We start from the raw sequence: 288,358 nt of genomic DNA on the forward strand, positions 1-288,358 counted from the left end.
TTTGTAGAGGACTAGTCATGTACTTGCGGAGTGAAAGTGGTGATAAAAAGTTTTTGTCATTGCTGAAGTAAGTAGTTAGTGATGCTTAGTAATCAAAAAGTTATTTTTCAATTGTGAAGATCCCATGAAAATGCAAAAGTGAGGAATTCTGAACAGTTTTTCCATGTTTCTAAGAAAAGGTTGAGGGAGTGTGTGAATGAAAGATAGGCAGTGGCCTCAGATCAGTTAAATGAACCTTCAGCTGACTGGAGGTGGTGGTTAGTTGTAGTGAAAGATGTGTGCTTGGGTAAGGTCTAATGCATAAAGATAAAACATGATAGCAGTTTAAGTTAGTAGGTTACGTCCTTAAACAACAGTACGAAAAGGATAGCTTGCTACTCACCACATACAGAAGGCATTCATCTGCAGACAGGCACAGTGAAAAAACATGGCTAGAAATATTTCAGCTTTTGAATGAAGTCCTTCAGAAGTAAAAAAAACTCGCACATTCATAGAAGCACAACTCGTGCACACACATGGCTGGTGCCATCATTGGGCACTAAGGCCTGACTGTGACTGTATCTGATATGAGCAGCAATCTAGCTGGGGCGGGGGGTGGGAATAAGGAAGAGGTGTAGGATGGAGAGGGGGAAGAATAGCAGGGTATGTGTGGGGGAAGGTTCTAGTGCTGCCTGTGTGAGCATGCAGGGAGGTGGCAGGGTCATTATAGGGCTGCTAGTTGTAGTATTGGGGAAATTGTGCTGGTGTGGGAAGGGAAGGGGAGGGGAGGGGGCAAGGGGAAGGGTAGGGAGAGGGAGAGGAGAGAAGTAGGGAAGGGCAAAGGATTATGTAGGTGTGTTGGTGGGAAAGAATGTATGTGTGGTACTGGAGTGAGAGCAGAGAAGGGTAGAGGCAGAAGAGGGGCACAGACTACTGAAGGTTGAGGCCAGGGGTTTACGGCAAGAGAGGATATTAGGGAGAGGGTTGGGTTGGGTTGATTTGGGGGAGGAGACCAAACTCCGAGGTCATCGGTCTCATTGGATTAGGGAGGGATGGGAAAGGAAGTCAGCCATGCCCTTTCAAAGGAACCATCCTGGCATTTGCCTGAAGCGGTTTAGGGAATTCACGGAAAACCTAAATCAGGACGGCCGGACACGAGATTGAATCGTTGTCCTCCAGAATGCGAGTTCAGTGTGCTAACTACTGCACCTCCTCACTTGGTGATATTAGGGAGAGTTTCCCCCCTGCACAGTTGAGAAAACCTGATGTTGATGGGCAGAATACAGATGGCACAGGCTGTGAATCAGTCATTAAAGTTAAGTGCTTTACATTGGGAAGCAAGTTCAGCAATGGGGTGGTCCTGCTGTCTGTTGACAATTTGTCAGTGACCATTCACGCTGACAGACAGCCTGTTAATTGTCATGCCCACATAGAACACATTACAGTATTTGCAGCTAAGTTGGCAGATCACATAGCTGCTTTCACAGGTGGCCCTGCCAGTAATGGGACAGGATATGTCTTTGACAGGACTGACATACATGGTATTGCAGGGATCCACTCCATGAAGCAAGGGGTTGGGAGCAGGGGTACTAATACTTTCTTGATGCCTAGCTCATGGAATCTCCCCCTCCCCGCCTCCCAATGGCATGACCACCAAATTACTCATCTTCAACTGCAATCCTCCCTTCAAGTTCTATCACTCCATAGCCCTCACTAGTGTAGTCCTGTTAAACCTTATAAATCATGCCCAAACCTCCTTTCACTACCTCTGATCCATTCTTAAAATTCCCCTGCCCTGCAATCCCATCTCCCAGATTGAAATCCTTGCCCTCCAGGAACTAGAGCAGCATGCACACCACCACCTCAAAAAATTGTCCAATCTGTTCACTTTGGGCTACCATTATCCTCCTCCTCCTCCTCCTCCTCCTCCTCCTCCTCCTCCACCTCCTCCACTGCCACCACCCCCACCCCCATCTGGTAGAATGCTACCATAGTGAGATAGTCTCGATAAAACACTGGACTATACAGACGGGCAGCTGCAGTTTTGGTGACGCAAAAAGCAAAAGTAAAGCAGTCAAGAAAAAGAAAAATATGGCTGTCTGAATTTTTGCACCAAACGTGTGATGGTAGCATACTAGTCACTGTATTACAGCTCTTGACTTTATTAGGCCTGTTTCAAAATTTTACTCTTAAGTCAGTGGATGATTTTTCATGGCTACTTACTGCAATTGAGGTGAAAATTGCAAAGCAGAAGACCAACTCCAGATGAGCAATATCAGGTGAAGAAAGACTTGCACTTATGCTCCAGTTTTAGCAACTTGAGGCTGGTATGCCAGTCTCAAACATGTATTTTGCATTTCAACAACTGCTATGTCTCTGATAGTTCCTGAAGTCTGCATTCACATACGCAAAGCACTCAAGGATTATATTAAGGTGGTATGATCATACAAATGACCTGCCATAATCTATAAAATTCTGTTAATTTATTTAATAGAATGTGCTTTGTAGCTTTTAGGGATAATATAATGTGATGAAGATAAAAAATTTAACACATGTACATACATACATGGATGGATGCATGCATGCATACACACACTTATAGAATAGTGCAGAAAGCCAGTCAGTAATACTCTATCATATAAAGCAAATAAATGTATCAGTTTCTTTGCTCCCTCAGGTGGAATTAAGTGCTTTGGCAATGTCTTGCCAAGTGTCTTCATCTCTTGTAATAGCACATCCCACAAGCATCTCCAAAACCAATATTCTGCAGTGGAAAGCGTCACATAATCACCTGTCCACTCCATTCCGTACAACAAGAAGTTTCATTTTGTGTATGGAAAAACAAGTGACTACAAAAGCTAATGAAGTGGTGTAAATGCAAACTTTCTCTGATGATTCACTCAAGAGGCCAACAACAAGGGGATCACAAGCAAACACTTGGAAATGCCAAACAAACATGGACAAATGCTGTTCACCACTTTTTTACAACGAAGAGAACCCTCATTCGCTGTGTTCACTCCAGTGTATAGGTACCTTTAGCTGTAATGTACCTTGTTATATGAAAGACTTCAACCACTTCCTCCACTGATGCTCCACAGTAGCTGTTCCATCAGCACCAGCCACACTGCTCGTCATTCCCTCTATCATGCCCATGATCTTGTCATTGTTGAACTCTATGTTCCCAGTTCCCAACTGATTCCAAAACAACAACTAACTTTTTAGTCACCATGACAAAATACATCTTCATCCACAATTACTTCTCCTTTGAAGGCATCACCTACAAATAAAGCTGTGATACAGCAATAGGCATATCCATGGCACCATCCTGTGCCAGCCTATTCAAGGGCCATCCAGAGGAATCACTACTAACCACCTAGAATGCCAAATCCTTCACCTGGTTCATATTCATTGCAACATCTTTGTGACCTCACCAAAGGATGAGGACACCATCCACATTCCTTCAGAACCCAAACACCTTCTTTCCCATCTGGTCCTCCTCAGGCCAACAAGCTTATGTTCTTCAATGTCGACCCCCAGGATGGCTACATCAGTACCTACACCTACATCAAACCTACAACCACTAGCACTACCTCCAATTTGACAGCTGCCACCTGGGCCATACCAAGAAGTCCCTTCCATACAACATTTGTGGTTGCCACATCTGTAGTGACGAGCAGTACCTCTCCAAACATGCCAAGGGTCTCACTGCGACCGTCACAGGCTGAAATTAATCTCCCAACCTTTTCCAGAAACAGATCTCCCATGCCTTGTCTCAAGTGATCAATAAACCCCCAAGTACCTACTGTTCAACCAGAAAGGAGCATTCCGCTCTTGCCTCAGTACCACTCAGGACTGGAGCAACTGAATCACTTTCTCTGCCAGGATTACGGCTACCTCTCGTTGTGACCTGAAATAAGAAATATCCTCCTCACTATCCTGCTACCCGCTCAACTTATGCAATGTTCTTATCTGTTCCTGCTCCTAATCCCTTGCCTCGTGGCTCAGATCCCTCCAGTAGACTTAAATGCAAGGCCTCTCCCTTACATCTTCCCACTACCACCTCTTCTAGTCCTGTTACCAGGCATCTTCTATGCCATTAATGCAAGGGCCACCTGTGAAATCTGCCAACTTAGCTGTAAACATTGTGCCGCATTCTACATGGGCGTGACTACTAGCAAGCTATCTTTCAGGATGAATGGCCACTGCCAAATTGTTGCCAAGGGGCAGCAGGACCACTCAGTTGCTGAACTTGCCATCCAGTGTGGTGAGCTTAATTTTAATGATTGCTTCACAACCTGTGTCATCTTTATTCTTCCCATCAACACTGGGTTTCCTGAATTGCATAAGTGGGAACTCTCCTGACAACCTATCTTTTGTTCCTGTAACCCTCCTGACCTCAGCCTTCACTAGTCCGTGCTCTCCACCTGCCTATCCCCTTCTGTGATAACACTCACGATGCTACATGTGCCTTCTATTCCACCGATACACCTGTATTGTCCTTTTCTCTTTCCTTCTTCTGTCCTCTGTGTCCCCCCCCCCCTCTTCCTTCCCCTTCCTCCCCTCTCCCTCCCTCCATCCACAGCTGACACAATGCAGCTATTTTCTGCCTCCATCACATTGTTGCAGGCTCCAACAGCCAGAACTAGCATCTTCTCTCACCCCTAGCCTGCTGCCCCTACCCCTTTCCCACCTTGAGCTAGATTGGTGCTAATGTCAGACGTAGCCAGTCAGTCAGTCAGTCAGCAGTCAGCCAGTTCCTAGTGCCTGGTGGCAACAGTGGCCATGTGTGCGCGTGCATGAGAATTTTCTACTCTGAAAGCTGAAATATTTATAGCAATGTTTTTCAGTGTGCCTGTTTGATATTGAATACCTTCTCTATGCAGTGAGTAGCAATCCAGCATTCCACGTTGTTGATAAAGAGTTTTAATGTACTGACTTAAACTGTGGTCATGTTTTGTTTTTGTGGAGATTGTCGATGGAAGTTACTAGGAGGTGGCCGGTAATTGTGTATTACTCTTATCCCTGTAGCTTTTCCAAGCCATTGGCTAGATCTCAGAATATTTCCAAATGCAAAACTAGATAGCTACAGGATGTTAATAAAGTTTAAACCTGTCTCACAGATCAAAGCAAGGCTGAAATCATAATGAGGCAGTTTTAATGTATCACTGTAAAAAAATGATTGTTTGTGCAGAGTTGTGGTTAGCAGGGAGAAATATTGTTTGAGAACAAATCCTGGCCCAAATCCAGAGTAGTGATAAGCAGTAGGCAAACAGATTCTATATGGTGCAAGTCACGATAACAGTGCTTGCATGTCTGAGGCATGCTACACTTTTGTTCTCTGGATCCTCACACATGACCTGTTCCAGACTGGCCAACAATTAAGGAAGTAGCATTTAAGACCTTGACAGTGATCACTGATGGTCACACATCTGGTATCTGTGATGGTTTGGTAGATTCTTGATCAGTATTAGTCTGGCACTTACTGAAGAACTTCAATAATTACATGTTTTTGACTCTTCCCTATGCTTCATGTTGTATGAGTAAGCTTTGGCTTGTTTTGTAACACTTATTTTCTTTCTTTGTTATGTCTGACTTACGTACATTAGTGTATAGTATGAACTGGAACAGTTCCACAATTACTAGATTCACATCATAAAAATATATTTTCCTTCAATATTACAGTATTGAACAGCATTTTTTTTTCAACAAGGATCCAAAGGTACTTACATTAAAGCAAAAGTAGGCAGTATTTTTTAAAATAGTGGGTCAAATACCCATGAATAAGTTTTATTACAAATTCATCACAATTATTAAAAAATATATAAAATGTACAGAATGATTTACTGCTGAAAGCTGAATCAGAATATCACAGGCTGCACAAGTCTTGTTCCCATCAAGCAAGGCCACATTAAATTCATATTGTAGTACAGTTAACTGCAAAACAAGATTAATAGTGGTTACTGAAATCATATCTGAATGTAACAGTAGATTAAACAGAAATTTAACTCCACCCAGAACATTTTTGTAGACTATCAGTTCCACAAGTCAGCTGCTAATCTGTTTGGTGCACAATTTGTGAATATTACAAGTAGTAAAAATATTACATGTTAAGACAATGCTAGGCAGTCAGCGTAGTTTTATTTCCTTTTGCTTAGACGATCATATTTTGTATTGTATCATGTTTATTTTGGTTCAGTTGCCAAGAGCATTTACTGGACGTGACTACAAATGGAATCAGTTTAGCCACATCCTTTCAATGCAGTCTCAAATAGAGCTCTTATCATCAAATTCACTTGTGATAAATTTCTCCTAAGTGTTCATTATATGTCAGTACTGAAGGACATGCATCAAAATTGTGACTGCCATGAAGTCATCACACAGTTTCAAATAAAAGGTACATGGCAATACACACAATCAGTTTGTCAGTTGCACCTGTGAACTTCCTCCCAGTACCGACACGTCTTGCACTTGACATAGCAGCACCAGTAATACTTGCAGTGACAGCGTTCCACCCTCTCCACAGTGACGGTATAGTGACCACGACCACAGCACATCTCGTTGCAACTATCATAGCCATGGGATGTTGTGTTGCAGATCCTGCTGGCAGAAAAAAAGTAAAAATTATAATGAAACTGAATTAAGTTATGATTTGGGTTATAAAATAGAACTACTACTTTTTTATTATGTTCTCTATACAATGTACTTGTCTTTGAAATGGTGGAAAAAATGTTTCGCATATCTGAATGGTGATATACAGGCAATATCTTTGCAAGGTAGATTGAAATGCACCATTTTGTAGTATGATGATCACTTAAATAGCCTGTGCTGAGGTACAGCAAAATCTGGTAACTAAACGGAGTTGCAGTTGTCAATTGTGGCGAAAGACAGCAATTTTAAAATGATAGGCGAAAACTGACAATTTTTGTCAAAAAGTGCGAGTGGAACAGAACCAACAGCACAAATAACACTAGCAAGCATTCCTAATAAATTTGAAATTTAGGATAACTGTGTTTTACCATAACACAAAGATGAACTTCGTGAATTAACTCTTTCAGACCTGATTTTTTTCTGGAGGAAGGTAAATTTTTCTTTGTGGTAATGCTCTTAGGTGATCTTTGTAATGTTTGTAGATGCATGGTTTATACAAAAATGTGTACCCATTTTCAAAACATATTCTGTACACATGGTATCATTTTATGGACTAAAATAACTAATTATGAAAATTCTCCATTGCAATAAATAGTAAAATGATTGTTCCATTATTACCACGCAAAATGACAGTAACAGTATTCAGTTATACAGTGGAGTATAGCAGACCAACCACATCTATGTATTCTCAGGGTCATGAGCTGCTGCTCCTGCTACATTGATTTGCTGATATTTTCATAGTTATGCCTAACAGTTAGCAGCACTTTTGCATGATGAAAAGACTGAACATTCACAAATGTGCATCTCAGATTTCCATTGGGGAAAAACACTTCTTTTGCAGCTAAGATACAGAGGGACTGAAAGGGTTAACAGGTTACAGAATTAAAGGCATTCCTCTTGTGTGGATCTATGGGTCTCAGAACAGAAAACAGAAAGTGAAACAGACAGACTGTCACAGGCATGTGACTAGCTTTGGATTGGAGCAACATACCAGTTGGGATTCTTCAAGGAAAGGTATGCCTACTGGGTTCTTAACCTACAAAAATCATCTTCCAAAGACTTTAAGGATGATTAAAAACTGTAATATATGCTGATGAAGCAAACATACTACTCAAGGGCCCAAATCCTACCTTGACATAGTCGAGATGGTAGCCTACAACAGGTTTCAAACCAAAGGGTACAAGATTTAATCTTACAAAGATTCATATTAGGCAGCTGCAAATTAATAAGCAAGAATTATGATGGGACCAGAAGCAAGAGTTTTATGGTCATATAGTGAATAAAATGCTGAAAAGTTCCTTGAGATCCAGCTGAATAACAACTGAAAATGAGTCTACAAAACTCATAAAAATGATCAGTTTGGCATGTATTGCACTTAGCCTATCTGTGTGATTTGGAGGCAAGGATGCAGGCTTACTGTTTGTTTTCTTCCTCTGTTTTCTTAGGGAATTATGTTCTGGTACAATTCATCTCAAAGTATTTATTCAACAGACTCGAGCATTAATAATAATTTTAAAGTAGATAATGTACAAATTACGGAGACCTTTTTAGAGGTTGTCTTACTTTCACTTCCTAATGGAGTCACTCCTTAATGTTGTTTGCTGCTGATTCTGAGAAGCAGTAAGAGCTGAACTGTAATTTGCACAATCACAAAGCAATACACTATATAAATTTCATTTAGAGTTTGCATCCTTGTCCTGGGTTCAGAGTGGAGTTACATGTTTTTTTTCATCGGCACTTTGATAATCATAACCAAAGCGGTGACATTCGAATTCATGTTAGTGATACTGTGACAACACTATCGAATATTGATGTGATATTGATTCATTTTTGTCTCCTTTTCATGGTTAATTTTATTTGCATTGTACTAGGCACATTTTCTAGGAAGGAAGCTTTGCATTTTTCTCACTTGGAAGGTGTTCTCCTGGTGTGGTATCTGGATCCTGTTTGTTAGTAGTGAATCTCATTAGGAATTTCGAAGCTCCGCTAGCAGCACGGCAGATTTCAATGAAGTGAGGTTGCGACCTGCTTTGTGCTTTTGTCGACAGAGCCAGTGTCTTTCTTAACCCTGATCAGATGATGCCAACGTTTCTGCATATTCTGTCAGGAAACGAGACGTGGCCTGACCAGTGTGGGAAGGTCCTTTGCTTTTACTCCAAAATTTGGTGTATCTAATTGAAGTGAGTCACCCTGTCACCATGCTTGATGTGAAGAAGCTGATCAATCGCTGGGGCACTACTCCTTCCCAGTACCAACGTCTTATATGTTATGGTACATTTTTGTATATCAAGAGTGGGGAGTTCCTGCAGCATTCTCCTGTTTTTTCATGATATAATCTATATTCTCATCTGCCACATTGGCAGCTACATTGATTCATCCCTCCAAACTGTTGTTTTAAAAGTAGATAGTTGTGGAGGGAGATCTGAGTTTTGTGACCATTTGATTGCTGCCCACGGTGAGGATCACCTGTCTCCCAGGATCACCTGTCTCGTTTGGTGCTGATGTGCACACAGTTTGCTGAGTTTGGGGAAACATGTTGCAACTGCTGTTGTGTGATGCATGTTCTAAGCAGCTAGTTACTTGCTCATTTTGCCACACAACTTGTACTGCTTAATTTGGTATGATTTGTGGCATTTCATTGTATTGTTAGCTTTGATTTCACAAGTTGTCCAGATGAGAAGATTTTGTTGATCTTTCTCTGCACAGTCTTCCACACTTCTTGGTAAAACACCACAGTGTTAGCATCATTTTGTAATCTGATTTGAGTTTTAGAGAAGTTTGTGCTCTGTTAATTTTTATTGTGATTTTGTCAGTCAGTAGAGCAAATAAATATCTGTGAATTTCATAAGGAGAGGCACTTGGCAGTGGGATATACTTTTTGAAGTCGTGTATAAGCTGATTACATTAAGGTCTTAGGTATCACACTTTGCAGCCATTCACCCTGGTGGTCCATCACTTGCCAGTAATCGATAAAACTTTTTTTGGAATTTTTCCTGATTCTCTACATCTTTAAAAAAGATACATAATGCAATGTGTTTGTGCAGAATAATGGTTAAGATTCATCGTGTATGTTTACTAAAAACTCAGTTGTCTGTTTTACACTTGGAATGAAGTTAGACATACTTGAAGAATGGGAAAGATATATGTGGAAGATAAAGGTGCCCGACAAATAATCTGAATTTAAATACAATTTTTTTGTTCTTTTTAAAAATGGTTCATGATTCAGTAAAGCAGTCAGCTTATGACACGTTAGTAGTTTATAAAATAGTGCAATGAAGTCTGAGACCTTTATCAATACAGCATCTCTGTATTTAGTTGTAACATTATGATCTAAGAGAGATAGCATGTGGACCACATATTGACACACAACAAACAACTGAAGACACCCATCAAATTTTTATGTATAAACAGAAAAAACCTGTCAAATTTTAATTGCATCAAGACAATCTTACTACATTCAAGTAACATTTGTCATATTGATCTAATATAAAATCAAATGCATTATCTAGGCATTACAAATTCTGGTATGTAATAAGATTTATTGCACCGCTGTTATCTGTGCACTTACGTTTGGAAATTTTGTATTTCACATTTTGTCATAACATTATACATCCTAATGTAGTTAATGGCTTGAGAATGAATGAAAATGTTAGAACTAGTCACAAATAAAAATATAATTTGCGGCTCTGACAGAAACCTTAATAAATATCTATACACAAAAGACAATGTCGTGACTGACTCCTCATCGCCCAGCCCAAAGTGTTAAGGACAGAAACTTGAAATTTCTAAAAGGTATGAATCTTAGATTGTAGGTGTCATTTAAGATGGGATATTTTGTAATTCACATCCTAAGGGGGTGAAATAGGAGCTGAAGCGTTTTTCTTCTGAAAAATGTTACTATTAAGGCAATTTTGAAGCTAGACCCACGAAAATTTGTGTTTGGTTTCCTGGTCAGAAATAAAGAAATATGTTTTAGAATTTTTGGAAATTTAACATCTTATGGGGGGTGAAAGTTTTTATGGAAATATTTCATTGTGCAAGCTTCTATGTTAGAAATAAAACACATGGGTGTCACTCCTAAGGGGTTGAAATAGGGCCAGACTGATTTACTGACTCATCATCGCCCAGCCCAAATCTTGAACGATACAAACCTGAAGTTTGGAGAGGGTATGGAACTTATACTATACACATCATTTAAGACTACGAAAACTGGTATCTGGTTTCTCAGTCAGAAGATAAAAAATACGTCTTTAAGCAGTTTTGGAAGTTCAACCACAAATGAATTAAAATACTGGGTGGAAGTTTTTTCGAAAATAATTACCATACTAAAGAATTTTTAAGGCTACTTCTATCACAATAGGTATTTATTGCCCGGTTAGAAATTAAAAAGAAAAAAAAGTGTGTTTCAGCGTTTCTGGAAATTCAAACCCTAAGGTAGTGCAATTGGTGACGAAATTTTTTAAGAAAATATTTCGTTACATTAAGAAAATTTTAAAGCTAAAGTTATGAAAGCATTTCAATGCTATCAAATTTGAATCTTATATTGTGGAAGAATTGTAATTTATTATTTGATTGTTATATATCTCTTTTAACTGTAGGAAATGGGTAAACTTGTCATTATTGGCGTAGTTTGTTCTTATACAATATTAAATTTTGTATGTGTTAGCATCTATAAGTATTGTTCTTGTGTGTAATTATGACTCGTTCCATATCCATGCAATTATTCTCTTGCTTACAATAACGGAACACGAATAAATTATTCCTAAAACTGAGAAATACTTGTGGCAGGTTCTTAGTCGTTGTGTGAAGATTAATTTACTTTCAATGCGTCATTTGTATTTAATCATGACATATAATATGAAGATTAACATCCTCGGACTCGACAGATCTGGGAATTTCATAGACGCCAATATCTACTAGAATGGAAGTTGTATTCAGCTTCATATTTTTTGCATCAACGGGGTCCTTCATTTCTATTTTTAGTAGTTTGTTCGGGAGATACACATACCCCATCACTTGTTTTCTTCGGATGTCAGACTCTTCAGTTATGCTTTTAAGTGGCCATAGCGTGACTGTTCGTCCACAGTTTTGATGTACACTTTTCATAAATTTTGGGCCTATTCTTCTCAGCTTTCCTATTTTGAAACTTACGGTATCTTATTCCTTACAGAAATATGATCGGAAACTTTCTATCTAACCGTGACGCTCAGCGAAACCACTCGAATTTTTATTGAAACAGTCTTCAGAATTGCCATTCTGCACGACTTTCTTCTTTGTCTGTAGTCATCTACAGACTTACGTGTGGTTCCTTTGGAGTCAACTGACACTGTTATACATAAATCGCTCTACAGCTTCGTCTCAACACAGTACACAGTCACACATATGGGTCCCAGCTGCCTGTCGTCTGCGAAAAAGCGCAAAGATTCCCATCTAAGGCGGCCTCCATTTCCAGTTGAACATAAAAAAATGCATCATGTAGGACGCACCTGAACTTCAATGCTACTAGAATCGGAAACTGCGCAACATATCGATTTTTTTTTCTTAACAATTATATCGCAGCACAACCTAACCTGGAGCACCCTTACAAGCTTTTCATACTGTTTCTGACCGTCCTGTTTGTTACTGTATGAGGATGGAAGGGTACACATATATCAGAATGTCAAAGGGTCGATGGACAGTTCATACCAGAAGGGTGAGATATAGGCTGCTGATAGAAGGCAATCGCTGGTGTTTCTTCTACCTTACTGCGACCTGTTGGTGACTCATATAGTCAGTTTATCAGCTTACATGTAATATACCACCCTATTGTTCTCAAACTGTGTCAAGATTGTTTTGGTGAACATTCAACAGAGGTGAGGACGTCTGAGGTCATCTGGATCACACCTGGTGCGTTATCGAGAGGCATCCGCGAGCTTTCGGCGATTATTGAACAAGCGGGGATAAGCAGCGCAACCCCAGTGATTTACTGAGCCGCTTCCGATTTCAAGGCTTCTAAATGTGTTTACTTAATAGACTGGCAATATTTGAAATACAGGTATAAGAAGAGAAATCTAAATAAGGGAAGTAAATGTTAGAATGAGGTGTTAGAGATGGAAGGCAGACGGAGTGTGATAAAATGGGCAAGGATAGAAGAAGCAATATTGCTCGGGAAACTGCCTGGCAATCACCTCAAACTTTTGAGTCAATTGCGAAGTAAATTCATGCGATGATTCTTTCTGAAAATGAGTACGATGTCCTAACCATTACATCACCACACTGGGTGCATCACAACATACGCATAGAAACGCTATCTGTGTTCATGATACACACTGTGTATGTAGATGAAGGAAAGTAACAGACAACAGTGTTTTACAGATGTTTGAAAAAGTTTAGAAAATCTACATAATGAACTAGAGTATTTATACTTCATTGTCCAGTTCCCCCAGTTTCCATAATGAGTTGGAAACTTTAAAAGTTTCTTGATGCCACTGCGACGTAAAGTTTACGCTTCGATGAGCTTTTTTTGTGTTGCTATTTTTTGGGGTCATCGGTCTTCTGAATGGTTTGATGCAGTACGCCAACTTCATCTCAGAGTAGCTCTTGCATTCAGCGTCCTCAATTATCTGTTGGATATATTCCAACCTCTATCTTCCCCTGCGGTTTTTACCCTCTACAGCTCTTAGTATCAGGGAAATAATTCCCTGATGTCTAAACACATGGCCTACCATGCTGTCCATTAGTGGCTTCTGGGAAAGAGCACATGAAAACCCTAATTTTTGGCACCTTGAGGAGTTGTTGGTTACTTTTCTTTGAATACTGTTAAACGCAATGTAGATGCGGTAACCTGAAATACACGGCGCTACATCTACTGCGCTGTGCTACATAGTGCTGCTCTAGACTCGGTGAAACTTGGAATCAGGGTCGCGAGCACACCTTCCCTTGTGCACATTTTGAGGAGCTTCTGCGCATGCGCAACTGGCGTGACGTAAATGCTTTACGGGCCATATACATACGGATTTGATAAACAACGAACAGCCGGCCGCGGTGGCCATGCGGTTCTAGGCGCTGTAGTCCGGAACCGCGCGACTGCTACGGTCGCAGGTTCGAATCCTGCCTCGGGCATGGATGTGTGTGATGTCCTTAGGTTAGTTAGGTTTAAGCAGTTCTAAGTTCTAGGGGACTGATGACCTCAGATGTTAAGTCCCATAGTGCTCAGAGCCAAACAATGAGCACGGTTCACTCAGCTGCAAGTTTACGTCAGTGCCACCAGGTGGTAGTAAGCTGCAGTAGGTTTTTGTCTACTTTCGCTTGCATAAATCCTGCAAGGCGGTAGTGCTACACCCCACAGATATGCGAATTCATTCATTGTGTATTGTAAAATTAGATCGGACGTCAGTATATGTTGTAGTTGTACTGATAGAAAAACCTATTTTGTGGGATTCTGAATGAGATACAGGACATTAAATTTTGGATTTTATCCTAGAGTAATCCATTTGAGATGCTGAGAACAATATAGCACATCATCGTCGATTAAGAGACTGTAGCATTTATCCATGCTTCTGACATCTATTGATCCTATGGTGATTCGGTTTATCTGTACAGTAGGCCCGCATTTTATGTATATCTGAGCATTCACGAAAAGCTGCCTCACTGGTTTCTCTGATATTCACATAACTGTGGGCAGTCGAAGACGGTGTCCTTATGGCTCTCAGTGCCTCATTTGTATTCCACCCAAGTGAGCTTGTTGGTAGATAATACTAGTTGAATTTAATAATTTTCGCAAACGGCTCTTTGTGTTTGGAGTTCGTTGTCTACTGTGCACGAATCGACTTTTCTGTGGAGTGTCAACGCGAACTCTGTTGAACCTGAATTAAGCGCTAACAGAAAAGAAAATTACCAGGAAAAATTAGCCGCAAAGAACCTTGTGCATTCCAGACCAGATCCATTGTCTGAGGAAGTGGCGAGATCAAATAAGCGTGACTACAAGTGAACATTTAACAAAGAAGTGTACACGTAAGTTGTGTCGATGCAACGTAAGAATGCCTGATTTTCAGCTCAGAAGTTAATTCGTTAACTACACTCCTGGAAATTGAAATAAGAACACCGTGAATTCATTGTCCCAGGAAGGGGAAACTTTATTGACACATTCCTGGGGTCAGATACATCACATGATCACACTGACAGAACCACAGGCACATAGACACAGGCAACAGAGCATGCACAATGTCGGCACTAGTACAGTGTATATCCACCTTTCGCAGCAATGCAGGCTGCTATTCTCCCATGGAGACGATCGTAGAAATGCTGGATGTAGTCCTGTGGAACGGCTTGCCATGCCATTTCCACCTGGCGCCTCAGTTGGACCAGCGTTCGTGCTGGACGTGCAGACCGCGTGAGACGACACTTCATCCAGTCCCAAACATGCTCAATGGGGGACAGATCCGGAGATCTTGCTGGCCAGGGTAGTTGACATACACCTTCTAGAGCACGTTGGGTGGCACGGGATACATGCGGACGTGCATTGTCCTGTTGGAACAGCAAGTTCCCTTGCCGGTCTAGGAATGGTAGAACGATGGGTTCGATGACGGTTTGGATGTACCGTGCACTATTCAGTGTCCCCTCGACGATCACCAGTGGTGTACGGCCAGTGTAGGAGATCGCTCCCCACACCATGATGCCGGGTGTTGGCCCTGTGTGCCTCGGTCGTATGCAGTCCTGATTGTGGCGCTCACCTGCACGGCGCCAAACACGCATACGACCATCATTGGCACCAAGGCAGAAGCGACTCTCATCGCTGAAGACGACACGTCTCCATTCGTCCCTCCATTCACGCCTGTCGCGACACCACTGGAGGCGGGCTGCACGATGTTGGGGCGTGAGCGGAAGACGGCCTAACGGTGTGCGGGACTGTAGCCCAGCTTCATGGAGACGGTTGCGAATGGTCCTCGCCGATACCCCAGGAGCAACAGTGTCCCTAATTTGCTGGGAAGTGGCGGTGCGGTCCCCTACGGCACTGCGTAAGATCCTACAGTCTTGGCGTGCGTCGCTGCGGTCCGGTCCCAGATCGACGGGCACGTGCACCTTCCGCCGACCACTGGCGACAACATCGATGTACTGTGGAGACCTCACGCCCCACGTGTTGAGCGATTCGGCGGTACGTCCACCCGGCCTCCCGCATGCCCACTATACGCCCTCGCTCAAAGTCCGTCAACTGCACATACGGTTCATGTCCACGCTGTCGCGGCATGCTACCAGTGTTAAAGACTGCGATGGAGCTCCGTATGCCACGGCAAACTGGCTGACACTGACGGCGGCGGTGCACAAATGCTGCGCAGCTAGCGCCATTCGACGGCCAACACCGCGGTTCCTAGTGTGTCCGCTGTGCCGTGCGTGTGATCATTGCTTGTACAGCCCTCTCGCAGTGTCCGGAGCAAGTATGGTGGGTCTGACACACCGGTGTCAATGTGTTCTTTTTTCCATTTCCAGGAGTGTAATACACGAGTTGGGGATCTTGTACATGTATCTGAAAGAATAAAAAAGCACGAAAACTCCGACTTACACAAAAATGCGAAACAGAGTAGAGAAAGTTCAAACATTATTCCGTTCTTGCCATAAATTGTATTATATACAAAACAAAAACGATTCTTCCTTTTTTCAGACAAGTTATGCATATTATTAGTATTGACTGCGGCTGAAGTTGTATAAATACTTTGATAAGCGTAACTGTTGCACAGGAGGTGCTATTAATTTCGCACTCTTATATTTATCTAAATTTAAAAATTTGTGAACACCCAGCTTGTATACCTAAGAGCCGCCACTGATCCTGTCCCTTCTTGTCAGTGTCCTCCGTATGTTCCTTTCCTTGCAGATTCTGGGGAGAACCTCCTCGTTTATAATCTTATCAGTGTAATTTTCAACATCCTTCTGTAGCACCACTTCTCAGATGCTTCGATTGTATACTCTTCCGGTTTTCCCCCAGTCTTTGATTCACTTCTGGGCAATGCTGTGCTTCAATGTGCGTACTCAGAAATTTTTTCCTCAAATTAAGGACTGTGTCTGATAATAGTAGACCTTTGGCTAGGAATGTCGTCTTAAGCTATGATAGTCTGCTTTCAGGGTTGCCACAAGTTCTGGAAATCAGGGAATTTCAAACATGTCAGGGAAATCAGGGAAATTTGAAAAAAAAACACTGGAAAAACGTCATTTTTATCTCAGTAGAAGAAATAGTTTGTTTACTGAGATATCATGCATCATCGCTGGCTGGGCGCAGCTGAGTACGTGCGCTACTTCTCTGCTCTCTTATTCTTACTGCCTCTCCCCTTCCTACCATTGCCCTCAGCTTTCAGTCGTTGCTTCCACACTTCTTGCCGCTAGCGTGGCCTGCCGACGAGAGGGAGAGAGGCGTGGTTTGTTTGGATTTGATTCTCAGAGGCTGTAGACACAGCGGCTGGAGACGGCGGGTATGTGTGCACGAGTTGTGTGCGAGTGATTGTCCGAATGTGTGTGTGCTTTCGTTTCCTGACAAATGATATGGCCGAAAATTTAGTTCTGAGAGTGTGATTGTCTTTTCTACGTGTCTGTCTGCCGTTCAGCGATCATCTTTACGGTGAGTTGCTGCCTATCCTCATCAGTATTGATTCTCGAAGTATTCGCGCAAGTTATCTGTCGCATGGATTGATCACCGAGGCCTCATTTCACCAACGTGGTGTCTGTGACACGTGAATAGCTGGCCACACGAGTGGATTTCCGCGAGGGGGCAAAACCGAAGGCCATTTCTGCGGGTGTGTAGCGGATCGGGCCTGCCGATCTGAAGCCATTTGGTTCCCTCTGATGTGCAGGCCCTACCCGCCGGATCTAGTCTCACCGAACTGTCCGCAGGTCGGGTCTTTGTGTGTGTGTGGCCTAATGCGGCGGATTTTCGTGGTTTATCCATGCGCCTAGGACTGCGGTGCCCCTCGGCAGGCCAGAGACAACGGGCGATAGATTTCAGAAACTGCAACTGTCTCACCACGAGTACATTGTACAGTGCGGCGTTTTGTAGGCTTACTTACTTACTTACTGTAGTACATTTTGTAAGAGGTCCATGACTAAGGAATTTTTTGCTAGCGCACTCGAGCAGATGTAATTTCGATGGATTGCACACGCGCTGCCTGCGATATGTAAGCTATAAGAGAATCTCAGACCATAGAGCAGTGTTGTATGCAGTACGAACTGTGTGGCAGTAGGAGTAGTAGTAGAGAGCAGTTGTGTGTGTGGAGTTGGCTGGGCCGGTCGTGGGGTGCCTGAGCAATGCAGTATAAGGTAAAAGCAGCGTCGCGCATATGTAGTATTCTTATATCAAGTCCCATGTAAATGTTTAAAAAAAATTTCGTAAATTAATCTTTCTGATAATAATGCATCTCAATTTAAAGAATTTACTAATTTCTCTAATCCATGGTCATCTCGATTATTGTAAAGAAAAATCAGTTTTTTTTATATATATGACAAATCTATCGGCCAGCATTGCACTGGGCTGTGCCAGAAAAATCTCTTATAGGAGCAGATATATATGCGTTATCCGGTGACTTTATTGAGGTAAGAATTTTCAATTTATTCAGAATGATCTTTCAGGGCCATGACGCAGCACTGCTGCCGTCCAAATTTACCAGTTTAGATTCACAGTCAGTTATTGAAAGGTTATAAGTGACCCACAATTTTATTGAGAGGTTAGTCACGTTATTATTGTGAGGTTACGGAATAATAAACTGTTGGTAAGTTACGAAATTTATCTGTTGGTAGGTTACGCTAAAAATGTGAATTATATATTTTGTCTGTTGGGATGTTACACTAAATCTGAATGTTATATATATATATATATATATATATATATATATATATATATATATATATATATATATATATATATAGTGGGGATGTTACAATTTTGGCACTTCGAAAGTAGTTTATGTATTAGAAAGTATGGACGATAAGAAGAAGAAAATAGTGGCAGTCGCTGGCGGTTTGTACGCTACGTACTCATATATTTCTCGAAAGAAAAATCACACAATACCCGCAAAATAATAGACATAACACAATAGGTAATTACCGACAATAACGAACATAGTAGAAGCAACATTTAATTGGCGGTCACCTATAGTGTTGGTTTACACAACTCTTCACTATACACTTATTTCAAGAGGTCTACTATTTTTCTGAGGTTATTTCTGAAAAAAGGGAAGGTATTTTAAATCTGTATTGTGACTCCAAGGAGATGCGTATTTTTGTCACGTAATGCGTTTCGTAGTCTTAATGAAACACACATACCAATTTGGCTTGTTTTCTTCGTCTAAAAGAGGTTCATTACAAAAGATGTTGATGTTAGTACTTAAGGTTTTTTCTCAGATATTTTTGAGATCTCAAAATTTGTCAGAAGAAATGCAAAAACTTGTCTGGAAATGAGAGAAATATCGGAGAATTTACTTGGGGAAACTTCTGACAATCCTGCCCTTGCTTCGTCCGCCATGAGCTGCTTTGCCTACTTGGTCACCAGTTTTAACGTTTAGTTCAGCTCCAAACTCATTTCTGCTACTGCTGTATACTCTCACCTTTCTTCGGTTTGCCGGCCGGAGTGGCCGAGAGGTTCTAGGCGCTTCAGTCTGGAATCGCGCGATCGCTGCGGTCGCAGGTTCGAATCCTGCCTCGGGCATACATGTGTGTGTCGTTCTTAGGTTAGTTACGTTTAAGTAGTTCCAAGTTCTAGGGGACTGATGACCTCAGATGTTAAGTCCCATAGTGCTCAGAGCCATTTGAACCATTTTTTTTTTCTTCGATTTACTCTCAATCCATAGTCTGTACTCATTAGACTGTTCATTACATTCGAAAGGCCCTGCAATTTTTTCTTCGCTTTCACTGAGGACGGCCTCCACTAGCTGGCTAGAAGAGCGAGGGGTATATTGGTAGGTGGCACTGAGTGCTCTTCACCGGAGCCGTGTGGCCGCGCGTTGCGAAACGGCGAGCCGTGTTGTCCCAGGGAGTTGGTCGCCGGCAAACACCTGCGCGGCCGCCGCTGCTCCGGTTCACGGCCCGAGTCGTTTGCACAGCGCGCCAGAGACGCTGCCCCGCCGCCCGTGTGTGCGCACGGCATGTTCAGAGATGCATTCCCGCCTCCGAGCCACCTCTTCAGTGGTCTCTCGCACCGCCGCGATCTGCCCAGGGCACGAAGCCAAACAGTGCTCCGCCCTAGCGGGCAGCGCCTCACGGACGTCTCTTGACCACCGTGCGTGTCTGCCTCAAGTCGCCTCGTACCGTAAATGCACAGCCAGCCAAAAAAAAAAAAAAAACAAAAAAAAAAAAAGCACCAGGAAGGATTCTTCATCTACTACATTGTTGTTGTTGTTGTTGTGGTCTTCAGTCCTGAGACTGGTTTGATGCAGCTCTCCATGCTACTCTATCCTGTGCAAACTACTTCATCTCCCAGCACCTACTGCAACTTACATCCTTCTGAATCTGCTTAGTGTATTCATCTCTTGGTCTCCCTCTACGATTTTTACCCTCCACGCTGCCCTCCAATACTAAATTGGTGATCCCTTGATGCCTCAGAACATGTCCTACCAACCGATCCCTTCTTCTGGTCAAGTTGTGCCACAAACTTCTCTTCTCCCCAATCCTATTCAATACTTCCTCATTAGTTATGTGATCTACCCATCTAATCTTCAGCATTCTTCTGTAGCACCACATTTCGAAAGCTTCTATTCTCTTCTTGTCTAAACTATTTACCGTCCATGTTTCACTTCCATACATGGCTATACTCCATACAAATACTTTCAGAAATGACTTCCTGACACTTAAATCTATACTCGATGTTAACAAATTTCTCTTCTTCAGAAACGCTTTCTATATGTCTTAAATTTTAGCTGAAATACTCTGGGGGACAAAAATCGCAACACCAAGGAGTTGCTCGACGTAAACGAAGTTGGTAGGAGTGTTTCTACACACACATAAAAAAAAGTTTTGCATCACCTCGGTTCCGACAGTTCGGGAACCTGTACAGAAAATTGGAGTAGAGATCAACATAAACATTTCTGCCCTTTTTATTGCTCATGAAGAGCACACATTGCATGTTCACCATAAAGCGAGACCTTCAGAATTGGTGGTCCAGACTGCTGTACACACTGGTACCTCTAATACCCAGTAGCACGTCCTCTTGCATTGATGCACGCCTGTATTCGTCGTGGCATACTATCCACAAGTTCATCAAGGCACTGTTGGTCCAGATAGTCCCACTCCTCAACGGCTATGCGGTGCAAATCCCTCAGAGTGCTTGGTGGGTCACGTCGTCCATAAACAGCCCTTTTCAATCTATCCCAGGCATAATCGTTAGGGTTCATGTCTGGAGAACATGCTGGGCACTCTAGTCGAGCGATGTCGTTATCCTGAAGGAAGTCATTCACAAGATGTGCACGATGGGAGCGCGAATTGTCAGTCCACGAAGAACGAATGCCTCGCCAATATACTGCCGTCACAGTTGCACTATCGGTCGGAGGATGGCATTCACATATCGTACAGCCGTTACGGCGCTTTGCACGACCACTAGCGGCGTACATCGGCCTCACATAATGCCACCCCAAAACAGCAGGGAACCTTGACCTTACTGCACTCGCTGGACAGCGTGTATAAGGCGTTCAGCTTAACCGGCTTGCCTCCAAACACTGGTTGAAGGCATATGCGACACTCATCGGCGAAGAGAATGTGATGCCAATCCTGAGTGGTCCATTCGGCATGTTGTTGGGCCCACCTGTACTGCGTTGCATGGTGATGTGGTTGAAAAGATGGACCTCGCCATGGACGTCGGGAGAGAGTTGCGCATGATGCACCCTACTGTGCACAGTTTGAGTCGCAACACGACGTCCTGTGGCCACACGAAAAGCATTATTCAACATGGTGGCTTTGCTCTCTTGGGATCCTCTGGTCATAATCCGTCACCTATTTCAGTAGTAGCTCTTGGGCGGCCTGAGCGAGGCATGTCATCGGCAGTTCCTGTATCTCGGTATCTCCTCTATGTCTGAACAACATCGCTTTGGTTCACTCCTAGTCGCCTGGACACTTCCCTTGTTGAGAGCCCTTCCTGGCACAAAGTAACAATGCGGACGCGAGCGAACCGCGGTATTGACCGTTGAGGCGTGGTTGAACTACAGACAAGACGAGCTGTGTACTTCCTTCCTGGTGGAATAACTGGAACTGATCGGCTGTCGGCTCCCCTCCGTCTAATAGACGTTGCTCACGCATGGTTGTTTACATAATTGGGCGGGTTTAGTGACATCTCTGAACAGTCAAAGGGTCTAGGTCTGTGTCTGTGATACAATATCCATAGTCAACGTCTATCTTCAGGAGTTGTGAGAACTGGGGTGATGCAAAACTTTTTTTGATGTACTTACATCTTAAAGATGATGTCTATTCAATTTTCGCGCCAGTCGCGAAGAGTGGCGCTAGTAGTGCCACCATGAGCTGTAAATCATGTTTGCTTCAAGTACACGTTGTAACGGTCGTGAGCGTTAGTTACGTTTGAGACTGGACATGGTGAGTCGATGCTAGTCAAGAACGCCTTTAACACGAGACAGACGCCTTTATGAACACCTCACTGACTATGAATGAGGTCGTGTAATCTGGCTACGGGAAGCTGGATGTTCTTTCTGCGATACTGCAGAAAGACGGGGCAGGAATGCAGCCACTGTACGAGATTGCTGGAAATGGTGATAACGAGAAAGTACAGTCGCAAGAAGACAGAGTTCTGGACGGCTACGTGGCACTACCAAGAGGGAAGACCATAAAGTTCGATGCATGCCTCTGGCGCTTCGTACGCATCGACGGCAGCAATTTGAGCTCAGTTGTCACCACAGTGACACAAAGAACTGTGTCAAATCGGTTACTTCAAGAACAGCTCCGAGCCAGACGCCTCTTCAGCGTGCGCTCCACTGACCGCAAATCACCGCCATTGGTGACTTCAGTGGCGTCAAGCGAGAGTTCATTGGAGGCACTGGTCCGGTATTCATGTGTGGAACAAGCCGAGGCGGTGGTTGTGTTCGGCCAAGCAGATGGAAACAATCGAGATGCAGCAGAGCTATACCAAAACAAGTACCGTCACAGACACCAACCACATTACACAACATTTCAAGCCATTTTTGGGCGTTTGGGTGATTATGGCTCTTTTTTGGAAGACGAACGTGCAGGGAGGCGACGGACTGTTCGTACACCAGATTTGGAGGACTGGGTTCTATAGGATAGGAGACGAACCCTAGAACAAGCTCCAGTATGTGGCACGCCAACATGGTGCAAGCCACAGTACGATCACAATTATGGGTTCCTATCATCAGTCCTTTTTACCGACAAAGCAACCGTTACCAGAACTGGCATCATCAGTCTGTATGATTGTCGGCTGTGGGCCACAGACAATCCTCGGGGAATGATTGAAACATCTCACCAGCATCAGTTCAGCGTTGATGTGTGGGCAGGGAAGCTTGGCTACTATACACTTAGACCGGTTATTATTCTACAACTCCTCGACGGAGGAAAGTACCTGAACTTCGTGCGGAATAGTCTGTCTGGGCTGCTTGCGACAGGCTATCTGACTTCTGCATGGCGGAGCACCATTCCACTTCCGCATTACAGTTCGCCGACACCTCAATTACGTCTTCTCCGGACGTTCGACAGGACCCGGAGCGTTGTGTATGCTGAACCAGTTCCTAATGTGCAGTCCATTCGACAGCATGTTCACGATACTTGTGATGTTATTCGGGGAGAGGCCGCAAAGTGCGAAAGAGTGCGGCAATCCATGATGCGTCATGTGAGCGCGTGCATTGCGTTCCACAGAGGCCACTTTAAATATATGTTGCGAAGTGGATGCGATGCAGCTCTGTACTATGTTCCGGGACGATTTGCTGTCGTTGCACGCACACCGTCGATTTCCAGACACACGTTCATAGGACTTTTTTCCTCCATTTCCAATCAGGAATCCGTCCCTGCAGATTGTCGGTTTTATCAAAGTTCGCCCTGTATATCTTGGTTCTTGTCCACGGCTAACCAGAGTGAGCGGACCCAAGTGAGGGTACGGAAAACACCATCGCCAGCTTGAAATACACCCTTCACACACAGGGGGTTAAACGCCCTATGGGGACGTTAACATACTCGACTCCTAGCATCATCTGTTCTGCCCCTCCCACTGGAGGTTAGAGTCCTCCCTCAGGCATGTGTAGTTTAAGTAGTGTGTAAATCTAGAGACCGATGACCTCAGCAGTTTGGTCCCATAGGAATCCACACACATCTGAATCTGAGTATCATCTGAAGAGAGGCGAAACTGGGGCACACTACATGCCATCAGGTACTATCCATTTTGCCACTGAAGACGTGCAGTTTCTGTGTCTTTGTGATCAAAGGCCTCTTTTTTGATGTAGCCAGCTCCAAATGTCGACTATATGCAGTTCCCTTCGCAATATCCAGGTAGTTGCTGAGATGAATCTGCAGCCACAGACAGCAGCAATAAGTGTCGGATTTGAAACAAATTTCCACTGACAAGTCGTTACTCTCGTCTCCGGCCTGTCAGGATCTTTTTACGACCTTGTTCTTACCCTGTGTTACGTGGGTGGTAGTGGTACACCATTCCTTGTAGAGGGCTGGACAGTCCGTGTTGATAGACCATCGAACTGCGTAACTTCATTCGCATCCCTGAAGGTCCTCCTCCTTGATGGATCTACAGTACATGATGACTGAATGAATGAATGAATGAATGAATGATTGATCGAGTGAATGAACCAGTCACTCAGTCAAAGGTGTGGTGATGTCTACGTCCAAACAAAACAACTCCTTTCTGCCATTCTGTCAAGTCTCCACGTGGACGCATCGTACTATTCTGCCCCCAGACAAAGGAGTGGCACACACTCACCACGTCACTAATATGACCATCTCGTAGTAATTCTAAATAATCTAAATATCTCCAAAGCGACCATTGTGCTATTTTCAGGAAGTGACTGATATTTGTTCCAGTGAGCTTACATCTCGTGAAATGACCATGACAGGAAAATTGTAGATACTGAAGCTCATATGGAGAGCTACTCGAAGTGCTTCATTTTACGCGGCATTTTAAATGAATCAGGTGGAGGTTGATTATGGCACCAGAAGTACTCTCCGCCACACACTTTAAAGTTGTATGCGGTATTTGTATCTCATCTGCAGTTCGAAAAAGATACTTCGTACAACGCTGCGTGAGTCCAGCAGGGAACGTTGTCCGTACAAGTAGCACTTTCTCCTCGCAGCCGGCCGCTAGTGGCCGAGCGGTTCTAGGCGCTACAGTCTGGAACCACGCGACGCTACGGTCGCAGGTTCGAATCCTGCCTCGGGCATGGGTGTGTGTGATGTCCTTAGGTTAGTTAAGTTTAAGTACTTCTAAGTTCTAGGGGACTGATGACCACAGATGTTAAGTCCCGTAGTGCTCAGAGCCATTTTTCTCCTTGCAACTAGTGTAGTGAGCGGCCGTGTGTCTTCTATCGCTAGACCACACAAGGATGCTACAGAGCTCCATCACCATTGGGATGCCCTTAAATTGCTGTCTACTAGCTTGCATTCGATATTAGTTTTTGCCCCTTGGATACTCTCAGATTTGTGAGCACAGTTCACAACAACAATACACGAAGATTTCTGATGTGAAGCCGTCATACAACTGTTATTCAAGCAATATTGAGGACATTCAGCCCATTTCCAAGCGCTTAAATTTTTTTTATACCATTAGGCCTCATCACAGCTTAAAAACAAACTGCACACATGCAGTGGCAACTCAAACCATAAACCATGGTGCAACTGTACCTCAGAAACGGTGGACGCACCGGCTTGTGATGTTTTATGGTTTGTGTTGACAATGCATTTGTGCAGCTTGTTTTTAAGTTGTGACACGGCATAGTGGCATAAAAAATTTTAAGCACTTGAGAATGGGATAATATGGTCCCGAAACATGTGGCAACAATCACACGATTATATGAATGCTTGGTGCCTGTCCTTTCGGACATGTCCGAAAGAACAGACACCATTCGGGGTCCGCAGCTGTGATACATTGTAAGTAAATTGAAGGTGGAGGGGGGGGGGGATGGAGAGAAAGGGAAGGGAAGGGAAGTGATTACTGACGTTAGCTGCATCGTGACATAATGCGGAATCAGCCGCGGCGAGTGGAAATGTGTACCAGGCCGAGATTCGAACCCGGGATCTCCAGATTACTAGGCAGGTGCGTTAACCATTGCGCCATCCAGGACACAGTGTCAGCGCGACTGCGAGAACTATGTTGGAACGCCTCACGGCCGACACACACTCCCACCGGGCGCCACCTTCTGCAGTCCCCGTCCATTTCCTCCATGCTCACTACTCCAAGATTGCTGCAGGAGGTCGGACGTACTTGTGCATTCGCACTGAAGAAGGTGGGTCCATTGTACAGCTAGGCAAATCAATTACACACTGAAGAGCCAAAGAAACTGGTACACCTCCCCAATATTGTGCAGGGCCCCCGCGAGCACGCAGAAGAGCCGCAACACGACGTGGCATGGACTCGACTAATGTCGGAAATAGTGCTGGAGGAAAATGACACCATGAGTCATGCAGAGCTGTCCATAAATCTGTAAGAGTACGAGGGAGTGGAGATCTCTTTTGAAGAGCACGTTGCAAGGCATCCTAGATATGCTCAATAATGTTCACATCTGGCAAGTTTGGTGGCCAGTGGAAAAGTTTAAACTCAGAAGAGTGTTCCTGGAGTAACTCTGTAGCAATTGTGGACGTGTGGGGTGTCACATTATCCTGCTGGAATTGCCGGCGAACTGCACAATGGACGTGAATGGATTCAGGTGATCAGACAGGATGCTTACATATGTATCAGCTGTCAGAGACGTATCTAGACGTATCAGGGCCCCATATCATTCGAACTGCACACGCCCCACATCATTACAGAGCCTCCACCAGATTGGATAGCCCCCTGCTGGTATGCAGGGTCCATGGATTCATGAGATTGTCTCCATATCCGTACACGTCCATCCGCTCGATACAATTTGAAACGAGGCTCGTCCGACCAGGCAACTTGTTTCCAGTTATCAACAGTCCAATGTCGGTGTTGACGGGTCCAGACGAGGCTTAAAACTTCTTGTCGTGCAGTCATCAAGGGTACACGAGTGGGACTTCGGCTCAGAAAACCTGTATCGATGATGTTTCGTTGAAGAGTTCGCGCGCTGACACTTGTTGATGCCCCAGCATTGAAATCTGCAGCAATTTGCGGAAGGGTTGCACTTTTGTCACGTTGAACGATTCTCTTCAGTCGTCGTTGGTCCCGTTCTTGCAGGATCTTTTTCCGGCCACAGCGATGACGGAGATTTGATGTTTTACCGGATTCCTGATATTCTCAGGACACTCGTGAAGTGGTCGTACGGGAAAATCCCCACTTTTTCGCTACCTCGGAGATAACTGTGTCCCATGGCTCGTGTGCCGATTATCACGCGACGTTCAAATTCACTTAAATCTTGATAACGTGCCATTGTAGCAGCAGTAACCGATCTAACAACTGCGCCAGACACTTGTTGTCTTATATAGGCGTTGCCGACCTCAGCGCGGTACTCTGCCTGTTTACATATCTCTGTATTTCAATGCGCATGCTATACCAGTTTCTGTGGCGTTTAAGTGTATGAATGCGTGGTGTCTGTCCGAAAGTATGCAGGAGATCCCGGGCTCAAATTCCAGTCCGGTAAACACTTTCACTCATCGCCGCTGACTCCCGATGCAGCTTACATCAGTAATCCTCTTCCTCTTCCTCTTCCTTTTCCTTTTCCTTTCCTTTCCCCTCCCCTCCCCTTCAATATACATATAATCACACGATTGACAACTGGGCTGAACATACTCAGTATTACACAAAGTTTCGCATTTGGGTGAGGTGTAATGGGGAGTTGCATTCGGATTTACGAAAGATGACCCAGCAATTTTTACTAGCTCGGTGTCTATGTGAGTGAAATTTGTCACATGTTAATAAATGGGGCTTGCCAAAGCTCTCTCACTCTTCGCTGACGAGTATAGCCCGTTTCGATTTGGCGACAAACTGTAACCTGTTATGTGCTGTGTCTTGGCCGCGCGGGGGTAGCCGCGCGGTCTAGGGCGTCTTGTCACAGTCCGGGCGGCTGTCCCCGTCGGAGGTTCGAGTCGTCCTTCGGGCATGGGTGTATGTGTTGTCCTTAGCGTAAGTTAGTTTAATTAGTGTGTAAGCCTAGGGACCGATGACCTCAGCAGTTTGGTCCCATAAGACCTTACCACAAATTCCCAATTTGCTGTATCTTCTGGATCCAAGCGTCGTACAGGCTTCCCCAAGCTTTGTGCTGTTCACATCCACGTTGCTTCAGCATGTTGTCGAACGTCATACACCCACTTTCAATTACATCGTCTCTTGGTGCTTTCTTATCTCATGGAATCCAGCAAAAGAATGTGCAATCACTGGGTGTTGTGCGCTGTCCTTAGGTTAATTAGATTTAAGTAGTTCTAAGTTCTAGGGGACTGATGACCATAGATGTTAAGTCCCATAGTGCTCAGAGCCAGCCAATGTGCAATCAACCATCTGTGTTCCGCCCACCTTCATTTCATTTTCATTATAGTTTTTAATACACCATTCGCTCCCGTCTGTACATTGAACCAGCACGCTATTAAGCAGATGTATGTAAGGTTTTGCCTCACCTGTCTACGTCGTCTCTGGACGGTAGAAGGGTGTGCGTGGTCAGCTCAGCAGTTCCTCACCTATCTTCACAAGTCAGAGAGGGTTCCCATTTCATTGCTTCCGCCGAGTGAAAAGCCCTAGACAGTACCGGAGTTTGCGTATGACAGTAAGATACATTGACCTCAGCTGAGGAGGTGAGTGAAACGCGAACACTCCCACAGAGCTGAGAAGTTCGATTTTCAGCCAAGCGGAACTACTGGTGAAAATCGAAGAAGCTGAGGACAGCTGCGCCTGGGTAATTTATATTCCGGCCAGCTTATGGCGACAGATGCTAAGAGCTCATTACGAAGAGAGAGCCGCGGCTAGATTAGTCGTCTGCGCAACAGCCGTAATATTGTATCCTTATATTAACGACACGCTCCATCGCCGTATTTTGAGCACAGCAGACAGCCTTATTTCACTTACCCAGCTGAGCACGTTGCACGCCATTTATTTCTGGGCAGCATAACCAGTTATCTACACCATCAATTACTTGCAGTAATCGAGTCTTTCTGCCTCTCTTCCTCTTAAAGAGACTGCGACATTTTTTCCCATATTTTACAGGCTATGAAAGCAGCAAACTAATCCATTTCATTGTCATGATGTACCGCAACTTCTAGAAGTTTTGATTCTAATATCGACTACTTTTTCAAGTGCCAATAATCAGATGAAAATACTTTTCACAGTTACTGACAGTAGAAATACATTATACTCTGATCGTGGTAGATACTCAAGAACAAATGTAGTACAGATACCTAGTAGCATTCACCATCTTTTGCCATGATAACGGCAATGACACATCGTAAAATGGACTCCATGACACACCGTAGGTAGTAGGGATGTATCCGCATGCTCCCAAAACTCACAGAGATTGGTTGGAATTCTAAATGGTTCAAATGGCTCTAAAAACTATGGGACTTAACATCTGAGGCCATCAGTCCCCTAGACTTAGAACTACTAAAACCTAACTAACATAAGGACAACACACACATCCATGCCCGAGACAGGATTCGAATCTGCGACCGTAGACGCCGTGCGGATCCGGACTGAAGAGCCTAGAACCGCTCGGCCACAGAGGCCGGCGATTGGTTGGAGTTCGTGTCCAAGAAACCATACCCTTATCAGCCAAAACATTATAACTACCTACTTAACAGCGTGTTGGCCCATCTTTCTAACCCATTGTTCCAGTGATTATGTACGGTACGCTTCAGCAAGAGATTTCTAGGTTTCCGGAGATATGTGTCACCAGATATGTTCGCACAAGTCACGTGAGTCCCGTAAATCACGGGCAGGTGGTTTGTGGCAAGGAGCTGGAGCCCGATGGCGTCCCTGTATGTTGCATCTGGTCCAGCTCAGGCGAGTTGGGGAGGCCAAAACATCAGCATTTCACTATCGTACTGTTCAGACCACTGTAGCTCGATATGGCTACATGACACGGACGATTATCCTGCTGGAAGATGGCATTGCTGTCGGAGAAGGCATTAAGGCGGGATGCACGTGGTCCGCAAAAAATGTTCACATAGTCCATAACTGCCGTGGTAACACAGGTCCCATGGAAGCCCAGGTGAATACCTTCCATAGCATAATACTGCCACCTCCAACCTGTTTCTGTGGCTCAGTGTATGTTTAAAGTAGTCGTTCGCCGTATTCTAACAGGACTATTGACCACGTGTAACAAGAAACGCGATTAATCGGACCAAGTGAGACGTTTCTATACATCCATGGTCCAGTGTCGATTATCTAGTGCCCACTGAAGTTGTAACTGACGAAATCGGTGGGTCAACACGGGAACATGTAGGAGTCATCTGATAGGGAGCCCCGTATTCAGTAATGTGAACTCAATAGTGTACTCCAAAACCCTATCGTCAGATTTGTTATACATCACCGCATAAGCTGCTTTACAGAGCGGAAAAACCTCCGACTTACACATTCTGTGATGGGACGTAGACGTTATAACACACACTTTTTGCCAGGTTCTAGCTAAAAATGTCCGATTGACATACTTGCACATTACAAGTCTGTAAGTTTAATGAAATGCTCGGAGTGTATAATTATCTTATTGGTTTCGATGATTTGTCTCCAATTCGGTGTTAATTGGGGTGTGTAATATTAACTGCTTCGCTGGAGAAATCCCAGGAGTCTACATTACATCTATATCTACATAGATACTCTGCAAATCACATTTAAGTGCCTGGCAGAGGGTTCATCGAACCACCTTCACAATCCTCTATTATTCCAATCTCGTATAGCGCGCGGAAAGAATGAACACCTGTATCTTTCCGTAAGAGCTCTGATTTCCCTTATTTTATCGTGGTGATCGTTCCTCCCTATGTAGGTCGGTGTCAACAAAATATTTTCGCATTCGGAGGAGAAAGTTGGTGATTGGAATTTCGTGAGAAGATTCCGTCGCAACGAAAAACGCCTTTCTTTTAATGATGTCCAGCCCAATTCCTGTATCATTTTTGTGACTCTCTCTCTCTCTCTCTCTCTCTCTCTCTCTCTCTCTCTCTCTCATCAGTTCAAAATGTTCAAATATGTGTGAAATCTTAAGGGACTTAATTGCTAAGGTCATCAGTCCCTAAGCCTACACACTACTTAACCTAAATTATCCTAAGGACAAAAACACACACACACACACACACACACACACACACACACACACACACACACACACACACACACACACTCACGCCCGAGGGAGGACTCGAACCTCCGCCGGGACCAGCCGCTCAGTCCATGACTGCAGCGCCTTAGCCGGCCGGGGTGGCCAAGCGGTTAAAGGCCCATAGTGCTCAGAGCCATTTGAACCAATCAGTTATGTGACTGGATTTGTGATTTCCTGTCAGAGAGGCCACAGTTCGTAGTAACTGACGGAAAGTCATCGAGTAAAACAGAAGTGATTTCTGGCGTTCCCCAAGGTAATGTTTCTAGGCCCCTTTGCTGTTCCTTATCTATATAAACGATTTGGGGGACAATCTGAGCAGCCGTCTTCGCTTGTTTGTAGATGACGCTGTCGTTTATCGACTAATAAAGTAATGAGAAGACCAAAACAAACTGCAAAACGATTTAGAAAAGATATCTGAATGGTGCGAAAAGTGGCAGTTAACTGTAAATAACGGAAAGTGTGATGTCATCCACATGAGTGCTAAAAGGAACTCGTTTAACTTCGGTTACACGATAAATCAGTCTAATCTAAAAGCCCTAAATTCAACTAAATACCTAGGTATTACAATTACGAACAACTTAAAATGGAAGGAACACAGAAAATGTTGTGGGGAAGGCTAACCAAAGACTGCGTTTAATTGGCAGGACACTCAGAAAATGTAACAGGTCTACTAAGGAGATTGCCTATACTAGTCCGTCCTCTTTCAGAATACTGCTGCGCGATGTGGTATCCTTACCAGATAGGACTGACGGGGCATCGCGCGGGACTAGCCGAGCGGTCTAAGGCGCTGCAAAATGGCTCTGAGCACTATGGGACTTAATATCTGAGGTCATCAGTCCCCTAGAACTTAGAACTACTTAAACCTAACTAACCTAAGGACATCACATACATCCATGACCGAGGCAGGATTCGAACCTGCGACCGTAGCGGTCACGCAGTTCCAGACTGTAGCGCCTAGAACCGCTCGGCCACCTAGGCCGGCCACATAACTGAGATGATATTCCATAAGCTCGCAATTTCACTACGAGCCGCTTGTCTGATACAGTGTCAAAAGCCTTTCGAAAATCCAGAAATACAGAATCGATCTGAAATCCCTTGTCAATAGCACTTTAACACTTCATGTGAATGAAGAGCTAGTTGTGTTTCACACCAACGATGTTTTCTACACCCATGTTGACTGTGTGTCAGTAGACCGTTTTCTTCGTGGTAATTCATGATGTTCGAACACAATATATGTTCCAAAATGCTGCTATATGTCGATGCTAACGATATGGGCCCGTAATTTAGTGGATCACTCCTACTACCTTTCTTGAATATTGGTGTGCCCTGTGCAACTTTCCAGTCTCTGTGTACGAATCTTTCGTCGAGCGAACGGTTGTATATGATTGTCAAGTATGTAGGTAATGCATCAGCATACTCCGAGAGGAACCTAATTGGTATACAGATTTTAAATAATTTACATCAACACATAATTTCATTTTTGTTAATGTTTATATTGTTCCAGAACGTTCGTACACTGCAAAACTGGAAGAAACTGACTTCACAGATCATGTACTCGAAACAACTGAAAACAGCTGCAACGCTGCTCTCACTCTACTGCCACTCTCGAGCTGTTAGGCACACTACTTAAATACCTTCTTAACAGTACAAGTTCTTTGAAAGTATTGTTCAACAAAGTCACATTAATTGAGTTGCAGTTAACATCGGTTGTTTCATAAGGAACTACAGTTACAATTTTGAAGATAATAAATGATTGATTATAGCAAATATTATTTCTAAAATTGCTATTCAAATCTGGTATAGAAATTCTCCTTGAGAAATGTGGCTAACAATACTTGATACAAAATAATTAATATCTCGTTAATTACAACATAAATTTTGATGCTAACATATTTTGGAGCACTGTACACAATGCGGAAATAGATTTTGAGGTTCAAATTTTACATAATAATCTCGTTTTGACCAAATGATCGAAATAACAATTTGTTTATGATAGGAAGTCGTGGAAATCGTAATTGCAGAATTAATTACAATGAATCTGATTTGAGGTGTTACAGAAACGTAACTCCAATACGTCCAGTGTCGAAATCTACCCAAAACATTAATTTTCATGTTTTATAAAAGAATCGAGTTTTGACAGTTAATTCCCTATTTAATGACTGAACTGATTTTACCACTAATATTTCCACATGCTTATTGTCTGATAATTACACAACTGAAATAATTAGTTTTTACGTAAATTTCGTAAAATTGATGACTACAATAAGATACTTTTCCACTAATTAAAGATACTTGTTAATTGTATTTAAATGAGCTGTAATTGACTAAATGGGTGTGTTACATTTTATATATTTCGTGTACAATGCTCCTTGATACAATACAGAGCGCCAAAAGTTGTAATTTAACGTTTGCTATACTGTGAAATGTGTATCGTAACAGCGTGGTACCTAATATTTCATATAAAAAGTCCCCATATTATGTCCTGTCACAAAGTGCAGCACCTTGCCGCGTACTCATACTTTCACTGTTCTTCAACCATTTTCCATAAAATGAGAAAAGCCGATCAGCTTCGTCGTTTCCGAGATACTTGTTCCCACGTGTCAGGCCGTATCACTCTGCCTTTTCGTCGAAATCGCTTATATGAGCCAATTTCCGCATCTCTGGCCCTTTTCGTCGCTGGAATGATTCTTCCTTCAACTCTACTCTGCTCATATACTTCAGGAACACAAAATGGCGGCAGGCGGCATTCAATTTCGCGGTGGGTAGTGTTCATGACATTTCGGCTCGTCAGTGCATTTCGGTCGATCGCGTCCCAGATGTGCTCAATAGGATTGAGATAACATGACTCTTGATCTTCGAAGAGTGTTTCTCAAATCTGTCTCCTCAAATCGTGAGCAAAGGGTTGTCTTGCTGAAGGTAAAGGTCGCCTACGGGGTGAGTAGAGGCGAATGAGGAGGCGTTTTGGATGGAATTGTCGCTCGCCATTATTAAATTAGCGAGTGATTATGCTGCACTGTGGTCCATCTGTCCGCTGTTACAATCTACGATAGCTGACGATGAGAACTTCTTCGAGTACGTTGTTATACTAGCGACAATTTCCCCGAATCGACATACACTGCCCAGTGTAACAGTGAAGCACGCAGAAAACAGGGCGTATGTCAATGTTACTTCGTACACGTACGCACAATCGGCGGGTATTTATCTGATTAGAGGTACAGTTTTCTGTGACAGAATGGCCACCACAGTACATTACTGGTCTCGTGTTTATTGTTGTTACCTGGCCTGGTTGTTTATAGAGGGTGTCCGGGAAGTAGGGACGAATATTAAAGTTCTATGGAACATACAAAATTTATTGAAAATGTTATGTTTTTCTTGCAAATACCTTAAGCAATTTCTCCGCTTTTATGTATGAAAAATTATAACCTCCATATGACCAACCAAGGCCGTGCGGCAGCGAGCAATGCGTTTGTTGAAGTTCTCGATGACGCGTTCACAAATATCTGGTGAGATGCCGTTAATATTTCTTGTAATTTAATCTTTCAATTGGGGTATTGTTTGTGGTTTTGTTCACGTACATTTTTGATTACACAAATCCCCACAAAAAAAAAAAAAAATTGACAAGGCGTAAGATCGCATGATCTGCCAGGCTATACCTGGTTGTCGCGCAAAGAGACTATTTTTTGGAAAAACGTTTCATTCAGCAGACCAATCACTTCATGGGATGTGTGGCATGTCGCACCATGTTGTTGAAACAAAAAATCGTCATTTTCATCAACAAGAGGGAAAAACCAATCAGAAAGACTGCACTGGTAACTGTCGCGTTTCACAGTGACAGCAACACCTTCATTATTTTCAAAAAAAGTTCGCGCCGATCACTCCTCCTGCCAAGAACCCACACCTCACAGTCGTGTGTTGTGGATGCATCTCATCTTCCACAGTCACTCACAGATTTTCGTTACCTCAAATTCTGCAGTTCTGCTTATTGAGGTACCCATTAAGGCGGAACTGCACCTCATCTGAGTAAATTATTCTTTTTGTGAAGTTCTCGTTTTCGGCTTGTCGAGCCAAGGAGTAGATCGGTGTCTCTTTCCGTGATCTGCAGGCTTCATCTCTTGTGCAAGTGGAATCTTGTAAGCATGCATTTCCAGAGCTTTTGAAAGGATTTCGTGCAGTGAACTTGGTGATAAATTCAATAGCTGAGCCCGTCGGTAAACCGAATTTCCGCGGCTTACGGTCACATTGTCACGCACGATAGCAAAAATTTCTTTTGTTCGAACAAAACGCGTTGATCCCGTTTTCTTAACGTTTGATACAGAACTTTCGGACCAACTTCCGAACTGATGATTCGGTTGAAGTCAGTGGCGGATACATTAGACTTCCCCTTGCGGGGCAGACCGCATGCCACCCGCACTGTCCCCGCCAGTCAAAGCGCACGCTATTCATTTTTTTTTTTTTTTTTTCGTCAGTCGGCTCGACTGAATCGAGTTATCGAATAGTTGTACTTTCCTAGGTAGCACGTGCGTCCGCGTTATCGTATCTTATACGTTTCTGTCTGACACATAAATAGCAAACACATATCTACGAGAAAAGTCGCGGCCATTCTAGGTATTTCAATACGTCATTGTCTGGCGTTTGTTCGAGGAAAGTCGCGAAGATTGTACTATTTTATTGTACAGAGAACCTTCGATACGTGGCGTTATAAATACGGACAATTCGCCGAATAGGAAGCTAGTTTACGTTCAGAAGCAGAAATATTAAGACTGAAGAATGAATAAGTAAAAAGTCCTAGTTGAAGAAGAATCGCTCTTTGTGATTAAAAAGAGAGTAACGGGAGAGATTCTTCAATACAATCAAACGAGCATAAACGCCCTTAATGATCGTGATTCCGTTATGCAAGTGTTTGTGCCAGATCTGACTATCTTACTTAGCACACGCTGTACAAAATACTTGCTTGTCTACCTGCATGTATTGCTACAGTAGAAAGAAGTTTTTCAACATTGCGGCATTCAAAGACATGGCTGAGGTCGACAATGAAGGAGAATCGACTTAATGGCTTAGCTCTGTTGAACACTCACCCTGACATTGATTGTTCTATTTACAATGTAATTAACCAATTTTCCAGGAGCAATAGGCGCATAGAATTCATCATTTAAGGAAGAGAACCACAATTGTAACTTTTTTATATCATGAGACAGCAGTGTCTTGTATATATGTATAATCAGTTTAAATAAAACTTTCTTAAACTTCGCATGTGACTTTATTATTTTTTATTACGTTAAAAGTAATGGTAGCTCAAACTGTTTCTGTAATAATTTCTTATCACTTGGATACGTTGCCCAATTATCACCTACTCCACGACGAAAATGAACATCAAACAACAATCCTCACCACACAAAAGCTATCAGGCTACTAATGAGAAACATAGCAGATAAAAAACATAAAAAAACCACAGCTACTAACCGTCATATGACTAAATGGTGTAAGATTCAAATTCGTGATTACTTCCTGCACACCTTTTTAAAGGGGACGTGAACAGCGTCAGATGCTGAGTGATTACTATGAACTATACTATGATGCCACGTATTCGTGATAAACGGCATTATCAGCACCTGATAAAGTTGGAAAGGAGCGTCATTACAGGCCGGCCGGTGTGGCCGAGCGGTTCTAGGCACTTCAGACTGGAACCGCGCGACCGCTACGGTCGCAGGTTCGAATCCTGCCTCGGGCATGGATGTGTGTGATGTCCTTAGGTTAGTTAGGTTTAAGTAGTCCTAAGTTCTAGGGGACTGATGACCTCAGATGTTAAGTCCCATAGTGCTCAGAGCCATTTTGAACCTTGATGCCTCATGACGTGTCTTACCAACTGATTCCTACTTCTAGTCAAGTTGTACCACAAATTCTTCCTCTACCCATTTCTATTCAGCACCTCCCCATTGGTTACTTGATATACCCATCTAATCTTCAGCATTTTTCTGTAGCACCACATTTCTTCTTGTCCAAACTACACTCCTGGAAATTAAAATAAGAACACCGTGAATTCATTGTCCCAGGAAGGGGAAACTTTATTGACACATTCCTGGGGTCAGATACATCACATGATCACACTGACAGAACCACAGGCACATAGACACAGGCAACAGAACATGCACAATGTCGGCACTAGTACAGTGTATATCCACCTTTCGCATCAATGCAGGCTGCTATTCTCCCATGGAGACGATCGTAGAGATGCTGGATGTAGTCCTGTGGAACGGCTTGCCATGCCATTTCCACCTGGCGCCTCAGTTGGACCAGCGTTCGTGCTGGACGTGCAGACCGCGTGAGACGACGCTTCATCCAGTCCCAAACATGCTCAATGGGGGACAGATCCGAAGATCTTGCTGGCCAGGGTAGTTGACTTAGACCTTCTAGAGCACGTTGGGTGGCACGGGATACATGCGGACGTGCATTGTCCTGTTGGAACAGCAAGTTCCCTTGCCGGTCTAGGAATGGTAGAACGATGGGTTCGATGACGGTTTGGATGTACCGTGCACTATTCAGTGTCCCCTCGACGATCACCAGTGGTGTATGGCCAGTGTAGGAGATCGCTCCCCCACCATGATGCCGGGTGTTGGCCCTGTGTGCCTCGGTCGTATGCAGTCCTGATTTTGGCGCTCACCTGCACGGCGCCAAACACGCATACGACCATCATTGGCACCAAGGCAGAAGCGACTCTCATCGCTGAGGACGACACGTCTCCATTCGTCCCTCCATTCACGCCTGTCGCGACACCACTGGAGGCGGGCTGCACGATGTTGGGGCGTCAGCGGAAGACGGCCTAACGGTGTGCGGGGCCGTAGCCCAGCTTCATGGAGACGGTTGCGAATGGTCCTCGCCGATACCCCAGGAGCAACAGTGTCCTTAATTTGCTGGGAAGTGGCGGTGCGGTCCCCTACGGCACTGCGTAGGATCCTACGGTCTTGGCGTGCATCCGTGCGTCGCTGCGGTCCGGTCCCAGGTCGACGGGCACGTGCACCTTCCGCCGAACACTGGCGACAACATCGATGTACTGTGGAGACCCCACGCCCCACGTGTTGAGCAATTCGGCGGTACGTCCACCCGGCCTCCCGCATGCCCACTATACGCCCTCGCTCAAAGTCCGTCAACTGCACATACGGTTCACGTCAACGCTGTCGCGGCATGCTACCAATGTTAAAGACTGCGATGGAGCTCCGTATGCCACGGCAAACTGGCTGACACTGACGGCAGCGGTGCACGAATGCTGCGCAGCTAGCGCCATTCGACGGCCAACACCGCGGTTCCTGGTGTGTCCGCTGTGCCGTGCGTGTGATCATTGCTTGTACAGCCCTCTCGCAGTGTCCGTAGCAAGTATGGTGGGTCTGACACACCGGTGTCAATGTGTTCTTTTTTCCATTTCCAGGAGTGTATTTATCGTCCATGTTTCACTTCCATATGTGGCTACACTCCATACAAATACTTCCAGAAAAGTCTTCCTCACACTTAAATCTATGCTCGATGTTCACCAATTTCTCCTCTTCATAAATGGTTTTCTTGCCATCGCCAGTCTACCTGTTATATACTCTCTACTTCGACCATCATTATATATTTTTCTGTCCAAATAGCAAAACTCATCTACTGCTTTAAGTGTCTCATTTCCTAATCTAATTCCCTCAGCATCACCTGATTTAATTCGAGTATATTCCATTATCCTCGTTTTCCTTTTGTTGATGTTCGTCTTCTATCCTCTTTCAAAGGACACTGTCCGTTGCATTCAGCTGCTCTTCCAAGTCCTTTGCTTTCTCTGACAGAATTACAATGTCATCGGCAAACCTCAAGGTTTTTATTTCTTCTCCATGGATTTTATTTCCCACTCCAAATTTTTCTTTTGTGTCCTTTACTGCTTGCTCAATATATAGATTGCATAACATCGGGGATAGGCTACAACCCTGTCTCACTCCCTTCCCAACCACTGCCTCCCTTTCGTGGCCCTGCACTGTCATCTGGTTTCTGTAGAAATTGTAAGTAGCCTTTCGCTCACTGTATTTTACCGCTGCCACCTTCAGAATTTGAAAGGGAGTACTCCAGTCATTATTGTCAAAAGCTTTCTCTAAATCCACAAATGCTATAAAGATAGGTTTGTTTTTCCTTAACCTTTCCTCTAGGATAAGTCGTTTTCCACGGAATCAATCTGATCTTCCCCGGGATCGGCTTCTACCAGTTTTTTCCATTCGTCTGTGTAGAATTCGTGGTAGCATTTTGGAAAAATTGGAAATTTGTGGTAAGGTCTTATGGGACCAAACTGCTGAGGTCATCGGTCCCTAAGCTTACGCACCACTTAATCCAACTTAAGCTAACTTACGCTATGGACAACACACACCCATGCCCGAGGGAGGACTCGAGCCTCCGACGTGGGGAGCCGCGCGGACCGCGACAAGGCGCCCTGGACCGCGACAAGACGCACAAGACTGCGTGGCTTAGTATTTTGCAACCGTGACATATTAAACTGATAGTTCGGTAATTCTCACTCCTGTCAGCACCTATTTTCTTTGGAACTGGAATTATTATATATATTCTTCTTGAAGGAGTATTTCGCCTGTCTCATACATCTTGCTCACCATCTGGTAGAGTTTTGTCATGGCTGGCTCTCCCAAGGCTCTCAGTAGTTCTAATGGAATGTTGCTCACTCCCGGGGTCTTATTTCGATTTCGGTCTTTCACTGCTCTGTCAGATTCCTCACGCAGTATCATATCTTCCATTTCGTCTTCATCTACACCCTCTTCCATTTCCATAATATTGCCCTCAAGTACATAGCCCCTTTATACACTCCTTCCACCTTTCCGCTTTCCCTTCTTTGCTTAAGACTGGTTTTCCCTCTGAGCTCTTGATATTCATACAGGTGTTTCTCTCTTCTCCAAAGGTCTCTTTAATTCTCCTGTAGGCGGTATCTATCTTACCTCTAGTGATACATGCTTTACATCCTTACGTTTGTCCTCTAGCCATTCCTGCTTATCCATTTTGCACTTCCTGTCGATCTCATTTTTGAGACGTTTGTATTCCTTTCCGCCTGCTTCATTTACTGCATTTATATATTTTCTCTTTTCATCAATTAATTTCAATATCTCTTGGGTTACTCAAGGATTTCTTCCAGCCCTCGTCTTTTTACTTCCTTGATCCTCTGCTGCCTTCACTACTTTACCACTCGAAGCTCCCATTCTTCTTCTACTGTATTTCTTTCCCCTGTTCTTATCAATCATTTCCTAACGCTGTCTCTGAAACTCTCTACAACCTCTGGTTCTTTCAGTTTATCCAAATCCCATCTCCTTAAATTCCTACCTTTTTGCAGTGTCTTGTAGTCGGTGTCCACATCTGCCCCAGGAAAGGTCTTACCATTTAAAACCTCGTTCCTAAATCTCTGTCGTACCATTATACAGTACATATAGCATACAAGATTCAGTTAGCGGCTTGATCTACATCTGCATCCATACTCCGCAAGTCACCAGACGGTGTGTGGTGGAGGGTACCCTGAGTACCTCTATCGGTTCTCCCTTCTATTCCAGTCTCTTATTGTTCGTGGAAAGAAGGATTGTCGGTATGCTTCTGTGTGGGCTCTAATCTCTCTGATTTTATCCTCATGGTCTCTTCGCAAGATATACGTAGGAGGGAGCAATATACTGCTTGACTCTTCGGTGAAGGTATGTTCTCGAAACTTTAACAAAAGCCCGTACCGAGCTACTGAGCGTCTCTCCTGCAGAGTCTTCCACTGGAGTTTATCATCTCCGTAACGCTTTCGCGATTACTGAATGATCCTGTAACGAAGCGCGCTGCTCTCCGTTGGGTCTTCTCTATCTCTTCTGTCAACCGTATCTGGTACGGATCCCACACTGCTGAGCAGTATTCAAGCAGTGGGCGAACAAGCGTACTGTAACCTGCTTCCTTTGTTTTCGGATTGCATTTCCGTAAGATTCTTCCAATGAATCTCAGTCTGGCATCTGCTTTACCGACGATCAACTTCATATGATCATTCCATTTTAAATCACTCCTACTGCGTACTCCCAGATAATTTATGGAATTAACTGCTTCCAGTTGCTGACCTGCTATTTTGTAGCTAAATGATAAGGGAACTATCTTTCTATGTATTCACAGCACATTACACTTGTCTACATTGAGATTCAATTGCCATTCCCTGCACCACGCGTCAATTCGCTGCAGATCCTCCTGCATTTCAGTACAATTTTCCATTGTTACAACCTCTCGATACACCACAGCATCATCTGCAAAAAGCCTCAGTGAACTTCCGATGTCATCCACAAGGTCATTTATGTATATTGTGAATAGCAACGGTCCTATGACACTCCCCTGCGGCACACCTGAAATCACACTTACTTCGGAAGACTTCTCTCCATTGAGAATGACATGCTGCGTTCTGTTATCTAAGAACTCTTCAATCCAATCACACAATTGGTCTGATAGTCCATATGCTCGTACTTTGTTCATTAAACGACTGTGGGGAACTGTATCGAACGCCTTGCGGAAGTCAAGAAACACAGCATCTTCCTGTGAACCCGTGTCTATGGCCCTCTGAGTCTCGTGGACGAATAGCGCGAGCTGGGTTTCACACGACCGTCTTTTTCGAAACCCATGCTGGTTCCTACAGAGTATATTTCTAGTCTCCAGAAAATTCATTATACTCGAACATAATACGTGTTCCAAAATTCTACAACTGATCGACGTTAGAGATATAGGTCTATAGTTCTGCACATCTGTTCGACGTCCCTTCTTGAAAACGGGGATGACCTGTGCCCTTTTCCAATCCTTTGGAACGCTACGCTCTACTAGAGACCTACGGTACACCGCCGCAAGAAGGGGGCAAGTTCCTTCGCGTACTCTGTGTAAAATCGAACTTGTATCCCATCAGGTCCAGCGGCCTTTCCTCTTTTGAGCGATTTTAATTGTTTCTCTATCCCTCTGTCGTCTATTTCGATACCTACCATTTTGACATCTGTGCGACAATCTAGAGAAGGAACTACAGTACAGTCTTCCTCTGTGAAACAGCTTTGGAAAAAGACATTTAGTATTTCGGCCTTTAGTCTGTCATCCTCTGTTTCAGTACCATTTTGGTCACAGAGTGTCTGTACGTTTTGTTTTGATCCACCTACCGCTTTGACATAAGGCCAAAGTTTCTTAGGATTTTCTGCCAAGTGAGTACATAGAACTTTACTTTCGAATTCATTGAACGCCTCTCGCATAGCCCTCCTCACACTACTTTTCGCTTCGCGTAATTTTTGTTTGTCTGCAAGGCTTTGGCTATGTTTATGTTTGCTGTGAAGTTCCCTTTGCTTCCGCAGCAGTTTTCTAACTCGGTTGTTGTACCACGGTGGCTCTTTTCCATCTCTTACGATCTTGCTTGGCACATGCTCATCTAACGCATATTGTACGATGGTTTTGAACTTTGTCCACTGATCCTCAGCACTATCTGTACTTGAGACAAAACTTTTGTGTTGAGCCGTCAGGTACTCTGTAATCTGATTTTTGTCACTTTTGCTAAACAGAAAAATCTTCCTATCTTTTTTAATATTTATATTTACGGCTGAAATCATCGATGCAGTAACCGCTTTATGATGGCTGATTCCCTGTTCTGCGTTAACTGTTTCAAATAGTTCGGGTCTGTCTGTCACTAGAAGGTCTAATATGTTATCGCCACGAGTCGGTTCTCTGTTTAACTGCTCAAGGTAGTTTTCAGATAAAGCACTTAAAAAAATTTCACTGGATTCTTTGTCCCTGCCAGCCGTTATGAACGTTTGAGTCTCCCAGTCTATATCCGGCAAATTAAAATCTCCACCCAGAACTATAACATGGTGGGGAAATCTACTCGAAATATTTTCCAAATTATCCTTCAGGTACTCAGCCACAACAGCTGCTGAGCCACGGGGCCTATAGAGACATCCAATTACCATGTCTGAGCCTGCTTTAACCGTGACCTTCACCCAAGTTATTTCACATTTCGGATATCCGTCAATTTCCTTCGATACTATAGCACTTCTTATCGCTATAAACACGCCTACCCCTTCACTGTCCAGCCTGTCTCTGCGGTATACATTCCAATCTGAGTTTAGGATTTCATTACTGTTTACGTCTGGTTTCAGCCAACTTCCTGTGCCTAGTACTATATGGGCATTGTGACCGTTTATTAATGAGAGCAGTTCTGGGACCTTTCTATAGACGCTCCTGCAGTTTACTGTTAGCACATTAATATTGTTATTCCCTGTTACATTTTGCCTACTCCTACCTTGCCGCGTCTCAGAAGGCGTCTTGTCGGGCCTAGGGAGGGAATTCTCTAACCTAAAAAACCCACATGTGCTTTATGAAACTAAGCTGACAGGGACCGCAGCTAGGCTACAAGACTGAGCTGGTGCAGTGATACTGTTTGTGACGACATAAGAAAACGAACAACTTGATAACAAACATAAAATAATACAGAAATATGAACAGAGACCTACCTCTGAACCTAAATATACATAATAGAAACAATAGTGACAACAGTACAGAAACCATACAAGGTTCCGTTTGAGTCAGTAAGGAAAGGACAGAAAGGACACAGGGAAGAGAAAGAGGGACAGTAACAAAACTGGATACAATTGCAGACCACTGACAATACAACATTCTTACAAAGAACCCAACCGTAAGGGGAAATTATTGGTCTGAGTGACATTTACATCCACAAGAAACAAGGCAGTAGATAGGAAAAACCTAGATGAGGACGGGCATCTTTGTTGCGCTAAGTTGTGCCTCACCGACTGAATATTAAATACACAACTGAGTTTTATATCAGTCAATGGCTCAGAAGTCAGTGCATGAATTAAAAAAAAAAAAAAAAAAAAAAAACATCTTTCCAATAGAAAGTGCAAAAACAGTACAGTGCATGAGAGAAACAATAAAAAGTCGACAGAGAGGAAATAGCGCTAAAACGTATTCAAACAAAGCTTAGTAGTAAGGACTATATACAGAAAAACTGACTACTATAAAATACACTTATGTATTTAACGTTCAGTTGGTGTGGCACGACTTAAGCAATTACTTGCTTGGCTATGGAAAATCTGTTCTTTTAATGCCATAAAATGTAAGAAGAGACAGAAATTGGAATATATTCAACAAATAACTGAGGAAATTGGATGTAAGTGCTACTCTGAGATGAAGAGGTTGGCACGGGAGAGAAATTCGTGGCGGCCCGTATGAAAGCAGTTCGAAGACTGGTGGAAATAGACGGTGTTTACTCTCCCCACACTGCTTGGTTCAAATGGCTCTGAGCACTATGCGACTTAACTTCTGAGATCATCAGTCGCCTAGAACTTAGAACTACTTAAACCCAACTAACCTAAGGACATCACACAGATCCATGCCCGAGGCAGGATTCGAACCTGCGACCGTAGTGGTCGCTCGGCTCCAGACTGTAGCGCCTAGAACCGCACGGCCACTCCGGCCGGCCCCGACACTGCTGTACCGAAGTGAGTTGTGGGTTTTAAATAAAAAACAAAACACGATTTCTTAAAAGTTCAGAAATGATTTTTTTTCCAGCATTACCAAAGCATATGAAAGAGAATCAGTAATGTCTAGAGAAGGAGTTTCAGATAGGCCGTATACAAAATAGTAAGAAAAACAGAAGAAGATGGATCGGCCACTTGCAAAGAATGGATCCAGAAAGGCTGTCAATAAAGTAAAAAAATTCGAGCCAAAAAAGGAGAAAAAAGTGGAAAAGAGGATCATACAAAATTAAAATAAGAAACTGGAATGTAGGATTGTAGCTGATGGTTGACTTGCAGACCAAAGAAATAAAGAATGAAATGAAAAAAAGTCGAGACCGGTAGAAAAGTTAAAAGAATGCTAAGTTTCAGGAACATATTTACATAAACTGCAGAACATATATCAGATGAAGATCCTTCTCAGGTGAAGGGTATTGTTCTGGTAGCGAGAATCCATTGCCAAGTCACAGTAAGATGTTCGGTAAATGGCTAAAGATTCTGAGGAGCATCCTGTATGTGCTCAATGGTACGAGATTCAAACTCTTTATTCCTTGCAAGCCGTCCGAAGGAACACTGCATCGCAGTTCTGAAAAACGCAGGCAGTGCGATATCGTATTTATACGCCGACACCGGCAAAGCGACTTTCGATTAAAATGTCTCCCATGTAAATAATGAATGTACGAGTGCAGGTTGTACACAAAAGCTTGACGACATATGGAAGTTTGGGTCTGGCTGTGAATCGTGCTAGTGGTGCATAATGGTAAGGCAACCACTCGCAACAAGCAGGAAATCCGCGCTGGAATCCCGGTTTGGCACAAATTTTCACTGTCGTCATTTCATTACACAGCTATTGGTTGTCCATATTCGCAATTACGAATATATTTCATGTCTTTATTTTGTGTTCTGTATTTACTAGCTGGTTGAGTCGGATCGTTGCTCGGAAGCAAGGGGTTGGGTTGTTTGGGGGAGGAGACCAGGCAGCGAGGTCATCGGTCTCATCGGATTAGGGAAGGAAGTCGGCCGTGCCCTTTCAAAGGAACCATCCCGGCACTTGCCTGGAGCGATTTAGGGAAGTCACGGAAAACCTAAATCAGGATGGCCGAACGCGGGATTGAACTGTCGTCCTCCCGAATGCGAGTCCAGTGTGCTAGCCACTGCGCCACCTCGCTCGGTTCGGAAGCAAGCAACGTGTAGTAGGCTGTTAAGGTTCTATGTAAGTAGGCTGTTTATGTTTTTATGTTGGCAACGCCACGTAGCGCTCTGTATGAAAATCACTGACTGTGCGGTGTGCAGTCTGTGGGTTATTTGCATTGTTGGAATATTTGCTATTGTAGTGTTGGGCAGTTGGATGTGAACAGCGCGTAGCGTTGCGCAGTTGGAGGTGAGCCGCCAGCTATGGTGGATGTGGGAAGAGGGATGACAGCGTTTTGAGAGCGGACGATCTGGACGTGTATCCGTCAGAAAAACGAAATTTGTAAGACTGGATGTCATGAACTGATATATATTTTATGACTTTTGAACACTATTAAGGTAAATACATTGTTTGTTCTCTATCAAAATCTTTCATTTGCTGACTATGCCTATCAGTAGTTAGTGCCTTCAGTAGTTAGAATCTTTTATTTAGCTGGCAGTATTGGTGCTCGCTGTATTGCAGTAGTTTGAGTAACGAACATTTTTGTGAGGTAACTGATTCATGAAAGGTATAGGTTATTGTTAGTCAGGGCCATTCTTTTGTAGGGATTATTGAAAGATTGCGTTGCGCTAAAAAAATCTGTGTCAGTTTAGTGTTGATCAGAATAAGTAAAGAGAGAAATGTCCGAGTACGTTCAGTTTTGCTCAGCTGTTTGAAAATCAAATAACGTAAGAGGTTTCCCAGCACAGTAATTCATAGACTTTTCTAAGGGGCCGACAACGCAATGGGACCTTTTAAACAACCTTCGAGCCCCATCGATGCTCGACCGTATGACTATAAGTTTTAAAATATTTTGAATTGATTGGAACCAGCGAAGAGGTGCACCGGTTAGGAACTGTATGCATATTGGGCAGGTCTATCCCAAACACGCTTTTGACTATTCTGAACTGTATTTTTTAGATTTCCATAAATTACTTCGTGCGACTCTCAGTATGGTTCCTTGAAAAAAAAAAAATTGCGCGCTGCATCACCTTACTGTATTGTCATTGGAGAGGATTTTATCCTTGTCGTGGTCTTCAGTCGGAAGACTGATTAGGAGCACATCTTTTTACTTAAGAAACACGTAAAGACCAAGAAGAAAGTACAGTGTCATACAAATATTAGCTACGAGTAAACGCGAATATGGACATATTAAGTGCATCATTTGTAACACCAGCAGTGCAGTCACGCAGTTCGGTTATCCTCTGCCCAATATATGGAAATATAGGTCTGCCGTTTGCTACGCCCTCACGCAAAGTCGGTAACACGGCACGTCTATCGTATACAACTCTGCACCAGCGCCCCAAGCGTACAAGTCTGGAACTGCCAACTTTTTCGTAGCCCTATTACACGATATACCTAACGTGTGTGTCTGCACCAGCACCCAAATGGTGCATCTTCGGAACCACAGGTTTGTTTACGTTGCTTGTCTCGTTGAGTGCGAAAGTTAATATTTGTGTAAAGCCGATATTTACATTTACTGAAACTTCTGGGAGGTCTAGCTTCATATGATTAAACAGTTATTGTTATCTTGTGCAACTAGACTGAAATTATGTTACAATTATTCAGAATTATCAACTAAAGTCTTCGTTTTATGACGGGCTGGTTCAAGCAAGTGATTAGGTTTACAGTGTTTTAGACATGGAGGACGAAATCACAGCCGGCCGCTGTGGCCGAGCGGTTCTAGGCGCTTCAGTCCGGAACCGCGCTGATACTACGGTCGCAGATTCGAATCTTGCCTAGGGCATGGATGTGTGTGATGTCCTTAGGTTAGTTGGGCTTAAGTAGTTCTAAGTCTAGGGGACTGATGACCTCAGATGTTAAGTCTCATAGTGCTTAGAACCACTTGAACGAAATCACTATACAGCATTTTCCGTGACAATGTCCGCCTTGGTCGTTAGGAGAAGGACAAATCGACGACGTATCAGGCATAGGAATTGGGTTCGACCATGGCTGGGAAGAAGGGGAGACGGCAGGGGCATATACTTCCTGCTAATGAAGGAGTTGAGGCACGATGATTCACAGGAAGTTAAGAACTACTTCAGAATGGACGTGCTTTGTCGATCGTACATGACGGGATTCGCGCAAATGACAAAGTAATGAGGGAATTTATTTCGAGATAGTGCGAGCGCAAGATAAAAAATGACTTTTACAGTCCTCTTTGGTCATGGCCAGCGTCACTGCTCTGACTCTTGTAGCTATTCCCTCAACATGTACTTCCTGGCATGCTGAAATAATTAAGATGATACGTACACATATCGAAAGTAAAACTACACACATCAGAAAAAGTTCTGCATCACCTCGATTGCGAGAATTCCGGAATTTGTACAGAAAATTGAAATAGAGATCAACATAAACATCATTTCCGCCCTTTTTATTGTTCATGAAAACCACACATTGCATGTTGTACCACCATACAGCGAGACCTTCAGAGGTGGTGGTCCACATTGCTGTACACACTGGCACCTCTAATACCCAGTAGCACGTCCTCTTGCATTGATGCATGCCTGTATTCGTCGTGGCATACTATCCACAAGTTCATCAAGGCACTGTTGGTCCAGAGTGCCCCACTCCTCAACTGCAATTCGGCGCAGATACCTCAGAATGGTTGGTGTGTCACGTCGTCCATAAACAGCCCTTTTCAATCTATCCCAGGCATGTTCGGTAGGGTTCATGTCTGGAGAACATGCTGGGCACTCTAGTCGAGCGATGTCGTTATCCTGAAGGAAGTCATTCACAAGATGTGCACGATGGGGGCGCGAATCGTCGTCCATGAAGACGAATGCCTCGCCAATATGCTGCCGATATGGTTGCATTATCGGTCGGAGGATGGCATTCACGTATCATACATCCGTTACGGCGCCTTCCATGACCACCAGTGGCTTACGTCAGTTCCACGTAACGCCACACCAAAACAGCAGGGAACCTCCATCTTGCTGCACTCGCTGGACAGTGTATCTCAGATGTTCAGCCTGACTGGGTTGCCTCCAAACATGTCTCCGACGATTGTCTGGTTGAAGGCGCATGCGACACTCTTCGGCGAAGAGAATGTGATGCCAATCCTGAGCAGTCCATTCGGCATGTTGTTGGGTCCAGCCTGCTGGTGTGGCCGAGCGGTTCTAGGCGCGTCAGTCTGGAACCGTGCGACCGCTGCGGTCGCACGTTCGAATCCTGCCTCGGGCATGGATGTGTGGTTAAGTAGTTCCAAGTTCTAGGGGACTGATGACCTCAGAAGTTAAGTCCCATAGTGCTCAGAGCCATATGAACCATTTTTGTTGGGCCCATCTGTTCTTAAGGGACCAAACTGCTGAGGTCATCGGTCCCTAGACTTACACACTACTTGAAGTAAGTTAAACTAACTTATGCTAAGACGAACACACATACCCATGCCCGAAAGAGGACTTGAACCTCCGGCCGGAGGGGCCAGCCCATCTGTACCGCACTGTATGATGTCGTGGTTGCAAAGATGGACCCCACCATGGACGTAGGGAGTCAAGTTGCGCATCATGCAACCTACTGAGCACAGTTTGAGTCGTAACACGACGTCCTGTGGCTGCACGAAAAGCATTAATCGACATGGTGGCATTGCCGTCAGTGTTCCTCCAAGCCATAATCCGTAGGTAGCGGCCATCCACTGCAGTAGTAGCCCTTGGTCGGCCTGAGTGAGGCATGTCATCGACAGTTCCTGTCTCTCTGTATCTCCTCCATGTCCGAACAACATCGCTTTGGTTCACTGCGAGACTCCTGGACACTTCCCTTGTTGAGATCCCTTCCTGGCACAAAGTAACAATGCGGATGTGATCAAACCGCGGTGTTGATCATCTAGGCATGGTTGAACTACAGATGCATGATGCGCAACTTGACTCCCAACGTCCATGGTGGGGTCCATCTTTGCAACCACGACATCATGCAGTGCGGTACAGACGGCTCGTGTACCTCCTTCCTGGTGGAATGACTGGAAATGATCCGCTCTCAGATCCCCTCAGGCGCTGCTCATGTGTGGTTGTTTACATCTTTGGACGGGTTTAGTTGCATCTCTGGGGACTGTGTCTGTGATACAATATCTATCTTCAGGAGTTCTGGGAACCAGGGTGATGCAAATATTTTTTTGATGTGTGTATATGCACGTTTAAGTAAAACATATAAACTCAGAATTAAACATCTGTAAATTTGCCTTATTACAGCACAGCGTATCTGGAGGATCATATGATCACCTTTCCTTGCTGTATGCCTCAATAAGCACGCTTATACTTCCTTTCTTCATTCCATTTCTACAAATTATTATAAGCTATCATTAGATATAAAGCTTTTTTTAACGGCAATACAGAAAAGATAATTATCATTTGTTTTATTACTGTATGCACAGAAAATTACTCACTGTAAAATGCGTAAAATATCTCGCGCGGTATCCAAAGCGTCCTTAAGAGCTCACGTATTTGTCGTCTGTTGACCACATGTGATGACAATAACAAGCAGAAAGCCCGCTCGAATTGGTGCGTTCTGCGCATACGCACATACTTCTTCTACTGCGCATGCGCGGATCCTCTGCAAAATTGAATTATTCTTATTTCTCACCGGCGGAAAAACCGTCTGCTGAAATCGCAGCGTCACCCATCCTGCCGCTATCAGACTTGTGCACGTTTGGTGTGTCGTGTAATAGCAGCTTAAGACAAGCAGAGCCCCATACGGGTGAAATGTGACCGAAGGACCGCCGTGCCATTCGCTTCCAGTGGCGTCATTTGGATGCGGTTTGGATGAATGGGGGCAGGAGACGACACTCCCAGCTGTTGTCGATTTAGCGGACTTGGTGTCGCTACTACAAGCCCAAGTAGCTCCTGAGTTAGCATCACCACGTGAGTGCACCTCGTTCAAGTCTCCAACCCAGGAAAAATCCCTGGCAGTACCAGGAATCGAACCTGGATTTTCCACGTAACAGTCAGCCCTGCTAGCCACTCAATAGCGGAAGCGGACGGAGCTCAAGTACGGGCTAAAAATTCTTACTCTTCTGTAAAATAGTCTTCTCTCCGCCGAGTTATCTGCTAATAGAGAGAGCGACTGGTCTGGCGTTTCTGATTACCTTGTAATAACATTAGCCTTTATTTAACCTCCAGGGCAAGCTTATTAGTGCGGATGATGTACTTCAGGCAGCTGCGCTAACAGCGGAGAGAAAACTTTGCCGTCGACGCTGCAGATCTGGTTCAGATCTTGCACGAGAGCGCCGGTAGAAGGCAAGGAAACAGAACGGACCGTCGGACAGAAGAGCGGAGAAGCGCGAAGCTAGCAGCGATTGGTCGTGCGATACGGGCTGGCGATTCGCCGCGCCACGTCGAGCGCGGGGTGCCGTGACCAATCACGTCACGCCACGTCGCTGCATCTGCAACGAGACGAGAGAGAAGAGAAGCGAAACAGCAGGGGTTCCGGGGACGTCCCGGCGGGCCTCGCTTCGCATTCGATTCAATAATTCTCGCCCTCATTTACTTCCCCTGCCCCCCCTCCTCTTTCCCCCTGCCCGAGGGCTATCTGCGAGGTCATCGGGCCACGGAGAAAAATTTCAGCGTGCGGCAGTTAAGTATCGATAGCGCTCCCGCGCAAGCAGCCGGGCGCGTGTGTTAGGGGGCGTGCCGCAGTACCTCGAATTATTACGAGCTATTAACGTTTGCCGGCTGGGTAATGGCGGCCCACTGACGGTCATTAACGGGACACCGGCCCTTGGCGAGCGCAGCTGTACACCGGACACACACACACACACACACACACACACACACAATCATTGCTACCAGTGGTCGAGTCACGAGCAGCCGGAGGTTTGTGAGAAGACCATAACTGGTGTACCTCTTTATTTTGTCTATAATTTCCATCAATTTCGTTACTTGCTATTTTTGTTTTGAGTTCTTTTTCTGTCCTCGTTTCCTCATCTTTCCTGTGACGTGTAGCACCGCACTTCTTCGTTTTATCTATCATTTCGTACAATCTCAACAACTTCTTCTTTCGCGTTTCACTTGATTCTTGTTCCTCTACCCTTGTCACTTTGTCAGAGAGTGGAAGTGTAAGACTTTATTTTTCCTTTCTTTCACACCAAGCGCGTATGTTTCCAGTATAATGAGAAATGTGACACATTTGAGTTCTGATATTATGAATATTATATAAACGATTGGTGAAGTAGCCAGAACATATAATAATCCTAACATTTTTCACTAGTATTTGAAGTAATCTGCTCAAAGTTGCATCTGTATGAACGTGTTTAGGCTGAGATACAAGAGGAACAGGAAATGAAAAAATATGTTGTTGTTGTGGTCTTCAGTCCTGAGACTGATTTGATTTAGCTCTCCATGCTACTCTATCCTGTGCAAGCTTCTTCATCTCACAGTACCTACTGCAACCTATATCCTTCTGAGTCTGCTTAGTGTATTCATCTCTTGGTCTCCCTCTACGATTTTTACCCTCCACGCTACCCTCAAATACTAAATTGGTGATCCCTTGACGCCTCAGAACATGTCCTGCCAACCGATCCCTTCTTCTAGTCAAGTTATGCCACAAACTTCTCCTCTCCCCAATCCTATTCAATACTTCCTCATTAGTGGTCTACCCATCTAATCTTCAGCATTCTTCTGTAGCACCACATTTTGAAAGCTTCTATTCTCTTCTTGTCCAAACTAATTATCGTACATGTTTCATTTCCATACATGGTTACACTCCATACAAATACTTCTAGAAACGACTTCCTGCCCATTAAATCAATACTCGATGTTAACAAATTTCTCTTCTTCAGAAACGCTTTCCTTGGCATTGCCAGTCTGCATTTTATATCCTCTCTACTTTGACCGTCATCAGTTATTTTGCTCCCCAAATAGCAAAACTCCTTTACTACTTTGCCTCATTTCCTAATCTAATTCCCTCAGCATCACCCAACTTAATTCGACTACATTCCATTCTCCTAGTTTTGCTTTTGTTGATGTTCATCTTGTATCCTCCTTTCAAGACACTGTCCATTCCGTTCAACTGCTCTTCCAAGTCCTTTGCCGTCTCTGACAGAATTACAATGTCATCGGCGAACCTCAAAGTTTTTATTTCTTCTCCATGGATTTTAATACCTACGCCGAATTTTTCTTTTGTTTCGTTCACTGCTTGTTCAATATACAGATTGAATAACATCGAGGATAGGCTACAACTCTGTCTCACTTCCTTCTCAAACACTGCTTCCCTTTCATGTCCCTCTACTCTTATAACTGCATGAAAAAATATGCCTTACAAAAAATGAAATATACAGCTTTACTGTGATAAAAACGAAACAATACCCGAAATACACTGCCTGGAAAAAAGTGAACCATAGAGAAGGGGGGGAGCAAACGAAATGAAACTTCAGGGCTGAGACAGTATGAGATGTTATTGCAGCGACTACAGTATCAAGTCAAATTTACGAAGAACAATTACAGTCTCAGCTTATTTACTCGTATCAGCCTGGTGTTGTACCCCCCTCTAGCCTGCATGCACTAATGCGGTTGGGAACTGTGTCTTAAAGCCGTTGTATCTTTTGGACACCGGCACTTGGACGGCTTTGACATCCGAGATTCTCACACACATGTTAGTACCTGAACGTCACAGAGAAACGTGCTGTGTGGAGGCGAGCATTGTCCTGTTGAAAAATGGTCCACAATAGCGTCGCATGGGAGGTAATATAGGAGGAAGTAGGATGTCCGTGATGTACTATTGTGCCTTCAGAATTCCCGAAATCACTACCAGCCGTCACCTGAAGTCACACGTCACACCACGACGCCAGGAATCACCACTGTGCCTCTTCAAAACACTGGAAGAATGGGACACCTTCGCAGGCTCTCCGCCATACCCACCCACGATTGCCACCCGGGATAGTGCAGAACCACGTTTCATCACTCAACACACTACAACGCTGTTTATCAGAAGTCCATGCTGCCCTGTCGCAGCAACACTCTAAACGCAGCGTTTGTGTTGTGGCGTTAACGGCAGTCTACGCGTGGGATGGTAATTCCGTAGTGTGGTTGCTGCTAGTCTCTAAACAATAGTGCTGAGTGACATGATATTGCAGGGAACCCATTATTTTCTCTCAGATGGCAGGCACAGATGTGAAGCAGATGCGATGTGCTTGGTGCACAATACGGCGATCCTCCCTTGAGGTGGTCTCAGTGCTCGACTATAACCTTGACGACCCATACGCCTGCCCTCATGTTCCCATTCAGGCAAATATTGGGCCACTGTCACACTCGAATGTCCCACAAATCTAGATTTGCACGATCCGACCAGCCTGCCAAATGGGGAAACACAGTGGGTCACCTTTCAAACTCTATCTCACAAGAGTATGTGGCATCTCTGTGTCCTTCACACTCAATATCTGAATCTGTTCACGCCCATTATACAGGGTGATTCAAAAAGAATACCACAACTTTAGGAATTTAAAACTCTGCAACGACAAAAGGCAGAGCTAAGCACTATCTGTCGGCGAATTAAGGGAGCTATAAAGTTTCATTTAGTTGTACATTTGTTCGCTTGAGGCGCTGTTGACTAGGCGTCAGCGTCAGTTGATGCTAAGATGGCGACCGCTCAACAGAAAGCTTTTTGTGTTATTGAGTACGGCAGAAGTGAATCGACGACAGTTGTTCAGCGTGCATTTCGAATGAAGTATGGTGTTAAACCTCCTGATAGGTGGTGTATTAAACGTTGGTATAAACAGTTTACAGAAAATGGGTGTTTGTGCAAAGGGAAAAGTTCTGGACGGCCTTCAAGAAGCCCTGATCTTACCCCATGCGATTTTTTCTTATGGGGGTATGTTAAGGATATGGTGTTTCGGCCACCTCTCCCAGCCACCATTGATGATTTGAAACGAGAAATAACAGCAGCTATCCAAACTGTTACGCCTGATATGCTACAGAGAGTGTGGAACGAGTTGGAGTATCGGGTTGATATTGCTCGAGTGTCTGGAGGAGGCCATATTGAACATCTCTGAACTTGTTTTTGAGTGAAAAAAAACCTTTTTAAATACTCTTTGTAATGATGTATAACAGAAGGTTATATTAAGTTTCTTTCATTAAATACACATTTTTAAAGTTGTGTTATTCTTTTTGAATCACCCTGTAGTTTGTCCAGTCACATTAATGTGACCATCTGTCTAAGACCTGATAACTACTTTTTTCCAGCGGGGACCTCTGCAAGACGTGCAGGCAGAGAGTTACTGAGGTTCTGGAAGGTACCGACAGGGATGTGGAGCGATGCGGACTCCAGTGCCGTGGTCTGCTGCTCTAGATTTCTCGATTGAGGATCTATGGCGCGAACGGGCCGATCATGGTGGTCCTATAGATTCTCGATTGGGTTTAAATCCGAGGAGTTTGGTGATCAAGTTAATATGTTAAACTCATCCTGGTAATCTTCGAACTACGTACGTACACTGCGAGCTGTGTGACACGCTGCATTCTCTTGCTGATAGACAACATGCTGAGAAAAAACAAAACTCATATATGGGTGGAAGTGGTCCCCAAGGAGAGATGCATACTTGTGTTGATCAATTGCACCTTCCAGAATGACGATATCACCTAGGGAATGCCAGGGGAATATTTCCCAGGCCATAATGCTCCCTCCCTTCTGACTACTGTTGCAGTGTTGGCTTCCAGTCCAATGGAGAATAGACGTGATTCGTCAGAAAAGGCCGTCTGTCGCCGCTCAGTGGACGTCTAACAGTGATGTTGGTGTGCAGATCCGAGCCTTCGTTACCGATGAGCAGCAGTCAGCATGGGTGCATGAAACAGCCTCTGCTGCGGAGGCCCATACGCAACGTTACAACGTTCATCGAACTATCGTCTACATCTACACCTACATACATACTCCGCAATCCACCATACGGCGCGTGGCGGAGGGTACCTCGAACCACAACTAGCATCTTCTCTCCCTGTTCCACTCCCAAACAGAACGAGGGAAAAATGACTGCCTATATGCCTCTGTACGAGCCCTAATCTCTCGTATCTTATCTTTGTGGTTTTTGCGCGAAATGTAAGTTGGCGGCAGTAAAATTGTACTGCAGTCAGCCTCAAATGCTGGTTCTCTAAATTTCCTCAGTAGCGATTCACGAAAAGAACGCCTCCTTTCCTCTAGAGACTCCCACCCGAGTTCCTGAAGCATTTCCGTAACACTCGCGTGATGATCAAACCTACCAGTAACAAATCTAGCAGCCCGCCTCTGAATTGCTTCTATGTCCTCCCTCAATCCGACCTGATAGGGATCCCAAACGCTCGAGCAGTACTCAAGAATAGGTCGTATTAGTGTTTTATAAGCGGTCTCCTTTACAGATGAACTACATCTTCCCAAAATTCTACCAATGAACCGAAGACGACTATCCGCCTTCCCCACAACTGCCATTACATGCTTGTCCCACATCATATCGCTCTGCAATGTTACGCCCAAATATTTAATCGAAGTGACTATGTCAAGCGCTACACTACTAATGGAGTATTCATACATTACAGGATTCTTTTTCCTATTAATCTGCATTAATTTACATTTATCTATATTTAGAGTTAGCTACCATTCTGTACACCAATCACAAATCCTGTCCAAGTCATCTTGTATCGTCCTACAATCACTCAACGACGACACCTTCCCGTACACCACAGCATCAGCAGCAAACAGCCGCACATTGCTATCCACCCTATCCAAAATATCATTTATGTAGATAGAAAACAACAGCGGACCTACCACACTTCCCTGGGGCACTCCAGATGATACCCTCGCCTCCGATGAACACTCACCATCGAGGATAACGTACTGGGTTCTATTACTTAAGAAGTCTTCGAGCCACTCACATACTTGGGAACCAATCCCATATGCTCGTACCTTAGTTAGGGGACTGCAGTGGGGCACCGAGTCAAACGCTTTCTGGACATCCCAAGGATGTCTCGTTGAGGAGACATTGTTGGTAGCCCCTCGTTTCATCAGGCAGTCTACTCGCCCGTACACATCTTCACAACCATCGTTCACCTCTGTCATCTGTGATTCATGGGGCAACATACTAGTTGTCTCGACGCCGGTTTTGGACGGGGCCATTTCTCCATGCTCTAACCACGTCAGCACCCGAACAGTTTGCAAACATAGCCAAATGCTTCCACCCTTGGCCCGAAAGCTAGTGAGTATGTCCTTTTGGAAGTCAGATAAATCGCTCCGTTCTCGCAATAGACAACGACTGCACTGTTTTCCGCTACCCTCTGAAGCGTTTTATACGTCCTCGAATGCTAGTGCTGCCACCTGCTGCCTGTGGTATTTTTATTGAGTGGTGACGTCGAACATAAGCGGTGGTCGCATTAACGTGGACTGGACGTGTTATATGCCAAACACGAGCAACACCTACACAGTCTGCTGGCCGTTCTACCTGTAATAATGAACTGAAATTGTAATCATTTACATGACCGCTAAGGATGTGTAAGCCTACGAAGCTACACTGACATATGACCATGTCTTCTGAGTGTTTCACTTTCATTTGTCAGGCAGTGTAAAATCAGTATGCCGGAAAGGGCATGTCTTTGCATATCTGCAAAATCAAAATTGCACCTCGCGCAATGTATCACTCTTGGATCATCCTTGGCATGCTGTCCGCAAGATAGTCGTGATATTGCTGCGCAAGCCTCTGTCACTCTTCGAAGATTGCTCTCCTGAGGTCATACGTGCAGTGAAGAACCAGGTTTCTTACGATCAGTTTCAGCTGATCCCAAGCATGCCATGAGATACCGCAGGCCGTTCGATTCCATTAATTGCTGCCTCCTGGAGGATTGTGTTGAGAAGCTGGGCGCTGTGGGCTGAAGCACTACGGTGTCTAAAGACGAACCCAACCCCGAAATGTTGAGAGTCGGGCTGGACGATAGATAGGAGGATCCTCTTCCGGTACTACATAGTCCTCAAATCATTCTCGATAGCATTGTGAGGCATTTGACAACCGTATGTGATATCGGCCCAAAAATTAACTACCCTGCTCTCTGCTGAACCCACGGAACTGCATGCCTGAATTGTGCATTGGTACCCCATTACCTCTGCGCTCCTTCTACGGCGGTCGTACGGCATTAGGCAAATACTGTACTCGTTAAGCGGCCCCGTGACGGTCAATAGCACTGCGCAGTAATTTTCTGCAGTATTACTGACATTCTCCCTATATTTGTCAATATCGCGGTTCGAACTGTTGGCGATTAAGACGCTGCTGCTGTGATAAATGCTCAATTTCGTTGCAACCAGAAAAAAAAGGTGGATGATAAATGGGGTCAAGGAACGTCAAAGACCGCTCACGAAAACTTGTTGACGGAACTGAGATTGGAAGAAAAGGATTATCATAACTTATTGTGTGTTGATGGGATGGTCCAACATCTGAAACTTTAGTGGAAATGGTTATTAGTATACTTAGGCGTCCCCACACATAAGCATTTGTCCACCCCCCCCCCCCCCCTCCCTCTCAGAATCTGGTGTACGTTGTTTTTATTCATTACAATCATTACAAAATTCCTATACACTTCTAGAACTGCTTTTCTGTGATTTCGCTAAACGTCTCGTTTAACCAAATGTGGCCCTACGTCGCTGATCTCGGTAAGACAACACTATGGCTTTAGCAATTGCTGTATAATCGTTCGTTTGTTGTTCTTAGCACGGTGTCAAAGTAATGTCTGTGTGACAAATAGTGAGTGGATAACCATCAGTTCTCTGGGATATCATGTTTTTGTGTCAAAACTGACCAAAACTTTTACATCAAAAATATAAATTTTAGGGTCTTGCACTGCTCACCTCTCCCCTGGTTAAATTTCTGCTGACGCTTAATTCGCCATGATCAAAAACCAAAATATTGTAATAAAAGGCGTAACTCCACCAAGTCAGTGTTTACCTATGATGCTACAACACCTTGCCACTGACAATTCTTTCGAAGACTTGAAATTTACAAGTGCAGTCTCACTCTAAAGTATTTGATACATAGTTATGGAAAGGTGTCACGAAATAATACCTGCACTGAACGATTATTTGCGAGTACAAAATGAGTACACACACACACACACACACACACACACACACACACACACACACACACACAAATATCCATATAGACTTTATTTATAATTTTGCATTAATTATTTTAAAAAACGTTGTCCTTCGTGACGTTTCCCTGTATTTTCTGAGTAACAAATCATACAACTCATTTTTAAGATTTCTTTTTTTTTGTACTCATCTGTCCTGACATGCTGGCAATTATTTATACATTTCGATGTACCCTAACCATAACGTTTTCTCGTCTAGTTTTGAACTCATTCTCAGCACCGAAACAACAACGAAGAGTGAACAGAAAGATATTAAGTGTCTGTAGCATGCGAGAGTCTGGATATTGTGCAATGCTGCCCACAGTCGGCACAATATTTCCGGATAGCGCAAAATATTTCAAAAGTTTTTGATTTTCTCAATATTAATTGCACTATCTTTCAAACCCACACATACACCTTCAATATCATTGCGATTCAGGAAATATTGCGAAATATTATTGACCGTCTTGGAGACGTATTAGTGAAGAGTAACCGACGCCACTGATACGCGTTCAGTTCCAGGTATTCCATAACTTCTCGCGCAGCAGTTATAGATAGGAAGCGGGGACGATAGGTTGCACTGTTGTCCTTAATGACCCAGTAGACGATCACGCAACTTATCAAAATTCCCTTGTTCGTCAAGTCATTCATCTGCGTGCTGTTAAGACTTTGTTTACATGTTTGAGACTAATTTGGAGTTACTTCCGATTTGACGAACAAGTTTGACTGTTAGGCACACGTTTGGGAAAAAAAAGCAAAAGCCAGTTATTTGGCTCTGAGCACTATGGGACTGTGGTCATCAGTTCCCAAGAACTTAGAACTACTTAAACCTAACTAAACTAAGGACATCACACACATCCATGCCCGAGGCAGGATTCGAACCTGCGACCGTAGCGGTCACGCGGTTCCAGACTGAAGCGCCTTTAACCGCACGGCCACACCGGCCGGCGCCAGTTATTTGCCAAATTTTTAACGTGTAAGGTATATACATGGTAACTGAATTTTCTCATGTTGATAAATGAGAAGAAGGGATGTGTTTTGCTTGGTAACAAAGTTACCGTGGCCAAGATCGCATAAATATGACAATTTAGCATGAGGTTCCAAATCACAGCGAACACTTTTTGTAACAAAAATTTTTGAAGACCGGGACTGACAGCAACTTCTCTCGAAAACTAAGGAGTATGTGATGTTGACACTAGAAAGTTTTTTTTTTTTACGCAAGTTGATGTTTCGCCGTACATTTGGAGCGGAAACCTCTTTGTGTTTGAGACTATATCGTTTTATCACGATTATGGAAACTAATATCACACGAAGGTCTCTCTCTCTCTCTCTCTCTCTCTCTCTCTCTCTCTGAGCCTTTCTTCGCCGTGGCACTAGGAATGGGCTGACTGCGAGTCCAGTGCTCCGGCCGCCTTTTACCTCCGGGAAAGATCACTAGTACTCATTTTTGATACCAGGCCGAGTGGACCTGGGCCGTCCTGGAGGGACTGGATCGAGTAAAAACCCCCACTCCTATCCGGGATTGAACCTGGGACTCCATGGCAGGTGTCTACTGCTCTGCCTGTTAGACCAACACGACCACTACGGAATATATGGACAAGAATAAAAGATCACAAGCTATCATGAAAATGATAAATATGTTGCGACTTTTCCATCCTTTTACAACAAAGGAAGATGCAAAGAAAGTAACAATTAACAATCGACGCAACAGCGGGATTGCAAGAAGACAAGAAAACAAAGCTTTTTTAGTCCTTCCACAGACAATTTGTATGTGACATGTTGTGATACTTTAAGGAACTGACTTTTAGAAAATCAAGTAGGCAGTAAACATCTTTTGGAACACTGTTCCTGAGAAATATCGATAAAAAATTGTAATAAAAGTTTTTAATGGATCGCAGGTAAGGTGTTAAAATTTAAAATTTATTATTGAGGCGACCGGTTTCGAATGTGGTACGATCATCACAGACCCCTAAAGCTCCATGATGACAGCTGGAGAGAGTGGCGAGGAGCAGCCCCTTATGTACCGACGATGAACACTGCGTTGCTACATAGCGGGCTGCTCCTTGCCGTACTCTCCAGCCGTCGTCATGGAGTTTTAATGATCTGATGATGATCGCACCACAATAGAAACCGTCGTCTGAATAATAAAGTTTAAATTTTAACAGCTTACATGCGATCCCTGGCTGTTTTATTTTAAAACTTTTATTCTAAGTAGGAATAAATTTTCGCACAACTGTTCTTCTTTTTCAGTTCGAAGAAGAGGTAATAATACTGATAAGCTAAAAAGAGTTTGAATGTTCATTCGGAGACAGGTGATGTAATTATAAGGCCAACGAATAGTGCGTAACATTTCCTTCATGAAATTTTATGGATATATTTGTCTCTCAAACTATTCCCTGTACCAGCCCCTTGTCTTCTTTGTCTGCAAATTCATTGTTAGGAAGGAATGCTTTACCTGCGTTGGTAGCCATCCCCGCTAGTGTCAAAATGGTCCTCGACGCTGTAACTTACAAAGCGCGAGATCAGATCTGAAGGTGAGGTTACGTTTGACGAAGTTGGTTTGAACGTCTGTGTGCTAGTTTGACAAGCACATGCAAAGCAAGCCGCGAATTTTACAAACATATTTAATCGTTTACAGAGGCGTGGGTTAACCGCCAAGACGTACATAGAGTATCACTGCTTCAACATAGCTTAGATGGACCACAGACCCCCATTTATGGGGACTGCGAGAAGCCCATTTGATCGTACGGCGAAGGCTGTTTACGTTCTGGATCGACACATGCCTCCTAGTTGCCTCGTAAGAGGTAGCGAGTGCTATGTTCTCCTCGGCGTACCTACGAGCCATGATTTGTAGACAGCCGTCATCAGCTGATGTTGTTGATGGCAGGCAATCAGTACTACAGATAGATTCAATGTTTTGCGATATTGGTTGAATATTAGATGCTAGTCGATGTGGCGTTTGCCACTTTGGTGGATAACTTCCCGCGATGACAAAGATCATGCGGTCTAACGGTAAAGTTACAATGCATATGTAATCTAAACTTGAAACAACACAATCCTCATTATCTCATTGACGACTGTAGACGCATGGGAGGAAGGAAGATCGGATTTATCGTCATGTCGACATCGAGGTCATTAGACACGGAGCACAGGCTCGAATTGTGTCAAGGATGGGGAAGGGAAACGGCCATGCCTTTTCAAAAGATCCATCCCGGTATTTTCCGGGAACGATTTAGGGAAATCACGGGAAAGCTAAATCTGGATGGCCGGACGTGGGTTTGAACCGTCATCCTCCCGAATGGGAATCCAATGTGCTAACCATTGCGTCACCTCACTCGGTCTGGAAACGCATCACGTATCTACTGATATTGACTGAGAATGCAAGGTTACTTTTACCTACATTTATGCTAGTGGATGTATGTAGCAATCTCTTGTGGTCAAAACAGTATTAAGAAAGAGACTTCTGATCAAAGACATAAAACACGCGAGTCATGAGGGTGGCGCTGTACTTTTGTTGTCTGTTTCCTTTACTCGCCACAAATTAGACAGTCCTCCACTTGGATAACAGAATGGAACGGCACATACACCAAACCTGCATCTACCGCTGTACTTACATACATACAAATCGGCGATCACGGACTCTGAAGGTCATGTGCCGACCTTACAGTGTTCCTTCATAGTTGGCGATGTTTGCACTTTGGATCCAGTTCTCGTGGACACTCAGCTGTTGGAAGGTTCTTCTGCGGTTCATGTTCCCCGTTGCTCCGTTGGTCTTCCAGTTGGACGCATATCGTCTGGTTTTCCGGTAAGCATAGCTTCGGTCCGGCAAGTGACTGACCTAGCAATGTGCACTATCAGGTTTATTCTCTGCATGATGTTCGGTTGTTTCTGCGGTATCGGGACTTACGCCTTCTTAGCCTGCAACCCACATTACATCCAAGTTTTGCGGGCAGTCGGCTTTATAACGCACAACATTCGAGGACTGCAACGCTACACACGGCCACCAGACAGCGACCGAAGACCCAGCGGAGGTCGCTGGCCCAAGAGACGTCTTTCCTATGCCAGCCACGTGATAAGAAGTAAGACCGAATGTATCCTGGTGTCAAGGGCTGTCCTTAGGCTGGTACAGGGGCCCTGACAGGCAATTCACTTTGAGTGGGCTTTATGAGTCATGCACCGAATGTTTACGCATTTATTCATTCAGCACCTCACACTGGAGTTGTCGTTACACTGTCACTGCCATCTGTGCCAGCCTTCTCTTCCTGTAACCTGAAACGTGGCCATCCAGAACAACACGTATCCCTGACGTAGTGACCAATCAGCGGACTTGTAATATATCAGAATATCGTCTATGAATTCAGCTTCGCCGGACTTACACAATTTTCTCATTGCGACCCTTGACTCATACTGGTCCCTCCAGGACTTTGTTTCTGCACTAAGTATGCCAGGAACTTTTAATCGGACTTTGTCTCTACATGAAGTGCGCAAAGAACTCTCAGTTTAGAACTTCTTTCTTTTTTACTCAATTACCAGTGAAGTAGTGCTTTGTGTTTAGACCAGAAGAGTTTATTTTGTTCATGATTGATCCAAGACTCGGTTACAAGGAGGAAATTTGCATTTTCTAAATCCAAATAAACTTGGTGTAATTTTATACCTGGCTCTTTACTTTTTGACCACCTGCGGGTCTTTGTATGTCGCTAGGTGCTCTCTTCATTGGTTGATCCCGAGATCTTCCTGTTCGAAGATTAACAAATCATCTTCGTCTTTTTTTGTAGTGCTTGTGCGTTGTGTCCCATGTAACAGCACTGGTACTGTCACCGCTTTACAGGCTTTAAGTTTGGCGTTAATTGACAGATTTTCTATTGACACTGCCTGCTTCAGACTGAAATAAGTTTTATCCCAATTGAAAATACGTAATTTATTTATTGCTGTAAGTTGCTACGCCTGTTGAACCAGATGCAAAGCTTTTTAAATTTTCCTCTCTGGCTATGTTCCGTGTTCCTGCCTACATTGGGGCGTTGTTATAGGCGCTTCTCTGGATGCTTCAACCATTTCAGTTTCCTCTGCATCAGTGCACAGTCCAATCTTACTAGTACAGTTTCTACCATCTCTTCCTTTGACTACGCTATGGCTGGAATGTCGTCTGAACATCTCAACAACCGTATTCTTCCATTTAACTTTACTCCTTTCCTTTCTCCTTTCATTTCTCGAATAACTTTTCCCAAGACCAAATCGAAATGTAATGGTGAAAATATATCATCATCATTCTGACGCCGAATTCCTTGAACAGCTCCCTGTGGTATCTCACCTTAGCTTTTGCCTCTGCTACACACCGGATCACCAAGTTAATTAACTTCTTTGGTATGCCAAGCTCTCTCGGAATGTTGTACACACATGTGTATACTCTCCTCAGTCTTTGAGAAATCTTCAGATGTTGGCAGAAACCAATGGTTGAATTTACAGCACTTCTGGCAGACTTGTGTCATGGTGAAAATCTGATCCACTGTTAATATTCTCGCCCGAAAACTGTCTGGTAGTCTCCAACAATATCTCCAGCAAACAACTTCAGATTCTCGAAAATTACTAACGATAGCCCTTTGAGTGGTACACGTAGCAGAGAGCTCTGCAGCTGCTATAATTCCTTTTGCTGTTCTTTTTGTAGAGTGGGATAATGATAGCCGACTTCTACCGTTTTGCAATCTCCTCCTGTCTCCATACTTCACTTACGAGATTGCATATCCGTTTTTGAAGTGTTTCACATCCTGCCTTCAATATCGTTGCCGTTATCCTTTCGTCTCCTGATGTCTTATCACTTGTCAGTTTCTTAATTGCTCTTTATGCGTCCTGTTGAGTCACTTGAATATTTTGCAAACCAATATGCGGTGTGTGACGGAGAGCATTTTGGATACTCTTATTATTCTCCCTCCTGACTACTACTTACGATTGGTTCCCTCGAAGAACGACTCTCATTAAATGTCCGTGTGATTTTACCGTGACGATCATTTAGGTAGACACATGTTCGAGGATTAATATGTCGCTAGACTCTTCTTTTACAGCGCGCTTTTTGTTTTTTAACAGTTTACCTCTTTGAGTGGCACGGCTGTTGGGACTAGAGTTTGATAACCAAAAACGTGATGTTCTTGTGCACGCTACAGATCCTGTCACGAAAGTCGAGAGTATGGGAGTGTGCTTCCTACTGTGCAAGGGGCGTACGGTTCTCGCATTGCACCACTGGCCTCCACGGTCGCCTAATCTCACCGTAAGTGATTCAGATCGTAAGTCTCACATCACAGCTTGATGATTAGGTAGTTACCTTTTCGTTATTGGTCTATTTCTTACCATACTTCAGAGCTGAGTAACTCACTCCCCTTCCGTCGAAGAATTTGCAGCGAATTAAGAGGGTAAAATGAGACTGCTAATCTGAGAGAAGCAGTTGGCAGTCTCAAATTTTCGTCATACTTCAAAATGCGTATCTCCACGCCTTTGAGAGGTGAATGCTGGGTTAAAAGGCACAATGACAAAAGGGAACCCAACAGGGATTCACTCCCATAACCTTTCGGTTTCCAATCAAACACTCTACTGCATGTACCATACGCGAATTACATCCAGCTTGCTGCGTTCTTGAGGCACTGCTAGTCTCTAGAACTGTGGCAGCTGTTCGCTAGGTGGCAATGGCATCGTTTTCACAACTTTAATTAATCATAATTCAGCCAATTTGTACGGAGTATTTATAACTTACATATAGAAACCTTCCTCATGAATCAATGTATGTATCTATTAGTCAAAACCGATCTAAATCCCTAGAGCAGTTCATGACATTAGCCTGCGTATAGAGACAGACGCGAACAAGCGACATCAGTTGATATATTGAGGGAAGATTCATAAGTTAAAATACACCTCAAGCTCCTATAACCATTCATGCTGAAGATATAATTATATGAAATTCGATTAATCTTTTAGAAACCCCCTATAGTTTGAGGCGTAAAGTATTCATCGACGAAGCTGAAGTGGCGCTATTGCTAAAACGTATTATTAGCCAGCGACTTAATGTCTTCATATAATCTAGAGCCGAGTTTGCTGTGAAGAAGAAAGGAAAATTGGGATTTAACATTTCCTTGGCGATGTTGTCTTCCGAGATACTGCTCGGATTGCGCAACGATAAGGGAGGAAACGAGCAGTGTGCTTTTCGAAGGAACCAACTTTCATCGATTTATAGAAGCCGAGGAATATATCTGTACGCCAAATTCGGTGAATTGAGCTCACTCCCTCTCTCCTCCTGTCAAGTCTTACACGACTTGCCATCAAGCTCGGAGATCCATAGTCGATTAAGGATTCAGAACCTCCGACACAGACCACAAATGAAGGCTTAAAATAGAGCTGCTATCTATGAGGTAGCTTTGGTGCTTTGCCTACAATAACCATTACAGCTAACTCTCGAGCATAACTGATAAACAACAGGTTAAGAAAGATATGCTTCCTATAAAAAATGATCTTCTGTGTGTGGACTGCTGTCCCGCCCGTTTTGTCTGTGACTTACCGTGACACCCTGTAGTTTTTTTTTTTTTTTGTGCTGACACATTCCCATATTTTCGTGAAAGAAGGTAAGACGTCTCGCAAGAAGGCGCAGCCAGCAACGGCTTGGTACAATGTTCGATCAGTATTTGTCATCGTGCTTAATGATGAACGAGCGTAGCGCTTCTTATTGCACCTCTGGCGTGGCAACAGATGTCTTGCAACTCGTTTCAAAGATACTTAATAATGTGGGCGGGGAAGCTTAAAAGTAGAGGAGAGATGCTATAGATCATGTGGGAGACCACGCGTTAAAGTGAGCTCATTTAGCACTCTCGCTGTCGGCATGCTATTAGGACAGCAATTTATCTGTTGTGGCTTATTTCCTTCCATATTTGAGGTGGCAGCAAAGAATTATGTCTTCATAGCGTCATAAATAACTATTGAAGGACTGTTAACGCTAATCGATTCATTTGCAACAGACAGACTGTACCGACACGAGACTAAGCACACAGAATAATAAGTAACCACTAGTAGGGGACATTACGCTAGTACCGTGCAATACCGCCTCTGGCAGTGAAAATGGTCTCAATTACGCGAGCGAGAGAATCCACAAGTTTCTTCAATTATGCCATGTCCAGCAGAATCCACTCAATGTTGATTACATTTCGCATTGCCATCAAATTGCGGTGATGTTGACTGCTACACGGTCCAGTCACATTAATGTGACCACCGCCTTTGTTCGACGTAAACGTGCAATATCCACTCACAGACGGCAGGGGAACTGTTAGCAGCGTCTGGGGAACGTGGAAAACAGTACAGACGTTGTCGTAATGAGGAAACGAAGTGATTTATCTGACGTCAAAGAGTGTTTTCGGGCCAAGGGTGGACGCATTTCCGAAACGGCTAAATTTGTAAACTGTTCGCGTGCCGCCCTGGTTAAGGTATACCGTGAGTGGCAAAATGGCTTTATTCTAAAGCGGCACCGAGGAAACTGAGTTATATGGCATTCTGATGGCGCTGGAAAGGTTCACAGACATCACCGTACGAGTTTTCTTGTCTGTTAAGATGGTTCAAATGGCTCTAAGCATTAAGGGAGTTAACATCTGAGGTCATCAGTCCCCTAGACTTAGAACTGCTTAAACCTGACTAACCTAAGGACATCATTCACATACATGCCCGAGGCAGGATTCGAACCTGCGACCATAGCAGCAGCGTGGTTCTGGACTGAAGCCCTCAATCCAAGTCATCATCATATCATCAGGAAACTGTGGTGCTCCGCGGTCCATAGATGAAGGTGTGGACGACGGCTGAGGACATGTTTACTGGAGAATAGAGGTGCAGCTGCTGAGCAACTGATCGTCCAAATGAGCCAAGGGCCGACCAACAGTGTCTTCTCAAGTACCGTTCAGGGAATGTCGCTCCGTATGAGCTGCCGCAGCAGGCGATTGGCTCATGTACCCATGCTGTCTGCTGTTCATCGGTGACGATGGCTCAAATGGCTCTGAGCACTATGGGACTCAACTGCTGAGGTCATTAGTCCCCTAGTACTTAGAACTAGTTAAACCTAACTAACCTAAGGATATCACAAACATCCATGCCCGAGGCAGGATTCGAACCTGCGACCGTAGCGGTCTCGCGGTTCCAGACTGCAGCGCCTTTAACCGCACGGCCACTTCGGCCGGCATCGGTGACGAGGGCTGGAGTTTGCACTCCAGTTCCTGCAACTGGACGTCCACTGACAGGTGATAGGTGGTCTTTTCAGATGAAGAGCATTTTATGCTTCATCGGACAGACGGCCGTTGGCATGTACGGCATGAAATATCTGGAAAGAAAAAGCCCCACTGGAGGAAGCGTTATAGACCGGGAATGTTTTCGTAGCATTCCCTGGGTGAACTCGTCATTGTGGAAGGCACAATGGATCAACACAAATAAGCATCTATGCTAGGGGACCATGTTCACAGTTCGTTTTTCCTCTGCACCATGGTATCTACCAGCGGCACAATGCAACGTGTCACACAGCTCTGTGTACAAGTGTGGTTCGAAGAGCACCATGTTGAGTTTAAGGTACATCCCTGGCCACCAAACTCCCCAGATTTAAACCCAAAAAGAGAATCTGGGGGACCACCTGGACTGGGCTGTTCGTGCCATGGATCCTCAACCGAGAGACCACGGCACTGGAGTAGTGATGGTTCCACGTACGTGCCGGTACCTTCCAGAACCGCATTGACTCTCTTCCTGCACGTTTTGCAGCGGACCGCACTGCGAAAGGTGGATATTCAGGCTTTCGACAGATGGTCACAATAATGTGGCTGGAGAATGTAAATTTTACCAAATGTTCCAAGCAGACCCAAACATTTTCTATGGATTTAAAATCGGGTGATTCCCCAGTCCAGTAATACGGTGCCTGAGTGATCACCATGCCAGAAATCTATGCGTGCTGCACTGTGTACGGCTGTTGTCACCTTGAAGATGCACGTGTTCAGAGCATGTTAAAATGTTGAAATAAACACCGTGGTCCGTGGAACTGAAACTTCCTGGTCGATAAAAACTGTATGCCGAACCGGGACTCGAACCTGGTTCTTGTTCACGATAACCTGAATGAGTAGGGCAAAGTTATGCATCCCAAAAACCTTACAGAACCAGCTTCTGCCTGAACTATAGTCTCCACACTCTGTGGGTTAAACAGCTCTTATGGTTAGAATGAAATTTTCACTCTGCAGTGGAGTGTGCGCTGATATGAAACTTCGTGGCAGATTAAAACTTTGCACCGGACCGAGACTCGCACTCGGGACCTTTGCCTTTCGCAGGCAAGTGCTCTACCGACTTTTTTCTTGTTTTGTTTTTTGTTTTTTGTTTTTCTTTTTTTGTTTTTTGTTCATTTAAAAGTGGAGAAAACCTCCGACCCATCCGGGAATGGAACCCGGGCCCGCAGGACGGCAATCCGTCACGCTGACCACTCAGTTATTTTTTTTTATTGAATTATGGCAGACGCTCTATCCATTTTTTTGGAAGCAAAAGGAAAGCAATGAAATTTCATTGACGAGGAAGGAAAAATTAACATTTGTATTGAGCTACCTAAGTACGATTCACGACCCGTCCTCACGGCTTCAGTTCTGCCAGTACCTCGTCTCCTACCTTCCAAACTTCACAGAAGCTCTTCTGCGGACCTTGCAGAACTAGCACTCCTGGAAGAAAGGATACTGCGGAGGCATGGCTTTGTCACAGCCTGGGGTATGTTTCCAGAATGAAATTTTCACTCTGCAGCGGAGTGTGCGCTGATATGAAACTATCTGGCAGATTAAAACTGTGCACCAGACCTAGACTCGAACTCGGGACCTTTGCCTTTCGCGGGCAAGTGCTCTACCGACTGATCTCCCCAAGCACGACTCACGACCCGTGTTCACAGCTTCAGTTCTACCAGTACCTCGTCTCCTACCCTCCAAACTACACAGAAGCTCTTCTGCACACGGTTTTAATCTGCCAGGAAGTTTCATATCAACGCACACTCCGCTGAAGAGTGAAAATTTCTTTCTGGAAACATCCCCCAGGCTGTGGCTAAGCCATGTGTTCGCAATATCCTTTCTTCCAGGAGAGCTAGTTCTGAAAGGTTCGCAGAAGAGCTTCTGTGAAGTTTGGAAGGTAGGATCGAGGTAATGGCAGAACTGAAGCTGTGAGGATGGGTCGTGAGTCGTGCTAGGGTAGCTCAGTCGGTAGAGCACTTGCCCGCGAAAGGCAAAGGTTCAGAGTTCGAGTCTCGATCCGGCACACAGTTATAATCTGCCAGGAAGTTTCAATTCTTGTGGCTGTCGGGCCGCTCTACGCCTTGCATCGTTTTGCAAAGAGGCAAAATTGTGACTCACACTGTACACGCTACCAGTAAGCTAATGTTCAGTTTCTATGTTGTTTGCCCATTGAAGACGTGCAGCTTCCTATCTCATTGTGACCAACAGCCTTATGCGAGGTACTGTGGTACCGTTACTGCGGTGCGCTGGCGGCCGAATATCTGCCGCACAATTCAGACCCCGCGGCTTCACTCGAACTTCAGCAGGGTCAAAAAGTCAACGAGTAGACCACCTGAGGCTGACACCGGCGGCCACGCCAAAATCTCAGTCGTCGCGGGCAGCTAGCATCGGCGTGCGCCGATCAAGACTATGTTTTGCTTTCGCGACCCAGCCAAGTAGCCAATCAGAAAGATGTAGTAATACGCACATCGAAGACAGCAGAAGGCTGTGACATCGCCAGTCCCGAACCGATGAACTTTGGCAGAGGCACCTTCGCCCTCGCTGTCCGGTCCACCGCCCACCGCTGCTCTTCAACCAAGACGTCACGCCCCCAGGGTCCAGACTACCAGCTCGGTGAGTATGGACTTTGCCATCGCTTCGGTGATTGTAGTTACGAACAATAACGTTTTCTTTTCTCGTGTACGGCACGGGCTCAGCGCTCACGACGAGTGTACTCCATAGTTTGTCGTTAGAAATTTAACTTTTATTCTGCCAGTTATATCGTCCGTCAAGGGACTTGATTATTCGTTTTCCGTTTACTGACGTTTTGCAAGATTGTGTTGTTTACTACAGTGTTCAAGAATAGCTCTTCTCGCCACAGTATACATTCTGAAGAAGTATTTCACTTTTACGGTGTTAACTGATTAGTTTTGGAAGACACTTCAAGTATCTATTTTTGTGTTGCTGTTAATATTTAGCTAAAGGCTTAGAACTGTGCACATTCAAGATAACTGTGTCAAATATTTTTCCAGTTTTGGTTCCGTTTATCAGAAATATGGAGTTTTCTTTTGTTTTGTTTTTGTTTATTTCCATTATCTTCAGTTCGTTTCGATATATTCGTGGCTCAGTAAATAATCGCGTGAATTGTGACTGTCATTTTATCGTACGCTTCATTCCTTTGTTTACGAATATCACCCCCTGCTTTCAGAGTTTACCTCTACTTAGCGTTTTTGCCTCTGATATGACGTCATTGCTCAAAGCCGACGAGTGCAATCGGACACTAGAATTTATCCCGTACCAGTGGCGGTTTAGAGTACCGTACAATTTGAACTGCACATCGTCAGACCAGATTATTTCCCTGCAAACCATTCATCCTCGTGAATCTTGCCTTCAAGCCAATCGCAATACTCGATGCAGGTCGTCCTCGTTCATAGAGTGCAGCGATCTTTCCACTTTGCACCTTTCAGAATTCGTTGTACGTATGGTCAGCTTAGCCCGCTTTCACGTGCACCCTATTTCCGATGTGACCTGGTAAAATATTGCAACACAGCATCTCTGCAAACTGGAATTGTTAATGTTTTTGGTCGGCCGGGCCTTTCCTTATGCACATCCTGAACTTTACCGCCGGCTTCAAATGTATTTCGAATACGATAAATTGTTTTACGTTTGGCGTCTGAGTTCCGTACACATTACGCTATTGCTATTGGACCTCCATCACGTTTTCGTACCTTCAGTACCACTTCAATACGGCCTTGCGTTGCTCAAACGACTATGCTACTTCATTGATTGCTACATTGTCATCTGCTGTAAAATGCGCTCCAAGATCTGTTGAGAAAATATTGGACTACGCTACCGCGAAAAACTGCAACGATATGTCATTTTGTTCCAAAGATGTCAACTGTAAAAGAGTGTCTACATTTACCCGGAAAACTACATGCACCACAACAAAACAAATCGCCATCTACTGGAACTTACGTAAATAAATACAACTTGTAGGTATGTTGATGCCTTAATGTGGAACAGATTTACACTGGAAAACAATTAGTTTCAATTTTGGCCACCAGGTGCAAATCTGTCGCTGTGAATGCAACAAAGACCTAGAGAAATGTTTCCAGATGTAACGGTCCAGTAACGGGACGCAAGCAGAGAACGCCAAATAAGTGAGAAAGGCATAATGTTGATTTTATTACTATTCGTCACTTTCACAATTTGTTCAATATGAGCACCGGAGACGGAGATGCTGCATCCATAAAACGACATGATGAACAGTTGCTCGCAGCAGTTCCGGTGGAATAAGAGAAACGTGTTCCTGTGAATTGGCCTTTAGATCAGGCAGAGACTGAATATGTTCCTGGTAAATCCGTTCTTTTAGGTATCCTCATAGCCGAAAGTCACATGGATTCAGATCAGATGATCTTGCAGGTCATGCATCTGGAAAACCTCTGGAGGTAACACGTGCGTGGAAGGTTGCATTGCCGGCCGGAGTGGCCGAGCGGTTCTAGGCGCTACAGTCTGGAACCGCGCGACCGCCACGGTCGCAGGTTCGAATCCTGCCTCGGGCATGGATGTGTGTGATGTCCTTAGGTTAGTTAGGTTTAAGTAGTTCTAAGTTATAGGGGACTGATGACCTCAGAATTTAAGTCCCATAGTACTCAGAGCCATTTGCACCATTTGAAGGTTGCATTAAGCAGATCTTTAGTTGGGCGAGTGACATGAGTCGTTGCCTCATCTTGCACGAAAACATTGGCTTCCACACAGTCGAGCTCTTTCAAAGCAGGAATCACATGCTGTATTAGGAGGTCTCGATAACGTGCAGTCGTCACGGTACACCTCACAGTCCACTGTGGTGAATTCTCGTCGGAGAAGAACAGACCGAGAATAAAGATTTTTGTGACTCCACATGACACAGTCACATACGACGAGTGCAATGGCTCTTCGTGCGCAACACACAGTTCAACAGTACCCCAAATTCAGCAGTTATGTGTATTCTCTACATGCTGTTGTGAACCCACGTTAGCTGAGTGGTCAGCGCGGCGTAATGTCACGCCAAGGGGTTGGGTTGGGTTGTTTGGAGGAACAGACCAAACAGCGAGGTCATCGGTCTCTTTGGATTAGGGAAGGATGGGGAAGGAAGTCGGCCGTGCCCTTTCAAAGGAACCATCCCGGCATTTGCCTGGAGCGATTTAGACTGGGGCAGGAGATTTTCTCCGCTCAGGAACTGGGTGTTGTATTGTCCTAATCATCATTTCATCCCCATTTCCGACGCGCAAGTCGAATGCAATAAGTACTTGCCCTCGGTGGACGAACTTCCTCGAATGGGGGACTACCCGTACGCTCATTTCCATTTCCTGCAGCGCAAAATGTGCCTCGTCACTCCATAGAGTATTGCCCGGCCGCATGTCATTTGCCGAATAGCAAATTCAGAGCGTTGTTGCGGATCATCATGTTTCAGTTATTGCAGCGTGTGGGTTCTGTACGTCTAAAATAGGCCACAAAACTCTCAATATTATTTACAGTGTGATGGACAATTCATGTGACACCGAACGAACACTAGCCCCACCTGGGGCACGTGCTGCCTGGCCACTTACAGCAACAGCAAACTTATCGATAACTTCCACCGGGATAGGACTCCTTCCTGTTCCAGACTCAGTTCCAGGTGCCACACCAAGCTCACCCGCGTTTGCGTGTTTTATAATTTCATTATAATCTTTTTTAAACCATTTAACATCAGACCTCTCCACAGACCTTTTAGTTGGCGATACTCTCTTAATACAGCGCTATAATTGCTGCCGTTCACATAAAACAGTTTCACTAACAGTGACGGTCTCTCTTCCCGACAACCATACTATTCGTTCGCTTTATGGCTTGTCATACGGCAGTGTGGTTATTATACCGTTATGAAAACAGCGTGGAACTGACTTTTTTCAGCGTAAATCGATTCCGCATTAACGCATTAGCATATCTAACAAGTTTCGCTGCCATACGATAATTACAGACCACAGTGGACCTCCGTGACAAAATGCACTTTAATAACCACGTTGTACATCATATTATCACGGTCGAGAAGCTTTTTGCACCCCAGTAACGACTCTGCACCTGACTCTAAGAAAAAATTATAATAGTCGGTAACAGAGGCGTTTTGGCCAAGTAGGAGACTTGATATTAATGGTCGTTGATACTCTAATGATACACCTTTCTTTATTGTACTCCTGCTGTGGTCTCTGTGGTGTATCCAGACTACGAACAATTAGGTTTCGGAGGACTGAATTTAAATCACTTTCTTTCACAATAAACATTCTTTTTGAGGGACACATTGCAGGACCTAGTGGGCGGCGACCTTGATCTTATCCTAAATGCTGTGCAACACGTTGAAAACTGATTGAACTGATTCAGGACTGATTGTCATTTTTTTCCAAGCGCGAAAAAAGGGAGGGGGGGGGGGGGAGCAGGTAATGAGATACATGCCACAAACAATAATTTTATTGTAAGTGTTCCTTTATACATGGCGATTCACGAAGATATTAAAATATTTGCATATGTTATTCTACAAGTAAAACTAAAGAAAAAAAGTTCATATAAACATAGGTCCGCAAATTTTTAGTTAAGAAGTTATGGCTAGTAAAAGATTTTGCCTGAAATTTACCAACTTCGCTAATATGAAGACATCGCAAAACCGCACGAGGTTAAAGTAAAGCACGATTCCAGAACATCCAGAGAAGCAAAGACGTAAATTAATAAAAATTTTAATTTATTAACTAATTGACCCAGTTTGTTGTTTAAATTCCAGACAATTTGACAAAGTAGTCAACAGAAGTAGCAGAGAATTTAATTTTGGAAAAATGATGGTAATTACGTTAACTGAAACTATGAATGTTTCAGATAATTTGCTTTTATTAGTACCATAGCACACGATGTTCTGGAAAACTACTGCAGTTACACGTCTGGGGTACTTTTTATTAGACTCACAAGACCAATAACACCAAATGAATGGAAATCGTGCTTTACTTTAACTTCGTGCAGTTTTGCGATGGCTTCATATTAACGAAGTTGCTAAATTCAGGCAAAATCTTTTATTAGCCGTAACTCCGTAACCGAACATTTGCAGAAATATGTTTATATGAACTTTTTTTAGTTTTACTTGTAGAATAACATATTAGAATAACATATTAAAATATTTACGTATCTTCGTGACTCGTGTTTAGTTACGGCTAATAAAAAATTTTGCCTCAAATTGAGCAACTTCGCTAATATGAAGACATCGCAGAACTGTACGACTTTAAAGTAAAACACGATTCCAGAACATGCAAAGAAGTGAAGACGTAATTTAGTAAAATTTTTAATTTACTAACTATCTGACCCAGTTTGTTTTTTAAATTCAAGACAATTGCACAAAGTTGTTTCGAAAAACAAAGAAGCGTGAAAAGTTTCGAAAATACTAGAATTTGTAGAGAATTGCGAGCTATATTTAACTCACAATACTATTCAATGTTTATCAGAGGTCTAGCCCACGTGAATGAGTCTGTGATCAGCTAAAAACATACCAAAGAGGTAAAGGAGCTGATTCACCGACTGACTGTATACGCTGCCAACAACAAACTTTTCCCGGGTCCTTAGTCCACTGACAGAATCGATAGGCCATAACAAGTTGAGAAAGGGAAGACAGAAAGGCAAAGACATTCCGCTCAGAAACGAAAATAACACATAACCTTTCCAAACATAGGCGGAAATGACTGAAATAAACAGCGCCCCCTCTCGTTACGCGCTCTCATGGTCTTAGTTGACAGTTCTGTGTTCACAGTCATAGAGCTAAGGGAAGTATGGATAATGCTGACTGCGCACTTTGATTTGATATCGTATAAATTAGAACGGTTTCAAAATTGTAGCCTTTAGAAAAGTTGATCACAAAGACAGGCCTTGTAAACAATTACGTTTCTCAGGAGAACAATAAAACGTTGTAAATTATTGTCTTCCGTCTTGTTTTCAATTCTATTTTTTATATTACTTCCTACGCTCACCTCGAACATTATCATAACATTGTACTAAATTATATTTCAGCCCTGAGAAACGAACATTTTTTTTCAAGGTACAGACCTAACTGACACAGGCTGTTTCTGTCAGAAAATTTAACTGAGAGTAGAAGTAGAAAAGAACGATACGAGGTGTGTAAATAAAGTAATGAGACTGATAGCATAATCTTCGATAATGATAGAAGCCGAAGAAATGAATTAAAATTAATACAATGGCTGGGATTTGAACCAAGGTCTCCTGCTAACTAGGCAAATGCCCTAACCAATACATCATCACAGCAGTATGGCTAGTTCAGCTTAACAGACTACCCTCGTCCAATTGCCTCCATAAAACAAACTTCGATTCACGCCTTCGACACTTTTTCTCCTTCTTAAATCGTCGTTATTGCCGAGGCTTTCGGGTTTTGGAATATCAAATAATGGCTCTAAGCACTATGGGACTTAACATCTGAGGTCATCAGTCCCCTAGAACTTAGAACTACTTAAACCTAACTAACCTAAGGACATCACACACATCCATGTTCGCGGCAGGATTAGAACCTGCGACCGTAGCGGTCTCGCGGTTCCAGACTGTAGCGCCTGGAACGGCTCGGCCACATCGGCCGGCTTGGTATAGCACCCCAGTTTTGTATGTAATGGGGAAATCTTGCCTGTACTTTAGGTGTAGGTGATCTATTGATCTGATGGTATTATATTTTCTTCGAGGCATGTGAGTCTCAACTTTATCTTCGATAATGATTGCACCTGAGGGCGTAAATTGAAGTTTATGTGAGGGAGGGCACTGGAGTAGGATAGTCCGTACAGCTGTGTTAGTCATATGGTGACGTAATGGTTATCACACCTCTCTAGTAAGCAGGAGACCTGGGTTCAAGTCATGACTGTGGCACAAAAAAAGGTTTAATTGATTTCTTGAGCTTCTATTAGTATCGAAGATAAAGTTGTGAATCATATGTCTCAAAAAACATGTAATTTCCTCAGATTGATAGCGTAGTGTTCGATCCAGCAAAACTGGTGACGTTGGACTCGGAGAGGAGACAGGTGAACATGTGGTACCCCGTCAGAGCACTAGCGTAATGTTGCTTGTCCGTAGCTCTTTTTTTGTGAAGAAGATTCTGCTTGTGTGTTCTGACAATGAGAGCCACGACTTTCGAGCAACAGTGTGCGATCAGATTTTGCTTCAGACTTGGACCCTGTGCAACGGAAACCTTTGCAAAACTTCGGCAGGCATAGAGAGACAGGTTTTTTTTTTGTCAAGGGTACAGTTTTTTTCGGTCGTTTAAGACATTCGCAGAAGGAAGACAGTCCACTGCAGACGAACCTCGCAGTGGAAGGCCTTCGGTTTCAAGAACTGACGCAAATGTTGGAACAGTCCTGGATCTTGTACGTGCAGATTATCGATTGGCACTCACAGTGATTGGGACAGAGTTAAATTTGAGTCGTACCACCGTACATTAGATATTAACCAATGAATTGAAGATGACAAAAATCTGCTCAAAACTGGTTCCGAGAACCCTTACGCAGGACCAACAGGACATGAAAAGGTCGATTGAAAATGATCCCCATTTCCATGAACGTATCATTACGGGTGACGAGACTTGGGTGTTTGAGTACGACCCGGACGCCAAGCGCCAGAGGCTAGAATGACGCGCTCCAAGATCTTCTAGTTAAAAAAAAAAGCAAGAACGAGCAAATCAAAGACCAAATGCAAGCTGATATTGATAGCCAAAGAATCGTTCAAAAAATTTGTTTGATGTCGAAAAAAATGTTCAAATGTGTGTGAAATCTTAGGGGACTTGACTGCTAAGGTCATCAGTCCCTAAGCTTACACACTACTTAACCTAAATTATCCTAAGGACAAACACACACACCCATGCCCGAGGGAGGACTCGAACTTCCGCCGGGACTAGCCGCACAATCTATGCTTGCAGCGCCCAAGACCGCTCGGATAATCCCGCGCGGCGTTTGGTCTCGAGGCCAAAGAGTTACTCAACAACCTTTTACCGAGAGATTCTAGAAAGTTTACACAAAATGGTCATGTGTCTGAGACCAAACATAAAAAGCAATTGGGTACCGTATCAATACGCCTTGTCACACAACAATTTCAGTAAACCATGTTTTGGCCAGTAAAAACATTCCTGTGTCTCCTCAGCTTCGTTATTCACCCGACTTGAATCCTTGTGACTTTTTTTATCTTTCCGGTATAGAAATCACACTTCTAGGGACGTCGCTTTGGTGCCCTGTACAGCATTCAAATGACTGTAACCAACCAGCTGAAGGTTATTTCAGAATCTGAGTTCCTGCAGAACTGTTTCCAACTTTGTTTGGCTTCCCAAGACAGGTACTTTGGAGGGTACAATGTTCCATTGTAACGTTATTGGAATAAAAAAGATGAAAAAACTCAGTCTCATTAAATTACCTATACGTACGGAACAAAATATTAAGTTACATTAAAAATATAGAACTGAAGAAATCAAATTTTTACTTGTCTCTGCCACTGTTGTCAGAATCAATCAAATCCAAGTTCAATACATCGTCTGCCTCTCCACAGAAGTGACCTAGCAAGTTTTTTTCTCGTGCACATCAAGGCAGGAAACAAGAGCCTTGATGTCTTGACCTTTTGATTTTATAGTCTTGATTATGCCGATCGAAAGCTAACTGAAAGTCAGTCCAGGTGCAGTGTTCACTTTGTTTGGAATTGCAACTTTTCGTCAAGGTCTCGTGTAACTGTCTTGCATAATAAATGCAGCTCTTGGTTGCATTTATTTCACACATTCTTAATCATTTCATGTTAACTATTTCCTTTGTAAAGGGTTTGAAGTAGCGATCAAAAGCTCTTTCATGATGAACGTCAATGAGTTTTCTGACTAGCAGGTACTGAAAGATGTAGGATGTTGTCGAGAAGAAGTAAGTACTGTGTCCCAGTCATTAGCAACTTCAATGACTTGATTTTGTTTCTTACATAAAATTAAGGATGAGTCCTGATCGTTGGACTAAGGAGAATGACCTCTCACTGGAAAGTCGTAAGGTATTCTGTTGAACATTTTCAGATTGTGCACCAACAAATAGGAAAAGTACGTCATGAGAAAATTTTTAATGTGACCTTCACTTCGATCTGAAATCGAAACTAAATACCTTTCAAACTGGAGCCTATTTTTCAGGTGGTCACTTTGTCCTGCGCCCTCTTTTCAGCTTCTTCACGAGAAATGAATATTACGGCGTCATCACTGAAAAAATCGTGAACACCAAAAACATAATACGACAGCTCACTCACAGAGAGCATTGCATGAGTTGTAAGCTAGGGTATAGGCGGGTTTTGCACTTAAGAACTGTCACTGATCCATGTCGAGGATACTGCTTGAAGCGTTTGTAGTTCATAAAAGGCTTCCGATTTTCTTCAGTGAACCCGCTTTTGCACACTCAATCCGGGTTTGTCACTAACACTAACAGCATTTATTTGCTTCTCCATGGCGTCATAGGTAGAACGTGTGTTAGGCTGAGGACATCCAAATGATATATAGAAAGTACTGGACACTTCACAGTGGAATTGGTAGAGTACATTAGTTTGATACTCGTCCATGAAAACGTCGTACATTTTCTTCACAGTTAGAGTTTCAGGCAGAGGCAGTTAAGACGGATTTTTTGAAATGAGTTAGGAGAAACCCTTGGTTTAAACAAGGATATGTGATGTTCAATAAGATGTTTGAGTGGTGGAACATTACATTTTTTAAGCACTGTATAATCCATTCTGTGTGGGAAAATTATAAAGAAAACCAGAGTCAATTTTTATCTTCGTAATCAAAGTAAATAACTGTCGAGCTTCTGAATTTCGCAAAATCATTACTCTATGCTGTTTACAACAGAGTTCATTTGTCGTGTAAACGACGTTTCTGTATCCTTTCTTTGTGTGAGCTCGGATAGATCAGATGTAAGTGATAAGCATTATCAGTTTGCTAGCAAAAATTGACATGTTTGCTGGCTATAACTGACATATCTGTTATACTTGATCGTGTATGGTTATTTAAAAATCATTCACCTTCCAGGTTTCCTTTATCATAAACATAATTTTCATTGTATTTTTTAAGTTGGAAGCGGATTGTGTTCTATCGTTATGTCTTCGTTAATCGAAGACAGAACTCCTGAGATTAATTTTTCGACCGTTTTATTTTGTTGTACTTAATTTTCTATGTAAGATTTGTTCTCAGTTGATCGGTCACACACCGTCGAACACTGTCACCCATATAATATTCACTGATTTGATGAGCTTCCACATCGTTTTTACTGTCGGTGGTATATTTGAATGACGAATATTTTCATTTATTAGAATTATCAATTGCTTTTCATGATGCTTCCACGGAAAGGAGATCTTCCCATCGTCATTGGAACGTACTTTCTTGTCGCGATATTAACTTACGCGAAGTATTATATCATTCGCAATATTTTATATCGCCGCTTATTGAGAAACTTTTCACTGAAATATCTCAGTAGGCAGGAAAGGTACATTTTAGTTGCCGAGGAACTACGCGGAGCCTGTTGTTATGCTTTCTTCTCATATATTTCGGAAAACTGCTGTTCGAGATGAGACACTGTTGTGCAATGTGTAGTCGATACAATGTGAAGTCGACCTCCAGAGAGTACATAGAATGGCATGAGTGCGTTCCTGTAGATGTTGTAGCAGCATCAGTGGTCACCTGTATAGTATAATAAACAGAGATGCTATGTGCAAAATTGGGAACCAGACAGTGAAGTTGCACTATCGTCACCTCTTGCTTCCTCTCTGTGCAATATTATGCGCGGCCTTCGTTGTTTTATCATGGCAGCTGCAATAAGACAGGCAAATAGGAGTTTTGAATATTTTTCTGAAATGTAATTCCTTGGAAGTTATGCTAAAACAATGTACTATATGTAAACTCCGATGTAAACAAAACGTAACTATATTGAGGCAGTTTTAGGTATTTTATTGTTATGTTTATTAAAGTGCTAGGGCGCTGCTGGTCCTGTAGATGACCTGTAGCGCAGGTTGAAACCGGTAGTCGGTAATAAAAGAAGTGATCCATATCGTTTTTGTTTATTACAAAATACTAGGAATGCGTAGCACATTAAAAGTAGAGGTGATGGCAAGTTATATTTGGGGAAGGATGAAGTGAGGACAGTAAAACATTTTTGTTATTGTTACTGCTTGCAGGACTCGTAATCGAATTGCATTGTGGCGTCTGTTCTGTCGCCTCTGACCGTAGCGTCTTGTGTTCGATCCTCTCTTGATGTAATTATTTTCATTGTTTGTAAGCGTGCACATAGACATTAAGTTAAGACCCTACCTTCACCATCCTTTATTCTCTCAGCAGCACTTGAGCACGTTTTAATTCTTCTACTTCCTCTTCTCCTTTCTCCTCTTCATTGAATTTTCCCATTAGAGATTAGTCGTTTTCTCCTTTCATTAGTCTCGGCTACTCCAATCCAAAGGGTTTAACCCTTTCTCATCCATTGCTGGATCAATACCAACAATTCCCATTACAAAGGCGATCACCCTCTCTTAGTTCTTCTTGGGACCACATTAACATTTTTTTGAACCACCTGTCATTGCTCGTTCTTTTAACAAGCCCAAACCATCGAAGATTTTTATTCTCCAATCTGCTCGTTATGAACTGCGTCACTTCCATTTTTAAGATGTTTTATCTTCAAGTGTCTTCTCATAAAATCTATCCCTTCTTTTATTCGTAAGTGGTCACATTTCTGTCCCATAAGTAACTATATTCCCAATAATACTATGAAATATGCTTTTTTGGTCTGTATTCCCTCTGAAATTTATCAGGTTTGTGTTCCATATCTTGACTAGCGTTTGAAAAAAAATATTTGGTCATCTGTAATAAGTAATGAATGCGTTCTGTTCTGCCCAACTAACATACCCATTCCTGAACATGTTTTATACCATGCCTCCAGCGCTTCGTCTTTGTATACGTTGAAAAGTAACGGGAATAACCGGCACCCCTGCTTACCGCCTTGCTTGATTTTTAAACTGACTCATAATCTGTTTTCCATATCTACTTTTCCGTTTTTCTATGACCTCCAACTGAGAAATCGAACAATAAGAAGAAATATAAAATAGCTTCGTTTAGCTGATTCGGTTTTTCATTCAGAGCATCAGGAGTTTCAGGAACTTTCATTCCAATTTTCAAGATCTGTAGCAGTTCACATTTGATGTCCGCGTGTTTGTTGTTTTCCTGCTATTGCACTGCAGTTTTTTTTAAATAATTTTAAGCTACTGTGCCTCCTTCATTACACAGAAAATCACACAGACGCAAACCATCTTCGAATGAAGACTGCATTACAGAAGCCAGAGAACAACATATATATGGACAACACTTGAAAATGAGAATATATTCCTGAAATTCCTCTTGTTACATAAGTGGTACAGTTTGTGCCCTCTTGTAATGTTTTGTGGTTCCTGGCTGGATGAGCAGAGGGTGCTATGATAGGTGGCTGTCCGGTTTCCTCTCACTACAACCATATGGTTCAAAAGGCTTTAAGCACTATGGGACTTAACATCTATGGTCATCAGTCCCCTAGAACTTAGAACTACTTAAACCTAACTAACCTAAGGACATCACACAACACCCACTCATCACGAGGCAGAGAAAATCCCTGACCCCGCCGGGAATCGAACACAGGAACCGGGGCGTGGGAAGCGAGAACGCTACCGCACGACCACGAGCTGCGGTCTCACTACAACCAAAAATCCACACGTGATTAAAGTACACTTTATTACAGGAACCAATTGAGTACTTAACTTCAGTGATGACCAGTCTGAAGTTCTATGGTTAACACGAATCAGATAACATGTACTAATTCTTGAATCTTGTCCGTGTCCATATCACAACTATATGCAATGACTAATGTTCCCTCACTAAGGTGCGAGGCGACTGCTGTCTCTGTGGAATACTTGAGCGCAGCCGCGCGGGGTTAGCCGAGCGGTCTTCGCGCTGCAGTCATGGACTGTGCGGCTGATCCCGGCGGAGGTTCGAGTCCTCCCTCGGGCATATGTGTGTGTGTGTGTGTGTGTGTGTGTGTGTGTGTGTGTGTGTGTGTGTGTGTGTTTGTCCTTAGAATAATTTAGGTTAAGTAGTGTGTAAGCTTAGGGACCGATGACCTTAGCTGTTAAATCCCATAAGATTTCACACACATTTGGACATTTTTACTAGAGCACAGTGCGATGTTTTGAGGTGCAGTGCGGACTGAGTCCCGATGCGACGTACTGAGGTACTGAGAGTGAGCGAATGAGGCAGCTCGGTCGGCGGCGGAGGCCTATGTACATGCTGCCCAGGGGGCGTCATCGGCGCGTAGCCTGGAGGCGTGTTATCATAGGCGCGCTTAGTTCAGCGCCTGCTATACAATGTTTCCTAGTGCTCGCCGGTACGCTGGCGAAGGCGTACCCCAGCACACTGTTATTTAAATCTTTATTGCAGAATTTCGGAAAACATTGTGTATGTGTGTGTATTGAACAGGGGACCTAGCAACGATGGAGAGGCTTCGTCCCCGTCGTAGCCCTGAGCGGCTCACAACCCCATAACAGCTATAGCAGTCTACTCACCCCACCGACACACCATACTGAACCCAGGATTATTGTGCGGTTCGGGCCCCAGTTGACCGCCCCCGGGAACGCCTCATACCAGACGAGCGTAATCCCAAATGTTTGGTAGAGTAATTATGGTGTACGCGTACGTGGAGACAGTGTTTGCCCAGTAATGGCCGACATAGTGTAACTGAGGCGGAATAAGGGAACCAGCCCTCAGTTCCCAAGCAGATGAAAAACCTCGACACTAATCCGCCGGGTGGATTCGTGCCGCGGACCGGTACGCCTTCCCGCTCAGGAAGCAGCGCGTTACACCACGCGGCTAGCCGGGCGGGAATTTCGGAAAACGTAGTTTATGATGTTTGAAATTAAACTATAATAACGAAAATAACGTATGATTGGCGTGATTATAAAAGAATGTTACTTGGCTATTATTTTCAGTGTCTTAATAACAGAGAATCAGAGTCTGTTACATACTGTTCGAAACCAGGAGGTAGAAGAAATAGCTGGTACTTGACCGAAAAATTAAGGAGCGGTGTCGTTTAAGTTGCTGACCACCAGACTTTACACCGATAGGCGAGGTTAAAACCCTAACCTTTCTGCTGTGTCTCGTGAAAAGAAGGAATGTGAGACTGTTGTTGCCAATCTCCGTGGCACTATTCCAGAGGAGGAGGCAAGCTCTCCCACTCTCTTACTTCATTTCATTCCATATTCGTCCATAAAACACTACACTACACAAATAATCACCATAGTCATCCACGAAAAAAAATTACGCTTTGATCACTCAAAACAGGTCGGCGAAGACAACGACAAACAACCTGCTATGCAACGTTGCCTTGGACTCTTATAACGAAACTCACATCGTTACCCTGAGTATGAGACTGGCTTCAACTCTTTGAAAAACAGAAAATTTCCGATAAACCTCTGGTAGTGAGTGGTATTGTTTTCTAATCCCTCAAATGGCGCCGTAGTTGCCTAGGAGGTGTGTATGCCTCCTAGGCAACTACGGCAGCAGCATTTGGGGGATTAGAAAACATCATCACTCACTACCAGAGGTTTATTAGAAATTATATATATATATATATATATATATATATATATATATATATATATATATATATGTGTGTGTGTGTGTGTGTGTGTAGGGAGATTCAACCTGCTTTTATCCAACCTGCAACGCCTTGAAATACGATGCGCAAGGCGCAAGATTTTCATATTCTCTCGCTTTTTGTCCTCGAACTACCATGCTACAGAAAAGAGGAGCAGGTGAACAGGATCTTTTGTAGCAAATTCAATGTAGTTAAATTTTGTACTGGAATACGTTTTCACTAAAGGCTGTAGTTTTCGAATTATTCTATAAAAACGTCCAAAGTAACCTTTATACACGTTTTTCTCGAATAACTCTAAAACTGCGGCCTCAAACGAAATTTCCTACAAAAAGCTCCTGTCCATTTTTCTGTTGGAGTTATAGTTTGCACGTACTGAGTGAGAGAATATATAAATCTCACGCGTGGCTTTTGAAGAAGATGCGGGTTGCATTAATCCCAGTGGCAGGGGCAGCTGAATTATCCTGTATATATTTGTGTGTGGATGTGTGCGTGTGTTTTTCCTTCTTATTGTGGCTGAAAGCAATACTGATCCTATTACTATGACTGGCTACAGCTATAAACAAAATACCCCATACCGAAAAATAAATTAGGGAAACGATTAAGATAGGCAAAAGATTTTGATGGTAACGCAATGATGAGAGGGCAGTGGAGTCAGCATTTCCTTAAAATATAGACTCAATTGTTTTGTATGTTGTACATTCATTAACGAAGTGTCAAGTAACACAAATAAGAGCTATCATTTGTAATATTATTTTGATTTGTAGAAGATTTGAGGCATAATTTTAAAAAAATGGTTCAAATGCCTCTGAGCTCTATGGGACTCAACTTCTGAGATCATCAGTCCCCTAGAACTTAGAACTACTTAAACCTAACTAACCTAAGGTCATCACACACATCCATGCCCGAGGCAGGATTCGAACCTGCGACCGTAGCGGTCGCGTGGTCCCAGACTGTAGAGCCTAGAACCGCTCGGCCACAGCGGCCGGCACACTAGAATTCTTAGATCTGGTCTTAGATTTGAATAGACGCATTAAATTGCATAACGTAGTCATTTGGAAGAATGAAAGAAAAGAAGATATATACTTTGCAATCATATGATGAGTATTGCCACTTCGTTTGTCGTAATGTAGTCTTAGTTGTTGGATATACGTCTTTTGGTTCCTTTTGACTGATTATGAACCCACTTTCATCGCGTCTGTCTGCGCCTCTAAAACGAATTTCTGACTCCTTGATACATCGAATTGTGATTGGACTAGGAATTAGCTGCAAGATCGGCTTATATGCTAATATTTCCAATACGCAAAGCAGGTCGCAATTTTCTGCCACACTCTGTTTATCGGCTGACTTAAAGTCAGCAAATTAGGGGGGAAAGAAATGACACACACTCTAAACGTGAGACCTCGCGTTTCAATTTGTCAAGAAACGATGGCATCATTGCGTACTTGGGAAGTTAAATAGCTGTACTAAATCAGACGGACGTAAATACTTCCTATAAAAACCTCCTACTGGTCACTGTTCCGGCAGAACCAGTCGCAGTAAAGGAGCCAGGCCGTTTGATTTCTGGCTCGAGTCAGGCTTCGCCGGGTGCGCCAGCTTACCGAGCAACGGATCATAAATCGGCCCCTATTTCGAAAGTTATAGATCGCGTGACAGATAGTTTAGCCCTGGGAAGCGATACATTATTTTTTTCCGAATAGCCAGCTAAACATAAATGCCGGTTGCACCATCGTTGTAGTACTTAATCCGAGAACCATGCATATACATAAGCACTCAGGTTGGCCGGAGGGGTCCGAAAAGAACTAAAGGCTCTTGAGAGTCATTGGTCAGAGAGATTACAGTGACTGTCGCGATTGGTATCACTGGCAGGCAGCTGTATGACGTAGTAGCGGCGCAGGGATTACACACATTAAGCGAAGCCGTGGTGTGGTGTAACTTTCCTCTGTTATTCTCTGGGGTTCCCTTTCTCTTACGAACGCGGGCGCTATAATTACAGATCGCTCCACGGCGTGTTTTATTGTTATTCGCCGGTCATCTCGCGCCATCGTAGTTCGTTCATCACGATAGGAGGCAGCCGTTGGGAAGGCAGATGTTATCGGTCTGATTTATTACAATGTCAGGGCCGCGCGATCGGGACGAGAACAAAAGGAAATCGAGGCGTAAAGAGAACAGTAAGTGAATGGAATAAGCGACCAAGATAAGTCTTTCGTACGTAAGACATGACAATACGGAAAGGGTGACGACTCTTTCTCGCCACCATATTCAGCAGTAGAGGTAAAAAGGCAACGTGTAGTCCTGACGATCACTGTAATTTAAGGGGATAGCCATGGATGACGAACGATTTTGGAACGGATTTTTCAGTAAAATAACAAAGAAATAACAAAATAGACTTTAGACCTCTATTGTCCATCCTTATGATTGTATTATGTAGTTTTTAAGTAAAAAACTTCCATCAAGAGGATACTAGGCCTACACAACACTGACCGAAGGTCTTTGCGGAGTGCGAGGGCGGTTGATGGCAACTCTAAACGCCACAATTTTCAACCTGGAACAAAATTTCAAAAACGGTTCTGAAACTGATGATATCGTCTAGCGTAGTGTGTAGGGATATTAAAAAAAACTATTTTTAAGAAAACGGCGGCACTCTGAAATAAAAATCAATTTTTCCGGCAAAAAGGTTCTGTAAGAACTTGCGCCAAAAATCTAAATGAAATTAATCACAGAAGTCCTACGCACTGAAGTATAAAAAGCGCCGACTCACAAGTTAGAAACAGGTATAACGTAACTGCATATATATTTCGTGAGTTACAGCTGCCGCCAACTTGAAAAATGCTATTTTGAAAACAACAAGCGTTTAAACTTTCTAAACTTTTCATTTTGACGAAATTATATCGATTAACTGGTTTTTGAATACCAATCGAAGGGGTTTTTACAGATCTGGGACTGCTTTTCAAACCTTTCTATCCGTGTAAATACGTTTGTCATTTTCGAGCACTCACGTCTTACTTCATAAATAAAATAAACAAGCGATACGACAAGTTATGTGGACGCGAGACAAGGACGTTCTATCAGACTGTTTACCATGAACGATCATGGTACAATGAGAATTCTTGTTGAGAACAGATGCTATTTCCCTCTGTGATACTATCTGAAACCAAGCACAAGCCTTCAAGAAATCATTCAAATATTCATTGCAGCTGCGGACCCTATCGCATTGAAAATTATAACATTACCTAAGCTGTATTCGAGTGTTCGGATGCGTCAGTCCTCCATACAGTTAATCGCGGTTTCAACATATTCGAACATTTATGGCACACTTTATATGAATGAATCTCAAAAATAGACCAAGCAAGGAACATTTTAAGCCAATAAAAATGAGGATACAAAATTCTACACTGGCCTACAACTTAAGACATACAGTCTAAAAATTTCATCGATCTCCTTAAAACATTACATACGTCGTAAGCTTACGGTTCATGTGGTTACCGCTAGGGTCTCCTTGGCGCAACTAGCTTGCTCGCTCACTCACTCGTTCATTACCGAACGACGGTCGTGCCAAGAGGCGAAAAACTGCAAAAAGGCATTTTCTTTCTCCGTTTCTCTCCGTTTCAACAGTTACTACCGTGCAGCTTGATTTTCGATGAGAGTATGGTTATGGCCCACCTAGTTCTCAAAACATTTGAAGCAGAAGTCTATTCCTCGTGCCAGCAGAGAGCTGGCCATTGCTAATTTTTACATGCATGTCTGAAAGAAGAGACACTGTTGGCGATCCACAGTTATACGAAATACTTTGAAATCAATTCGTTGACAGCGAATAAATCTACTACCCAATTTTAGGCGGCAGTAGAACCCGGGTTTGAGTCCCGGCCCAGCACTTCATATGTCACTAATGGGTAGTAGATTTATACCCAGTACATCTGATGTCAAGGAATTAGCAGCCAGCGAATTAGATTCGATGTACATAAAATGTATTCGCAGTTACAGTTACGAATATCCATCAGGTGTACAAGGGAATTATTACATGGAAAATTTCTGCTGGATCGGGACTCGAACCCGAATTTCCAGCTTTACGCCAGCGGTTGCCTTAACTGCTTTGGCTATCCTAGCCAACCCATTGCGAGACCAAAGTTCCATACGTCGTCGTTCTTGTGTCACAACCTGAAGTCGTACACCCGTTATGTAATTCCTGTAAAGCAAAGGACGTTTTAATTAATAGTCACTGTCTGGCGTCTGCGGATAAATACGACATTGCAGTGCCTGTATTGTTAAGAAGAACGATGCAGTGTTCCTTTGGGCATATATGCATGTCCGAGGAATATTCCATCGTTCTTCTTAACAATACAGGCACTGCAAAATCGTAATCTCTAAGTGTTTCATACGGCTGTGGAACGTCAACAGTGTCTGTCTGTTCTTTCAGACAGCATGTACACTATGTGATACAAATTATCCGGAAACCCCCAAAAACATACGTTTTTCAAGTTAGGTGCATTGTGCTGCCACCTACTGCAAGGTACACCATATCAGCGACTTCGGTAGTCATTAGACATCGTGAGAGAGCAGAATGGGGCACTCCGCCGAACTCACGGACTTCGAACGTGGTCAGGTGACTGCGTGTCACTTGTGTCATACGGCTGTACGCGAGGTTTCCACACACCTAAACATCCCTAGGTCCACTGTTTCCGATGTGATAGTGAAATGGAAACGTGAAGGGGCACATACAGCACAAAAGCGTACAGGCTGACCTCGTCTGTTGACTGACAAAGACCGCCGACAGTTGGAGAGGGTCGTAATGTGTAATAGGCAGGCATCTGTCCAGACCAACCCACAGGACTTCCAAACTGCATCAGGATCCACTGCAAGTACCATGACAGTTAGGCGGGAGGTGAGAAAACTTGGATTTCATGGTCGAGTGGCGGTGAATACCAAACGACACCTCGTTTGGTGTAAGGAGCGTAAACATTGGACGATTGAACAGAGAAAAAACGTTGTGTGGAGTGACGAATCGCGGTACACAATGTGGCGATCCGATGGCTGCGTGTGGGTATGGCGAATGCCCGGTGAACGTCATCTGCCAGCGTGCGTAGTGCCAACAATAAAATTCGGAGGCGGTGGTGTTATAGTGTGGTTGCGTTTTTCATGGAGCGGGCTTGAACCACTTGTTGTTTTGCGTGGACCTATCACAACTCCCTCTTGCTTCCCACTGTCGAAGAGCAATTCGGGGATGGTGCTTGCATCTTTCAACACGATCGAGCACCTGCTCATACAGCACGGCCTGTGGCGGAGTGGTTACACGATAATAACATCCCTGTAACGGACTGGCCTGCACAGAGTCTTGACCTGAATCCTAAAGAACACTTTTGGGATGTTTTGGAACGCCGACTTCGAGCCAGGCCTCACCGCCCGACATCGATACCTCTTCTCAGTGCAGCAAACCGTGAAGAATGGGCTGACATTCTCCAAAAAACCTTCCAGCACCTTATTGAAAGTATACCTGCGAGAATGGAATCTGCAATCGGGGCTAAGGATGGGCCAACACCATACTGAATTCCAGCATTACCGATGGAAGGCACCATGAAGTCATTTTCAGGCAGGTGTTCGGATACTTTTGATCACATAGTGTAAGCATTACATGCCTAAGCGTGCACGGTGATAACAACACTGATCTCAATTACTTGTTGTCTCGTTCTCCCTGTTGCGGAAATCCAAGTAATATTGCGAGCATTACATGATAAATAGGATATAAGATTGTAGACAGTGTGGTATACGGAGGTGTAGGTCGATATGCATCTACATCTACATACATATTGCGCAAGCCACCGCACAGTGCCCTGTTCTACTACTACTAGTCATTCCCTTTCATGTTCCGCTAGCAAATAGAGCAAGGGAGAAACGGCTGTCTATGAGCCTCTGTATGAGCACTAATTTCTGGTATTTGATCTTTGTGATCCTTACGCGAAATGTATGTCGGCGGCATCAGAATTGTTCCGCAGTCAGCTTCAGATGCCGGTTCACTAAATTTTCTCAGTGGCGTTCCTCGAAAAGAACATCGCCTTCCCTCCAGGAATTTGTCTAACTGGCGCGTTTTGTGGTGACGTTTCTGTTTCAGACCATGCAGGAAGTCCTTCATGATGGTGACAGACAATAATGTGTATAGTTTTGTGAATTCTTTCTGGGTGTGTTGATGGTAGATAACCATTTCCTTTCACCTATAGCGTCCAGTGATGAGACTACATTCCATTTAAGTGGAAAAGTGAAGCGTCTCACCGGAAGACTATGAAGAGCGCTGTACGCACATACAATAGTCTATTACGATAGAGGCTCTCCGAAGCTTCATGTGTATTGCGCCATTTCTCAAGGAAAAACTGGCACTCCTTTCCTTTTTTGCGGGAAATAAAGTTGCAGGAACTGTGTTTCTGTGTATGTTGGACGGCTGGCTTCTTACACAATTTCGAGAATGTGCCAATGATTTTATTTTTCAATAGAAGGAGACATCACAACACTGGCACTTCTTACACAATTTCGAGAATGTGCCAATGATTTTATTTTTCAATAGAAGGAGACATCACAACACTGGCACTTCCATGCAAGCGCATTTCTTGACAGTGAGGTGCCTCAGTGACAGATCGGTTATTGGGCTATGGATCTTGCATGTACCATTGGTCCCTAAAATCAGCTAATTTTACGTTGTGCGATTTTTTTGTAATATGTAAGGATTTATGAATGATTCTATCTATGAGCCTCTCGTTGCAACAAATTTGAGTGAAATGTAAAGTCACATAAAATGCAGTAAAATACTTGCAAAAATATGGGAACAGTTTGACTAACGGTATGCACGATTGTTGTGCAGCCGATTCGAGGCACACACTGAGCGTTTGTGAAAAGTAAATGGCAACTGTGATCCTACCTGTAGTTATAAAAAGTATCTCAAGGTTGTATGTGCATGCGTGTAAAAGATATATCCTCGTAAAATCGGATTTTTTTTATTTATTTATTTGGTAACTCCCTAGTCTTATACGTACGTCAAAACTAACGCCAAGTTTCTATTGTCATTGATGTAGAAGCTACTGTTCTGTGAAAAGCTGTGCTACGGAACAGCACTGCATTTAGATGGCCGAAATATGCTACTGTAAGGTCCAATGTTATTAATAACGAAATATAAAAGCGCATGGTTTAATTTTTTCCTGAGATACAGAGAACATGGATAAACTTTTTTTTCCTGTCAAGTACAACTGATCAGTAAGTATGAAATAAGATAATGACGAAAAAGGAAACAGAAATTAATATTTTAAACATTCCTTTTCCTCAAATCATGTTTTATAAAGCAACTGTTCGAAATTCCTGCCTCTAGTATTGCTATAAAGTTGACGACAAAGTAGCCAGACAAAACTCTGCATCCAGATTCATCGAAGCGCGTTCGCTTACCAGACAAACCTCTGCGCGCTCGCCGCTGAATGGCTGTCTTTTTGTAGCCTTGTCCACGATTGTGCATTTCCGATCTACGGTTATTAGGAAAATTTTACTCGATTCTGCTTCCTGTACCCGCCTCTGACATTATCAAGTTGTTTTTCTCCACATCGTGTATAAAGAATGAGTTTGCTACAAGGGGACGAACTACAGGAAACAATCCCTGACAAGATAAGAACCAAAAATTGTCATATGGGCACATGGCGGGAAATGCGTTTCATGGGAGGTACGCCGACTTAAGTGGGATGAGCTAGACGACTGCGTGGAAGAACATCGTTCACAACTGCCGTTGTCCATACCACTTACAGCGCGTGCGGACCTTATTACCTAAGGACTTGCTTCCGTGGCAATGATTTGCCTCTGGCTCGTCGCACAGGCCACCACGGTGCTAGGATTTCTGTCATCCATCCTATTCACAGATGAAACTACTTTTACGATAGGCGGTACCGTCAACAATCACAACATCCATGTATGGGCTAAGAGAATCTTCATGGCGTGGTGGGAGCACCTGTTCAGTATCAATGTGTGGGTGGGGATTATTGACAACTGCCTCGTGGGACCAACCATCCTAACCACAAAACATTTAAGAGTACTCTTACACTTAAGTGGAAAACAATATACTTAGCATTTCACAATTTGGATTCCAAAAGAGTTGCTCAACTGAGAATACTGTTTATACACACATTCATGGTTCAAATGGCTCTGAACACTATGGGACTTAACATCTGAGGTCATCAGTCCCCTAGAACTTAGAACTACTTAAACCTAACTAACCTAAGCACATCACACACACATTCATGAAATAGTACAAGCCTCAAATAATAAAATATCCCCAGTTCGTATTTTTTGTGATTGTATAGATCATGTTACTCTCTCAGAAAAACTCAAGTTTTATGGAACTGATGGCTTGACACACACTTGGTTTGAATCGTACTTAACAAACAAAACGCCTTGTTGAATAACTCAGATAATGTCGGAAGGGTAGACAATTCTAGTGACCAGGGAGAAATTACGAAGATAGTCCCACAGGGTTCAATTTTGGGTCCACTCCTATTAGTTATTATATGTGAATGCTCTTCCACTTAACATTCAACAAGCAGAATTGGTACTTCATGCAGGTGTCACTAGTATTACGATAAAGCTCATTAGAGAGAAAGCAACAGAAGAGATAGTAAACGATACTTTCCCAAAGAATTATTAAGTGGCTCTCAGAAAATGGACTGCTCAACAATTTATGTAGCACATGAGCAAGAGTCAGGAAATGGAAGAGCGCTCCAAATTCTTGGGTAGGAATATTGATGAAATTTGGAACTGGAAGAACCATATTACTGAGCTTCTCAAACAATTAAGTTCAACCACTTTTGGTCCGAAGCTCGTGGTCGTGCGGTAGCGTTCTCGCTTCCCACGCCCGGGTTCCCGGGTTCGATTCCCGGCGGGGTCAGAGATTTTCTCTGCCTCGTGATGACTGGGTGTTGTGTGATGTCCTTAGGTTAGTTAGGTTTGAGTAGTTCTAAGTTCTAGGGGACTGATGACCATAGATGTTAAGTCCCATAGTGCTCAGAGCCATTTTTTTTTCAACCACTTTTGCTCTTCGTAAAATTGCTCATCTTGGAAACAAACGAGCCAATTTCCTAACGTATCTGGCATATTTCCACTCAAAAATATCCTATTAGATAATTTTCTGGGATAACTCATAACTTGGAAGGAAACACATGATTACACAGAAGCCAACAGTAAGAAGAATATGTGGTGTTCACCCACAGATGTCATGGATGTACGTCTTCAAGGAGCTACGTACCTTAAATGCGTATATTCGCTAATGAAGTTCTTCATAAATAACCCATCACAATTTGAGAAGAACAGTGAGGTCCATACCTACAACACTAGAGGGAACAATGACCATTATTACTCATTATTAAAGCTATGAGTGGCCCAGAAAGGAGTTTAATGCGTAGCAACTGTGCCCTGCGGGTACATCGTGGGGCAGTGCAGTATCGATAGATCCCTATGGTTGGTAGCATCACTGGCGGTGGTAGAGTCAGAGCGATTTTACTCCGCCAGAGGGAAGTGCAATGACAAATAGGTCTATTTAATCGCGTCCGCGACCGTCGCGGGTGGTTTTCTCTCAATGACCTGGTGTCTAGCAGTTTGCGTGGCGACGGCGGGTAGCAAGCGTCGCGACGTCGTGTTCGCTCGCTGCAGCATTTTGAACGTTACTCAGAGCGCGTTACGTTATGTCTTGTGTCGGCCGGATCATTGGAGACTGCCCGATGTAGAAGTTATATCTGGGGTTTGCTTTGGTATCTTCTTGTACTGGATTTACATCATTCGGAAGAAGCCTGTGTCCACAGTGGTGCCGAGATGGTTTTATGTCGGCCAGTTTCGCAGGACTGAACGCGAGGGCGATTGGTGCATACGTGCAGCCGATTGCAGCCATTGGTCGGGCGGTTGTCGACTTATGTTCCTACTTCCTGTGAATTATGGTGAGCATTCAGTTACAGTCACAACCTTTATAGTTTGTGTGTGGAAAGGCTATTCTCTTACTTGTCATCCTGGTTATCCATCGTCATTTGTAAAGTAGTTTTTGCTTACTTCGAAGTGATCTCATTTTACTGTGTGGAACCGTCTTCTCCAGTGTCTTTTAGTACAGTAATTTTTTTTTATAAAATTGTTAACTAGTAATTTGTATGTTACAGAATAGCTTGAATACACAAGTGGTTTTGCTTTGCGAGTTCCGTTTAACGAATCTTGAGTAAAAGAAATGGCTAATCCTAAAGTGGTTGCTTTCTGCGTTCACTGTACTAAATCAGAGCCGAAAAACTCTGGTGGCCAAGCAAGCTGTGTCGTTCATAAACGAAAGAAAGAAGTCGTTTTGGTCATTCACGCGCACCTTGTCTGCACAATCAGGTTATTGTATTTTAAGTAAACTTGTCGTCAGCCTATTTACTTGGATTTGTTGTTTTTCCTAATTATACACAATCTGTTTTACTTGTCAGTGGATGTCGGATGTTAACTGCCTGTTAATCATTTCTGTGAGTTCCTAAAGCTTAAATTTGGATTGTATTGTTAAACGCTACATTGTTGATCTTATTAAACATCTGTGTTAAGGCTTGAATTTAATGTCAAGATTTCAATAATTTTTTCTTAAGATTCATTTCCTAACTTCTTTTTAAATGCTGTTTTAGAGGTTTTGTAATTTCCACCACCATTTGTCTTGCTTCCAAAAGAAAAACTCATTAGCAAATTCTGGTGGTAGTTGCTGAGAGCTTTTGGTTCTATTTTGTGTGTAAGTAAATTATTTTATTTTTTATTAAACCTGTTAATAAAGTTATGGCCCAGCTCCCTATCGCATTTCAGCAACAAAAGTTTTTGATTATTTGCTCAATAACATAAAATCTAACTGAAAGTCATTTCTCCTGAAAAACCCTTCTACTGCACAGATGAAGTTTCACTGAACACTGGTAGCCAGTAAACGAATCCCTTGTTTTCAGTGTAGTTGCATGAGCTGGACATTTGTTTATTATTATTAACCCTAATAATGTATACATATTCTGCGCAGTAACTCGTTCCACAAAATTTCAATAAAAGAATCGTTCAAATGATCAACGAAACTTGTAACAGGCGAGGCATATCTGCACTGTCTGCGAGTGACCTGGCCAGGGTGGCCGAGCGGTTCTAGGCGCTACAGTCTGGAACCGCGCGACCGCTACGGTCGCAGGTTCGAATCCTCCCTCGGGCATGGATGTGTGTGATGTCCTTAAATTAGTTATGTTTAAGTAGTTCTAAGTTCTAGGGGAGTGATGACCTTAGAAGTTAAGTCTCATAGTGCTCGGAGCCATCTGAACCATTTTTTTTTTGTCTGCGGGTGACCCTGCCGCTCCTGTTGGAAGGGTAATGTGGCTACTACAAGATAGTGCTCTATCTTACTGCCCTACCTTTCGCTAACACTAAGCAGCTGTCGTCGCTTTACCTTCTGCAAAGAAGGATTGGTACGAGTGGACGGAGGAAAATAGGCTGCCTCCGGAAGGTAAGGCGGTCTGGGGTTTTAAAAGGTCGTCTGCAGGAATTCGGCCGCGGATCCGTCACAATTTGTCTGCTACTTGTTTCACCAAACAAGCGGCGGGCGTTGATTAGCCGCCGGGGGGAGTGGAGGTGTGAAAACGGCGCGGGCGCTGATGGGATGGGCAAACAGGCGGGGCCAGCCAAGTGCTTCCTCTTAGCACCGGCCGGCAAACCGCCGCCTCTGGCCCTGTTCTGTGCCCCACGCCGCCGCCGCCGCCACCGCTACTGTGCGCCGCGCTGCGGACAAACACGCCCACCGCCCCCGCACGCAAACACTGCGCCACCGCACCACCAATTGCTTTGCTTTAAGACTTGCCGTCATAAGCGGCGCCCAGGGGCAGTAGCGGCCAGTACACAGCTGACTCGCAGTCACTACGGTTACGTGTGGCTCTTACACCCGATTTACCAGCCGCTTCAATATCGATACTGGAGCGTACATTTTTGCCATGTTATTAGCTGACACCGTCACTGAGCACATTACTTTCCACTATAAGGTTTATTAAAGTTAACTCAGGTACTTTCTGTAGCTGCTTTCCTGGTTTCGACAGACTACTCATTGTGCTATCAATGATGATTTTTACTTTATGTTGAGCCACAGTCATACGAGACTTACGGAAAGATATAACCGTGATGTGACTACATGATATGCTGATTTCAGCCTTAGGACATTACAACTGGAATAAATGAATACGCAATAAAAGTACAAATAGCAGAAAAGTAGGGCTAAAATGTAACTAATGTATAGAGTTGTTTTCTCACTTACGTGTATGACACACACGTTCCTATTTTACATGGTTTGTTTTACTTACAAGCTTCAGAAACAAATGTCATACGTGGCCTCCAGATGGTCATATAAAAAGTTTTTTGGATGTCTGTCGTCTTCCATAATTAACTCTGGAATACTGTTCCCAGTTTTTTATCCTAGTTTTCTAAAGTAACAGAGCAATTACTTCTGTACGAACCTTTATTCAAAGAGTAAAGATTGTGCTTTATAATATATTATTTTAAAATAATGGAATAATTGGTGTTTCGTACTACATCAATATATTTATAAATGAAGGATTCTCCCATACATTCTCAATTTGTAGTACACTTACAACATTCGTTAACTCTCGTACAATTAAGAGGCTTACCTTTTATCTTAAACACATGCTTAAGTAATGTTTCAGTATAGATTGTATATATAGGTGTGTACATTACTTTCCTCCTCCCTTCCCCCTTTTCTCCATCTGCTTAATCAGGCTACCCACCTTACACCCCCCCCCTTCCTATTCCCACAACACCCACAACCCTCTCCTCTGTGTCCCTTACTTGTGATTTATTTCTGTTAACTTCGATCTGCACTTTACCATCACCTGCTATGCCCCTCCTTTACCTACTTTTCCCCCTATCGTCTTCTTGAATGCTTGGTCGTTTATGAGAATCTTTAAAGCTTTTGTGCAAAGGGAGTTTTGACTTTTAACGATGTTTATAAACATTTTTTGTAATATTATGGACCGTGTATCAAAGATGCTCTTGTGTGAGGTGGTTGTAATGCTTAACTATGTTTTTAACTATTCATTTTAGTTACGAACAATGTATCAAGTACTTAACGACCACATTATGTAGAACTTCTATGTCTCTTAAATTACGATAGTGTATGTTGGCGTCTTGACATGTACAACGTGAAGTTGGTCTCTATGCCATGTAATGTAAACACTGGCGTCTTGTACCTATTGCAAAGATAATGTAACCAGCTTGATAAATAAACAGCTCCACTATCTGGTTCTCTGACAAACAATAGATTACATTGTGCACACTGTGATGTTTCTGTGTCGATCTTTGACGATCGTTTTACTTGTATTTATGCTGGTTGCTGCTTGGACGTGGTGAAACGAAGTGTAAACCTATGATTTGTCGATCTGTTTTATTTCACAGCATTATCCTGTTAATAAATCATGCAAGTCGCCAGTCAGTTAAAATATCACAAAAATATTCTCATTTTTACTTACGAAACATCAGTTTTCTATAGCTGAAGATGTATAATTTAACGATTTTTGTATTCCGTACGAGTCAGATATTTTTCGACATGTAAGTAAGAAAACAAATCATGTAATCTATACATTAATTATATTTTCCTCACTTTTCTGCGATTTGTACTTTTATTGTGTATTCATTTATTCCAGTTGTAACACTTGAATGTGTATTAAAGCTGAAATTTGGACCGCGTAATAAAGCATAACATACAATCAAATAACGTTTATATGTTCTTGTGAAAATCATTATCAGTTGTTCGTAAATATTTCTACATCTACATATGGCGGAGGGTACTTTGTGTGCCGCTGTCGGTTCAACAATAGTGTTATTCCTTAATTTAGCTGAACTATGAGCTCCGTGCGCTGTTTATTCCTTAGAATCCAATATTGTTAGATGTTGTGATGAAGGACGGATGGTTGGATGTGGACGGTTTTCCCTGTCTGGTAAAGTCTTGGGAAAGATTGTGTAAATGAGCCATTAATAAATACGCCGCCATTACAAACTGTATCGATTGGAACTGTAATTATGAAGGAAATCATCAAAAAATTGTCATCACGAGACTGCTGGTGAGATTTAAATTGAATTACTTGGACTCCTTCTTTCATTAATAAGTCCTAGAAATTAGAGCTTGCTCCGAAAGTCAATTGCTGATGCGTGCACCAAGCGTCGACCCTTTACAAGTCTTCCTTCATTTCGCAATAATTGTCTAGCATTGCGACTCCCCTGTATACAAAAGCATCATTATACAAAAGCATCATCAGCGAAAAACATCTTGGAACTGCCGGGTTTATCCAGTAGGTCGTTGACATACTATGTGTTAATTAATGCCGGCCGGGTTGGCCGAGCGGTTCTAGGCACTACAGTCTGGAACCGAGCGACCACTACGGTCGCAGGTTCGAATCCTGCCTCGGGCATGGATGTGTGTGATGTCCTTAGGTTATTTAGGTTCAAGTAGTTCTAAGTCTAGGGGACTGATGACCTCAGAAGTTAAGTCCCATAGTGCTCAGAGCCTTTTTTTTGTTAACTAATACGAACGAAACCTCTGGGGAATGGATAGAGGACTTAAAAAGAAGTCAAAAAGGTTCATATATACACATGGTCATTTTTTACTTTCTTAGTTATAAACACTTTTTAGTTGTTTCGTGTTTGCTTCGTTTCTGTCCTTTTGTTGTCAAATTACCAGCTTGCTTCGTCAGGCAATTTTCCTTTTCAGTTGTTGTCTTTTGATAGCATAAATGAAATGTTTAAAACGTCCATCATTACCTCTAAGACAACCTTCCAAATGACGAATCATGGATTATCTGACTCGCTCCCGTATACAAGTTGTCTGTTGTATCTGCTGAAATCCTCCTTGAGCACGCTGGCAAAGAATGTCAACATCTGCAACATCAATTTGCTCTGCAAGCAAGAACAACTTACATGAGCAGTTCTCATTGAATGGATAGGTCGGGGGGGAGGGGGGGGTACCATCATCTTGACCTGCTCGATCTCCTGATTTCAACGCATTAGATTTTAATTTTTGGGGGCATTTAATGGACTTAATGTATCCAAGACATATTGCGAATGTTGTAATTTTTTTGCTAGCGTGTTCAAGAAGGATTACAGCAAATACAGCAGGTACCTGCTGTAAGGGAGTGAGTAAGACACTCCTTGATGCAGGGTTTAGAAGCCTGTGTTAGAGCTAATGGTAGACGTTTCGAGCATTTCATTTAGCCATCAGAAGACAACATTTGAAAAGAAAAAGTACCTGTACAACCAAGCTGGATATTTGAAAAGAAAAAGAAGGGAACGAAGCAAACATGTTAAACAGGATAGTGCCTGTAACTAAGAAATTAAAAAAGACCACATTTATATGTGAACTATTTTGCTTATTTTTAAGTCATCTACCCATTCCCCAGAGGTTTCGCCATATTAGTTGACACACTGTATGTTGTAAATGTAATGTCCAATAACATTCCTAAGGGGTACGCCAGAATTTGCTTTAACGTCTGAAGATTTCTGTTCATTGAGAGTGACGTAATGTATTCCGTTTCTAGAAAAACTTCAATCCAGTCACACAACTGCGCCGATATCCCGTACGCTCGTATTATGTTCATTAGGCGGCTGTGCGGAACTTTTTCGAACGCCTTCCGCAAGTCAAGAAACACAGCATCAACCAGGGATTTGTATCTACTCCTTTCTGGATCTCCTGGGCGAAGAGGGCGAACTCGGCAGGTGGCTTCATCCTCTATGCAGTGTTCTCTTCTAGATGTCTGCAACATTTTTATTACGAAGAATGTGAACGGCGGTCTTTGCAAAGTAGTATCTGCTGGATTCGAAAATGAAATCAGTTATTGGCTATCAAACTCTGTTTTTTTTTCTTTTTATGACAAACTATCATCTTGTATCGGAATCCTTGAAAACGCTACACATCGGTTATTCTTCTGTGGCTTAAACTGATTTACAGATTTCACTGTTGAAAAATAATGTAAGTATGTACAAAGAATTGCCAGACATGACTCTCAGTTCAGAAACTAACTCCAGGAAATGAAGGTTGTGTAGTACCGTTGTCGGTGAGTCAAGTTTCTACATGGAGGATCACGTTATGGTTGTTGCCAATTGCATCTCAGCATTGGAAGCTGACAACTGCTGTGACTGCTTGTCTTTCTCAATTCGTGGAGTTTTTGGGTTTCTGTTTTGCTTTAACTGGTCAGAGGAAATGCCTCGTAACTGAGTGAAGAGTTAATACAAAATCTCAAAAACTGAATTTAATCCTCTCGTATATAAGTGCTACGAACCTTATTTAGATTGTCAGGTTGGCGACCTGGACAAGAATTACTCCTCTACCCCCTCCCATCTCGTATTACACTCTTGACAAGGTGATTAAGAGCATCACATCACATGCCCTTTGCTGCTCCCGTTATTTGGAGAGAACCAACTGACCAAACAGCGAACTATTATTTTTGCATGACAAAAAGAGATGCAATCATCCGGAAAACAAGGAAAACTGTACAGTACGGAATAAGGCTCGTATGTCACAGTGAAGAATTACTGACACAAATGCTCGTGAGAATGGTGCAGTGAGTGAAAACGAATGTAGTGACGAATAGGCAGAAGACAGCAGGGGAGATATACACGACGACCCAACGTTTCAAGGCCACTACGAAGGAAATAATCCACAATTCTTATCTCATGTACGTCTCAACGATCTGGTTACTGATTTAAATTTAACGAAACAATCTTATACTTCTTCACGGTACGAAAGTATTTATCGTGATGGCCATGTTGTTCTTTCTGAATATCTGCGTGGAAGATGACATCGTTTTCTGTAATGACTAGCTTAGCGCCCGCTGCTTCACTCGCGTAGACTGTATGGTATACACAGATTTTTCTCTTTAACCAAATTTTTATGTTGTTTGTATTTTGCAACACCTTCTGAACTTATGCTAGTAAGGCCATAAAAGCATCATCTTTTCCGAGTGTACTTCTGATCTTAAAGCAATTCTGGTAACTGAAATGCCAGGTTTTCGTCAATCGCGTCTTTTTGCTTTTTGTGGAGATATTTCCAACGAAACTTTCACACCCTAACACACTTTCCTTTATATATAACCAAGAAGTAAAATATCTGTTTTCATAGATTCAGTTTTTTTAATATCACCTATTTCACCACCTTGGGGATTGAATTTCCAAAAATAATGAAATACGGATTTTTTATTACTGACAGAAAAGCTAAATACAAATTTTCATAGATTCAGTTTTGGAAACGCTTTCAAACTGAAATAATTTCACACAACTTTTCATCCCCTATTACAGTTCTTAGGGGTTGAATTTAGAAAAACTCTGAAGATGCATTTTTCAATTTCTAACTGAGAAGACAAATACCAATTTTCATATATGTAGCTTCAAAAATGCTTTAATAATTCTTTAATAAAGATTTATTGTAAAAAAAAAAACAATCTTTCACCGACTATCATACCCCCTAAGTGGTTGAATATCTAAAAAAGCTGAAAGACGCATTTTTAAATTTCTGACTGAGAAACCAAATACCAATTTCCGTTGTTCTAGCTTCAAAACACTGACACGGTTTCAAAAAGCCTTTCATCCCCTATTTCATCCCTATAGGAGTGGAATTTCGAAAAATCCCATCTTAAAGGACGCCTGCAATAAGAGATCAACTCTCTCTCCAAATTTCAAGTGTCAATCCTTAGCTTTTTGGGTTGGTGATGATGGCCGTATTTCACCCCTTAGGTGTCGTTCCGAAAACAGCGAAACATTAATTTTTTTTGGTTTCTAATCGAGAAGTCAAATACCACTTAATGATTTACCTTAAATAAACGTTTTTAGAAAGATGTTTTTCAGAAAACATTTCCCCCTCTATTTTCCCCATTAGGGCTTGAATTTCAAAAAAAACAACGAAATGTTTATTTTTTTATTTCTAACAGAGAAACCAAATACAACTTTTCATAGAGTTAGCTTCCGAAATTCTTGCATAATTAAATATTTCCATAAAGAATTTCGTTCCCCTTTTCACGTCCTTAGTGGCTGAATTTCCAAAACCAGTGAAACACCTATTTTTTTAATTTCTAACCGAAAATTCAGATTCAGTTTTCAATAGATTTATCTTTAAAAATGTTTCCACAATGAAATATTTTCATAAAACATTTCATCCCCTATTTCACTCTCTTAGCTGTTGAATTTCCAAAAACACTGTGTGACGTACTTTTTATACTTGTAATCGAAAAGTCAGACACCAATTTTCATAGATGTAGCTTCAAAAATACTGTAGTAGTTCTTTAATAAAGATGTATTAAAAAAATCTTTCATCCACTACTTCACTCCCACAAGGACTGAATTTCCGAAAATGCCGAAATCTTATTTTTTTTATTTTCTAGCCAAGAAACCAAATATCAATTTTCGTAGTTCTAGCTGGAAAACTGCCTTAATAGCGACATATTTTCACAAAGCATTTCATCCCCTATTTCACCCACATAGCGTTGGAGTAGAGAGAAATCCTTTCTTAAACGAAGACTACAGTATAAGATCAGCACTCTCTGCAAATTTTAAATTTCTGTCCTTAATGGTTTGGGCTGGGCGGTGATGAGTCAGTCAGTCCAGACACTGCCTTTTATATAAAGAGATAACAAGGCCGTTATGGAGACTCTTGACCATAATTTCAGTATGAGTGAGTGACGCTTGTTCACATATTTCAGCAACGTTCGTCTGAACGCAGTACTTTTCTCTTTACAACTCTACAGTCCGCCCCTCCCCCCACCTCCCCCTCTCTCACTATCTCATTCACACACACACACACACACACACACACACACACACACACACGTCCCACCATTACCAACCTGAAATCCTTGATGTTCCAGAATGTCTCTTGTCAAACGATCCCATCTTTTAGTCATGTTACAATAAATCTAGGGCTATTCGAAAAGTAAGTTTCAATTGATTGCGAAATGGAAACCACTGTGACAATCAGAAATATTATATCTGCAACAGTTAGCTACAGCTTCCAGCCACTGCTCTACATAATCACCACTCCGACTTAGACATTTGTCGTAGCGTTGTACCAGCTTTCTAATACCCTCGTCATAGAAGGCAACCGCCTGTGCGACGCGCCAATTCTCTACGCTCATCTATAGCTCGTTGTCTGTACGAAAATGTTGTCTTCATAGCCAGTAATTAATGTGAACTGAGATGAAACACAGAGGGAGCCAATTACAGGCTGTTGTGCGGGTGACCAAACACTTCCCATCGAAAACGCTGCACGAGCATTTTCATTGCCCCAGCAGTTTGCAACCGAGAATTGTCACGAAGTAGGAACCGTATAACAGTTCTGTAATGTGGATTGCATAACATCAGGCGAAATCTCTCACCAAGACCTCATACTTGGCGGGAGACACTATTTTCTACGCATCTTTATGTGCTCACCATGCGCTCAGAAGTGAAAGAGCGAAATGATGCAACAGACAGGCATACTAGAGACACTGGCTAACACATATGTAGAAAGCTTTCTTAGATTTTCACAGTGGTTTCCATTTCTTGACCGATAGGAACTTACTTTCCGAATATCTCTCGTATCTTTTTTCCCAGTTCTGTTCAGTGCCTCTTCATCAGTTACTCGACCTTTCCATCTAATACTTAGCATTCTTCAGGTAAGCTACATACCAAAAGCTTCTTTTCCCTTCTCGTCTGTTTGTTGTTCTCGTTTCTCGTCTGTACGAGTTCACACTATAGACAAATAACTTCTTGTTTTCAGAAACGCTTTCCTTGCTATTCCCAGTCTGCATTTGATAATCCTTCTGCTTCGACCAGCAACAGTTATTTTGCTGCCCAAGCAACAAAACTCATCTACTACTTTTAGTTTCCCTCTCCTAATCTAATTCCCCAGCATCGCCTAATTTAATTCGACTAAATTCCATTACCGCCGTTTTAATTTTCTTAAAGTTCATCTCATAACCTTTTATCAACACGCTATCCATTCCGATCAACTACTTTTCCAAATTTCAGAGTTTTTATTACTTACAACTGAAGTTTAACTTTCCAAATTTGTTTTACTCCTTTACTGTTTTCTCAATGTACACATTAAATATGGGGGATGGACTACAACCCTTTTCACTACTGCTTCTCTTTCATATCCTATGACTCTTACAATTACGGTCTAATTGTACAAGTTGTAGATAATTTTTCGCCCTCTCTTTTCTATCCCTGCTATTTTCAGAATTTTAACGAGTGGAGTCCAGACGGCATTGTAATAAGCATTTGTAAATCTACGAATGCTATAAAGGTAGGTTTGCCCTTCTATCCTCTGCGTCGTGCGGTCTGTAGTGACTCATGCGTTCCTGGATTTCTATACCCACTTCTTCATAGATACTCCGCAAGCCACCGTATGGTGCGTGGCGGAGGATATCCTGTACCACTACCAGACGTTTCCGTTCCTGTTCCACTCGAAAACAGAGCGAGGGAAAAACCACTGTCTATATGCCTCCGTATGAACCTTAATTTCTCGAATCTTATCTTCGGGTTCTTAAGCGCAATGTATGTTGTCGGCAGTACAATCGTTTGGCAGTCAGCTGCAAATGCCAATTCCCTAAATTTTCTCAACAGCGCCTTCCCTGCAGGGATTCCCTTTTGAGTTCCTGCAGGATCTCCGTAACACTTACGTGTTGTTCTGACCTACCGGTAATAAATCTAGCAGCTCGCCTCTGAATTACTTCGCTGTCTTCCTTCAATCCTATCTGGAACGGATCCCAAACACTCGAACAGTACTCAAGAATGCGTCGCACCACCGTCCTATATGCTGTCTCCTTGACAGTTGAAGAACTCTTTCCTAAAATTTTCGCAGTAAACCGAAATCGACCATTCGCATTCCCTACCACAGTTCTAACATGTCCAAACGAACTTTGAATCGTGTTCGGAATAACCTAAAATTCTTGAAAAGTAATGTATTCTAGAATAGCTTCACACCTTTGTAAAAATAAAGTTTTAACAAAATGTCAGTTTGATTTCCAGAAAGGTTTTTCAACGGAAAATGCTGTATATACTTTCACTAATGATATATTAAATGCTCTGAATAACCGGAAGTCACCCGTTGGGATTTTCTGTGATCTCTCAAAGGCTTTTGATTGTGTTAATCATGGAATATTTCTAGATAAGCTCAAATACTGTAGTATGAATGGGACAGAGCGCAAATGGTTTAAATCATACCTAACTGGAAGAGCGCAGAAAGTTGAAATAAGCAGTTCACATAATATGCAAAAAACTGGTGATTTCTCAATCTGGGGAACAATCAAGAATGGGGTGCCGCAAGGTTCGGTCTTGGGTCCTCTGCTGTTCTTAATATGTATTAATGACTTGCCATTTTATATTCACGAAGATGCAAAGCTGGTACTTTTTGCCGATGATACAAGTATAGCTATCATACCCAACAGACAATAATTAACTGGTGAAATTGTAAACGATGTTTTTCAGAAAATCATTAAGTGGTTCTCTGCAAATGACAAACTTTGACAAAACACAGTACATACAGTTCCACACAGTAAATGGAATGACACCATTAATAAATATAGACTTCGATCAGAAATCGGTAACTAAGGTAGAATATTCAAAATTTCTAGGTGTTTGCATTGATGAGGCGTTGAACTGGAAAAACACACTGAAGATCTGCTGAAACGTTTGAGTTCAGCTACTTATGCTATTAGGGTCATTGCAAATTTTGGCGATATACATCTCAGTAAATTAGCTTACCACGCCTATTTTCATTCTCTGCTTTCGTATGGCATCATATTCTGGGGTAACTCATCATTCCGTAAAAGAGTATTCATTGCACAAAAGCGTGTAATCAGAATAATTGCTGGAGCTCATCCAAGATCATCCTGCAGAAACTTATTTAAAGAGCTAGAGATCTTCACTGTAGCCTCACAATATATATATATTCACTTATGAAATTTGTTATTAACAATCCGAACGAATTCAAAAGTAATAGCAGTATATATGGCTACAACACTAGGCGAAATGATGATCTTCACAACTCAAGATTAAATCTAACTTTGGCTCTGGAGGGGGTAAATTATGCTGCCACAAAAGTCACTTACCTAATAGCATTAAAAGTCTGACAGAGAGCCATAAAGCATTTAAAAGGAAATTAAAAGAATTTCTTAATGGCAACTCCTTCTACTCATTAGATGAATTTTTGGATATAGTAAGTGGGTAATTTCCCCAACGCCCACAAAAAAAAAAAGAATTAAAATATTAAGTGTCATGTAATATTTTGTGTAATGTAATATCTCGTATGGACGCCTTTTGTTAACCTGACACGTTCCACATCATTACGAAGTGTCGTATTCATGACCTATGGAACTAATACTAGTCTAATCTAATCTAATCGGCACTGCAATATCGTATTTATCCGCCGACACCGGGAAAGCGAATTTCAAGTACAATGTATCGCCTGTACGGGAATATACATAATGGATGTACGATTACAGTTTGTAGACGCATGGTTGACGACATATGGAAGTTTGAGTCTTTGAAATACAATGCCTCGCAAGTATGGGAATAAACATAATGGGTGTCCGAGTACAGGTTGTAGAAGCCAAATAGTAAGGGGTTCGCTCTCGATAAGCGGCAAATCCGGGCAAGAGTTCCAGTCCGGGACAAATTTTCACTGTCGTCATTCCATTCTACAGCTGATGGTTGTCCATACTCGCAATTGCAAATACATTTAATGTATTTCAGAGCAGCTATAGTCGCCGGAGTGCCTGTTCCTTTGGACAAGCATTCATGTGCAAACGAACTTTGCATCAGATTTCGAATAACACAGGCAATGCAATATCTTATTACAGTAAAGCGTGTAACACGAAAATCCATATTCCCTACTCTTATCTCATATAACTTCTTGATCTGCTTTATTGAAAGGTACATCTGTATAACAATGCTCTTTGATGTAACATCTGAATGAATGTTTTATACCTTCATTTATTATCATTTATATAACTGTAATTAATCTATGGATGTAATTTTAAAAGCAATATTCTGTGAAAGAATAGAACACTTAAAACTTTACCTGTAATTCTGATTCTCGCGTATGGCAATTAGAATTTTAACGACGTAAAACTTTGAGGGAAGTCCCATCGCAATGAAACTGACTTGGCGGGAACAGAAAAGATGGATCTGGTGGTCCAACTGCAAGGGTCCTTTCTGGCAAGAGTCGATCAGCAGGTAGCACGCAAAGTGTTCGCATCTTGTGAGTGAAATGAGGTAAGAATAGCAGCAAGATTATTTTACATAGCCTCGGATGTGGAAGAAATTGGGCTCATTCTCATAGCATAAATTGGTTACCTCTGAAATACGAAAATACGACGCCAAAAAGAGAATTTTCTGAGCTTGTTATACAGCAAGATCCATGAATACTTTTGCTGCCTTCTTTGAATAACCACAGAAGACGGACACTGCCACACCTTATAACTGCAAGGACCAGTTAAGGATTTTAATATTGAATAATATTTTTTTGTTCTGTAAACTTCGTGTTGAGTAATCATATTTTTTTCCTTAATCATTTATCTGGACGTGATCCTATCCCAAGTGCTACGATATTTCCGAATATTCTGTTTTATTGAACTGAAAAGCAGTTGTCTTTTTTCACTATAACTAATAATCTTCGCGTAGTAGTAAATTTCATAATTATTCAGTGGGTATAATGTTTGAAGTAGTCCAGGTAGTTTCATAAAAGGATAATTAAAGTTTCAAAAAGAACAATCACAAACCGATTATCTAAAGTGTTTTAGTTCAATGGTGTTCTTATTGAAATCCCCGTACATTATTAAAGTTACATGAATAAAACTGGGATCAACCAGAATAGTTTACTAGCTACTAAACTTGTTTAAGAGAAACGTGTGACCTTTGCATAGACATTTGTCTGATGCCATCTAAAGTCGGAAACATACCAAGGACTTAATAAATCCATGCCACAAAGAATGGCTAGTGTATTGCATTACAAAAGTGAACCAACGCGTTACAAGGAGGTGTTCATAATATTTTGGCTCATCAGTGTACGTTAAGTACTTTGACTTGGTTTTTATATACTTGAAGGCGACGTGTTTAATTCAAGAAACAGCTTATTCCAGTGATCATAAGGTTCTTTTAAACTTTTTTGGGAAAAAGAAAGAAAGGTCAAATAATTTGTATAAAAGTAAGAACTAAAACAAATCAGAGAAACATTTTGTTGTGACCAGGGGAGACTTCTTTCGTCCGGCCACAGCTGTGGTTCTTTGGTTGTTCGACGGGGTGGCACATTAAACGAGAACACATGAAACATTAGTTCATTTTGTTACATAAATGGATAAAAGATGTACTTAACTTTGACACATTTCTTTGCCGGAGAAGTACTGGATAACTTATAACTGTCACGGACTAGCAAGTGTCACCCGAGGCAGTAAATAACAGACTGTTCTCGTGCTGTAGAATGTTCCACATTTAAATGAACAAGTCAATCAGAAACTTTTAACTATCACGTTCTTACTGCACTACGATGTTGTGTCCATCGGATGAGGTCACGAACTGAGGCAGAAGAGCTCTTGCCAGTGCGATACTATATTGACCTCAGTGTGAGGGTGCTGCAATGCTGAGGGGGAGAGGGGGGGATGGCGTGGTCTTCAGGAGCAATTGCGGATTGCAATGAACCCTCGCTAATGTCTGTGGTATCGATTTGCGTTGCCAACTTTGGTACGGCAATGCGCAATGCGATTTCTGTACGATGCGACACATTTGAGGTACCTTCGAATGACCCTTCAAATCAAGTATAGCAAATGAGCTACCGATTGAGAATTTAAAGTTCAATGTTTAACTTAGAATTTTAATGTACTAGAGGATACTTATTTGGGGCGTTATGCAGACTGTGCAGTTTGCTGCTGTGAGGGGGCTACTGGTATGGACCGTCAAGCTGCTAAATATTTTACTGATAGAGTTACTATAGCTACACAAAACAAAAGAGTTTCATTCTTCACATCATTTGCATCATTCAAAGGTGTATCAAATGTTTCTCTAATCTATTTTGTTTCTTACTTTTAGCCAAATCGTTCCACAAAATATCTGACATCGTTTTTCCAAATTTTTCAACAAAACATTAGATCGTTTTTTTCCTTTCTTCTAATTTTCAAGTTTTATTCAGAAATCAGCAGTTTATTAAGTATTTCAGTTTTCAGATAAATCACTAATTAAATTTCTCTTAATTACCCTAATTGATTTCAAGCTATAAAATATTTTTTTCGGAACTAGACTGATTCTGGTCAATTTGATACCCCATGTGTCCGAGTCTTCGTTTGATTATGAAAATTCAAACAAAAATCCGTTGTGTGTGTTGTGGAGAGTCTTTGTTTTCGCTCCACTCAAATACGTAGGTTGGAACTTAAATAGTGGCAACACTGCTATGGAGACACTATGCATTGGAATCTACTGTTGTCGCTGATAGCACACATTGCTGACATACCTACCTTCCCTCCGAGCAAATGGACTCTTCCGTCCCACGTCACCAGCGGCGCACAATAGAAGGAAACACAGTCACTTGTGAGCGAGCGGTCTAATGTAACGGTGTCACTATGTTTTCGAAACAGGAACAACGGAGTTGGATCATGATTGAATGTGCCAGAGGTCGTACAGCACGTCAGTGTCATCAAGGTCTTCAAGAGGCGTGCGGGAAATCGGTATTGCCGCACAGAACAGTGGCACGTTTGGGTAAAAGCCTTCAACGAAGGTCGAAAAACTGTGACAGACATGCATCGGGCAGGTCGTCCTAGCGTCTTTGAAGAAGAAGTGCATGTTGTTGCCGTCGTCTGTGGACAGCGATCGACGCCATATGATTCGTGAGCTCGCCCACGAAGCCGAATTAACGCGTGCGATCATGCTTCGCATCCTGAAGGAATGCCTGGGCATGAGAAAAATTGCATCACGATGGGTTCCGCGTGACTTGACGGAAATGCAGAAATGCATGCGTTACAACGCTGCTCAGACGCACTTGGAGCACTATGAGTGCGAAGGAGAGGCTTTCTTACGCTGTATCGTAACACTGGATGAGACATGGGCCACACGGTACGAGCCAAAACTGAAACACCAATCCAACGAATGGCGTCATTATGGGTTGCCGCGAAAGTGGAAAGTGCGTCAGAGCCCCAGTATGTTGAAAGTTTTGGCGATTCTCATCTACGACTGTGAATGTGTCATCTTAACGCATTACGTTCCTCCACGGCAGGCCGTCAATGTACAGTATTACCGTTCATTTTTGGAGTATCACCTGCGACCAGCTTTGCGAAAGATGGTGCGACAATTTCCGCGCAACCCACCCATCATTTTGCACGCAATGCGCGGGCACATACAGCGCAAGCTGTGGCTGCTCTGTTCGGTCGATGGGACTGGGAAGTTCTCTACCATTCACGATACTCCTCGGACTTAAGTCCTTGTGACTTTGATTTGATTTCGAAGATGAAGGAACCACTTCGTGGCATTCGCTTCAGAATGGGTCCAGAGATTCGACAGGCAACAGGCCGCTCCATTCGCACCATCAACAGAACAGGCTTTGCTAACGGTGTACTACGCCTTCCACATCACTGGCAACGGGTTCTACACAGCGCTAGTGACTACTTTGAAGGACAGTAGCAGGTGCAAACGTGTAACTCTTTTGTATCGGTTGTGAATAAATAGTTGCCGCTATTTAAGTTCCAATCCTCGTACTTGTTGACAGTTAAATATGACAGCAAAGCAATTTGCCATAGCCAAAGTAGCTAATGTTGAAGAGAAGGACATTTTGACACTTCAGTAGCTGTTCGCGATTTTACGTTAAATAACTATACTAAATTTTACTTAGTTACCCTCATTAATTTGAAATAATTTAATTTTTTTTTTGCAAAATTAGACCTCACAATGGTCAAATTGATACCCCTTTTGTCCATTTCTGACACTTCATTTGGGAATGGATATGTCTCATGCAAAACTAGACATCCCGCAGATCAATTTTATAATCCGTTTGTCCATTTCCGACTCCTCGTTTCGCTAGGAGAATTCAGACAAAAACTCATTGCGTGATTTTTGACCATAAAAAGGCTATATTAATTGTGCCGGGGTCACCTGTGCTTGGTGCCGACGCTGCCGACCCTGGGGTCCCGCTGGCAGTAGTCGGGCGACTTGGTGACGTAGATGAGGTCGTGGTGCGAGAAGGGGGCGCGCGCGGCGGCGGCGGGGGCGGCCTGGGGCGCGGGGGCGGGCAGGAGGCGGCGGCCCGCGCCCACGCGCCGGCTCACCACCTCGGCGGCGACGGCGAAGCGCCGCTTCAGGCGCTCCCCAACGTCCGCCAGCGGCGGCAGCGCGCGCCAGCACGTCTTGATGTTGCACGAGCCCGACACGCCGTGGCACTTGCACTGCGTCTGCACGCTCGCCTCCACCGCCTGCGGCAGCCAGCGCGCACCACCACGTTACAGAAACCAGCAGCAACACTGCGGCTATCTAATGTCTAATGGAGTATACTTGAATTATATCAGGTGACGCTGAGGGAAGTAAGAGGGGCGTTCAGTAAGTAACGCAACACATTTCTTTCTGGAAGCAGGTTGGTTTAATTCAGGATGCCAATACACCATGTTATTCCTCATTCTTTCTGCTACAAAACCCTGTTTTCCAACATAATCTCCGTTCAGTCTCCTTACACCACCTTACTGGAAGGGCAAGTATGTCCACATGGTACCACTCTACTGGTCGACATCGGAGCCAACGTCTTGCTGGATCAGTAATCTCCCCATCATCCACGTACTGCTTCCCGAGGAGTGCTTTCTTCATTGGCCTAAACACGTAAAAGTCGGAATGTGTGAGATCCGGGGTGTAGGGTGGGCGAGGAAGAACACTCAGTGATGGTTCAAATGGATCTGAGCACTATGGGACTTGACATTTGAGGTCATCAGTCCCCTAGAACTTAGAACTACATAAACCTAACTAACCTAAGGACATCACACACATCCATGCCCGAAGAAGGATTCGAACCTGCGACCGTAGCGGTCGCGTGGTTCCAGACTGAAGCGCCTAGAACCGCTTGGCCGCACCGGCCGGCCACTCAGTGATGTTTTGTGAGCTTATCTCGGGTGCGCAGACTTGGGTGAGACCTTGCGCTGTCATGGAGAAGGAGAAGTTCGTTTACTTTTTTTTTCTGCGACGACCACGCTGAAATCGTTTCTTCAGTTTCCTGAGTGCAGCACAGTACATGTCCGAGCTGATTGTTGCGCCATGAGGGAGGACATCAAACAGAATGGACCCTTCATAGTTCCAGAAGACCTTCGCTATGACGTTACCTACTGAGGACGCTGTTTTGAAGTTCTTCTTTGGAGGAGAGGTGGTGTGGCGCTTTCGATGGATAGCCGCTTTGATTCCGGTTCGAAGTGAACGAAAGTTTTATGCTCTACGACGATGTTCGACAAAAAATTGTTATGATCAGCTTCCTAACGCGCAAGCAATTCCTCATGGATGGTCCTTTGATGCTCATTACGGTCTCCTGCTAGGCGGCAAGGAACCCAGCGGGCATAAGCCATTGAGTACCCAACAGGGGGACGAGTGTGTCAGCACTACCAACAGAGAGGTCCAGTTGTGCAGCGAGGAGTTTCGTTGTGATCTGTCTGTCACCTCAAGTGAGAGTGTCCGCGCGTTCCAACATTGCAGGAGTCACAGCTGTGTGCGGCCGGTCGGCACGCGGGAGATCGAACAGGTTTGCGCGACCTTGTTGCGACGATGACAGATGCCTCACCCAACGACTCGTCGTGCTTTTGTTCACTGCCAGGTCTCCGTAGACATTCTGCAAGCGTCTATGAATAGCTGCGATGCTCTGGTCTTCTGCCAAAAGAAACTCAATGACAGCTCTCTGCCTGGAACGCTCCTCCGTTACAGACGCCATTTTGAAGGCTGTGTGTATCGCCGCAACCTTCATGAAACTGTACGAGCGGAAGCGGGAATATTCCACGACGCTCCACAACAAATTCTGCATTTTTCAGCCGAAATTGGCGGAGCAAATAAATGTGTTGCATTAGTTATTGAACGACCCGCATAGAATAGGAAATGAGACGCTAAAACTAAGAAGTGAGGTATGCTATTTGGAAGGGGGAGGGGGGGGGGGCGAGGGGAGGTAAACTGACGATGGCCGAAGTAGAGATGATATAAAATAGCGATTGGAAATAGCAAGAACAGAAATCTGATAACATCGAATATAAATTCATGTTTAGGAAGTCTTTTCTGTAGGTATTCGTATGTAGTGTTGTCTTGTATGAAAATAAAACGTGGACGATAACCAGTTCAGGCAGGAAGAGAAAGGAAGCTCTGCTACAGAAGAATACTAACGAGGAGGTACGGAAATAAAAGAAATTTGTGGCATAACAGGACTAAAAGAAGGAGTCGGTTGATGGGACACATTTTTAGACATCACTTTAGCATTGGAGGGAAGTGTAGACGGTAAAATTTGTGGAGGTAGTCCAAGAAATGAATACATCGAGCAGTTTAAAATGGTTGTGCGCTTGCAGTAGTTATTCAGAGACGAAGACGTTTGTAAGGATAGAGTAGCACGGATAACTATATCAAACCTGTCTCTGGACTCAAGACCACAACAACAACAAACACTAATTTACATTCATCTGACGACGCTATTCCAGAACTAGAGTTGGTAGTAAGGTAAGAGGGATAGTGGCCTCATGAAACACCAATTCTAGATCAGAACAAGGACTACGAAAATATCTGGAATAGCTAGGACTCACAGGAAACTGAAAGATAAGCTGCACAGCATAAGATCTGGTAGAGGTATTTTGTAAGGTCTGTCCATGCAACGTCCCTGATCGCCAGTTAAGTGAGTATGTAAGTAAGCATCTCAAGTTTAATGTCGAAAGTCGTCACATTGTCGCGACAAGTACTGCCCGCAAGTAGCACCACGGGGACTGGTTCTCCTCAGCGATATAAAATCGATTTACAGTCTCGACGTCGGAAATAAAATATAAGTTGAGAAGTGGAAGTAAAATCTAGGGTGAAAGAATGTCCGTGCTATGATTCGCTGATGCTCTTATCCTCAGCGAAAGCGAGGAAAATTACGTATCATATTGATTAGAACGAACAGTGTACTTGAGCACACACTACGGATTCTGAGTAATCCGAAGAAAACTAAGGTAGTGCGGAGCAGCATAAATGAGGTTAGTGAAAAACTTAACGTCAAAACCGTGATCCACGAAGTAGACTATGTGTAGGAATTCTGCTGCCTTGTACACGAAATAATCGGTAAAGTATGCATAAAACTTTTATCACACATTTTTAAGAAAAATGGAACCACAATTTCACTCTTGCTTGACAGTGGCACAATGCCGAGACGAGCTCGTCTTGATAGACATTTAACGAACTAATAAAGTGACAATAAAAAAGCAGCAAAATATTCGCAGTATTTATGTAATATGTCGTTCTTCCACCAAATGCATGCTGAGGGCCTATCAGAAAGAAAAATTTTGGGTTTATAACTAATAAGTATTTCAAGTTGAGTGACCAGATGTAACGCTCAAATTCCGTTCCTTCAGAAACAGCAAATAGCAGAGCTGAATTTTAGGAGCAGTTTCTGAAGGGGAGTTTAGTCACGGTTTGTATTACAGTGGTGAATGCAGTCGCTATGTTTAGTGGGAAACATAAATTATGAAAGTGATAATTCAAGGTAAATAGTGAAGCGCACCGAATACTTTGTTGCTAAATACAATGACCCAATAGTTTGCCTGTTAAAAGCAAATCAAAATTCAGTCAGTCAACTTTAGTCAAAGAATGGGCTGTAGTTTTTACTCAAAGTGTTAGTATTGTTGCTTGGATTCGCGAGTCCTAATTTAGACGTTACAGAAGACATGCTAAGTCCCACCAAGGTCACGCTACTTAACAGACACGAACAAACTCGTAAAGATACACATAAACAAAATACTATACTCGAAAATAGAAAGAGGGCAACAGAGCGGTTATAAGTGGAACATAAGCGCAGTGGGCAAACTATTGATCTTACCCTTTAAAGAGAACAATGATCTGGTAGGAGTGCTGTAGGTGGCATACTACTGGTATCAAGCAGTCATCTGCCCCTCCATCGCTGACGTAAGGCTCTGAGCACTATGGGACTTAACAGCTGAGGTCATCAGTCCCCTAGAACTTAGAACTACTTAAACCTAACTAACCTACAGACATCACACACATCCATGCCCGAGGCAGGATTCGAACCTGCGACCGTAGCAGTCGCGCGGTTCCAGACTGAAGCGCCTAGAACCGCTCGGCCACTCCGGCCGCTGACGTAAGGCACGGCAGTGAAGTGGCGTGTACGCGAGTGTAGAGTCGGGTGTGCGGTATGGGCGTAGTAAGATAGGTATGTATATGAGGCGACGTGGCAACATAGCAGAAAGAAGCTATCGTGTGTGGATATGTCAATGATCACACCTCGAAAGAAGTTGCCCTGTTTGATGTGATGGAATACGAATGTGGCCTGTGCAACGTGTTTGCAAGAAATAGTGCATACCTCACAACTGTGAAATGCGGCGTAAGAATATTGACCGTAAAAAGCTGCTAACCCATAGGGATCGGGTATGGATGTCAACGACCATCAGTTTCAATCTAGACAGAAGTTGTTGCCGTTAGTGCATGCAGATGCATCTCAACCCGTTTCCGAGCGAACACTGCGAATACGATGGACATTTGGAGTCACGTACCTTGCAAAAGACCATTGTTCATACCACCGCTTACAGATACGGATCCTCAGTTGATCAAACAACATAGAAAGTGGAAATTAGCTGACTGGAGACATGTAGCGTGGCCCAAAGAGGCACATTTTTGCCTTCTTTCAAAATATATGATGCAAGACGTCATGTACACTGAAGGCTTAATGAGATGTGTTTTCCGTATCTTGACTTGTGTTCACTCATTCACGTTAGCGTGACAATGAACCAGGACGATTATCTGAACATTCTCGGTCAGCGGGAGTTGCGGTTTTTTTCCACATCTACGTGATGAGTTTGCAGTGAACACTCCTGTTTCCCAAGATGACAACGTCCATACTCACAGGTTTACACACCTTTGTTCCTGGTTCGGTGTACACACAGTCATTTTATCACAGCTAAGTCACCCTACTTTAGTCCTCTAGAAAATGTCTGAGACTATTTGGAGCAACGGTATAATCTACATTCCTGCAGTCTGGCGAAAACGTCAGGGTCGGTCACGGCTTGCCAAATAGCAAGCGAGCACGAAGCACCACACGAGTGTGTGCCAACGCTCGGCCTGTCTTGTCTTTGCTCGGTCCTTCTCCGGAAGTACTCGGTAGATTGCAACACTTAATTTGGTATTGCGTCACGATCGCTGAGTCAACAGATGGGGACGTTTGCAAGACAACAACCATCTGCACGAACAGTTCGACGACGTTTGCAGCAGCATGGACTACCAGCTCGGAGACCATGGCTGCTGTTACCCTTGACGCTGCATCACAGACAGGAGCGCCTGCGATGGTGTACTCAACGACGAACCTGGGTGCACGAATGGCAAAACGTCATTTTTTCGGATGAATGCAGGTTCTGTTTACAGGATCATGATGGTCGCATCCGTGTTTGCCACCATCGCGGTGCACGCACATTGGAAGCGTATATTCGTCATCGCCATGCTGGTGTATCACCCGGCGTGATGGTATGGGATGCCATTGGTTACACGTCTCGGTCACCTCTTGTTCGCATTGACGGCACTTTGAACAGTGGCCGTTACGTTTCAGATGTGTTACTACCCGTGGCTCTACCCTTCATTCGATCCCTGCGGAACCCTACATTTCAGCAGGATAATGCACGACCGCATGTTGCAGGTCCTGTACGGGCCTTTCTGGATACAGTAAATGTTCGACTGCTGCCCTGGCCAGCACATTCTCCAGATCTCTCACCAATTGAAAACGTCTGCTCAATGGTGGCCGAGCAACTGGCTCGTCACAATACGCCAGTCACTACCTTTGATGAACTGTGGTATCGTGTTGAAGCTGCATGGGCAGCTGTACCTGTACACGCCATCCAAGCTCTGTTGGACTCAATGCCCAGGCGTATGAAGGCCGTTATTACGCCAGAGGTGGTTGTTCTGGGTACTGATTTCTCAGGATCTATGCACCCCAATTGTGTGAAAATTTAATCACATGTCAGTTCTAGGATAATATATTTGTCCAATGAGTACCCGTTTATCATCTGAATTTCTGCTTGGTGTAGCAATTTTAATGGCCAGTAGTGTAGACTTCCTGGACAATTTTGATGTGAAGAGTTTGCCTTTTAAATAGGTATCACACGGCAGATCAACCAGTTCCATTAAAGTTGTGAACTTCTTTTATTACCATGAATGTTCAGCGAAGTGTAAACAGCGACGAAATGAAGACTGTCATGCCGACCAACTGCTGTTTGTGTATGAGAAATCGGTTGCAAACTGTCCTCATGTCAGCACGTTGTAGGTGTCGCCACCGGCGCCAACCTTGTGTGAATCCCCTGAAAAGCTAATCATTTGCATACCACAGCATCTTCTTCCTGTCGGTTAAATTTCGCGTCTGTAGCACGTCGTCTTCGTGGTGTAGCAATTTTAATGGCCAGTAAGTTATTTTCCTTGGGCAGAATTTCCACGTCTCCATAGTGAGTTTGCAAACGTGATAAAATATGTCGATCAAGATATTTGTGTGAAAGAAACAGTCACAATTACGTGGGAACCCGAGGGCGAGAATCTGTGAAACTATGTGTCCACATACCAACAGTTTGTACCAGATAAAAATTATATTATTTCTTCAGTGCGCCAAAAATAATTAAATAATACTGAAAATTTGTTTTGTTTTTGATCTGTGAGGATGATAAATATGAAATATTAAACCCAGTTGTATGCAGTAAGACTCCAGCGCCATTTAGATGCGGCATATTCGCATTTCCCCCTATTCACCCTCCTCATGCTCAGACAGCATGGCATGGCGGTGGGCGAACGTGCAGACAGACGAGAGAGCTACGGCACTCGAGAATGAGCGCTGGTCCTATGCTCAATTCTTGGCTGTCCCTGCTTTGTGGGATCTAATCATGAATGAGTAGCTTCGCTTGGATGTGGAATACCGAAAGAAATTTGCAGTTGTAGACATGTTACTCGCCAAAAATGACACTATTCTCTTGAGGTGATTAGTTTTTCGTCCACTTTGGGCTTTTAGTTTTTACTAATATGGACGACCGAGCCAGTTTCCAGTACTGAGGTGAAGGGGCTTTGTGACGCCTGGAGATGCTGCATTGGTGTTTCTGTGATTCTAATGATCGCTAATCTGTTTCTGATGTGTTGTGTTCGAAACCTATTGTTTTGGCTGTTTAGGTTTTTATGTTGGTAACGCCACGTAGTGCTCTATATGAAAATCACTGACTGCGCTGTGTGCAGTCTGTGGCTGGTTGGACTCATTGTTGGAATATTCGCTTGTGTAGTGTTGGGCAGTTGAATCTGAACAGCGTGTAGCGTTGGGCAGTAGGATGTGAACAGCGCGTAGCGTTGGGCGGTTGGAGATGAGCCGCCAGCAGTGGTGGATGTGGGGAGAGAGATGCCAGAGTTTTAAGACGTTACTGTGAGCGGACGATCTGGACGTGTGTCCGTCAGGGAAAGGAAATTTGTAAGACTGGATGTCATGAACTGATATATATATAATGACTTTTAAACACTATTAAGGTAAATACATTGTTTGTTCTCTATCAAAATCTTTCATTTGCTAACTGTGCCTATCAGTAGTTAGTGCCTTCAGAAGTTAGAATCTTTTATTTAGCTGGCAGTATTGGCGCTTGCTGTATTGCAGTAGTTCGAGTAACGAGGATTTTTGTGAGGTAAGTGATTCGTGAAAGGTATAGGTTACTGTTAGTCAGAGCCATTCTTTTGTAGGGATTATTGAAAGTCAGATTGCGTTGCGCTAAAAATATTGTGTGTCAGTTTAGTGATGATCAGAATAAGTAAGGAGAGAACTGTCTAAGTACGTTCAGTTTTGCTCAGCTGTTTGAAAATCAAATAACGTAAAAGTTTTTGCAGCACTGTCATTCTTTACATACAAAGGGGAAGTTTCACCCTTCATGGTCTGGCAGGAGTTCTGACCCCCCTAAAAAAAAGCATATAATGTTATCTATCACTGAGGCCTGACGGGATCGACTCCCACTCCATTCTTAGTCTGGTTCGTTATTGAATCGTACAGAACTTCCTCAGATGTGGTATTTCTGGTTCCAGAGCGGCTCGAAACTCAGTGCGCGCAGTCCACGCGCTCGTTGGTTGCGTGTAGCTGGAAGTGGATGAGTCTGTGATTGATTTTGAGTTCTGTGGTAATTTGGTCTTCATATTTTTTCCTCATTTCGTGATAAGTCTGTTTATGCTAATAATTGCTTAGAAGCATAAAATTTTGAAGATATTTAGAAAACTGGAGAGACTGGAGTTATTCCAGGAGGATTTTTCGCTCTGATATTGGTACAACATACGAGGAAAAATGTGATTCTGAAGTAAAACACGTCCTTGAAGAATTGCAAGTCAACAATTTTCAGACCAAACAAACGAAAAGTAACGGCATGTCATATATCAATCATCAACAGGATAGTTCTGCTTATTCTCCAGAAGTTGAAGAAATTTAATTTTAAGATGGAAGTGATGTTAAAAAACATTTCCCAACTCTTTTCAGAGCAAAAGAAGAAAGAAGTGATTTTCACTTTCAAATGAAATTCTAACCCAAAATTTGGAGCTCATGGCCAGATTTCATTGCTAGTAGTGAGAGATGTGAAAACTGTGTAGTTTAAACGTAAACATCCTCCAGGGATTAGGTTTTGCACCTGTTTCGACTGTCCGACTGCTGCCTACAAGGAAATACTAGGACTGAACTATGACCATGGGACATGTGATCAGCAAGTCGCCAGTAGATGAATCCTGATGACTTCGCTGCTTCTACTCAAGCAGTCCCTCATTTGGCCCTACGAGAGGTGATTGGATCCTGTACCAGACCTTTTTACCTCAGAAATAATGGGTTGGTACCTAGAATGGATCTCGGATCCTTACACGCTGAAGACAGCGACGCTAACCCTTCGACTGTGGAGGCGGTCTACTGTGCTATTTTCGATACAATCCGGCTCATTCAAAGTGTTCTCACATTCGAAGTGCTCTCAATGTAACGTGTTTTTATGTGCCAATGATAGAAAAAAATTATTTTTATCATTATCACTTCTCAAGAAGTATCTAATGCTTGTTGATGATGATGATGATGAGCGTTTGGCGTCATTGGCCGGGAGGCCCCTCGCGGGGCAGGTCCGGCCGCCATAGCGCAGGCCTTATTACAGTCGGCGCCACATTGGGCGACCTGCACGCCGGATGGGGATGAAAGGATGATGAACACAACACAACACCCAGTCCCTGAGCGGAGAAAATCTCCGACCCAGCCGGGAATCGAACCCGGGCCCAGAGGACGGCAATCCGTCACGCTGACCGCTCAGCTACTGGGGCGGACATGCTTGTTGATGACCATACCACAATGAACTCCGCCTCCGTAGCTCAATGGTCACCGTGGCTGTGTGCCATGTGAGGGACATGTATTCGTTTCCCAGTACTACAAGGGACGTTTCCTTGGTGGGAGGACTGGGATGAGGTGCAATCAGCCTCGTGGTGCCAGTTGAGCAGCTACCTGACCAAGCGGCAGCGGTACCAATCTAATAACCTGACAACAGCTGAAAAGCAACATGCTGACCCAATGACCTCTCTATAATGCATCTCGATGACGCCTTTGGCTAAGGCCGACAAGTTGGTCAGTGGGACTCGATGGACTGTTTGTAGCCAGAACGATAGCACTTCCTGCCTTTGATATCATTATGACGTGACGGGACTCTGAACTAAACTCCGTAGAACAGGCCTCGGTAGGCCCAATGGTACCGACCGATCGCCGTGTCATCCTCAACTGATAGGCGTCATTTGATGCGGTTATGGAGGGTCATGTGGTCAGAATACTACTGTCCCAGACATTGTCAGTTTTCGTATCTGGAACAGCTACTTCTCAATCAAGTAGCTCCTCAAGAGACCTTGCAAGGGCTGAGTGCACCCTGCTTGCCAACAGCACTGACGTGGACGGTCACCCATCCAAGTTCTAGGCAAGCTTGATAGCGCTTAACTCCAGTGATCTGATGGGAACTGGTGTTACCACTGCCGTTGGCGCGATTTTATTTCTGCTGAAGTAATTTTGAACCTACTGTAATAACATAAAAATTGGTTAATGTCATAGACAAAGAAATAAAATTCGAGACTTACATGGGTAAAGATAGAAAGTTTCCCATGAATGCAGGCGTTTCCTGGAACTTGGTGGTAATAAAGTTTTGAAAAGCCGTGGCAGAAAGCGACTGTTTCCAAAACAGTGCTATTAGCAGGATAAGAAAGTGACCAGTTCTTTAGGCTCCTCAAATTCTGTTCCAGAATCTGCTTGGCTAAAAGGCCGAAACAAATGTGGAGCTACATTGTGCTCTCGAAATTGAAAGGTCAGCTAGCAGCCCTCGTTGAGGTAGGAAACGAATGATGTGCCCTTTGGGGACGTATCAAATGGAGAGTGATTGATCCTCAGTGATCCTTAAAGCTGTTGCCCCACAGAAAGCTTTGGAAATGTTAACAAGTGCGTTCCCGCGTGCGGGCGCGGAATACTGTTCAATCTGTCGATTGTTGTAGGCGTGCAGATCAAGGCCCGGACGACGTACCAGCCGGCCCGCGCGGTTGTTGTGCAGGTTGACGGCGGCCAGCTGCCTCCGGACACGCCCCCGCAGCCGGCCGCTGCCGCCGCTGCCGCCACTCGCTGGCACTGGTGCGACGGTGCTGCGGCTCCTGCAACACAAACGCGTGCAAACCACAATCTCGGACCACTGACAACTACACTAGCCAATGACACAGCCGGCCGGAGTGGCCGAGCGGTTCTAGCCGCTACAGTCTGGAACCGCGCGACCGCTACGGTCGCAGGTTCGAATCCTGCCTCGGTCATGGATGTGTGTGATGTCTGTAGGTTAGTTAGGTTTAAGTAGTTCTAAGTTCTAGGGGACTGATGACCTCAGAAGTTAAGTCCCATGGTGCTCAGAGCCATTTGAACCATTTTTGAACCAGTGACACACTGGTGGGCATTAAAACTGCAAAACCATGAAGCCAGCGTGGAACAAACATCATACTGGTGTACTACCTGCCTGGATATGCAAATGATAAACATTTCATCGCAACTGCATAAACGAGGTGGGATAACGTTTTTTATATTCTGTATAAAAGGAAACATTACACGCCTGGGTTTTCACTCGGGAAACGTACTTGAAGGCTGACTGTTTCTAAGAATATCGATGTAAGAAGGAGAAAAGTCTTCCAACATGCTGAAATTCGAAGTAGAATGCGCAGTCGGCAGGGCAGGTGTAGAGAGAGCGGTATTGGTGGGGGTTGTAGTTGGTTGGTTGGTTGAGTTGTGGGAGGGGACCGAACGGCGAGGTCGTCGGTCCCATTGGATAAGAGAAGGATGGGGAAGGAAGTCGGCCATGCCCTTTGAAAGGAACCATCCCAGCATTTGTCAGACGCGATTTAGGGAAATCAAAACCTGAGTGAGGATGGCCGGACGCGGGCTTGAACCGTCGTCCTCCCGAATGCGAGTCTAGCGTGCTAACCACTGCGCCACGTCGCTCGGTGGGGATTGTGAATAGGCGCTGTAACGAAAATGTCGAGCGCTGGAGAGGTAGGGCCGTTCTAAACTGACTCCTACACTCACATTTTTTGTAGACGTTAAGTGGAGCCCTCCGAATGCACACTTGCGTGGTGATCCTACAAAGAGAGCTACTCTCATCTCTGCTTTGGTTAGTATCGAAAAATATCATAATAAAATAAGAGAAATCAGAGCACGAACGGAAAGATTTACGTGTTCCTTTTTCCACGTGCCATTCGAGTGTGGAATGGTAGAGAAGTAGTATGAAAATGGTTCGATGAACCCTCTGCCAGTGTGAATTGCAGAGCAACGATGTAGATGTAGTCGTAGCATTCCGCTGAAAATGCAACAAAAGCAGCGATTTAGTTTCCCCTGGCTTGTTAACCATTTTTAGTTTTCATAGAAGCGTCATGAGTGGCGAATTTTGAGTAACACATTCATTTCTCTTGTTGCCATGTTAAATTTTACTTCTTTTGCCAAAACGAAAATGTCGTATCACTAACATGTTGTGCAAACGCAGTTGCGAGATAATTCCGGAACAGTGTTTCATTAAAGGACGAACTGAGGAAAAGTGAGGTCAACAGCTTATGAAGAAGCACATCCTCAGTACAAAAATAAACGTCTAATGCATTCACTTATGTTTTTCCAGAAACACGCAGCATTTCTCGTTTCACCAGGTATCTATGCCCCTTAAAAATTACTTTCATCGAAAAAGTCGGTAGTTAGTGGAATAATACGTTAGATAATGAAATTTTGCATAATAAACATATGGATAAATTTTTTATGCTATCATTTGCCGAAATTTCGTTTCGATATCTCAGACCGTTCATGAAATATGAGAAGTGTTGTGGATATTTCATTCTGTCTTTAACACTGGAGCGGGCGGTCGCAAATGAGTGAGCCACATCAGATCAGTTTTCTTGGGATGTGACAAATAGAGACGACCTCCGTCCAAGTCTAAAGAAAAATTCAATATCGTAGACGAATTTCGTACGCAGCAACATATTATGTATTATGCACCAAATGTAAAAATCATACCGACCCCTATTTTTCTTTGCAAACTTTTTCGAATTTCGGACAGTGCCTTACTTAAATGCAAATATCACAATAATTGTGAACATTAATGAAATGGTGCACATCTAATAATAAAGCTGACATATTGAGCTATAAGTAACGCATAAATGAGAATTTTTTACCGGATAGTTCCTGTAAAAACGTTTGAGAAAGATTACAGGGCGTGTGCCTATATTCTGTCGTCGCCGACCGGCCGAAAGCTAGAAAGCGTTGTCGGCCTCCCGTTCCGAACATAGCAACGAAATCGCCCATTGCTTTGGACGAAAATTGGTCATTGCGCATTGACCACTATCCTGCACAGACGGTAGCAGGATCATAGCCTATCAAATGTGCGGTTTATCGTTCCGCTATATTGGGCAGGTTCACATGGCTGTCATGTGAATGTGGAATCGATAGATTCAGGAGGTCTATACTCACCGCCACGCAAAATTTCAAAGGCCCCACGAGACTAGCGCCAGAGAGGACAGACAAAACAAGAGTATAAAAAATGGAGTGAAATTCATAACCAATCTGCTTTTGTCTCCCATGATAGTATGCACAAATATTTATGCAAAAATAATTAGGTGACAATATTTATGATGTTGGGTTGCAGTTGAAAGTGAGAAAAAGAGAAAGATGGGGAGGGGGAGGAAGATGAAGAATAAAGTGAGAGACTGGGTGGTGATACAGCAGGACAGAGCGACAGGGAGAGGGAAGGAATAAACCAATATGAGTGACTTAAAGAAAAAGAGAGAGGGAGGAGTGCAGTAGGCTGGGGAGGAACAGTGAGAGAGGGAGAGAACGGAAGGGATAGTGAGAGGGGAGAGAGAGAAGAGAGAAGAATATGTCAGGATACAAGGATGTATGTGGAGAATGTCTTAGAACTGAAAGATTATGGGATTGAAAATGTGATGGAGCAGTAAGAATGGAATACCGCTGTAATTCGTACTGCCCGAAAATACTGCTCTTGTAACGAGTTAATATATAGCTTTTTGTTGAGAGATGTTTTATAAAAGAAAGTGTTAACTTGCGAGAAAATATGGCAGTCTCCAATGAGTGCACTGTAATTTGGTAGAGAGTCTTCGAAGCACAACTAGCAAATATACCTCACCCTCTTGCAGATTTCTCCTTATAAATTAAGTGCGAAAAAATACAAAACCATTGCATCTGAATTATGACCAGTGATTACATTTCCATTTCTTAACGCGGAAGAGCACAACGTGTCCTAAATTCGTTATCGGAGTTGAAAGACTTATAAGCGTTCAGCAATAATTTAAGGTAAACTATATTTAGAGTAGGCCGTACATGCGCACATATCCAGGAGAAGAATAGCAGACGTAACCTTCAGGAAGAATCCTATCTGGGTGTGTGAATAAGTTCTCGAAAGTCGTCACTCCACAAATGCTTATATCGATATGAATTTCTTCAGAGTGCTGAACAACTTTCGCACCTATTGTTTACCGAGAGGTTTAATTGTAGGACACCATATGCGAAATGGATAATACAAGTGTTAGTAGAGTCTCACAAAGCTTCTGCAGGTACATTTTGGACCGAAAGAAGGTTGTGTTATGCCCTCATACCATATATGATGATGAAATGTACCTTTCTTAGGCAAACGTTTGTCTTGAACAGGAATACATGACGGGGTGCCATTAAAATTTTTAAAGGTTGAAAGAAATAAAATACAATGTAATTGGAAAAGTTCGTGGAAATTATGCTTAAGGATTAAAAAATGGGCGACACGGGTCGTGTGATGCACGTTAATTCTTGCTCCAGATGAACAGTCACTTGGTTTGATTTTTGTCAGTGAGTTTCTACCTGGTCCAAGAATAAGCGAAAGGTGCCATGGAAAGTAACACAGAAGTCTTAACAGTCATATTCTATGTAGCCTGTCACCAAAATGTTAGTTGTCATGCTATGAAATCACAGTGATAACTAACGTTCTATGTGTAAAATTCGTAAGAATGAATGGTACCTAGGAGTACTCTCTAATTCATATAAGGTGTGCCCTATACAGTTATACGTAAAGCAATTTTAATAACGATATTATAATTACATTTCGTGTGGAACTGTACTGCTATACACGACTGACATCGACATAGATACGTCAATCCAACCGTGCAGGAAGGCAGAGGATGTCTTCGGTGCAGAAACTCCTGAGTTCCTGAAGGATCTAGTTTCTATGGAGTCTTGAACTTCCTTGCAACCGGTGATCCTCTGACCTTTCAGAGATTGTTTTAAGCGGTCGATGATATGCGGGTCACATGCAGAGATTCGGGACTATAACGAGGATGTTGTAGGAAATCTCATCGAAATTCTTGAAGGAGCTTGGCGGTCTTCTTGGCCACATATGGCTTAACGTTGTCCTGGACAAGCATTATCCAGTTCGAGAGCTTGCCCCTGCGCTTGTTCTTGATGGCCAGTTTGAGCCTCAGCAACGTGTTGCAATACTGCTCAGCGTTATCTGTTGCACCCTTTGGTAGCCAGTCGATGAATAGAGGTCCTTCGTCGTCGAAAAAAAGCTGAGCATCGCTATTCCGGCCTTCGGAGCACAATAAGTTTGTTCTTCTTTTCCGTCTTCAATTTTTTTATTTTTTATCCACTCCATGCTCATCCGGAAATGATGGCACCATATTTCATCACGTACCACAATCTTAGCAATGAAATTCGTTTCTTGCTCAACAGACGGGTCAGGCAAAGATCCATTCTTTTTGCCCTCTGATCCTCTGAATGCAGTTTTGGCACCCACTGTGCATGAACTTTGCCACTACGAAGCTTCTCGTGGATTATGTGGCGCATAGTTTCTTTGATTATCTACAATTCAACAGCAATGGTACATGTGACGAGCCGACGATTCCCCTGTATGAGCTTGTAATCTTACCCTCCCACACGTCACCATTATATTTCTCTGTCTCTAAAAGTTTCTAAAGCTTCTAGAGCCGTAAGTTATACAAAATAAAAACTTTTTAGTTATCTTCATTTTCTCTTCTTGTGGTTGGCTGCAGTTCTCGCGTCTAGGGGAACATCCTTGAGGCTGAAATTTTGACTTAGCAGGTTCTTGTTGATCTGAATAATTTATGAAATTCTTTAGTTGCTATGACTTTCTTTTATTTTATCCCATTCTTCTATATCACACCGGCTATTAGTTTCCACTTCAGAACTCAAATTCACATTGTTATTGACAAGATTAGAATTACGTCTGCTCCCATACGAGGCATGCCCACTACTTCCTACATTCTGCGATACACACAATATTCCAAAGAGTTTACAAAGCAAAAGAGTTTACAAACTTCCTTGACAAAAGAAGAACTATCACCAAGAAATAACATTATTTTATAAATGAATCCAGAAGTAAATTTAGGAATTAGCGTTTGATTGAGCAATTAACAACATGAATTTTAAGTATGCTAAATATTTCGTAATTTCAAATATTACTAGAAAAAGAGAAATTTTAACCATACATACAGAGTGTAACAAATTAATTTCTTTATCTACATTTTAGTCTGAAATATATATCATATACATAATCATATGAAATTCTTTTAGTGAAACAGCTGAGATAATGTTCGTCTATACAAGTTACTTGGTGTCGACGTTTTCTATAAAAAAATGTTATGCTAGAGAAGGGTGTCCCATTAGAAGCTCCTCCACAGCCGCAATCGTGGAAATGGTGGTGACAATGTGCGTCTACCCAGCGCCTGGCGTGTCCTTGATATTTACATATCCCGCCTCATAACGCTGGCACCAACTGAATATTTTGCACCGTGGGAGACACTGTTGCCTGCACACCTCCTTCATCCTGAGAGAAATTTGTGAAACGCGCTCCCCTTCTATGTGAAGAAATTGGATAAAGTTTCTTTGTGCTGATCGGGAACACTCCATCATGCAATAAACTGCGGAAACAACTCTTCAGAAACGATAAAACTGCTGAGAACTTTTAATTTAGTTTGTGCAGTTGGGAATACCACAATGCCATCTGTCGGCAAACATATTCACCCACTGACGTTAGCGCCTTGACACGGTCCGTGCGGCTCTCCCCGTCGGAAGTTCGAGTCCTCCCGTGAGCATATGTGTGTGTGTGTGTGTTGTTCTTAGTGTAAGTTAGTTTAAATTAGATTAAGTAATGAGTAGGCTTAGGGACCGATGACCTCAGCAGTTTGGTCCCGTAAGACCTTACCACGAATTTCCTAAATTTCCACTGAATTTGCGGCGCTGCGCTGGAGGACTTCTTTTCAGTTGGCAGTATCTTGTACATCCCATCTACAAAACATGCAGAAGACGAAGTTTTTGGCCCTTCACTTGTGTCCGAGTCTTTTAGACCAGTGTATAGAACATAAAGCTATCAGTCCTAGCGTCAACCAGGGCACATTTACCTCGGTCACAGCAGGACGATAAAACTCGCTTAAACAATCGTCATTTTACCACAGAAGCACAATAATGAGCAGGATGTTCGAAAAAAGTGTTCCATACTCTTACACAGGGAGGGTAAAATAATTGTTGTTGCACCTTAAGATAGGCAACCCAACTTATAACTTACACACACGGTAGATGATGTAACCTATCTTAAGGCGAATGATACATTTTGCAGGCCAGTTTTATTTTGCCATCCCAATTTGAGATAGGACTACTCTAAAATAGGCAGAAATCCCCCTAAACATATTTCAGAAACAAATAACTTTCGTATTCCTTGCGTCGTCGGCTCTGTAAAGTCGGGGTAGATAATGATCTGCATATCTCTACCGAAAGACCACAACACTGGTGCACGAACAAGTATTTCAGAACACACCGTTCATCGTAAATTGTTGAACATGGAGCTCCACAGCGGACCAACCCTACGTGTTCACATGTTGATGCAACGACGTCGTCGATTACGATTTCAGTAGGCCCGGGACCATCGGGAATCGACCGTCGATCAATGGAAACGTGTCGGATTTTCGGATGAATCACATTTTTCTACATTAAGTCGACGATCGTCTCCACGAATGCCATCGTCGAGGTGAAAGGCCGCTCGAAACGTGCGCCACGGACACAGGCTGGTGGGAGCAATATTATGTTGTGGGAGACGTTCTCCTACGCTTGCTTGGGAGCTGTGGTAGTGATCGAAGACACTTTGCCACCTGCGAACTGCCTGCATCCCTTCATGCTTAATGTCCTCCCCGACGGCGGCGTCATCTTTCAGCAGTATAATCGTCCGTGTGTCGGAGCCAGAACCGTGCTACAGCGTTTTGAGGGGCATTATAGTGAACCGACGTTGATGTCTCGACGACCAAATTCGCTTGATGTAAATCCTGTGGAACCCATCTGTGTCTTTGCCGGACGCCATTACCGAGCGAGGTGAGGCTGTTGTTGAAGTGTTGGCAGAAGAGCCAACACCGTGTTGCTAGAGGAGGCCGAAATGCACGCGTTTAATTACACGCAGACAGGCGTGAGGTCTGGAACAGTTAAGGGAATGTATAGTAGCAAATAAAGTACGTAGTGGATGTAATACTTAACTTTAATCCATAATTGGAGAACATCGCTCTTGACGGTACATGTTTTATAATTTAAATATCTATTGATAATGGCGCCTTGCTAGGTCGTAGCAAACGACGTAGCTGAAGGCTAAGCTAACTATCGTCTCGGCAAATGAGAGCGTAGTTGTCAGTGAACCTTTCCTAGCAAAGTCGGCTGTGCAACTGGGGCGAGTGCTAGTAAGTCTCTCTAGACCTGCCGTGTGTTGGCGCTCGGCCTGCAATCACTGACAGTGGCGACCCACGGGTCCGACGTATACTAACGGACCGCGGCCGATTTAAAGGCTACCACCTAGCAAGTGTGGTGTCTGGCGGTGACGCCACAGTTGTTACCACACTGGGCTCACATTCGGGAGGATGACGGTTCAAACCCGCGTCCGGCTATCCAGATTTACGTTTTCCTTCATTTCCCTAAATCGCTCTAGGCAGATGTCGGATGGTTCCTTTGAAAGGGCACGGCCGATTTCCTTCCCCGTCCAAAACTCCATTCATCCCATCCTGTAATTCTTCACTTTCATTGACGATAGCAATGTCATCAGTTCTGTGTCTAATGACCTCAATGTCGACGGGACGTTAAACACAATCGTCCTTCCTTTCTTCCTTCTGACGCCATCAACGAGAAAGCAAATCAGCGGACGCTATTTATGCAAATTACATAACCTATGGGACGACATCTAATGCCACATACCTCCACAAACCTACCAACAAACTGTCGGACCCATGAAATGCAGAATCAATGATGTATTTCGTTCCAAGCTACTAAGTATGTGGTCATAATGTTTTGCCTCATCAGTGTGTATTCTTTCCTCGCCCGTTCTATGGAGAACCTCATTTCTTAGCTTATCACTCCACTTAATTTTCAATATTTTTCTGAAGCACCACATCTCAAATTCTTCAGTTTTCTTCTGTTCCGGTTTTCCCACATTCCATATTTCACAACCATACGGTGCTTTGCTTCCTCAAATTAAGGCCTAATGTTTGATACTAGTAGACCTCTCTTGGCCAGGAATGCCCTCTTTTTCTATATTCTATAGTCATTAGACTGCTCACTCCATTCAACGCATCCTGTAATTCTTCTTTTTCACTGACGATGCAACGTCATCAGCGAATTTTGTCACCGATATCCTTTCATCTTAAACTTTAATTCCAATCTTCAAGCTCTATTTTGTCCCCGTCATTGCCTCTTCGACGTGCAGGTTGAAAACTAGGGTAGAAAGACTACATTCCTGTCTTATACCCTCTTTAATCCAAGCACTTTGTTCTCGTTGTTCCAGTCTTATAGTTCCCTCTTCTTTCTTGTACTTATTGTACACACATAAAAAAAAGCTTTGAAATCACCTTGGTCCCGAGAGTCCGGAACCTGTAGAGAAAATTGGAATAGAGATCAACATAATCATATCCGCCCTTTTAATTGTTCATGAAAACCAGACGTTGTATCTTGTATCACCATATAGCGAGATCTTCAGAGGTTGCTGGTCCACATTGCCGTACACACCGGTGCCTCTAATACCCAGTCGTCCTCTTGCATTGATGCGTGCCTGTATTCGTCACACTATCCATAAGTTCATCAAGGCAACGGCGATTCGGCGTAGATCCCTCAGAGTGGTTGGTGGGTCATGTCGTCCATAAACAGCTTTTTTCAATCCATCCCAGGCATGTTCGTTAGGGTTCATGTCTGGAGAACATGCTGGCCACTCTAGTCGAGCGATGTCGTTATCCTGAAGGAATGCATTCACAAGATGTGCACGATGGGGGCGCGAATTGTCGTCCATGAAGACGAATGCCTCGCCAATATGCTGCCGATATGGTTGCACTAGCAGACGGAGGATAGCATTCACGTATCGTACAGCCGTTACGGCGCCTTCCATGACCACCAGCGGCGATCGTCGGCCCCACATAACGCCAACCCAAAACAGCAGGGAACCTCCACCTTGCTGCAATCGCTGGACAGTGTGTCTAAGGCGTTCAGTCTGACCGGGTTGCCTACAAACCCGTCTCCGACGATTGTCTGATTGAAGGCAAATGCGACACTCATCGGTGAAGAGAACGTGATGCCAATCCTGAGCGGTCCATTCGGCATGTTGTTGGGCCCATCTGTACAGCGGTGCATGGTATCGTGGTTGCAAAGATGGACCTCGCCATAGACGTCGGGAGTGAAGTTGCGCATCATGCAGCCTATTGTGCACAGTTTGAGTCGTAACACGATGTCCTGTGGCTGCACGAAAAGCATTATTCAAACTGGTGGCGTAGCTGTCAGGGTTCCTCCAAGCCATAATCCGTAGGTAGCGGTCATCCACTGCAGTAGTAGCCCAGCCCTTGGGCGACCCGAGAGAGGCATGTAATCGACAGTTTCTGTCTCTCTGTGTCTCCTCCACATCCGAACAACATCGCTTTGGTTCGCTCCGAGACGCCTGGACACTTCTCTCGTTGGGAGCCCTTACTGGCACAAAATAACGATGCAGACGCGATGGAACCGCGGCATTGACCGTCTAGGCATGGTTTAACCACAGACAACACGGTCCGTGTACCTCCTTCCTGGTGGAATGACTGGAACTGATCGGCGGTCGGACCCCATCCTTCCAATAGACGCTGTTCATGCGTCGTTGTTTACATCTTTGGGTGGGTTTAATGACATCTCTGAACAGTCAAAGAGACTGCGTATGTGATACAGTATTCACAGTCAACGTCTATCTTCAGGAGCTCACTTGGATGATGCAAAACTTTCTTTGATGTGTGTATATTATCATTCTTTCCGTATAACGTACGCCTAGTTTTCTCAGAATTACAGACATCTTGGACCATTTAAGTTTATCGGACACTTTATCCAGGTTGACAAAACCTAAGAACGTGTCTCGATTTTTCTTCAGTCTTGCTTCTATATCAACCACAACGTGAGAACTGCCTCTCTCGTTGTTCTTGGGTTTGTCTGCTTCTCACAGTGCTCATTCTCGTTCGTTGGGAACTTAACGTGCTTCGCGCTCTTCGTCTGTTTCGCTTCTTCGCTGTTCTTCTAGCTTTCGCCGCTTTGCTTCAGAACTGGTAAGATCTCCTCCCCTTTTACGTTTGGGAGTTATCGAAAAAATAAATCGAATCAACTTTTTACTAGCTGTAAGTAGGCTGTTTAGGTTCTTTTGTTGGTAGCGCCACCTCTGTATGAAAATCACTGGCTGTGCTATGTGCAGTCTGTGGCTGCTTTGCATTGTTGTAATACTCGCCATTGTAGTGTTAGGCAGCTGGCTGTGAACAGCGCGTAGCCTTGCGCAGTTGTAGGTGAGCCGCCAGCAGTGGTGGATGTGGGGAGAGAGATGGCGGAGTTTTGAAATTTGTCATGAACTGCTATATATATATATATATATATGATGATATTAAGGTAAATACATTGTTTGTTCTCTATATATATATATATATATATATATATATATATATATATATATATAGCAGTTCATGACAAATTTCAAAACTCCGCCATCTCTCTCCCCACATCCACCACTGCTGGCGGCTCACCTCCAACTGCGCAACGCTACGCGCTGTTCACAGCCAGCTGCCTAACACTACAATGGCGAGTATTACAACAATGCAAAGCAGCCACAGACTGCACACAGCACAGCCAGTGATTTTCATACAAAGGTGGCGTTACCAATAAAAGAACCTAAACAGCCTACTTACATAGCCCCCATGCTCCCCACAAAAAATTTTACACATTGTTTTGGGCACTGGGCAATACATATTTGTTAAAATTTTTCATAATCGTAATTACAATAACAAAGAAATCAAATGCACACACTTATTGATTCCCTATCAGTAGTTAGTGCCTTCCATAGTTTGAATCTTTTATTTAGCTGGCAGTAGTGGCGCTTGCTGTATTGCAGTAGTTCGAGTAACCAAGATTTTTGTGAGGTAAGCGATTTGTGAAACGCATAGGTTAATGTTAGTCAGGGCCATTTTTTTTGTAGGGATTTTTGAAAGTCAGATTGCATTGCGCTAAAAAAATATTGTGTCTCAGTTTTAAGCACAGTCATGTATAATTCTTCAAAGGGGACGTTTCATAGCAAATACACTAATGACACTTTACACACTTTATTTTTTATTTATATTCAGTCACTGTATCACTTTCACACTTTCACATCACTATTTATTTTATTCACTCCTTCGTCACTGATAAGAAACTGACGTCCGAACCCGCGACAGGTCTTTACCAATGGGTAGCCCCAGCAGTGGCGAATTCCAGAACATACCAAAAAGTCGTCGAATGGTCCACAATGTTCCAGAACATTCCACAACATTCGAGAGAATTCTGGAATGTTCCACAATGATCTGAGATGTTCCGGGCCGTTCCCGAACATTCTGGAATCTTCTCGAATGTTCCAGACTATCCCCAAACATTCCAGAACATCCTGGATCATTGTGTAACATTCCATAACATTCTGGAATGTTGTGGAATTCTCTCGAATGCTCTCGAATGTTCTGAAATGTTTTCGAAACCCTCAAATATTCTATAAATTTCTAAAAAAAAAAAAAAGAATTAAATGGCTCTTAGCACAATGGGGCTTAACATCTGAGGTCTCTCCGCCACACACCGTTGCGTGGCTTGCGGAGTATAGATGTAGATGTAGGTCATCAGACCCCTAGAACTTAGAACTGCTTAATCCTAACTAACCTAAGGACAACACACACATCCATGCCCGAGGCAGGATTCGAACCTGCGACCGAAGCGGTCGCGCGGTTCCAGACTGAAGCGCCTAGAAGCGCTTCGCCACACGGGCCGGCTATAAATTTCTAAAGGACGAAACTTCCTAGCCCTTATATCTTCAAATGCACGCGCTTCAGGTAAAAACGGCAACTTTCTTCATTGATGACGGATACAGTCTACCACACTATATAATTCCCTTGATGGTAATGGGACTCGATTATGAGTTTTACTGGCACACACATTGTACACTTACTTTTATAATACATATTGATTATCAACATATTTGGATTTTTAAAAATGTATTAAGATGGGAACGAGGAGGATGTGCTTACTTTGGTTTCTCCTTGGCGCTGCGCCTCTCCGGCGGGTCGGTGAAGCGGCGGGCGAAGCTGAGCCCCCACTTGAGGTTGTCGCCGCAGCCGCCCCACTTGAAGTTGCCGTTGGGCGGGTCTCGAGGCGGCAGCGCGCAGCCGCACTGGCGCAGGGTGCCCGCCGCGCATGCGCGAGCCACCGCGTGCGCCACCGCCGCCGACGACAGCGCGTATACGTACGCCTGCTCCCGCGTACCTGCAACATGCCGACCGCCAAGCGCTCACTGCCGGCGAGTAGGCTACACTGCGCAACAGTCTGCCTGGGCGCTCCCAGCACCACTGAGGAAAAGTGAGGACCAGTGAGGAAAAGAATACATTGGGCCATCGGATGCAGTGGCACAAGTGTCATGTAAAGGTTAAATATGAGCACTGTGAGGACCTCATATTAATTAAATTGCTAATTATTAATTATGCCCCCAGTCGCTTTTGGATATGATGACAGGTTATGCTAGCATTAAAATGCGACGCTTTTCGGGTGGCGGGCGGGGGATAAGAGTCCGCTGAGCATTGTATGACATGCAAGAAATAATGCATTATTCATAAACTAAAATTTAACCTGTTTAGGTATCCGATTCAGCAATGTAGTGGTTGAGCGGTGTGGGTTTAGGAGTTCCATGTTTTCCACGTTTCCTGGTGTTGCCATCAGCCGTTCTTCGCACTTCTTCCATGGTGCAAGCCTGTCAGTATTATCGCTTGTAAAATAATTTTTGTGACCTAATTGTTATTAAACAACGCATCACTTAAGTATGATTATAAGGTTTACAATATAAAACTGCAACCAGTCGGAACTTTAGGTACTATACTACAGCCATGGTTTTCATTATGTCTACTTTCGATAAGACAGCAACAACATTTAAGGCCTGCCGCAGTCATGGACTGTGCGGCTGGTACTGGCGGAGGTTCGAGTCCTCCCTCGGGCATGGGTGTGTGTGTGTTTGTCCTTAGGATAATTTAGGTTAAGTAGTGAGTAAGCTTAGGGACTGATGACCGTAGCAGGTAAGTCCCATAAGATTTCACACACATTTGAAGATTTGCACATTTGAGGGCTATTTCCGACTGTTTATTTTTTAGATTTTGGTAAATTGCATTATACACATTGTTGTTGCAAATGTAAAACGAATTTGAAACATGCATTCTTACTCTAAATTGAAAAAACATTTATTTCAATGACTGTGCGGTTTCCATTACATTGCCCTTCGGTCGTTAATCAAATCAGTAAAAGATCTTCCTATATCGAATTCTCTACGAATGGTGGCGTAAATACTCCCTTTGCTAATCCTCGGAATATTCAAATGTGTGTGTAATCTTATGGGACTTAGCTGCTAAGGTCATCAGTCCCTAAGCTTACAGCCGGCCGGAGTGGCCGAGCGGTTCTAGGCGCTACAGTCTGGGGCTGCGCAATCGCTACGGTCGCAGGTTCAAATCCTACCTCGGGCATGGATGTGTGTGATGTCCTTAGGTTAGTTAGGTTTAAGTAGTTTTAAATTCTAGGGGACTGATGACCTCAGAAGTTTAGTCCATAGTTCTCAGAGCCATTTGACCCCCATTTGACCCTAAGCTTACACACTACTTAACCTAAATTATCCTAAGGACAGACACACACACCCATGCCCAAGGGAGGACTCGAACCTCCTCCGGGACCAGCGGAAGAGTCCTTAACTGCAGCGCCTCAGACCGCTCGGCTAATCCCGCGCGGCGCTAATCCTCGGAATACAGCCTGGACATGTAGTACAGAATATCTAACATGACAGAAATTCCCTAACCACCACACAGATGGGCCTCGATCGTGAGTATCAACCTCAGAAGGTCATTTAGATCATGTACTCTTTTCGGTTCAATGGTATGATGATCACAAACTAGCTTTGTCAAAGGTTAAGAACACGCAGAAACCAATTTTCCACTATCACAGCTATCCTTACATTACAAAATACTAAAATTTAGAAAATGTCACTGACTTTCCAAGACATTGTAACCAGCACTGAAAGAGGTCTGTTGTTATGAATCGCATGTGAAATCTTGGCAGGGATCATCAGAGAGTATACAGCCATCTTGCAACACATATAATTATCAGGCACTACTTTCTAACGTAAATTTATTGTAAACATGAGATATACCACTAATGTAATATGGCTCTGGCTGCTTGGTAGTTTCGTCAAATGCCAATAAAATTCAGTAATGTAATAGAATCCTCATTTCTCACAGTTGCCGATGTTGTGCCAGTTTTTGTCACACTTGTTTGCCATTACGCTTGATGACAGTCAACCAGAACTCTGAATATCATCAACAGTTACTTTTATGACTCTCAAGCATTTAATTCAGTCTTTGACACCATTTCGTTCATAGTTTTTGCTGCAAACGTCTAATACAGAATACACGAGTTACCGACGCCGTTTCTCGCAAAGTGTAAGGAAAAGTAACCTTAATGTTTTGTCCCGTTTCACTACGCCATAGGAGTACATGGAATATGTTCGTTGATGGTGTCACAGCCTCACCTCTGTTTGCACTGTTTCATCACTGTCAAAGTGAAGTCCTCGAAGGTATTATTTTAGTTTTGGAAACAGATGAAAATCGGATGGAGTGAGGTCGAGACTGTGTGAAGGATGATCAATGACAGTGAACCTAAGGCGTCGTATTGTTGCGGATGTCACAGCGCTCGTGTGTGATCCGGCATTGCCATGCTGAAGGAGAGGATGCTGCATATGTGAGCTAACGCTTCGAATTCGTGCTTTTAGCTTTGTGACTGTCTCGCAGTACCTTGCAGAGTTTACATCGGTGCCTTTAGGCTAAAAAAATGTTGAAATGTGTGTGAAATCTTATGGGACTTAGCTGCTAAGGTCATCAGTCCCTAAGCTTACACACTACTTAACCTAAATTATCCTAAGGACAAACACACACATCCATGCCCGAGGGAGGACTCGAACCTCCGCCGGGACCAGCCGCACAGTCCTTGACTGCAGCGCCTTAGGTGCCTTTAGGCAGGCATTCCAAATGCACCACTCCTTGAGAATCCAAGAAGACTGTGAGCGTGAGTTCCCTGCTAACGGCGTGAACTTGAACTTCTTTGGCATCAGTGATACTTTGTGGCGGAGCTCCATTCTTGTTTTCGGGGTCAAAATAGTGAAACCAGCTTTCATCGCCTGTCACAGTGTTGTTTAGGATCCCATCACCCACACGCTCAAAACTCTAAAGAAATTGTTGACAGATGATTTCAGTTGGAGGCACGGTTAGAAATTCGATTACAGCGTGCTGTTTCCAAGCGGCGACATAGTTACGTTTCACTCCACGTTACACGCGACTATTCGGACCCCTCTAGCTGCAGAGAGTTTCAACTTGAGTCAGTAAAGAGGGAAAGCCGACTGAGTAATATACATGACACGTAATACCTCAACCGATTCTGAGAACAGAATAAAAAAATCGGAGGCATTACTTTTGGAATGATAGGCCCTCGCAGTAAACTGGCAAACACTATTAATAGTAACCTTAGGCTTTTTGTAGATGAAGTAGTGCCTATAATAAAGCACTCAGAGAAAAGAAATGCGCAAATATTCCGTCAGATATTGATAAGATTTCAAAGTACTACAATGACTGACAATTCTCATAAATGTTTAAGAATGTAATAATTGCATACTTCACAAAACGTCAAAAATTAGTATTCGATAGCAAAAATGTTTATGAATCACAACTGGAATCAGTCAGATCTCAAAATCATCTAGGTGTAACAATTTCTAGCGATATGTAAATGAACGATCACATAGGTTCAACCGTAGGTAAAGCAAGTGATAAACTACGATTCGTTGATAGGATGGGAAAAGCTAATCATAATACAAAGGATAATGCTTGCAATACAGTCCTGGAAGCCATCCCAGAATACTGCTCAGGCTTGAGAGTCCACACCAAACAGAACACGGGATGCTGAACGTACACAAATAAGGCCAGCGTGAATGGTCACATGTTTGCTTGACCAACGGGAGAGCATTAAATGTTGATAAACCTGAAATGGTAGACACCTGAAGACAGATACCAACTTTCTCGCGAACGCCTAGTTATGATGCTTCAAAGAATAGTGAGTAATCTAGGTATATTCTACAGACGCCTACGTGTAATTCCTTTAGGGATCACAAAGACAAGATTAATCTCAGCGCCCATGAATAATTATCTTTTCCGTGCCCCATACACAGTTGGTACAGTAGAAAGTACCCTCACGGTGATCTGAAGAGAATAGGCGTACATACAGATGTAAAACCATTATCGGAGACAGATTTGAAATTGTATAGATTTCTCTAACCTCTCCGTAACTGGGCCTGTGCTACATAGTTACACATGTAGGCAGTTTGTCTGTATAACGGTAAAATTTAGCAAAATGGAATTATGTGGTTTCATTGACTACCATAAGGGGACTATAAAAAAGTTTGCGTCTGAGAGCGTTGCTGCAGCGTATAAGCAATTCAGTGCGACTCCGATGTGGGTGTATAAACACCGACATGTAGCCAACGGATTCGTATGGCATTCGTGTCTTTCCGACGTGTGTGCTGTAAATGCGGAAACGTGAACTGTAGCGTTGTTACAACCAAATGCAACCAAACAGGACCAGCGTGCTGTTATCCTTTCCTTGGCTGCTGAAGGACCAACATCATTACACATCCGTTGGATAATGAAGAATGTGTGTGGGCAGCATGTCTCTCGAAAACCATCGTTGTAGAATGGTGCGTCAAGTTCTATGCTGGTCGCGATTCAACACAAGACACCGATCGATCTGGGATTGCTTGTTGATTTCAAGGAACCTAGTGTCTCCTTAACTGGGGAACGGTACTGTGCGCAACGCTTGAGGAATTGCGACGTGCAATAAATGCGAAGCGTTCGGAAAAACTGCGTAAGGTGCTGCTGCTTCATGATAACGCACGTCCCCATATCGCAAATGTCGTAACGCAGAAGATAAGCCAATGCAAGTAGAAGACATTCGAGCACCCGCCCTATAATCCTGATTTCGCCCCACCCGATTATCACGCCATTAGTACCTTAATAAAAGGCCTTGAAAGGTCGATGATTCCTGTCGAACGACGATTCTCAGCAGGCAGTCGCGGAATACTTCATGCAGCAGGGTGCAGTGTTTTACCAAACTGATATCTTCCACCTGGAGCGTCGGGGGATGACGTGTTGCGCCCACGGTGGAGTTTACCACCGTTAATAGTTTGTGACTCGTTGCCCAAGATACAACATTACTTGTTGCAAGAATGTTGCGGCATGAAGCTAATGAATGACGTTAGCAGCATGCAGCGCCCAGAAAGAATGTACAGACAGAAGCCTCTTAGCAGCCAAATTCCTGGTTGGAAGCAATTTATTATCGTGGATAGAAGCTTATGAAAAACTGTACTGTCCAAACCAACAAGAGTTGCCAAAGCTTCTCGACACTGAGTTCTTCAAGCAGTAGACTTTAAGCATGTGGATGGAGCGAAAGAAAATGTCACTGACAATGTATGCATGGAATGTACACGTCGAAGAACACAGTCTGGAGACTACTGGGGGATTATAAAGTACAAGCATGGAATAAGCAACACGTGCAAGCAATGGGGAGCAGAGTTTATTTCCATGAATATACGCTGCTTGACAAAGATATGAAGCACTCAGAAGACATGATCGGATGTCAATATAATTTTATAGACGTACACATCATCGGCGGGTATGTGAGTAATTAGAGTTGCTATTCTTCATGACAGGTAGAACGGCTCCCACAGTGTATTAGTGTTGTTTGTGTTACCAGGCCTGTTAGAGGGTATAAGAGGTGTGAACAGCATCCGATATTGAGCGATCGCTGTGAAAAACAAGGAAACGGTGCATAGTCACTTGAGACAGCATTTTCAGCACCTGTTGAAGTTTAAAAGAGGCCTCATTGTGGGTCTCCATTTGGCTAGCTGGTCGAATCGTGCAATATCCAGATTCCTGGGACAATTGGATGTGACAGTGATCCATTGTTGGTCTGTATGGGAACGTTAGGTCAGGCATACTCGTCCCTGTTCTGGTCGACGACGTCTGACCGCCACAAGGGAGAACTCCTGTAATGTGCACCAAGAACGTTATGACCACTTCACATCTGCGCCTGCCATCCGAGAACAAGTAATGGACTCCCTGCCACATTCTTTGTCATCGTGCATCATTGGTGAAAGACTAGCACAGTCGTTCGATACGTAGGGTGCCAATAACACCACAACACAAACGGTTACGTTTGGAATGCTGCATTAACCGTGAGTCGTGGATAGCTGATAAGTTGCGTGGAATTGTGTTCAGCGATACATCGCGGTTGTGTGCCTTTCGGTGTGGCCGTCGTCGACAAGTATGGCGGTGATGCGGAAAGAGGCCGCATACTTCCAATGTTTTGGATAGCGACAGCGGTGTTACTCCTGTCACCATGGTGTTAGGAGCCATCGCGTATGACTTCACTTTACAGCTTGTAGCGAGAGGGGGAACTCCTACGACAGAACAGTAAATCACGGACCTCCCGTGTCCTCACGTGTTACCTCATTCACGACAGTATCGTGGTGCTGTTATTCAACAGGACGATGGCCATTCACACAGGGAACGCGAGTCTATGAACTGAGTGAAGCTGAGGTATTCCTGTGGCCAGCAAGATGACCAGATCTGTCCCCGATAGAACATGTGTGGGACCTGCTCGGTCGTCAACTTCGCCCCAGTGCCAATATCCAGGATATCAATGACAAGTTCTAACAGTCGTGGGACAGCTTGGCTCGGGATAAGCTACAATGGCTTTGACACATTTGCCAGCCGTATCAGCACATGCATTCAGGCCAGAGAAGGTGCAACGTCATACTCATAAGTAGGATCATACTGCTAAGTTCTTAGTAAATATGACTCGATTTCGTAATCGCTGAAATAAAATCTCACACCCTCTCAAAACGTGAAGTCCCGTTTCGTTTGGTTCGCCCCTTCTGGGTGAGTCACTTTTTTTGTCGGGCAGTATATTGTGTTCTAATGATGGCAGTGCGACTGACTTTAGCCATAGCTATGAACTGATGTTAGTTCTGTAAAGTTTCAGTTATTTATGGTAATAAAAAGCTAAGTATTCACTTCTAATGTTAGTTTCTCATCTCAAAGTACTCGGTTTAGTAGCCTCTAAATTCCGTATAACTTGGAGTTTGCCCATCTCTCGCCATTTCGGTTAAGCGGCTGAGGGAAACAACGGGAAAGCTGTGTGGATGGGATCTGAAGCCCGTTCCTTCCGATTACAAGTCGAGCGCGTTAGCCACTGCGCCACAAGCCTAGTCAACACCTTCAAAAAAATGGTTCAAATGGCTCTGAGCACTATGGGACTCAACTGCTGAGGTCATTAGTCCCCTAGAACTTAGAACTAGTTAAACCTAACTAACCTAAGGACATCACAAACATCCATGCCCGAGGCAGGATTCGAACCTGCGACCGTAGCGGTCTTGCGGTTCCAGACTGCAGCGCCTTTAACCGCACGGCCACTTCGGCCGGCTAGTCAACACCTTCACGTAAGGAAACAGTGTAGGCGGCCGCTGTGAAAGAGCGGTTCTAGGCGCTGCAGTCTGGAACCGCGCGACCGCGACGGTCGCAGGTTCGAATCCTGCCTCGAGCATGGATGTGTGTGATGTCCTTAGGTTAGTTAGGTTTAAATAGTTCTAAGTTCTAGGCGACTGATGACCTCAGATGTTAAGTCCCATAGTGCTCAGAGCCATTTGAACCATTTTTGAAATAGTGTAAGTACAATACCTGAAGTCTTTCACGGCTGGTGTTTAGTTAAACCTTCCGATCGCAGAGGCTATCGTCGATGAATAAACGCATTCACCGACCTATTGTGCCAAACTGCAGGTCGCAGCAGCGAGAAGCAGAGCTTTTACGGACAATTTACAAATTCCATACGTATACAGTGTTTATACGAGGGTTGAAACTTAAATAGTGGCAACTATTTATTCACAACCGATACAGAAGAGTCACATGTTTGCACCTGTTACTGTCCTTCAGAGTTGTAACCAGCGTTGTGTAGAACTCGTTGCCAGCGATGTGGAAGGCGTAGTATATCGTTAGCAAAGCCTGTTCTGTTGATGGTGCGAATGGAGCGGTCTACTGCCTGTTGAATCTCTGGAACAGTTCTGAAGCGAATGCCACGAGTGGTTCCTTCATCTTCGGAATCAAATCAAAGTCGTATTACTGTTCTTTTTTGGAGCTTCACCTGCTGCCAGCTTTGCGAAAGAAGCGGCGACACTTTCTGCGCAACCCACCACGGCCACCAGTTCTTACACGTCTTGGCTATTTTCTGCGTGATGCTATGACCACAATGATGTATGATACTCTTCTGACATCAGAGAAGGATCTTATTGCACCATTCCACACTGTGACTGGGATAATAAACGCAATGCTACACTTAAATAAGTCATCATACTTGTGACTGGTTTGATGCGGCGCACCATGAACTAGTCTCCTGTGCCAACATCTACATCTCAGAGTAGCATTTTAGACTTACGTCCTCAGTTATTTGTAGATTGTATTCCAATCTCTGTCTACTACGTACGTCAATCTCCGTATTCTTCCCCTCCTCCATCCTCAACCCAAGTACATTCTACAATAAATTGTGAGATCAAAATTTTGAACCTGTCTTGTAATAAGCTACACGATAAGGCATTATTGTTGGATTTCTTAACGGACTGTGGAACGCAAACCCATCAATGAATCGTATTCTAAATTTGACTCTCCGCAAATTCCAAATGATGAAATTCCAAACATGGGTAATGTTTGAGGCTTAACACCTGTGGTGTCAGCAATCAGCATCACATCATTGCTTTGAAGATGCCTAGCATATAGGGGACAATTTTCCTTAAGCCAGACCGCAATGCTCCGGCCATTCATCAGGAGGAGACGCAACTGCCGCTAGAGGCTGGGGTCCACGCGGACTCACTCTCTTCCACAAGACACGTGGTCGAAAACAATCCCAGCTGTATCCTAGCGCCGAGTGGTATTTATAGCACCACTAGGGCAGACCAGACCAGTGCCCTGTGAGTGAGTTTCTTGGGCCATGTACCGATTCCAAAGGGATTTCATCAATCAGGAATCTCACTCGATAGCTCTACGACTTATCTGTCATTCATATCTGACTTCACAATCCCAATACCTGCCATCAGAGGCAGAGTGTTAGTGGCATCCTTCCCAAATAAGACGGGACTCTGTCATCGTCACAGAATTGAGGGTTTGTAAATTTATTCCTGTTAACATTCAAATGGCTACAGGCCGGACTTAGACAATGCTCCCTACGGGACTCAAACTTTATTAACTCAGATTGTACTCTGAGTGCCCTACGAGACTTTGACTTTTATGAAGTGCGTGTTTAAAGAACCTAGTGACAATCTATCCCACCTTCAGCCGCCAGAAGTATTATTGTTCTGTCCCGAGAAGTCGCTTACTTTATGTTTTGTTTCAGTCCACGTCAGTGTAGGGGCGGTATTAATCTCTGATAAATAAACTTATTCAATCATCGCTATTTGGATGTTTTTGTGCCACCATCGTTAGACGTATCAGTTGGTGACAAGGTTTTGTATTCACATCAGGCTCACACATATGCTCTGATCCAGTAGTCAGAGCTTGCATATGTTTTACACTTGACAGTTCTCTGACTGTAACATTGCTTGCAGCATAACTGAATCGTTGGATCGCTCTGCCCAAGCACTGACACTATTCTACCACTTTCAGCTTGCCCACAAACTCCTGGTCGAGCTCTGGAGGCCATCTTCACATCGCCTCTGGATATCTTTACCTGCCTCTTTATTTTCGGTCCCACGGCCAAGGGTTTCTGGTTGGCGCCACCAGCTCTCCATCCATTCGACAGGAAGGTCGAAACATGGACAAACTTCTTTTCATGCAAGGGGCAGCATTACCTGATTCACAGCACAGCAGCCTAGCTGAACACTAAGTTTACTTGAACACGGTGACTCTCAAGTGCACTTGGAAGCAGCCGCCCTCAAGTTTTAGTTCTCATAAACTCCAAGGACAATCATACACAGAATGGATTGCCCGCCTACAGGATTTATTTCCGACTTCCTTTTTCAGTTCAGTAACCCCAAATGCATACAATCATACATTGCTTTCTTCGTTAGAGAAGTCATTTTAGTGCATACCCTTATGACTGCCTTAGACCTGATGTCTTGAAACCCAAAGAACCGTCTCTAGAAACTTTTCTTCCCATCATCAAGGCACTCGAACGATCTCTTTGGTCCGCAGCTACCCTACAGGACCCCTCACAGGTGTCTGCAACTTGGACAACCCGTCGTCCCCAAGCCCAATTACAGACACCCGTCCGATCTGACATAAAAACTTCAAGGAAAGACTTGTTACCCCGACACCGCCTCCAACAGCATCGTGTCTGAAGTAAGTATTGTATGTCATCAGCGACACCAGTGCCGTAACCATTTAGCAAAGTGTACCTCTTGTGGAACATCTGGATATAGGTCTGAAGTGTGTCAATCAGCTTTGAAGATGTCAGTAGACTGCTCATCCACGCACCCCTCAGACGTGGTGACAGACAACATGGAAGAACTGTACCCAGACATAGCACAACGAAGAGCCAAAGAAAATGGTACACCTGCTTATAATCGTGTAGACCCGCGCGAGCACGCAAAAGCACGGCAACACGACGTGGCATGGACTCGACAAATGTCTGAAGTGCTGCTGGAAGAAACTGACACCATGAATCCTTCAGGGGTTTCCATAAATCCGTAAGAGTAAGAGGGGGAAGAGATCTCTTCAGAGCAGCACGTTGCAAGACATCCCAGATATGCTCAATAATTTCCATGTATGGGTTACTTGTTGGTCAGCGCAAGTGTTTAAAGTCGGAAGAGTGTTCCTGGAGCCGCTCTGTAGCAATTCTGGATGTGCGGGGTGTAGTATTGTCCTGCTGGAATTGTCCAAGTCCGTCGGGATGCACAGTGGACGTGAATGGATGCAGGTGATAACACAGGATGCTTACGTTCGTGTCACCTGTCAGAGTCGTATCTAGACGTATCAGGGGTTCCGTATCACCCCAACAGCGCACACCCTACACCATTACAGAGCCTCCACCAAATTGAACAGTCCCCTGCTGACATGCAGGGTCCATGGATTCATGAGGTTGTCCCCAAACGCGTACAAGTCCCTCCATTCGAAACAATTTGAAACGAGTCTCGTCCGACCAGGCAAAATGTTTTCAGTCGTCAATAGTCGAATGTCTGTGTTGACGGGCCCAGGCGAGGCGTAACGCTTTGTGTCGTGCAGTCGTCAAGGGTACACGGTAGTAGGCCTTCGTCTCCGAAAGCCCATATCGGTGACGTTTCGTTGAATGGTTCGCACGCTGACACATGTTGATGGCCCAGCATTGAAATCGGCAGCAATTTGCGGAAGGGTTGCACTTCTGTCACGCTGAGCGATTTCTTCAGTCGTCGTTGGTCCCGTTCTTGCAGGATCTTTTTCTGATCGCAGCGATGTCTGAGATTTGATGTTTTGCCGGATTCCTGATATTCACGGTACACTCGTGAAATGGTGGTACGGGATAATTCCCACTTCATCGCTACCTCGGAGATGCTGTGTCCTATCGCTCGTGCGCCGACTATAAACACCGCCTTCAAACTCATCTAAATCTTGATAACCTGCCATTGTAGCAGCAGTAACCGATCTAATAATTGCGCCAGACACTCGTTGTCTTATATAGGCGTTGCCGACCGCAGCCCCGTTTTCTGCGTGTTCACATATCTCTGTATTTGAATATGCATGCCTATACGAGTTTCTTTGGAGCTTCAGGGTACGTTAACATGTAATTAGCTTTTTGTCCTTCATCCATAGTTCGCAGTGTATCATGTGAGGAAAGGGCATGCGAAGTTTCTCACGAGCGATGCTTTCTAAATACACGCTGATTTGTGAGCAGAACCGTTTCCCTCTCAACGAAATTTATTATACTCGAACAGAGAATATGTTCAAGAATTCTGACGCAAAGCGATGTTAAGGATATTGTTCCATAATTTTGCGGATTCCTTCAATCATTCTTATACACATTAGTCACCTGCTCTTTTTACCAGTCGCTTAGGACTTTGCTTTGGGCGACAGATTTGCGATAAACGCAAACTAAGTAAGGGACCAATGCCGTAGTATAATCTTTGTTGTAAAATCGAACTGGGATCCATTCGGACCTACCGACTTTTTTATTTTCAACTCTTATAGTCGCTTCTCTACGCCAGTGATAACTGTTACGTTGTCCTCCATAAGGGAATCTATGCAATGGTCAAACGACAGTATGTTTGTACGATTGTCATGTCTGAAGTATTTCTTAAACGCGACATTTATGCTTCTCAAGACATATACGCAGTTTACAGCTATAATACTTGACGTACTATGTTAAACCTTTAACATAAGAATATACCTCTTTACTAGTAGATAATTACGGAATGTTAAGTTCTTAAATTTCGTCAATAGTTACATAAAATATGGAAAATCAAATTTTTGTTTCCCTTGTAAGCCCTTAAATAGGTTACCTGCATCTGGGACTAGGTTACTTCGCACAAGTAATCCGTCTAGTATCATACACTGCTGGAAAAAAAAAAAAAAATAGTGCACTTGGAGAGACGACGTCGATTTTGAGCCGATGACGGCATATGGCGCCTGGGATGTACTGAGAATAGTTTCAACGTCGTCCGACAGCAGACAGCGTAGCGGCATGGCTACCTGAGCGCCATCTGTGTCTATGCTTTATCAGGGAATGCTCACAGCTAGAGGGCTCAGTGAAGCAAACAGCCAGCCGTGTCATGGAGCCCACTCGTGCTTCCTAGAACCAAACGAGCGTGTTTGAAAGGGTTTAAATAGTAGCCTTCCGAGTGACGGGATGGTCCTTTCGGAGAACTGCCACACACGTTGGAGGACGTGCAGCGTCAGTGGTACTACGATGCTGGCTGGTATCAGTGGTCACGTGAACATCCTCACATCCGCAGACGAGGATCTGGACGTCCACACAGAACAGACGACCCCTAGGACTGTCGTATTGTAAGGGCAGCAGTCACAAATAACACAGCTACCACGGTACATATAAGAGGGTTTGTGAGTCCAGACGTGTCAACACGAACTGTTGAGAACCTATTATTAGCAGTCGAGTGGGAATACGGGCACGTATACCTCTGGGCCGTCTTACACTCACGCCACAGCATCGACATGCTCTGGTGCCGTCAGAAGATCACCTGGAATGGTGCACCGTGATCTTCAGCGATGAAAGCAGATTCTGATTCTGTTTGCCTTATGGACAGACGTGCGATAAGCTACTCATTCGTTCACCTTTACTGTTTCTGAAGGTGACGCTAACCACCACTCGGTACGTGCAAAATATTGTTAGACCCGTCCATTTCCGCTCTTGCAACAGGAAGGTGATACGTTGTTACAACAGGATAATGTTCGCCCACACACCGTCCGTGAAACTCAATGTTCTCCGCAAGACGTGGAGCAAATTAGCTGGCCAGCAAAATTTGCGGACTTGTCTCCAGTCGTGCACGTGTGTGTGTATTGGGACGAGAAATGACTCGTGCGACACGTTAACGAAGAACTCTTATAGATCTACACGAACATTTCGATCAGGCGTAGCATAAACTATCCAACGACAGTACGATCGACTGGATGACAAAGTCAGCGCCTAAATTGTCGCCCGTGAAAGTTACACCAAACTGATATGAGTGTTTCAGCATGGATACCTTAGAGCCGCTTGTACTATTGATCTGTAAATATAATCATCTAATGCATTTCATATGCACTGTTGCAACAATAAATCTAGAGTGAATTGGAAACGTCTAAAAGTGTGTACTAATTTTTTCCGGATGTGTAGATAACTGATATACACTCCTGGAAATTGAAATAAGAACACCGTGAATTCATTGTCCCAGGAAGGAGAAACTTTATTGACACATTCCTAGGGTCAGATACATCACATGATCACACTGACAGAACCACAGGCACATAGACACAGGCAACAGAGCATGCACAATGTCGGCACTAGTACAGTGTATATCCACCTTTCGCAGCAATGCAGGCTGCTATTCTCCCATGGAGACGATCGTAGAGATGCTGGATGTAGTCCTGTGGAACGGCTTGCCATGCCATTTCCACCTGGCGCCTCAGTTGGACCAGCGTTCGTGCTGGACGTGCAGACCGCGTGAGACGACGCTTCATCCAGTCCCAAACATGCTCAATGGGGGACAGATCCGGAGATCTTGCTGGCCAGGGTAGTTGACTTACACCTTCTAGAGCACGTTGGGTGGCACGGGATACATGCGGACGTGCATTGTCCTGTTGGAACAGCAAGTTCCCTTGCCGGTCTAGGAATGGTAGAACGATGGGTTCGATGACGGTTTGGATGTACCGTACACTATTCAGTGTCCCCACGACGATCACCAGTGGTGTACGGCCAGTGTAGGAGATCGCTCCCCACACCATGATGCCGGGTGTTGGCCCTGTGTGCCTCGGTCGTATGCAGTCCTGATTGTGGCGCTCACCTGCACGCCGCCAAACACGCATACGACCATCATTGGCACCAAGGCAGAAGCGACTCTCATCGCTGAAGACGACACGTCTCCATTCGTCCCTCCATTCACGCCTGTCGCGACACCACTGGAGGCGGGCTGCACGATGTTGGGGCGTGAGCGGAAGACGGCCTAACGGTGTGCGGGACCGTAGCCCAGCTTCATGGAGACGGTTGCGAATGGTCCTCGCCGATACCCCAGGAGCAACAGTGTCCCTAATTTGCTGGGAAGTGGCGGTGCGGTCCCCTACGGCACTGCATAGGATCCTACGGTCTTGGCGTGCATCCGTGCGTCACTGCGGTCCGGTCCCAGGTCGACGGGCACGTGCACCTTCCGCCGACCACTGGCGACAACATCGATGTACTGTGGAGACTTCACGCCACACGTGTTGAGCAATTCGGCGGTACGTCCACCCGGCCTCCCGCATGCCCACTATACGCCCTCGCTCAAAGTCCGTCAACTGCACATACGGTTCACGTCCACGCTGTCGCGGCATGCTACCAGTGTTAAAGACTGCGATGGAGCTCCGTATGCCACGGCAAACTGGCTGACACTGACGGCGGCGGTGCACAAATGCTGCGCAGCTAGTGCCATTCGACGGCCAACACCGCGGTTCCTGGTGTGTCCGCTATGCCGTGCGTGTGATCATTGCTTGTACAGCCGTCTCGCAGTGTCCGGAGCAAGTATGGTGGGTCTGACACACCGGTGTCAATGTGTTCTTTTTTCCATTTCCAGGAGTGTATCTCGGGAGCGTATGATTACACTACTGGCCATTAAAATCGCTACACCAAGAAGAAATGCAGATGATAAACTGGTATTCATTGGACAAATATATTATACTAGAACTGACATGTGATTACATTTTCACGCAATTTGGGTGCATGGATCCTGAGAAATCAGTACCCAGAACAACCACCTCTGACCGTAATAACGGCCTTTGATACGCCTGGGCATTGAGTCAAACAGAGCTTGGATGGCGTGTACAGGTACAGCTGCCCATGCAGCTTCAACACGATACCACAGCTCTTCAGGAGTAGTGACTGGCGTATTGTGACGAGCCAGTTGCTCGGCCACCATTGACCAGACGTTTTCAATTGGTGAGAGATCTGGAGAATGTGCTGGCCAGGGCAGCAGTCGAACATTTTCTGTATCCAGAAAGGGCCGTACAGGACCTGCAACATGCGGTCGTGCGTTATCCTGCTGAAATGTAGGATTTCGCAGGGATCGAATGACGATTAGAGCCACGGGTCGTAACACATCTGAAATGTAATGTCCACTGTTCAAAGTGCCGTCAATGCAAACAAGAGGTTGAGAGGCACTCACATGCCTTGCTCATATTGTGGCATCAAGCAGTCAGGCCTGCAAGATGAGTGGTCTGCCAAGCGAGTGGATTTATTCTTATTTCTCGAGTAACATCAATGACTGATTATGAGCTCTAGTACCCATTATTAAGCTACAAATTATTCTCCTGTTTGAATATTACGCAACGGAAACGGATAACGCATGACTGACTATTAGAAATTTACACAACTCTGATTGTTCACTACACTCTGGCAATAAATAGCACATTTTCTTTCTTACCCAACGGCTTTGATCAACACGTCGCCATAGCACTGAATATGGATGGCGCACACATTATAAATTCTGGATATCAAGACTACACACTATTCGAAGAACAAGGCCACCAATCTTTTTCTTTTCACTATCTTTTTTTTTATTCAGATAAATTCTATTATGATTCAAATATGACCTAAACACACCATTACATTTTATACACAATTACACATGAGAAACTCCGCCCAGTGGGCATGGCTTTACATTGGTGATTCTCTATCTAATGATCTCGTAAAAATCTAACTCTACAGTGCACTTTCTGGATAGGATGGTGGATATTTTGCTATATCTCACACTTTGACTCACACACCCATCATCACGAAAATTTACTCCAGACCGAGTGGTGCAAAAAGGAACATGCATAACCCACTGCCTCTGAACCTATCTTGCTACTCTCCCATGCAAACCACACATACTTAAATTACATGAAATACATCACACTGGCAACATAGAATACATCACAAAGAATAGTCACAACGTTAGAATTACGTCACTTTCAGCTTTCCCACTTCAATTAGTATTCATCCCAGTTTCACACGACACTGCCCCACTTCGTAACTTTTCTTTCCTACTACGAACTCTGGAGGATATATGCACGTCTTCCTGTGCAATGCAAGCCAAGTGGCGTTGCTGGATAGACGGATGACTCACCTTGCTTCGTTCTCAGAGTATTAGAGTTTGAATATAGCGTCACACGGATACATAATGCGCAAAGTAATCTTAAGATCATATTCGTCACACATGTGAGTCTTCAACTGATACCTTGGACGAGTACTTCTCTTTATCCTTTGTCTCATACACAGATTGAGACTCATGCAGTACTCACCACGTGGAAGTGCTCGCCTCTAATTTCAAGACCTGCACACGCCATTTCTTAAATATTTCTATCTTATAGTACACACGTCAGTAATTCAGCTTAACTTTAGCACTCGGTAGTATTTCAACTTAGTACTAGCACTCGCAAGTATTTCAACTTAGTACTAGCCCTTGCAAGTATTTCAACTTATTGCTACACGTGGTTTCATTGTGGCCGTTGGTCACTTCCGAAGATTATTGCGATCCCCTTAATATTACCTGCCTGACATTTAATTCTCCCCACAAAAGTTCCTGAAATAGAGAAATAATTATTCCAAACTGCTCTTAAGTATTTCACATGCATACCATCCTCTCCACTCTTCTGTCTTTACGGAGCACACATAAGACAGGTCTTACCAACACAAGATCCAGCGCCATAGTGCTGAAACATAGCCGTTCTTCAGGTCATCTCGCACCTCCGCCGAAGTGGGGGAGCACCATGCTACCGTATTGGTCAGCCACATTTCAGGCGCTCAAAGCTCAGGTAAATTTCATCTCTTTGGTTCCACCAAAGGTGACCAAAGGACCGTCTCAAAGATGATCATATATTGCACTATCTGTGGTTAGCAGACGGCCATACATTCATTCATTTCACAGATCTCACAAAATTGGATGTAGGGATTTATTTTGTGGGAGTGCACATGTGATCAATTAAATAAATAAATTGTCCTTCTTTCCTACTCTGGTATCCGGCTTCGGTGTATTAAGTGAAATTGAGTTATTATTATAAAAAATATGTTGTTCTGACAAGAATAACGAAGACTCTTGTACCTATTTTCAATGTCGGGTGGTATTGTACCCTTTCACGGCGACCGAGACGTGTAACCAATGGCACCCCATACCATCACGCCAGGTGATACGCCAGTATGGCGATGACGAGTACATGCTTCCAATGTCCGTTCACCGCGATGACGCCAAACACGGATGCGACCATCATGACGCTGTAAACAGAACCTGGATTCATCCGAAAAAATGACGTTTTGCTGTTCGTGCACCCAGGTTCGTCGTTGAGTACACTATCGCAGGCGCTCCTGTCTGTGATGCAGCGTCAAGGGTAACCGCAGCCATGGTCTCTGAGCTGATAGTCCATGCTGCTGCAAACGTCGTCGAACTGTTCGTGCAGATGGTGGTTGTCTTGCAAACGTCCTCATCTGTTGACTGGGGGATCGAGACGTGGCTGCACGATCCGTTACAGCCATGTGGATAAGATGCCTGTCATCTCGACTGCTAGTGATACGAGGCCATTGGGATCCAGCACGGCGTTCCGTATTACCCTCCTGAACCCACCGATTCCATATTCTGCTAATAGTCAATTGGCTCTGGACCAACGCGAGCAGCAACGTCGCGATACGATAAACCGCAATCGCGATAGGCTACAATCCGACCTTTATCAAAGTCGGAAACGTGTAACCAATGGCACCCCGTACCATCCCGCCACCTTAAACGAGGCATCACAACAACGTTTCACCAGGCAACGCCGGTCAAGTACTGTTTGTGTATGAGAAACGGTTGGAAACTTTCCTCATGTCAGCACGTTGTAGGTATCGTCACCGGCGCCAACCTTGTGTGAATGCTCTGAAAAGCTGACCATTTGCATATCACAGCATCTTCTTCCTGTCGGTTAAATTTCACGTCTGTAGCACGTCCTCTCCGTGGTGTAGCAATTTTAATGGCCAGTAGTGTAGGATAAAGCGCTTTGATTTTGTGCTTAAGATTAACTGCAGGTAAGTGACAGCTAAATCTGTCTTAAAATAGTACTGTCCTCTTAATAACTTTGGCAGTAGCTTTTATGGACATGGATTCGAATAACATCTACATTAGAATGAGCATTAATAGGCGCTTTAGCATCGCCATAATTCAAACTGTATCGTTAGGCTTTTTAAATACAACTAAAGCCGTCGTCCATTGGCTAGAGGCGACTCGTGTCGCAACACCAGCTGCCTCTAAACGATTGAATTGGGCTATAACAACTTTCTTCGAAGCAAAAGGCACGGGACTAGCTAGGAATGAATAAACGAGGAGTAGCGTTAGGTTATAAAGATGTATACGCTTAAAAGTTTCGAGCACAACCAACATTAAACTCAAATTTACGTACATAACTATTTAATTCACTACGTGGGATACTATTGGAAATTCTGTTAACTGAGTTCTGTATTTGAAACAGAAAACCAGTAAAAAAAATTCCAGACCAAAAATGTGAGTTGCCACTGGGGAATAATCGACAAGAAATGTTACTAGTGTACATACATATATATGGGTTATGTTGATTATTACTTGGTCTGTTAATGCATGAGGCTGATTACTGTACATTACAAAACCTGCGGAATCCATTGGAAAATCCAAAACCACGCAGCTGATTACCAGTGAGGTCGTCAGTTTCGGTGGAATTTTTGTATCGACTGATGACAGCGGTGTGATGCTGTTCAGTGTGGTACTGCTCCGTAGCGAAAACTGTGGGCAACTTTGACGGACAGCGACCACATACACAAGCAAAACACACAGCGTTGGGTATGGTGCTGTGGCTGCATAATCACTCCTGCAGAAATTCCGTGTTTTCGCTACACTTTGCGAACTATGCCTGTGATAGTTATTACTACTCGAATTTTTAGCTACACGTCGTATTTTTGATCGAGTCAACGTTGAGCTGTAATTTCTAACTATATTCCTAATCAGTTTATTTCTACCTCTGAAAGGAAACTCCTGATATTCACCTCCCCGTGGTAGAGAGGAAACAACGTTTAAATATACGGACTGATATATTCAAGCTGATAACACATGAAGGGACAGAATGACTCCCGAAATAAGGCCTCACGGGGGATTGGAAATCTGTAGTACGGGTAGGGGGAGGAATAGAAGACGGAGTTACTAGTGATTGTGAAATATGTAGGGATGGATAACATTCCCTCTGAATTTCTGAAATCATTGGGGGGGAAGTACCAACTAACCGGTTATTCAGGTGATTTGTACACTACTGGCCATTAAAATTGCTACACTACGAAGATGACGTGCTACAGACGTGAAATTTAACCGACAGGAAGAAGATGCTGTGATATGCAAATGATTAGCTTCTCAGAGCATTCACACACCGTTGGCGCCGGTGGTGACACCTACAACGTGCTGACATGAGGAAAGTTTCCAACCGATTTCTCATACACAAACAGCAGTTGAGCGGCGTTGCCTGGTGAAACGTTGTTGTGATGCCTCGTGTAAGGAGGAGAAATGCGTACCATCACGTTTCCGACTTTGACAAAGGTCAGATTGTAGCCTATAGCGATTGCGGTTTATCGTGTCGCGACATTGTTGCTCGCGTTGGTCGAGATCCAATGACTGTTAGCAAAATATGGAATCGGTGGGTTCAGGAGGGTAATACGGAACGCCGTGCTGGATCCCAACGGCCTCGTCTCACTAGCAGTCGAGATGACAGGCATCTTAGCCGTATGGCTGTAACGGATCGTGCAGCCACATCTCGATCCCTGAGTCAACAGACGGGGACGTTTGCAAGACAACGACCATCTGAACGAACAGTTCGACGACGTTTGCAGCAGCATGGACTATCAGCTCGGAGACCGTGGCTGCGGTTACCCTTGACACTGCATCACACACAGGATCTCCTGCGATGGTGTACTCAACGATGAACCGGGGTGCACGAATGGCAAAACGTCGTTTTTTCGGAAAATCTAGGTACTGTTTAGAGCATCATGATGGTCACATCCGTGTTTGGCGACACTGCGGTGAACGCATATTGGAAGCGGGTATTCATCACCGCCATACTGGCGTATCATCTGGCGTGATGTTATGGGGTGCCATTGGTTACATGTCTCGGTCACCTCTTGTTCGCATTGACGGCACTTTGAACAGTGGACTTTACATTTCAGATATGTTACGACCCGTGGCTCTACCCTTCATTCGATCCCTGCGAAATCCTACATTTCAGCAGGATAATGCACAACCGCATGTTGCAGGTCCTGTACGGGCCTTTCTGGATACAGAAAACGTTCGACTGCTGCCCTGGCCAGCACATTTTCCAGATCTGTCACCAACTGAAAACGTCTGGTCAATGGTGGCCGAGCAACTGGCTCGTCACAATACGCCAGTCACTACTCCTGAAGAGCTCTGGTATCGTGTTGAAGCTGCATGGGCAGCTGTACCTGTACACGCCATCCAAGCTCTGTTTGACTCAATGCCCAGGCGTATCAAGGCCGTTATTACGGCCAGAGGTGGTTGTTCTGGGTACTGATTTCTCAGGATCTATGCACCCAAGTTGCGTGAAAATGTAATCATATGTCAGTTTGAGAGGCACTCACATGCCTTGCTCATACTGTGGCATCAAGCAGTCAGGCCTGCAAGATGAGTGGTCTGCCAAGCGAGTGGATTCATTCTTATTTATCGAGTAACATGAACTCTAGTACTCTCACAATTAAATCACTAATCAACCTCCTGTATGAATAATACGCAACGGAAACACGCATCTGACTATCAGTAATTTACAGAACTCTGACTGTACACTACGCAGTGGCAATACCACATTTTCTTTTTATCTTTTATTTAACGGCTTTTGTCAACATGTGGCCACCGCACTGAATAGGAATGGCGCACACATTATAAATTCGGGACATTATTACAACATACAATTCGAAGGAAAAGTCCACCAATATTTTTCTTTTCACTATCTTATTTATTCCGATAAATTCTCTAACCTAAACACACAAATTCTACAACCGACAACAATAACACATAAGAATTTCCGCCCAGTGGGCATGGCTTTACAATGGTGAATCTCTATATTATGGTCTCGTAATTACTTTTAACGCTACAGTGCACTTTCTGGATAGGATGGTGGATCTTTTATTATACCTCACGCTTCGACTCTCACAATCATCATCACTAAACTTTCCTCCAGACCGAGCGGTACCGAAGGAATAAGCATAACCCACTAATCTTTTGAAACTACCTCGCTACTCTCCCATGCAAACCACACATACCCAAATTACATGACATACACCACACTACAACATGAAATACTACACAGAGAATAGTCACAACATTATCACTTTCAGCTTTCCCACTTCAATTAATATTTATCCCAGTTTCACACGACACTGCCCCACTTCGTATTTCTACTTTGCTACTATAAACTCTGGAGATATATGCACGTCTTCCTGTGCAATGCAAGCCAAGTGGCGTTGCTGGATAGACGGCCGACTCACCTTGAATCTCTCTCAGAGTTTAAATCTAGCGTCACACGGAATCATATCACGCAAAGTAACATTAAGAACATATTCATCAACGTGAGTCCTCAACTGATACCATGGACGAGTACTTCTCTTTATCCTGTGTCTCATACACAGATTGAGACTCACACAGTACTCACCACGTGGAAGTATTCGTCTCTAATTTCAAGTCCTGCACACGCCATTTCTTAAATATTTCAACTTATGGTACACACGCTATTTCTTAAATATTTCAACTTATTCTACACACGCTAGTAGTTCAGCTTAACTTCAGCACACGGAAGTATTTCAACTTATTGCTACACGTGGTTTCATTGTGACCGTTGGTCACTTCCGAAGATTACTACAATCCCTTTAATATTACCTGCCTGACATTTAATTCTCCCCAAAAAAGTTCCTGAAATAGAGAAATTATTATTTCAAACTACTCTTAAATATTCCACATGCATACCATGTCTCCACTCATTCGTCATTACGGAGCACAACTAAAACAGGTCTTTACAGCACACGATCCAGCAGCAGAGTGCTGAAACATGGCCGTTCTCTAGGTCCTCTCCCATCTCTGTCGAGGTGGGGGAAGCACCTTGCTATCGTATTGGTCAGCCACATTTCAGGCGCTCAAAGCTCTGTTAAATTTCATCTCTTTGGTCCCACCAAAGGTGGCCAAAGGATCGACTCAAAGATGATCATATATTCACATTCACTATCTGCGGTTAGCAGACGACCATACATTCATTCATTTCACAGATCTCACCAAACTGGATGTAGGGATTTACTTTGTGCGAGTGCACATGTGATCAATTAATAAATAAATTGTCATTCTTTCCCACACTGGTATCCGGCTTCGCTGTATTAATTGAAATTGAGTTATTTTACAAAAAAAATGTGTTCTTCTGACAAAAATAATGAAGTATTTCGTACCTATTTTCAATGTCGGGCGGTACTGTACCCTTTCAAGTTCTAGTATAATATATTTATCCAATGAATACCCGTTTATCATGTGCATTTCTTCTTGGTGTAGCAATTTTAATGGCCAGTAGTACAGAATATATGAGTCTGGCGTCATGCCATCAGATTTTAGAAAAAATGCCTGTGACACAACTCCGAAGATAGAAAGGCCAGATAAGTGTAGGAACTACTGTAGAATCAGTTTAATAGCGCATGTACTCAAATTGTATGACGACCAAAATGCTTCAGGAGAAGTAGAAAAAATTGTTGTTACAATCAACATCAGCCTTAATTGATGAAGAAATTTTGGAGTGTAGTTCGGAGCATGGCATTGTGTGGAAGAAAATCAACGACTATGGGTTCAAATGGTTCAAATGCCTCTGAGCACTATGGGACTTAACATCTGAGGTCATCAACTACTTAAACCTAACTAACCTAAGGACATCACACACATCCATGCTCGAGGCAGGATTCGAACCTGCGACCATAGCGGTGATTCGGTTCCAGACAGAAGTGCCTAGAACCGCTCGGCCACAAAGGACGGCACGACTATGGGGAAATCAGAAAAGAAGAGAATGGAAGCATTTAGTTAGATATGGTGCTACAAAAAATGTTGAAATGAGGAGGTTCTCCCCAGAATCCACGAAGAAACTAACTTATGGAAAGTATTGACAAGAAGAAAGTACAGGAAGGCCGGACACGAGTTAAGACATCAAGGAATATCTTCCATTGTAATTGATGTTGCCGTAGAGGGTAAGCCAGAAATTGGAATACGTCCAACAAAAAACTGAGGACGTTGTGTGCATGTGTTATTCTGAGATTTCATCCAACAAGGATTCGGCATCCTTTGACTTCTAATTATCACATCTAAAGAAATTGCTAACTGTAAAGGGTTTACCGGCCGGAGTAGCCGAGCGGTTAAGGGCGCTACAGTCTGGAACCGCACGACCGCTGCGGCCGCAGGTTCGAATCCTGCCTCGGGCATGGATGTGTGTGATGTCCTTAGGTTAGTTAGGTTTAAGTAGTTCTAAGTTCTAGGGGACTTATGACCACAGCAGTTGAGTCCCATAGTGCTGAGAGCCATTTGAACCATTTTTTTGTAAAGGGTTTAAAGTCAAATAAGGCGGTGGGAGGTCCGTATATAAATATGTTGCAGCCTTTCAAAAACGCTCATTCGCTACAAAAATGCTGAGTAAAGAGCGTTGTCCACGAAAGAGGTTATTTAAAATAAGTGTAGTTTTCATTTTAAAAAAATGTAGTCTTTCGTTCTGTGCAGAGTACAGTTCACTTTGCCAAAACACATACACACATCAAAAAAAGTTTTACATCACCCTGGTTCCCAGAACTCCTGAAGATAGACGTTGACTGTGGATATTGTATCACAGGCATAGTTCCTTAGACTGTTCAGAGATGTCACTAAACCTCCCAAAAGATGTAAACAACCATATGCGAGCAGCGCCTATTAGACGCAGGTGGTCCGACAGCAGATCAATTCCAGTCATCTCACCAACATGGAGGTATACGGCTCGTGTTGTCTGTAGTTCAACCATGCTTAGACGGTCAATGCCGCGGTTCGATCGCGTCCGCATTGTTACTTTGTGCCAGGAAGGGCTTGAAATAAGGGAAGTGTCAGGTGTCTCGTTGTTAAGCAAAGTGATGTTGTTCGGAGCTGGAGGAGAAACAGAGAGACAGGAACTGTCGATGACATGCCTCGCTCAGGTCGCCCAAGGGCTACTACTGCAGTGGATGACCACTACCTGTGGGTTATGGCTCGGAGGAACTCTGACAGCTACGCCATGTTGAAGAATGCTTTTAGTGCAGCCACAGGATGTCGTGTTACGACTCAAAACTGTGTGCAGTAGGCTGCATGATGTGCAACGTCACTCCCGACGTCCATGGCGAGGTTCATCTTTGCAACCACGACACCATGCAGCGCGGTACAGATGGGCCCGACAACATGCCGAATGGACCGCTCAGAATTGGCATCATGTTCTCTTCACCGACGAGTGTCGCATATGCCTTCAACCAGAAAATCGTCGGAGACGTGTTTGGAGGCAACCCAGTCAGGCTGAACGCCTTAAATACACTGTCCAGCGAATGCAGCAAGGTGGTGGTTCTCTGCTGTTTTGGGGTGCTCATGATAGGCCCCGTAACGGCTGTACAATGCGTGAATGCAATCCTCCGACAGATAGTGCAATCATATCGGGAGCATATTGGCGAGGCATTCGTCTTCATGGACGACAATTTGCGCCCCCATCGTGCACATTTTGTGAATGACTTCCTTCAGGATAATGACATCGCTCGACTAGAGTGTCTAGCATTTTCTCCAGACATAAACCCCATCGAACATGCGTGGGAAAGATTGAAAAGGGCTGTTTATGTACGACGTGACTCACCAACCGCTCTGAGGGATCTACGCCGAATCGGCGTTGAGGAGTGGGGCAATCTGGACCAACAGTGCCTTGATGAACTTGTGGATAGTATGCTACGACGAAGAGCATGGTTCCTTTGAAAGGCCGACTTCCTCCCTAATCCGATTGACCCGTGACCTCGCTATTTGGTCCTCTTTTCCAAAAACAATAAATCAATCAAAAATGTTTCAGAAAGTAATACTACTATCCAAAAAGCTATATGTTGCCCCGTGTATAATCTCTTTGGCACCGTTTTATCATTGTAATTAACAACATTTTACGACGTAGTTCGACAGGAATTTTGTATTTCCATGTTTTATTGAATATAGTGCGGCTCTAATGGTTGTCTTAAGGTGCGACAGGAAGTCGCACATGGCGCAGATGCCGTGATGTAAACTTATGCCACTGCTGAATAGGTCTCCAGAATAATTCTTCACTTGCTGTTAAAAATTCTTATTACTGACGCCTTTCGGGCACACAATATCATCAAAACAGCAGAAAGAAAGGTCTTCTTACAAAGCATGGACTCACATGTGTTGGCCGTCAGAGGCATTGGCTGGGTTCTGATGTCGACGGCCACCACATGTGGCTCCACACATTGTATGAAGAATTCTTTTTAGACGTTCTGGGGATGGGTTGAGCCCGAAATCGCGTCAATAAATAAGAAATTTTAACGGCAAGTGACCAGTTATTTTAATGACTGTTCAGCAGTTGCATAATTCTCCTTATGATTAAGAGCATTCCAGACGTGCTCGATGGCGTTTAGGTCTGGAGATCAGGCAGGCCACTTCATTCGCCTGATATCTTCTGTTTCAAGGTACTCCTTCACGATGGCAGCTCGGTGGGGCCTTGCGTTATCATCCATCAGGAGGAAGGTGGGACCCACTGCACCCCTGAAAAGGCGGACATACTTGTGCAAAATGATGTCCCGATACACCTGACCTATTACAGGTCCTCTGTCAAAGACATGCAGGGGTATACGAGCACCAATCATAATCCCACCTCATAGCATCAAACCACGACCTCCATACAGGTCCCTTTCGAGGACATTAAGGGCCTGATATCTCGTTCCTGGTTCACGGAAGATGAAAACCCGGCAAGAATCACTGTTCAGACTATACCTGGACTCGTCCGTGAACATAACCTGGGCCACTGTTCCAATGACCATGTACTGTGTTCTTGACACCAGGTTTTACAAACTCTCTTGTGCCCAGGGGTCAGTGGAATTCACCTTGCAGGTCTCCGGGCGAATAAACCATGTCTGTTCAGTCGTCTGTAGACTGTGTGTCTGGAGACAACTGTTCCAGTGGCTGCGGTAAGGTCCCGAGTAAGGCTACCTGCAGTACTCCGTGGCCGTCTGCGGGCACTGATGGTGAGATATCGGTACACTGTGGACGTCCCGTGCTTTAGTGCCTGGACACGTTTCCTGTCTGCCGGAAATGTTGCCTTAATCTTGAGATCACACTTTGTGGTACACGGAGGGCCCGTTCTACGACCTGCTATGTTTGACCAACCTCCAGTCGCCCTAGTAATTTACCCCTCATAACGTCATCATATGTGTTATTTGAGCCATTTTCAACACACAGTCACCATTAGCACGTCTGAAAACGACTGCACACTTATTCGCTGCATGTCAATGTTCTAATGTCTTGCTCTTTCTCCTTCATTGTCAGTTATGTTATGATTCTCGTCGTCAGTTGTTATGATGACAGGTGGCCAATGCTAAATAGAAACATTTACTGCAGGTTTGGCAGTGAAGTCGGTAAGGAGCTGGTCGTGTAATCTGTATCTGCAACGACTGAGGAGAGCTCCTGCAGGAGAACTTCTGTAAAGTTTGGAAGGTAGGAGACGAGATACTGGCAGAAGTACAGCTGTGGGTACCGGGCGTGAGTCGTGCTTCGGTAGCTCAGATGGTAGAGCACTTGCCCGCGAAAGGCAAAGGTCCCGAGTTCGAGCCTCGGTCGGGGCACACAGTTTTAATCTGCCAGGAAGTTTCATATCAGCGCACACTCCGCTGCAGAGTGAAAATCTTATTCTGTGCTTAACTTGTTTTACAGGCTTCTTCATATGCTACATACACTCCTGGAAATGGAAAAAAGAACACATTGACACCGGTGTGTCAGACCCACCATACTTGCTCCGGACACTGCGAGAGGGCTGTACAAGCAATGATCACACGCACGGCACAGCGGACACACCAGGAACCGCGGTGTTGGCCGTCGAATGGCGCTAGCTGCGCAGCATTTGTGCACCGCCGCCGTCAGTGTCAGCCAGTTTGCCGTGGCATACGGAGCTCCATCGCAGTCTTTAACACTAGTAGCATGCCGCGACAGCGTGGACGTGAACCGTATGCGCAGTTGACGGACTTTGAGCGAGGGCTTATAGTGGGCATGCGGGAGGCCGAATTGCTCAACACGTGGGGCGTGAGGTCTCCACAGTACATCGATGTTGTCGCCAGTGGTCGGCGAAAGGTGCACGTGCCCGTCGACCTGGGACCGGACCGCAGCGACGCACGGATGCACGCCAAGACCGTAGGATCCTACGCAGTGCCGTAGGGGACCGCACCGCCACTTCCCAGCAAATTAGGGACACTGTTGCTCCTGGGGTATCGGCGAGGACCATTCGCAACCGTCTCCATGAAGCTGGGCTACGGTCCCGCACACCGTTAGGCCGTCTTCCGCTCACGCCCCAACATCGTGCAGCCCGCCTCCAGTGGTGTCGCGACAGGCGTGAATGGAGGGACGAATGGAGACGTGTCGTCTTCAGCGATGAGAGTCGCTTCTGCCTTGGTGCCAATGATGGTCGTATGCGTGTTTGGCGCCGTGCAGGTGAGCGCCACAATCAGGACTGCATACGACCGAGGCACACAGGGCCAACACCCGGCATCATGGTGTGGGGAGCGATCTCCTACACTGGCCGTACACCACTGGTGATCGTCGAGGGGACACTGAATAGTGCACGGTACATCCAAACCGTCATCGAACCCATCGTTCTACCATTCCTAGGCCGGCAAGGGAACTTGCTGTTCCAACAGGACAATGCACGTCCGCATGTATCCCGTGCCACCCAACGTGCTCTAGAAGGTGTAAGTCAACTACCCTGGCCAGCAAGATCTCCGGATCTGTCCCCCATTGAGCATGTTTGGGACTGGATGAAGCGTCGTCTCACGCGGTCTGCACGTCCAGCAAGAAACGCTGGTCCAACTGAGGCGCCAGGTGGAAATGGCATGGCAAGCCGTTCCACAGGACTACATCCAGCATCTCTACGATCGTCTCCATGGGAGAATAGCAGCCTGCATTGCTGCGAAAGGTGGATATACACTGTACTAGTGCCGACATTGTGCATGCTCTGTTGCCTGTGTCTATGTGCCTGTGGTTCTGTCAGTGTGATCATGTGATGTATCTGACCCCAGGAATGTGTCAATAAAGTTTCCCCTTCCTGGGACAATGAATTCACGGTGTTCTTATTTCAATTTCCAGGAGTGTACATGTAATTACAAACAGATTTCTAGAGAGGCATTACTTATGCCATACTTGACTAAGCGCCTTGTTAGAGGTTGCTTCCTATCAGCTGAAGGCTATGCTACATTCCTAGTTGACGTCCCGAGCAAGAGTGGACGAGAGCTCCCTAGATACTTGTCACAAGCCGCGGAGAGTCTGTAGCCGCGACTCGTGGGTCCAGCGATATCTATTGCGGACCGCGGTCGATATCTGCAACCCCTAACAAGTGTTAGGGGTTGCAGATATGCACCAACACACCCCTGACATGCATCAACACACCCCTGCATATGTGGACTGCTGCTAGCGCCACCGTGCGACGACCGCAGGTCAAATGCACCGCATGGTCATACCCCGAGATGATTTAAACCCGCAAACCGCCCACCAGAGCGTTGTTTCACCATGTATCAGCATTATCCTTAATTTATGAGCATGAGTGTAGTTCCAAAAATCAAGTACATCCTTTCGGACGTTTCTGAATATAATAGATTGTATGGCTTCTAGTCCACATGATGACGTTGGCCTTGATCCTCGGATAGTACGTCTCGTCCAAAGAGTTAGGGCGGTTACGTATGCCGGTTTACCAACAGTGTATAAGCCAACATTTGTTTGACTAAGTACTAGACCGTCGCGGCCTCTCCGCAGGTAAGACGGCGTTCGTTTCTTGCCAGTCTCATTACATTGTACGAAGTTGGGGGATTCCGCCATTTGGATTTAATGTAGACGTTCATGTGTGAACTGTCACATCCCAATTGACGTGGGCGTCACTGTGGAGCACGACTGCGTACACTGTCCACCATACGACACGCCATCGTATACTGGGGGGTTTTTCGTTTCCACCAGGTTCGGTTGCCATCTCCGTTGCAGGATGAAGTACATCTTCGTTATCGCCAGATGTGGAGCAAGGATACCGTCGAGTGTGTAACTGAGTTGCAAGCAGAAGCGCCCAAGTAGAAGAAAGACGCGGGGATGCTCTTGTAGCGACGGGCGCAGCCCCGAATCCTCCCGAAACCAGGTAGGTAAGCAGGTAACAGGACCGAATCCTCCTAAACTGACACAATGCAACAGAGCATTGTGTGCGCTAATGACCACAGCTGCCAGCGGCCACTTCGCAGTTGGCGGTGACAGAGCAGTCTGAATCTATATATATTGATGGTACGTTCAAGTGATGTCCAAAGTTTTTTATCAGCTGTTTACAATACTTGGGTTAGTTAATGGCCATTCCATTCCATTGGTCTTCTCTTTATTGAAGGACAAAAAAACTTTCGTCGTATCAGTATGTATTGCATAGCGTTGTTGATAAATGTAGTGACATAGGTTTGAACTTTTCGCCATGAACAATGTTTTCTGACTTTGAAGAGAGCATAGTGAAAGCTGGAAGTGAGGTTTGATCTGATATTCGCATTCAAGGATGTAAATTTCATTTAACACAGAGCTAATGGCGAAAAATACAAACATTGGGGCTTGCACATGACCACTACGCAAAAATTGATATTGGAAGGTTTCTGCCGTACATATTTGGTTTGCCCATGCTGGCTTCTGATATGGATGGCGACTGTTTTGTTGACGATTTCATGGCAGAGATACCTGCATCGGAAAAATTGCAAGCCTTTTGTTACTATTTAGTACAAACTTACATAGAGCAGAATGCACTCTTTCCTATATCCATGTGAGCAGAACTAAGTTGTAACATACAGCGAACAACTAATGCTTGCGAAAGTTTCCATAGCAAATATACTAGTCAGTTCTACTCCTCCAGTCCTGACAGTTACTGATTTCTTGAAGTGCTGAAACAAATTCAGTTCGATTCTAAAATTGCAATAAATTCGTCGAAAACGAAGAGAAAGGAGAGAAATTGCCCACACTTGAAATTTATGGAACAGCAAGTGGCAAATTTCGAAACTGGTAAAATTTCCAGATTTCAGTACGTAAAATCAGTTTCATACAAAATCAGACCATGAGCTATACAATAAACAATTGTGATTTTTAGATGTACTTAAACGTATTGGGATAAAATGATTTTTTTCTAAATATACTTAAGAATGCAAAAAAAAAAGAAATTTAGAAAATTAAAAATGTAAAAATTTTTCAGGTGTGAATCAGTTTGCCTCCTCGTGGTGCACCCTAGGTAACGCTAAACGAACTGATATTTTCCACATGCATTTTCTTTAAAGCTTATTTCCAAGAACTAGGAGCTTTCATCACAGTAGGCCTACAGTATTCGGGCTTTTTCTAATTTATCAATTACAAGGTCAACGTTTATGCTTCTTGCAATATCGTGTTCAATCCACAATAATTTTGTGTCTGTGCCGCAGTGGTGTGCTGACTGCGGGTGCCAAGTGCCGACTCTCTGGCCAGCCCCTAGCTACGACACTGGTATCCGCGTACGGTCTTAGGGTAAAACTGTTATAGCTCTGTTTCTAGGCTGCTTATAAAGAAGAAATATGTACCAGATTTTGCATTATACCCACAACAACATACAATACACGCGAAAATTTTTTGCATCTTCTACTGAAACTTCATATGCTTTCCTTTGCCTGCTTGGAGTATTCATAATGCTTAGAACTGCTACCTGCTTCAAACGGGAGGATTCGGTCCCATCGTTTTTCAGACCCTTGCAGGCTTGGGAGGATTCGGTACCATTTTTCTGACCGCGGGAGGATTCGGGGCTGCACCCGTAGCGACACCGAGGACTCGAGGGAGATCAGTGCTAGTCCTTCCAGCAGCGAGCTCGTGAGGCTGGTGGGGTCAGCGACGCCATAACCGTGAATGTGAACCAACAAACAGGGGCACCGCTCTGTCGTAAACGTTTACTAGACACTGTCCTTGGGGAGGCTAAGGGATTCATATCGAAATTTGCGACCTCGACTATACAGGTGGGTACGGGCTGAACGGAAGTAGTTTTAGGGACACGGCTGCTTTGACGTCGTTATTAGAGGCATTAACGAAGCGTCATTTATGCCTGGAAACAGAACCGGTGTCGCCGTATCGCACAACTGCGGACGAGCTGTTGGCGGCGCATTCATTTGCTTAGATCAGTAATAAGCGGCGGTGCGCGCGCGGAGCCGTCCGGCGTGCGACGCCGGCGTAAATCCCTGGTAAATCACCCGCCACCCGGACCTGCCCGTTAATTTAATACCCGCTTAAAATTCGGGCGCGCGCCCAGTCGGCCACGAAGTTCAAACAGCGCTGTTGACTGCGCGCCAAGGTGTCCTGATGAAAATGGATAAGCATAAAGACAATGGGGCCCCTACGCGTGAGTTACGCCGTGCTGTTGACAAGAATGCAAGTTTATAGAGGAGGTTACTCGCGCCCTGCGGGCAGCGCCAGATGAGGTCAGCCAAAGCTTTGTTTTGCGAGGAGGAAGCAGTGGGGGGAGGAGAAGTGAGAGTCGTATGCAGTCGGATTGCACTGGCGGTGCATACTTAAACAGCGCGAATGCGCTTTGCTTGACGGCGAGGAAAGCGACGGAATTTCTCTTTCGAGAGCCCTGCCCATTCGATAATTTATGGTGTAATGCCTCTGACTGTGGGACGCCTTTTATTTTTGTGCGAATCGAACAGATGTACGCAGAGTGATATGCTAATAAAGCCCGCATTAAAGCCCCGGCATTAAATTCTCGGCTAATCCGCTGTCTGGCGGGCTGGGTGTAGCTACGAGCTGTCTCACGCCCCAAGGTGCTAAATCGATTACCCGTGCCAAAGAGACGGTCTATATATAAAACGCATTGCCCGGCTAGGTGGCCCCGCAGTGCAAAAACCTCGCGCAAACAAGTGTGGGGAACCGGTGTTCTAACGTTTGAAGAAAGTATGTGGTATCGTTAAGCCACAGTGCCCAGAAACTGCAAAAAAACGAAACAAAAAAGATTTATAGGCTATTACATTATGAATTACCCCGAAGAAAACAATTTATTGGCAAACAGTCAACACGGGTTCAGAAAATATCGTTTTTGTGAAACACAACTAGCTCTTTATTCTCACCTAGTAATAAGTGCTAACGACAGGGGATGTCAGACTGATACCAAATTTCTGGATTTCCAGAAGGCTTTTGACACCATTCCTCACAAGCGACTTCTAATCATATTGCGTGCCTTTGGAGAATCGCCTCACTTGTGCGATTAGATTTATGATTTCCTGTTAGAAAGATCACAGTTCGTAATAAATGACGGAAAGTTACATAGTAAAAACGAAAGTAATTTCTGGCATTCCCCCAAGGAAGTGTTATAGTCCTTCTGGTGTTCCAGATCTGCATAAACGAATGAGAGACAATCAGAGCAGAAATGAGAATAGCGAGAAACTTAGCAACAGAACTGGTGAGCCGGCCGGTGTGGCCGAGCGGTTCTAGGCGCTTCAGTCTGGAACCGCGCGACCACTACGGTCGCAGGTTCAAATCCTGCTTCGGGCATGGATGTGTGTGATGTCCTTAGGTTAGTTAGGTTTAAGTAGTTTCTAAGTTCTAGGGGACTGATGGCCTCAGATGTTAAGTCCCATAGTGCTCAGAGCCATTTGAACCATTTTTTTTGAATTGATGTGCACGAAATAGACAAGTTTAAGGAGTTCTGCTACCTAGGCAACAAAATAACCCATGACGGACAGAGCAAGGTAGACATAAAAAGCTGAATAGCACTGTCAAAAAGTGCATTTCTGGCCAAGAGAAATCTGCTAGTTTCAAACATAGTTCTTCATTTGAGAAAAAAAAATTCTCAGAATGAACGTCTGGAGTACAGTATTGTATGGTAGTGAGACATGGACTGTGGGAAAACCGGAACAAAGAGGGGCGAAGCCTTTGAGATGTGGTGCTACAGAAGAATGTTGAATACTAGGTGAAGAGAATGAGGAGATCTTCCGAAGAATCTACGAGGAAAGGAATCTATGGAAAACACTGACAAGAAGATGGGCGAGGGTGACAGAACACCTGTTAACACATCAGCGAATAACTCCCATGGTATTAGAGAGAGAGTCGTAGAGGGCAAAAGGTGTAGAGTAAGACAGAGATTGGAATGCATCCAGCAAATAACTGAGGACGTAAGTTGCAATTGCTACTCTGAAATGAAAAAGTTGGCAGAGGGGAGGAATTCGTGGCGAGCCGGATAAAGAAGATTGAAAAAAGAAAGCATTTCTGGAGATGTACAGTTTCTTCTGTAGCAATCAACATGTGTCCGAAATCAACGTTGATGTGAAACCCAGCTCGCTCTATCGGTACACGAGACCCAGAAAGGAGTAGATACCGAATACCGGCACCCGGGTAGATGCCGCGTTCCTTGACTTCCGGAATGCGTTCTGTTAAGTTCTACAATGTCGTCCAATGAACAAAATATGAGCGTACGGAATATAAGACCAACTGCGTGATTGGATTCATGAATTTTAGCAAGCAGAACACAGTATGTCATTTTGAACGGCGAGAAATCTTCGGAAGTAAAAGTAACATCGGGCGTGGCCAAGAGAATATTACAGGACGTTTACTTTTCACAATGCATATAAATGACCTAGCAAATAACGTCAGAAATTCCATGAGGTCTTCGTGAATAATGTTGTTGCACACAGAGAAATCTCAACGCGGAAAATTGTTGCGAAATGCAGAAAGACCTGCAAAGCATCGACGCTTGGTGCAGGGAGTTTCAGTTGACCCTCAACATACACAAATGTAACATTTTACGAATACATGGACGGAAATAGCCTTTATTGTATGATTACACGATTGTAGTTCATTCGCTGTTAGCACTCACTTCCAAAAAATATCTAGGAGTATGCGAACGGAACGATTTGAAGTAGAATGACCACATAGAATTAATCGCGAGTAAGGAAGATTCCAAATGAGATTCATTCACAGAATCCTCAGGAAATGTGCTCCATCAATAAAGGAAACATCTGTTAAAACGCTCGTTCGACCAACTCATGAATATTGCTATGAGCCTGGGATCCGTGCCGGATAGGATTGGTAGATGAAATAGAGAAGAGCCAAAGAAGAGCAGCACGTTTCCTTTCAGGTTCATTTAGTAACAGCGAAAACGTCACGGAGATGCTCAGACAACTCCAGTGGTAGACGCTGTAAGAGAGGCGTGCTACATCACTGTATGGTCTATCGTTAAAGTTGCTAGAACACACGCCCCTAGAAGAGCGAGAAAAAATCTCCGAAAGTCTTGGAATTGCGTGTAAAGTTTGTTGGAAGTCGCTAAATTCTCTCATTCTCTAATGCCGTACTAATATAGTATGGGTAGGAAAATCAATTTTTCTTGCCCCTTAAGCCGTCAGTTAGGAAACTTGCAACTGAAAGTGTTGGTCAAGTGAGAGTTTTTTTTCCGTTTAGTCTAAGGAGTGATCAAAAAGATTCCGTTAGATGGCGTTGCTGCAGCGTAAATGCAACGTAGCGCGATGCGAGTATATAAGCACCGACTGGTAAGCAAAAAATTCGAGTGGCATTCGGATGTTTCCGACGTGCATGCGGTAAATGCGGAAGCGTGATCTATGGAGACGTTATTAAAAAAAGGTCCCAAATAGGACTAACGTGCTGCCGTTCTTTTCATGACTGCCGAACTACAAACAAAGGTAGACAGCCGGCAGGAGTGGCCGAACGGTTCTAGGCGCTACAGTCTGGAACCGCGAGACCGCTACGGTCGCAGGTTCGAATCCTGCCTCGGGCATGGATGTGTGTGATGTCCTTAGGTTAGTTAGGCTTAAGTAGTTCTAAGATCTAAGGACTGATGACCATAGAAGTTAAGTCTCATAGTGCTCAGAGCCATTTAAACCACTTAAACAAAGGTAGATATCGAAGAATGAAGAATTTGTATAGGACAGAGGGCAGCAAAACCTGTCGAAAATCAACTACGACAAGGATGCTGCTGCATCGTGATAACGCACGACCGTATATCGCAAATGCCGTAAAGTAGATGTTACGCTCGCTCAAGTGGGAGACACTTGAGCATCTCTGACCATAGGATTATTACGCTTTGGATCCCTTAAGAAAGGCCTCGAAGGGTCGATGATCCCTTTCCGACGGAGATGTGCAGCAGGCAGTTACCGAATTATTCACGCAGCAGGACACGGTGTTTTGCCAAACGGGTATCTTCAACGTCACAAATTAGTGGAATGATTGCCTGAATGCTCACGGCGATTTTACCTGATTAGTATCCCGATTCTGGACCGCACGGCCTTCGAACGGAAACGTTTTAATCGCCCTAATAATACAGAAGGTGTTTCAAATATCTGTACGTATTCAGGTGACACAGAACAGTTTTTGTGGTAATAAATAAACAGTCGGAAGGCCTGATACAAGGGGCGATATGAGAGCACAGTATGTTTGAACAAGATCACAGTTTAATTATTTCACTTTCTTAAGAAAACACACTGCCTACTGACCTTGGAAAGAACGAGGAATTAGCTATAAATTACTACAGAAACTAAACAGGTAGAGATATGTCCTCTGTTAATCTATTTAACGGTTGACAACTGCTGAAAGTTACATAAGTCATACGTCTGTATCCTGATTTATTCCGACTGTTTCACTCAGTTAGTAATTTATTATTATACAAACATAAAAAAAAGTTTTGCATCACCCCGGTTCCCAGAACTTCTGAAGATAGACGTTGACTGTGGGTACTGTATCACAGACACAGTCCCTTTGCCTGTTCAGAGATGTCACTAAAACCGCCCAAAGATGTAAACAACAACTCATGAGCAGCGCCTATTAGACGGAGGGGGTCCCACTGCCGATCAGTTCCAGTCTTTCCACCAGGAAGAAGGTACACGGCTCGTGTTGTCTTTAGTTCAACCATGCCTAGACGGTCAATACCGCGGTTCGATCGCGTCCGTATTGTTGCTTTGTGCCAGGAAGGGCTTCCAAAAAGGCAAGTGTCTAGGCGTCTCGGAGTGAACCAAAGCAATGTTGTTCGGACATGGAGATATAGAGAGACAGGAACTGTCGATGACATGCCTCGCTCTGGCCGCCCAAGGGCTACTACTGCTCTGGATCGCCGCTAGCTACGGATTATGACTCGGAGGAACAATGACAGCAACGCCACCATGTTGAATAATGCTTTTCGTGAAGCCACAGTACGTCGTGTCACGCCTCAAACTGTGCGCAATGGCTGCATGATGCCCAACTTCACTCCCGACGTCCATGGCGAGGTCCATCTTTGCAACCACAACACCATGCAGCGCCGTACAGATAAGCCCAACAACATGCCGAATCGACCGCTCAGGATTGGAATGACGTTCTCTTCACCGATGAGAGTCGCATATGTCTTCAACCAGACAATCGCCAGAGACGTGTTTGGAGGCAACCCGGTCAGGCAGAACGCCTTAGACACACTGTCCAGCGAGTGCAGCAAGCTGGGGGTGCCTTGCTGTTTTGGGGTGGCATTAGTACGGCCGACGTAAACTGCTGGTGGTCATGGAAGGCACCTAACGGCTGTACGATAAGTGAATGCCATCCTCCGACCGATAGTGCAATCATATCGGCAGAATATTGGCGAAGCATTCGTCTTCATGGACGACAATTCACGCCCTCACCGTGCACATCTTGTGAATGACTTCCTTCAGGATAACGACATCGCTCGACTAGAGTGGCCAGGATGTTCTGCAGACATGAACCCTATCGAACATGCCTGGGATAGATTGAAAAGGGCTGTTTATGGACGACGTGACCCACCAACCACTCTGAGGTATCAACGCCAAATCGCCGTTGAGGAGTGGGGCAATCTGGACCAGCAGTGCCTTGATGAACTTGTGGATGGTATGCCACGAAGAGTACAGGAATGCACGAATCCAAGAGGACGTGATACTGGGTATTAGAGGTACCTGTGTGTACAGCAGTCTGGACCACCACCTCTGAAGGTCTCGTTGTATGGTGGTACAACGTACAATTTGTGGTTTTCATGAACAATAAAACGGGCGGAAATGATGTTTATCTTGATCTCTATTCCAATTTTCTGTACAGTTTCCGGAACTCTCGGAACCAAAGTGATGCAAAACTTTTTTTGATGGTGTACTGTCTACTTTTTATCCAATGTGATCATACTCTTTCGGATACTCCTAGTATGACTACTTTCCAAGAGCAACATGGTGAGAGTAGACTGAACCGGCGGAAGATGGTAGCTCGGATTTGATGTCTATTTGCTCGTCTTACTTCATTGTGTGTAAAAAGCACAACACTCGGCTGTCCATTCACTACTTCCTTGAGTCCAAGTCTCGAGCGGTAAGGTATAGGTGCAGTAGTACTTCATTTTTTTCGTCTTTGTGGTATGTTTTTAAATTTTCGCTGTAAAATAATCGCAGATGTACTTAAAAGCAATAATAGCTCTAACCGTGTGTTTCTCGTATAATCTATGTCTTGAAGTATGCGTGTGTCCAGTAACTTCACATTTGTTGTCATACAGTAACACGTAATGCATTTTGCATCTCAGCCCAATACCTGGAAAAGACGCCATATTTTCTTTGGGGTAAGATGAATACTTATAATAAAGTTTTTATAGATTTGTTTGCATTCGATGCCTAGAACATACATCAGAATAACAAATAGAGGCTAGTGGAGTGTAAAAGCCTCCAGTTAGCAACATAACTCATTAAAACTGGTGGCATGAACTGTTTTCGAGCTTTTTAGGAGTTTGAGATTCTAGTTAGGATCTTAAAAGGACGACCAGAGAAAAACGATGACAAGAAACGAGGAATGAGACCTACAACTAAGAAATATAAAAATGCAGTTTATTTTGGGTTTAGAACCATAAATGAACACACAAATAAAAGTACATAATAAAATAAAAAATGGGAACTAACAATAACGACAATGATTTATAGTAAATAATTAGCCTCCCTGATAATCATCATGAGTTATCATACGCTTTTTTTTAGTAATAAATACTGTGTTTTGTTTCTTAGACTGCCTTAGGGCAGAAAATGAGGAACAATTTCTAATGTGCATTAAGAGATTTCAGGCTTCCGGTTCAAAAATGGTTCAAATGGCTCTGAGCACTATGCGACTTAACTTCTGAGGTCATCAGTCGCCTAGAACTTAGAACTAATTAAACCTAACTAACCTAAGGACATCACACACATCCATGCACGAGGCAGGATTCGAACCTGCGACCGTAGCGGTCGCTCGGCTCCAGACTGTAGCGCCCAAAACCGCACGGCCACTCCGGCCGGCAGCTCAGGCTTCCGGATTTCCTGCTAATGGAGAACGTTTGCGAAAACACGCATTGCAGTTTGCTGAAGACAATAATGTCCCTGTTCATTTCAACGAGAATGCTAAGATGGCAGAGTGGGACTGGCTTTAGTTATTCTTGAAATGATATCCCGGTCATGTGAAGAGGGAGCGCCAAGGTCTTTCCTCGCTGTGGCACTCAACAGAGAATATATTTGATATTATTTCAAATTGTTATAGAACATTCTCTTGCTGAATAACTTAAATGACGATTCAGACTATATGTTCAATGTGGTTGAGACTGGTTTTCCGGTGAACAGCAGAAGCGAACCGGTATTTGCTGAAAAGGGTTCCCCACAGCTAAATCAGATGACATGTGTAGAGAACGGGGCAACCATTACCGTAATAGCGTTTTGTAATGATGAAGTGTATTTTAAATCTCAGACTGTATTTTGAAGGAGAAGAATAAGAAACTTGAGGGCGAGGATTCTCTTCCAAATAGGTCGAAAGTATCATGAACGACACCTCGGTACATGTGAATTCAGCTACATCTACATCTAGTGATTACTCTGCTACTCTCAACAAAGTGCCTGGCGTCTTGTAACGGTCCGCGCGGTTTGCCTGGCAGAGGGTTCAATGAACCACCTTCAAGCTGTCTCTCTACCGTTCCACTCGCGAACGGCGATCGGGAAAAACAAGCACTTATCTTTTTCTGTGCGAGCCCTGATTTCTCTTATTTTATCGTGATGATCATTTCTCCCTATGTAGGTGGGTGCCAACAGAATGTTTCCGCTATCGGAGGAGAAAACTGGTGATTGAAATTTCATGAGAAGATCCCGTCGCAACGAAAAACGCCTTTGTTTTAATGATTGCCACTCCAATTCACGTATTATGTCTGTGGCACTATCTCCCCTATTTCGCGATACTACAAAACGAGCTGCCACTCTTTGTACTTTTTCAATGTCATCCGTCAGTTCCATCTGATGCGAATCCCACAGCGCACAGCATTACTCCAGAATAGGGCAGATGAGCGTGGTGTAAGCAGTCTCTTTAGTAGACCTGTTGCACCTTCTAAGTGTTCTACCAATGAATCGCAGTCTTTGGTTTGCTCTACCCATAACATTATCTGTCTGATCGTTCCAGTTTAAGTTCTTTGTAATTGTAATCCCTAAGTATTTAGTTGAATTTACAGCCTTCAAATTTGTGTGACTTAATATTCATGTTGTGCCTGGAGGAACAATTCATTTCAAGGAAACCAGAAGGTAATATTTCTGATACTGAGGTGTTGGTACTTGCAGATCGCTATGACGTCATCTTGATTTACTTGTCTCCTGATTGAACCCATCTTCTACAACTGCTAAATTCGTCCTCCTTTAAATCACTGAAGCACTTCCACAAGGCATTGAGGGTTTGGACAGTGTCTCATTCAGGCTGGCCTTCAGCATGCACTTTCGCTGAAAGAGGCGTGGCAAAAACAGGCAACATTATGAAACGCCACTAGTGAATTGAAGGCTGAGGAGTTTGTATACTAGATCCAAAGAAAACTTTAGAAGAAGCACTTTTAACTTCTGATGCGGTTTTGGTGGAACAGCATCCTAATGGAACCAATATCCTTGGTGGCTAAGGTAACTCAGAGCCCAACACTGCTAATGACTCTGTAAGCTCATAAATTGTGCCTAGAGAACATGTTGCGGCTAAAGCAAGGGTTTATACATCGTTTGAAAAGATTGCACCGACACCAGTTTTGGAGGCACCAGAGGAAAGGAAGAAGAAAACTGCATCAGGACTGACAGACCAGGAAACCCTACAAAGTCTGAAATCAGCGCAACAGAAAAGGAAAGATATGAAAAAGATTCCTCCATCCACTAAACGGGGGAGAAAAAGAAAATCGACTGCCGAAGATAATGGCTGGTGTGTGTAGAAGAAACTGTTGCGAAAAAATTGGACCGTAAGTGGGTTGCATTCAAGACATTCGCAGTAAGAAGTGACTTCGTGGAACGAGTAGAGATGAAGCAGATATATGTAACGACTGTGCTGTAAAACAGTAAATTTCAGCCATAGAACTGTCATTAATTGCAGCACAACGTTTCATTTTGTACTACTTGAGAATAAAGTATGTAATAAAATCGGTGACTGTATGCGATTTATTTTGCAAACTTACACCGGTCTTCCGGATGAGATGCCTAGTGGTCCATCCTGCAAATAAAAGATACTACAGGAAGATTTCACTTTGGAGAAAGCTTGCCAAACGTGTGTGATTACTCTCGTTTTGAAAATCTCAGGATTTCCAGTCATAATTTCATGTAGAAGCAAAAAATATGGCATCTTTCCCCGACGACTGTGTAAGCTTTAGTCTGTCAAACCTTCTTTCAAGAGATAGATTGTTCTATGAGACAATGTCGTGACCGTTTCTAATGAAGATAAGGCAAGGAGGTATAACGAAAGAATTAAGAGTCCAGAATGTAGAAGAAAGTAAGTAAGGTCATACAGCGTGAAACGAAGGTTTAGCCCAGGACACACGGAAAATTTCAACAGGTGTTAAGTGTGCTCAGTTTGGCTCGTCTCAGGAGATACCGCAGGGCATTGCCTTCCGTTGGTTCCCAATTCCTGGAGAAAGGATATCACGAATCGGAGGCATTCGAGCACAGCTCTTCTCCAAATCTCCAAAATACTGGCTGTGGAGCTAGGGGCTGGACAATTGTTTTGCTGACCCATTCCCGCTACTGCACAGTCCACAGTTCGACATCAATATACGACACCAGCCGAAAAAATGACTGAGCCATCTCTCTGCATGTCTGAGACCTGACCACGTGCACACTCTTCTACAAGCTTGAGCATTGGTACGCACTACAAAGCGATTCTGGTCAGACAGTGCTACTCGTTGAATTTCATCTGATATTATCACAGCAAAGGGTTCACTTTATACGGCGTGTCATGTCTTCATGAGCCGTCAAGTGTTTCCGTGTAGATCTCTTATTTTCATTGTACCCACAGATTAAAATCAGAGAACTTATTTGTGATGATCGCGCAGGGCATTTCGTGTTTTCCGAATGATCATTACAGCAATCTCCAAATATTGTGTTTGGAGGATTTGTAACCACCTGTACCGAGTTAGCGGTAAGTCCACGATGGTGATACCACATAGACATCATGTACCCATGCTGACAGCTGTTCACTGGCGACGAAGATTGGAATTTGCACACCAGTATCGCAACTAGCGACAGGTGGCTTTTTCAGATGAATCACATTTTATGCTCCATTGGACAGATTCCCGTTAGCGTATACAGCGTGAAACGTCTGAAACTCAGAGGTCCAGGGCAGATGAGAGAACGTCGTGGTCTGGGAAATATTTTCGTCATATTATTTTGAGAGGACTATGGTAATCATCTATCCTTGGGGACCACACCTATTCATATACGCAGTTTGTTTTTCCTCGGCGCGATGGCGTCTACCAGGACGACAATGAAACGTGTCATACAACTCGCAGTGTACGTGCGTGGTTTGAAGAGTACCTTGGGTGTCCATCAAATGGACAACTGAGTTTACCTGAGAGCCCGTGGCCCACCGAACGTTGGCTGGGGTGAGGAAGCACGCTTCTGACGTTCGAGCTAAGTACAGCTATTGATATGGTACACACGTACCGTTTATTTTACATTTGATGCGAGTCTTTTGCTCGCTCTGTATTAATGTTGGACCATGCCTCTTTAGGCAGTTTGTAGTTTTAGTGTGTTCCGAAGAAGGCGTGGTTATCCGCGCCGAAACCTAGGTCAACATCCGGTTTCAATTTGCAATCGAGGCGGATTATTTAAAATCATTAAATTATTCACGATTGCTGACGCACTGCAATGTTAAAAGTTCTTATATGCATGTATCCCTGCGTACCATGTCCACAACTACATGCATTTGTTTTTTCACGGCACGATGGCATCTACTGACAGCACACTGCAGTGTGTCGACACACCTCACATTGACCGTGCGTAGTTCAAAGAGCACCAGGATGAGTTTATTGCACTCCCCTGACCATCAAATTGCCCGCATTTGAACCCAGTCTGTGAGACCACCTCGATTAGGAAGTTAGCGCCATGGATTCTCAACCGAGAAACTGTAACACCTCGGTTCAGTTTACAGTGATAAAAGCTATAGAAAGAATAATTTAAAATTAAGAATAGAATTTTTAGAGGGGAAATAGTGTAGAATCAGAGTTCGGTATTTGCAGGTCAAAATTACAGTATATCAGCAAGTAGTTTAACGTCTAAGTACAGCAAAGTCACGGAAGCTCCGTCATGGAGAAGGCAGTGACGTTAAACTCTTGTGATGAAAAACCTATAAAAAGGCCTGATCGTAATTATTGCCGCCTTTTTTCTTTGATTGCTTCGTTCAAGGGCGGGAAACCCGTGTCAGTCAGAGAGACAATAATTAGATTAGACTTTATCGTGTTAAGATTCACGATAAACTGTTAAAATATTACGGAGATTAAAAGTGATGTAGTGTACGATCTCTGACTGTTGGTAGCAATTGAGTATTAAGGGGATTTTAGGACTCTAGTGCTAGTCTGGAACTTTACGGACATAATAGACGACAGAATCTCAAATTATCTGCTGATACGAGTAAATTCAGAGATACCGGTATTCAGATATTAACGTGTGGACTTTTGAAAGTGTCGTGTGCCGTTAGTTGCGAATCTGGACGCAGAACGCGTGCATATCGGCATTTGCGGACTATTTAGATTCCTCCAGGCTAGGAACCTTTTAAATAGACCATCATCCATCACCATCTTAATCCTTGAATATAGTGTGAAAGTGAAATACAAGAGTGTTGTGCTTATTTCATTTACCTAGTACTAATCAGTGAAGGTTTTACGGAACCAAAGCTATTCAGCAGTAAGTCAGCACCATCTAGCGGAAAGCGTAGGCATTAACTAACACGCTAACTGAAGTGAACGTTTACGTGTTTTGCGGATTACTTAATATGAACTTTTGTGACTCTTTGACGTCCCCACTCCCTCTGAAACGTGGCGCAGGCTGTCTTAATCATAAAAGGGGAGAGTTTTAGCCGGGCAAATTACTAAATAAAAGCGATATTTACAAGACTCGCATAATAGCAAAACACAAGGACCGCACCTCATCGGAGAGTCGTCGCTGTCACGTCGGGAAGTAAAGCCGGGGAACCTACCGACGATACGTATCTACGAGCAGACGTCGACGTGGAGCACCTAAAAAGGGAACCACAAGAGAGCTGGGGATGCTTCAAAACCTAGGGCAGCTAGTCGCTGCACTGGAGTCGATATGCCTCCACATCGTTGTCGCCACCTACCATACCCACACTGACTCTCTACCTGCACGTCTCGCAGCAGACCACGCTGCAAAAAGTGCTTTTCGGGCTTTTGGCAGGTAGGTAGGTGAGGAAGAACAGTCCAGTGAAGTTTTGTGAGCTCTTCTCGGTTGCGCAGACTTGTGTGACGTTTTGCGTTGTCGTGGAGAAGCAGAAGATATTCTGCCTTTTTCTGGCGACCAACACACTGAAGCCATTCTTTAGTTTCGTGAGGGTAGCACAGTACACTTCAGAGCTGATCGTTGCATCACGAGGGAGGACATCAAACAGAATAACCCCGTTAAAAGTCCTAGAAGACCATCCCCATGACTTTACCGGTTCAGGTTGCGGCTTTGAACTTTTTCTTCGAAGGACAAGTGGTGTGACGCCACTTTACGGGTTGCCTTTTTGTTCCCGGTTCGAAGTGATGAACCCATGTTTCATCGCCTGTGGCGATGTTCGAAAAAGAAAATTGTTACGACCAGCGTCATAACGCGCGAGCAATTCCGTACAGATGGTCCTTCGTTACTCTTTATGGTCTTCTGATGGGTTGTGAGGAACCCTGCGGGCACACGCCTTTGAGTACCCCAGCTAGTGGAAGAATGTGTAAGCGCCGCCAACAGAGAAGTCTAGTTGTCTCGTAATTTCGGGGGCTGACACCTGCCGCCTAACTGGGAGGCACACACGCATCTGTCACTGCCTGCCGTGGGAAAAGCTATCCAATGTCTCTTACTGCACGTGTACATTCACCACCTATAAGAACCTAAATAAATGACATTAAATATTATTCAATCATTTTCAAAATCGGTACACTACCTTTTGGCATTCAGCAGAAGTTTGTATCCGTATTTTAGCGTTATAACTATCGTAGTTTTAGAGATAGAAAAATTTGCTAAAAAAGTAAAAAACCGACACTTAGGAAACTAAATTCAGTTTGTAAATATAATAGTTTATCTTTTGGTATAGTTGGAGAACATAAACAGAACTCTCAGTGTGCGGGATTAATTGATTGAGATTTTCATATTAAAACTTTATTTTTCATTGTCGTAATATAAAAATCAGACAAAATTGCTATTTGTGTCTAATATTGTTGTGGGAGTAAATGTGAGTGAATGATAGTGTGTACGTGTGACATTCGTCAAATTGTAATGTTGCATTATATACCGTCTTAAGTAACCTGCAAGGGTCGCACAAGCCTGTCATGGGAAATTGATCCAAGGGAAATTGCCCACTTCGCTGATGACGTACGTCTAGGGGTGATTGCTATTGTAACAGAGCAGCCAGAAAGTCAGCTGGAGTAAAATCTACACTCCTGGAAATTGAAATAAGAACACCACGAATTCATTGTCCCAGGAAGGGGAAACTTTATTGACACATTCCTGGGGTCAGATACATCACATGATCACACTGACAGAACCACAGGCACATAGACACAGGCAACAGAGCATGCACAATGTCGGCACTAGTACAGTGTATATCCACCTTTCGCAGCAATGCAGGCTGCTATTCTCCCATGGAGACGATCGTAGAGATGCTGGATGTAGTCCTGTGGAACGGCTTGCCATGCCATTTCCACCTGGCGCCTCAGTTGGACCAGCGTTCGTGCTGGACGTGCAGACCGCGTGAGACGACGCTTCATCCAGTCCCAAACATGCTCAGTGGGGGACAGATCCGGAGATCTTGCTGGCCAGGGTAGTTGACTTACACCTTCTAGAGCACGTTGGGTGGCACGGGACACATGCGGACGAGCATTGTCCTGTTGGAACAGCAAGTTCCCCTGCCGGTCTAGGAATGGTAGAACGATGGGTTCGATGACGGTTTGGATGTACCGTGCTCTATTCAGTGTCCCCTCGACGATCACCAGTGGTGTACGGCCAGTGTAGGAGATCGCTCCCCACACCATGATGCCGGGTGTTGGCCCTGTGTGCCTCGGTCGTATGCAGTCCTGATTGTGGCGCTCACCTGCACGGCGCCAAACACGCATACGACCATCATTGGCACCAAGGCAGAAGCGACTCTCATCGCTGAAGACGACACGTCTCCATTCGTCCCTCCATTCACGCCTGTCGCGACACCACTGGAGGCGGGCTGCACGATGTTGGGGCGTGAGCGGAAGACGGCCTAACGGTGTGCGGGACCGTAGCCCAGCTTCATGGAGACGGTTGCGAATGGTCCTCGCCGATAGCCCAGGAGCAACAGTGTCCCTAATTTGCTGGGAAGTGGCGGTGCAGTCCCCTACGGCACTGCGTAGGATCCTACGGTCTTGGCGTGCATCCGTGCGTCGCTGCGGTCCGGTCCCAGGTCGACGGGCACGTGCACCTTCCGCCGACCACTGGCGACAACATCGATGTACTGTGGAGACCTCACGCCCCACGTGTTGAGCAATTCGGCGGTACGTCCACCCGGCCTCCCGCATGCCCACTATACGCCCTCGGTCAAAGTCCGTCAACTGCACATACGGTTCACGTCCACGCTGTCGCGGCATGCTACCAGTGTTAAAGACTGCGATGGAGCTCCGTATGCCACGGCAAACTGCCTGACACTGACGGCGGCGGTGCACAAATGCTGCGCAGCTAGCGCCATTCGACGGCCAACACCGCGGTTCCTGGTGTGTCCGCTGTGCCGTGCGTGTGATCATTGCTTGTACAGCCCTCTCGCAGTGTCCGGAGCAAGTATGGTGGGTCTGACACACCGGTGTCAATGTGTTCTTTTTTCCATTTCCAGGAGTGTATAAGTAAAGAATATTTCCAGAATTATTGTCTTTTCGTTTTCGTGTATTAAACATTACTTTAACATTTGCATGTCGGATTGACGCAAATGCGTCTGTGTGTAAGGACTGGTGCAGGCCAGTTTTGGGGCGAGTATGATCATTAGCAAGCATTCTGACTGGCAGCGAGTGTGTTTAGCCAATCAGAATTGAGACGGTTCCCGCTCGTTACCTGATACTTACACTGGGAGTGAGAAGAGTCGCCCGCTAGCTTTGAATATGGACAGTCATGTTACTAGTGCCCGTCTTTCATAATGTGTAAATTGAAGGAATATTGAGTTCCTCGCATTTGATACGTGTCGTGACTAACGCTGATGTAGTTACAGACAGATTTATGAAGTTTGGAAGTTCTAGAACTGTTTAGCTGGACGGATATTCGCATGTGAAAATTTGGCCTTCATAGTATCCGTGTGGCAATGTTGCAGTATTCAACCACTGAGCATTATTTGGCGAGCAGTTTCTTTTTTGAGCAATCCACGGGTTTGGACAGATTTCTGGCTGCTGTGCGTGTGAAACGAGTGTAAAAATTATGAACGTGACGAAAATAGTCAATAGTTCAAATATGGACTGAATAGTACCGTTTCTTTGGCTATATGGACAAAATAAACCTCTTTCTGTGGAAATTTCGGACATCATTTTCCAGAAGACAGTTTTTCTACAGAACTTTATTTCATTACTAGAGATGCGCAGCCTCAGTAATTGTAGATATTAGATGGTTTTTTTTATCAACGCTGCTTTTACATCATCTTGTAAGAATCTACGTTGCCGAGTGGCGGGACATGGAGCAGACGCCGTTCTGAGGTAGCTGAATTCTACTTTGCTGCCTGCACACGGAGAACTCAAACCCCGCTCCGCCGCAATCTGTTGATCACCTCGAACATTGCAGGAGTCGCATCTGTGTGCGGCCTTCTGGCACATTGGGGATCATACAGGTTTGCGCCAGCCTGTTGCGATGATGATACACGCCTCACCCAACAACTCACCGTGCTGTTGTTCACTGCCAAGTCTCCGTAGATATTCTGCGAGCGCGTATGAACATTCGCCTTGCTCTGGTTTTCCACCAAAAGAAATTAAATGACAGTTCTCTGCTTGGAACCCACTTCCGTTGCTGACGTCATTTTGAAGATTACGTATAGCGCCGTCACCTATCTAAACTTCACGAAACTGTAGGAGATCAAACGGGAATGTTCCACGGTCGTACACAACAAATTTCGCATTTCTTCAGCCGAAACTGATCGAGAAAGAAAGGTGTTACATTCCTTTTTGAACGTCCGTCGTACGTGTCCCTCTGCATTTGCTGAAAACCTCTTTTCAGTATCTTGAATCGTTCGCGAAATAAACGGGGTGTGAAGCAGACATAAGGCGTCGATAGCACCAGCAGAGACCGGTATTTGGCGTCACTCAGTAGAGAGAGAGAGGACGACCGGTTGCCGTCGCGGAGGCAGCGGAGCCTCGGCCGCCCGCCGTTAGCACACAATAGGCCGACGACAAATCGCACGCATTAACGTCTCAGTTAGCGCCGCCGGTCGCTGACTTACGGCAAGCCGACCTCCGCGTTCGGCACCGCCCCTACCGTACCCACTCGCACTTTTCCACGACTGCGCAGAGCCTTCTCGTTGCTGGTACTTTCCCACTGCTTTTTCCTTTCTGCCTTTCTAACGAGTAGAACATGCCAAGTGCCATAACCCGATTTCCAAGAAACTTCGCTCAGTCGAAGAGTAGTCTAGAGAAAGTAACACCTGTCTCGGCATATCTGTAGGTACTCGATCGTTTCTCGGAAAACTACAGCCATAGTTTTCGATGTAATTCAGATGACTTTTAGAATACGTCAATTCAGCCAAAATGGTGGCACAGTGACTAGCGTTTCGATCTGCCAGTTTTGCGCTTCGTGTTCGAAACCCGATTATTGTTTTTATTTTATGTTAGTTTTTCTTTTTTCTTTTATCCACACATATCCGTAGAGGGTTGGTTGGTTGATTTGGTGGGAGGGACCAAACATGAGGTCAGCAGTCTCACCGGAGTAAGGAAGTAAGGGGAAGGAAGTCGGCCGTGCCCTTTCAAAGAAACCATCCCGGAATCTGTCTGAAGCGATTTAAGGAAATCACGGAAAACCTAAATCAGGATGGTCGGACGCATGTTTGAACCGTCGTCCTCCCGAATGCGAGTCCAGTGTCCTAACCATTGTGCCATCTCGCTCGGTAGCGAATGTTTCTTATCAAGTTGCGATACAGTGTGATTGCGAATTCATAAATGCGATCACCAGTCGGAACCACGAACCACGAAGGCCAGCCTCCAAGCCATCACCCTCCCTCCTAAAATAAAAAAAAAATAAAAAAAAACAGACGTGCTGTAAACAAATACTTAATCATCCCCTCCTTTTACAAAAAGATCATATATCTAATATTTCTTACTTGAAGTAACAAATAGTTAACTACACTCTGATCTTTAGAATCTCTCTTAGGTTCTAGACCTGACACCATTAGTCCAATATAAAATGGGTTTGCACCCTGAAACTACTTATTTTCTGCCTTACATACAGTTTCCAATGTAGGCCACTCTTTCACCTTATCCAATTCAGTAGACTGTTTAGGTTTGCTGTGCGTAATGGATTTCCATTTGTTCTTACCTTTATATTCGAGTATGTATGCCACAGTAGACCCTTGACACATGTGTAAGTACTACGTTAACTTCTGTAGCTTGTAAAGGCCACTTCGGTGAAACGATTATTAAAGAACTGGATGTTCCTGAGTATTGTATTTCGGGAGAGGAACTTGCGGAAGGTAACAAGACACATATTAGTGCGTGTTTTAAAACTAATAAAGCCTATTTGTTGGATGATATTAAGACTAAGATTGTGTGATAGTATTATAGGTGTGTTTGATGTTCAGGGATGTAATAGTAGAAAAAAAGCATTGATATATATTCAAAGTTTGTTGTAATCCATTTTCTAATATCAATGACAGCGGGTTACCGCTCAATATTCGACTGTTCAGGTGGGCCGGTCGCACAAAAGTGTTTGATTACACTGATCTACACTTAGTGAGTAACTGGAATCGAGTATGGTTTACTAGCTGTAAAATTACAACTGGGTTTCATAATGCCATACATTTATTATAAAGGTTTATTGTAAATGATGGACCTATTTTCAAAAATTCGTATGTATTCAAGTACAAATCCAAAATGAACAACCTTTATACCAATGAAAAGAGGAAATTTCAAAGTTTTTGGCGGGCAGCGACGGGGGGGAGGGGGGGAGGGGCGGTTGAATGCGCCCAGCAATAGGGCCGTTATTCCGTTTTACTATCAATTGTGAGACGGCGACTGTGGAGCACAAGGTTTTCTGCGGTCTTGAGTTAGCGAAAAGTGAGTCGCAAATTGCATTGTAGTGAGCATTTCGTACCAAATTCGGTATTCAACCACCAACTCACAAAAGCATTATCCATTGGTTTAGGCAATTTAAACAGATTGGGAGTGTGTGCAAAGGAAAGAGGACGGGGCGACTGCAAGTGTCAGAGGATGATGTCCGGCTTATTCCAGAAAGTTTTGTGCGTGAAATACCCCAACCAACTGTATGGAAAGTTCCGTGACATTTATCACATTTATCATTAGTAAATAATTATTAAAAACTAATTAATTACAAATTATTAAATTTACTAAAATGATACCAAACAATATAAAAAAGCTTTGAAATTTACTTTTTTATTGGGTTAAAGCTTGTTCATTTTGGATTTGTACTTGAATAAATACGGAGTTTTGAAAATGGGTCCATCATTTAGAATAACCCTATGAAATACATATGGATATGGTATTTTCAGGGATTATAATGTTTTTAAATTCTCACATTCTTATATTTCATTCTTATATTAATTCTTATGTTCTAATCTTACGTCTATTGTTATGTTCTTCAGGAAGATTTGATGCATTCCTCTGGATGGTATCGATCGTAGAAACATTCGGAACACAGAAATTCTGAACACCACGAGCAACGCGCGAAGGCAGGTTTGCCACATTAATATTTTTCGTATCAATCTTACACGGTAAAGAAACGCCATTAACATTGGTGTAGATTTCCCACGTTGGCAATAATTTCTCGGCAAAGCAAGCACAATGGATCACTTTTCCGAAAACTGGCGCTTGCAATTAATTATAAATTAAGATACGCTACGGGAATTTCACCGAAAATAATTTCAAATAAGTTTCTCATTCATTTAATGTTTCTTTTATTTTATTTTAAAATTCATTCACCACACATGCAATTGGGAGACGAATAAAGACAATGTTATTCCAAAAAACGTTCGTGTAATATTCTTCTACAGACATGGGTAGATTAAAAAAAAACATAAAAATAATAATCGGGTTTCAAACAAGGGGTGCTAAAGGGTGAAGTTGCAACGCTAGCCACTGTGCCACAGCTTCGGTTGAAATATTTACTCGCTAAAAGGCACGTAAAATACCTTGAAAACTTTGACCGTCTTTCCCTTAGAAACGGTCGAATATGTACAGATAAGCCGAGACACGTGTTCGCCTTGTTTGACCCCCTTCCACTGAGCGAAGTTTCTGGGAAATCGGGCTGTGGCACTTGCCGTGTTCTCCTCGTAACTCATCAGTGCTCCTCGTGGATTTCGTTTATCCATTCCTTTGCTAGTATTTTCTTCTCTGAGTACGTACTACACTTATCAGTCATCTGCTTTACATAACACAATAAAGCATCGTTTATACTAAGCAGCTGGGGACAGGGTGGTGTTCGGATAGTTGATTTCTCTGATAACCATTTATTAAAACCTATTGTACCAGTGTTCCTAAGACTATGAGGCAAGTGCAAACTGAATTAAACAAAACTGTAGACGTATATTTTTCATCACACGTTTTACGAATAATAGAGAGAACTAACTAAGTAAACTACACTCCTGGAAATGGAAAAAAGAACACATTGACACCGGTGTGTCAGACCCACCATACTTGCTCCGGACACTGCGAGAGGGCTGTACAAGCAATGATCACACACACGGCACAGCGGACACACCAGGAACCGCGGTGTTGGCCGTCGAATGGCGCTAGCTGCGCAGCATTTGTGCACCGCCGCCGTCAGTGTCAGCCAGTTTGCCGTGGCATACGGAGCTCCATCGCAGTCTTTAACACTGGTAGCATGCCGCGACAGCGTGGACGTGAACCGTATGTGCAGTTGACAGACTTTGAGCGAGGGCGTATAGTGGGCATGCGGGAGGCCGGGTGGACGTACCGCCGAATTGCTCAACACGTGGGGCGTGAGGTCTCCACAGTACATCGATGTTGTCGCCAGTGGTCGGCGGAAGGTGCACGTGCCCGTCGACCTGGGACCGGACCGCAGCGACGCACGGATGCACGCCAAGGCCGTAGGATCCTACGCAGTGCCGTAGGGGACCGCACCGCCACTTCCCAGCAAATTAGGGACACTGTTGCTCCTGGGGTATCGGCGAGGACCATTCGCAACCGTCTCCATGAAGCTGGGCTACGGTCCCGCACACCGTTAGGCCGTCTTCCGCTCACGCCCCAACATCGTGCAGCCCGCCTCCAGTGGTGTCGCGACAGGCGTGAATGGAGGGACGAATGGAGACGTGTCGTCTTCAGCGATGAGAGTCGCTTCTGCCTTGGTGCCAATGATGGTCGTATGCGTGTTTGGCGCCGTGCAGGTGAGCGCCGTAATGAGGACTGCATACGACCGAGGCACGCGGGGCCAACACCCGGCATCATGGTGTGGGGAGCGATCTCCTACACTGGCCGTACACCACTGGTGATCGTCGAGGGGACACTGAATAGTGCGCGGTACATCCAAACCGTCATCGAACCCATCGTTCTACCATTCCTAGACCGGCAAGGGAACTTGCTGTTCCAACAGGACAATGCACGTCCGCATGTATCCCGTGCCACCCAACGTGCTCTAGAAGGTGTAAGTCAACTACCCTGGCCAGCAAGATCTCAGGATCTGTCCCCCATTGAGCATGTTTGGGACTGGATGAAGCGTCGTCTCACGCGGTCTGCACGTCCAGCACGAACGCTGGTCCAACTGAGGCGCCAGGTGGAAATGGCATGGCAAGCCGTTCCACAGGACTACATCCAGCATCTCTACGATCGTCTCCATGGGAGAATAGCAGCCTGCATTGCTGCGAAAGGTGGATATACACTGTACTAGTGCCGACATTGTGCATGCTCTGTTGCCTGTGTCTATGTGCCTGTGGTTCTGTCAGTGTGATCATGTGATGTATCTGACCCCAGGAATGTGTCAATAAAGTTTCCCCTTCCTGGGACAATGAATTCACGGTGTTCTTATTTCAATTTCCAGGAGTGTAGTTTGAAAATTTCAAAATGGCTCTTAAAAAAGACATACAGTTTTCGAAGAAAAGTCAAACATTTTTATTTACTTCAGAGTTGAGACTTGTTTCTCTGTCGGTCAATCATGTAATGTTTTAAAGGCAGCAGCTGGACAGTGCCACATTCTTTTTGTTGCTCTAACCACTTCATAGCAGTTTAAAAACAATCAAAATCTTCCTCAATGGATTGTCCTTCTGCAGCGCGGTATTTGCAGCCAGGTTTTTTCTTGTCGTCGCATGGGTCTTCATCCTCGATGACACTGGCAATTATTTCATTTTTTTCAGTACTTGATAGCCAGGGGCCACACCATCACACTCGAGCCAGTCTAGAAAATTTTCCTGATCACATTCCTCAGATCATGAAGATTCTTTAATCAGTCCGGTAAGTTCGAATACAAGCTGACTGACTGGTGAGTCTTCCGGTGCAATGATAGATTTTGCGAGTATCGCATCCTTGATGGTAACCCAAGCCTCAGCGACGTTTAGGTCAATTTCTTTGCACAGTTGCTGAATCAATACTGTACACACCAACACCTTCCTGTAATAACGTTTGAAGCTTACTGTAAACTAACACAAGCAGAAACCACGTCTTTATCTCAAGAGGGTCTAACCCCCCATCTGTGTACTAAATGTTGCGTAGCCAGTCGTAAACTGCTCGCCACATTATTTTCAGGCTGTAGCAACTGGTTCGGTCTTCTGGAGCAGAAATTTTCGAGCTGCCAGAAATTTAATTAAGATCTAACTCAGTCTCAACCGTGGAAAACAACAAGCATTGTTCCTACTTGCAGGAGATCCCAATTAATTAGCAGATGGAGAAAGGTGAACGGGAGATACAACACTAATAAAACGTTACTGGATTTCAGGTCTGCCTACTATACAAACAGGCACAAACATGTTTCAGCACCTTTGTACCATCGTCAGTCGGTACTCTTATGGAGTTCTGTAAAATGTAAATATGTTTGATGTAATAATTATTGTAATGAAATTACGCTCAGAACAGTTTTTGTCTGTTGTTTTTATTACCTTAATTTTTACTACATTGTTGAGTTATGTAGGTCTCTCTTTACACAACTGTATTTTGGTAGCTTATCATCTGCAATTCAGTAACGTTACTGTGTGTATGGTTGGCGAATTAACAAAATCACTTTGTCTATAGCAGCAATTTTTATGCACGAAAATATTTCGCGACTATATTTCGCGATTATTTACAGTTAGTTTCGAAATATCTGTTCTCAAGTGTATTCTTATCCGTAGTGAAAATGCGTTCAGAGGCACAAAAGTAGTTTTTCGGGAACTTCACTTTCAAGTTACAGTTTTTCACAGTACAAAACACGGTATTTATGTTGCTGTTGTATGTCCAGTCTCCGTTGATGTTTTCATGTTAGTTTGGCACCAACTGTTTATTTTCTGTCTCGCTCTATGTGTGTGTAGTCTTTTTTTAAATTTCTTATTTTTTTGGAGTGTTTTTTACCTGTTCGATCTTTTCTGTACAGTTCACTTAATGTGTTAAATAGTGTGCCATTGTATAGTGTAGTGTAGTTGTTTCTGCTAATACCTTTTGTATGTGGAAGTTTTCTTCTATTGTAAGTACATAGTATAGGCTGTGGCTGGATTTTAGTATTTTTAAAGCTATTTCTTTTTTAGTTGGGAATGTTTGTGAGCTGTTAAATGGTCAGCAAGTGTGCTATGAGTGTTCTAAATATCTTGTTTTAATGTTCCTGCATGTTTGTCCTGCGTATATTGACTGAAAAGAGCTGCATGCAAGTTCATATGTGCCTGAGCTGTTGAATTTATCCGTAAGTGTTTCCTGAATTCTGAGTTTTTTCTGTGTTATGTTGTCCATTCTGTATTCTATTTAAAGTCTGAGTTACTTTAAAATATTGTCTATTCTGTGAACTACTTTATTATTGTTCGGGATTTTAAGTGGCATTTTGTTTGGTGTGTGGGTTCTTGCTCTGTCGCATACTGTGTGCGGTCATTCTCTGTTTGTTGAATTTTTCTGTATCGTTGTGCAAGATTTTGTGAGCATGTGGCATTTTCATTCCTTGTCCATTTATGTATTTGTTGGTTTACGTTCTCTATTGTATGGATATTGTAACTATTCTCTAATGTTATTTGCTTTACTGTATTTAACTTGCGTGTATAGGTGTTCCCTTTCATCAGTGGAGGATCAGTCTGAAGCTTTCTCACTTGCTAAACGTCTGGGGTGTCACTTTGTCTTGCTGGAATTGTCGGAATGCACCATGGACATGAATCAATTAAGGTGATCATACAGGATGCTTACGTACGTGTCACCTGTCAGAATCGTATCTAGACTATTAGGGGTCCCATATCACTCCAACCACACACGCTCGACACCATTACAAAGTCCCTACCAGCTTTAACAGTACCCTGCTGACATGCAGGGTCCATACGCTTGATACAACTTCAAATGGTTCAAATGGCTCTGAGCATTATGGGACTTAACATCTGAGGTCATCAGTCCCCTAGAACTTAGAACTGCTTAAACCTAACTAACCTAAGGACATCACACACATCCATGCCCAAGGCAGGATTAGAACCTGCGACCGTAGTGGTCGCGTGGTTCCAGCCTGAAGCGCCTAGAACCGCTCGGCCACACTGGCCGGCGGCTTGATACAACTTGCGACTGGTCCAACCAGGCACCCTGTTTCCAGTCATCAACAGTCCAGTGTCGCTGTTGACGGGCCCAGGCGAAGCGTAAAGCTTTGTGTCGTGCAGTCATCAAGGGTACACGATTGGGCCGTGGGCTCCGAAACCCCATATCGACGATATTTCGCTGAATGGTTCGCACGCTGACACTTGTTGATGGCCCAGCATTGAAATCTGCTGCAATTTGCGGAAGGGTTGCACATCTTTCACGTTGAGCGATTCTCTTCAATCGTCGTTGATCTTGTTCTTTCAGGATATTTTTCCGGCCGCAGTGATGTCGGAGATTAGACGTTTTACCGGATTCCTGATATCCACGATATACTTGTGAAATGGTTGTACGGAAAATCCCTCACTTCATCACTGTCTCGCAGATGCTGTGTCCCATCGCTCGTGCGCCGATTATAACACCACGTTCAAACTCACTTTAATGTTGATAACCTGCCACTGTTGTAGCAGTACCCGATCTAACAACTACGCCAGGCACTTGTTTTATATAGGCGTTGCCGACAGCAGCGTTGTATTCTGCCTGTTTACATATCTCTGTATATGAATACGCATTCCTATACCAGTTTGTTTGGCGCTTCAGTGTAAATATGTAATTTACTACTTCATTGGATCACGGGCGTCGTATCGGATAACCTTGTGAAAACTGTACAACGTTCCACAAGACAGCTGTTCATCTTCAGGCGTTTGCTGGCTTGTTGGTGCAGTGACTCGCCAATACATGCGCTGGCTCGCTGGAAAAGCGTAGGCGCGAAGGAGTGGGGCCATAACGTCATCGTAGAAGAATCAAAAAGTACGGCGGCATCCAGCGCCCCCTGCCAAATAAACGGGCCACGATCTTCGCATGCGCGACCCTCAAAAGCGCGGTCGCAAACAGCGACCCAGAGAGCGTGCGGGCAGCGTGTTGGCGCCCAGTTTAAGTGTGCGGTCTCCGATTCTCCGTGTGTGCAGACTCGGATTCTTTTGTCTGCGGCCGACAATGCCTTAGGGCTGCCTGTGCTGTTCCCATGCCTTACTGAGTTGAAATCCCGTGTCTCTATTAATCAAGTCATTACTGAAACATATTTGGACTGCTTTCATGATGGAGTTCCAGTACGTGGAAGCGGACGAAAGAATCTTTGTCTCTCCGTAGTTCCTGCTGTGTCCCGTATCAAGACAGTGTTCAACCACAGCAAACTTTTTCTGGTTGACTCAGTCTGGTGTGACGTCTATGTTCAGCGCTTCTATCCTTAACAGTGCGACCCTTCTGGCCAATGTATGATTTCCGACACGAGATTTTATGTATTTCTGCGTAATCTTTAACAGAATCCGACATAGTTCGTTCTCGCGCTGGAGGAAGGAAGACACGTTATTTGGTGTCTCTCGAACAGCTTGCCGATATTAAATTACACGCCACCAACATAGGGTAGAAAAACCCTCCTCGTGGAGTTCTCTGTTTCTTCTGGCTGTTCTTAAGATTTACTGCTTGTAGACTGAAATGCGGTCCGGGTCTGTTTCTCACAGCACCCGTTTCGTATACACACAGAGCGAAGATGGCTAAGCTCTGCTGATAAGCTCCTTGCATCTGAGATAACTCTGACACTACGAATGAGAGTCCGTAATATGCTTCTGCGCTTAAATGGGTGATGGCAGCACGTAGCTCGTCGGTATAGGACAGTATGAGTTAGTTTACGGAACACACTGTGACCTAAGGAACCATCTTCTTTTCTGTGGACCAATGCATCCAAGAAAGGGAGGTCTCCACTCCCGAGGTAAAGCAAATGCTCCGATGAAGGGAGTTAAAGTTTACCACAGATGCAGAAGCGTTGTTGTCTCATGTGGCCATACGAAGATGTCGTCCACGTGTCTCCAGAAACATTTAGGTTTCAACACCGCAACTGAGTTGCTTTTTCCTCGAGTCTTCCACAAAAAGATTAGCTAGTATGGGAAACAATGGGTTACCCTTGTCAACACCGTCAGTTTGCTCAAAATATTGTTATTAAATAATGAGTAAGTCGAGGTAAGCATATGTCTGAATTAGTGTAAGATGTCCTCCTCCAGCTTAGCTCCTACAAGTTGTAGTGAATCCACCAGAGATACTCGTGTCAACAAAGAAACGCAAAGTCTTCAGTCGCTGCATAAACTCTGTTGAGTTTCGAATGTGATGTTCACATTTTCCTACCAAAGGGCTCAGAAGAGAAGCCAGGTGTTTTTCTATGTTGTATGTTGGAGCTTCTATATCGTTCACAATGCGGCGAAGTGGCATCCCCTCCTTATGTATCTTACGCAGCCCATAAAGCCGTGGTGGAACTGGCGCTTGTGATCTTCACAAACAGTTATAATAAAGACAATGTGAGAACTAATGTGATTAATTGTGTATCAAAACGTTCTGCAAGAAACACTCCTATTGTCCTACAATTTTCATCCTACTAAGAGTGCACCTGTTTTAGTCAGGATCGTGTGGACTTTATGAAAATTGTTAGTATTTTTCAGGCGTTCAAAGGCAGTTTACCTTAAAAGCTATTTACATACAGAGATAGCAGTTATTGAAGGCGGGAATGAACTTACATCATTACCAGAAGGACACGAATAATTGACGGATTGGTGAGAGAATAAGAATCCTAAATGCGTAAAACAGGCACCGGTAACGATACTATTTTTTCAATAAATATAATAATGCTTTTATTTTCTGGAAGAATCCGCGCGCATTTTTAAACATCTATATTCTAATCACTTCGCTATTTGACAAAACAGAGTTAAGAAAACTATCAGTGAAGAAGCAGGTATGAAGCGCAGCTCTGTTCTTCACCTTTTTTTTTTTTTTGCTTTTACACCGTTAGCAATTATTTGATGCAGTTCCTGGAACGAATTACGCTGTGGACTGATTAGCGAGTCAGAGAAATGAATAACCGAGCTATTGTCGACTGCGAGCGTTGCAAACAGTAACAAAAGATCAGCTCAATGCCTGCGCGGATTCTGTGTTTGGCCCAGCGCGCCCCAGCTGTCCGCCTCTGCTACGCCTTTTATGTTGGAGAAATACAATGCGCTGGGACAAAGAGACACTAAAACTAATTTATCAGCCGTTGGAGACACTAATGAGTCACGCATGAAAAAGCGATTCGCGAAGGCTATTGAACCCGTTCTGATTTCTAAAGCTTTTGTGCCTTCAATTGGCATAGGCTATCTCGCATTAAGCTAATAACCGCAAGCTTGTGGAACGCAATATCTCGTGGTATATCATTCTCCATTCCGTTCTAACAACGATGTCGTATTTGTTTGCTATATGCCAGGTCTAAATTTTATTTCACTGGGTTAAGTAAATAAGGAAGAAATCGATTGTTCGGCTTTTGCCGTTAACTTTGCAATATTGTAGAAGAGCAGAGAAGATGCGACCATGCAGATCGAACTCTCAGAAATAATCGGCAGACAAACAGGGTACAGGACCTATTTAAAAAAAAAAAAAAAAAAAAAATCGGACAACTGTGAGCAGGATTCGCGCTCTGAGGCATCCGTACAAACTTAATTACACATATAGACAATAATAATAACTGCGTATGGCTGAACGGCCTGGTGCAAGGTTTTTTTTCTATTGGACTCCACTTTGGTAACTAGTGTGTTCCTAAACTACCAAAGCTACCCAACCGGAGAAAGTAGCCCTACTGTTTAACGTGGAATCCGAATCACATATTGCTTCTGGCGACTCCTCACATCTTTGAGAGGTGAAGGCTCGTTTAAAACGAAGACTGAAACACCCATGGTCCCAGCGAGATTCGATCCAGAAACTTTAGGATTTCTAGCCATGCGTTCTTCCACCGTTCCACCAGGCCCGCTATGTTGGTTGATTTGGGTTGGTTCAAATGGCTCTGAGCACTATGAGACTTAATATCTGAGGTCATCAGTCCCCTAGAAATTAGAACTACTTAAACCTACCTAACCCAAGGACAGCAAACATATCCACGCCCGTGGCAGGATTCGAACCTGCGACTGTAGCAGTCGCGCGGTTCCAGACTGAAGCGCCTAGAAACGCTCGGCCACACCGACCGGCTGGTTGATTTGGGGGAGGGTACCAAACTATTAGGTCATCGGTCGCATCGGATTAGGGAAGGATGGGGAAGTAAGTCAGCCGTGGCCTTTCAAAGTAACCATCCCGGAATTTGCCTGAAGCGATTTAGGGAAATCACGGAAAATTTAAATCACGATGACCGGACGCGGGTTTTGAACCGTCGTCCCCCCAAATCCTAGTCTAGTGTGCTAACCACTGCACCACCTCGCTCGGTGCCCGCTATCTACACAGACTGATTCTTAAGGGGGGACGTTGAGGAAAAACACACACTATTTCAAAAATGCACTAAATCCACAGTTCTGGAGATACGGCAATGAAATTTTGTACCACGCTTTACATGAAAGTAACGAATTTACATATAAAATCTTTTGATTATATGTATTCAACATTTTTTAATGAAATTTGAAGTTTTATTTTCAAAAATTAATGTATGTTCCCTTTTCTCAGAAAGTATTAAAGAGATTTCTACAAAAAAATCTCTGTTTCATCTCTTTATATATTATAAGCTTCTCTCATGAGGTTCTTGGAATTGGTCAAATAAGAGAATTTTCATAATTTTTTTATTATAATTCTACAAGTACAATTTTAAATTCATGCAAAATTCCAAGCTCTTTGAGCCATATCTCTGCTTGCAATCAGAATTTCAAAATTTGCTCTCGAGACAAGGTTTATTAAGTTCACGGAAATATGTGGACAAAATTTCATAATTCTAGCATTCATAGAATCTGAGGAAAAGGTACATAAACTTCAAAAAACAAACTTTTCAGGAAACTCAATTTAAAGTTCAACCTAACTTTTTTCCTTATGTCAATTCTTCAGAAGGCACCACATTTGTACTCTGGGTCGTCTTTCCCTTCAAGGTTTTCTTCTGGTTTCTTGTTGTCTGTCTTCTTTCCATTAACAGGTCTTCAACTGACTTTTCAGTTGTAGAGACGCGCTGTAAATCTATTTTTCTCAGGATGTCTTGAGTAAAATTTCCTATCTGGAAGCCCATTCTTTCTAATACCGAGCGAGGTGGCGCAGTGGTTAGCACACTGGACTCGCATTCGGGAGGACGACGGTTCAATCCCGGGTCCGGCCATCCTGATTTAGGTTTTCCGTGATTTCCCTAAATCGCTTCAGGCAAATGCCGGGATGGTTCCTTAGAAAGGGCGCGGCCGATTTCCTTCCCCATCCTTCCCTAATCCGAGCTTGTGCTCCGTCTCTAATGACCTCGTTGTCGACGGGACGTTAAACAGTAATCTCCTCCTCCTCCTCCTCTAATACCTTCATCTTCCCGACGTTCCCATCATTAAATACAATAACTGCATCATAAGTTGCAATTCTCACAACTGTAGCAGATGCAAATGTGTTTTTACGGCTTCATTTCCATATGAGTGAATTTAAAATTTGGATTTTGGGTTTTGCCATGAACACACTTTTTGAGAAGTACAGGATAGGCCAAAGATAATCTATAATATCAAAGAGTATGTATCCTGCACACGTATGGTTGAAAGTAACACACAGAATCGTTGTTCGCTGTCCTGGTACTGAAGTGCTGCTTCAAAACGCGGCCGTGGCAGGGAGGCCGCATCACACTTTTAATTAATTTTCAGGCACTTCGGATGCGATTTCAACATTGAAACTTTGGGAACTTATTGTCCATGAGTTGTACTAACAAATGAAAAAAAAATCGAAAATGGACTTTTTTGGTCAATTTCATCAGCGTCCGCCCTTATTAACGTGTAAAAACACTCATAGCAAAGTAGACGTCGCTGCAACAAGTAATTTAGTGTACGACACATGTGGCCGCAAATGTCAGGAAATACCCCAAAAGTGGACGACAAATGCTGAATATCAGACTAAACCAGATGACGTGCGGCGGTTGTGCTTGTCGATCCTACACTCGCTGGTTGGGGACAGCGCTAGCCATCGCTGCAGACGGTGCAGATTTGAAACTGCTATTGTGAATGTGGTCCTTTGCAAATGTAGTACTTACCCTGTCTTCGCTGTAACCAAGCAAAAGCTGGTTTTTTTTGTATTTATTTCTTGTTACGCCTTCTTGTTTTTGAAGTTTGTCATTTACTAGTAATGACGGAATTCGGAAGCTTATACTCATTTACTTGTTCCAAAATTCGGTAGGTTTTTTGTCGTATTGCACTTTGCAGTAAACCAGCGGAAACTGCGAGACCGGTAAATAAAATAATAAATCTTACCTCAATGTAAATTCGTATCTGTTTAACGCAATGAAAACAATACTGCCTACCAGACGCGAGATTCGAACCGTGAGCCCCAGCACTAAAGTCGCGCACGTATGCCCGGAGCCATAGTGATGCGAATATTTGACATGAGATGATCAGGTGTGACAAACCGATTGACTCAACCGCTGTACGTGCGCAGACGTACGTCATCTGGCGACGTCACATGTTCCGCATTTGTCACCCACTTTTGTGGTGTTTCCCGACATTTTCGGCCGAATGTATCTCTTACTAAATCTATTGTTTCAGCGTCATCTACGTCTCTTTGGAGGTTTTTAAACGTTAATAAGAATCACCCTTTACAAACTCTTCACCTACACGTTTTGATGAGTGATTTTGCAACTATGGAAATACGTGACGTATACGGCTGTATGTTTTGATTATATTGCTTTAGAAGCTGCCAAGGGACCGTAAGTCATAATATTTGACACAAGTTTGAACTTGATACCTCTACTAGTTCGTGAGAAAAAGAGGTTTTAAGAGACAGGCAGGCAGCGAGACAGACAACAAATGGAAAAAAATATCTGATGTAATTACGAAACAACAATTTTCGGATTTTCCCTTTACTTGTACTGTGAAACCTTATCTCCTCCCAAATTTTATTATTCTAGGTCAACGGGAAGTACCCTATAGGTTTTGATGAGTGATCTTGCGAGTATCAAAATGTTTGACATAAATGGCCGTATCTTTTGACTGGATTAACTTAGAAGCTTACATTTTCCACACTGCCAAGGGACCGTTGACCTTAGTATTCGATATAAATTTCAACATCATTCTTCTATCCTCACGAAATTTCAGTAACCATCTTTCTCCTCCGATTGAGAAAATATTTGCCGGCCGGAGTGGCCGTGCGGTTCTAGGCGTTACAATCTGGAGCCGAGCGACCGCTACGGTCGCAGGTTCGAATCCTGCCTCGGGCATGGATGTGTGTATTGTCCTTAGGTTAGTTAGATTTAATCAGTTCTAGGCGACTGATGACCTCAGAAGTTAAGTCGCATAGTGCTCAGAGTCATTTGAACCATTTGAGAAAATATTTGTTCACGCGACCTACACAGGGAGAAACGATCATCTAATAAAATAAGGGAAATGAGAGCTCGCACGGAAAGATATAGGTGTTCATTATTCCGCTCGCTGTAAGAGGTTGGACTAATGAACCCTGTGACAGGCACTTAAATGTGATTTGCAGAGTACGCATGTAAATGTAGATGTTTGGTATGTTTGTCCAATATAAGATATCCCACATTGGCAATCGTTCTTGCATACACCACGTTTCCTAATGACAAGATCGTCTTTGACCGAACACAACAAAATCCTCAATTTTGCTAGTGGCCGAAAAACACAATTGGTGTTGTGTCTCTTGACGGGTCTTTCTATTTTCGCAGACATGCCACCATATTAAGCCAAGAACGCTGTTGTAATTGGTGACTCCGCTACTCCATGTGCATCCCTGCTCTGAGCTTGCTTAGAATGGAATGCATGGCGTATCTGTCTATCAGAATAGCCGTTCTGTATGAACACCGTTCTTAGGTTTTGTAACTCACCTGGCAGACTATTGGAATCTGAGACAACATGTGCTCTATGTATCAAAGAGAGTAATACGCTACCGCGTTGTTCTGGATGACGACAGCTTGTGGCCTGCAAATATAACTCCGTATGAGACAATGTCCCAGTGTCCCCTCAACTTTTCTCCTAACCATGACATCCAGCAATTGCAAGATGTCATCTTTTTCGACTTCCATGGTGAGCTGTAAGTTCGGATGGAGCGAATTCAGACGCTGGAGAAACATGGGTAATGTCTCTATTCCACTGGGCCACACCACAAAATTTTACCTGTCTACAAGGAGAAAGCCACAGTAACTCTCTCACGGGCTGAATACAACAGTAAGATCCTGCTTATTGCAAACTAAGAGAGAATTCAACTGGCAAGATGCATAGAAAAACAGTAGACCTTCTCAAGAAGAGTTCTACTCCGACTAAAGTCATTAATGGCCTGCACCAACAGGCTGCAGTTCCCCTAAGATTGTACGCTGTACCGAGGATACATAAAGACGGGCCCCCTCTCCGCCCAGCAGTGAGCAACGATGGAGCCCTTATGCATGTGTAAACATCTTTCTTCATTGTTGGAACCTCTGGTAGGCAAATGTGACCGTCATATCAGCAATTCAAAGGACTTCATAGAATGCCTGTAGGTGCGTAAGCAACGATCATCAGATATTTTTGTTAGCTTTGGTGTTGTATTTTCATTTGTGAAAATACCTCTACAGGACTGCATTAGAGATTATTAACAGCAAGTTTGAGAAAGACATTGTAGCATTGTTTAATCATGTGGTTACTTCAGTTCATTTCTTATTCAGTAACCAATATTTTGAGCAAGTGGACGGTGTCGCCATGAGAAGTTCTCTGTCTCCTATGGTGGCCAATTATTTTATGGAAGACTTTGAGGTAAGAGCACTGCAGCAGGCAAATCTCCAACCTTCCTGCTTCTGGCGGTATGCAGTCGATACATCTGTGGTGTGGTCCTACGGAATAGAGACATTACTCTTGTTTCCCCCAAATCTGAACTAGCTCCATCCGAACACACTGTTCACTATGGAAATCGATAAAGATGGCATCTTACCATTCCTGGGTGTCATGATTAGGAGAAAAGTTGAGTGTACACTGGGACATAGTGTGTAACTGCGCGGCGCACTGCTGCGATTTAATTCAACTTTTAACCACAGCAGAGTCCAGTAGCACAGTCATTGCCTTCAGCGCAAGCGCGGAAGGCTCTCTGTGGCTCCTGGCAGGAGGCGCTACGAGCGTTGCTTTCCTCCAACTGCGAGCGTCTTCCGGCGAACGTGTATTGCCTGCTCCTGGCCTGACAAATTTCGATGCCGCCGCGCGATTATCATCAGTTGTGCCTTGTATCAGTGACAAAAACAACTACCCAGCACCTGAACATGACAAACAGTTGTATGGGTGAAAAATTGTGGGATTTGCGCAGTATGACCCGACAGCAAACCCGAGAAGATTATTCGCAACAAATCTACATCCACATCTACATTTATACTCCGCAAGCCACCCAACGGGACGGCACTTTACGTGCCACTGTCATTACCTCCCTTTCCTGTTCCAGTCGCGTATGGTTCGCGGGAAGAAAGACTGCCGGAAAGCCCGCGTGCGCGCTCTAATCTCTCTAATTTTACATTCGTGATATCTTCGGGAGGTATAAGTAGGGGGAAGCAATATATTCGATACCTCATCCAGAAACGCACCCTCTCGAAACCTGGACAGCAATCTACACCGCGATGCAGAGCGCCTCTCTTGCAGAGTCTGCCACTTGAGTTTGCTAAACACCTCCGTAACGCTATCACGCTTACCAAATAACCCGGTGACGAAACGCGCCGCCCTTCTTTGGATCCTCTCTATCTCCTCCGTCAACCCGACCTGGTACGGATCCCACACTGATGAGAAATACTCAAGTATAGGTCGAACGAGTGTTTTGTAAGCCACCTCCTTTGTTGATGGACTACATTTTCTAAGGACTCTCCCAATGAATCTCAACCTTACTAACAATCAATTTTATATGATCATTCTACTTCAAATCGTTCCGCACGCACACTCCCAGATATTTTACAGAAGTAACTGCTACCAGTGTTTGTTCCGCTATCATATAATCATGCAATAAAAGATCCTTGTTTCTATTACTCGTAATACATTACATTTGTCTATGTTAAGGGTCAGTTGCCACTCCCTGCACCAAGTGCCTATCCGCTGCAGATCTTCCTGCATTTCGCTGCAATTTTCTAATGCTGCAACTTCTCTGTATACTACAGCATCATCCGCGAAAAGCTGCATGGAACTTCCGACACTATCTACTAGGTCATTTATATATATTGTGAAAAGCAATGGCCCCATAACACTCCCCTGTGGCACGCCAGAGGTTACTTTAACGTCTGCAGGCGTCTCTCCATTGAGAACAACATGTTGTGTTCTGTTTGCTAAAAACTCTTCAATCCAGCCACACAGCTGGTCTGATATTCCGTAGGCTCTTATTTTGTTTATCAGGCGACAGTGAGGAACTGTATCGAACGCCTTCCGGAAGTCAAGGAAAATGGCATCTACCTGGGAGCCTGTATCTAATATTTTCTGGGTCTCATGAACAAATAAAGCGAGTTGGGTCTCACACGATCGCTGTTTCCGGAATCCATGTTGACTGTGAGTTAAGCCCTCTTTCTGTGAGCCACGCGTTAATGGTCCTTGCGCTCACTGAAGCACGTGTTGCACGTCGGATCGACGATAATGATGAAACCTGGACTCTAAGTGCCTCTCTGAAAATTCCTTGATCCACTAGTGTTGTCGTCCCTCTACGTCGACCGCTTTATTCATAACAATGTTCGTCATACATCAAACCTACCACCTAACTAATTAGTGGGTCCTACAATGTACTACAATGTCACAGGCAGCTTAATATACAGTAGGGTTTCTTAATTCTAACAGGCAAGCTGACTACGTTATTTGCTCTATCGGGAGTACAAGTTATTCTTACTATTCTACTGCACTACACTACTACAGCGTTAAAGATGTGCCAGCACACGTATAAACCTACTTTCGTGACCGTGCTCACCGAGCTAACCCCAGTGGGAATGCTCTGGCACTGGAGTGGCCCTAACAACTCTACTATCGCTGCAGGATCCTGAAATGTTAGTTTCAAAAAATCTATTTCTACTAAACTACATCAATGACTACCTTAATAACCTAGTGTGAGACGCACCTCCTTCGTAGTCAGCGACGTGGCGGATTCCGACTGTAACGGCGGTCGGCCAATCTACGTCGCAGCGGTATAGGGTGGGTGCGTTGTTAGGTAGTTTGGTAATTTTCTACTTTCACGGGTTGCCCCTCAGGTATTCAAAAAATTGGCTCTGAGCACTATGGAACTTAACATCGGAGGTCATCAGTCCCCTAGACTTAGAACTACTTAAACCTAACTGACCTAAGGACATCACACGCATCCGTGCCCGAGGTAGGATTTGAACCTGCGACCGTAGCAGTCGCGCGGTTCCGGACTGAAGCGCCTACAACCGCTCGACCACCGCGGCCGGCCTCAGTTATTCCCTTAGTATCTTGGTGGAAACCACGTTCGCCAAGTTGTTAAGAATCTCAAAGTTATTCTGTTGTCTTAATAGGTGATACCGCAAGTCGGCTGCCACATCATCATATGCGGGGCAGTTATAGACCTCATGGTCTGGTGTGTCCACCAAGGCGCCACAGTCGCACGAAGGCACCGCCCGCTTCCAAAACCGACGTAGGTATGCCGGATAGAGTCCATGTCCTGTGAGGAAGTGCAACAGTCTTCTGCTTGGTTGAAAATCGTGTTTCAGTAGTTCTGAAATACTTGCTAGAAATTGAAATGTCGTGCCTCACGTCCCGTCAGTCTCCCAAGTCTCTTGCCATAATTCCCTCTCTCGTCGTTTCATCGAAATTTTGTCCCCTACCTGAACCCCCATAATTTCTGCAGTTTTTTTCAATTTTGCGCCTCTTTACCCAGTACCAGGCTGCCTGCTCACGTATTTTAATGTCAAGTGGGCAGAGCCTCATTATCGCTAACGGCAGCCGACCTGGACTTGTTCTATATGCCCCAAATTGACCTTGAAACGTCTCTGTGGAGTCTCTTCAAAAGACTCTTGTCTCACTGGATTCTGTGCAGTCTATTCTGTCCACCTCCTGATTGTGGTTTAATTGATTAACTCTCCCAGAAAGACTGAGCAAACAAACTAAGGCTTATTAAATGATATTATGTTTGTTTTTTTCGTGTTCCATAGGAAATCGTGACATGTATTTACTACGTTTTTCCCTTCACCTTACCCTATGTGTGAGTGAATGTGACTGAATGAGTGTTTTTAAGTGTGGTTTCGGGTTTGTTTTGTGGGGGACGCTGAGTTGCTTGTCGTCTACTAGGAGCAGGTGATGTTTGCTTCTCGTTTGGAGGTTAGGACAGGATGACCAACTTAGGATCCCAGTACCTGGACAGAGAGGCTTACCCCTTTTAGTCTGGGGTTAGTTTGTCAGTCAGGTTGGTGGCGGAAGCCTGCCGCTCTGGTAGCTTCCATTGCGCGAGTAGTTAGGCGATGCTCGGTGGAAAAAGGACACTCTGCAGCTATCGGTTGATGAGTGCAGCTCGTAGCTCCTAGAGAAGTTTTCTGCTCATAGGAAGTTAGTCGAATTAGAACTTCCCCATGTTAAATTCATGACATATTTAAGAACTTCAGCTTAACTGAGGCGCGTGTAATCATGTATTTTCGGAAGTGGCATAATTATTTTGTTAAAAATCGGCGATGATGGTGGTTGAAATTAAAAGTGTGGAAGTTGCTTTGTTCCTTTCGGACAGTCGTGGGTGTGTAGATGGAATGATTGAATTATTGTGTTCCACTTCCCTTGTGTGTGTTTTTCCTTTTCAATTGCGTGATTCTACAATTTTTTGCGAATTATTTAGTTGAACTTTTTTATTCAGACACCAGTCATGTGTATTCATAGGAAATGCATCAAATTCAGTACAGAAATAAATATGCTACGTAAAAGATAAACTCTGCGTCCTTTATCTTTCTAATTGATGCCAGTTTTCAAATTAATTTTCTATTCCCTGATTTTTTTGATAAACGACATATAATGCTGTTCATCTTGTTAATTTCTTTAAAAAATTGCATTTTTATAATTAAATTCTAAATTTAATGAAACTAATAATTTCCAGTTCGATCTTTTCTCAATTGTTAGGAAGGGCTTGCGCTTGAATTTATGATTGTCCTTGTGAAGTGGCTTAACCAGAAATTGCGCACAAGGGTTACATCCCCATTATTCTTCGTACACAAAGTATGTCGAGCCTTGGCTAGGATCCGTTTACAGTTCTACATACATACTTTACAACCTCATCAGCATATTCCTCTGCACTCTCCACACAGACACGGCGGGCCCTACCCTCGTGAGCCTGCGCACCCAAACTACTGAGCCACAACCGAAAAGATCGAGGTGAAGATCCTGTTGTGATATACAGGGTGTTTCAAAAATGACCGGTATATTTGAAACGGCAATAAAAACTAAACGAGCAGCGATAGAAATACACCAGTCTCAAATGCTGTCATCTGAGTATATTGTTCACTTCCCTATTTACCGGACGTAGTTACTATCCCAAGTACATGGAATGAAATTCGAAGACTTCATACCGACGTATCTACATATCTACTGTTTGCTGTCCTTGCCAGTGAAAATTAAAAAAAAAAAAAGTATATTCCGTGCAGGTGCAACATTGGTGTCTTACTATGTGGCTCAAATCCTACTATTCATTCTGCTGGACGGTGTGCACGTGTCTGTTCATCATCAGACACGGTTTAGTAGTAGTGGACTCACGTCAGGCCCGACGGCACACGCTTTTTTCTCTTCTCCTTTATTGAGTTTCGATTCGCCCCGAAGGTTGCGGGCTGGCAGCAGCTTAGTACACCGCTTTTCAGCCTACAGAATTTGTTTTAAAAATATGAAGATAATAACTAACAAAAACAGGCGATAAAATCGGAGACTTAAATGGTAACATGGCGGAAAATCGTGGAACTTAAAACATAGTACAAAGGGTTGATGATGCTAATAAAATACGTGTGAAGCAGTCATGTAAAATAATAGACAATTAAAAAACACGGCGACAGTCTGGTTTCTGTTTGCAAGAGATATAAAATTCACAGCCAGCGACAGCATGATTTCTGTTCGCAACACTTTGGAAAGACGAACAACGCTGAACACTCACTTGAACACTGCACTAAAAGTTGGCACAAATATGGCACACCACAGCCGAGGGCAGACGGGGGGAACCTGGGCAGATGATGGGAAGGAAAAGAGGGAAGGGGTGGAAAATCAAAGAGGGGGGGGGGGGGGGAAGAGGGGGACGGCACACGCTAACTGCAGCCGAGTTATCTAGCAGGTGGTCACAATGTGTAACTGTGAGAAGAAGAGATTGGCACAGGTGGTGATGTTGTGGTGGGCCGCACCTAACAGGTGAGAAGACACGACGTGTAAGATAGGTGAAGAGAGCAGCGGCTGACCTGTGGTGAGGTCCCTGGAGAAGGCGGGCGCGCTGTTGACGGAGGAGCAGTTCCAGCGGCGGTCTGCGAACAGCGCCTGGCAGGTGGCGGCCGCGAGCGCGGCGGCTCGCGCCACGTGCGGCATCGCCTCGCCGTCCGCCGAGCGGCACAGCCGCGCCTGCCGCCTCGCCAGCCCCAGCGACGCCCGCGCGCGCCGGCACGCGCCGCTCACCGACCACGCGCCCGCAGGCGCCCGCCCCAGTGCCCTGTCACACACAGGCAAACAACGTACAGTGCACCAGTTCACGGCCGGTACTTCCTACATTGATTATGTTTGCATTATGGGCATTGGGCCTTGGTCCAAGGCCTAATCCTCTAACGTTTCGTCATCCAGTGCTGGAAACATCATTTTTGTAACATCACAGATTCAAATGGGACCGCGCAAATCGCGACGCGACGCGACTGGGACGCGACACGCGCCTGCGCCAGGTCGCGCGGAGTTGTGGCACAGTTTCTCGCGCCGCGCGTCGCGCGTGCCTTGCTAGCACCGTGGGAAATTTGAGACGGGGAGCGGAAAAGTTGCCCGGCCATATACTCAAATCGGAACGGCGCGTATGAGCAGTGGTAGTATTGCCCATACGATAAAGTTTGCCTTACTGTGTACTAAATTTTATTGCCTTTGTGTAGTGTTTGGTTTTTCGCCATTTACACGCTCCAGCTTTCTTCGTTAGTACATTATACCGGGTGATCAAAAAGTCAGTATAAATTTGAAAACTGAATAAATCACGGAATAATGTAGATAGAGAGGTACAAATTGACACACATGCTTCGAATGACATGAGGTTTCAATAGAACAAAAAACAACAAAAGTTCAAAAAATGACCGACAGATGGCGCTTCATCTGATCAGAATAGCAGCAATTAGCACAACAAAGTAAGACAAAGCAAAGGTGACGTTTTTTACAGGAAATGCTCAATATGTCCACCATCATTCGTCAACAATAGCTGTAGTCGAGGAATAATGTTGTGAACAGCACTGTAAAGCATATCTGGAGTTATGGTGAGGCATTGGCGTCGGATGTTGTCTTTCAGCATCCCTAGAGATGTCGGTCGATCACGATACACTTGCGACTTCAGGTAACCCCAAAGCCAACAACCGCGCGGACTGAGGTCTGGGGACCTGGGCGGTCAAGCATGACGAAAGTGGTTGCTGAGCACACGATCATCACCAAACGACGCGCGCGAGATCTTCCACGCGCCATCTGTCGGACATTTTGTCAACTTTGTTTTTTTTGTCTAATAAAACCCCATGTCATTCCAAGCACGTGTGTCAATTTTTACCTCTCTATCTACATTATTCATTGGTTTATTAAGTTTTCAAATTTGTGCTGACTTTTTGATCACCCTGTACTTTTCTGTTATTTATATTTGCATAGTTTTTTTTGTTTTTCTCCTGTCAAGAAAAATGCGTACTTCAGTAACTGAGGAGCTATTGGCCGCTGGAATTGTATCATATGCCTCTGCGATGTTTTCAGATCGCAAGAAGGGACAGAGTGGACTGAATAAGGAAGCAAGGAATAAAATCATATGCCGGCCGCGGTGGTCTAGCGGTTCAGGCGCTCAGTCCGGAACCGCGGGACTGCTACGGTCGCAGGTTCGAATCCTGCCTCGGGCGTGGATGTGTGTGATGTCCTTAGGTTAGTTAGGTTTAAGTAGTTCTAAGTTCTAGGGGACTGATGACCACAGGTGTTAAGTCCCATAGTGCTCAGAGCCATCTGAACCATTTTTTTGAATAAAATCATGTGATTAAGAAGCAAGGCAGGAAAGTAAAACAAGGTTATCTTCTTGCTGCCTAGTACGCTGGCGTATCTGTACGATCTGTTACAAAAATTTAGAAAGGGATACTCTCCACAGGTCTGAACCCTTTGTGCTCCTGGTAAAAAGCGTCCAAGATCTGAAGTATAGAAGTCTCACAGTGATTCCTTGGACATGGATGTAATAATGTAATACGACACAGTCGAAAAGCAGTCACAAATAACAATGTTGTAATTGGTTCAAATGGCTCTGAGCACTATGGGACTCAACATCTTAGGTCATCAGTCCCCTAGAACTTAGAACTACTTAAACCTAACTAACCTAACGACATCACATACACCCATGCCCGAGGCAGGATTCGATCCTGCGACCGTAGAGGTCGCGCGGTTCCAGACTGTAGCGCCTAGAACCGCTCGGCCATTCCGGCCGGCGAAGACAATGGTCGGTATTATTACGAAAGTAGGAATATCCTAAAAGAGTGTTATGATTAGATATATTTAATTTGTCGAAAAGTACTGCTGACAAAGGCAGATCTACTTTCATGACAATATTTTTCGAACTCCAACGCACAAGGCACACATGGCTAGCTTGTGCATTCCTGTCGCGCCCATTATCCTCCGCTCCTGGCAATACACTGACCATTGTGTTGTGCGACAGATCAATTGTTTATTTTTCTCAATAAAAACTATTTTATTCGCGATCACACATTGTCAGTTTGGCAAGCCGTAGGTGAGTAACCAGTATCTGGCATGTGCCTACCATTCCGCCTGAAGGAACGCTCGTCGTTATTTTGATACTGCTCAGATCAAGAGACGGAATAAAATCCTTTGGTAAGTTTCCATTCCAGTCGCTCAGTATTAAAAATACGATGGGTTACGGGGATTCCACGAAAATTCCAACAGAATTGGCAATATATTTTTGTGTGAGTTGTTAACCTTTTCTCATTCGTAGAAGCATCACCGTTTATGAGTAACGGCCACATTTCTCTTGGTGACTGGTTAAATTGTACTTCCTTTGTCACAGTGTTATTTGCCAAACTCTTCTCACAGCAGCTATTGTGACAATTCCGAAACGGAGTGCCTCACTAAACAAGCAATTGGCAATCACAGAGCTCAATAGCTTACGAAAAACCTCATACTGTCGGTTTGCAGTGACATAAAAGAAGAAATTTCATATTTATTTCCATACTAGGAAGCTCTTGTTTCGCTAGCTGTCGATCTCTTAAAAAATTACAGTCAATGGAGTGAGATAAATAAAAAGGGAAGTATAAGTACTGATATATAGCCGTAGATATGAAAGTTCCGTGTGTTTAAGAATTGGCAAAACACTCTCCTCATTGTGTGCTATCATTCGCCAAACTTTCGTTACGATGTCTCCAGCGGTTTATGAGATATGAGAGATGTTGCGAGTATTTCATTCTCGCGGGCGTGAGATCGGAAGTGAGCGGGCTACATATGATCCATTTTCTCGAGATCGGAGGCAGATAGAGACCTCCTCCCAAGTCTAAACAAAAATTCAACATGTTAGTTAAATTTCATACGCAGCAACATATGGTGTAATACGCACCAAACGCAAAATCATAGCGACCCCTAATTTTCATTGCAACCTTTTTGAGTTTTGCGTAGTGTCTTATTAAAGTATACACATTTTTTGCACGCGCCGTTTGGCGGCGCATTGCGCTGACAAAATCGAAGCCCGCCCACCCTGTAATCATCCTCAAACGATTTTACAGGAACTATTCACAAAAATATTTGATTTTTGAGTTGCCTGTAGCGTCATACGTCACCTTCGTGGCAAAGTGGCCATCATCTTGCTAACAGTCATACTTATTCTGAGATACCTATTTAAGTAAGACACTGCGCAAAATTCGAAAGTTTTCAACGGGAAGTAGAAGTTTCTATGATTTTGCATTTGGTGCGTATTAGATCACATGTTGTTGCAAATGAAATTTAGCTAACATTTTGAATTTTTCTTTACGTTTGAGAGGAGGTATGTATCTGTCTCCGATCTCGGGAAAATGGATCATGTGTTGTGTGTTCATTCCCAATCACGTGCGCGCGAGAATGAAATATTCATAACATGCCTCATATCTCCTAAACCGATCGAGATATCGAAGCGAGATCTTGGCAGATGATAGCACACAAAGAGGAGAGTCTTTTGCCAAATCGTTAACACACAGAAATTTCTTATTTACAGCGATGTAGCAGAAGGTATAGGTCTTTTTTTCCAGTCCAGTATTTAAGAGTCATCGACAGCTAGTGAAAAGAGAACTTACCAATATGAAAATAAACATGAAATTTGTGATGTTACTGAAAACCAACACAATGAGATTTTTCCACAAGCTGTTGGCCTCTCTGGCCGCCAGTCTCTAGTTTAATGAGGCGCTCTGTTTGAGAACTCTGTCGCGACAGCTGCCGTAAGGCGAGTTTGTGCAAATTATACCGCGTTTTGGCAGAGGAAGCTCTACTAAACCCGTCAACAAGAAAAATGTAGCAGTTACTCGTGAATGATGATACTTTTTCGAATAAGAAAAGATTAACAATTTCCACAAAAACAAATCGCCTGTTCTGTTGCAATTTTGGCGGAATCTGCGTGACCCATCGTATTTTTAATACTGAGCTATTGGGATGGTAACATGCCGAAGAATTTTCTTCATGTCCTTCATCTGAGCATTATGAAAATGATGACTAGTGTGCCCTTCAGGCGCTGCCATGCCAGATGCTTGTTACTTACGTCTTGCTGAACCAGCAATGTATGATTCGCAAATGAAATAGTTATTATTGAGAAAAGTAAACAACTGATCCAGCGCACAAGACGATCGTCAATGTACTGCCAGAAGCTGGGAATAATGCAACCGACAGGAATGTGGAAGATAGCCAGGTGTGCCTCGTGATGTGAAGAGTTCACGTCGTTGGAAAAAACATTGTCATGAATGTAGACCAACGTTTGTCAGCAATATATTTCAGTTAATTAAATGTGTCGTGGCTCTGAGCACTATGGGACTTAACTTCTGAGGTCATCAGTCGCCTAGAACTTAGAACTACTTAAACCTAACTAACCTAAGGACATCACACACATCCATGACCGAGGCAGGATTCGAACCTGCGACCGTAGCGGTCGCTCGGTTCCAGAGTGTAGCGCCTAGAACCGCACGGCCACTCCGGCCGGCTAAATGTGTCATATCACCAGACTCTTTCAGGATACTCACACTTTCGGAATAATATAGACCACATCGTTCATTTGTGTAGCCTGTTGTGTAATTAGTTCATTGATGCTGCGTATGCAGCCACCGAAATGCTTTATCTCCTCGCTAGGCGCCAATTAAAACATTGTCATTCATGGGGATTTCTCGACTTAGCGTGCAGTGAAAATGTGATGACTGCATGCAGGTAGTGTATGTCTGTTACTACATCCATATTCAAGAAATCACAGTGAAACTTATACACAGGGGATAGGCAAAATAATATGAACAGTGATAGTAATGGGATGGTTGTGTTTGACAGTCAACAACTCAGGTAAGGCACGTGCCGCGCTGGACTGTGCATGTTCAGTACGTACTAGGCATCAGTGCAAGTTGTTTACGAGTAGTGCACACTTCGTCTTTGCATTCAGAGGCCGAGGTCGATGTGCAATGAAAGACGTAACGGAGCTCCAAAGTGAGCAGATCGTGGGGGCCTGATTAGCTGGAGCATCAGTAACAAGCCAGCCAACTTATTCAATGTTTCAACAGCAACTGTTTCAACAGTCATGACAGCCTACACAAAACATGGAAAGATGTCATCGAGTAGACGTCATAGTGGGCACAAATCGAAACAACATAAAACTACGGCGAAAGTGACTTCAGAGCCCAACAGCCATCTTTGAGACCGCGTATCTATCGACGCCGTCCGCCGAGAACTCCATAAGCAAATATTCATGGACAAGCTGCTATACCGAAAACGTTAGTGACGACAACCAACGCAAAGAAGTGTAAAACATGGTGTCAGGAGCATAAATCCTGGACGGCTGATCAGTAGAAACACGTCATATGGTTCGACGAATCAACATTTACGTTATTTCCAATATCGGGCCATGTTTACGTCAGGAGAACGCCAAAAGAAACCTACAATTCTCATTGCCTGATTCCAACGGTTAAGCACGGAGGTGGAAGTGTGACGGTGTGGGCAGCCGTATCATGGTATTCTGCTGGTCCCATCATTACTCTCAAACGCCGTGTTGTACCCAACGATAATGTGAACATTTTAAGTGATCAGGATCACCTCATGAATTGGTTGGTTGGTTGGTTGGGGGAAGAGACCAAACAGCGAGGTCATCAGTCTCATCGGATTAGGGAAGGACGGGGAAGGAAGTCGGCCGTGCCCTTTCAGAGGAACCATCCCGGCATGCCTCATGAATTAAATGATGTCATATTTCAGGACGATAATGCACCCATTCACATAGCCAGGACAGTACAATTGTGGTATGAGGAGCATGCAACTGAACTGCAGCGTCTTCCTTGGCCAGCACAGTCCCCGGACTTCAACATTATTGAACCCCTGTGGGCGTATTGGAGCGCAGACTCCGAAGCAGATGTCAGACTCCCTTGTCACTACAGGAGTTAGAACAGGTTCCAGTCGAAAAGTGGCATAATATTTCTCTGGAGACTATATAATCATTATATCCCAGTATTCCAAGAAGAATGGCAAATAGGGTCCAACCCCTTTATTAACAAACCATTCCCAAGTAAGTACAGGTGTTCACATTATTATGCTGGACGCATTTTAGCACGAGCACAAAGTGAATACATCAACAGAAATTCCCATTTTTTGAATTTTTGTAACACATTGTACAGATACGCCAGCATAGTAGGCAGCACGTAGGCAACCTTGTTTCACTGCATAATATTTAAAATTTTCTGCCTTGCTTCTTGATCATATGATTTTATTTACTTTGTTACTTCCTGTTTCACTACTCTCATGAAGAATCGTCTCTCCCATCTTGCGATCTTAAAACAATGTGGAGGCCAAAGATATATTCCCAGTGGCTAGTAGCTCACCAGTCACTGAACTGTGCACTGATCTTGACAAAAGAAAACCAATAATGAAACAAAACAAAAAACTGCAAAGATATAAATAACTGAAAAATATAGTGTGTTAATGAAAAAAGATGGAATATGGCGAAAAAAGAAACACTACTCAGTGACAATAAAATTACTATACAGTAAGGCTATAATTTTCGGATGGCCAGTACGATCACTGTCCATATGTGCGGTGCCGAAGGGAGTGTATGGGAGGACTGCTCCCCATCTCACCCCTGCCACAGTGTTCGCTTGGCGCACGGCGCTAGAAACTGTGCCACAACCACAACGCCGTGCGACCTGGCGCAGGTGCGTATCGCGCCCCATCGCTTTGCATCCCAATTTGCGTAGTCCCACTTGGAACTGTTAAAAGTTAGAAAAAAGCGCGCAGCGCTGCGTCGTGCCACACGCGCTATACGCGTCTCAATTTGCGCCTAGCAACAAGCTCAGCAAGCCAAACTGTTCATATGACGTATCTGTGGTGTCACCGCCAGACACCACACTTGACAGGTGGTAGCCTTTGAATCGGCCGCGGTCCGGTAGTATACGTCGAACCCGCGTGTCGCCACTATCAGTGATTGCAGACCGAGCGCCGCCACACGGCAGGTCTAGGGAGACTTCCTAGCACTCGCCCCAGTTGTACAACCGACTTTGCTAGCGATGGTTCACTGACAAAATACGCTCTCATTTGCCGAGACGATAGTTAGCATAGCCGTCAGCTACGTCATTTGCTACGACCTACCAAGGCGCCATTATCATTTGCTATTTATCTTGTGATGCATGTACCGTCCGACCGATGTTCACCAATTATGGATTAAAGTTAAGTATTCCAGAAGCTACGTACCTTTTTCGCTAGTATAATTACTTTACCTGTTCCAGACCTCACGCCAGCCTGCGTGAGCTTAAACGCGTGCCTTTCGGCTACCTCCTAGTGGCTTGGCTGTCTTGCCAAGTCACAACAGTATCCACGCAACATTCAGTTCGTTAGACCTTAAGACCACCGCCTATAGTTGCAGAGTCGCGCTGACGTATTGCTATGGGGCCTGTAGCGGGGAGGAGTTTGCGCTGATTGTTTTTGTTAGAATCAAGGCCCAAAGCTTGTCTAATTTCAATCCTTCTTCTTTTGTGTTGAAACTGTTTAATGCTTTTGTATTTCTATAATCTCTCTGTACCTCCGAGTGTAGTAATTATGAGATCTTGCTAAAACCACAGTGTCAGAGAAAGGAAGTTGATGGCTCCCCAGTCCTAGTGCATGATCTGCTACCACTGATTTATCCGTCTTGCTCAGGCGACGATCAGTCGTGTTTCCCTTAAGGAGGGTGTTAATGTTTATTTTTGTAATTCTAAAATGGTTCAAATGGCTCTGAGCACTATGGGACTCAACTGCTGTGGTCATAAGTCCCCTAGAACTTAGAACTACTTAAACCTAACTAACCTAAGGACAGCACACAACACCCAGCCATCACGAGGTAGAGAAAATCCCTGACCCCGCCGGGAATCGAACTGTAATTCTAAAATACTCACTTAGAGAAACTCAAGTTTGGAAACAAACGAATAAATTTCATGACGTAGTTTGCATATTTCCACTCAGTAATATCTTATGAAATAATTTTCTGAAGTACCTCAGGTTGCACAATAGCAAGTAGTAACAATAATATGTAGTGTTCACCCACGGACGTCATGTAGGTACCTCTACAAGGAGATAGGCATTTTAACTGCAGTACGTATGATGGTATTCGCTAATTAAATTCATCACAAATAATCCATCACAATTTGAGAAGAACAGTGTTGTCCATACATACAACAGTAGAGGGAAAAATGAACTTTATTACCCATTATTGAAGCCGTCAGTGGCTCAGAAAGGATTTCAATACGCTGCAAAAAAATCTTTTATCATCTGCCCAATAACATAAAAAGTCTGACAGTTGACATTGCAGTCATTTCTCCAGGACAACCTCTTCTATTCCACTGGTGAATTTATACTTAAAAACTGGTAGCCAATAAAAAACACACAAAAAAACCAGCATCTTAAGTGTAGTTGCGTGAGTAGGACTAAAATAGTAATGTGTTCATTAACCCCACTAATCATGTGTACACATCCCGTACACTGACTCGTTCCACATTATTTCGTTAAAAGAATCGTTCAAATGACCTATAGAATGTGTAGCTAACTAACCAACCACAAGTAGAAGGGATTTTATACACTCCTGTTATGGAAAGAGGCGGCCGTAGATCCTATGCAGATCAAATATCCGCGCAAATTTCTTATTGGTTTAACACTGTATCGATATGGTATTTTCTGAATACTTTACGAAGCGATCCGTGTCTGTTTTGACAAGTGGAAGCAAATGTTTCTCTATAGTTGGTTCTTTTTCGTTATAAATAGGGCACTAAATCTTAAAAGGTCTAGAGTTTCTAATGAAAAAGAACAAACTAATCGGAAAGTTTTCCATTAATTTGTAAAAACTGTCACGGGTAGCATCAGCGAAGAACTCAGAAAATTCGGTATCGATACAGTGTTTAAACCAACAAAAAAGGTGCGAGAATATATGAACACTTCAAAAGATCTTCAAAAGACTTATCACAGTAGAAGTTGCCGCCAATTATATATAGGAACTACAAAAACAAGCATTAACACTCGCCTCAAGGAACACAAGAACAATTGTCGCCTGGGTAAAACTGATAAAACAGTAGATCATGCTCTGGGACCGGGGCCAAAGATATACAAAATCACAAAACCACTTTCAAAAGAAAAGAAGAAGGTTGAAATTAGACAAGGTGTAGGCCTCAGTGCTATATAAAACAAACGGCACCAAGCAACTCTTCTCCACTAAAAGCTCCGTAGCGTACGTCAGCGCGACTTTGCGATTTCAGGAAGCGGTCTGATGATGACCATTGCGTGGGTGTACATAAACAGTTCGGCTTGCTGAGTTTGTTTCGGTAACTCCTTTCTGAGTCATTAAACCCTCTGATTGTGTTTCCAGCATTGGATGGTGAAACTCCATTCGGCGATGGTATGCGCAATTTAAAGCTTCTGGATGCCTCTGTAAGGGGAAATCAACGGGTCGGCCTGCAGTGAGCGAAGAAACGGTTGAACGCGTGCGGGCAAGTTTCACGCGTAACTCGCGGAAGTCGACGAATAAAGCAAGCAGGGAGCTAAACGTACCACAACCGACGGTTTGGAAAATCTTACGGCAAAAGGCTATAGCAGAAGCCTTACCGTTTGCAATTGCTACAAGCCCTGACACCCGATGACAAAGTCAAACGCTTTGAATTTTCGGCGCGGTTGCAACAACTCATGGAAGAGGATGCGTTCAGTGCGAAACTTGTTTTCAGTGATGCCTTGGACCACCACCTTATGCCTATAACACAAATATCAGTAACATCACACACGTAACACGCAGTAACCACTAACTGACAAATGCTGCGAAACAATGAGAGCATGTAATTTGGAAGTTCGTTGTTAACATTAGCAACTTTTGCTATCTAATCTGAAACTTTCGCTATTAAATTACTTGGCGTATTACGAGTAGTTAACGCAGGTCTTCAACAAACATAAATTCTGTATCCAGTACTCGAAAGCGAACACCGTAGTACAGGACTATTACAAATGATTGAAGCGATTTCATAAATTCACTGTAGCTCCATTCATTGACATGTGGTCACGACACACTACAGATACGTAGAAAAACTCATAAAGTTTTGTTCGGCTGAAGCCGCACTTCAGGTTTCTGCTGCCAGAGCGCTCGAGAGCGCAGTGAGACCAAATGGCGACAGGAGCCGAGAAAGCGCATGTCGTGCTTGAAATGCACTCACATCAGTCAGTCATAACAGTGCAACGACACTTCAGGACGAAGTTCAACAAAGATCCACCAACTGCTAACTCCATTCGGCGATGGTATGCGCAATTTAAAGCTTCTGGATGCCTCTGTAAGGGGAAATCAACGGGTCGGCCTGCAGTGAGCGAAGAAACGGTTGAACGCGTGCGGGCAAGTTTCACGCGTAACCCGCGGAAGTCGACGAATAAAGCAAGCAAGGAGCTAAACGTACCACAGCCGACGGTTTGGAAAATATTACGGAAAAGGCTAAAGCACAAGCCTTACCGTTTACAATTGCTACAAGCCCTGACACCCGATGACAAAGTCAAATGCTTTGAATTTTCGGCGCGGTTGCAACAGCTCATGGAAGAGGATGCGTTCAGTGCGAAACTTGTTTTCAATGATGAAGCAACATTTTTTCTTAATGGTGAAGTGAACAGACACAATGTGCGAATCTGGGCGGTAGAGAATCCTCACGCATTCGTGCAGCAAATTCGCAATTCACCAAAAGTTAACGTGTTTTGTGCAATCTCACGGTTTAAAGTTTACGGCCCCTTTTTCTTCTGCGAAAAAAACGTTACAGGACACGTGTATCTGGACATGCTGGAAAACTGGCTCATGCCACAACTGGAGACCGACAGCGCCGACTTCATCTTTCAACAGGATGGTGCTCCACCGCACTTCCATCATGATGTTCGGCATTTCTTAAACAGGAGATTGGAAAACCGATGGATCGGTCGTGGTGGAGATCATGATCAGCAATTCATGTCATGGCCTCCACGCTCTCCCGACTTAACCCCATGCGATTTCTTTCTGTGGGGTTATGTGAAAGATTCAGTGTTTAAACCTCCTCTACCAAGAAACGTGCCAGAACTGCGAGCTCACATCAACGATGCTTTCGAACTCATTGATGAGGACATGCTGCGCCGAGTGTGGGAGGAACTTGATTATCGGCTTGATGTCTGCCGAATCACTAAAGGGGCACATATCGAACATTTGTGAATGCCTAAAAAAACTTTTTGAGTTTTTGTATGTGTGTGCAAATAATAAAGTTATTGTAGAGCTGTGAAATCGCTTCAATCATTTGTAATAACCCTGTATATCTTTGGGTCAGTCTGTAAGGTGTTCAGGAAATAGTCTTTGAGTTCTAGCTGAGCTGACCATCGGGTTGCAGTCAGCCTCGCGGTATTCTGGGTTACGACTTGGAAGAAGGAAGTTGGTGTTCGGCTGAACGCGGCGAAGGATCTTATTTTGCAGTCTAATGGAGCGCTGGTCTGCTTCCAATATGCAATGTGGTAAGACGTATCTCGAAGGTGTACGGTTTGAGTACATTTGTTGGATAAATTTACCATTCGTGCTGTCGTGGTTGAACTATCTTTCGAGACAATTATATATATTTATATTCAAATGTTCTTTCATATCAGTTTATCCCTGACAATCGGCTTCCTATTTTGACGAGTTTCTGCCGACTTGCACTCAGCAATCAGCATACGTACTACTTGCCATTAGCGATTACTAGAATTTTATGTATTTCTCACTGCAATTAATGTTTAAACTAGATCCAGTCACTGTGAATATTATACTTCGTCTTCCTATGCATGATTTCTCAGCTGAAAAGGTCAGTCTAGAACGTGACCTCGTTAGCACGGTGGCAGTCCTTCATTAGATGTAAAGTATGATCATTTGACGTCCTGCATTTGGGTCTGTGGTATAGATGCACGGCGATACCAAACAGGGGCTCTCATCGTAGAAGACGCCGAAGTTGGCAGCACAAATGCAGCGGCCGTCCACCAGTGGTCCTACTGTAACTGAAGCCTTGCAACCCCTAGCGACACCAGGCGCTACCAGGGCATATAGAGACACCGTCAGAAGCGGCAGTCTAGGTACTCCTCACTTACTCTTTGGGTCCCAGCCAGATCAGTCCACGACGACGTCAGCGGAGCTAGTTAGCACTACGTACATTGCTATTCAGTGTTAACCTCGCCTCAGAGACGTCAGCTCACGGCTAGGAGGGTTAGCTTTGCGGAACTTCCAACTTCCGTCTGGCGCAACAGAACTATTACACAGATACTTAAAATTGGGCATGTCAAAGCCATCAGTAGGTAGCGGACTTGAGTACTGCATCACATGCAGGCCTTCAATATATCTCAATACAACTATTTTACAGTGACGCTTGCTTATTCATTCCCTGTTTCATTTATGGTTCAAATGGTTCAAATGGCTCTGAGCACTATGGGACTTAACTACTGAGGTCATCAGTCCCTTAGAACTTAGAACTTCTTAAACCTAACTAACCTAAGGACATCACACACATCCATGCCCGAGGCAGGATTCAAACCTGCGACCGTAGCGGTCACGCGGCTCCAAACTGACGCGCTTAGAACCGCACGGCCACACCGGCCGGCTGTTTCATTTATGCTTCAATTCATGCACCTTACTGAACAGAACAGTATTTTGACCAGTGTCTACCACTCGGACACCCATTGTTTGGTGCCATAACAGGGTCCACATGCCCAATGCACTGCAGGCAACTACAAGTCTCGCTGCTTGCGTGTTCATCAAACTGAGATGTTATTATGACTATTCGGGTTCAAATGAATAAAATTTTCTCTGTAAAATCATCTCACTAAATATTGACTGCTTAGATAATATTCTACAATCTCTTTGCAGTTAGAATATGTTACTAATTTGATTCAGGGGTCTAAATATTTTATATACGAGAGCAAACCTTTTCATTCAGTGTGTAATCGGACATATTGTGTAGTGAAGGAAAGATGACTGTACAGTGAACATCATTTGTATCTTGCGCTAAGTGGCGACCACGGATGTTGTCTACAAGTCAACATACATATACCGGATGTCTTTCCTAAGACACATCAGCCCCATTTCCATGCTATTACATCAGATGTTTCCAGCCGATCAGTTCCAGTCATTCCACAAGGAAGGAGGTAAACGGCTCGTGTTGTGTGTAGTTCAACCACGCCCAGACGGTCAATACCGCGGTTCGATCGCGTTCACATTGTTACTTTGTGCCACGAAGGGCTCTCAACAAGGCAAATGTCCAGGCGTCTCGGAGTGAACCAAAGCGTTGTTGTTCGGACATGGAGGAGATAGAGAGAGATAATAACTGTCGGTGACATGCCTCGCTCATGCCGCCCAAGGGCTACTACTGGAGTGGATGACCGCTACCTACGGATTATGGCTCGGAGGAACCCTAACAGCAACGCCACCATGTTGAATAATGCTTTTCGTGCAGCCACAGGACGCCGTGTTACAACTCAAACTGTGCGCAATAGGCTGATGATTGTAACCACGACAGCATGCAGCGCTGTACAGATGGGCCAAATAACAAGCCGAATGGACCGCTCAGGATTGGCATCACGTTCTCTTCATCGATGAGTGTCGCATATGCCTTCAACCAGACAGTTTTCGAAGACATGTTTGGAGCCGGCCGCTGTGGCCGAGCGGTTCTAGGCGCTTCAGTCTGGAACCGCCCTGCTGCTACGGTCGCAGATTCGATCCTGCCTCGGGCATAGATGTGTGTGATGACCTTAGGTTAGTTAGGTTTAAGTAGTTCTAAGTCTAGGGGACTGATGGTCTCAGATGTAAAGTCCCATAGTACTTACTCATTTGAGCCACATTTAGAAGCAACCCGGTCAAGCTGATTGTCCAACGAGTGCAGCAAGGTGGAGGTTCCCTGCTGTTTTGAGGTGACATTATGTGGGGTCAACGTACGCCGATGGTGGTTATGGAAAGAGCCGTAACGGCTGTACAATACGTGAATGCTATCCTCCGACCGATAGTGCAACCATATCGGCAGCATACTGGTGAGGCATTCGTCTTCATGGACGATAGTTCGCGCCCCCATCGTGCACATCTTTGTGAATGACTTCCTTCAGGATAACGACATCGCTCGACCTGAGTGGCCATCATGTTCTCCAGACATGAACCCTATCGAACATGTCTGAGACTGAAAACTTGTTTATGGACGACGTGTCCCACCAACCACTCTGAGGGATCCACGCCGAATCGCCGTCGAGGAGTGGGACAATCTGGACCAACAGTTCCTTGGTGAACTTGTGGATACTACGCCACGACGAATACAGGCATGCATCAATGCAAGAGCACGTGCTACGGGATATTAGGGGTACCAGTGTGTACAGAAGTCTGGACCAGCAATTCTGAAGGTCTCGTTCTATGGTTCTACAGCATCCAATTGGTTTCCATGAACAAAAGGGGCGGAAATGATGTTTATGTTGATCTCTATTCGAGTTTTCTGTACAGATTCCGGAACTCTCGGGAACGAGCTGATGCGAAACGCTTTTTGATGTGTGTATATAAATGGAGTTAGCCTAAACAAATACTACTCTTAGCGTGTTTCAAGCGACTTTCAGTGTCAGCGGAAAAAGTCAGTCCATATCTCTTATAAACCAGATCAATGAACCAAAATATTATGTTCAGAAACGTAACAGCGTTTGATCCACCATTGGAACACAATACAGAAGCGATTCTGCATACCACGGAGTCGACGAATTGTTGGTAACTTTTCAGAGGTATGGGCACCAGAAGTCTACGCATAAGTAACGTAAATTCCATACTTACGGGACAGTGTTTTGTCAGTGCGAAGTTAGCATCCGATAGTGTTCCAGGTGCATTCCATCGGGTTCAAATCAAGCGAATTTGGCGGTTAAGACATGGACGTGAGTTCACTGTCACGCTCTTCATCACACGATTTTGGTCTTGTGACACCGCCAGCTATCCTAGTGAAAGATGAAAGACATAAATTATGCGAGTGGTCCGCATTAATGTTCTCGTAGTTCGCTGTAAGTAGGCTGTTTAGGTTTTTTTATTGGTAACGCCACCTCTGTATGAAAATCACTGGCTGTGTTGTGTGCAGTCTGTGGCTGCTTTGCATTGTTGTGATACTCGCCATTGTAGTGTTAGGCAGCTGGCTGTGAACAGCGCGTAGCATTGCGCAGTTGGAGGTGAGCCGCCAGCAGTGGTGGATGTGGGGAGAGAGATGGCGGAGATTTGTAATTTGTCATGAACTGCTATATTTATATATGATGATATCAAGGTAAATACATTGTTTGTTCTCTACTAATATCTTTCATTTGCTAACTATCCCTATCAGTAGTTAGTGCCTTCCATAGTTTGAATCTTTTATTTAGCTGGCAGTAGTGGCGCTCGCTGTATTGCAGTAGCTTGAGCAGCGAAGATTTTTGTGAGGTAAGTGATTTGTGAAAGGTATAGTTTAATGTTAGTCAGGGCCATTCTTTTGTAGGGAATTTTGAAAGTCAGATTGCGTTGCGCTAACAAAATATTGTGTGTCAGTTTAAGCACAGTCATGTATAATTGTTCAAAGGGGAAGTTTCATCGCAACTGTCATGGTGTCTGCCATTACTACCACATGTGCCACGGAAGCCCAGGTGAATGTTCTCTATAGCATAATACTGCCCCAACCGGCCTCCATCCTTAGCACATTGCATTCTTCCAATAGCTGATCGTCTAAATAACAGGAAATTCGTACACGACCATTGATCTGGTGTGACAGAAAGCGTGATCCATCGTCTGTCTAGTACCCTACGACTATACTTAACGATGTCCTAGAGTCAACATGGGAACACGTGTTGACATCTGCTGAGGAGTCCCATGCTCAGTATGTGCATTGAACAGCGTGTTCTGGAACAATTGTGCCTGTACCAGTACGCTATTAACAGATCTGCCACAGGTCTCCGACTGTCCTACTTCACAGAGCTGGCAAGCCAGTAACATCCACGTCCGAGGTGAGCGTAGACTCCAACGCCTTGTTGCCTACTCATGGTTTCACTGTCTTCAATCACTTACCAAAGGCGCTCACTACAGTGACATCTGAAAATTCTATTAGCCTTGCTGTTCCGAGGTTCTTGTTTCCAGACATCGTGCCCATAACAGTCTCCCGTGTGTCTGTGGCCTGTAATATTTGATATAGCTATTAGCGTGGAGGCTTCCATAGATAGCAAGAACTATCGGGCCTGCTCATCTACCTCAGTGTAGAGTGCAGCTCTCGCAGAATCATTGGTATTTTTGAACTACACTCTAAGACACAAAAAAAGAACGTTGCACGAAGGAATTCTTCGAATGGGACAAAATCGGCAAATGTGATGTACAAGTGCAGACAAACGAAAGATTACAAATTCAGAAAAATTGGATGATTCCTTCAAGAGAAAGAGCTTAATAAATTAAGTAATTCAGTAACACCTTGGTTCACCTCTGACCACATTGCCAGCAGTTATTAGGACCGCCAACCAGTAGCGATGGTCAGGGGTGCCATCTCGTTTCTCGATCCTTTGGTTGTCATCCGCAGCACAATTACCGCACAGCGGCAAGTCGACGGTATTCCACGCCCCGTTTTGTTGCCCTTCATGGCAAGGCATATTAGGCTTACATTCCAGCAAGATAATGCCCGCCTGCACACGGCGACAGTTCTGCTGCTTGTCTTCAAGCTTGCCAAAACCACGTTAACCAGCAAGGTCGCTGGATCTCTCCCCAATTGAGAACGTTGGAACATTATCGGCAGAGACCTCCAACCAGCTCGGGATCTTGACGATCTAACACGAGACTTCGACAGAAGTTGGCACGATATCCATCAGGAGGACACCCAACAACTCTATCAATCAGTGCCAAGTCCGCAGCTCGTGGTCGTGCGGTAGCGTTCTCGCTTCCCACGCCCGGGTTCCCGGATTCGATTCCCGGCGGGGTCAGGGATTTTCTCTGCCTCGTGATGACTGGGTGTTGTGTGATGTCCTTAGGTTAGTTAGGTTCAAGTAGCCCTAAGTTCTAGGGGACTGATGACCACAGATGTGAAGTCCCATAGTGCTCAGAGCCAATCAGTGCCAAGCCAAACAACTGTTTGCATGTAATGGCCAGAGATGGACCAACACGTTATTGAATTGTTCAGTTTGTGACGCTCTCTCTCTTGAATAATTCATCCAATCTGAAATTACCATCATTTGTTATTCTGTGTATGTACATTACGTCTACTGTCATCTGTCTTATCCCCACAATCCGATAGCACCTTCTTGGCGAGTCGTTTTTTTTTTTCTGTGAAGCCATTTTAAAAGCCATATAATTGAGAACAGTTTGAGATGTCCGTTCCCGGTAGCAGAGTGGTCAGCGCGACAGAATGTCAATCCTAAGGGCCCGGGTTCGGTTCCCGGCTGGGTCGGACATTCTCTCCGCTCAGGGACTGGGTGTTGTGTTGTCCTAATCATCATCATTTCATCCCCATAGACGGGCAAGTCGCCGAAGTGGCACCAAAACGAAAGACTTGCACCTGGCGAACGGTCTACCCGACGGGAGACCCTAGTCACACGACATTTACATTTAGTTTGAGATTTGTAAGTCAATCGCGGATATTGTTGCTATACTACACTGAAGAGCCAAAGAAACTGCTACACTTGCCTAGTATAGTGAAGGGCCCCCGTGAGTACGCAGAAGTACCGCAACACGAACTGGCATGGACTCGAATAATGTCTGAAGTAGTGCTGGGGGGGGGGGGGGGGGGGGGGGATCTGACACCATGAGTTGTGCAGGGTTGTCTATAAATCCGTAAGAGTGCAAGGAGGTGTAGATCTCTTCTGAATACCACATTGCAAGGCATCCCAGATATTCTCAATAATGTTCATGTCTGGGGAGTTTGGTGGCCAGCGGAAGAGTTTAAAGTCAGAAGAGTGTTCCTGGAGCGACTCTGTAGAATTACGGACGTATGAGGTGTCGCATTGTCCTGCTGGAATTGCCCAAGTTGTAAAACTTATATCGATTAGAAGTAGGTTTATTTTATGTAGCTGTGTATTGGTGTTGTTTGAACTCCTTGATGTATGGCAAGAAATTTAGAGTTTTGTAATGTATATATGAAAAAAGCAAAAGAATGTTGAAATTTTTCATTATTGTAATAAGAATATGTTTATAAAAAAGAGTACTTTGTTAAAAGCTGGTTCGTGCTTAGGGCAATTGTATTTGTAACATGTAATTGCTGTAGGGAAGTCCCTCCGCAACGGAAGTGGCATGGCGCGATGTAAAAGGTGGGTTTGGCTGGCGAACTCAGCTGCTTCTTTTTGTGAACGACAGGCAGTACGTGGTTAGCCTTAGCATGGTACAACTCGACATTGCTAAGAGAGGCAGTTGGAAGATGCATTATAAGGGATTTGCCTCGGATGTGGATCTGGCTATTATTTGGTATTCACAGAATAATAGAATGACCATCGAAACGCACAAATTATAGTATTCCTAGTACTGTAAATATGTTGTCGAGCCGACATTTTAACGCTGAATTTTACAATCACGATCTCGTATCAGTTACGTACAATCTAGGTTTCGGCTTTCACGCCGTTATCGAGTATAATGATCTTAGACTGTGAGATATACACAGTCCAACACATTTGCTTAACGTGATGCAAGTGGTACAAAATTAGCGTCTTATAGGAATGCACCACATTATCGTACAAGCACTTAATATCTGGGAAAGTCAGCCCAAAGCAAGTAAACGCTAGAATCACAAAATGTTGAGCGAGTCTCGTGATTTTTCTTACCAAGGTGTCAGACGCCATGTGGTCACCACCTGTTTCAGTTTGACTGTAGCCGCCGTAGTGGGACAGAGCTCAGGTCTCAAGAGTCATTGTAACAAATGAATAATTCGGAGCCCCCTAGAATTTATTGTAGATGGTATGACGGGTGTTCCCCCTCTTGCTAACTTCTGTCTTCCTGGATTCTCTGCATGAGTGCATGTCTGTAGACTCATTGTGAAGTAACTCATTATCTCAATGCTTTCGCGCTGAATTCCCAAGCAAAATTGACGAAATCCACTCCTCCTTAGTGTCTACGTAAGGGAATAAAGTAGTATAAGATTTTCTATGCTTTGTATATTTCGAATCTGGCATCAAGCTTTGTAAAAAATGACCACATTCCCGAGTGCTGATTAACTGTTATTCAAGATTATTCCACTTTCATTTTTCTTCAGAAAGTATGGGTGTCATATCAGTGATCTAACAAAGAAAATGCACAATGAATGAAAATAAATGGTTTAGTGACTGTATGGTCATATCGGAACTGAGCGTATCCATTGCCCTGTTTCTCGCTTTTCCTTTTGCCAGATGAATCAGGAAGTGCAGGGTTCGAACATTTTAATTTAACAAGTCAGGATCCCGTGCGACAGTTGCACATGCAGTGAACGATTTATACGCCAACGAGGAGAGACACGACAAGTTAAATCTTGCCTTGTGCGCTAGCTCCAATAGATTTCCCCCTGTTTGTCGTGACAACAAAACCTACGGTTGACCACAAACGAGAGAATATGGTACAATTAGTCTCACTTTATTATCTGTGGAAACTAAACACAAAATTAAGATACTCTTTCGAAGGACGACATGAGTGATAAGCACGGCTGATAGCCATGCGGAAGACTCGGTTTCGATTCCCGGTACCAATAGAGATTTCTTTTCGTTGTGGGAGGACTGGACAGGGTGCACCCAGCCTCGTGATGGCAACTGAAGAGCTACCTGAGCGAGTAGCAGCGTCTCCAAGGTCTGGGAAGTTGACGACATCCGGGAGCGCGATGTGCTGAGCCCACGTCCCTGCATACCAAATCCGATGATGCCAGTGGTAAAGGATGACACGGCCATCGGTCGACGCGGAGTTTTTATTTTCGAGAGGCAATAACGCATAAGATTTCCTTTTTACAATATAGGTCAAATTAAGACACCCCTCCTCTTTCAGCGTTATTTAGAGTTGCTTCCTGAAGCACGCCCTGTTATAAGCTCCAAACTGATTCTAGGTTAGCACCATTCAGTTCCGAAGTTAGTGATAATGAAAACTCTCCAGTACACGAAAATGGGCCATATACGATATTAACTGAAGGGGAATAATATAGTTGCCTGCAAACGACAGGCAGTGATCACAGAAAACGTCTACATCTGTATCTACATGGATACTCTGCAAATCACATTTAAGTGCCTAGCAGAGGGTTCATCGAACTACCTTCACAATTCTCTATTAATCACAATCTCGTATAGCCCGCGGAAAGAACGAACACCTATATCTTTCCGTACGAGCTCTGATTTCCTTTACTTTATCGTGGTGATCGTTTCTCCCTGTGTAGGTCGGTGTCAACAAAATATTTTCGCATTCGGAGGCGAAAGTTGGTGATTGGAATTTCATGAGAAGATTACGTCGCAACGAAAAACGCCTTTCATTTAATGATGTCCAGCCCAAATCCTGTATCATTTCTGTTACACTCCCATATTTCCCGATAATACAAAACGTGCTGCCTTTTTTTGCACTTTTTCGATGTACTCCGTCAGTCCTATCTGGTAAGGATCCCACACCGTGCAGCAGTATTCTAAAAACGGACGGACAAGGCAGTCTCCTTAGTAGATCTGTTGCATTTTCTAAGTGTCCTGCCAATAAAACGGAGTCTTTGGTTAGCCTTCCCCATAACGTTTTCTATGTGTTCCTTCCAATTTAAGTTGTTCGTAATTGTAATACCTAGGTATTTAGTTGAAATTACGGTTTTTAGATTAGACTGATTTATCGTGTAACCGAAGTTAAACGAGTTCCTTTTAGCACTCATGTGGATGACCTCACGCTTTTCGTTATTTAGGGTCAACTAGCAATTTTTGCACCAGTCAGATATATTTTCTAAATCGTTTTGCAATTTGTTTTGATCTTCTGATGACTTTATTAGTCGATAAACGACAGCGTCATCTGCAAACAACCTAAGACGGCTGCTCAGATTGTCTCCCAAATCGTTTATATATAGATAAGGAACAGTAAAGGGCCTATTACACTACCTTGGGGAACGCCAGAAATCACTTCTGTTTTACTCGATGACATTCCGTCAGTTACTACGAACTGTCACCTCTCTGACAGAAAATCACAAATCCAGTCGGGTAACTGAGACGATATTCCATAAGCACGAAATTGCACTACAAGCCACTTGTGTGGTACAATGTCAAAAGCCTTCCGGAAATCCAAAAATACGGAATCGATCTGAAACAGCTTGTCAATAGCACTCAACATTTCATGTGAATAAAGAGGTAGTTGAGTTTCACAGGAACGATGTTTTCTAAACCCATGTTGACTGTGTGTCAATAGACAGTTTTCTTCGAGGTAATTCATGATGTTTGAACACAATATATGTTCCAAAATCCTGCTGCATATCGACGTTAACGATATGGGTCTGTAATTTAGTGGATTAATCCTACTACCTTTCTCGAATATTGGTGTGACCTGTGCAACTTTTCAGTCTTTGGCTACGGTTCTTTCGTCGAGCGAACGGTTGTATATGATTGTTAGGTATGGAGCTACGTAAAGGTGCTACATAAAGGGAAATATCACGAAAGCATTTTCCACATTATGGAAAACTACTTGCATGTCTTTGGATTTTGGTTCAAGGGCGTACAAAAATTATAGGTGGATATTTCAAAGCGGTTTTGAAACGCGTGCGATAGGAGGAAGCAAGGAAAGGACCTCCTTTCACTTAGGTCTCTAGATATGCGTTACTCTAACGTTTGAAAGACTCATAACTGGTTATGTCTTGTTGGAGAGAAGTTGTTGTTGTTGTGGTGTTCAGTCCTGAGACTGGTTTGATGCAGCTCTCCATGCTACTCTATCTTGTGCAAGCTTCTTCATCTCCCAGTACCTACTGCAACCTACATCCTTCTGAATCTGCTTAGTGCATTCATCTCTTGGTCTCCCTGTACGATGTTTACCCTCCACGCTGCCCTCCAACGCTAAATTGGCGATCCCTTGATGCCTCAGAACATGTCCTACCAACCGGTCCCTTCTTCTTGTCAAGATGTGCCACAAACTCCTCTTCTCCCCAATTTCATTCAATACCTCCTCATTAGTTATGTGATCTACCCATCTAATCTTCAGCATTCTTCTGTAGCACCACATTTCGAAAGTTTCGATTCTATTCTTGTCCAAACTATTTATTGTCCATGTTTCACTTCCATAGATGGCTACACTCCATACAAATACTTTCACAAACGACTTCTTCACACTTAAATCTATACTCGATGTTAACAAATTTTTCTTCTTCAGAAACGCTTTCCTTGCCACTGCCAGTCTACATTTTATATCCTCTCTACTTCGACCACCATCAGTTATTTTGCTCCCCAAACAGCAAAACTCCTTTACTTGAAGTGTCTCATTTCCTAATTTAATCCCCTCGGCATCACCCGACTTAATTCGACTACAACTGTTAATCGAGTCCGCTGAGCCTGCGATCGGTTGGCGGGCAGGCCCTTTTCAGCAAGCGGCGTGGCGCTGGATGCTGCGCCGCCTTTGTGGCGTGGCCTGGTCAGGAACAAAGCGTGACCGCCGTGCTGCCCCCCACCATCAGCGCGCTTCCTGGAACGCGGCTGGGACGGCAATTAGCAGGCGACCTGCCGCTTTGCCACGGACAGTCTTCCGCGCCGGCGGGGATTTATGTGCTCCAGCGGTTCTCACCTCGGCAGGCGAGCCGTCACGACCGGGGATACTCTGCCCTGGCGCGCACCACGATCGCTGTGGCTATCGTACGTCTGTGAATAAACGAAACTAGTGGTCACATAAAAAGATTTAAATTTTTATTGACATAAAAAAGCTTACAGGAAGTGTTGAACGAAATCGTCACAGTGCCAAATACAGTGACGGAAAAGAGAAAAACTGCAGCACCAAAAAGAAGTTGTAAGATGTAAACGAACCGTGTGTCTACATCTGAAAGAAGACGTATGTTCCAAATTTGCGCCAGTCGCGTATTGGTGGCGCTAGTAGTGCCAGTATGGAGATGCAAATCAAGTTTGCTTTAAACACACCCTGTAACGGTCGTGAGCGTTCGTTACCTTTGACATTGGGCGTTGTGCCTTATTAGTAAAATGGAAATGCCGTGTGAGCATATCTGGGATGCCTTGCAACGTGCTGTTCAGAAGACATCTCTATCTCCTCATACTTTCACGGATTTATAGACAGCCCTGCACGACTCATGGTGTCAGTTCCCTCCAGCACTACTTCACACATTAGTCGAGTCCACGCCACGTCGTGTTGCGGCACTTCTGCGTGCTAGTGGAGGCCCTACACGGTACTAGGTAGGTGTACCAATTTATTTGGCTTTTCAGTGAAGTATAGCAACGGTATCCGTGACTGACTTACAAATCTCAAACTAAATGTAAATGTCGTGTGACTAGGACCTCCCGTCGGGTAGACCGTTCGCCTGGTCCAAGTCTTTCGAGTCTACGCCACTTCGGCGACTTGCATGTCGATGGAGATGAAATGATGATGATAAAGACAACTGAACACCCAGTTCCTGAGCGGAGGAAATCTCCTACCCAGCTGGGAATCGAACCCGGACCGTTAGGTACGACATTCCGTCGCACTGACCACTCAGCTACCAGGGCCGGACACTCAGTAAAAATGTCTTTAAGGCGACAAGGGCGTCATTCTCAACATCTCATTGAGTTTGAACGAGGTCTTGTAACAGGGCTACGAGAAGGTGGATATTCCTTCTGCAAAACTGCAGAAAGACTTGGCAGGAATGTAGCCACTGTTTATGACTGCATCAGCGGTTGTCACGGGAGTGTACTGTCGTAAGATGACCGGGCTCCAGAGGGTCAGGTGGCATTAACGAGAGGGAAGACTATTGTGTTCGGTGTGTGGCTCTGGCGCATCGTACTGCATCTGCAGCGGCAATTTGAGCAGCAGTTGGCACCACCGTTGACACAACGAACTGTTACAAATCGGTTAGTTCAAGGACAAATCCAAGACAGGTGCTCTGTGGCGTGCATTGTACTGACCACAAACAACCTCCATTTCCGACTTCAGTGGTGTCGAGCGAGAGCTCATTGGAAGGCAGGGAAGAGGTCTGTTGTATGTTCCGATGAAAGCAGAGTGACGTGATGGCCGTGTGATGGTTACAAGGTGGCCAGTTCTGGGTTTGCGATCACCCTGTCTGTATGCTAGACACACTGGAATGGATCTACACCTGGAATTATGGTCTGGGATGCGATTTAGTATGACAGAATCCCGCTTATCGTATTACAGTTATCCCTCGGACTCTGATTGCAAAATTGTACGTCAGTCTGTTGATTCGACCTGTTGCGGTGCCGTTCGTGAAAAGCAGTCTAGGAGATGTTTCCCAACAGAGAAAAGCTCGCCCATATACCACTGTTGTAACACGCTCTACGGAGTGTCGACATGTTACCTTGCCCTGCTCGATCACCAGATCTATGTCCAATGGAGCAAATGTCGGACATCGTTGGATGACAACTACAGCGTCATCCACAGACAACATTAACCGTCCCCGTATTGACAGACTAAGTGCAACAGGCATGAAACTCCATTCCACAAGTAGGCATCCGGAATCTATAGATACAAAGCATGCACGTTTGCATGTTTGCATTCAACATTCTGGTGGTATTACCGATTATTAACGTAATAGCATTTCACAATTGCAATGGCTAATCTTGCACTTACATTAACCTGTGTTCTTGCAATGTTAATCTTTTAAACTTGTTACGTAGACAAATGTATTCCCGAAATTTCATTACTCGACATAAATTATTTTGGTGTTGCAATTTTTAAAAGAATTTGTACATTTCGTATCTTGAGCGTCAAGACGATACGTGGCAATGTTGTTCAAAGTTCATTTGCACTGATCTGTCTTTGAACACAGGTCTAGTCTTGAATCCAGTGAATGTTGACTGAAACGGTAGGAGCGTGGGTGGTGGAGTCAAAGGTTCTTTTGTTTTTACTACACAATGTTCAATTTGTAATTTATCAATAGAAACCAAATCTGAATTTTATACATGATTTTTAGGACGATTTCACCATGGCTGATAACAACAGTTTGACCTCGAAATATATCTGATCACATTTTGCTTTAAGACAACAAATCTTTGACCTTACACCTAGTAGCAAAATTTATGGCTGTAATCTCTTAAGCAAATTATATTTAAAAAAAAAAAAAAAGAACTCTGGCATACATGTTTTATTAAGGCACAATGATTCACGAAAGGTGATAACTAACTGAGTGCTAATGACCAATATGAAATCCCAAAAATAATGTCACGTCGAAGAAGGTGTAATTAGATTAATGACGAACACTAACTTCACTTAACGAAGGTTTATTCAGCACTTTCACTTACAAGAGAGCGGAGCGAACTGCCTCTGGCAAGAACACATACAGCATATGTACAGTTACAGAACATTCCAGTACAATGATTCTTGACATTTGTAGATACTTCTAAAATGTACTCGAACTGAATATAGAAATTAAAAGTTTAGAATTCAGGTATGTTTTGAACTCATGACCCTCCATGCAACAATCTAATATCATAACCACTACACCACGGTGACTGCGCCACGCAGTTTCTTCTGCGACATTCCTCCTCCTCAAGAGAACAGCGTCTCGGTGTTACGTCGTCCTAGTCCGGGAACGAGTCATCGGTCCTGCATACTCCGACTGCCGATGACTGATGTTCGCCCTGACGGTGGTCTTAGAACTTTCTTTGCCGCTACGCTCTTCGTCACCTTTTCGCTTGTTGCTTGTCGCTGGAGCTCCGAATTTACCCTGGATTGCAGAATCCTTATAGGGCTTCATTCGAAGGACATGGACCGTATCTCTGATCTTTCGTTGTCGTGTCGGGGTCGAAATCTTCAACTTCATAAATAACATCCGACAACTGTTTTACAACATTATAAGGCCCAAAGTAGCGCCTGAGGAGCTTCTCAGAGAGACCAACCTTCCGAACAGGAGCGAAGACCCAGACGAGGTCACCAGGCTATAGACAACAGGGCGGTACCTCGCGTCATACTTTCCTCGATCGTTTTCTTGAGCCTCCAGCGTGCGGAATTGAGCTAACTGCCGAGCTTCCCCAGCTCTTGTTAACACCTGGCCCATGTAGTCGTCGTCCACGTCATCAGAATGTAACGGAAATACAGTGTCCATCGTCGTAGTCGCCTCACGCCCATGCACCAGCAAAAATGACGTAAATCCTGTGGTGTCTTGTTTGGCGATGTTGTAGACAAACCTCACGAAGTGTAGCACCTCATCTCAGTTGCTCTGCTCAACACTGACGAACATCGATAGCATGTCGGCCAAGATCTTATTAAGGCGTTCTGTAAGCCCGTTAGTTTGCGGATGGTAGGCAGTCGTCATGTGACGAGTAATGTTGCACCGACGGTTTATCTGTCACAAGATTCGATTGAAAAACTTTCCCTCGATCTGTAATTAACGACCTTGGGGCACCGTGTTTTAATGTCTTCCACGATGAATTTGGCTACCTCAAATGCTTGGGCTGTTTTCACGGCTTTTGTAATGGCAAAGCGTGTCAGATAATCAGTGCAAACAATAATCCATTTATTGCCACTAGCAGACGTTGGAAATCGTCCGAGGAGGTCAATCACAACACGCTGGAAAGGCGTTTCGGCTGGTGGAATTGGTATGAGTCGGCCAGGTGGTTTCTGAGGAACTGTCTTTCTCCTCTGGCTATCTCGACAGTGCGACACATAGTGATGGACACTCCTAAATAAACCTGGCCAGCAAAATCTCTTGCGGATCCTATCATATGTCTTGTTGTTGCTGTTGTTGTTTGATGCAGCTCTCCATGCTACTCTATCCTGTGCAAGCCTCTTCATCTCCCAGTACTTGCTGCAACCTACATCCTTCTGAATCTGTTTAGTGTATTCATCTCTTGGTCTCCCTCTACGATTTTTACCCTCCACGTTGCCCTCCAATACTAAACTGGTGATCCCTTGATGCCTCAGAACATGACCTACCAACCGATCCCTTCTTCTGGTCAAGTTGTGCCACAGACTCCTCTTCTCCCCAATTCTATTCAATACCTCCTCATTAGTTATGTGATCTACCCATCTAATCTTCAGCATTCTTCTGTAGCACCACATTTCGAAAGCTTCTATTCTCTTCTTGTCCAAACTATTTATCGTCCATGTTTCACTTCCATAGATGGCTACACTCCATACAAATACTTTCAGAAACGACTTCCTGAATGTCTTAATAAATCCTAAACGTCCGGCCTCAGGTGTGTCATGGAATTTCTGTATAGGAATCACTGGTAGCCACTTCTTTCCAAACGGATCAAAGTTTTTTTCTTGCAAAGTAATCCATTAACTACCTTAAACTGTCCTTTTACATCCTCTGACCGATTTAAGGCAAGCATAATTTGAGATATCTTGGAGTCCTTCTTCTGCTTAGCAGAAAGATCCTGGAGTGCAGCGAGACAGTCACTATGTTCATCAAAGTCTTGATGGTCTTGCACAGGGTTTCTTGGCAGATAGTCGGCATCTTGGTGTTTTCTGCCACTTTTGTACACTATGGTAATGTCATACTCTTGAAGACGTAGTGCCCATCTGGCGAGTCGTCCTGTTGGATCCTTAAGACCTGTCAGCCAATAAAGTGAATGATGGTCTGTAACAACTGTGAATGGCCTTCCCTAGAGATACAGTCGAAATTTGCACATGGCCCAGACCACAGCAAGACATTGTCATTCTCTGGTTGAGTAGTTTCTCTCGGCTTTTGCAAGTGTCCTAGAAGCATAGGCTATATATAACCTTCTCTTTTCCATCCGAAATTTGCACCAGAACAGCACTGATCCCATACCCACTGGCATCTGTGTGTAGTTCTGAAGTTGCTCTCTCATCATACAGATCAAGTACAGTGACAGTTGTCAGAGCTTTTCGCAGCACATCGAAAGAATCTTGTTGAGCACCACCCTAGATATATTTATCATCAGCTTTTAACAACTCTTGGAGTGGCCTGGCTTTGATACAAAAATCCTTGATAAAACGACAGTAATAAGAATATAATCCCAGGACGCTTCTCACATCTCTAATACTTTTAGGAATAAGAAATTCCGTTATAGATCTCACCTGTTCTGGGTCTTGCTGCACACCTTCGTTTGACACAAGGTGTCCAAATATTTTGATTTCTTTTGCTCCAAAGAGACACTTTCTTGGATTAAGTTTCAATCCGCCTTGTTGGAGACACTTACGAAAGGCCCTCAGTCTTTTTACGTGTTCATCAAATGTCTCTGAGAACACTATAATGTCATCTAAATAACAAAGACACATATTCCACTTCAAGCGACTTAGAAGATTATCCATCATCCGTTCAAAAGTTGCTGGTGCATTACACAAACCAAACTGCATTACGTTAAACTCATACAATCCTCAGGAGTGATGCATGCAGTTTTCTTACGATCAGCCTCATCTACTTCGATTTGCCAGTATCCCGAGTACATGTTCATGGTTGAAAAAGTCCTCCCTCAGACAATCTAGTGTATCATCAATTCGTGGAAGGGGGTAAACGTCCTTTTTAGTTATCCTATTAAGCTTCCTGTAGTCAACACAAAAGCGATAACTGCCGTCCTTCTTCCTGACGAGAACCACTGGTGACGATCATGGGCCCTGCGAAGGCTGAATGATGTCATTCTTCATCATTTTCTCTACATCGTCGCGAATTATTCGACGTTCCATTGCTATCACACGGTATGCTCTCTGCCTTGTTGGTTGACGGTCTCCAGTGCTAATCCGGTGCTTCACCGTCGATTTGTCTAATTTGCTCTTCACCTGTGGATTGAAGCACTCAGAGAACTCTTGAAGGATGGCAAGTAGCTTCTTCTGTTGTTCCTTAGTGAGATCTGGTGATAGTCAAGCTAGAAGATCTTGTCTCGTAGTGGTAGCGCCAATTTCGTCCACATACTCGGCAAGGGAGGTTTCTATGACGCTCAGCTGTTCGGCAATTAACGGCTCAGCGTTTGCTACGCACATGCATCTTGGAAAGATCTGCGGTTCTCCGCGACAGTTAACTATCCACAATTCACCAAATCCGTTCATAAACGAGACGACAGAGGCTGGGATGACCAAGCTATTCTTCAGTGGTATGCTTCTCTTACATTCGACTACAAGATCCATAGGTTGATGCATGGCATGACGCAGTTACCTTTCTAGCGCTGACTGCAGGAATGATCACTTCATCCAGCACACATAGTCTCCACACACTCGGATGCGCATCTTCCTGTCCACAGTATCTCATCTCGACTAGCATAATCTTCGAGCGACCACAATCTACAATTGCTTGAGAAGCTTTCAAAAAGTCCCATCCGAGAATGACATCATGACTACACTCTCGGAAGACGATGAATTCTAAGGGCACTTATACCCACACGAATGACACTTCTTCCTGTATGTTTTACATATTTCCCATTAGCCACCTTCAGCAGAGATGTTTTTCTGTCGACGAATACGGTTTTCTGCAACTGGCGACGGTACTTCTCCGAAATGACAGAATATGATGCTCCAAAGTCCACAAAAGCTTGGGCTGGTTGGCCATCCATGAGGATATCGACGTAGTTTCCAATTATTTTTATAGTGATGGACGGCGGAGGATTTTTCTTTTCGGTGGTCTCACCTCCAACGAAGGTCGCACCCTTTAGTTCACCAGGTTGCGGCGGCTAGGTCATCGGCTGGAACTTCTAAACGGCCATGGAGACCTCGATCAGCGTGTTGAGGAGCGTCCTCTCCAGCGGCTAGCTTGCGGCGATGATGACCTACGTCGTCCTGCACCCACATCTTCTTGTTCATCTTCTTCGTCCCGGAGTTGGCGTTGGCTAAGATCGGTCTACTGTCTTCTGGCGCGGGCGTCATCAAATATCCTCCGCATTTCTCACTATAGCGGACCACATGTCCCGGTCGTCCGAAGTGGAAACGTACTGGTTGGTTATCCTGGGTCCTCCAGACGTCAGTTTTCCCTGGTGCCCTAACAGGTTCCTCATGCGGCATTGCAGGAACGTAACTTCGCCTGGGTCTCGACTTTTTCACCCGTTTAAAGGGAAATGAAGGATGAGAGATTGGGTTCAATGTCTGTTCCACTTCCTCCCTCATGACCTCTTGAAGCGTCTTGGTTTTTTGCTTGCCGTACAATCCAAGTGCCTTCTGAACTTCCTCTCTCACTATCTGACGAAGAACACTTGTGAAATCAATTCCTTCCTCCATCACAGACGTCGATACGACGTTTGGAAGCCGTTCAAACTTTTCGCGTGTAATTCTTTTTTGATGTATTGTCTCGATATACTGGCACCACCTTCATTCGAGGATCCATTATTTTACACAGCTCCAAGAAGTCCCGAATGTAGGATACTGTTGTTTCTCCTGGACACTGCGCCATGCACTTTAATTTATCTTCAGCGTTGCACTTCTGTCGTTGTGTGTCACCGAAATACTTACGCAGTTGCGCCTGGAATACTTCCCAGCTTGTGAACTTCTCCTCGTTGTTCTCATACCATTGCTTGGCAGTGCCCTCCAAGTAGAAAAATACGTTAGCCAAACACACGGTGTCATCCAATTGGTAAATATGGCTATACGCTCATATAACTTCAGCCACTTGTTTGGATCTTGGCTATCGTCACTAGAGAACCCGGAACTATGTCTCATATGATGGCACACAGTTGCTGTCATCGTAACGTCCTCTTCTTCTTCTGTCTCCGATAGATTGCGATCTGTTGAATATGGCTCGAACTCGGGTTTCTCGCCACGTAAACGGCGGCTCTGTCGTGGCCTGATGGGAGCCACTGTGCCGTTGATAATGTGTGCTATCACAAGTTCCAATACCCAGCGAATCCACCAGAATAATGTCACGTCGAAGAAGGTGTAATTAGATGAATGTCGAACACTAACGTCACTTAACGAAGGTTTATTCAGCACTTGCACATACAAGAGCGCGGATAGAACTGTCTCCAGCCAGAACACTTACGGTATATATACAGTGTGACATCCCCTTTAAAAAAGTAAGAATGACATTGCTGGTAAACTTCTATTATTTGACTTTCAAACAGCTGAGCAAAACTCAACGTACTCAGACAGTTTTCTCTTTACTTATTCTGATCATCACTAAACTGACACACAATATTCTTAGCGCAACGTAGTCTGACTTTCAATAATCCCTACAAAAGAATGGCCCTGACTAACAATAACTTATACCTTTCATGAATCACTTACCTCACAAAAATCTTCGTTACTCGAACTACTGCAATACAGCGAGTGCCAAAACTGCCAGCTAAATAAAAGATTCTAACTACTGAAGGCACTAACTACTGATAAGCATAGTTAGCAAATGAGGAAAATGGGGGTAAGCTACAGGGCGAGGCGGTTTATATACAACAAGTACAAGAGCGAAGAGGGAATTATAAGAGTAGTCGACCAAGAAGGAAGGGTTCGGATTAAAAAGGGAGTAAGACAGGGCCGTATTCTCTCGTCCCTATTGTTCAATCTATACATCAAAGAAGTAATGGTGGAAATAAAATAAAGGTTCAAGAGTGGAATGAAAATTCGAGGTGAAACGGTATAAGTGATAAGATTCGCTGATGACATTGCTATCCTCAGTGAAACAGAAGAAGAATTACAAGATCTACGGAAAGGAATAAACAGTCTAATGAGTACAGAATATGGATTGCGAGTAAATGGAAGAAAGACGAAAGTAATGAGAAGCAGCAGAAATGAGAACAAAGAGAAACTTAACATTAGGACTGAAGGCCACGAAGTAGATGATGCTAAGGAATTCTGCTACCCAGGCTGTAAAATAATCCACGACGGGCGGGCGAGGACCACATAAAAAGCAGACTAGCACTGTAGTACTGGAAAAAGGGCATTCCTTTCCAAGCGACGTCTGCTAGTGTCAAACGTACGCCTTAATTTGAGATAGAAATTTCAGAGAATGTACGTTTACAGCAAGGCGTTATATGGTAGTGAAACATAGACTGCGGGGAAACCGAAACAGAAGAGAATCAAATCATTTGTGAGGTCGTGCTACAGAAGAATTTTGAAAATTAGGTGGAGTGATAAGGTAAGAAATGAGGAGGTACTGCGCAGAATCGGAGAGGAAAGGGATGTATGGAAAACACTGACAAGAAGAAGGGACAGAATGGTAGGACATCTGTTAAGACTGTAGGGAATAACTTCCACGGTACTAGAGCGAACGGTAGAGGGTAAAAACTGTAGTGGAAGACAGAGATTGGAATACATCCAGCAAATAACTGAGGACGTAGGATGCAAGTGCTACTCTGATATGAAGAAGGAAGGAAAGGAAATCGTGACGGGCAGCATCAAACCACTCAGAAGACTGATGACTCGAAAAATTTCGTTACTCTTGCGTGATGCCTCGGAGAAGATAACTTTCGGTAGAGTACGAGACCACGTCTGTATCTGATCGGTTTAGATGACACCCGTGAAGAGTAATAGTACGGTTCAATAACGAATAGCAACCGCACACCAATACGGAAAGACAAAATGGATCTTTAGTAAACGGAGTAGTCTCATTTTTTCTTTCTGGTGCTAGTACATCGTACATATTTATTTCATACGTCGCGACGCTTTCATCCTCATCTGGTAGGTGTGCTGGCGCCTGTTCGCTCTACCTCTTTAGTGCTCTTTCCCCTCTTGCAAATCGTAAAGACCGATGGAGGTAGTCTCCTACAATTCATTAACATCTGGTGTAAAACTCGAGACGCTGTTTAAGTGAACGGCTGAAGCTACAACATTATGGCCGCTGTTTTTTCCACGGTTAATGCCAGTTAGGTTTTTATATACGAAAAATTAAGGCTAAACTCTGTACTCTAGACCCAATCAAGTACTCGTGCCATTAGTATTAACGTGTGATTTGTAAACCAGTATCTTCTCGAACATGTGAGATATGAAAACAGGAAGTGGGGATCCGGGAGTAGTAGCTACTGAGCCCACAGAAGCAAAACAGTTAACAATCTCTATCCTGTACATGCGAGTGTACAGAGTACACTTGACAATCAGTACCGTCAAACATAACATACTTTAAACGAATGAGCAAGAACCAATCTGTTTTGCAATTCCATATTCTGATTTATTTCTGAACCAATCTATCAATCAAACTGAAGCCGGCAATCAACATTTATTTGAAAGGTCCTACTACGAAAAAATTGTAAACGCTACAATTTTATGAAAATTACAAGAAACTTTTAAAATTAAAAAAAACTTTTTAAAACCATCAGAAAGATAATTCTTAAGACCTTTCAATACATAACGAACCACCATAGAATCTCAAAGCAAACCGCACCATCGCCAAATCAGTTAATATTGCATAAGCAAGAACTTTTCAAAAACCAAATATAAAAAAATACCAGACATATATCGGCTCACAAATAGGCACGCAGAACGAGGACCCAATGACCCCTACCTTACACATCTACTAGGCGTTCACTGTACCTAGAGCAATTCTCGCCACAGATCAAGGCCGTAAACAAGACTAAAATTCTAACTTTCTAAAACAGAGATAGATTAATCAGTCTTAAGCTCGTGAGACAAGGCACAAACTAAATACACATTAATAAAAACATTTTGCCTTTCAATAAAACATGGCCCTTTTATCAAAAGGAAACACGCAGACTTTAGTTATTCAGTGTACGGCTGACAGACATTGCACAATTCAATTTGATAACGACCACAAGCACTAATCAATGGACCTCGTAACGGATCCACTTTTAGAAGCTGGAATAACAGCCTACTAGCCCTTACCGAACACAATTTTGACTTAGGCAAGGATTGAATGACACAGGTACCGTTTTGTGTAGCGGATAACTGTGACACGTAATCGGTAACCTGATATTACATTTAAAAAGAAAACAAAAAAAGGCACAAACACAAGATGGTTCAAAGTGGCTCATCGTTTCCAAACGGACGTCCTTATGAATGTGGCCAGGAAGTCGGCGAGCAACAGGAAGCAGACAGGCAGTCTTATTAAAATGGGCTTACTCCCACTGAAAGAGCAGCTACGATATGCGACAACCCTCGTGTGACTGTAACATTTTCCCAGTATACGGAACAGCGACCAGCTCTAACACACGTCTCTTTGTACTGCCCTCTGCGCTTGCCGTGACCAACCGTCCACCTGTGTCCTCGTCCGTTAGAGCACTCATCTATCTCGGTGCGGATTCGCCTGTACTTAACTTCTCCCGAGCATCGCAAATGTCCTCCCGTTCCGGAACCAGGAACTCAACGCACCCGTGAAGACATTCTCTGGTCGTGAGTATCGATACGGAGATATCAGTCATTACGACAAATTAAAACCGCCTAGAGATGGCAACTGGAATCCAAGGACACGCCTTAAATAATTTTTGGTGATCTAAACCTAATTTTCAGAAAATAATCAGTCTTGATCGCAAAAAAAAAAAATGATTTATTGATGGTGGCCGGTTTTAGTCTTGAAGGACCATCTTGAGACCACAGGAAATCACCATAGGTGACCCGCGTAGGCGCTGACCGGAGATATATTGTGCGCTGGAAACAGCTGACGACTGTGCCTTCTGGCATTTACTACAACTCCGGTCAGCGCCTACGCGAATCACCTATGGCGATTTCCTGTAGTCTCAAGATGGTCCTTCAAGACTAAAACCGGCCACCATCAATAAATCATCTTTTTACGATAAAGACATTATCTTATTAAAATATGCCATTCATGTTGTGGACTGCCGGCCGAAGTGGCCGTGCGGTTAAAAGCGCTGTAGTCTGGAACCGCAAGACCGCTACGGTCGCAGGTTCGAATCCTGTCTCGGGCATGGATGTTTGTGATGTCCTTAGGTTAGTTAGGTTTAACTAGTTCTAAGTTCTAGGGGACTAATGACCTCAGCAGTTTAGTCCCATAGTGCTCACAAGGGAACCTCCCCATCGCACCCCCCTCAGATTTAGTTATAAGTTGGCACATTGGATAGCCCTTGAAAAACTGAACACAAATCAATTGAGAAAACAGGAAGAAGTTGTGTGGAACTGTGAAAAAATAAGCAAAATATACAAACTGAGTAGTCCATGGGAAGATAGGTAACATCACGGACACTGGTATTGTAGGAGCGCCGTGGTCTCGTGGTAACGTTAGCAGCTGTGGAACGAAAGGTCCTTGGTTCAAATCTTCCGTCGAATCAAAACTTTAATTTTTATTTTCAGTTTATGTGACAAACTCTTATGTTTTCATCACTTTTTTGGGAGTGATTATCACATCCACAAGAAAACCTAAATCGGGCAAGGTAGAAGAATCTTTTTACCCATTCGCCAAGTGTACAAGTTAGGTGGGTCGACAACATATTCCTGTCATGTGACGCACATGCCGTCACCAGTGTCGTATAGAATATATCAGATGTGTTTTCCTGTGGAGGAATCGGTTGACCTATGACCTTGCGATCAAATGTTTTCGGTTCCGATTGGAGAGGCACGTCCTTTCGCCTACTAATCGCACGGTTTTGCGATGCGGTCGCAAAACACAGACACTAAACTTATTACAGTGAACAGAGACGTCAATGAACGAACGGACAGATAATAACTATGCAAAAATAAAGAAAGTAAAATTTTCATTTGTATGAAGACTTGAACCAAGAACCTCTCCTTCTGCAGCTGCTCACGCTACCACGAGACCACGGCGTTCCTCGCCTCACGCGCTCCTTGATGTTGCCTATGCCGCCCATGGACTACTCAGTTTGTATATTTTGCTTATTTTTTCACAGTTTCACACAACTTCTTCCTGTTTTCTCAATTGATCTGTGTTCGGTTTATCAAGGCCTATCCACTGTGCCAAGTTATAACTAAATCTGAGGGGGGTGCGATGGGGAGGTTCCCTTGTCAGAGTCATTTGAACCATTTTTTTTGTTGTGGACTGGCAAGACAGCCAATCCACTATGACAGAAAGCCGAAAGGCACGCGTTTAAGCTCACGCAGGTTGGCGTGAGGTCTGGAACAGGACAAGGAATTTATAGTAGCAAAGAACGTACGTAACTACTGGAATACTTAACTTTAATTCATAATTGGTGAACATCGCTCTTGACGGAACATGTTTTACAGCATCAATAGTAACTGGTAATGGCGCCTTGCTAGGTCGTAGCAAATGACGTAGCTGAAGGCTATGCTAACTATCGTCTCGGCAAATGAGAGCGTAATTTGTCAGTGAACCATCGCTAGCAAAGTCGGCTGTCTAACTGGGGCGAGTGCTAGGAAGTATCTCTAGACCTGCCGTGTGGCGGCGCTCGGTCTGCAATCACCGATAGTGGCGACACGCGGGTCCGATGTATACTAACGGACCGCGGCCGATTTGAAGGCTACCACCTAGCAAGTGTGGTGTCTGGCGGTGACACCACAATTCAGATACATAGATAATTCAGAAAGTAAGTTACAAGTTACACATGTCGTCACACGTCAAGGCTATTGCTCGGCAAGAGTGGCGAGTACCTTTTCCAGGATTCCTGCAAAAACAGCTCTGCTGCGGTGCAGATGACAGGCGCATCACAGTGTGCGACTCAAATGATGTCCAACTGCAGACGCACTTCGAAGTTGAAGTTCATAGAACAGTGATATTCATGTGGGGAAAAACGTCAAAATTGCACACAGATTCATCGTGGAAGTCTGGCGATAAATGGATCAAATGCAGTATTGTGTCCAGCCGTAGTGAAACGATGCCAATAATTTGACCAAGACCTAACAGAAGCAGGCAATACTGATCGGGGAGTCCAGATCTCGCATCATGACATTCCCATCTTTTCGACAAACTGAAAGGACTTTGGAGGGGGGGGGGGGGGGGATTTGGAGAGATTTTTCAACAATGGGGTGCGTTGACACTGTGTTTCTCAAATGGTACAGTGACCTAGGAGCAAAAATGTATCGTCGATGAACAATTGGTAGAACGTTCTTTACCGAGACTTGGTAACTGAATTCGAAGAAAGTGTTATGTATTTGTGCCTCTTTGAAGTGTAGCGCAGAATTCGATAAGAGTTAACTTGGCCTGCCATAATAATGTTTAATTTACTTTATTTTTTGAAGTCCAAAACGGTTCAAATGTCTCTGAAAACTATGGGACTTAACATCTTAGGTCATCAGTCCCTTAGACGTAGAACTACTTAAACCTAACTAACCTAAGGGCATCATACACACCCATGCCCGAGGCAGGATTCGAACCTGCGACTGTAGCGGTCGCGCGGTTCCAGACTGAAGCGCCCAGAGCCGATCGGTCACACCGTTTTGAAGTCCCCTCGAAGTTATACGTTTCATAGATTCTATTCACGATAAACACTTCAACATGGTATGTGTCAGTTATGCAGAAATTGTTCACTGTTCTTAAATCTGTGTGTATGTGTGTGTGTGTGTGTGTGTGTGTGTGTGTGTGTACGGCGTAGAGGATTTGTGGAGGAACAATACTTTTACCAGAATATCAAAACACTATTACCACCTGTCGGACAGTTATTTCTTTAGACACATGTAACAAACATTTTTTTGTACCTGTTTATTTCACTCTGTTCTACTGAAAATTTATTTATTAGACGACAGTGCAGATAATATTTTCATCTAGCATTGTATCTGAGAAATATCTATTGTTTTCAACCTCAAATACATTACTGATAGCAGATTTCATCAGAAGAAGTATTTACTGCGAGGCTGTTGTTCATATTCACGAGCGCTTAAACAGCTACTAAAGATATATATGTGTGTACCCCACAAATAATTCTAAATACTTTCCTGTTTGTAATAACTACTTTACATTTTTCTACTTTACGTAGATATTATACCAAAATTATGTCCTATACTACAGCAGCGAAAAAAAACGTGCAAAAATGTGTTATATTTTCAATTTCTATCTCCCTAAAATTGACTATTATTCCTTTGACTGAAGTATCCAGACCCATAATTTTTTCCATTTTGTACTAGTGCGCACAAAAAGTCATACCTTTCTATTCAGATTATTGTTTTTTGATGATATTGTACACTAATTAAAAGGTACTTTCCATAGTATGAACCTGGACGAGTTGTGTGGTTTTCTCCATATTTTGTTTCTGAAAGTTAACTCGTTTGTGCAAAACAATTTAGTAATTTGCACCAAAAAAATATTTATTCCTTATTCCGTTAATGTTGCTTTCCTCGGATTGACAAAAATTCTTTAAAAAATGAAATGATATTTTATCAACACATATCGAGAAAGCTAAGGGTGGATTATCAAACTCAACGTTCTCCCATTACTGATGATCGTCCAGCTAAGCCACGAACACGCTCTACAGTTCAAAGCGTCAAGTAGCTACCGGTCTGTTCCCGTTTTCGGCCGCGATGGGTAGCTGCGTGGTTTGGGGCGCCTTGTAACGGTCCGCGCGGCTCGCCCCATCGGAGGTTCGAGTCCTCCCTCGATGTGTGTGTCATCCTTAACGTAAGTTGGTTTAAGTTAGATTAAGTAGTGTGTAAGATCAGGGACCGATGAACTCAGCACTTTGGTCCCATAAGACCTTACCACAAATTTCCAATTTCCAATTTTTTCCCGTTTTCACTTAAATATTTCTGCTGCGAGTGATACTGAGACTGCTGGAAGAAAGCGTTTGCTTGGTTCTGTATTCTCAGCTTCTCTGTCTGTTTTTGAACACAGATATAAAACGATTAAACAGGAAAATAATAAAAAATGCCAACGAATTTTCTGACTCACCATTTCTTTTCTAAATGTAGTCGTTCAAGAGATATTTTCTTTTATATACATGAATTTTAGTTGTGGTTGTTTACTTTTACGGTAGTGGTTTTATTTCTATCATTTAACTTTAGATGTACAGTAAAAACTCGATTAACCGTCACTCTTTAAACCGTCAGTTTCTGTTAACCGTCACTCAGGCTACAGAAAACGCACCCACACAGGGACAACCACAGCGCCAGAGGAGGAGGAGAAGGAGAAACAGCCGCAGCACGAGGAACACGACCGCACCACAACAAGTACACAGTCAACAGAACACCAACACCCACGAACACATCCCGGACACCAACTCAACAACCCACATAACACACCCACTCACCTCAGAAAATACACAGGCGCCCACAACTGCCACACGAACAACCGCCTCGCAGGCCAGCCCTCACCAAACGCCAACACTGGAACAAGCGGCCGCTAACACGACCAACAACTCCCAGGCCGACATGACCAACATCACAACAACATTCCAGAGAATAATGGAAACATTATTCCCCGGACGCACGACCACCGAAATAGTCACGAAGATTATGGGGTGTGTCTCACAACTCTTCATGCAGTTCATGTCGGGTACGCTCAACTGGACTAGCTTCCAAGCCACTATCACACCGCTCTTTACACTACTACATGGATAATACACCACACCAGCCCCGAAACGCAGACTTAAACATAATCACACAGATCCTGTTTTGGAATGCCAACGGGATCGCAAACAAAAAAGCCGAGATGGCCGCGTTCATGGAGCGAAAGGGTATCCGAATCGCTCTTGTGAACGAAACACTGCTTACGCCTCGCAAACAACTAAACCTCCCAGGTTATTGCGTCTATCGTACCGACCGAGCGGATGGCAGGAGGGGAGGCGGCACGGCAATAATTATACACAGAGACATAGACCACACGAACATCGAGCTCCCAGCACTTGAAAGACTGGAGGCTACGGCCGTTAGGGTCAAGTTCAACGGAGCCAACACCACACTGGTATCGCTATACAATCCTCCTAAAAACATAGTAACACGCAATATCAGCACAGTACTCAACATGGCACCGCGGGTAATAGCCGCTGGAGACCTCAACGCAAAACACCCCGATTGGAACTCACGAATACGAACCTCCAACGGCAAGAAACTGTACGAACACGCACTAGGCCGAAACTACATTATACTTGGGCCGGACGTTCCCACGTTCGTGCCTACACAGGCCCGACATAGGCCAGACGTGTTAGACATAGCCCTCATAAAGGGCATCACATGCACACTCAACCTAACGGTTGAAAACGATCTGGACTCAGACCACATGCCTGTAATACTGCACATGGAAGAGACACTGCAGGACATCGAACCACGCAGGATGCTTAACTACAAGCGTGCGAACTGGACACTGTTCAAGGAAACGCTTGATAGTCGCATTCCTGACACCCACGAAATTAACAACACACAGCAAATCGATGAGGCTGTGGAGGCTCTCACAACTGCCCTCCAAGACGCAATGACTGACGCCATTCCATTTACAACACCAAGACAACACTCGACGGCCCTGCCCCAGGAAATCCTGGGCCTTATCTCAATGAGGAACCGCCTCAGGAGATACTGGCAGCGTACCAGGCGCCCGTTCTATAAACTGCACGTCAACAGACTCCAGGGCATAATACGGAATAAAATCCAAACCTTCAGAAACGAACAATGGGGACAGAAACTCGCTCGGCTGGATACCACACGTCCTGGCGTGTGGCAGCTGGCCAGACACTTCACCAGGGAGAAACATTACATTCCCACGTTACAAGGACCAGACGGCCCAGCCTACTCCGCGACGGAGAAGGCAGAGCTTATGGCCACAACACTTGCAGCGTCCTTCATGCCGAATCTGGTTCCTTCAGACCCAGCATTCACACTTGAAACGGACCAGGAGGTTACACGACTTGTAGCCCAGCCCTCGCGCGACGAAATCAGACGTGCTAGCACAAATGAAGTCACATGGGCTATCAAGCACACCAACGCTAGAAAAGCCCCTGGGCCTGATGGCATTCAAAACCGTGTCCTCCAGGAGTTCACGGATAAAGCCGTAGAATACCTCACACACCTAACGAATGCCATCCTGACACACCAACACTTCCCTGACTTTTGGAAGGCGGCCAAGGTCCTGATGTTCAGGAAGCCAGGGAAAGACCACTCCCTCCCACAAAATTACCGACCCATCAGTCTGCTGTGCTCGCTCAGCAAGATTGTTGAGAAGGTAATACTAAAACGTATCACTAGGCATTGCATCGCTAACGACACCCTAAGACCGGAGCAATTCGGCTTTAGGAATCACCACTCGACAACACAACAACTCCTCCGCGTAGTCGAACATATAACACACGGCTACAACATGAACAAAGCCACAGGGGCGGTGTTCCTAGACATCGAAAAGGCTTTCGATCGTCTCTGGCACAACGGACTCATACGCAAACTAAGCGAAGCTGGTTTCCCGGACGGACTCGTACGTCTCATACACTCATATCTCACGAACAGATGTTTCAACACTAACGTGCAGGATAAACAATCAACACAACACGGTATCCAAGCTGGAGTACCCCAAGGAAGCATTCTGGGGCCCATCTTGTTTAACCTGTACATTAATGACTACCCAGCGACACGAAACACGACGTTAGCCGTCTACGCGGATGACACAGCCATCCTCGCGCAAGACTGGAAACCGTCGAACATCAACTCACGAATACAGACAGCACTCAGAACAGCTGAGCCTTGGCTGGAGCGATGGCGTATTAAAGTAAACGTCGACAAGTGCGAAGTAGTTCTGTTCACACGCAGACCGAAACTACTGCGCAAACACCAACACTGTAGACCGATAACACTACATACACGCCCAATACGTTTCCGAGAGAAAGTCAGATACCTTGGTGTCTGGCTGGACCGGAAACTTACATGGGGGGACCACATCGAATACGTTGCCAACCGAGCGCACGCGAGGCTCAAACAGCTCTACCCAATGCTCAACAGGGGAAGCACACTGAATAGGAGGGTGTCGAGGTCCTTATACACGACACTGATTGGACCTCTGATGACGTACGCAGCTCCCGTCTGAGGATATGCAGCTCCCACACGACTGCGCCGCCTGCAGATCATACAGAACAAAGTGCTACGAATCATTAGCAATGCTCCACGCTACACACGCACCGTGGATCTTCACCATGAATACCGCCTTGATACCCTCAAGGAAGTATTCAAGAAACACGCCACACGACTATACAGGAACTCGAGACACTCGAACAATCCTTTCATCCTCACTCTGGGAAACTACGATCACAACCACAGGTGGAAACACAAGCGACCAAAGACACTGCTAGCTAGGGCATAACCACCTATGGTAAACTAACATACGCAAACAGCGACAAACGTCGGTAAGCCCCTGCATATCAGCAATACTGACTGGCAACTACCAGCTGCTATTAGAGCCGACCAACAGGCCACAGCAGGGACACCGACGAGCTCGCCCACAGACGCACGAACAATCTCCCAACACTCCCTCACGCTGTGCCTCCGGTATATGACCTATCGGACACAAGACCGATAACAAACATAACTGTTGCAGGTTGCAGGACGCTGAACGAGGACTCTGTACCAGCACCCAGCGCCAGCCGCCGAGCAGCACAAACGCACAACGTCAAGGTATCGACATGCATGATACCCACTACTAACAAAGCCTATCCTTGCACAACCTATCGCAGGCAGCAAGACAACCGCTACTGCTCTTGCCGCCCGACCTAACTTTCGCAGAGGTTTTTTTCCCTTGGCTCTTGCCTTGGCACTTTTTTTCCTCTGCCCTTCAAACCGCTACCTTTCGTCAGATTTCGACCAATCTATCTCCAGATGAGCGCGTATTAATGGTTAATCCTAACCAGACGTACGCAAACATCGCAATACCCACATCCTGCGACACCTCCCTTTAGTGAATACTAACCCTTATGCAGAGATGGCAGTAAACCTTTTGTGTTGGCCATCATGCCGGTGTGGGCGTGGAGGGGCTCCACCTCTTGTAAAATAAAAAAATTAACCGTCACTGCTGTAACAGCATAATAATACTGTAATAACAGAATGCTCTAAGGTGCAGTGACGCGTTCACTTTGTTTTTTACTCTATTTTAGTGGGAAGTGAATGTACCCGCCCGCCGTAGAATGGCACATAAAATATGACCTTCAGTTGACGTGCTAACACATCTCCCCCTGTCTTGTCTTTGTCTCACTTGTGAGTCAACAATCACCACTGGATCGGTTTCCAGTTGTGGCGAGAAGACTGCAATTGTCGCAGTGTATCTAGCGGGCTGTGCCGTGTTACGTGTTTTCCACTTGAATAAGCTTTATTGACTAATATTTTACACTACCGTATTTAGTGCAGGTGTGTGTGATACAGTGACTTGATAAAATGTCTGAAAAACGTAAACGTGTTGTTTTAGGACTTAATCAAAAACTTGAAATTATAAAACGCTTAAGAAAGGGCGAAACTGCGACAAGTGTAGCGCTGACTTATGGTATGGGAAGAACAACAGTTAACGATATAAAACGTGATGCTGATAAAGTAGAACATGTGTCAACAATGCAGAGCATAGATGGAGATGTGCGAACAAGAAAGACAATGAAACCTGCAAAATATGATGAATTGGACACTGCAATGTACCGGTGGTTTATACAAGCAAGAAGTCAGGGGATTCCACTTTCAGGGCCTATAATAATGGCCAAGGCTGTTGAAATGAACAAAAAAATTGATGGTGACTCGTCTTTTAAAGCAAGTATCGGATGGCTCGACAAGTTTAAATTTCGTCATGGCATTCGCCAACTTGATGTCAGTGGAGAAAAACTCAGCGCGGATAGCTCTGTAATTGCTGAGTTCCGGGAACGATTTAAAGAAAAAAATGGCTGAATTGAATCTTGTTAGGGAGCAAGTTTACAATTGTGATGAAACTGGGCTTCATTGGAAGGCTTTACCACAAAAGACATTAGCATCACTCTCTGAAAAAGCTGCTCCAGGTTTCAAAGTACAAAAAGATCTTATAACTGCTATGGTTTGCCCAAATGCGACCGGCAATCATAGGCTACCCCTATTTGTGATTGGGAAATCAAGAAAACCTCGTGCATTCAAGAATTTGAATTTGAATGCTCTCCCTGCACAATACTACGCCCAGAAGCGTGCCTGGATGGATCAATCAATTTTTTCTGACTGGTTTCACAAACAATTTGTACCACAAGTTAGAGCACATTTGGCTGAAAAAAAGTTGCCACAGAAAGCGCTATTGCTATTAGACAATGCCCCAACGCACCCTACTTGTGAAATGAAAAGTGATGACGGCAACATAACATGTCTCTTCCTTCCAGCAAACACAACTTCACTTGGGCTGTAGCCCATGGATCAGGGAATCATCGAAAACATGAAACGTCGTTATAGAAAAATATTTATCGAAAGTTTGCTCTCATCTGATGAATCAACAACTGTAGAACAGTTTTGGAGGTCTTACAGTATTAAAGATGCCATTTTCAATGTTGCCAGTGCATGGAGTGATTTGTCAGTGTCAAATCTCAAGAACGGCTGGAATAAACTTTGGCCTCAGCCTAGAGGTGAAGAATCAGAGGAACCTGAGTGTGTGACAGTTGACGAGGTGGTCAAGGTTAGAGTGTGACAAAGTGGACGGGGGTTTTCAAATTTTGAGTGATGACGAAATTGTTGCCAGCGTAAGTGCCACCAAAGAAGAAGAAGAAGGGGCTCATGAAGACGAGTGTTCAAACCATGAAGAAAAACGAACTATTAGCCATTCAGAGGCTGAAACAATGCTGTCCAAGTGTATAGAATGGTTTGAAAGTCAAGAAGAGGCTAATGCAACGCAGGCACTACTGCTCCGAAAAATACGAAATATTGCCGCGATGAAAGCTCGAACCTCAAAAAGGCAGAAGAAGCTGACTGACTATTTGCAAGCTAGATAAACTATTTCACCTGTAAGTTTATAGTACAGTACAGTACTGTACATTGCGCATTTTGCAACTTTTGTAGCTACTGTACGGATGTTTTTATCATGTAATAAATAGTTTTATTTGCTATTACAATCGTGTTTAATTTGTTTTCGCTCCGAAATATTATTATATTACTGTGAGAGTGATGTGTGTCTATTAAAATAATTGATAGAGGTTATGTTTTGGAGGAATACAGTGTTTCTGTTATCCTTCTATTCGCTCAACCGTCACGACCACGGTTCCGAAGATGACGGTTAATCGAGTTTCCACTGTACTATCGATACAACTCGTAATGATCTCTGGGTGTACGCTATGAAAACGAAAGATAGGAAACCGACCAAACAGCAAAATATGGTCTCAGAATTTACGGAAGAGAACATAAACCGAACATCAGTTTCCCCAAAATGAATTTTGCATTAACCAGGCGAAATGCGTCGTATCACAGATCAAATATGCATTTATGACCAGAAATGCTTTCGTGACACTGTGTTACTCACGAAAGCACCGTAACATTTTCTATTTAAAACAAATGTTGCGTGCACACGACAGAAATCGAATACAAGATACAACAGTAAACAGTAGTCTGTTAATGTTCTGTGGCATCTAAAATGGCGGCTCCTGCTTCAAATCAACGTAGAGCGTATGTCTGTAGCGCCGTATTTTCTTATTATACCTCCACGTAAGAGCCTAATCGATAATAAAAGATACTTGATGAGAAAATAAACAGGAAAACGTGACACTAAACTGCGAAACTAAACGGAATGGGTTACGTTGAGCCAGAGATGTCACATATACGCCGTCAATTCCAATCACGGCACAGCCTCTCTCACAACGCTGCAGCGCTACTAACCCCGGCAAAACACATACAGCGGAGCGACTGACTTCGCCGTGGCATCGGGAGACTACTTGAGATGCTGTTCTTTCATTACTGGGGGAGCTTACGCTGCATTCATCATTTACGATAACTTAAAGCTGTCTTCTGGAGGGACTCAAAATGCACAAGCCTGCCTGTTAGCGTGAAGTGGTCTTCTAAGTTACCCAAGTCCAACTGCCCAAATCAAACCTATAAATCGCGACACAGTTTTCTTCATTATTTTAAAATTAGGTCATTTCCAATACCTATAAACTCTACACCTTTATCTACATCTATACTCCACAAGCCACCTTGTACTGTTTGGGAGAGGGTATTTTGTATACGCCTTTCCTACTCCAAAGCGAATGAAGCAAGGAAAGATCTGTTGCCGGTAAGCCTGCATGTGTGCTCGAACCGTTTTATGGTCTTTTCGCGGGGTACGTGAATGAGGTAGCGCTATATTGGTACGTTCTCGGAATTTTAAGAGTAAACCATGCCAAGCTGCACCACGCCTCTCTTACAGCATATGCCACTGGATTTGGATGATCATCCCCCTGATGTTTTCACGCTTAATAAATAAACATGCGAGGTAACGTGCCGCTTTTCTTTCCTCTATCAGTCCTATCCGTTACGTGTCCCAGACTGACGAGCAGTATTCAAGTATCGGTCGAACAATGGTTTTGTAGGCTACCTCCTTCGTGGGAGGACTACCTTCCTGAGGATCCTCCAATACAGCTCAGTCTGGTAGCTGCCTCAACCGAGTTCAGTTTATGTGGTCGTTCCTTGTTACATCCTCCCGTAGAATTACTACAGATCTTTAATGGATGAGATGCTTCCAGTGGTAGTGCTGCAATCGTTTATCTTCCAATAATGGGTCTTTCCGTCCGAAGTAGAAGAATCCCTCCCTCCCTTCCCCAGAATTAATGAGATCTTTGAGAGAGCCAGGTATAACAACATTATTCTAACTGCTGTGTAAAATATACACTGAAGAGACAAAACTCATGGGACAGCGATATGCACATATACAGACGACGATAGTATCGCAAACACAAGGTATAAAAGGGCAGTGCATTGGCGGAACTGTCATTAGTACTCATGTGAAAAGGTTTCCGAACTGATTATGGCCGCACGACGCGAATTAACAGAATCTGCACGCCGAATGGTAGCTGGAGCTAGACGTATGGGACTTTCCATTTGGGAAATCGTTAGGGAACTCAGTATTCCGACATCCACAGTGTCGAGAGTGTGCCGAGAATATCCAATTTCAGACATTATGTCTCACCACTAGCAACACAATGGCCGACTGCCTTCTCTTAACGATAGAGAGCTGCAGCGTTTGCTTAGAGTTGTCAGTGATAATAGACCAGCACCACTGAGTGAAATAACCGCAGAAATCGGTCTGGGGCGTACGGAGAACGTGTTCGTTAAAACAGTGCGGCGAAATTTGGTGTTAATGGGCTATGGCAGTAGATGACCGACGCTAACAGCATGACATCACCTGCAGCGCCTCTTCTGGGCTTGTGACCACATCGGTAGGACCCTAGACGACTAGAAAACCGTGCCCTAGTCAGACGAATCCCGATTGCAGTTGGTAAGAAGCGCAAACCGTACGAAGCCATGAACCAAAGCTGAGAACGATGTCAAACTGCTGGTGGCTCCATAGTGGTGTGGGCTGCGTTTACGCCGAACTGATTGGGTACTCTGGTTTAACCGAACCGATAATTGACTGTAAAAATTTATGTTCGGCTAATTGGAGACAATTTGCAACCATTCATGGATTTCACGTTCCTAAACAACAATGGCACTTTTATGGATGTCTATGTACCATGTCACCGTGTCACAGTTGTTCGCGACGGTTTTTAAGAACATCCTAGACAATTCGAGCGAATAATTTGGCCACCCAGTTCGCCCGACATGAATCCTCTCGAAAATTTATGGGTCATAATCGAGCAGTCAGTTCGTGCACAAAATCCTGTATCGGCAACACAATTATGGGCGGCTATTGAGGCAGAACAGCTCAGTATTTCTGCAGGACACTGCCAGAGACTCTCCATGCCCCTTCGAGCTGCTGCACTACACTGGGCAAAACGAGGTTCGACACGATATTAGGCCGGCCGCGGTGGTCTCGCGGTTCTAGGCGCGCAGTCCGGAACCGCGTGACTGCTACGGTCGCAGGTTCGAATCCTGCCTCGGGCATGGATGTGTGTGATGTCCTTAGGTTAGTTAGGTTTAAGTAGTTCTAAGTTCTAGGGGACTGATGACCACAGCTGTTAAGTCCCATAGTGCTCAGAGCCATTTGAACCACGATATTAGGAGGTATCGCATGACTCTTGTTAACTCGGTGAATGAGACAGGCGAAATACCCTCAGACTTCAGGAAGCATGTGAGAACTCCAATTCCAAAGAAGGAAGTTACTTACAGATGTGAATACTACCGAACCAGTTTTTTGATGACGATTGGGACCGTGGCCTTAATGTAGTTACCGAAAGGAGTCATTCTGCTTATGGCTGTTAAAATATTTATTGTGACTGTAATTTCTGCATTTTGTCATTGTCAAGTATCATGGGATGTTAAAGCCCACTCTATAACGTTGAGACTTGCTCCAACGTAGTTCCCAGATGTCTGAATCCAACTACGTAGAAAGGTATAAGCATCTATATCCGCTGTCCCACACATCTTGTGAGCACGCACCGTGTGAGCACGCACCGTGTGGCAAGCATAGCAACAGCAATCAGCTTGAAAAAAAAAAGTAAAAACTATATCCTCAATGTACACCAAAATGTGGTACTATAAGAGAATTCTTAAGATTAGATGGATAGATGGAATAACAAATAAGAAGCTACTGAATGGAACTGATCAAAGAGAACTTTATGGCACAACTTTTTTAAAAAGCTATTGGCTTTGGGGGCGTGATCATACACCCATGTCACCATTGCAATGTCATTTATGATGACATGAACGTAAAGACAACACAACACCCAGAGCCCGAGAGGACAAAATCCCTCCCCACACGGTCAGGAACCAAACCTGGGCCCCTTTAGTTAGCAATTCACCACATTGATAGTGCAGCTACCGGGATAGTCTATGGCACAACTTGACTGAACTAAGGCATCCATCTATAGGACACATCCTTAGGCATTAAGGAATTGTCAGTTTGATAATGGAATCAACACAGGGGTAAAAACTGTAGGAGATCAAGAATTGAATACAGCAAGCAGGTTGAAATGGTTGTGGGTTGAGGTAGTTATGCAGAGATGAAGAGGCATACAGAGGATGGAATAACACGGAGAGCTGCACAAAACCAATCATCATACTGCAGACCACAATAACAACAACCGATTAAAGACGTTAACAACGTTAAAAGACGTAACATATGGATACGAGGGCGACATATATACTCGTAAGAGGATTTTTGGATTTTTCAGGTGTACTAAAGCATTTGATTATAGCAACACGACCGATATCTCAGTAATGCAAATAAACAGCTTTTACAGACAAATACGACTGTGATATAACGTAGAAAACGTTTCTTGGTGTTCAGAATCAACTGCCAATCCTTACACCAACTTTGATCGTCTGCAGGTCTTCTTGCACTTCGCTTTAATGTTCTAGCACGGCGACTTCTCTGTTCAAACCAGCATAATCCGCTTACTGTCTCATGGTACGGTGCGCTCAAAATGCCGTGACCGCTAGATGTCCACTAGGCTGGGGCTGCATGCAGAGAGCAGCAGTGGTGGAGGGTTGGTCAGGGCGCTGCAGGGGAAATGCCGAGCGCTTGAGGGGAAGTGCCGTTCTAAACTGGATCCTATGCTCACATTTTTAGTAAACATTAAGCGGGGCCGCTATATGCCCACACTTGGTCGATGACCATTCAAAAAGATCTACTGTCACCTCTGCTTTCGCTAGTATCTAAAAAGAATTCCGCCAGAACCGCAGAAATTTATTTTTTGTATTTGTTACTTTCAGGGAAGCGTCATGAGTGGCGAATTTTGAGTAAAACCTATACATTTCTCTGGTTGCCATCTCAAAATTTGCTTCTTTCGCCAAAACACAGTGGAGTTTACACTGCCTCTCCTCAATAACATGTTATACAGAGACAGTTGCAGGAGAATTCTAAAACGGTGGTTTATTAAGTTTATTAAATGAGGAACTGAGGAAAAGTAAAGCGGAACCCATAGCATTTCTCGTTTCACCAGCTATCGCTGGCCCTTGGAAATTACATTCTTTCACGAAAAAAGTCTGTAGTCATTGGAATAACACGGTAGGTAATGAAGTTTTATATAACAACAACATGGTAAAATACTCTCCTCTTTGCGTGCTATCATTTGCCAAAATCTCATTTTGATATCTGAAACCATTTATGAAATATGAGATCGAATGTTGTGGATGTTTCACTCTGGCTTTAGCGCTGGCGGGGCGCGACCGCAAATGAGTGTGCTACATCAGATCAACTTTCTCGAGATTGGTGACCTCTACCCAAGTCTAAAGAAAAATTCAATATTGTAGCTAAATTTCATAAGCAACAACATATTTTGTAATATGCACCAAACGGCAAAATCATAACGACCCCTACTTTTCTTTGTACACTTTTCCGAATTTTGCGCAGTGTGTTACTTTCGTGTAAACATCACAATAACTATGACCATTTACGGAATGATGGGCACATCGTCACGAAACTGACACATGAAGCTATACGCAAAGCAAAAAAAAAAAAAAAAAAAAAAATTATCGAGTGGTTTCTACAAAATCGCTTGAGAAAGATTGCGGTGTGCGCTCTTCGATTCTGTCATCGCTGAGCGGTGGAAAACACTTTCTGGCCTCTCCTTCCGAACAAACGAATGAAAGGGCCCAGCGCTTTGGACGAAAGCTGGTTTTTGCGCATCGGCCACAGTATCGTGCGCGAGCTATATATTTATACATACAGTAAAAAGTAATGGTGCTACAACACTCTCTTGGGGTACATGCGAGCTACTTTTAAACATGTATATTTCTCTCCAGTACTCGAATGACATCTTGTGTTCTGTTTGCAATCCCGTCAGAAAGCACGTATGTTATCATTAATTGGTCACTAACATTCAAATCTGCATATACAGGGTGTTCAAAAAGTCTCTCCGCCGTTCCGTATGACCGATAGCCGCGCGTGCCGTATGCCGCAGTGAATATACCGAAATGAAACTCTGTGAAATAAAAGTTATTAATTTATTGAATATTCAATTTTATTTACAAATTTTGACATTAAATGTTGAAAGTATCCCCCCCCCCCCCCCCCTGTTGTTGAATACACAATTCAATTCGTCTAATAATTTTTCCAAACACAGGCTGTAGCATTTCTTCTATAACAGAAGCAGTGAAAGTGGAAGTTGCAGTTTCCAATTCATCGATGGATTTTGGACGGTTTTTATACACAGTTGCTTTTGCTGCACCCAAGAAGAAAAAGTCGCGTCGTGTTAGGTCAAGCGATCGTGGAGGCCAAAGTCCCTGTGAAATTATGCGATCATCAAAAACATCAGCAAGCAGTGACATTGAAATGCGGGCTGTATGTGCGGTTGCACCATCTTCTTGAAAATAACCGTTCAGTATTTCACTTAACACAAGTTCTCCTATGAATGGATACAGAATATCACTGCAGTATCGTTGTGCGTTTATTGTTTCGTTGAAAAATGTGGGACTCAGAATCCGACATCTAGAAATTGCAATCCAAACTCCTGTTTTCACAGAATGAAGTGGTTCTCCATGAATACACAATGGATTCGCAGTACTCCGCATACCAGAATTTTGCGTGTTCATATACCCGGATAAATAAAACCACGCCTCAACAGTGAAAAACGTTTCATTAAGAATGTCCCTTCCATATTGTTGAACGAAATTTTTGAACCATTGACAAAATGCAGTCTCTTGCCATGATCAGTATTTTTCAGTTCTTGCACGACTTTCACTTTGTATGGGAAAAGTTATAATTTTTTCCTTACAGCTGTGAGGGCCGTTCCGACACTAGCATCGATTTCCTGGGCGAGTGTTCTTACTGACATGTTCGGACTCATGGACATTTTACCGGAAATATCGCATAGTTTATCCTCAGACAAAACGCTAGGACGACCACTTCTCGGTGCCTCTGTCACCACTCCTCGGTGCCTCTGTCACTGAACCCGTACTTCGAAATTTGCTAATCAAATCTCGCACAGTATCGCGATGTGGGAGTGTTGTCTCGGGGAAAATTGAATTAAATGTTTGACGAACTGAAACCATGTATTTACCGCCAGCTTTGAACACTTGTTCCACTAAAAACACACGTTCTTCAATGGTTAGCATTTTAACAGTAACAAAAACGAAACAAACGAACAAAGGAACTACACTTAAACGTTCACGTCAGCACGTAACGACACACACCAACGATACTACTGACGCTGGCTGAGATAAATGAAAGTCCACTTGAAGGGAAGTAACCCAGGCAGGAGAACAATCATACGGCACGCGCAGCTAACAATCATACGGCACTGTGGATAGACTTTTTGAACACCCCGTACTTTGTCAAGAATGGAAAGATGTCATCTTAATTGTCCTGGTAGGCGGGAGATGTGTGTGTGTGTGTGTGTGTGTGTGTGTGTGTGTGTGTGTGTGTGTGTTGAATGGAGGGTAATGTGATGGTTTGAGAGGGGAGGGGAGAAGGTGGTCTACTTACTGGAACACTGAAAAGCGTACGTAGACGAGGGACTGTATCAGAACTAGCATTCGCCACAAATACTCCGGTATCGCTGAAGAAGAAAGACAGACTTAAGATGAAAGGAAATTTATAGCTCTACTGATATGTTTCAGTTGGCTCCGATTCAGCGTCCAATGTGTGCAGTCGAGTGACGAAGCAGCAGTTTTCGGACAGCATGCAATACTTGGCAGAGCGAATGCGCAGCAGCCGTGACGACTTGGAGGGTACGCCGCATGGAGAGCGAGTGTCGGCTCGCGCCACGTCACGTGGTGTCTCCATTGCAGTTCCCGGAGCTGATTTGCATAAGTAATTGGGCGGCTCGTCAAACTGAGGTGTTTCCTGTGTTCACACAGCGGGCTGGGCGCGTCGCCGCGCCTCTGGCCGCAAACAATAACACGCGGGAACACGGCGGAACTTCAAGGGGCCGGGCGGCCACGCAGCTCCGACCAGCGCCGCTCGAAGGCAGGAATACACCGATTTCACGCTCTTAACCCTTTGAGCCCCAGTGGCTTCTGTCGCAACCCACCGGTGCCTTTAGCACGAAGCCACCGATACTACGAAAGCCTGGATTCAGGGCTTTTGCTAAATGCACTGGTATTTCAAGATACACTACTGGCCATTAAAATTGCTACACCACGAAGATGACGTGCTACAGACGCGAAATTTAACCAATAGGAAGAAGATGCTGTGATGTGCAAATGATTAGTTTTTCAGAGCATTCACACAAGGTTGGCGCCGGTGGCGACACCTACAACGTACTGACATGAGGAAAGTTTCCAACCGATTTCTCATACACAAACATCAGTTGACCGGCGTTGCCTGGTGAAACTTTGTTGTGATGCCTCGTGTAAGGAGGAGAAATGCGTACCATCACGTTTCCGACTTTGATAAAGGTCGGATTGCAGCCTATCGCGATTGCGGTTCATCGTATCGCGACATTGCTGCTCACGTTGGCCGAGATCCAATGACTGTTTGCAGAATATGGAATCGGTGGGTTCAGAAGGGTAATACGGAACGCCGTGCTGGATCCCAACGGCCTCGTATCACTAGCAGTCGAGATGACAGGCATCTTATCCGCATGGCTGTAACGGATCGTGCAGCCATGTCTCGATCCCTGAGTCAACAGATGGGGGCGTTTGCAGGACAACAACCATCTGCACGAACAGTTCGACGACATTTGCAGCAGCATGGACTATCAGCTCGGACACCATGGCTGCGGTTACCCTTGGCGCTGCATCACAGACAGGAGCGCCTGCGATAGTGTACTCAACGACGAACCTGGGTGCACGAATGGCAAAACGTCATTTTTTCGGATGAATCCAGGATCTGTTTACAGCATCATGATGGTCGCATCCGTTTTTGGCGACATCGCGGTGAACGCACATAGGAAGCGTGTGTTCGTCATCGCCATACTGGCGTATCACCCGGCGTGATGCCATTGGTTACGCGTCTCGGTCACCTCTTGTTCGCATTGACGGCACTTTGAACAGTGGACGCTACATTTCAGATGTGTTACCACCCACGGCTGTACCCTTCATTCGATCGCTACGAAACCCTACATTTCAGAAGGTAATGCACGACATCATGTTGCAGGGCCTGTACTGGCCTTTCTGTATACAGAAAATGTTCGACTGCTGCCTTGGCCAGCACATTATTCAGATCTCTCACCAGTTGAAAACGTCTGGTCAATGGTGGTCGAGCAACTGGCTCGTCACAATACGCCAGTCACTACTCTTGATGAACTGTGCTATCGTGTTGAAGCTGCATGGGCAGCTGTATCTGTACACGCCATCCAAGCTCTGTTTCACTGCGTATCAAGAGCGTTATTACGGCCAGAGGTGGTTGTTCTGGGTACTGATTTCTCAGGATCTATGCACCCAAATTGCGTGAAAATCTAATCACATGTCAGTTCTAGTATAACATATTTGTCTAATGAATACCCGTTTATCATCGCATTTCTTCTTGGTGTAGTTATTTTAATGGCCAGTAGTGTAAAATGATGGGCTGCTCCAGAAAGCACTGGGGCTCAAAGAGTTAAAAATTTGAGAGAAAAAATTCAAATAGTGCTCTGAAATAATTTGGGAGTAAGTGTTATCAGGGAGACTGAAAACTCGTCATGGAAACATTTTTTTCGCAGGAGTATCACAGGGGTCAGTCCTACTCCCATTATTGTTTCCTGAAAACCATGGTTCATGAAAATCGTGTGAACAAGGTGTTTCTTTACTTTTGAATAAAAGTTTGATTCTGTACCACATCGACGGGTGCTGAAGAAAGTGCGATCATACGGGACATTAAACAAGACTCGTGACTACGTAAGTCTGCAAGCTTTCGTGGCTGTTGTCACTAAAACTAAAATCTTCTGGGTTGCTAGACCGCCTAATGTTTCTTCAAACAATCGATATTTCGACACCTCTGCTGTGATCTTCTTCAGGATCTTATAATGTCCACTATAGAGTGTGCACTGCCAGAGAGCAATGTGGCCTTCTCTTATAAAGGGGAGTTTTCCCGTACTTGAGCTGCAGACACGGGATTATTAGGTACAAATCTTAGGCTACCATTCGTGGAGCATCGTCACTGGATTGTAAGAGAAGTTTTCTCGCACTAAAGCCGAAGAAGAGGGTTACTGGCTAAAACTCCTGTGGCTGTCGTTGGTGGTCCAACGTCATTGGTCGGAAATGGATTTTTCCCTCACTTACGCTGGAGAAGAGTTATTGGTTAAAACTGCTAATGCCGCTACTGCGGGGCCCACATCATCGGCTAGAAGTGAAATGTGCAGAGCATGAGGGGGATTTTTTTCCCAAAGTATTATCGTCCGCAGACGACGGTGTAGAATATTTCTTGGAAGGAAGGACGCAGCATTTTTAGCTTTGTGATGTACCTGTTGAGCTATTGAGCATACCATAAGAAGCTACAAGTCCAACCCCTGGTGACCTACAGGGAAGGGAAGCACCCTCTAAGATCAAGGGAGGATTAAAGTGGGGGATCGCTTCCTCCGAGAGATGAAACTAAATTAAAATGAAATGGTAATGTTTGTAATCTACGCCAAAGTTAAGCAAGCGGATTTAGAGTCTAGGTCAGTGGATTTAGTCATTTAATTCAGTATTCACCAAGCCATCTTACTCTGTGTGCCCGAAAGAATGTACAACGTGTACTAGCGACGTGCTCCCCCTTCTGTTCGAATTGTGGGCGCCAAATATTAGCAGAGCTTGCCGATCTGCCACAGCAGCACGCTTTACAATTATAATTTTCAATATGAACTAAACTGACGAAAATATAGCTATCAACAAATTAAGAAATACGGTTCTGAAAGTATTTTATTCTAATTTTAGTTCATTTGCTTTTAATTCGCTTATCAAATCTATGTTAACAAAAAGCTTATGAGCTTATTGCTGTGTGTTAACAACTATATAAAAGAAGTTACTCGAAAAGGTTGTGAATACTACTCATTTCAAGAAATTCAAAACTTTTTTATGTAAAATAAAACACTTTTTTTGGAATTGTTTGACATTAGTAAATATCAAAACAGCTTAAAACAGTAATTTTTGAAGGTTTTCTTCCCTGAACTTTCAAGGAGAGGACCCCTGCGTCTTATTTCTCTTCTACCCAACCGTAACCAATCACAAAACTTCATTAATGGTTCAAATGGCCCTGAGAACTATGGGACTTAACCTCTGAGGTCATTAGTCCCCTAGAACTTAGAACTACTTAAACCTAGCTAACCTAAGGACAACACACACATCCATGCCCGAGGCAGGATTCGAACCTGCGACCGTAGCGGTCGCGCGGTTCCAGACTGTAGCGCCTAGAACCGCTCGGCCACACCGGCCAGCAACTTCATTAATCCGTCCCTGCCTAAGATCATGAAAATTTCAGAGGAAGAACTGTTGCAGAATGGATTACGTCTCATTGAAAGATAATTACTAGGTACGTATGGGTACCAAACATCGCACGGATATACTCGTATGTTAAAGAAGGGATTCATCAAACTACTAAAGGACATTAGAAGTCACTATAACAACTTGGTTTATTGCCGTAAGACAAACAAATATTTAATAAACGGACGAGAGGTTGCAAATACAAACTACAGCCTTGGCACAACTGGGTGGACACATCATAATATAACATGTAACTATATCGCAGATACAGAAAAAGATTTTGAAAATGGTTTGTGATTTGAAGAAAGCTTCCGGAAAAGGAAGAACGGACACCAATATTTCCGCCAAATCGCATATCTTCGCATCCCCTTAACTCTGTTTCCTGCGTCAATGACCAATGTTTGCAGCTCGTAAGCGATGCGAGTATGGAAGACGCCTGCAGTAACGGCTGCAAGTTCTGAGTCCAGCTTCGCCACTGTACTCTGCTCTAAGTCGGAGAAATCCCTCTCTGAGAATATCTTCCACGGGTGGCTGAACCAAATGGTGTCTTCGATGTCTCTCTGACAAGTGTGTTCTGACTTTACCTACGAAACTTAGCTGATTCTGACAGCATAAGTCGGACGCTGTGAACGAGTGGTTTCTAGGAGCTTCAGCCCGGAACTGCCCTGGTGCTACGGTCGCGGGTTCGAATCCTGCCTCGGGCATGGATGTGTGTGATGTCCTTAGGTTAGTTGGGTTTAAGTAGTTCTAAGTCTAGGGAACTGATGACTTCAGATGTTAAGTCCCATAGTGCTTAGAGCCATTTGAACCCTTTTTTTTTTTTTTTTTTTTTTTTTTTTGCGAGCATAGGAATATCGCTGGCCATTTGCAGTAGACATTGCGAGTTCCACTCAATAATCATTTTAATGACAAGTTTAACAATTTTGCTACTTTCACAGATTTTGTCATTGTTAATCAATCATGGAATGCCACAGTAAGTAAGGTAGAATATCTCTTCCGCTGCAATGCGTGGTTTTCATGAGCAATAAAAAGGGTGCAAATGATGATTATGTTGATCTCTATTCCAATTTTCTGTACAGGATCCGGATCTCTTTGAACCGAGGATATGCAAAACTTTTTTTGATGTGTGTAAATGCTATTTAATATCTGTAATCGAATGACCCTTTTTTTTCTTTTTCTTTTTTTTTTTTGCACATGGCTAGAGAAGGCAAAGTTAACTTATATGTCAGTAACTGCGATGAAACTCAACAAAACGTTACTCTGACTTTTTTAAGTTGTTCATCACTTGCCTTTGATGAACTCTCTTGTCTTCTTCTTCTCTCTCCCTACTTGGCCATTGCTTGTGTAAGCAGTTGTAATTATTAGATAATAGTAACTCCATTGAATAGGAAAGATGTATGTGTAATTATTGTAAGACTAACTACTACCGTTTTCATAGCTCACGTCCAGATGTACACGTTCCTGTAAGTACCTCTAACCTTTTCGGAATAACATCTTGCCAACGAAAATTAGTAACCGTTTTCTACAGCTAATGTAGATCGCTACTAGTTGCAGTAAACTTTTACAGAGCCTGCAGTTATTATTTCATTACGAAGCTCAATTTCCAAGCTCAAATGAAGTTATTGTGCTTGCAATAATTAATATTCATGCACTCGCTATTTATGAATTGCAAACCTGTTATTCCGGCAACGGAGCACTAGTCTACATACTCTTATTTTCAAAATATAAATAATTTTTTGCTACTGTAATTCTTCTCGGTCGGAGAGGGAGAGTTATAGAATCTTGCGTTATACTGCTAGAAAATTCCTTTTGCAGAGGGTGGTAGTAAAAGGGTGCATGCGATCAGCCGAAGGAATCACTAGTAAGTTCAAAAGTGCTAAGAGCAATCCATTTAACACAATGACTGTGAGTAAGAAGTTGAAAAGAATGAGGTACAACGGCAAAAATTTCAGTAGTCGATGTAAACCGACACTTGAGATATTGTAAACCACGACGACGCTTGACAATGGATGGCTGGAAACGAGAGATTTGGGATGATGGATCACGCTACATCCTGTGGCAATTCGATGGTAGGACGTTCCCTGCCGTCGTATGGAGTGCCAGCTGCGAGGTATGGAGAGGGTGGTGTTGCGTCATGAGGTTGTCATTCTGAGCTTAGGGTTTGGTCCCCGTATTGTGCTTAAGAAAACGATGAATGCGGAAGGATATGAGAGCTTTTGCAGCATTGTGTACTGTGTACAGTAGAGGAGCAGTTTGGAGACGATGACTGATTATATTGTCATGACAGTGCACCCTGTCATAAAGCAGCATCTTTGAGGTAGTAGTTTGTGGACAATAACATTCCTGAAACGAACTGGCCTGCCCAGCGTTCCGACGTGAACCCAGTGGAACTCCTTTTGGGATAAGTTAGAATGTCGTCTTTGCTCCAGATCCCGGAGTCCACCATCACTGCCGTGTTGCAGTAGTAGAAGTAGTTGTAGTTGTAATTTTAATATATTTCAATTAAGTACCAGAAATAAATAATTAATACATAATTTATTACTATCCAAGGAAATACGATTTCTATGACCTGTTTTAGCTTTACAGACAAGAGGCTGTTATTATGAAGAATAAATAAATAAATAAATCACTACCATCTGTGGTCGACTTCGCTCAAGACCCCAGCGTTCAACATCACTACCTTCTCTGGTCTCCGACATCGCTGCGGCCGGGAAAAGATCCTACAAGAACGGGACCAAGACGACTTAAGAGAATCGTTCAACGTGACAGAAGTGCAACCCTTCCGCAAATTACTGAAGATATCAATGCTGGGCCACCAAGTGTCAGCGTGCGAACCGTTCAACGAAGCATAATCGATTTGGGATTTCGGAGCCGAAAGCCCACTCGTGTACACTTGATGATGCTCAACACAAAGCCTTACTCTTCGCCTGGGCCCGTCAACACCGGCATTGGACTGTTGATGACTGGAAACGTGTTGCCTGGAAGGGCGAGCCTAGTTTCAAATTGTATCGAGCGGATGGACGTGTACGGGTATGGAGACAACCTCATGAATCCATGGACCCTGCATGTAACCAGGGAACTGTTCAAGCTTTTGGAGGCTCTTGATGGTGTGGGGCGTGTGCAGTTGGAGTGATACGGGACTCCTCATACTTATAGATACGACTCTAACAGGTCATACGTACGTAAGCATCTGTCTGGTCACCTGCATCCATTCATGTCCATTGTGCACTCCGACGGACTTGGGCAACTCCAGCAGGACAATGCGACACCCCACACGTCCAGAAATACTACAGTGTGGCTCCAGAAACATTCTTCTGAGTTTAAACACTTCCACTGGACACCAGGCTCCTCAGACATGAACGTTATTGAGCATATCTGGACGCTTTGCAACGTGCTGTTCAGAAGAGACCCACCCCCTCGTACTCTTACGGATTTATGGACAGCCCTGCAGGATTCATGGTGTCAGTTCCCTCCAGCACTACTTCAGACATTAGTCCAGTCCATTGCCACGTCGTGTTGCGGCATTTCTGCGTGCCCACGGGGGCCCTACACGATATTAGGCAGCTTTACCAGTTTCTTCGGCTCTTCAGTGTATTTAGAAGAACAGAAACCTATAATTAGTGTGATCTGTCGTACAACCAAAACTTAATCTAACTTTTTTTTAGGAATTATGGAGAGGTATTACCACTGTTTACTATTTAGTGTCAGATGTGTTATCTAAATTTTGAATTTTTTTTATCTTTGGATGATTGTACTAGAGCGTAAACGACAGCAGAATCTGAAAACAGTCTAAGAAGGCTGCTCATATTGTTTCCTAAATCGTTTACATAGATTACGAGCAGAAGAATACCTACAGCTTTGGAGAACCTAAGATATCTTTCGGTTTCACTAGATGAATTTTTCTCAATTACTACATGCTGTGACCTTTTAGACGGGAAAGTTTATTGTCCACCCGTAATGTACAAATTTCAGATAAGTCGAAGTTCTCGCACAATACAGCTCTGTGTTATTTAGAGTTTGACGTCAAGGATTTGTTAGTTGCTATTATGTGACTACTTCCCTCTTCAGAGTTTTACTTTCGTATTTAGACTGGTACCTTATTGACTAGTGATTGTGTTAATGCTTTCACATAATTATCTTTTGTTTTCGTATACTTTATTTTTTAGTTGTAGAATTCCAGTTAAGACAATGTAGTCATTTCCAACTTCGTCTAATGTACTGTACACGTTCAGTTGTCTGAGAAGTTTAATTTTAGCTGTTGACTCATTTCCGTAGTCTAATGTGGGAACATGCTGCTTTTCGGGCACGTTGTTATTGTCTCACACATATTTGTGAATTTTGCTAGTTTCTCACCAAATTTTTGCATGATATGTAGTCCACAACATATATAATTAAAGTGTTTAATTCGTTCTAACATTTCTTTTCCATCTTTTTTGTTCTTGCGATGTCGCCAAAGAGTGATATCCCAGGTTACAGTTGGTACCTCACAATGGCACCACCAGCTAAAGGCAGTCGCTACCAGACGGAGCCTCGAATGAGAGTCTTCGCCGAAGACACGTCCTCGAGAGGTTCCATACGCCACCGCTGCTGGAAGACTACTTACGTCAGAGCGCAGCAACGCTCTCGCGGCTCGATGATCGACAATGAAGACTGCAGTATCAACATAGCTCAGATCCGGCAGCGCTTGTCTTCTTCTGTCTCCTGTTTAGAAGACTCTGATTGAAAATTGGGGTTTCAGCTGCCTTATTCTATCTTTCTTAGTACTTTTAAAAATTTTCCCCAAAATTTGGCATGTGAACATTTTCGCACTTTACATATTCGCACTGTTTTATGCTGAGAGAGATGGTGACATTGGCAGCGTGAAAGAGATGGAAAAGTAATAAATGATGGAAGATGGTACACAGTGGTTGTGGTACAGTGAGAGCGAAGGAGGCAATGGAAATACCAGAGAGGGGGGGGGGGGGGGGAACACAATGACAGTGGAACATAGTTGATAGTGACAGAACAGTACCAGGGAACGAGAGAAGAAGAAGGTACCAGTGGCAGAGGAATAAAGAGACGGATAAAGCAGAAGTGGGTGGGAGCCAGTGATAATGAGGCACAGAGTCTATGACAATGCAGCGAAGAAGAGCAAGATAGTGAGAAGAGACAGCACCACTGGGAAGAAATGAAGAGGAAAGTAGCAGTAAGAGAGAGCAAGAGAGTGACTGTGAACGGAGACACTAGTAGTGGGACAGAACGAAGGAGACTGTAGTTGTGAGACGGGTGACAGTGACACAGAGATACAAAGATATAACAACAATTAGCTGGGATGAGCGAGTAAGTGAGAAGGGTCAAGTGGGAATGGAGGGATATGAGCGATGAAGAGTGAGGGGGATAGGGCGTGTGAGCGAGTTACAGCAAGGGGAGCTTCTCGGTGTGACAGATGCGTTGCACGTTAAAAAGAGCACGATATGTTTGCATTTTTAAATTTTTGGGAAAATTTTTAAAGGTGCTGAGGAAATGAGGTATTGATATCCCACTTATCAGTCAGTCTTTCAAACAGGATCATATTCGCCTGTTTTGTTTACCGACAGGAACATTTTTTCGTTGGTCATTCAAGTAGATCTGGAACGCAAGTAAGTATTAAGAGATAAACGTTCACTAATATGTTATGTGTGTTGTAGTGACCACTCGACCTCCTCTTGATGTAGATCTAGCGTTGTTACGATACACACAAGCTCTTATCGTTTACCTTATTTCACGTATTGCATTGTCCAAATGTACGAGTATGTTAAAGGCAAGTGTAATACGTTACACCCTTGTCTCTTATATTTTAAGTCAATATATTATGTCAATTTTATATGTTAGCCTAGGATGAGCGTGTCGTCTTCATGCAGGCATCGTAAATGTAGTGGACAGCATTTTCTCCGTTATAATACACGGCTTTTTCTATTAATATTACCACAAGCTTTTTTCTAAGTTTCTGGACTGAAGTGGGGATCTTTGTTGAATACTCTCTTTGTTTTTCAATTATTTGCTTTAACACACTGCTTCTGCTGTAAATCTGTCTTTTCTAAAGCCAGCTTGCTCTTCACATGAGACACAATCAGATATAATTTCCATCTTATTATTTTAACTCTTAGTTTATAGCTTGTAACCAATGTCGTATAAATGTAAATGTACCTCTGCGGGAGAATACTTATTTAAACAAGACACAATGCATTGCAGAGAGTACTGATTGGTATTCCAGTGAACAACCTGAGCAGATTCGAAAACTACAAAGACAAGAATGTACGACAAAGAGTGCTGTCTGGCAAATTTACGTACACAATGATACTAATGCCTCGACGTAGCTAGAATGTAATAATGCGATGCACTAGCACGACACATCAGTTAAGAAATACAAAACCTACAACTATAGTCACGCACAATAGCGAATATAATGACTGTAGGGACTGTCAGTACACAGAGCAGTTGCTAAACAAGATATACATAGTTAGAACAATGGTTTGCAACTACGGTCAGCCTACTAATGTTCCTCAGACACGAGGCGATGACACGACACAGCGTAAGCTGGAGGACCGCACTGGTCCCTGTAGTGCAATGGGTAACCTATGGTAGACACGATACATCATGGTGGCAGTGTGTTACGTACGCCATCACAGTAGCAGCCTGACGGTAAACAGCGAAACTTTTACGTCTGCAGTCTTTCTGTTTGTTAAGACTGAAAGCTCTTACACACCCAGAACATCCACTGTCGATATATCCCTTTCAGTAATATTTTTTTCCATGCACCGCCTGCCCCCGACCCCCTTTGTCCTTCCCCTGTCTCTCTCTCTCTCTCTCTCTCTCTCTCTCTCACACACACACACACACACACACACACACACACACATACACGAATGGCTAGTAGCAGCTGCCACATATCCAGACCGTTCATTGCCAATCCTTTCAATTATATTTTTTATATGCCCCCCCCCCTCTCACTCTGTCTTTCGCACTTTTCTTTCTCTCATTCTCTCTTTCTCTCTCTCTCTCTCTCTCTCTCTCTCTCTCTCTTTCTCTCTCTCTCTCTCTCCCTCTCCCTTACTTAATGAGCATGTTCATCTTCCAATAAGCTAATGTTCGTCTCCTGTGAATATCATCTCTCTTACAAATCTTTCGCACGACTTTTAACGGTATCACCGTGCTGTTTCCTTGACAATTCTTGTCGGTTGTAAAACTCAATTTTCTTTGGATGCATTAATATTTCTTTCTTTTTACCAAGAAATCTCTGTTGACTTCACACCAAATTTTAAACACATGTAACTGATATTTTTCTTTCTCCTGGCAGCAGAAAAGCAACTTAATATTCTGCAAACAGCTTAACACACCTCTTTAAATCTTTGTTCTGCCTACACCAGATACCACTCTTAAAACTTTGTCATGTCATCTGTTTTCCTTTTTTTCAGTGATAATTTTCTAAAATAATATGCGACTTTCTTCCATTATATAACAGAAACTTATAATGACATAAAGAAGACTTTCTCGACATAAGGAACAGCAGAGAGCCTATAACGTTACCTTGGCGAACGCCATAAATCACTTTTGTTTTACTCGACGAGTTTCCGTCAGTGCCTACGAACTTTCACCTCTGTGACAGTAAATCACGAATCCAATCGCATAAGTGAGACGATATTCCACAAGCGCGCAATTTGATTACACGTTGCTTGTGGGGCATGGTGTCAAAAGCCACCTGGAAATTTAGAAATGCGGAATCAATTTGAAATCCCTTCTCAATAGTACTCAGCAGTTCGTGTGTGTAAAGACCAAGTTGTGTTTCACAAGAAGGATGTTTTCTAAATCCGTGTTGATTCTGTGTCAATAAACCGTTCTCTTCGATGTAATTCATAATGTTCGAACACAATATACGCTCCAAAATTCTGCCACATGACTACTTTAACAACAGGGGCCTGTAATTTAGTGGAATACTCCTGTTCTCTTTCTTGAACATTGGTGTGACCTGTGAAACTTTCCAGTCTTTGGGTACGGATCTTTCGTCGAGAGGATGGTTATATATGATTAATAAGTATGGAGCTATTGTGTCAGCGCACTCTGAAAGGAACTTAATTGGTATATGGTCTGGACCGGAAGACGTGCTTTTATTAAGTGATTGAAGTTGATTCTTTTTACTAATCCGAGAATATTTACTTCTGAGTTACCCATGTTGGCAACTGTTCTTGATCCGAATTCTGGAATATGTACTGCGTCTTCTAGGTGAAGGAATTTAGCAAGACTGTGTTTAGAAACTCTGCCTTAGCATCCCTGTCATCGATAGCATTACCATTGTTAACGCGAGGAGCAGGCATTGATTATGTCTTTCCGCTAACGTACCTTACATACAATCAGAATCTCTTCGGATTTCCTGCTCGGTTTCGAGACAAAGTTTCGTACTATGGGGGATCAGCTGCGTCATTTTATTTGGTATAAATCTCTCAATTGCTGTCGATACTATTTCTTTGAATTCATGCCACATCTGGTCTACACTAAACATCGTTAATTTGGAAAGAGTCGAGATTGTCTCTCAGAAAAGCCCGGGGAGAATGCATCTAGTTTTTGAATAGATATATTTTTCGTTTATTTATGTTGGGTTTTGGAGTTACGGTATTCAGTCTCCCTACGACAACCTTGTGTTCACCAGTTCCTGTAACAGTTTTGATGAAGAGGTCAAGTGTGTTTTCACAGTCGTTTACTAGTCGAATGGTCTCATGAACTAATTGTTCGAAATAAGTTTTAGAGAATGCATTTAGCACAATTTCGAATGACGTTTTGTGCGTACCTACGGATTAAAACATGTATTTTTGACAACAAATCGGAAATTAGACTCACGTTTTCAATGAACGTTTCAAAAATTGTACCATTTGAATACTACTACTGACAACAACAGACACGCCACCACCAACTATTTTAGACTATGCTGTATATTAGAAAGACGACAATGAATATTGAAATGATAATTAAATCAAGACCCTAAGCTGTCAACAGGCGTTGATGTACATCAACGGGGACAGTTGAAAATGTGTGTCCCGACCGAGACTCGAACCTGGGATTTCCTGCTTACATGGCAGACGCTCTATCCATCTGAGCCACCGCGGGCACTCACAGATGGCAGGTGGCAGCACTGAAAGTTGAGGGAATATAAAGCATGTCAGGGGAATGCGGAAGACAATGTAGTCATTGTCGCGAAACTGAAACGGAGTGATTCTTAGAAAGAGTGGAAGCATTTCTGAAACGACTAAATTTGTAAACTGTCCGCGTGCCGCAGTGGTTGTAGTATACCTTGCATGATAAAACGGCTCTGTACAAAACGGTGTCGAGGCAACTCTCTGTCCCACGGGCGAAGATAACAGGTTCTTTGTTGATCCATTATGGACTGTGGGACAACGGCTGACATGTATTTCTTGATACAATAATTTACCAACAGCCGTATGTATTGTAGAAATTTATTTTATGAACTTCTTATATGCAACCAATTTCGGCATTACATTGAGCCATCTTCAGGCCCCACACGTCATAGTCGTAAGATCGCTATACAAGGAAGGAGCCATATAACTGGATCAGTGAAACAAATCGCTGCGCAACCGCTCTTGGTAGCCAGGCGATCAAATATCGATGTTTGCAAACCGCCCCAGTCTGTGTCGCCTGGACACCAAGAGCTGTTGCATAGCGATTTGTTTCACGGATCCAGTTATATGGCTCCTTCCGTGTATAGCGATCTTACGACTATGGCATGAGGGGCCTGAAGATGCCTCAATGTAATGCCGAAGTTGGTTGCATATAAGAAGTTCATAAAATAAATTTCTACAATACATACGGCTGTTGGTAAATTATTGTATGAAGAAAATTAACAGGTTGGTTGATTGATTCTGGGGAGGGAACCAAACAGCGAGGTCATCGGTACCATCGGATTAGGGGAGGATGGGGAAGGAAGTTGGCCGTGCCCTTTCAAAGAACCATCCTGGCACGCGATTTAGGGAAACACAGAAAACCTAAATCAGGATGGCTGGATGCGTTTTAGAACCGTCGTCCTCCCCAATGCGAGTCGAGTGTGCTAACCACTGCGCCACCTCGCTCGGTAGATAACGGGGTGAACGAAGGCTGCGGAGATGTTTACTGGCGAATAGACGTGCAGCTGAAACTTACTGGCAGATTAAAACTGTGTGCCGGACCGAGACTCGAACTCAGAACCTTTGTCGTTCACGGCAAGTGCTCTGCCATCTGAGCTATCCAAGCACGACTCACGACCCGTCCTCACAGCTTTACTTCCGCCAGTACTACGTCTCCTACCTTCCAAACTTTACAGAAGCTCTCCTGCGAACTTTGTAGAACTAGCACTCCTGAAAGAAAGGATATTGCGGAGACATGGCTTAGTCACAGCCTGGGGTATGTTTACAGAATGAGATTTTCACTCTGCAGCGGAGTGTGCGCTGATATGAAACTTCCTTTCTTCCAGGAGTGCTAGTTCTGCAAGGTCTGCAGGAGAGCTTTTGTTAAGTTTGGAAGGTAGGCGACAAGGTACTGGATGAATGAAAGCTGTGAGGATTGGTCGTGAGTCGTGCTTTGGTAGCTCAGATGATAGAACACTTGTCCGCGAAAGGCAAAGGTCCCGAGTTCGAGTCTCGGTCCGGCACACAGCTTTAGTCTGCCAGGAAGTTTCATATCAGCGTACACTCCGCTGCAGAGTGAAAATCTCATTCTAGATGTGCAGCTGTTCAGCAAGTGACTGCCCAGATAAACCGAGGGGCTACCAACAGTGTCTCCTTAACGACCGTTCAGCGAACGGTGCTGTGTACGGGCCTCCGCAGCAGGCACCTTGTACATGCACCCACGCTGACTGCTGTTCGTCGGGGCCGGAGTCTCCAATTTTCACGCCAGGTCTGCAACTGGTGAGGTGACGACAGGTGACCTTTTCAGAAGGAACACATTTTATACTCCATTGGACAAATGAAACTTATCGTGTACTATCCTGCAACATACTTTCGAAGGGTACAGGCCGGAGGAGGGAGCGTTACGGCATTGGGAATGCTTTCATGGCATTCTCTGGGTGATCTTGTCATTGTGGAAGGCGCACACATATTCATCTATCCTTGGCGGCATGTCCTATATGCAGTTTTTTCATTCCTTGCCACAATGGCTCCTACCAGCAAGACAATGCGACGTGTCACGCAGCTCGTAATGTACATGTATGGTTCGAAAAGCACAAGGATCGGTTTACCATACTCCCCGATTTAAAGCCAATCTAGAATATGTGGACCACTTCGATCGATGGATCCTCAACAGGCAGTGCAGCTGGTCACGGCAGCGGGGTCGGTATGGCTCCATGTCCCTGTCGGTACCTACCAGAACCTCACTGACTCACTTTGTACACGTCCACGCTGTTCTACATCTACATCTACATGGTTACTCTTCAATTCACACTTAAGTGCCTGACAGAGGGTTCATCGAACCATTTTCATCCCTACCATTCCACTCTCGAATGGCACATGGGAATAAGGCATACCTAAATCTTTCCGTTCGAGCTCTGATTTCTCTTCTTTTAATATGATGATAATTTCTCCCTACGTAGGTGGGTCTCAACAAAATATTCTCCTAATTAGACCTCGCCGCAGAGAAAACCGCCTTTGTTTCAGTGACTGCCACCTCAACTCGTGTCGTCAATCTGGGATACATACCAGATGTGATTAGTAGAGTAGATAGAGAACGTCCTAAGAACATTTCGTCACGCTTTCATCAGTGACACTCTCACCCCTATTGCGCGATAACATGAAACGAGCTGCCCTTCTTTGCACTTTTTCGATGTCCTCCCGCAATCCTACCTGGTAAGGATCCCACACTGCGCAGAAATATTCCAGCAGAGGACGGACAAGTGTAATACAGGCTGTCTCTTTAGAGTGTTTGTCGCATCTTCTAAGTGTTCTGCCAACAAAGTGCAGTCTTTGTTTCGCTTTCCCCACAGTATTATCTACGTGGTCTTTCCAATTTAAGTTCCCCGTAATTGTAATTCCTAGATATTTAGTCAAATTAACAGCCCTTAGATTTGTGCGATTTATCGTATACCCAAAATTTATCGGATTTATTTTAGTACCAATGTAGATGGCCCCACACTTTTCTTTGTTTAGTGCCACTTGCCACTTTTCGCACCATACAGAAATTCTGTCTAGATCATTTTGTAATTGGAACTGATCGAAAAAATGTGTGTGAAATCTTATGGGACTTAACTGCTGAGGTCGTCAATCCCTAAGCTTACACACTACTTAACCTAAATTATCCTAAGGACAAACACACACACACCCGTGCCTGAGGGAGGACACGAACCTCCGCCGGGACCAGCCGCACAGTCCATGACTGCAGCGTCCTTAGACCGCTCGGCTAGTAAGGAATTGATCGTCTGATGATTTTACTAGACGGTAAGTTACAGCGTCATCTACAAACAGTCTAAGGGGGCTGCTCAGATCGTTACCTAGATCATTTATATAAATCAGGAACAGCAGAGGGCCTGTGACACCGTCTTGCAGAACGCCAGATATCACTTCTGTTCTACTCGTTGATTTACAGTCTATCACCACGAACTGTGACCTCTCTAAGAGGAAATCACGAATCCAGTCACACAACTAAGACGATACTCCATATGTACGGAATTTGATTAATAGTCGCTTGTGAGGAACGGTGTCAAAAACCTTCTGGAAATCGATATGAGATCGCCTGTCGACAGCACTGATTACTTCATGGGGATAAGATTGCACAAGAACGATTGTTTCTGAACGCGTGTTGGTTATGTATCAATAAGTCATTTTTTTTTCAAGGTGATTCATAACGTTCGAGTACAGCAATACTCCAAATCCTACTGCAAATTGAGGTCAGTGATATGGGTCTGTAATTGAATGGGTTACTCCTGTTATTCAGGCGTCTCACAGGTGATTACATTAATGTGACTGGACCTGTATTGACAGTGATGGCGATTACTTTTGAAATAATAAACAGTTTACTCACTTTTTTTTCCATTTCCCTTGTTTCTATTTGACTGCCCCTTACAGCTTAATATACGCAGCAAATTACCATACAAATAGGACAATTGACATTTTCTTGAAAAGAATTATCTGGATAATGTGCAGTTAGACGCTAAGGAAATTTAGCTAAGGAAGTATTTATGGAACATTTCAAAAATATTCCATTAACTCAATTTCTGTTATATCCATCAGCACCACGACCGTAGTGTCTAACTACACATTATCCAGATAATTTTCCTGTAACATCTTCATATGAATATGAGCCTGCAGTGGCTTGAAAACTAGTTAACAGTAAGTCGCATCAGAATTCAAAAAACGACTTGTTGCATTTTATTCCCGTATAACTCGCCAGTACAGATGATTGACGCTTGGTGCAGTGATCGGCAGTTGACCTTCGTCGTAGAAAAAACTAACGTATTGCTCATAGATATGCAGAATGGCCAGTTATTGTATGACTACACCACTGCAGGAAAGAATTACATCCGTTAAATATTTGGGTGTAAGGGTAAGCAACTGTCTAAAGCGGAACGTCCACGTAAAACTTATCACAGGAAAGGCAGATGTCAGAATGAGATTTATTAGAAGAAACCTCGGGAAGCGTAGTCCTCCTACAAAGGAGTTAGATCACAAAGCGCTTCTTCGACATATACATGAATATTGGTCGTCAATCTGGGATACATACCAGATGTGATTAGTAGAGTAGATAGAGAACGTCCTAAGAACATTTCGTCACGCTTTCATTTAATAAGCGTGAAAGCGACTCGGAGATGCTCATTTAAGTCCATTGGCAGGCGCTGCAAAAGAGGCGTTGTATATCATAGTGTGATTCACTATTAAGATGACCAAGGTACTGCATACTCTTCTGTATAGGTTTTTCAAAAAAATGTTTACAAATTTCGGGAAAAGGTTCCTTACACCGAAACGAGAAAGAAAAGTTGATGCAAACATATGTCCGAAAATCCTTCGTCTTCGAGTTACACATGAAAGTTGACGCTCAACTGCTTTACAGGTACCACCCAACATCTTCACTTATTTATGTACCTGTGTGATTCATTTTATCACAGATGGCGTTGTGTTACCAGGAGGACATGTTTACATTCGTCATTCGCCTGTCTTCAACGTGTCCATTGTGTACATGTACTGCAGGTAGTGGCTTAACTGAAAGTGCTCCGTTCAGACATGGCAAGATATTTATTTCGAGAGCAGACAGACATGGTTTTTATCTACTTCCGATACGAGACTGCACGGCTGTATCAGACGGCTTTTCCAGACAGAAGACAGCCGAGCCATTAAATCTTCAGTGGTGGTGGTGGTGGTGGTGGTGGTGGTTAGTGTTTAACGTCCCGTCGACAACGAGGTCATTAGAGACGGAGCGCAAGCTCGGGGTAGGGAAGGATTGGGAAGAAAATCGGCCGTGCCCTTTCAAAGGAACCATCCCGGCATGTGCCTGAAACGATTTAGGGAAATCACGGAAAACCTAAATCAGGATGGCTGGAGACGGGATTGAACCGTCGTCCTCCCGAATGCGAGTCCAGTGTGCTAACCACTGCGCCACCTCGCTCGGTAAATCTTCAGTGTTGGGCACCGTAGCTTTGGTGAAATAGGATACTTCATCATCACAACCTATATAGACCGAGGTAGACCACGTATTTCTTCTATGTTTGACTAGGAAGAGTACATTCTACGGGAGCAAGACAGGTGGCCCTGGCATGTGGTACATCTCTAAGTTTAGTATGGAGGATGGTTCGTGACCAGCTCATGTATCCGTATCATCTTCAACGTGTGCGGGACCTTACGTCTGCCGACACCCACCAGCTTCCTGCCAATCCATTATTTGTCTCTTCAGTTTTCTTTCACTGAGTTACTTTTGGAAAAGATAGAATAACAAGTTTCCACGACCAACATATATGGACGGATCGCAATCTTTGTGCTGTAGTACAGGCTGGACATCAGCATCACTTTAAGATTACTGTGTGTCCTTACTGTGATTGTCTGGTAGGGCCACACATTCCGCCAGCACGTCTTACGGATGCTGCGTGCAGGGACTTTACTCAGAATACCCTCCAAGGCGTATTAGAATATCTTCCCCTGCAAACAAGAAGAAAAATGTAGTTTATGAAGGATGGAGATCCAGCACATTTCAGTGTAATTGGTCGAGGTGCACCGCCTAGTATCTACAATGACCTACGCGTAGTTAGAGGAGGACCTTTTCCATGGCCTGCACGTTCTTCCGACCCCAGTCATTTGGATTATTTTATCTGGGACATCTCAAGCACCCTGCTGACACTCTTGATAGATGTCTTATGGAAGCCAGCGAAAGCATTCGAAACAATCAGGAGTATTTGGTAGTGTGCGATAGGCAGTGATTTGACGAGTGCGTGCGTGTTTAGAAGCAAAAGGAGCACACTTAGAGCATTTGTTATGAGTTGTTGATGAGCACCAATCATCTAAATTGTAAACTTTCATTAGTAACTCGAAAATAAAGAATTTTAGAATATACAATGAAGAACCAAAGAAATTGTACATCGTGTAGGGTCCCCGCGAGCACGCAGAAGTGCAGCAACACGACGTGACATGGACTCGAATAGTGTCTGAAGCAGTGCTGGAGGGATCTGACACCATGAATCCTGCAAGCCTGTCCATAAATCCGTAAGAGTACGAGGAGGTGGAGATCTCATCTGAATACCACATTGCAAGACATCCCAGATGTGCTCAATAATGTTCATGTCTTGGGAGTTTGGTGGCCAGAGGAAGTGTTTAAACTCAGAAGAGTGTTCCTGGAGCCACTCTGTAGCAATTCTCGGCGTGTGAGGTGTCGCATTGTCCTGCTGGAATTTCAAAATCCGTAGAGATGCACAATCGACATGAATGGATGCAGGTGATCAGACAGGATGCTTACGTATGTGTCACCTGTCAGAGCCGTATCTAGACGTATCAGGGGTCCCATATTACTCCAACTGCAGACGCCCCACACCATTACAGAGCCTCCACCAGCTTGAATAGTCCCCTGCTGACATGCTGGATCCATTGATTCATGAGATTGTCTCCATATCCGTACACGTCCATCCGCTCGATACAATTTAAAACTAGACTCGTCCGACCAGGCATCACGCCTCCAGTCATCAACAGCCCAATGTCGGTGTTGATGGGCCCAGGCGAGGCATAAAGATTTATGTGGTGCCTTCATAACGGTACATGGGTGGGCTTTCGGCTCTGAAAGCGCATATCGATGATGTTTCGTTGAATGGTTCGCAGGCTTACACTTCTTGATGGCCCAGAATTGAAACCTGCAGCAATTTGCGGAAGGGTTGCACTTCTGTCACGTTTAACGATTCTCTTAAGTCGACATTGGTCCCGTTCTTATAGGATCGTTTTTCAGCAGCAGCGATGTTGGAGATAAGATGTTTTACCGGACGGCTGATATTCACGGTACACTCGTGAAATGATCGTTTCACAGCTACCTCGGAGACGCAGTGTCCCATCGCTCGTGCGCCGACAATAATGCCATGTTCAAACTCACTTAAATCTTGATAACCTGCCATTGTATAACCAGTGCCCGGTCTAACAATTCCGCTAGACACTTGTTGTCTTATGTACCCGATCTAACAATTGCGCGAGATATTTTTTGTCTTATATATAGAGGTTGCTGACCGCAGCGCCGTATTCTGCCTGTTTACGTATCTCCGTATTTTAATACGCATGCCCATACCAATTTCCTTGGCGCTCCATTGTATCTTTATATGAACTTTGTCTGTTTTGGTGTAATGAAACCGTCCCCAAAGTTTGAAGAAGTATTTGTCATGCCTCCTGTACATTACGGAAAGACCGTGCAAATAAAATTAAATTCGAGCTCATGCGCAGAAGACCAATAATAATTATTGTTCTTCCCGTGCGTCACCCTCGAATAGAAAACTGGTATACAAAGTACCCTCCGCCACACGCGTTAAGTTCGTTTTTGTGGTTCGGACATGCGTGTAGACATTGGAATTACAGGACTGATCATCCTCGCCATTTTTGTTTTTGTTTTTTGTCATCAGTCTATTGACTGGTTTGATGCGGCCCGCCACGAATTCCTTTCCTGTGCTAACCTCTTCATCTCAGAGTAGCACTTGCAACCTACGTCCTCAATTATTTGCTTGACGTATTCCAATCTCTGTCTTCCTCTACAGTTTTTGCCCTCTACAGCTCCCTCTAGTACCATGGAAGTCATTCCCTGACGCTTTAACAAATGTCCCATCATCCTGTCCCTTCTCCTTATCAGTGTTTTCCACATATTCCTTTCCTCTCCGATTCTGCGTAGAACCACCTCATTCCTTACCTTATCAGTCCACCTAATTTTCAACATTCGTTTATAGCACCACATCTCAAATGCTTCGATTCTCTTCTGTTCCGGTTTTCCCACAGTCCATGTTTCAGTACCATACAATGCTGTACTCCAGACGCACATCCTCAGAAATTTCTTCCTCAAATTAAGGCCGGTACTTGATATTAGTAGACTTCTCTTGGCCAGGAATGCCTTTTTTGCCATAGCGAGTCTGCTTTTGATGTCCTCCTTGCTCCGTCCGTCATTGGTTATTTTACTGCCTAGGTAGCAGAATTCCTTAACTTCATTGACTTCGTGACCATCAATCCTGATGTTAAGTTTCTCGCTGTTCTCATTTCTACTACTTCTCATTACCTTCGTCTTTCTCCGATTTACTCTCAAACCATACTGTGTACTCATTAGCCTGTTCATTCCGTTCAGCAGATCATTTAATTCTTCTTCAGTTTCACTCAGGATAGCAAGGTCATCAGCGAATCGTATCATTGATATCCTTTCACCTTGTACTTTAATTCCACTCCCGAACCTTTCTTTTATTTCCATCATTGCTTCCTCGATGTACAGATTGAAGAGTAGGGGCGAAAGGCTACAGCCTTGTCTTACACCCTTTTTAATACGAGCACTTCGTTCTTGATAGTCCACTCTTATTATTCCCTCTTGGTTGTTGTACATATTGTATATGACCCGTCTCTCCCTATAGCTTACCCCTACTTTTTCAGAATCTCGAACAGCTTGCACCATTTTAAATTGTCGAACGCTTTCTCCAGGTCGACAAATCCTATGAAAGTGTCTTGATTTTTCTTTAGCCTTGCTTCCATTATTAGCCGTAACGTCAGAATTGCCTCTCTCGTCCCTTTACTTTTTCTAAAGCCAAACTGATCGTCACCTATCGCATTCTCAATTTTCTTTTCCATTCTTCTGTATATTATTCTTGTAAGCAGCTTCGATGCATGAGCTGTTAAACTGATTGTGCGTTAATTCTCGCACTTGTCAGCTCTTGCCGTCTTCGGAATTGTGTGGATGATGCTTTTCCGAAAGTCAGATGGTATATCGCCAGACTCATATGTTCTACACACCAACGTGAATAGCCGTTTTGTTGCCACTTCCCCCAATGATAACGGTGGTAAAAGTACTTCCTGGTGCTGCCACGTTCCGCCATGACTCGGCCGGCCACAAAGGCCCACGTAAGAGAGAGTGAGGGAGAGGAGGTGACCTGCGGGTATCGTATTTTACGGACATCCATTAACCTCTGAGCCGGGGCGGGTCGACAGACGTCTTCCTCCAGAAACAAGGGTTCCCACGGTCTGCCGGCGACGAAAGCACCTCGGGCGAGAACTCGCCAACACAATAACCGGTGAAACTGGTCCGCAGGCTGCTAAGTTCTCCTGCGTTCTTCTAATGTGAAAGCTGACTCTCGACTAAAGTGCTTCGAGTTTTCAGCGCGTCGTAATTTAATGCGCCCGAGACCCGGAACGAGCAATCCAACTCGAAAAAGCAATATGCATATTTTTGAAGTGCTCAAACTTAGTGAAACAGGATTTTCTCTTACTGCAGACGCCGATAACTGCCTGCATTTCAGGCTGTGACAGCTACTAATTTTCATCTTTCACACATATTTCGTCCCACTGTATCTTTAAAGAATCTCGATTTTTTTAAGATTTTAAGCAGCAAAATAAGAAGAAAGTGGTACAAAGTGGCTTTGATGGAATCTTTCGTTCGGACAGCAGCTTCTTTCGTTGCGATTCAAAACTACAGGAGGCGTGTTTTCTCTCATTACTCCAGTTATGTTTCTTCGAACACCGTGCGTTGATCTGCATTGCCGTGTTTCGGAACATGTCTAGTAAAAGCTCCACAGGGAATCTGAAAGACGACGATTAATTTTAATCATGTGCTATTGAAAACTTACAAAAATATCTGTACATTTATATACCTAACTATAGCCTAACTACACTACTGGCCATTAAAATTCCTACACCAAGAAGAAATGCAGATGACAAACGGGTATTCATAGGACAAATATATTATACTAGAACTGACATGTGACTACATTTTCACGCAATTTGGGTGCATAGATCCTGAGAAATCAGTACCCAGAACAACCACCTCTGGCCGTAATAACGGCCTTGATACGAATGGGCACTGAGTCAAACAGAGCTTGGATGGCGTGTACAGGTACAGCTGCCCATGCAGCTTCAATACGATACCACGGTTCATCAAGAGTAGTGACTGGCGTATTGTGACGAGCCAGTTGCTCGGCCACCATGGATCAGACGTTTGCAATTGATGAGAGATTTGGAGAATGTGCTGGTCAGGGCAGCAGTCGAACATTTTCTGTATCCAGAAAGGCCCGTACAGGACCTGCAACATGCGGTCGTGCATTATCCTGCTGAAATGTAGGGTTTCGCAGGGATGGAATGGAGGGTAGAGCCACGGGTTGTAACACATCTGAAATGTAACGTCCACTGTTCAAAGTGCCGTCAATGCGAACAATAGGTGACCGAGACGTGTAACCAACGGCACGCCATACCATCACGCCGGGTGATACGCCAGTATGGCGATGATGAATACACGCTTCCAATGTGCGTTTACCGCGATGTCACCAAACACTGATGCGACCATCATGATGCTGTAAATAGAATCTGGATTCATCCGAAAAAATGACGTTTTGCATTCGTGCACCCAGGTTCGTCGTTGAGTATACCATCGCAGGCGCTCCTGTCTGTGATGCAGCGTCAAGGGTAACCGCAGCCATGGTCTCCGAGTTGATAGTCCATGCTGCTGCAAACGTCGTCGCACTGTTCGTGCAGATGGTTGTTGTCTTGCAAACGTCCCCATCAGTTGACTCAGGGATCGAGACGTGGCTGCACGATCCGTTACAGCCATGCGGATAAGATGCCTGTCATCTCGACTGCTAGTGATACGAGGCCGTTGGGATCCAGCGCGGCATTCCGCATTACCCTCCTGAACCTACCGATTCCATATTCTGCTAACAGTCATTGGATATCGACCAACGCGAGCAGCAATGTCATGTTATGATAAACCGCAATTGCGATAGGCTACAATCCGACCTTTATCAAAGTCGGAAACGGGATTGTACGGATTTCTCCTCCTTACACGAGGCATCAGAACAACGTTTCACCAGACAACGCCGGTCAACTGCTGTTTGTGTATGAGAAATCGGTTGGAAACTTTCCTCATGTCAGGACCTTGTAGGTGTCGCCACCGACGCCAAGCTTGTGTGAATGCTCTGAAAAGCTAATCATTTGCATATCACAACATCTTCTACCTGTCGGTTAAATTTCGCGTCTGTAGCACGTTATCTTCGTGGTGTAACTATTTTAATGGCCAGTAGTGTATGTATTTCTCTGTGTAGTCCGTAAGACATGCTTTCAGTTAAGTCCGGCATCGCATTTTTAAATGTTCAGAGTCAGAGTGCACAAATTCAAATCGAGTATGAAGAAAGCTCCACCAAGAGCGCTTTAATTCCGTGGTTCAACAACTAATACAGCATGTTGGTACTGTACGTAATGCAAAAGCACTGTTAGTTCAAGGAACACCATGCGACGGAATGCCACGTCAGTGACACTCACCTCTGCAACTCCAGACCCCAAGGTTCTGTTACTGAACGCCAAGTTCTGCATTAGTAAAATGGAACGTATCAGGGGCAGTCATATGAAAACGTGACAGATGGGAAAAAAGTAAGTAAACAGTTTATTATTTCAAAATTAATCGCCATAACTGTTAATACGCTTATCCCGCTGTGGGACAAGATGGTCAGCGCCATCATGGAGAAATGTTTGCGATTGCCTGCAAGCCGGCCCTGGTGATCGAGCGGTTCTAGGTGCTTCAGTCCAGAACCGCGTGCCCGCTACGGTCGCAGGATCGAATCCTGCCTCGGGCATGGATGTGTGTGATGTCCTTAGGTTAGTTAGGTTTAAGTAGTTCTACGTTCTAGGGGACTGATGACCTCTGATGTTAAGTCCCATAGTGCTCAGAGCCATTTGAACCATTTGATAGCCTGCCAAACAATGATTACACCTAGCGTGTGCCTAGACAGCTAGCGCAGCGCTGCAAAAATATGAAAATCACTTGGGAAGAGATAGGGATTGTATGGAGGACGCGTAAGGGCTTACCAACGGAACTTCTGCAGCCTATTCGAAACAACAGTCACGTCAGATCCGGAAAATTCATGATGACCTTTTTCTTTGACTGCAAGGACCTGCTGTTCAGTGGCTTTCTGGAGCACGATGCCACAATTAACGCACAGCGGTGCACGGACACTTTGCAAAACTTGAAGCACGCCATCAAGGCCAAACGCCCAAGGATGCAACGAACGGCATCATTCTGCTGCAGGATAATGACACCCATACAGTCCTGACCTCTCGCCTTGCGATTTCCATATTTCTGGAGGCCTGAAGAAAGACATTTGTGGCCGTCGGTTTGCTTCGGACGAAGAGGTGGATTCATTTTCCTTTTTTGAGTCAGTGATGATCTGACTGGATTGATGCTGCCTGCCACGAATTTCTGTCCCGTGCGAACCTTTTCATCTCAGAGTAGTTTCTATAACTTACATTCTCAATTATGAACGTAGACTTCCGCGGCCGTTGTCACAGTAATACAAATTTTCTGGGTTTGTTACCGCATTGTCAATATGTAAAACTACCGATGTTTCGGTCACAGTTGCAAGTAACCTTCTTCAGGGTGTTTTTGTTTTAAACAACAGTGACCGAAACGTCGGCAGTTTTACATATTGACAATGCGGTCACAAACCCATAAAAAAGGTATTGACTACTTCTCAGTTATTTGCTGAATTAATTCTTATCTCTCTCTTTCTCTACAGTTTTTACCCTCTGCAGCTCCGTACCATGTACGTCATTCCCTGATGTAACAGATATCCTGTCTCTCTGTCCCTTCTTCTTGTTAGTCTTTTCCATATACTCCTTTCCTCGCAGATCCTACACAGAAACTCCTCATTCCCTAACTTATCAGTCTTAGATAACACAACATTTCAAATGCTTCTGTTTTCTTCCGTTTCGTCTTTGCAACAATCCACGTCTCACTGGCATACAATGCAGTCTCCAAAGTGTATTCAAAGAAATGTATTTCTCAAATTAGAACCTATGTTTGATACTAGTAGACCTCTCTTGGTTAGGAATGCCCATTTCGCCAGTGCTACTAAGCTTTGATGTTGTCCTTGCTCCGACCGTCATAGGTTGTTTTACTGCCTAGGTAGCAGAACTCCTTAATTTCATCTACTTTGTGATCACCAACTGTGATTTTCAGTTTCTCGCTGTTCTCATATCTGCTATTTCTCATTACTTTCGTCTTTCTTCGATGTACTCTCAATCCATTTTCTGTACTCATTAGACTGTTCATTCCTTTCAGCAGATCCAGTAATTCTTCACTTTTTTGGCGATGATAGCAATTTTATCAGCGGTTTTAAACATTGATATCCTTTCACCTTGAATTTTAACTCCACTCTTGTACCTTTCATTTATTTCCATCACTGCTTCTTCGATGTATAAATTGAACAGCAGGGGCGAAGACTACAGCCCTGTGTTACACCATTTTTAATGCAACCACTTCGTTCTTGGTCTTCCAGTCTTATTCTTCCCTCTTGTTCCTTGTATGTATTGTGTATTACCCGTCTTCGAAATTCCGAACATCTTGTACCATTTGACATTGTCGAACGTTTCCAGGTCGACATATCCTATGAACGTGTCTATAGTTTTCTTTAGTCTTGTTTCCATTATCAACCGCAACGTCAAAACTGCCTCTCTCGTGCTTTTGCCTTTCCTGAAGCCAAACTGACCATCAACCATTACATTCTCATTTTTCTTTTCCATGGTTCTGCATATTTTTCTTGTCAGCAGCTTGGATGTATGGGCTGTTAAGCTGATTGTGAGATAAATCTCGCACTTGTCGGCTCTTGCTATCTTCAGAATTGTGTGGATGATGGTTTTCCGAAAATCTGATAGTATACCCCAGTCTTATATTGTACACACCAACGTGAATAATCGTTTTGTTACCACTGACCCTAACGATTTTAGAAATTCCGATGGAATGTTATCTACCCCTTCTGCATTATTTGATTTTTAGTCCACCAATGAGCTTCTAAATTCTGAATTTAACATGGGATCGCCTCTCTCCTTTCTATCGCCTCCGGTTTCTTGTTGCATCATGTCATCAAATAAGTCCTCCCTGTCATAGAGGCCCCCAATGTGCTCTTAGCACCTGTCCATTCTCTCCTCTGCATTGTACAGTGGAGAGTTACCACATCTGCTTTTAGTTTCACAGAAGGTTGTTTTGACTTTTCTGTATGGTGACGCAGTCCTTTCGACAATCATTTCTTTTCCGATTTTCTCACATTTTTGATAGAACCATTTAGCCTGAGCTTCCGTCACTTCCTGTTCATTTCATTCTGAAGTGACTTGTATTTCTGTATTCTTGAATGCCCCTGAACATTTTTGTACTTTCTTATTTCCTCGATCAACTGAAGCATTTTCTCTATTACCCTTGGTTTCATCGCAGTTATCTTTCTTCTACCTACGTTCCTTTTCTCAAACGTCTGTGATTGCCATTTTAGGAGATGTCCATTCATCTTCAACTAGTCTGCCTACTGCGTTATTCATAATCGCAGTATTCCCTAGGCAACCGTAAAGGTTTTTCTGTGAAGGCATTGACCATCTTATCTCAGAGTGGGATAAATGTATTAACAGTTATGACGATTAATTTTGAATTAATAAACAGCTAACTTATTTTTTTCCACCTGTCTCGTTTCGTTTGACTGCCTCTTATGGAAATGAATATTTAAATAAGAATTGCGAGTCTCATTAGAATGTCTTCGATGAGATAACGAAATTAAATGAATGAATTGAATATTCAGCCGTGTTACTCCTTTTCTATTACCAGATGAAAACTAGCTTACGTGAAATTTTTTGTCTTCTGAAAACTGGCAGCATCGGAGGTCGAACCTATAGAACGTATTTCAGTGAAATAATGATAGAGAATAAAGGGCAGGGGGTAGGGTACAAAGTCCTAACAGGCAAAAAGGTGATTGAATATACTCCGTTGAGCACAAAACATTATGACCACCTGCTTAATAGCTTTTTTGTCCGTCCTTGGAACGAAATACATCACTGTTTCTGCGTATCAGGTATCCGACAGTTTGTTGGTAGGTTTGTGGAGGTATGTGGCATAAGATGTCTACGCACAGGTCATGTAATTCGCGTAAATAACGGGCCGCTGACCTGCGCACGCAGTGATGGCGCCCGATAGCGACCCAAATGGGTTTCATGGGATTTACAACAGGTGAATTTAGTCGCCAAGGCATCTACATAAGATCACTATAATGCTCCACAGACCACTGTAGCGCGTTTCTGGCTGCGAGACACGGACAATTATACTGCTGAAAGATGACGTCGCTGTGAAGAAGACATAAAGCATGAAGGGATGCAGGTGGTTCGCAGCTGTCAGCATGTCTTCGATTACTACCATAGATCCGATACAAGCGCAGGAGAATGCCTCCCCATAGCGTAATATTGCTCGTACCAGTCTGCGTAAGTGTAGTGCTGCACGTTTCGAGCCACCGTTCACCCCGACGACAGCGTTTGTGGAGACGAGCATCAACCTAGTGCAGCAAAAATGTGATTCACCCGAACAACCGCCCGCATCTCGTGGTCGTGCGGTAGCGTTCTCTCTTCCCACGCCCGGGTTCCCGGGTTCGATTCCCGGCGGGGTCAGGGGTTTTCTCTGCCTCGTGATGGCTGGGTGTTGTGTGCTGTCCTTTGGTTAGTTAGGTTTAAGTAGTTCTAAGTTCTAGGGGACTGATGACCATAGATGTTAAGTCCCATAGTGCTCAGAGCCATTTGAACCATTTGAACCGAACAACCGACACGCTTCCGTTAATCGACTGTCGAATCTCTATGGTACCATGCCCATTGCAATTGTAGCTGACGATGTCGCTGGGTTACCATGTGAACACATAGGGGGCAGTCTGCTGCGGAGCTCAATGTACAACAATGTACGATGAACGGTGTGCTCCGAAACACTTATGCGTGCACTAGAATTGTGCTCTTTCGGCAGAGATGGCACAGATCACCATCTATCCTGCTTTACAGAGCAGACAAGCCTCCAAAGTCCACTTTCTGTGAAGAGTCGTGGACGTTCAATCATTAGCGTCTAGTGGTAGCTTCATTGTTTTTCTACGTGGTTCTGAAGTATAGGCTGGGCATCTCGGACATATTCTGAGTCGTGGTCACCTTTGTGCTCATACGGCAAAGACTACCAAATCCACCGGTTAGTCCCTCAGCCGTTAGGGGTAAAACCCAATGGGACTCGGGGCAAGTAAGGCTAGCAACCTGTTTCCCTGGTACTTTAAATATGATGCTGGCAACAATCAGAGCAAAATGCCTCGGACCTTTGGAGGTGACGGAGTCCCACCTCTAACTGACAAACCAGGGACTCCTAAGATACGACTTGGCAAACAAATGGTAATGAGATGGGGAGCTATTAATATCAATGGGGGCTACTCTTGGAAGAAGGTAGAGCTGGCAGAGGCTGCAAGTAAGATGGGGCTGGACGTTTTAGCTGTTAGTGACATTCGGGTAAGGGGTAAGAAAGAAGAAGAAGTGGGAGAATACAAGGTCTACTTGTCA

General features: G+C 43.9%; 1 protein-coding gene and 1 non-coding gene across 2 annotated transcripts; one reads left to right on the forward strand and one right to left on the reverse strand.

The window, feature by feature from the left end:
• Positions 1-5,763: 5,763 nt before the first annotated feature.
• On the reverse strand, positions 5,764-205,957 carry LOC124594463 (protein Wnt-11b-2-like; the record flags this gene model as incomplete). The annotated part of the gene is made up of 5 exons (XM_047132839.1): positions 5,764-6,576; positions 111,834-112,150; positions 122,459-122,582; positions 135,015-135,249; positions 205,732-205,957. Coding segments are annotated over 5 exons (1,077 nt in total), but the record flags the coding sequence as incomplete, so codon positions are not given.
• Trnas-cga lies at positions 162,554-162,627 on the forward strand. The gene has a single exon. It is a non-coding gene; the product is annotated as a tRNA-Ser (tRNA).
• Positions 205,958-288,358: the final 82,401 nt, after the last annotated feature.

Source organism: Schistocerca americana, chromosome 2 (genome assembly GCF_021461395.2).
Source record: "Schistocerca americana isolate TAMUIC-IGC-003095 chromosome 2, iqSchAmer2.1, whole genome shotgun sequence".
In the NCBI taxonomy this organism is placed as follows: Eukaryota; Metazoa; Arthropoda; class Insecta; order Orthoptera; family Acrididae; genus Schistocerca; species Schistocerca americana.